The sequence below is a fragment of the Eublepharis macularius genome, chromosome 19, assembly GCF_028583425.1.
Source record: "Eublepharis macularius isolate TG4126 chromosome 19, MPM_Emac_v1.0, whole genome shotgun sequence".
Lineage (NCBI taxonomy): Eukaryota > Metazoa > Chordata > Lepidosauria > Squamata > Eublepharidae > Eublepharis > Eublepharis macularius.
The window spans coordinates 8,425,803-8,713,380 of record NC_072808.1 but is presented as its reverse complement, the minus strand read 5'-3'; the positions used below and the strand labels follow the sequence as shown (position 1 = coordinate 8,713,380).

Genomic DNA, 287,578 nt, shown 5'->3' with positions numbered 1-287,578 from the left:
GTTGAGGCGAAGTACCGTTTAGGACAATCTTGTTCTGAGATGCAGAAAAGTTCTTAGTAAGAGACAGATCCGATTTATCAGATTTCATTGGGGTTACCTGCTGCTGTATGTGCTAGAATCAGGGCTCATTTCAAGGGGGAACGCACGGGAACGCAGTTCTGGCAGGGCCCCAAAGAGGTCACATGTCAGGTGGCTCCGCCCACCGGATCGGAGGCCGGATTGGGCCTCTAACGGGTGGTGGATCACTCTCCTGCTCAGCAGCGGCCTGATCCTGACCATTTTGGGCCCCTTTTCGGCCATTTCCAGCCCCTTTTTGCCATTTTGGGCCCAATTTCGGCCCTGAATGGCCAGGATTGGGTCCAAAACAGCCAGGAGAGGTGATACCAGGGGGTGTGGCACATGCAAATCGGTTATGCCAATGACACACTTCCGGCAATGGCAAGGGGTGCGGCATATGCTAATGAGTTATGCTAATGAGTTATGCTAATAAGTTCCTCCAGCTCTTTTTGTACTAAATGACCCCTGGCTAGAAGGATAACTTTTATCTGTAAACAGCTGGAGCAATTGAACATATTCCTGGTTATGATGGATTTTTTTTTCCTGAGCAACCTGTAAATTGATATCTGTCTTGCATGCATTAACCAGAGTCAAGTGATGCAACTTGGCAACTTATTTTTGGGATTAATTATCAAAGGGAAGTGGTGTCTATTTTTATATTATTGGTACGATGGTACAGGGTGGGGGCTGTATATCTGGATTTTCTGCCACCAAAGCGTCACCTTTGGTCTCTTCCGATTCTGTTCATGCATACTCATATTAATTATATGGAATAATTCTTTAAGTACTGTTGTGACTTTGAGGGTACTGGTAGAATAACATGTTAGAATTCTCTTTTATGAATGAAAGTTTAGATTGTAGGTCCTGGATGAGATTTACTTTTACACTGTGATCTTTGGAGAGGAGACATATAAATATAGAAACTTGGATTTTAAAAGAATAACTTATAGAACGTCTTTGTTTGGCTTGGCAACCTGTAAGGCTCTTTATAAATGTGCATTCTTCATTACTGCTCCCAACCATGAAGACCATTTAATTTAATAATTAGTTTGGATTTCTCCTAAATTAACCTGAACATGGCCTTATAATATCCACTTTTGATAACTTGTTGCGGGGCTACCTTTATGTTATCATCTCTTCATTACATTTTTATTGGGGATGATCATATCAACATGCGATGAAATCTTAAAAAATACCATATAGCAACGACAATATATTTCATAGTATTAAACGTGATATTTTTGTGGTGGTTTTTGGTTTAGAGCAAATAAATACAACCATCTCACTAAGTGTTGTGTTGCATGAAAAACTCCCTGTTTTGTATTTTTTTCTGTTTTAATGTTAGCATTTTAATGATATTCTGTTGTCGCTAAGTGTGGTGTTGCATGAAAAACTCCCTATTTTGTATTTTATTCCTGTTTTAATGTTAGCATTTTAATGATATTCTGTTGTGAACCCCCTTGAGAGTTGAAATTGTGGGTATGTCGATCTTTAAAAAATAAACAGCAATTAGAGAACCAAACTTTTCTTAATCTCAAAAAATGGAATAATATGCAGAATGTACACAGGTTACTTCATGAACGATTACATGAAAGCAAAATCAGATGTTCTGACTTGGTTGGTCAGTCAACATTCCAGGACTGGGCTAAAATGACTGGCAGAAGCAGGGAACAGATCCACCCAGGTCTACAGTACGCTTTGAAAATCTGCGAAGGATCAACAAAGTCGCTCACAAAAATAAGATACCTGCTTCCCTCTAGCAGTGACAATCAATATAACAATAGGATCTCTTCCCACATGGCAGTGATACATGTAGTTTGTAGATTCAGAAACAGAGAATCACAGGGTCCTGCTTTAAAAGTCTGCCCCATAAACAGGTGGCAGGGCAGTTGTGTCAGACCTCAAACCATGTAGCTATTACTACCCTGCCACAGCTGTTTGTAGAAGTCTTGGTGGAAATAGCGCACTACTCTGAACAGCCATGTTGTATCAGTCAGCTTTTGCATGGTGGTTGCATCACATCAAACTCATGCAACCTTGAACCTTATAATCCCAGTCAAAATGCAATCCATTTTGGAAACTGAAAATTCTCTGATTTTTATGTTTGTTATGGTTTTTATTGTGATCTTAATTGCATTTATATTTGGATGAAACCCGCCCTGAGCCCGTTCGTGGGGAGGGCAGTCTAGAAATTGAATTAATAACATTAACAACAACAATAACAATAATCCCTGCATTCACTAAAGAGAAGGAGAGATCTCACTACCTGTATGAGTATTTGTGGTCTGGACCAGAATATGAAAAAATCAAACATTCAGGGCATAAGGTTAGTCACCTGGGCTTGATTTTCTACTTTAGACATCGTTCAAGGTGAGGCAAAGAGCCATTTTAAAATACCTACTTTAACCCAATATATACAAAGGAGAAATGATGGAGGGACACTGCTGGAGGGCTTACAGAACATTAAACAGAATAGGGAAGGCAATCTTGAATGTTATCTTCCGGTCAGAGAATGGGTTAGAACTTGAAGCATTAAGGTAAGGGTTTGGTGGGGAGTGGGCAACGGGATTTATGGAGCAAGAACAGGGAAGCTGTTTAGATTCTGTATCTAGATGAAAGAAGGAAGAATAGCTTTAAACAGTCAATTATATGTGAATTCAGCAAAGTACAGTCTTCTTGACCCTGCTGTGGTCTTGCATCAGTCCCACTCCTTGCTCACATGTCCCTTTAAGATTTTGATATCTGAGGTGCTGAAAAGGGAAAGCAGTAGAAAAAATCTTCACAACAAATGTTCTCTGAGAAAGCCTGCAGCACAGTCCTCCAAAGTGGCCCCATATATTTTCCTTTACGAGGCATAGCCCCTCTGTTTCTTTTTCTCTCCACGGTCCTTTTAAAGCACCCCATCTTTTAAATTTCAGGTCAAATTGTGGGATCCACAGCAAAAGCTCATGTATTTCCCCCTGTATGGGTCCTTCCTGAGGCCCTCTTTCCCTCAGTTTTTGCCTGGTGTGTCTTTCAGCATGTACCCAGGATCTGTTTGTTTGTTTGTGTGTTTGGCTCTGCTGCTCCTTGCCAGTTGGCTTGGGACAGACCTTGGAAGGTGTGTGCGTGTGCGCACGCGTGCGTGTGCGTGTGTGTGTGCGTGTGTGTGTGTGAGAGAGAGAGAGAGAGAAAGAGAGAGAGAGAGGCTACAGCTGGGAAGCTGAAAAACTGAGAGAAGCCAGTGCAAGTCGGCTAAGGGTACCTTTCACGACTTGTGTGGAATGGAAATCAAGCCGTAAATGTCCACATTCGCTCTTTTAGACTTGTGGGTGCGTATTCTCCAGAAGTATTTAGAAGACCACGTAACAACAACAACAACTGTGTTTGTATATCACTCTTCTGGACAGATCAGTACCACACTCAGAGCGCTTAACAAAATCAACGTTGTTATTATAAGTAATTCAGTCAAGCGACTGTGTTTCCCCAACAGCTAACTATGACTAAAATAACTACTCCAGCCATTTGTGTACATTATTTGGAAATGTCCACACTTGCACGTCTTTTCAATTAAACTAAATATCTGAATGGTGCTTAAAAACATGCTAAAAAGGTTAAGTGCTCCCTGTCAGAATGGGGGTAAAGCAATGACTGTCTTTTCTCTTAAGTAACACTTAAAAGAGTGGAATGGTTATCCTTGCTTGTGGTTTTATGAGAATCCTAAATAAAAGCAAGGAATACTCTTATACAGCTGAAAAATATGGAATCTCTATCTCTGCCTGCCTGCCTATATTTCTAGAGCATTTTTACACAGAAGGTTTAAAGCGGCTTAAAGCAGCTCTGGTGATATGAAAATGAAACTTAACGTTGGCAAGAATGTTCATTTGCATTACGAATGCCCACCCTCCAGCTTCTTTCCTGTATTAACAGCAACCAGATTCATAGATCAGGGGGTTTCCATTGAAAAGAGCTACAGTGACATGCAAATGTCCCGAAAACTCTCTTATGTCTAGAATCCTTTGCAGTGCATAGGGGTTCCTTCGTAGACATGTTTCCATAGAAAGGCTTCCCTGAAGGGAGAATTTTTGAAAACTAAGCACTAGTTGATTTAATGTATTCATCGTTTGAAAACGTATTCCAAACCTGTCAGCGGCAATAATTCTGGGTTAGTTATTCACCTAATTAATCATCTGTAATCCCGTCGTGATCTTGCGAGCAGTCATTTAGACATGTGCTTGAATGCTCACTCGCTTACAAGCATACTCGCGCATGCATTCCATACAAATGTTTAGGAGGGCCTTCCCGGACTGATGGTTGAATTGTCGCTGCACAGAATCTGGTAGCAGATTGGATGATTGTGAGCTATTCTAATGGTTTTAAGATGGTGTTTTTAACCATTCTTGTAACCTTGAGTCCATGAGTGGCGAAAGACAAGCTAAATAAATGTTCTAAATAAATATCTCCTTGAGGCTTTTATCATGATAACTTTTTTACCATGATAACATGCAGCTTGCTAAGAAACGTGATTAGTGTCGAATTCTGATCGTTTTGCTATGCATCTCCACGCAATGATATCACAAATATTCTGAAAGAGAGTTAAACATGGTGCTGGTGAACCGCAAGAGAGAGAGGCTGTAGAGGAAGCGATCTGCTGCTTGGGTGAGGACTCACAGCTACCCAGTAATTTATACATTTCCATGCTAAAAGTAACCTTTGAAAGTGACCTACTCCATGTCAGTTTCCATGTAAAATCTTGCAGCTGTGGGATGAAGCCTAGAGCCATTCCTACATCAGCATACATCTGAAATCATGTTGCACGAACATGCCAGCCCCAGAACTTGCGTGTGGATGGTCTCTTGAGCTGCTCCTACATTCTGGGTAGCTATAGTGCATGTTGACCTGAACATTCGTTCGTTCGTTCGTTCGTTCGTTCGTTCGTTCGTTCGTTCGTTCGTTCGTTCGTTCTTTCTTTCTTTCTTTCTTTCTTTCTCATTTAAGGCATTCTTTAGCCACCTTCTCTGTGCACAGTTAAAATATAGATTTTTAGATAAAACCCACAGCCATACAGACTACACATTTTATATAAAACACAATACAACAATAGAAACAGCAGATTAAAACAATTTAAAACTTTAAAAGTATAATAAATCACAGACAGTACTCAGAAGACACCTTCTTAAAAAGCCATATTTTTAGTTACTGCTCGAAGGCCAATAACGAAGACATCAGGACAAGTTGTTTCACTATGTGGGTGACACTATCAAAAAGTCCTGGACCTGCATGCTTACAACTTCACCTGCGTGAAGGACAGAGTTATAGAGCAATGCTTCCTTGCAGATCTGAGAGATGAGGGCCATGCATGGGCCTGCAATTATTTGATATCCATGACACACAGTTCTCCCAGTTCGTTTTCATTTGTGCAACTATGAGATGCTTGAACTTGGAAGTTGGTGGCTAGAAGCTGGAAATGGGTTGGATCCAGCCAGCTTTTTCACTCAGTGTCGCCCTCTCGTTACTAGAGATGGGCATGAACCAGAAAAAAACTGAACTGTGGGGTTCGTGGTTCGTCTCACGAACCGCAAACTTTCATGAACCTGCCCAGTTCATGAACCGGTTTGTTTGGTTCATGAAAACGTCACATCCAGGTCAGCAAATCATCACTTCCTGGTCAGCAGAAGGTCACTTCTGGGCCAGCAGAAGGCCACTTGAGGGTCAGCAGAAGGTCTGCAGGAAGTCCATCCCTATTGCCTAGTTAACTGATTGATTGGTGTCAGGCTGTCTGCACTGATGAACCAAAAAACGAACTAAATGAACCAGCCTAAAATTCGTGGTGGTTTGTCAGAAATGGGCTCTGACAAACCACCAGTTCGTGAACAATGAACCGGCCTGGTTTGTCACTAACTTTGGGTCATATTTCAGTTCGTGCCCATCTCTACTCCTTATTATGGTAACCAGCTGATACGCCGTTTGTCCATTCGGGCCACATGATCGCCGAATGGCCTTTTGGGGTGTTCAAAGGGAACCCTTCTTTCCTTTTTCAACGACATTAAAGCTAGTTGGATCCAATCCAATCCCTGTACAGTGCTGGTAACAAAACAGTTCATCTAACTTCTAATAAAATTAATAATGACGTCTTGGCATTTCAAATATTTCTTTTTTTGCTTCTCTCCAGGAGGTATTCCTGGGCCTATTCAGCAATGGGATGGTTTCAGTTTTTGTTCTTGTACAGCTGGCATTGAAGTTGAAGCAGTGGCAGATCTAATAGGAACTCAGATAGGCATAAGAAATTGGGGGAGGGGGAACGATCAGGACTGCTTTCTGTGTAATTGTACTTCAGCAAACCTCCTGGGGGTGGGAATGGCAGGATTTGATCCTAGCAAGTCTCGAGGGAGTATGCTCATTTTCATAGTTTTTCGTTAAGGAGATGCATTGTTAAGAGTTAGTAGTTAAGCAAATCCTGGGCCGATTCCAGACGGCCCTCCCCATCCCGAAACGTCGCACGTCGTCGCACGTAACATGCAAAATATCGCGTTTTCTCGCGCGAGTTTTGCGCGAGGTCGCGCAAAACTCATGCGAGAAAACGCGATATTTCGCGTTTTCCGCGCAACGACGCACGACGACGCGCGATGTTTCGGGACGGGGAGGGCCGTCTGGAATCGGCCCTGGTGCTAATTTTAAAAAGAAAACATTTATTTACTTTTTTCTGTAATACATTTCGACTTAATTGTTTATTAGTCAATGTTTGGTGAATTGTGACGGCCTGTGGCTATAGACAATAAACTCTTTTGACTTGACTTGACTGTAATACATTTGAATATATGTCGGGGTTTTTTTAATGTGCTGAGATTTTTTTTAATAGCTTCCCATCCAGTTGGCTTATGTGGCTATTTTCCATTGGCTGCCCCCACTCTCCCCTTGCCATAATTTCATTCACTCGGTTGTTCTAAACTGTCCAGTGTTGCATCTCAGTGTTTTCTATGTTATCCTCCCACCTTAGAATTAGTCTTAGAATTGGTCTGTGGGAATTTTTCTGAGTTTTAATGCAGTTGCAATCCCGGACTGTTTGGCAAAGTCCTCTTAAAGTGCCTGACTAGAGAAGGCTGTTGCTGATTTAGATGTTATAAAACCCCAACTTTCTGAATTGTTTGCCCTGCCCATTTCCTTATAATCTTTACATCTTCTGTAATGTGATAACCAAATTTTGTAAAATCTTTTCAATAAAATTTTTAAAAGGACTGCTAGTCCAGCAGCGTGGTGTGCCTTAGTGCTGCCCGTGGCAGGAGGTGGTGCCTTCACCCCCTGTGCATGCACACTCCGGGCCCTGCATGATGATGTCATTTCTGTGGCATCATTGTGCAAGGGTGTGCCCCCGCCCGCCCAGGAGTACTCTGTGGTTCGGGTGGCTCACCTCACCACCCCTTACCTCTTTGCTGCAGCTGCTGGGGGCTGAGCTGGTAGCAGTGGCATGGGTGGCTATGGCAAAGGAGCGGGGAGGCGGGCCACAGGGGCATTCCCTCACCCACCCCAGAGTGCTCACACAGTTCAGGCTGCTCACCTCACTGCCCTTTACCTCTTCGCCACCACTGCCCATGCTGCTGCTGGGCGCTGAGCTGATGGAAGTGGCGCGGGCAGCTGCGGCGAAGAGGTAAGGGGCACGGCATGCAAGCCACCTGAACCACAGGAGTGGGGAGGGTCAGGAGACAAGTGGGGAGGCAGGCTGCCTGCTGCGCTGCTTGGGCAACCAGCTTGCTGGGTGCTGTGTTGGCAGCGGCAGCGAAGGGGTGGAGAGGCAAGCGGGGGTGCTCCTGGGGGGGCCGTGGACATGGTGCCCCCTCAAAATTTTGTGCCCGGGGCAGCTGCCCCCTTGGCCCTCCCCACGCTATACTTCTGTGCTAGTCTGCTCCATAGCTAAGTCTGAATTCGGGAAAGGGTGAAATAGCAGGTTAACGTGTGGAGCTCAGAGCCGAGATAGATGGGAACGGTGATGCATTATGCATCAGTATAATTGAATGGCCATTTTTAGCTTTGAAAGTCCCTGGCTAAGAAGACAAGAAGTTGCAGATCATGACCAAATAACATAAAGAGAGTCTCTAAACTCTTCTTGCAGGAATGCAAAGGCCTGGTTCGCACATACTCCATGAAACAGCATACAGATTTGGAGGGCGAGGTAAGAGGGAGGAGAGAAAGGAAACCATATAGGTAATTCCCAAGTTTTGGGGCTGACCTGCATATTTCTCTAGCTGCCTATGATAGAGACCCTATGGACACTTCTTCAGTTTGGATCCAGAGGAGCTGGCTGTGTTAGTCTGTAGTTGCAAAATAGTAAAAAGTCCAGTAGCACCTTTAAGACCAACCCACTTTATTGAGGCATAAGCTTTCGAGAACCGCAGCTGTCTTCATCAGATGCAGGGATGCATCTGATGAAGAGAGCTGTGGTCCTCGAAAGCTTATGCCTCAATAAAGTGGGTTAGTCTTAAAGGTGTTATTATTCATCATTTCAGGTAGGTTTTCTAGGTCTCGTGAGGTTCAGGCAGTAACATAGGGGTGAAGCCTCACCTGGGGCTCAGGGGCTGTATAAAGGGCTACCTCCTCCCAGACAAACCTATCTTTTTGTTACAATAGTTGGAAAAAAACCAACTGTGTGCCCCCCGTACATCAGAGATATGATCAGTGGCAACCAGCCATTTTATGGTGGAACCTCAATTGTGGAATGCATGCCGATTTGCCTGGCATGTAGTGTAATAATCTTCGGGAACTGGATGAAATTTAGATGACCTAGGCATTGGCCAGAGGTCTGTTTTGCTACTATTTTTATTAAAACTCTTTTACTGTAACTTTAAATGTTTTTGGCCCCCTTTTGATTTTCTGTGGTGGTATCTGGTTTCAAACATATGTCATGGTTTTAATCCTAATACATTTGACTTTTCTTGGACAGCAACGTGCGTTCATTTTAGGGATGTGTTTGGGTTTTTCTGGTCTGAATATACCTTATTGGTATTTATGGGGAATATTCAGGTATCCAGGTTGTGTCCAGGATTTTTGGATGATACTGGTAAATGGGTCCTGAAAAATTCTGGAAATCTTCAGGAATATATGGGGCCAGAATTTTATGGCTCCCAGGACTGTTTCTGTTCCATTTTACAGTGTGTCTGTGTTTCTTCTTCTTCTTCTTCTTCTTCTTCTTCTTCTTCTTCTTCTTCTTCTTCTTCTTCTTCTTCTTCTTCTTCTTCTTGTCAGGTCTTGATATTAGCTTGCCATATTGGTTTGGCTCGGATTCTCTGGTTTGAAATTGGTTTCGTTGGTCATTAAGGAACGTTCCTTGCTTAAGTTGGTTTGCCTTGAATTCTCTGGTTTGAAATCGGTTGTGGTGGACTTGTCACATTGACCTGTGGTTCTCATAAGATCCCCTGGTTCTACAGTGGTTCTATTGGGCTCACAACAGTGTCTCTTGCTTCAGTTGGTTTGTCTTAGATTCTCTGGTTTGACGTTGGTTGTGGTGCGCTTGCCATGTGGGCCTGTGAGTCTGCAAGGATGCTTTGGTTTGACATAGTTTTTGTTGGGATTGTTGGTTTTGTTTGCATTGGGAAGCTTTTGGCAGGTGGCCGCTTGCTCTTATGTGTTTGGCCATTGGCTTCTTTGCCCTGGAGAAAGATTGAAATTCTCCCTCCAGGAAACAATGGAGACTGGCTTGGGCACCTTATTCAGGTACCTGTAGAACTGGACCCTGTGACCCAATCGACTTGAAAGTCGGTGAGAGCCTTTAGTGGACAGGCAGCAGTAGCTTCACTGAAAATTTGTTGCTCTTTGCTCAAAAACAGACACTGCAGCCTTCCCAGAAAGCTCCCCACACAGGGAATAATGGATCCAAATAAGTTTGGAATTCTGGGGGGGGGAAACCTAGATCCAAATACCAAATCAGAAAATTGGGTGCAAATAACCCAGGATACTGATATTTGTGCCCCTTCCAAAATATGAATCCAAAAAAATACCAGTTTCCCCGCAGGTGCATATGCCTAGTTGGTTCAGTTGAGAGCCACTTCTGATATTCTTTTAAGGGAAAAGTGGGTTATACATAACATAAAGTAATAATTGTGCCCTATAAGGTTGATGGAGGACAAGCAGGTAGAACCATGTGTCGGCACTGTATAGTGGTTAGAGTGTCAGACCCATGTTCTGGGGAACCCACATTCAGTTCTCCAATCTGCCTTGGAAGTTCCCTGGATGAACTGGGGCCGGTAGAACCGTGTGTCAGTATGGTGTAGTGGTTAAAGTGTCAGACCCATGTTCTGGGTGACCCATCTTCAATTTTCCAACCTGCCTTGGAAGTTCCCTGGATGAACTTGGGCCACTCCCTCACACTCCTCCTAACTTACCTCACAGGGTTGTTGTGAGGAGAGAAGAATTACGTACACCAATCTGAATTCCTTGGAGGAAGGGTGGGATAAAAATGTACTACGTTAAAATAAATAAATAAATGTAATGAACAGAGAGAGCCCTCTGCAGACTAGATACTTTACTAAGTAAAATCAATAAATAATAACAAATAATTAATAGAGAGAGTGCCAGACAGGACACCTTACACCTTTTGGTTAAAATGGTAATGAGGTAGAGGGGTGGATCTGAGAAAAATAGCCTACTCATTTGCCTCTGGAGTCTTATCCTGAGATTCCTTTGCCTGGAGATTCTGCAGCCTGCACTACGGGACTCACATGATTGAAAGTAGCTGCATACCAACAACAAAATCTTCATCATAAAAGAGGTTTCGGTCATGTGAACCCAACTGCTGACTTTGGGCTAAACTATACGAGACGCCCGACACGTGTTGGGTTCTCACAAATTTACCTGGGTAGTGTAGTCGGGCCAGCAGCAGCAGCAGGACGAGAGGGAAAGAGTCAGCGAGGGGACTCTAAGGATAGTTGAGAGTAGGAGAGGTGGTGGCGACGAGACCCTCAGCAGCTCCTTCTGCCACTGCTAGCCGCCTCACACAAAAACTGAAGGGCACCACAGAATACTGCAGCAGTAGAAAGATCTGCCTTGGAGAAAGTTACTGATCTTTAACCGTTTTATACTTAAAGTGCACCATGCTACAAAACTTTTACTCTATAGACATAAGAACATCACAAGATACTGTTGAAAGTGCCCTGTGCTTTAAGGTCAATAAAGACAGCAATAAATACTAAATTCAGAGATGTATCTGCCTAATTCTCTAACCATTGAGCAAACAAGTCATATGCAATCAATGTTAAACAATGTTCCCATCCAAATAAATTTCTCACATCCAATTTTACAACGTCGTTCTAGTATCTGCAAGGGATCAGAAGACCATGTCTTGCTGAGAATCTCAGTGGTTAGAGTATGCGGCAGATACTTTTGTTCTATCTTTTAATTTTTCCACAATGAAAATGAAAAAGAAAAGAAAAGAAAAAAGAAACATTCCAGACCAATCTTTACTTCTCAAACAGATGTCTGAAACCATTTGAGGGGCATATAGGGTGATTTTCTGCAATCAAATATTTGCTACACTATTATTTGTATCTGGAGTTAGAACAGAGGATCCACACATTGATGGATATTTTCCGTTGAACTCTTCATCTCCTATATATTCCTGTCCACACAAGGGTGGTTCTTCTGTTGCAATTATTGTTGTTGTTGTTGTTGTTGTTGTTGTTGTTGTTGTTGTTGTTGTTGTTGTTGTTGTTGATGATGATGATGATGATGATAGATTTCTATACCACCCTTCAGGGCAATTTAATGCCCACTCAGAGCGGTTTACAAAGTATGTCATTATTATCCCCACAACAATCACCCTGTGAGGTGGGTGGGGCTGAGAGAGCTCCAGAGAGCCCTGACTAGCCCACGGTCACCCAGCTGGCTTCAAGTGGAGGAGTGGGGAATCAAACCCAGCTCTCCAGATTAGAGTCCTGTGCTCTTAACCCCTGCACCAAACTGGCTCCAAATCTAATTCCAAATTACTTCCTTTTTTGTTCACCAGCATTGACAGAGTCAAACCTCCCCTCCACGCATACATAGTCGGAGCCAAGTGATGCTATTATACCATGACAGCATGTCCCCTATTCCTACCTGCTTTTCCTTCTCAGAAAGTGAACAATTTAGTCACAGATTCCACAGCACTTATACAATGTTTTGAGTTTATATTTGCAGCTCTTGCTGGCTGTTTTGGATTCAACCAGCAATCTTATCAGGTACTAGAAGGCTAACGTGTAGTAAGGATGAAAAAAAAAACAGTGCCGTTCACTTTAATGAATGCTGAATTTTCTCCTCTCCCCAAATATCAAGGGCATCTGGAACCTCATTGGGCCACCAGGACAGAACTCACCAGGTACCCCCTGTAAAGCAACCTCTTGATAATAGAAATGATGGCAGAATGATGTAATGGCACAATAGTGGCAATACTATTTTTTTAAAAAAAAAATCCACAGCAACAGGTCGCAGGTTGACAACCAGACTTATTTTCCAATGTGCCAAAACTCACAACCTCCTGAAGCATCCTACTGTGTTGAAATAGTAGTGCAAAAACGATTCACACAATATGAGATGGGAGTCTCTGGGCCAAGCTACAAGTGACGAATGACACTTGAACAGCAAGTGTATTTCTCCCTGTTCACTTGCCCTCCACTCAATCCACTTGCCAGGCAAGTGTCTTTCGTCATGTGTAGCTTGGCCCTCTGACTTCAGTTTTCTTGCATGTATTGGGCCAAGACCCAGAATATGGCCTGTCCTCTAATTGTCAGTTTGGTCTGCGAAAGGTAACTCGATCAACGTTTTATGGTCAGCTGAAACGCTCCAACTGCTTAGCAGCTTCAACACTGAGACAAAAGGGATCCGTTAGGAAGGCTTGGGTGTCACAAGGTTTGAGAAATCTGAACTAGTGTGTTTCCCAGCTCTTGCATCTGGAGCCAAGGTAACTTGGAGCTGGTGTAGCTTAGTGGTTAAGATCATGAGTTATTAACTCGGAAGTCTCCGGTTCACATTTCAACTCAGCTGTGAACTCGCTGGGTGGCCTTAGGCAAGTTGCTGCTGCCTCAGCCTGCTGTCTACAATTAGGATTGCAAGATCTCAGGGATACAGCTGAGGTTTCAGGGCTTTGCCCTCCTTCGGGACAAAAAAGGCAGGGCGAGGCGTTCAGAGGCGATGGGGCAGGCGGTTTTCTGCAGGGATGACTCCCCAGCTCCCTTCCCCATGCGAGCGTTTAAACCCCCAGCACCCTTTCCCCATGTCTCTCTCTCTCTCTGTGTAGCTGTCAGTATGCAAGATGCATTTGCTATATTATTATAAAATCATGTGTGGATGTGTGTGAGTGTTATGTGCCGTCAAGTCACCTCTGACCTATGGCGACCCTATGAATGGAAGACCTCCAAAAAGTCCTATCATTAACAGACCTGCTCAGAACCTGCAAACTGGAGGACGTGGCTTCTTCGATTGAGTCCAGCCACCTCGTTTTAGGTCTTCCTCTTTTCCGACTGCCTTCCACTTTTCCTAGCATTATTGACTTTTCCAGAGAATCTCGTCTTCTCATGATGTGACCAAAGTACAATAGTGTCAGTTTTGTCATTTTAGCTTCTAGGGAGAATTCAGGCTTGGTTTGATCTGGTACCCACTTATTGGTCTTTTGGGCTGTCCATGGTATCCGCAAAACTCTCCTCCAGCACCACATTTCAAATGAATCAATGTTCTTCCTGTCAGTTTTCTTCACTGTCTTAGCTTGGCCCTCAGTTGCGCTCCACTTGATCAATTGGAGAGCAAGTGAATGGCAAGTGAACAGGGAGGAATACACGTGAGTCTGTTCACCTGCCAGGCAAGTGTCACTTGAACGGCAAGTGTATTTCTCCCTGTTCACTTGCCCTCCACTCAATCCACTTGCCGTTCAAGTGTCATTTGTCACTTGTATCTTGGCCCTGAGATTACACCGCTTGCCTAGTTAAGCATCTCTGCCCCTATCCACCCCAACCAGACATGCACTATCTCTGAGCTCAGAGGCTCTAGCCCCCCCTAGTTTCCCAGGCTCTCTCCAGATTGCCAGGACCTCATTCTGAAAGGAGGTGGCCTCTTTTCAGTTGTAAGGATGGCTGAAGTAATGTTCGAAGCACTTGCGAAGGAGAGCCATTTCAATGGTAGCATTATTTCCCATTCAAATGGAGTTTTCAGCAGCACCTTCCTGTTTCCCCTGGGCCACGTGTCACAGGATAAAAAAGGCCGGGCTGGGGACTGTCCTGTATCTGGCACAATCTTTTCCAGCCACTTTAAATAGCAGAGGCAGCAAAATTGAAAAGGGGATGGAGCCTGGATTAACAGTGCAATCCTAAGAAATGTTAATCCACTCTAAGACCATTGAAGTCAATAGGCTTAGACTGGAATAACTCTCCTTAGGATTGCACTGTAAGAGAGCCAGTTTGGTGAAGTGGCGAAGAGCGGCAGGACTGTAATCTGGAGAGCCGGGTTTGATTCCCCGCTCCTCCACTTGAAGCCAGCTGGGTGACCTGGGGTCAGTCACAGCTTTCTCAGAGCTCTCTCAGTCCCTCCCACCTCACAGGGTGGTTGTCATGAGGATAATGATAACACACTTTGTAAGCTGCTCGGAGTGGGTGTTAAGTTATCCTGAAGGGTGGTATATAAATTGAAGATTGTTGTTGTTGTTGTTGTTGTTAATATTAATAATAATAATATTAATAATCAGATTTCACACAACACAATCAATAATAAAGATCCCATGTTATCATTGATTGGCCTTGCTGAGCTGATACAAGTTTCCACCAGAGACCTAGGTATCAACCAGATACCGGCGTAATATGTACACTGTCCCAAGTAGCGCCATCTTTTGCAGTTCTGTAGGTGTTATATCAGAAAGCTGCAGTTTTTCCATATAAGTTGCGAAGTTTTTCGAAATAGTTCCCAGCGCCCCGATGACAATGGGACTACTGTTGTATTCCTTACTATTGCTATTGCTATTGCTATTGCTATTGCTATTGCTATTGCTATTATTAGCATTAGCTCTTTCCTTGCCCATCTGCAGTGCAATTGACGAGCATCAGAAGTGGGATGGTAGTTACGGTGCTATCGGCTAAGATTAGGGAGACCCAAATAACTTACTAGGTGACCTTGAACCAGTCTCTCACTGTCAGACTAACCTTCTTCACCTAGTTGTTGTGAAATGGGATGGAGGGGAGAATGAGGGATACCACCCTAAGACCCTTGGGCTCAAAATGTAGCAATAAATAATATTGATAATGATTCTTCTCTTTCAGTGTAACTCTGACCTGCCTGCCTCCTTCCATGTAGCCGCCTCCATGTGACCATGCACGGAAGGACAATTCTTTCATGCTCTCAGTGTGCCATGAATGATTGATGCAGAGGTGTGGACTTGGGCTAGCAAAATGCATAAACTGTTGTTGTTGTTGTTGTTGTTGTTGTTGTTGTTGTTGTTGTTGTTGTTGTTGTTGAATTTCTAGTCCGCCCTTCCCGAAAGCGGGCTCAGGGCAGATTACAACAAAGATAAAATACAGCAATAAATAAAATCCATAAAATCAGTTTCATAAAATCTAGTATCAGCGGCACCAACAAACGATCTTGCACCCCGAAAAAGAAAAGAGGAGGTGGAGTCGTGTGAGTAGATATTCAATAATCATTAATCTTGTGCGGGGGCAGATAGTCATATAGCCCCCAATGAATAAGAGACCAGCCGGGAGGCTAATTTGATAGATCCAATTTCTGGCCTCAACCATAATCCTGGCAGAACATCTCTGTCTTACAAGCTGGAGCCAGGACTGAAAAGGCCCTGGCCCTGGACGAGGCCAGTTGAACCTCCCTGGGGCCCGAGACCTCCAGTAATGTCTCGTTTGCAAGGCTCGTAACCTTCATCTACTTTCATTTTATGCACCCAGAGAAAGATGTTGCCTGTGTTTCCTTTAATATATAAGCAAAATAGATATCCATGTGCTTATGACAACCATGCTTTTCAGAGTTTACAACCAAAGGGAACGTGCAGTGCCCACAATGCTCTTGACACATGTGGTCGCCGTTTTGTGGGAAGAGGGCAGCACTCCAACTGGTGGGCTCTTGGTACATATGGTTGCAACATCTTAAAAGGACTTAGGTATAAAAGGCGTACATGCTTTTTCCTAAATGCAACTCGTATGTGCATAGAAAAATCATCATGAGCAATGGAGCCCACAGTATAAGATATTTCTTTGTTGTTACAGATTAATATATCGCCATTCTGGAATTTGCCCATGAAAGGGTATTTTTCTGGGGGCATCCCCGAGAGTAAGTCATCCCTCTCCCCTCCAGATTCTACCATGGAGGTTTTGTCCTGTATGCCCAAGTTCTGCTGCCTACTGTAGAAAGAGAGCTAGTTAAGAATGAGTGATAAGTTCTATGCCAGGCCAGTAGATTTTATTCTTCATTCTACTCTTTGGTGGGTGCTGTGAGAGTCCATCCCTTCTCTTTCTCCACTTATTGCATTTGGTGGGTGTTTCCCCATCAGGTGGACATATTCTGCAACTGATGGGAGCTGTTAGAAGGAATATTGGTAACCTACAATAAACCTATTAGGAGAACCCCTAATTCCCAAGAAAAGAAGTAGTAAGGGACAGAATATCTCTCCTTTTCTCAGGCTGAGATGGGCGCGATTGTTTCCACTCTTTCTGGCCAGATCTTTTCCTGTAGGTTTACGTGATGAACATAAGCCTATGCTTTCTGTGCTATGCTTTTAAATCTACATCTAACTTTTGCTTTTAAATCTACATCTAACTTATCCACTTATCCTGCTATGCTTTTAAATCTACATCTAACTTATCCACCTACCTCCTAAACTCCTTAGTTTGGACTTGCGTTAGGATGCCAATGGTTTTATCGATGACTCCTCTGGTTTCTTTACATTCATTCATTCATTCATTCATTCATTCATTCATTCATTCATTCATTCATTCTCCATCTTTCTCCCCACATGGGGACCCAAGGCAATTTACATCATTCTCCTCTCCTCCATTTTATCCTCACAACAACTCTGTGAGGTAGGTTAGGCTGAGTGTGTGTGACTGGCCCAATATCGCCCAGCAAGTTTCCATGAAGAATGGGGATTCGAACTTGGGACTCCCAGATCCTAGTCTGACACTCTAACCAATACACAACTCTGGCCATCCAATGCCAAAAGATACCTTTAATACTTAAAAGATATTATGAGAATATCTGTCACTCCGTTGCAGTTTTATCACACTTTTTGTCCAAGGAGCTCAAGGTAATATTCCTGGTTCTTCCCTCTGTTTTATGCTCCCAACAATCCTGTGAATGTAGGTTAAACTGAGAGCACGTGACTGGCCCACGGTTACCCAGTGGCTGAGTAGGGTTTTGAGCCTGAGATTCTCTGGTCTTAGTTTAACCATACCCCATCACAGTAACTACTACCCCTAGTCCTGCACTGAAACTACTATGCTTGTATGTGAACGAACCACTGATGGTACAAAACATGGACTAGGAATGGGCAATAAAAACATAGTTCAGTTCCAGCAGCATGAAAGAAAGTAGACAGGCATTACCAGCTTGATTATAGCAGCAGCACAAATTGGTGCAGCCGTTGAAAGGTCGCCATCCCATGCTGCTGCTTGCTAGTTGGCCTCTAGGTTAGTACCAGGTTTGGTACTAACCTGTAAAGCCCTATGTGGACTGGGACCGGCGTATCTACGGGACCGTCTCTCCCCGTATGAGCCCCGGAGGATGCTTTGATCTAATGATAAACAGCTGCTACTGGTCCCTGGCCCCAGGGAGGCCCATTTAGCGTCGACCAGAGCCAGGGCCTTTTTGGTCCTGGCTCCAACCTAGTGGAATGCTCTGTCTAAAGAGATCAGGGTCCGGCCGGATTTGCTATCCTTCCTCTGGGCCTGTAAGATGGAGCTGTTCCTCCAGGCGTATGGTTGATGCTCTGGGCCTCCCTGCCGGCCACCTAGAGATAGTTGCCCCTAAAAAGGGCATCTACCACCTGCCTTTGCTGTATATTTCTGTAGGTGGTTTGGTGGTGGTTGCTGGTGAAATCTGCTGCCCTATGTTTTTAAAAAACCTGCTGCTATATTGTCTGTTGTGTGTGTCTTTTTTAAATATTTAAGATGCTTTATCAGTTTTAAAGGTATTGTATTTTATATTATTGCATTAATTGGAATCCCCGCTGAGCCTGCTGATGCAGAGAGGGCAGAATACAAATTGAATAAAATAAAAAAATAAAAAAATAGTAAGCCTCCCCTTACAGCTGTGCATGTTTGACTTACGCAACATAATACTTGCCATCCAGAAATAGGATGCTGTGCCCTTTTGCACACCATGCAGCATAGGGCATACTGTTTTGTCGCTGCGTTCCAGAGAGCCACCAACACCTTTAGAGAGACAACTGATGTGTGTAGCATTAGTGTTTGTGTCCAGCATGGCTGCTGTACCATCAATACCTGGCCCGAATACAAAGATATGGGTAGCTGGAGTTTGGATGTATAGAGAAGATGTATCTATCTATCTATCTATCTATCTATCTATCTATCTATCTATCTATCTATCTATCTATCTATCTATCTATCTATCTATCTATCTATCTATCTATCTATCTATCTATCTATCTATCTATCTATCTATTTGATTTATACCCCACCCTCCCCACAAATGGGCTCAGGGCGGCTCACACAACATTCATAAAATACAATGAATTAATCCTAAAACTATACAATCAATAATCATTTTAAAACAATCATTAAAATAGTCCTGGCGCAGGCTACTTAAATAAACAGTTGGGAGTCCATACATGAGCGTATGGCGTAACACATGGCCGAGGGCAGCCCCAGAAAACGTGGTGGTCTTAGATGGAAGAAGGGGGACACCCGTTGGCACTCAGCCCAAGGCCTGGTGGAACATCTCCGCTTTACAGGTCCTGCGGAAGTGTAACAGGTCCCGCAGGGCCCGGATCTCCAGCGGGAGAGCGTTCCACCAGGCCAGGGCTAAAGCAGAAAAAGCCCTGGTCCTGGTCAAGGCCAGACGGATGTCTTTCGGGCTGGGGACCACCAGAAGTTGCTCGTCTGCAGAGTGCAATGCCCTTCAGGGGACACAATAGAAGAGGCGGTCCCGCAGAGACAAGATGGCAGAGACAAGGCAGGAAGCCCTCCAAGAAACCTCCTTCCTTCTGAACATCAATCTATTTGGGGTAAGCGACATACGAAGGAACATGTGGGTTACAAATGTCCTGGAAACAATGACAACGGGAAAGAACTGCAGCCCACCCAGCAAGAAATCTCTTTCTCCCTCCCCGATGCTTGCAGGACTGGTGATGCTGTAGGCGAGAGCATCTTGGTTTAACAGAGGACCAAGGATGTTGCAAGACAAACAGAGAACTTCCGTGCAGGTTTACCCAAAAATAAGTCCCACTGAGGGCCAAGCTACACATGACGAATGACACTTGAACGGCAAGTGTATTTCTCCCTGTTCACTTGCCCTCCACTCAATCCACTTGCCGTTCAAGTGTCATTCGTCATGTGTAGCTTGGCCCGTAGGTTAAGCAAAAATAAACCCAGGTTTTTTGGCACCTTAAAGGTGAACTAGTCCAGCATAACCTTTTGTGGACTAAAGCCCACTTCTTCTGAAGCACTTTGTTAGTCTTTAAAGTGCCAAAGCCTCCTGTTTATTTTCACTGCTGCAAACTAACACAACGATTACTACCCTGAGTAAATGCACACAGGGACCAGGTTAGCCTGACCTTGACAGATCTTGGAAGCTAAGGACCAAGCTACACATGACGAATGACACTTGAACGGCAAGTGGATTGAGTGGAGGGCAAGTGAACAGGGAGAAATACACTTGCCATTCAAGTGTCATTTGTCATGTGTAGCTTGGCCCTAAGACAGGCTTACCCTGGTTTGAACTTGGACGGGAGGCCACCGAAGGAGTCCAGGGTTGCTATGTGGAGTCAGGCAACGGCACACCCCCTCTTGCCTTGAAAACTCCTATGGAGGTTGTCATAAGTCGGCTGCAACTTGACGGCACTTTACACACATACGAATGCTCACAGGGCTGCCGCCAAAATATGCATATGTGAGCAGATTCTCTGTGCCCCTTTGCCCACTGTCATGCAGGGATAGGTACTCATGGATTCCCTAGAAATTTAAGAAGGCTGTGGAGGTGATGGGGCTGCTGGTAGGACTTCTGTCTGGGGGATAAGGGAGAACAGAGATTGGGGAGAGGGTAGATGTGGGTGAACAGTACTGTAGTTTGGGTACCATAATATCAACTCATTAAATTGCGATCACCTTAACAAGTTTCCAGTGTACTTTTAAAACAGCATAGCCATGGACTCATTAAACTCAGGGCCATGCTACAAGTGACAAATTACACTTGAACAGCAAGTGGATCGAGTGGAGGGCAAGTGAACAGGGAGAAATACACTTGCCGTTCAAGTGTCATTCGTCACTTGTAGCTTGGCCCTACTTCTCATTTCTTGAGGCCTATCGGGTAACCAAACATAGAATCCTGGATATTGAACAACAGAAGTTATTTAGCTAAGCAAATAAAAGTTGTTCCCCTCTTAAGTTTTGAGATTCCCCTCAAGACAGGTGGCCTGGCTACATATTTATTTGCCCTACAGGCACCACATCTCCGTAGAGCTTTTTCTCTTACAAAATTAAGTGCTATGCCATCTGCAACCTTATACAGTAGATATAATAAGATTGCATATCCAGATTGAGTTTGCTTGCAAACGGCAGGTCCCTTTAAACTATCAGCTAGCAGGCAGCAGGGGGGATCCCCCCCCTGCAACTGGTCTGTCTACCTGCCAGCATTACCCAAGCCCCCTGTGCTGCAGGTGGCGTGATGCTGAGCTTTTAAAATTCCTCACACTTCAACACAGTGTTTTTTCCAGTATCACATGCTCAGGAATGGCAGTGTTGTTCCCACACTTTGAGAGTGAGGCAACTGAACTGCAACAGTGCTTGTGAAAAGTTGGGAATTAGATCATGGCACAGCGAGCTCGTCAATGGGGAATGTGAAAGTAGGTTAGATAAAGATCTGCCAGGAGTGGGTTGGGTTGAATTCGCCTGACCCATGGCAGAGAAGAGAAGAGACCTGCTTGTCCTTTAGAGATCTCTTCTGGGCTGAAAGAAACATCTGAATTAGATCAGGGTGTATGTTTTCTTTCCCCTCCTCAGATTCACATTATGCAAAATTCCTGCCCTCTTTCCAAACTTCAGAAATAAACTTTGCAAGCCGACGGACTCAAAAAGCACCCCCCAGTTTTAAGCAGTCGTAATTCAGTTGTATTTCAATTTGTCTTAATTTTACGATTTGTGAATTGTTTTGCTGGTTTTATAACTCGCAGTTTGTTTTTTTCTTGGGTCAGGAAATGATACATGCACAAGGGAATATATTTCTAACTCTGAGAGAGTTTTAAGGAAACTGAAATTGTCACTGAACGTCATCTCAGCAGTTTAATATGATGGCCGAGCATTTGTGCGTAATCCGTCCTTAGTCAATGTTGTTATGCTTGCTTGCGTTCATCTGCCAACACCTAATAATTATGTGCAGTGTCAATAACTGGATGCGCACCACTGCAAAAGGTAATCTTTACTATGCATTCCGCGTTATTCTGTAAGCGAAATTATTTGGAGCTGCCCTGGACCTCCTCTGGTCCTTGCAGAATGGCTTTGGAGGCCCGGAGGAAGTTTTGGAATGCTCTTGCTGTGCTTCTACCGCTGAAGACACCTTGGACCAGACAGGGCCGGTTCTCCACACAGGCGACCCAAGCAGCTTCTTGGGACACCATGAAGAGAAGATGTCACTGGTGAGGCACTGCTGGGGTTCTAGCCGCTCCCAGCCGGCGGCAGCTGCATGGGAAAAGGCGACAGGTGTGGCTTGCACCTGCCACCGCCTCCCAGACCTGTGCCGCCACCAGCCCCACCAGTGGGACTCAGCAGGTTCCCAGTTGCCGGCTTGTGGGAAGAGGCGACGGGCATGGCCTACGCCCTCAGTCGCCTCCTGAACCCGCGTTGTCAGCAGCTGTTTCTGAGGCAAGCTTTGGAGGTGCCAGCCTGGCCCTGGGACTTCGCTTGCAAAAAGAGGTGATGAACTTGGCTTACGCTTAGGGTTGCCAGCTCCAAGTTGGGAAATTCCTGGAGATCTGAGGTGTGAAACCTGGAGAAACCTGGAGAAAGTGGGGTTTGGGGAGGGAAAGGACCTTGGCATGGCATAATTCCATAGAGTCCACCGCAAAAGTAGCCATTTTCTCCAGGTGAACTGATCTCTGTGGCCCGGAGACCAGTTGTAATTCCAGGAGATCTCCAGCCACTACCTGGAGGCTGGCAACCCTCCTTATGCTCATTCTCACCTCTGGGACCCACACCACTGTGGCTTGGCTTCCTCCTGGCTGCCAGTAGCATGGGAGGAAGCAAAAGGCATAGCCTAGGAGTATCCAGACTGCAACCCACTGGCCACGGCTGCTCCTCCAACCTTTTCCATCCAGCGCTCGGGCTGCCTGGTGCCGAGGCGTCCTTCCAACAGCATGCCCGGAAGTAAACACAGGCATGCCTGAAGTGACTTGGAGCCATCAACACAAATGCTCCAGATGCCCATTTATAAAGGAGAGAGGCCCTCTTTACACGCTGTTGGTTGACTGGGGCATAAAAAGGGACATACCCCACGCTGCATGGCACAGAAGGGGACATACCTCATTCTGCCCCAGCCCACCAAATGCCGTATCTTTCTGTGCCTCTGTTGCTAAATCGCTCTTTTCTTCTCCAGCGATTGTCGCCACCCTGCCTCCTTGTGCCCCCTTCTTCCTTGGAGCGGCACGTTCCCCAGTTCTTCCCCTTCAGCTCTCAGCCAGACATCTGCCGCTTCTCTGTCTCTTCCAGTCCAGCCAGTGATCCTCAGGGACCAGCACCGGTACCCTAGAAGTCTCGTCCTTTAATTTTATTTCTGCTCATTCTGCAGAACTGCCCGGAAGCATCCTGAGTGACCTACAGAAAATCTAAACAGACTTATGCATCATATGCAAGATCAGCTCACGGTATACGTGACGCAACCCACTTCCTTGGAAATGAACACTCGACTTTTCAAATTTACCTGCGAAATGTCCTGTGGCGTGGCCCCAGCAGTTCTTCTCCCCCTTTTTTTGGCCACCAAAGTATAGGCGTCATTCTGCAATATTCAGAGTTTCAATGAGTGATTCTGCACACATTGGATAATGCACTTTCAATCCTCTTTACAGATCATTTGGAACAGATTTTTCTTGTGTGCAGAACAAAAAATCCACCTCAAACGATTGATAAAGTGCATTGAAAGTGCATTATTCAACGTGTGCGGAATCAGCCAATATAAGCAGAGATATTTGCTCTGGTAGCAGTGAAAGAAAGCCAGCAGTGTATCTTCCAAATACCAGGGTTTTCTCAAGGTGTTTTTGCAACCTTGATGGCTAAACCGAGTTTGCACCCTGGAAAACCTTGTTAGTCTTTTAGGTGCTACTGGGTTCGAATCTTGCTATTCTACTGCAGTGCAGACCAACATAGCTACCCATCTGAAGCCATACTGGAAAAATTGTGAGAACCCAGATTTCCCAGTGCCCATAATGCCTGTCTAGTCTGCCTACATGGTTGCGCCATCTTGGCCATATCACAGTACTAGGAGGAGGAGGCTGCGATCGAATAGTTAGATTCAAATTCAGCACATGCCAGCAACTTGGGTACCTAAAAGAACCTGATAAGCATCATCGCTATTATACAGGTAATATCAGAGGATATAATGTTTATGGCTCTGTCAACCAATTAAAGGTCTTTCAGTTGGTTAATTATTTGCCACCAGGCCAATTAATTAGATTTAAATATGGGTGTGTAGAGATGTTTGCTGAAAGCAGTAAGTCAGCTGTGGAACCACATTCATTGTGGTTATGATGCCTGGATCCCAGGAGCAAGGGAGACTCTCCCCCTAATTTGAGGACAACCGTGGCTTGCACAGGACTGATTGGCCAGTTCTCGTATCATTCACACATAACCACCGTGCTCCTCTTCTCATTAGAGTTGTTACGCTGCCTTTTTACAAGAAATGTCACCAAACCTTATATAAATAATAAAGTGCCGAGCGCACATTTGTCCAGATAAACAACAAGTGCTGGAGAATAAACAGAAAGCAGCCCATTGAAGCATATTGGGGAGGGGGATATTACATGCAACCAGCATTTAGATCAAGGCTGTATGTGTGTCTTTACAGGAATAAAGGCGAGGGTGGGGGGAGCAACTCAGGGCCAAGCTACAAGTGAGGAATGACACTTGAACAGCAAGTGGATTGAGTGGAGGGCAAGTGACCAGGGAGAAATACACTTGCCATTCAAGTGTCTTTCGTCACTTGTAGCTTCGCCCTGAGCGGAGTGCAAGTGACCAGGGAGAAATACACTTGCTGTTCAAGTGTCTTTCGTCACTTGTAGCTTGGCCCTCAGCAACCAGGGCTACGTACACTGCTTCTTTCCACAGGAATATCTATATGCACCACAAATTTACATATAATAAAATTTCAGTTTCGGTGTGAAGTGTGAGAATATGCAGTTTCACAAAGACTGGTTGTCGCTCCTATTTAGATGGAAGCACCTTCTATTATATTTTATTTTTCATCGTTATAATAGTGAACACCAAAACCGAGATAGGTGCAAAAATCATTATTTTTTAATTTATTTTTTATTTCATTTATTTCACATTTCTATTCCACTCTACCCATGAGTAGACTCAGGGCAGATCACAACCCATTAAAATACAGTAAAATTACATCTCCATAAAACATTTAAAACATCATTAAAACAAAAACATATTTTTAATTAATTTAAAAAATTAATTTTAATAAACTGTCTTTCAGAATAAATGTGCCTTTTTTCCTCCACCCCACCCCACCCCACCCCTCACTCTGTCTTCCCAGCCCGGCTCCACTACAACCGGTCCTTCGTCCTCTTCTGTTCCAGCAACTCCCAGTCCCCATCTCAGGGCCAAGCTACAAGTGACGAATGACACTTGAATGGCAAGTGTATTTCTCCCTGTTCACTTGCCCTCCACTCAATCCACTTGCCGTTCAAGTGTCATTCGTCATGTGTCGCTTGGCCCTCAGTCATGCCCTCTGGCAGCACTTCCTTTCCCACCCTTCCCGATCAACATATTTGCAAACTGGGAGGGTAGGTGGAGGAGAGCCTACTGAAGTCTCCCTGCAGGTTTGGCATCTCCAGGTATGAAGGGGGGCATTGAAATGCCCCAGGTTCTGACGAATCACAAAACGAACGAATCATTTCGGCAAACGTGTCAGTTTTGTGATTCGTGATTCGTGGATTGTGACAAACACGAAACTCTCGTTTCGGGCTTCTTCCGTTTTGTGCCCAAGTCTACCTAATGGCTCATTTAGTTCAATGGACTTTGCAGCTGTTGCCAGGCACATATCTTTTGGGAAGCCCACAAGCAGTAGACAAAAGCCAACACACCCTCCACTTTTTAGTTGATCATTCCACCAATCCAAAGTGGTTTAAAGTTTGGTGGTGGAAGAGAGTGCCTTCAAGTCATAGCTGACTTATGGCAACCCCTGTTGGGGTTTTCATGGCAAGAGACTAACAGAGGTGGTAAGTCATTACCTGCCTCTGCAACCCTGGTCTTCACTGGAGGTCTCCCATCCAATCACTAACCAAGGCTGACCCTGCTTAGCTTCTGCGATCTGGCAAGATCAGGCTCATCTGGGCTATCCCAGCTGCAATAATGTGATATCTTATGGGAAACCTTGTACATATTGTGGGAGTATGTGAATATATTTCCGTTATTCTAGAGAGACGCAGTACCAGAGAATATGCTCCTGTTTGAGAGAAACCAGGGAAGGAGACCCGGCAGGTGAATGTGAAATAGACCGATTTATTAGTCCCATATTTTTTTATACACATGCATATATACACTCACTCACATTTTTCCATACAGCACACAAATTCCTGTGGCCACTTTACAGGGGAAATGTGTAAGGTTTTGTGGCAAGTGCCAAAGCAAACATACTGACAGTCCAGGGCAATCTCCACCCGAAATGTGGCCCCAGGACCACCTATCGAGGCAATGGCTGCCTTGCCCAGTTCCAGGAAATGCCTGGCTTGTTGGTTAGAAAGAAGGCTTCGAGTTCCCATAATAGAAACGGGGCCAGAAAAGAGCCCAGAATAGAGCAGACAGGTGGCACATTTTCCACATTTGTCTTCTTCAAGCTTGACCACCTAAAACACCTGTTATTCCAGATGTGTTATTGTTCTCTGAAAAATTCCCTAGGATTGATGCTTGTTGTGGATTTTCCGGGCTGTATAGCCGTGGTCTTGGCATTGTAGTTCCTGACGTTTCGCCAGCAGCTGTGACTGGCATCTTCAGAGGTGTAGCACCAAAAGACAGAGATCTCTCAGTGTCGAGATCTATGTCTTTTGTAGCACCAAAAGACAGAGATCTCGACACTGAGAGATCTCTGTCTTTTGGTGCTACAAAAGACATAGAACAATAGACACAGAACAAAACTTCCACTATTTGCATGTATTTCAGAACTTACTGACAACAGGACAGTGGGAGACAGTCCCAAAAGTGGGAAATGTAGGGAGGGAGACACGGAGAGGAAATGGTACGATGCTGTATCAGGCCAACTTTAGACCATATCCACTCTGAGGCCTGCAAATCCTGTCAGCCTGCCTGGCTGAAGTCTGAGCATGGCTATATTCAGAGGCCAATTCTGCTGATATGAGGTACCTCATGGATAGGTAAATTGTACAGCCTTCGTACAACCAATTTCCGAGCTCGATAGCTGCTAAAACATGGTGAGATCTGGTCCCAAATAAAACGGACTAGCTTTGTGCCAACCCAAAATATTGACTGGTATGCTTCTGCGTTAGGTACCAGTCGAGTTCACTCCAGTAATGTGTATGCCTTGTGAGAAAATAGATAGTCAGCCAACTAAGACATAACCATGGCTCTGTTTTGTGTAAAGTAGGGGGTGAAAGACTGAATTGCAGAGGCAAAGGGGACATGTTGTAAATTCTGAGCCTTTTCTTTATCAAAAATTCACCTCAGCACAATGTCTCCATGGACTTTTTCTCTCAACCAGACTTAGATTCTGGAAGCGAGGTTTACGGGGAAAGTGCCTACGGTGAGGATATGGGAAATGTGTGCAGAGCATGGGAAGGATCCAGCACATCTTATCTGCATGCCCTTTTTGCTCTAAAAATTGGTGCCCCACCTTCTGCTTGACAGGAGAGTAGGGTAGAGCCACCGCCTTTAAAGAGACTAATCTTGTTGCTGCCATGTCTGGTTTGGAGCTGTGTATCTATTAAAGGAGTACAGTCGGTGGGTATGGCCTATGGAAGGTTTCCCACAGGAATGTTTTGCTCTTAAAATTGGTGCCTCACCTCCTGCTTTACGGGAGAGTAGGGCACAGCCACCACCTGCCGCCGTGTCTGGTTCGGAGCTGTACATCTATTAAAGAAGTACAGTTTGTGGGTATGGCCTATGATGGTTTCCCAAGGGTTTATACCTGCACCTAGTTCAGTGGCGAAAAAATGCGCCTGAGTTCCCAAGAGAAAGAGATATAGTCAGCAAGTGCGTGGAGAGAATCAAGAGCGGCTTGAAAGTGCTTTGTTAGGTTGTGCATAACAATCGTACTTGATAAAAGAGTGATTCAGTCATTTACATTCGTCTGCCTGTGGGGTGATACTTTTATGTCAACACCTATTTCGATTATTGCCCTGATAAAGAGCAATATATAACTTGAACTGTGTCGGGTTTCCGGAAATCAGTTCTTGTAATTTATCAGCCTCTATTGCTGACAATCACTCACCTATCACTTGAGTACCCTCTTGGTGGTCTTTACTAAGTTTCCAAGAGGGCATGCTTAGAACGAGAACATTCCACGCAAGCAGTGAGGCACCATAATCCTAAGACATGTCTATGTTATAGTCTTAAAATACTGCATTCCTGCCATAGTTTCACTCATAAGGAGGCTTGGGAATTGTGAGGTAATTAAGGTGTTTTAATAGGGAATCCTTGACATCCTCATAAAACTACACTAGGGCTCTCTGGGGGAAGGCCTTTAAAACCAGTTTAACTTAGGATATGCCTGACCTATATGGAATTTTTATCACCAGTGCCATAGCAAACTTTAGCTTGGGACTAGTAGAAGCCTCAGACCCATTTTACAGTAACTCTGACTGATGAAGACTAAACGAAAGGTAACTAGGGAATATTTGGCATTTGCTACCAATTACATTATTCTGGGTATGTAAAATAGCAGAAGTTTCACCATTGTCCGCCTTCCATACAGCTACAGAGATGAGGCACATTCTCTAGCCAAGGTTTGGGGAAGCGCCACACATACACCAGTCTTCCAGATAGTCTTTTTTGTGCAATGAGGGGAAACAACTGGCTGATCTTTATTGTGAGCTGTGTGTGTGGAGAGCTTTCTGCTGATAGTTAACAAATGTAAGGTACTCCATCCCGCTGGCTTCAGGATGATTGGTGCCTTATAGAATATGCAGGTAGAGTCTAGACTGGGGGCCAAACTACAAGTGATGAATGACACTTGAACGGCAAGTGCATTCCTCCCTGTTCACTTGCTCTCCACTCAATCCACTTGCCGTTCAAGTGTCATTCGTCACTTGTAGCTTGGCCCTGAGTCACCACCCCAAGTCCTGTGTAACAGTCACATGTGAATTTCAGGTTCTCCTCCAATCCCACACATGTGGTGCGAGATTAGGATAGCAATTGTGGTGTACATGGAAAAGAGCTTCACCTCCCCCCAGCGCATTAACCTAGGGCCAAGCTACAAGTGACGAATGACACTTGAACAGCAAGTGTATTTCTCCCTGTTCACTTGCCCTCCGCTCAATCCACTTGCCGTTCAAGTGTCATTCATCACTTGTAGCTTGGCCCCTAGGCTGTTTCCACATGACTTACCGGCCTCCGGAATATTGCACAAAACACGTGGAAGATAGCGTCTTCTCGCGCGAAATCGCACCAGGAAGACACTATCATCCGGGAGTTTTGCGCGACATCGCATCTTCCTGGTGTAATTTCACACAAGAAGATGCTATCTTCCGCATGTTTTGCGTAATGCTCCGGAGGCGAAAACGGCCATGCAGTGGTTGTGGGAGTGTGCTATTTGGCCCATTTTGACATTTGGGTGTGAGATGCTAGAATTTTTCAGTGCTCAGTTTCCTCCTAGAAGTTTCTTAGTGAGGTCGTAGTATTTGCTTCAAGTCTCTGGTGCCAACTGATACATATAAATGCATGTACATGAAGCCACCATGGACAGCAAAATTTTTATTTTAATACGGCACAGATCCTGTGGGATACAGTACCCAAAGCATGATACAACTCCACGACTGACGCTAGAAGGTATGATTCTAGTTGGGATCTCATATAATCCATTTTGAGTTCTGTAGAAGGCAATGGCAAAGCACCCCGTAACAAAAAGTCTGCCAAGAAAACGTTGTTGTTGTTGTTTTTAATTTTTATTGGTGAGTACATAGTTATTACATACACTCCCCATCATACCTAATTTATTTCAACCCCCACCCTTTCCCTCCCCCCTCCTTATAGACTTCCAACAGCTTTCCAACCCTTAACCTATCTTATTACTTATTTTCCATTAAATTCTTCTAAATCATATATGTATTATATCTCTTACTCTAAGCATATTCAAATTCTCTTATATATACTCTATCAAATCCACTAGTATATCCATTCTCTACATCACTGTTTAAACTGTATATTTTTGATAAAGTCTCTTAATAGTAATACTAGCTTAGGTTAATTAATAGCTAAATTTTCCTATTAATGGTAAAGTTACTTCTCTCTTCTATTTAAGAAATCACAAATTAATAGTTCTCAAACTGCCACAGTCCTCCTTTCACATCCCTTTTTTTTTTTCTAGATATTGTTTCAATTTCCCCCAGTCTGCAATATATTCTCCTGGATCAAGGTCTTTAAGTTTTCTTGTCATTTTGTCCATCTCAGCCATGTACAGCAATTTGTAAATCCAATCTTCTATATTTGGTATTTCTTGTACTTTCGCCACATTGTGATGCGATGTCCCACCATGGGTCAGTAATGACTCAGTGCTTGCACAGGGGAGGGGACTACCTTTACCTTTAGAAGATGAGAATATTCTGAACATTCTGTTCCTCTGGTATATCTTTAACCAAAAGAACAAAGCACCATCTTGGTTTTTAAAACAATGGAGGACAATGGGATACAGCAGGCAAAGCATTCAGTGATATGTAATAATGGTGAGGTGGGGGCAGGACTCCGCTAATAATTAGGGTTGCCAGGTTACTTACTTCTGGGAAGTGATGTCATTGTGCAAGCCTGGTGCAAAGTGTGGGAGCGCTCCTGGTGCGGTGTGACGATGTCACTCCCGAGAACGATGTTGTTGTGTCACCGTGGGAGCACGCCCTGGAGGCCTGTTCCTCTGATTCCACCCCCCCCCCCACACACAGGCCAGATGAATGGTGCTGGGGGGTGGAGGGTGGGAGCAGGGGATCCTCTCGCCTCCACCAGGGGAATGGCAACCCTCCGTAACGTTACGAACATAGAAGTTATTTTCATCTTTGAAATTTTAGAAAGTATTTTATACTTCCTGGTGTCTCTGCATCCCACTGATCGGATTTTGTGCGGGTACAGAGTCCATCTTCAGAACTTCAGAACTAAAAGAGTCTTGAGTGTGAGCCGCCACCCCCTCACCAGTGTGCCTAGAGTGGGAGGCACGCACTTCACAGAATCACAGAGTTGGAAGGGGCCACACAGACCTTCTAGTCCAACCCCCTGCCCAATGCAGGATGAGCCTAAAGCATCCCTGACCAGCCTCTTCTTGAAAACTGCCAGTGAAGGGGAGCTCAACACCTCCCTAGGAAGCTGATTCCACCTTTGAACTACTCTGACCGTGAAAAAGTTTTTCCTAATATCCAGCCAGTACCTTTCTGCATGTAATTTAAGCCTCTTGCTTCGAGTCCTATCGTCTGCTGCAAACTGGGACCGCTCCCTGCCCTCCTCCAAACGACAGCCTTTCAAATATTTAAAGAGAGCAATCATGTCCCCCCCTCAATCTTCTCTTCTGCAAATGAAACATTCCCAAGGCCCTCAGCCTTTCCTCGTAGGGCTCAGTCTCCAGACCCCTGATCATCCTCGTCGCTCTCCTCTGCACCCTCTCGATTTTGTCCACATCCTTTTTGAAGTGAGGCCTCCAGAACTGCACACAGTACTCCAGGTGTGGCCTGCCCAGGGCAGTATAGAGAGGGGCTGTGACCCCCTGCGATTTTGAAGGAAGGAACTTCTAATTCAGTTCCTCTTTGACTGTCATAGCAATGGCCTTCTAAGAAATGCCCTCTCTAAAAATCACCCCGAACCCCATGTACAATCAATGTACATGATTTAGGCAAACCGGGGTTTACACGAATATGTGTTCTACCCTCGCGTCTAAGGGCCAAGCTACACATGACGAATGACACTTGAATAGCAAGTGTATTTCTCCCTGTTCACTTGCCCTCCACTCAATCCACTTGCCGTTCAAGTGTCATTTGTCATGTGTAGCTTGGCCCTAATTCACCACCAGACAAAAAAGAGGAAAGTATATAGGAAGAACAATGCAGTAATTTCATATCAGGCTTCGATGAGTTTGTCTGTGTCAAGTGACACCAGCAAGAGATTGAACTTCACAGGGCTCGATGAAAAAATGTGTCAGAAAGGCGTGCCGTCATTATCTCAGCATAAAATAACAATTAAAATAAAGTATTAAATCTCTCTGCATTCCTACGTATAGGTGGATATTGCAATACGCATAGCCGTTTAGCATATTAGCAGGTAGAAAGGCTGCCAACTCTTAACATTTTTTTTTAAAAGTCATGGTACCCATGGAAAGCCTGTGGCAAAGCCCAGTACAAATGCTAAAGTGTACGGCTACTACATGTTCCTACATGTAGTAGCCGTACTACTAAGCTTACCGTCCACATGTGCTATCATGCATCCATATACCGCAACCCTATTTAGTTTATGAAATGGTTTTAAATTTCTTGCGTTTACCTCTTGAGAAGACATGCGCAAATTCAATCAATAAATAATCCCCGGCTATAATAAAAAAGGAGGAGATAATAAACTGGTAGAGTAGATGGCTCAAGGGAACGAGCTGTTGTGAAAAAGACTTCCATGGACTAAGCAGGGTGTAACTCTGCCTGGGATTACCCTGTTCATCGTGTAGAATATATTCTACAAAACATTTTCCCCTTTCATTCCGGGTTCAGGCCGGGTTTTGGAACAGTGAAACGGCTTTGGCTGCCCAAATGTACAATCAGGACGTGAATAAGGATAGGGTATGTGATTCTATTGTAATGGAGAGCCAAGCTGTAAGACCAGGACGCCTACATTTCCCATCAAAACTTGAGGGAAGCTCACAAGTGTCCAACCTGTGTAAGGCGTCACTTGTAGCTTGGCTCTCAGTGGCCTTCAGGCAGGAAGCTGCCTTATTTTGAACCCAACTATTAGGCCTCTCAAGGTCAGTATTGTCTACTCCGACTGGCAACAGCTCTCCACGGTCTCAGGTAGAGGTCTTGCTCCTCCCCTCCTACCTGATCATTTTAGCTGGAGATGCTAAGGATTGAACCTGAGGGCCAAGCTACAAGTGACGAATGACACTTGAACGGCAAGTGTATTTCTCCCTGGGCCAAGCTACACATGACGAATGACACTTGAACGGCAAGTGTATTTCTCCCTGTTCACTTGCCCTCCACTCAATCCACTTGCTGTTCAAGTGTCATTCGTCACTTGTAGCTTGGCCCTGAGACCTTCTGCATGCTAATCGGATGCTCTACCACTGAGCCGTTGCCCCTCCTCCTGGACTGACTAGCTGAGATTGGGTATTGGAGGAACTGTGTGTTCTCTGCCCTGAGCTTGCTGGCATGGGGAGGGCAGAATACAAATCTAATAAATTAAATTTAATTTAATAGCGCTGTGCTGCTCGGTTGATCCATACTGGAAAGTGATGCTGAGACAGAACCAGGGCTTTTTTTTAGCTGGAATGCAGTGGAACGGAGTTCCGGAACCTCTTGAAAATGGTCACATGGCTGGTGGCCCCGCCCCCTGATCTCCAGACAGAGGGGAGTTTAGATCGCCCTCTGCACCACCCAGTGGAGAGAATGGGGTTTGGGGAGAGAAGGGGTCTGGGGAGGGGAGGGGCCTAAGCCTGGTATAATGCCATAGAGTCCCCCCTCCAAAGCAGCCATTTTCTCCAGGGGAACTGATCTCTGTCATCTGGAGATCAATTGTAATTCTGGGAGCTCTCCAGCCACCTCCTGGAGGCTTGCAACCCTAATTGTATCCCTGTGCTCTTTCAATGTTTACATTAAACCACTGGGTAAGATTTATCTGCGGATTTGAAGTGAGGTGTCTCCAATACGTGGGTGAAAGCTCACTTTCTCCTTTTCAGCTATACCAGTTGAGCCAGTGGAGGTTCTGAACCAGTGCCTGGAAGGGGAACAGCCTGGATGGGGGCCAAAAAACTGAAACTGAATCCAGATAAGGCAGAGGTTCTGTTGGCCAATAATGTAGAGGGAGAGCCAGTTTGGTGTAGTGGTTAAGAGCACGGGACTCTAATCTGGAGAACAGAGTTTGATTCCCCACTCCTCCACTTGTAGCCAGCTGGGTGACCTTGGTTCAGTCACAGCTTCTAGGAGCTCTCTCAGCCCCACTCTCCTCACAGGGTGTTTGTTGTTGTGGGGATAATAATAACATACTTTGTAAACCACTCTGAGTGGGCATTGTTGTCCTGAAGGGTGGTATATAAATTGAATGTTGTTGTTTGTTTGTTTCTTTGTGTGTGTGTTTGTTTGTTTGTGTGTTTGTTTGTGTGTTTGTTTGTTTGTTTGTTGTTGTTGTTGTTGTTGTTTCCCTTCTGTCTCTTTCCTCCAAGTCTCCCATCAGCACCCTGATTGCTGGTTGGAACTAATGACAAAAATCGCATTTCACTATTTGCAACAATTGGATTGGCTGCCTGTATGTTTCTGTGGTCAAGGAAAAAACACTGGCTATTACCTTTTATTCCCTAAAAAGGCACGGAACCAGAATTTCTTAAGGACTGCCTCTCAAAAGGACCTGCCAGGCAGATTGATCTAATGCAGAGGCCCTGCCTGTTCCCCTCCTCTTTCACAGCAAGCCGTGATAAGAAGCAGGGCTTTTGTGATTGTGGCACCCTGACTTTGGAATGTGTGTGTGTGTTATGTGCCGTCAAGTTGCCTCCGACCTATGGCGACCCTATGAAGGAAAGACCTCCAGAACGTCCTATCATTAACAGACTTGCTCAGATCCTGCAAACTGGAGGACGTGGCTTCTTTGATTGAGTCTGGCCATCTCATTTTAGGTCTTCCTCTTTCCCTATCATCTTCCACTTTTCCTAGCATTATTGTCTTTTCCAGTGAGTCTTGCCTTCTCATGATGTAACCAAATAGCCTCAGTTTTGTCATTTTAGCTTCTAGGGAGAATTCAGGCTTGATTTGATCTATCTGTTTGGAGCCCGGTCTTTGGGTGCCAGATGAAGATACATTTATTTTCCAAAGCATTTTGTTAAATTTATTTTTGTGTTGCATCCGTACAGATTAAAAAAAAAAAAAGATGAGTCCTTTTGTATGTAATCTCTTTATCTATTGCCTTTTCTATATTTGCTGCTGTTTTAAATTATTCGTCTCAGGTTTTTGTAGTTTTGTCATTGTGAGTTTTATTGTGGCCCTTTGTTTATTTGTAAGCTGCCTTGATTGTGAGGTGCCTAGCTGAGATACTACAAAGTGTGTGTGGTGCCCTCAAGTTGGACAAATGCCATAAACCGGATCCTTATGTAGGGTAGCCAACAACCTGGAGAAAAGCAATCTCTTGCCCCTCTAATAGGGGCATAATGTGCGGAAATGGACAGCTGAAGGTTTTCATGGCACAGAGATAAATAACATTTCTTGATAAAATCATCCCATTGAGCCTCTATTAATGGAGCAGGACTTTCCCCCCAGGTTGTAGGCAGCCCTAGCCTTATGCCCCAAAGAGTTTTAATTCTTGAGTATGGCTTTATGGACTAGGACCCATTTTTTCAGATGCAAGTAGTGGCAGACATGTATATATGACGTTATGAAATCAGCAGTTTTTAACCACTAGGGTCAATGTAGGAAGCATAAGGCGAGATGTAATTAGGTAAAATTCAGATGTAATAAAGAAGAGCACAGACACCATTCACAATAACAGTAATTGACACAGTTTCCCTGGTTCTGCTAAGCTAGTTAACACCTATAATAGCTCAGGAATCCCAGGTTTTGCTAAGCTAGTTGACACCTGTAATGACTGTGGAGTCTCTCAAGCCCTTCTTAAATCCTCAGGAGATGGTATCAAACTTCTTGATGAATTCCAATTCAAGCAGCAATTCCAATTCAGCAGTAATTAATTCAGCAATAATTAGGACCGGGAGACAATTGAGCTAAGAAAGCCAGTGGCAAAGAATTTAAGCACAAGCAGCCAAAGGGGGAAAAAACAGAGAGAGACAAAGAGAAAGAGAGAGCAATGTGCAAGTATAGAATTAAATTTTCCAAGACAATTTAGATGGGAACAAGATCCAGAGGAGTTAGCTGTGTTAGTCTGTATTTATTTATTTATTTATTTATTTATTTATTTATTTATTTATTTATTTATTTCGACTTTTATTCTTCCCTCCCCGCAAAGCAGGCCCAGGGCGGATTACAGCAGTTGCAAAATAGCAAAGATGCATCTGACGAAGAGAGCTGTGGTTCTCGAAAGCTTATGCTGCAATAAAGTTGGTTAGTCTTAAACACGGCTTTTTTTCTGGGAAAAGAGGTGGTGGAACTCAGTGGGTTGCCAGCACAGGACCACACAATGACGTCACTTTGGGTCATCTGGAACAAGGGGGGAGTTTTTTAAAGATTAAATCGCCCTCGGTGAAAATGGTCACATGGCTGGTGGCCCCGCCCCCTGATCTCCAGACAGAGGGGAGTTTAGATTGCCCTCCGCGCTGCTCCAGGGGGCGGGGCCACCTGCCATGTGACCATTTTCAAGAGATGCCGGAACTCTGTTCCACCGCGTTCCAGCTGAAAAAAAGCCCTGGTCTTAAAGGTGTTACTGGACTCTTTATAGATAGGAACTATTATCATTAAAAGGGCTTTAAAAATGTTTTACATTAGTAGTATAGATAGTTTATTAAAGCACACACAATAGGGCATGGAAATGTATTAAAAACGGTTTTTTTTCTTTTTTCAAAAAGGGGATTTTGGATCTTTTTGCTATCTGCACACCATGACATGGTTGATATGTGGGCTAGATGTGCAGATTTGCTATTTGAGCGGCTTCTGTACAGCTGTAGAATGCATTGTTCCCTGAATGTACCTGTTTGCAGAAGAACAAACTTGCTGGACAGCACATCTTTGGCGTTGTTCTTGGAGTTCCACTAGTGCAAAAATAGCATCAGGAAGAAAAATGGGAAACTATGGTTTTTACACGATTTCGAAACCCATTTGATTGAAGGCAAAGGTTGAACTCCCTATGGGATTAGATGCCCCTCTGAAATGACTTTCAACTCTCTTGAAAATTATGGACAGTCGCCACCTTTTAGATAGTAAAGAGTCCAGTAGCACCTTTAAGACTAATCAACTGTATTGTAGCATAAGCTTTCGAGAACCACAGCTCTCCTTGTCAGATGCATCTCATCTGACGAAGAGAGCTATGGTTCTCAAAAGCTTATGTTAGAATAAAGTTGGTTGGTCTTAAAGGTGTTACTGGACTCTTTACTATTTTGCAACTACAGACTAACACAGCTAACTCCTCTGCAACTTTTAGATAGAAATCCATAGGGGTTTTTTTTCTGGTTTAGCACTGCAGCGAAAGAGTTGGCAATAAGTGCATTTGATGGCTGCACGTTATTAGCATTGCTAAGTGTTCTCTGCATTAAAAATGGGTATTGGCCCTATTAAGCAGCTGGTATTTGGAAGGTGTGGGTGGCACAGATGGGGCATCACAGAGTCTGTGGAACTAAGACACTACTAGGTGCATGCCAGCCCTATTCCCATCTTCCACAGTCCCTAGTAGCGGGGCTGGACCACCTTGAATCTAGTGCTGCTGTCTACCCCAGCTCAGGGAATCCTAGCCTTTTCAAAGCCCATGAACCTGAAACAATAGGCTCTGAGGCAGCTGTCTGGGACATGGAGGATTAGCAGCATCAGGGGAGCAGAGAGTGAATAAGGGCGGTGGGCCAGACAGAAGGGGTCGGGCTCACAGTGGAGGTGAGGGAAGAAAGGATTCTTTCCTGTCATGGTGGGGGCACACAAAACCCTCATTCAGGTCAGAGGGAGACCCAGCCCGGCTCACACATGGAGTGGGGAATTTGGCCTTGGTTTCGGGGAAGAGATGAGAACTTGGTGTGCGTGCATACACACACACACAAACACACATGCTGCTTCCACTCCCCCCACCCCCACCTGGCACCTCTAATCTCTTCATTCTCCAAAGAAAATTTAGTTTTCCCTATGGATAACTGTGAAGGAATGGTTAAGGTATCTGGAAATGCCGTTTGAGACATTTTCACTGTGATAGGTCATCATGGGGCAGGGGATAAGGGTAACTCATGTCTCCTCCCTCACAGTTCTTGTTATCGCTGAAAAGATTCCACTCACTTCATAGGAAGCTTGGCAACAGAGATGGGAATCGTCAAAGACGTCAAAGGGTGTTCATTCACATCACCATTTTCCCCCACTATGGTAACATTTTACAGCCATGCACTTTAGTTATCCTTTAGAAGCGGATTTTGCATTTCACACATGAAAACCGAGTTCCAAATGATCACTAAAGAGCATTGAAAGTGCGTTATCCAACATGTGTGGAAACAGCCATTGTGAATTGCTACAGGCAATACACAATGTATTAGGAATACAGAGTGGTGCACGCACAAAAGAGCTCCCGTGAGACTTGTTGTGGAACATGACAATTCTTTCAAGCTGGCCCTAGTTGTAAGGATTTGTGATTAATTGAGATTTGGAAATAATACGTCAGACACCTAGGTCCAAGCGTGAGCAAGGACTCTCTCCTCCCCCTTAAGAGATATCGGTTATCTAGCAGAGGAGATAGGTAGGCACTGGCTGATAAGCAAGAGAGTCTGAAAGCACAACAGGCAATTCCTCAGTGAAAATTTTCCCAGAATGAGAAAGTACAGCAGAGCTTTATAGCAGGCAGTGCCGGAGGATTGGTTGTCTTGGAACTAGGGTTGCCAGCTCCAAGTTGGGAAATTTCTGGAGATCTGGGGAGGAGAAACCTGGAGAAACCTGGAGAAACCTGGAGAAAGTGGGGTTTGGGGAGGGAAAGGACCTTGGCATGGCATAACTACATAGAGTCCACGCCCCCCAAAAGTAGCCATTTTCTCCAGGTGAACTGATCTCTGTGACCTGGAGATGTGTTGTAATTCCAGAAGATCTCCAGCCACCACCTGGAGGCTGGCAACCCTACTTGGAACACCTGCTCCCCAAGTTTCCCAGAAGCCCCCCTTGATGCCTTTTAGGTTCCAAACCCAGAGTGGGCTTAAGCCCTGGCAATGTGATGTGTGCATTTGTTGCCTCAGTGGGGTATAATACCGTTCGTGCCACTACCAAAGTTGATTTAATTGTGGAGTCCAGCTCGTTTGCATGCAATACACACACACACACTTGCACACGCTTTCTTACTCTCCCTTTCACACACTTACACAGCTAATCATGAGACAGATCACACAAACCCGAAACTCAGTTGACTACAGCTGCAGTGGGAACAAAGCTGGGGCTTGGGAAGGGGAGGAGCCTCCTTACCCCTCCCGAAGGATGTTACAGGATTTTGTGTAATGGGACAAGACCAGCTGGCCTACCAGTAGGGGTTGGGCATTATGCCTGCGCTAAGGCCATGCCCTGGGAGTGCCATACTGATAGGGTTGGGAAGCGGGCTTGCCCTATGGCCTAGGGCCACTGTTCTACAGGGAGGAGTTGGCTAGGACACCCAGGCCCCAAAGGGGTAGGGCAGAGCTATGTGCTGCACTCAGGGAATTCAGCTGCGCTCTCATGCTGGTCTCGGAGGAAGGAGCTTTGGGGCAGCTAGGGCTGTAGACACCACAATGTTTTAGCTTTGGATCAAGGAAGATTTTTCCTGGCCAGGGCTACTGTCACCCTGCTTTTGGCTACCAGGTAGAGTTGCCAGCCTCCAGGTGGTGGAAGAAAAGGAAAGGAGACAATGGGCAACCCCAGAACCAAACTGAGAAAAACTAACAAACCGTTTAGATGGACTTTGTATTTTGTAATTGTATTTATGATGCATGTTAAATTTACTATAGCACTTTTGCACCTTGCACTTTGGAAAAATATATATAATTAATTTCTAGATTTGTGTACCCCCGGTTTGTTGGTTTTTCTTAGCCTCCAGGTGGTGGCTGGAGATCTCCTGGAATTACAACTGATCTCCAGGTGACAGAGATCAGTTCCCCTGGAGAAAATGGCTGCTTTGGAGGGTGGACTCTATGGCATTAAACCATTCTGAGACTCCTTCCCAAACCCTTTTCTCTCCAGGTTCCACCCCCCAAATCTCCAGGAATTTCCCAGCCTGGACCTGGCAACTACTACTAGGAGGGGTTGTATCTGGAGCAAACACATCCCAGGAATTCCTCATTGTAGGAGCCAAGGATGTTTAATGTAAATCATCATTTGACGCGGTCATTTTCTATTGAGATGGTTCATCATGAGTATAAAATGGGGGAATTCGCCCCACTTTTGTGTCTGCATGAAGTGTGACGATTGTATTTTGCACTGGTGAAAGAGAAAACAGAAATCAGAGTTGACGGCTGTTCCTGGTTAATTCATGCAGCATACCATTCTATAGGCCACATACGGCCAATAACACTTTTGTGATCTTACAGCGGACAAATTTGTATTAATGTTATATTTATGCTGTCCAGTGTTACGTGTGCATTATCTACGCTCCGAACAGAAGTAATAGAAGCGGCTGAGAAAACGCCACAACCGACCCCTTCTCCTAGAGTTGCCAGCTCCAGGTTATGAAATTCATTGAGATTTGGGGTGGGGGTGGAGCCTGAAGGGTTTGTGGAGGAGTCTCAGGGCCAAGCTACACATGACGAATGACACTTGAACGGCAAGTGTATTTCTCCCTGTTCACTTGCCCTCCACTCAATCCACTTGCCGTTCAAGTGTCATTCGTCATGTGTAGCTTGGCCCTCAGTGGGTATAATACCATAGAGTCCACTCTCCAACCATTTTCTCCAGGAGAATTGATCTCTGTGGCCTGGAAATTGTGATTCTGGGGGATCTCCAACCAACACCTGGAGGTTGGCAATCATACCATTTCCCCTTTCTTACAGTGTCCACCACAGCAGCCATTTTCCTTGGCCCACCCCTTTCCCCTGTTGCTGTCCCAGTTTTTTTGTTCCAAAGAGGGTTTGTTTGGTAGGTTTTTTTAAAAAATCTTGGAATGCTAGGTATTCTTTTAAAAACTAAACTGTAGATTCATGACAATTAAAGCACATTGATGTACCAAGGCGGGTACTATGGAGTGCATTTTAAAAATATATATGAAAAACTCAAGGATCTGATCTTGACTGATAATCACGGCTGCAATTCATGGGAAAGGAATGCAGCTCTCATCAATCTCTGTGCCCCCCACACCCAATGCTTGCCTTAACAGTTAAAGTGGGATCAACAGGATCCCCCCCCCCCAAGTAGGTTGCCAGAAACCCTTAAGCTGTTGAGATGAAGCAGAGATAGGGTTTTTCCAAGCACTCCGTAGCAGAGGTGAGCAGGAGAGAGGAGGTGGATGAAAATAACATTGCGGGGCAGGCAGGTCAGTATCATAGGAAGGCAGAAGTGTCTGCCATCACCAACTAGATCAAAAACCACACCTGCAAACCGAGTGAGACAACAACACTAAGTCGGGTCACACCTGAAACGACTACGCTGCAATTTGCAGCGGAGGCTACAAAGCAGCGACAACCCACCCCTTTTAGAAATAAATGGGACAACAACAGGAAAAGTATGAGAATGCAGTTGGTCTGGAGGAAGGTCCTCTGGATTCTCAGGGATAAAGGAGTGAATGGTTGGGGTCAGTACTGGAGGGAACTTATCATTTTCAGTCAGTCTTCAGTCTCACAACTTGTACTGAAATTCAGGGCCAAATCACCAGGATATTTGGACTCAATGAACTCACCACTGGTTGGCTTTTCTGTACTGTATTGACATGTGTAGACTAGGCTGTCAGCCTCCAGGTGGTGGCTGGAGTTCTCCTGAAATTACAAGTGGCCTCCATGCAACAGAGAGAACATGGCTGCTTTGGAGGGTAGACTCTATGGCATTATACCATTCTGAGCCCCTCCTCAAACCCTACCCTCTCCAGGCTGCACCCCCCAAATCTCCAGGAATTTCTCAACTTGGACCTCGTAACCCTAGACTTGAAATAGAGTCTTGGTACATCAGTTGGGAGCCCGACTTGCTGTCATTTTTCGTCCCAGTTTTCCAGGTTTTGGCAATCCGAACAATGGACTTCTCAGCGTATGCTGGAGCACCGTTCAGATAATTTTGCCATACCATAATAAGGGCATGGGGGGACAAACTCAAGAAAAAAGGAGATGTTAATTGGCTTATATTTCCCTGAGCAGCTCAGCTGCTGATGAAACAATTCACGCTAATACTGGCTCTGTGATTTTTACCTTAGCCTCCTAGATTTTGGGTGTAAAAACCATACACATGGCAACTGTCTGGCCCACAGCCACTTTGGGCCAAGCTGCAAGTGATGAATGACACAGGTTGTACACTTGTCAGCTTCCCTCAAGTTTGATGGGAAATGTAGGCATCCTGGTCTTGCAGCTTGGCTCTCCGACTGCTGTCCAACAGACTTTTCAACTGTCACTTGTCCAACATTCCGCCAAGCTGCCTACATTTCCCATCAAAACTTGAGGGAAGCTGACAAGTGTCCAACCTGTGTCAGGCATCACTTGTAGTTTGGCCCTTAGCGGCCACAAAATCACACTACATTGAAAAGAATGAAGTAGCATCCCAAGCAATTCCCTGTACAATATATTTGATTAGCGGCATTAGTGAGGTTCATTTTATTATGCAGGACAACACAGGTTTAGAGCATTTTCACACAAGAGACTTAAATCAACACTTGAAATCTGAGCGGAAAATCGATATTGGCCAGAATTCTCATTTCTATTACAAACACCTCCTCCACTTTCTCTTTAACAATTATGAGGAAGGAAGGAAGGACGGACGGACGGACTTCGAGGCAGCTTAAGCAGCACATGAAAAACCTCTTAAGCCATACCCATATGATAAGCTGATTTAACACACAGGGCCAAGCTACAAGTGACGAATGACACTTGAACGGCAAGTGGATTGATTGGAGCGCAAGTGAACAGGGAGAAATACACTTGCTGTTCAAGTGTCATTTGTCACTTGTAGCCTGGCCCTCATTCCCCTTTGCCATGAAATCTTGGGAACTGTAGTTTTGTGAAAGTGATCAGAGTTGCCTAACAAGGAACACCTCCCCAGATAGCAATCTCTTGGGTTCTCTGAGGAGAAGTCTCGAAAACCAATATAAATTTTGCTTTAGCCCGGCCTGTGCAGGTCTCCATTTTCGCCTTTTCCTGTGATGATAGTTTTAGGTGGGTAGTCTTGTTGGTTTGCAGTAGGTCAGCAGGGTTTAAGTCCAGTGGCACCTTAGAGACCAACAAGATTTTCAGGGTATGAGCTTTCAAGAGCCAGAGCTCAAAAACGTATACCTTGAAAATCTTTTGGGTCTCTAAGGGGCACTGGATTCAAATCCTGCTACTCTTTGCCCAGCATCTCATTCTTCTGTACCAAACTCATTATGTAGCTCTGAAACCTGAAGTTTCTTAAAAACCACATCATAGTCATCCCACATTCATATCTCTGAATGCTTTTCTCGTGGCACATCCACAGCATAGCTTTTCACAGCCGTTGCTGGGTGCTGTAGCAGCAGCCAACCAGGATTAAAAGAACTATCCCAGGTAAAAGCAAATCTGTTTCACCCACCCACCCCCTGCCCCACCTAACATTCACTTCTCATTGCGGGCTTGCCAATTCTGGATTGAGAAATTCCTGAAGATTTGGGGTGGCGCTCGGAAAGGGCAGGATTTGATTAGGGAAGGGACTTCAACTGGATATTATGCCATAAAGTCCACCTTCCAAGGCAGTCATTTTCTCCAGCGAAAATTATCTCTGTCATCTGGAGATCTGTCGGAATGCCAGGATATATCGAGGCCCCACATAAAGGCTGTTAACCATGTCTCTTTGTGAAAAGCTAATGCTGATTCATCAATAGCCTCTGTGGCCTGGGGGAACGGTAGGGACCAGCCTCCAGGATGACCTGAAGTTTCCAGCTCTTGCTGTTAGAGCCACCTTGTTTCCCATGCTCCTCCCGTCCCAGACATCCTGCTTCATGTCCCAGTAGGGACAATATCTATTAAGCAGAGTAAGAACAATGTCTTCTGTATCTGTTTTGTCCTCAATAAGCCTCCCGGTCGTGACTTGAAAGAATTAAATGCAGGCATCAAACCTGTTAGAATGTCTAGACTTCCTGTTATTGAATTCACCTACCCATAGGATCGACTTTTTTTTTTAACATAAATTGTATTGAAGATTTTTAAAAAACACATACAAATTAAAAAGATAAAATGATAACAAAAGAGAAGAAGAAGAAGAAGAAGAGGAAGAAGAAGAAGAAGAAGAAGAGGAAGAGGAAGAAGAAGAGGAAGAAGAAGAAGAAGAAGAAGAAGAAATGTATAGGAAACACTTTCGATTTTCTCTACGACAGATATTGGCATGTTTACAAAATTCACACTTGTACTCTTGTCATCAGAATAAAGCTGCTCATTTTTTTCTATAGTCCTTCTCCCCACCACACTTCATAAGATCAACTTTTCTAGCCCTTTTCGGTCATCATAGTCACCCATCCAGAAAGTCTGACAATCGTGTACATGGGGAGAGCACAGGGTCCATTTTGTCTGCAAGGGACAACATGCCTTTTTTTAGCCTTGGTACATGCAAAAGTTCTGGTATGCATGTACCAAGATGGAAAATACGACAAGGTTCTTCTACATGCATACCAAAGTTGGAAACAGGCATGTCTCCCTTTGCAGACAAAATGATAATCACACAAATTGATAAGGTCAGATGATGTGTGCTTTCCCCATCCATGTGTGATGGTGACTGAAAAGGGCTATAACACACGTATCTGTTGTGCATAGATATGGATCCACACATTTACAGGGGTCAGGCTCAGCTCTGCTTCCAGTAGCAGGATTGAGGCTCGTCTGCTTGCACACAGATGCACGCTGGGGGGACCTGTGTTGTCGGTGGGATGATAGATTTTGCCACACACAGCTCTGAGCTGCCTTTTTATTGAGCCTGGGATCTCCGCAGCACTTGCTAATCCAGCCATGACATCACATTCCTCCACAGTGTGTGTGTGTGTGTGTGTAGGGGGAGTGTTGTTAACCCTTCTGTAGCTTCCATGTCCTACTCTAAGTGGTGGTCCAGAAACAGATTAACACAGGAGCCTTTCCTCTAGTTCTAGCAATGCTTCCTATCTAGTTCCTACAAGTTTGCCCTTCTGCTTTATTTTGCACTGCATGACCAGTTGTATTTTAACTTCAGAGGCAATTTAATAATTGCATAGATTTGAATGGATTCTCCAGGCGAATGAGCAACTGCTTTCTCGCTCTGTTCCTGCCCCCATATGGCTATCCTCGGTGCTTTGGATGACGGGGAGATGTTGCTTGCTCATCTGTCCTCCCAACAAGAATGTAAAGAATTAAGGAGCAGGGAATTAAGTTAAAGTTCGAGAGTGGGGCATACATTACATTTCCTAACCAAATGCACGGAGCCCTAGAATTAGAAGAGTTTTTAGAGGCCTTCTAGCCCGACCCCTGCTGTGTGCTGAAAATCTATAGCAAGAGCATTCTCGACAAGTTGCTGTCTGCTTGGAAAGTGCTAGTGAGGAACAGCCCCTCGCCCCCGGGAATCTGGGTTAGATTCAGGGATCCCTGAGAGCCAAGCTACAAGTGACGCCTGACACAGGTTGGACACTTGTCAGCTTCCCTCAAGTTTTGTTGTAAAATGTAGGCATCCTGGTTTTAGAGCTCGGCTCTCCCTTACAGCTGCAAGACCAGGATGCCTACATTTCCCATCAAAACTTGAGGGAAGCTGACAAGTGTCCAACCTGTGTCAGGCATCACTTGTAGCTTGGCTCTGAGCCACAAAGATCATGGATCTTTTCTTTGTTCCCCTCCCTGCAGCAGTTTTGAGAAAAGGTAAAGGGTAAAATCACCCCTCCAGCATCTTCGATGAACAGAGCTTTCTTAATTTCTGTGCTTTCCGGACTTCGAGGATCATCTTTCCTAGGTCTGGAAAAAAGGTTAAGGTAGTCCCCCTGTGCAAGCACCGAGTCATTACTGACCCATGGGGGGACATCGCATTATGATGTTTTCTTGGCAGACTTTTTAAGGGGTGGTTTGCCACCGCCTTCCCCAGTCATCTACACTTTACCCCCAGGAAACTGGGGACTCATTTTACCGACCTCGGAAGGATGGAAGGCTGAGTCGACCTTGAGCCGGCTACCTGAACCCGGCTTCCGCCAGGATTGAACTCAGGTCGTGAGCAGAGCTTGGGCTGCAGTACTGCAGCTTACACTCTGCACCACGGGGCTCTCGAAAGGAGTGGAATAAAGGCAAGACTTCCTTCTGCTGACAGATGACTGGATCCAACCCCTTAAGGTCCGGAGAGCTAACTTTGCACATATGACTGGGTTTTACATGCACATAAATAAAAGGAATACATTGTGTAGGCATCTAGGACATGGCTTGGATTTAGTAATGCTGCTTGTATCAGGATTTAGCATAGGAAGCCACTGCAACCAATTCAGAGAGTCCAGCTTGCTTAAATCCCAAGCACTTTTAAGCACTTGAATACACTTTATTTTAAAGGGACAGTGATGGTTTTGGATTAGAGCCAGAGATGTCCGGCACTCTGTCGTCCAAAACCGAAGCAAAGTCTGGCTGGGATGGCGATTTGGCCACCAAGGTTACAAATGGAACTTTCTCTTTTCATTTGACTAATTATGGACAGTCTGGTCCTTTAATGCACCGATGGGAAAGATGAAAGAGGTTTGTAATTTGAGAGTCCAGGTTATATAGTCTGATGTGCTCTATTTGAGTAACATTCCATGATAGATCAAGATGTGTAGCCACGTTAGTCTGTCTGTAGTAGGGTATGAGCTTTTGTGAGCCACAGCTCACTTCTTCAGATACCAAGAAGTGAGCTGTGGTTCATCAAAGCTCATAGCCTACCACAAATTTTGTTAGTCTTACAGGTGCTACTGGACTCTTGCTCTATAGGGTTGCCAGGGGGCCCAGCACTTCTCTCTCGGATGTTCTTTTGTGCATGCAAAGCATGCATGGGCTCACGGCACAGTGTGATGACATCACTTCCGGGAGTGACATCATTGCACAGGCCCCGGAAGTGCTCCCAGTTTTCTCACTGTGCTGATTTGGGCCCCCAAACAGGCTGAATCGGTCTGGCACAAAGAGCACTTCTGGGGCCTGAATGACAACATGACTCCTGGAAGTGATGTCATCATGCTGTGCCAGAAGTACTCCCAGGGAGGCCTTTTCCCTCAAAGTGGGGCTGGCAACCCTATTCCATGAGTCCTGACCGCTGAGCATACAAAGGCTCCAAAAATCATTTTATTCAATTCCAGGGTTCCTAACTGCCTGGAGAAAAAAAAAGTCCTTTCCCTTTAAAAGAGGCTTTTTTACCAGGTGATGTTATTGACCTCCATTTCATGAAGAGGTCCAGTTGCCAATTTCTACACATGATGACTCCTCCGTTAAAGGGATAGATTATTTTTCTCCAGGCCTGTAGAGCAGCCCGTTCGGTGTCCCTGCTCTGAAGGCTTCACTCTCCTGAAGTCGTTGAGGGCTAACGCCGTGGTATTCATCAGTCAGCTCACCACCAACTTGCTTTCGTCAATTTGATACCCCTCGCCGGACAGGGCCCAGGAAATGTTTACTCAGCAGGAGGACTCTGTTTCATATGTAATCTGAAGTGTGTCAGCTGTGAAATGAGTCTTGTAGAAATATCACCTAGTGGAGGGGTGAAAATGAAATCCGGCCCTCAAGTCAGAGTTGAGTTATGGCGACCCCTTGTGGGGTTTTCATGGCAAGAGACTAACAGAGGTGGCTTGCCATTGCCTGGCTCTGCCGCCCTGGTCTTTGTTGGGGGTCTCCCATCCAATTGCTAACCAAGGGCCAAGCTACAAGTGACGAATGACACTTGAACGGCAAGTGGATTGAGTGGAGGGCAAGTGAACAGGGAGAAATACATTTGCCGTTCAAGTGTCATTCGTCACTTGTAGCTTGGCCTGACCCTGCTTAGCTTCTGAGAACTGACGAGATCAGGCTCACTTGGGCTATCCATCAGACAGCAATTGGGGTAACTGGAGGGGTTCTAGGCCCAACCTCTGTGTCTTAGCCACATTCAGCCACGGGGAAGTAAGCCCCTCTGGTACATCTCTGAATCTATGGGTGCCAATTTGGGGGTTTGGTCCTTCTTGTTTTCTGTGGCCTAACCCTTTCCCACACATTCCTGTTGCAAGCCAAACGATCCTGAAGTTTCCCTCCTGTTCCTTAGGGAAGGGAGGTTTCTCTGCCATAGTTCAAAATGTCAGTTTTAGGGGTGTCTCTGAGCGCTGGGGCCTAATTAAAACTGCCTCCTATTCCTCTTTGCTGATATTTATTTATACATACAGCGTAGATGCTTTTTCTTAACAAAGGCCTGCAGGAGCCAAAACCTTGAGGGGAGGGGGATGAGTCTAGATCTCTCAGGGGAGCCAGATGTGCGTATGTGGTGGGCGTAAGCAATCCAGAACGAAGCATTGATGCTCCTCCTTAGGTTGGTAACGGAGGGGGGGGGACGGTAGCCCTACCCCCCCCCAGTAGTGTTTACGTGGAGCAGACTCTGCGCTGCTGGCCCTGCGCCGTGGTTTCTTGGCAGGCGAGCCAGGAGGGAATGTGTTTCGGTTTGAGTTTCTTGGCAGGCATGGAGGCTGCGAGGGGAAGGTTCCCTTCAATCCAGCCCTAGTACTCGGTTCTCAAATTTATGCCCATCGGCTGCTACTTGGGTGGGCCAGAGGCGGCTGTGCAGAGGGAGGGGAGGAGGGTGACTCCTAGCAGGAACAGGCGTTCCCTCCCCATTGGCTGCACTCTGCCTGCACGCGTAGACACATGCATCTATCCTGGTTGCTTTCCCCTTTCTCCCTGCTGAAGGGGATTTTGATAACACCCATGGGGGGAGTGCGTCCCCAGAACCCCTAGCCTACAATGAACTATCCCTCCTCCCCATTTGTTGTTTGAACTGATTCCCAGGGAACTCTTCTTGAGTTGCTTCAGGCGATGAGAAAAGATGGGGATACGGCAGTGTGTTCAAAAATCCACACGCAGCAGAGGTGGTTGTTCTGTGAGAAATGCTCAAAGTTTTGGTAGTAGCTGGAAGGCTACTGAAGGAAGGGTGGTGGAGGACCTATTTCCTCTGAAAATTAGACCAAGATATTGCAAACAAAAAGAAGAGAAGGAATTTTCTGACCCTCCCCTTTTTTCCCTTTAGACTTTACTGCTGCCAGTTAGAGGAAAACTTAAAGTCATGCCAAAAAAGCTACCTTTTCCAAAATTCCCTCCGTTTTCTCCTCGCATCTAAAAACCTTCTGTGTTGTGAAGGGCTTTTACAAAGCAGCTCATAGAAAGCCTTGCAGCACATTAAGAATTCGGGTTTGAGCCACACAACTGGTCAGAAGTGCAGCCAAAGAAACGCAAGAATTTTTTATGCATCGAACCACCCTCGTGAAAGAATAAGTGCGGGAATAGATCCATGGGATAGTCTAACCGAGTTCCCTCTGAGATAAGGTAGCCTAAACCTGAAGCATTTCACAGCAGATACTTGTCCGTTCTGTGCGAATGCTCGAACATGTGTCCAAACCATGACTCACCTACTGTGGTTTGTCAACCAACATCTGAAAGATTCTCCAGGTGAAGTGTGTTGCAACCTGGACAGGTGTGGGAGCATTTGTGAGAGACTAGATCAATATGCCAGACTACGCAAAAGTTTACGGATGTTTAAAATGATGGTGGGAACAGACTCCCACCAAGAGCTTGATCAATAAGAAGACGGTACCTTTTGGGTGTGTGTGTGGGGGGGGGGTCCCAGTGCAGATTTAGCAACCTGCAATCTATGTAGAGTGGCAATTGAGGGAATAGATCCAGAGGAGTTAGCCATGTTAGTCTGTAGTTGCAAAATAGTAGAGAGTCCAGTAGCATCTTTAAGACTAACCAACTTTATTGTAGCATAAGCTTTCGAGAACCACAGCTCTCTTCGTCAGTTGAGGGAATGTAATGAGGCCTAGCATCAGCAAGGAGAGAACTTTATCAAAACCAGAAGCCCCCGCTCCCCAACAGACACTTCGAGTCTCTCTACATGAGACATCTGACATGTGAAGAACACGTGTCGGGAGATGCAATGGTAGCTGGGAAGGGTAGTTTAAAAAGACAGAGCTGGCGGCAGGGCAAAGGCTTTGCTATACACTGGAGCTGTGTGAAAGGGCTGTGAATCACAGGAAGGGAAACTTCAGCCCATTATAACCTCTCCAGGTCCAAGCCCAGCTCTGGCAGGCAGCTCCAGTTCATTTCTATTCCTCGCTGCCCTCTGCTTGTGATCCCACACAGTTTTAGACTGCAGAGGTGAAATTGACAGAGCCTTCAGGAAGGTGAAGATGAAATTAACAAAGCCTCGGAGGAGTGATCTCCGCCAGCTGTCTCTTTGTAAACTACACTTCCCGGCTAACGTTGTGTCTCCCAACACTTGACGAAAACTCGCCGAGGTGTCTCATGTAGAGAGACTCTTCGAAGAGCTGTATGAATTAGGATCGCTGAGTTCTGTGAGTCAAAAACCTTCAGTAATCCAATGTTGAACTATTTTGTAAGAGACCAAGTTCCAGTCTTAAGTGAGACGTAGGGGTTCCCTGGGGGAGGCCCAAGATTTTTCTTAGAAATATGTTCTGGATAATTTCTAATTGGAGAATTTCTAAATGGAGAAAGGCTTCCAGGTCAAAGGGCATGAACTTTAGGAAGGCTTGTGCCCCAGAACTTCTCATTATAGACAAATTCTCTTCCCATCTGTCTGTGGTGCTTCAAGTATACCTTGATAGGGTGTACTGTAATTGCTCAAGAAGAAGTTCTTGGGATTCATATGAACCACGTTACTTTGAAAATGTCGACTCCCACTTTTAAAAAGAAGCAAATTCAGGTGTTAGAAATAATTCAGGAGTTTGAAAACGAAATTGCAAATACGATGCCTTCCTATAAATCTGTGGTTCAGCTTCATTTAAAATACGATCGTTCAGTTGTGACATTTCTGTCTCAAAACCAAAAATTGTCAGAGATTTGGTCTACAGACACAGAATCCTGAAGTGGGAGAATGGACTCTAAAGGTGGGGCACACAAGCGGCGGGTGCCGTTTTAAATGCTCCCTTATGTTAAAACAAACAAACAAAAACTCTCTTTGCAATTTTCTCCCAGCGCAGCAGGGAGAACAGTTTTACTCTAGCATATTGCCTGCCGCGCGAACTTTTTCAATTGCAGGGTTTCTTTTTAAATGTAGGGGAGGATTTAAAACGTGATTCCTTATCTGCACTCGAAACTTGTACAGAAATCTACCATTTCATTCCTTCCTCTTAATAGCTGTGTTTACATGTTACAATGAACACGCAATTAGGGTTGCCGGTTCTGGGCTGGAAAATTTCTGGGCATTTTCGGGGTGTAGTCTGGGGAGGGAATGGACCTCTGTAGGGTATAATCCCATAGAAGCCGCCCTGCAAAGCAGCCATTTCCTCCAAGGGAACTGATCTCTATAGTCTGGAGATCAGCTGTAATTCCAGGAGATCTTCAGACTTCACCTGGAGGTTGGCCTAGAGTTGCCAACCTCCAGGTGGTGGCTGGTGATCTCCTGGAATTATACTTGATGCCCAGAGAGCGGTTCTCCTGGAGAATATGGCTGCTTTGGAGGGTGGACCTATGGCATTATATCCTGCCTAGGTTCCCTCCCCTTCCCAAACCCCACCTTCTCCATACGCCACCCCCAAACAGCATCAGTACCTGGATAAATGTGAGGTTACAATCACACCTTGAGCTGTACATGCATTGAATGTAACACGATAGTTACTTAATGTACGTATAAAGAAAAACCAACTTTACACTGTACACAAATTGTACATGCATTCAATTTAACTGTGAACTGGGCTTCTGTAGCATATAGACCAGGTTTTAGAGGGGTAGGGGGTGCAGAAGAGCAATTAAAAATAACAGGGGATGGAGAAAGGCTTAAGAAAGTGAGGACTTTTAGCGGAGAAAGCATTTCTCTCCACCATTCATAAATTCATGAATATCTTTTTTTCTGACACTTTCTCTTAAACTAGGAATCTTGTGGCGCCGTAAAGGTGAACAGCTTAGACTTTCATGAGTTAGAGCTCACTTCATCAGATGCATGAAGTATACATCCAAAACTGTATTTATACTGCTACTAAGCTTCTGCTTAATGTTGCAGCAACCAAGTTTCATGGCTTCCCCACTGGAATTTTCTCTCTCTCTCTCTCTCGCTCTCACTCTGGCTCTCTCTCTCAAAATGTATTCCTTCAAAAGAAATTAACTGGCAGTGCTCGCAAAGTTACAAAAGAAAGTTCTATACTACATGATCAACTTTTGCTATTAATTGCCATTGGGTGTAACGATGCGCCACTATCTTAGATGGCTTTAATTCAGAATAATTTTGCTAACGTGTTTTATTGTACTTTTAGGTTTATAAACATGATTGTTTTACTTTTTATTGTTCATGTTTTACTGACGTGTTTTTATCTGCTTAATTGTGGTGGCCTTTGGCCACATGCAATAAGCATTATTCTGAAATAAATTTATTCAGGATAAATTTGAGAAGAGCCCCGTGGCGCAGAGTGGTAAACTGCAGTACCACAGCCCAAGCTCTGCTCACGACCTGAGGTTGATCCTGGCAGAAGCCGGGTTTAGGTAGCCAGCTCAAGGTTGACTCAGCCTTCCATCCTTCTGAGGTCGGTAAAATGAGTACCAGTTTCCTGGGGGTAAAGTGTAGATGACTGGGGAAGACAATGGCAAATCACCCCGTAAAAAGTCTGCCAAGAAAACGTCGTGATGCGACGTCCCCCCCCCATGGGTCAGTAATGACTCAGTGCTTGCACAGGGGACTACCTTTACCTACCTAAATTTGAGAAAAACCGATTTATCGATAAATAACTAGCAATAAGAGCTAAGTACAGAGCCTCCATGTGAAAACTGGATTACAGGATTCGCTGCCCCATCTGTCCATAGCCAGGCTCAGGTAGCATCTTTGGGAGCACTGACCTGGCTAGCCCAGATAAGACTAATCTTGTCAGATCTCAGAAGCTAAGCAGGGTCAGCCTTGGTTAATAATTGGATGGGAGACCTCTCCAACAAAGACCAGGATTGCAGAGGCAAACAACGGCAAATCACCTCTGATAGTCTCTTGGCATGAAAACCCCGCTAGTGTTGCCATAAGGGAACTCTGACTTGTGAGCGCCACACTCACACACAACATCTTTGGGGAAACACTGTAGTTCTGGTGGCTGAACGTACAAGGTAAATGAAAGTTTATAAAGAAGCTCTCGATTTTGAGGAGCCGAGGGAAAGGTGACAAACATCTCCAAATCTCTGGGGTTTAGCAAGCTTTTCTTGTGCAAGTTTTTTCTTCTTCTTCTCGACCGCCTGTTTCCCATCCGTGCAGCAGAAATTATAAATGTATTACCCTACCCTGCCTGGCAGGATAGGCTGGGATAATGAATGTGATAAGGATTGCAAGAAAAACCTACAGAAATGCCGATGTGAAGGTGTGCAGATAACTCGAGGTGAAAAGTGGAGTCTGTAAGATGAGGACAAAATGAATGCATCAGGGTGCAGGTAATTCCGCTTACGGCAAAGCCTTGAATAATTAAGCCAAACATTAGACACATAATGGTAGTCCTGAAGTCGCGGGCCTGCATGGACAATGCAGAATCTAGGCCAACAAACCTGCACAAATGCTTCTTGCGATAATCTTATGTTACAGGAAAGCTTGCCATGAGACATGTCATCAAGTGAATGAAACTCTTCAGCCTGGTCCAACTTGAAAGTGAATCCCGCTGACTTTAATGGGACTTGCTCCCAAGGAAACGTGCATGGGATTGCAGTCTAACAACGTAAGCGTCGGCGTGTTTTCGTGGAAGTCAATTCCACTGAATTCTGCGGGCTGCACAACACAAACCACAATTCGTAAGGAAGTTCTGTTAGGGCTCAAGACATGGGAACGGCAAGGGAATCTCCTGTCCATTTTTATTATTTAATAGCAGCTATTGCGGGGTGAAGGGTAGAGGAGGAATCTGATTTGGATCAGGTCCACTTTACAGAGAGAGTGAGTTTTTAATTCCCCCTTCCCACACACACACACACTGAAGCAGACATGTCTCTACCCTGTTATAGCTGTGGAAGAGAAAGAGTCTCTCTACATGTCAGGAGATCAATGTTAGCCAGGAAGGATAGTTTAAAAAGACAGAGCCAGCCCCAGGGCAAAAGCTTTGCTATACACTGGAGCTGTGTGAAAGGGGGGTGAAATGCCAGAAGGAAAGCAGCAGCCCATTATAACCTATCCAGGTCCAAGCCTGGCTCCAGAAGGCAACTCCAGCCCATTTCCATTCCTCACTGCCCTTTGGTTGTGATCCCAGGTAGTTTTAGACTGGAGAGGTGAAATTGACAGAACCTTTGGGGAGGTGAAGATGAAATTAATAAACCCTCTGAGAAGCGATATCCACCAGCACTGTCTTTTTAAACTACGCTTCCCAGCTAACATTGCATCTTCCTGTACTTGACAAATGGGAACTGAAGCGTCTCATTTAGAGAGACTCAAAGAGACAGGTCAGGATTAACATTTCCCTAACGTTAATCCTTGGGGAGGAATTTGTTTCAGTCAGTGAAACAATCCAGGGGGAAATGGTAGTATGAGGGGCGGGTTTAACATCCAACACAATGGCCCAATCCAAATTGGGGCATCACATAGCTGCTATTTCCCTTTTTAAAAAATCCAGGACAATCCATTCGTGGATCTCGTCTAGTTTGACCCTGAGAGTGACCAATCAGCGAGCAGGTGGGATGTTCTCTACCTTCCTGGGTCCTAGAGTCACGGCAGAGGTTACTTACAAAAGGAGAGATGTCACAGTTCTTGGAAAAACTATACGCTTTTCACTAGGAAGGGCCTACCCCTATCTAAAATGCATGGTACCTGGCTGTGATATAAAGGGAGAAGAGCATGTGTCCAGGACTGGATTGCTTTAGAAAGCAGGACGAATGCTCCTTTCACGATTAAAAAAAAATTACCCTTAAATAGAAATATTGCATGACAGGGGAAGATTAAGCTAAATCCATTTTGGAGCAACCCCTTCTCCAAATATCCCATGCCCCACGTCTGTATTTCTTTCATTTCTTAAAAAAAAGTATATAGCCCTTTTCCTTACAGAGATAGAAAGGAAAACATGCAAGCCTTGTAGTCCTGATTAACTAGGAAGGATGGGGATGGGGAAGTTGGCAGGAGCTAAGTTGGTTAACCCCTTCCAAACAAAATTTATTTGCTTCTGGTTTGTCCCATCAGGTTCTCTTTCCTTTTGCTTCTTTCTGGTTTGTTTCTCTCCTCTTTTAATGACTGTAGTAACAAGTGGGCAGAACATGGGGTGGGAATCTGAAGGGAAATTTGTACTATTTGGAGGCCGCCGTCTCTGGGTGCTATAGGGAATTTGCCTTAGTCAGGAATAGGGTTGCCAACTCCAGGTTTGGAAATCCCTGGAGATTTGGAGGTGAAGCCTGGGAAGGGATCTCAAGAGAGTAAAATGCCATAGAGTCCACTCAGGAATAGGTGGAGCCATGGGAGAGCATTCAAGAACAGATAAATAAATACCCAGTTTCACTCTGGTTTTAATCATTAATTGCCTTTGTAAAGGGTTGCATGCCTGCCTCTGAGCATGTGCAGAATATTTCATACTCACCAATGAATAACGACTGCTAAGCAACTGTCCTCATCCCTTAAATCTGGGACTAGGACTAAAGAACTGAAGAGATAAAGCTTGGGCAGGTTTAAACTCCAGATCTATTGAATACAAAAAAAGAAGTACTTTACGACAAGATGCCAAAAGGCTGCGGCGACATAAAATCCAAACAGTCTCAAGCCCTATGACTTCTCGTTATAGAAAAGTCAGGTGGTCTAATTCTGTGCCAAGAATAATCAGTTCTCTGAGTGCCAAGACCACAAACCCTTTGCACATGTGCAGAGGTCTGTTCCTTCACAGTAACCACACACCTCTATCTATCTGATAGCAGGGGTCATTTCTAGGTTGGAGGAAGTGGTTTGCAAGGCAGGTGTAATTTAGGAATTCCCAATTTTAATAATTAAGGTGCTGATTAACAGCTATCTCACCCACCCCCAGCTTTCCCAACAGCTTTGAATCCTGTCCCACAGTCTTCTGCCCTGCAACGTCTCTTGAGAGAAGAATGTAGGTACTGTAATTAAATTAACAAAGGACTCCTAGTACGATCATCAGAAAATCCCATCTCTCCGGATAGCTGATGGTGTGCCATGTTGCTGATAGAATATGACTTGTTTTAAGACTTCTGTGCATGCCTGCTTTTGATAATTCCTGCACGTGTAAATCAGAGATGGAAGGCAATAACTGGCACTAAAAACTCAACTGCAGTTGACCTTTAGCACTAGATCATTAATTTCCCATGGTATTTTTTTTTAAGCTTGGTAAATAGCCCATCTCTTCAAAGCCACTTATTGTGACAACACAGTGATACAATCGTGTCTGAAGAAGGGAGCTCTGACTCTTGAAAGCTTACACGCTGAAAATCTTGTTGGTCTCTGAGGCGCCACTGGACTCAAATCCTCCTGTTCTGCATAGATACCAGGTGGCTCATACCTGGTGGTGCGTGGAAGTACAACAGCTATTCAGTGTGACCTCACCAGGCCACACCCATGATATCACTGGGCCTCCAGCAATGACATCATCAGGCCGTGTCCAGTGAGCCTTAATATTTAAATTGATGGGGACCTGGCAACCACCTTAGCACCCTCCCTCAGTGTACTAATGGCCCCTCATTCTAAAATTTCTAGCAATGGATCGGGGAGCAGATATGGCTAAGTATGTGTCGCAGCTAATGAATAACCCTATCACTCCCATTCTACACTGGCTACCCATCACATATAAAGCCCTCCATGGCCGTGGCCCCTCATATCTGCAGAACCGCCCCCCCCCGCATAATCCACCATGGCAGTTTTGCTCATCTAAACAGGGCCTTCTGCAGATATCACCCAACAGTTGGGCAAAATCTGCAGCTGTGCGTATATGTACTTTTACCTTATGTAATGGCCTGCCACTGGAAGTCAGGAAAGCCTTCATTCTGGCTTTCTGCAAACAGTGCAAAACTGAATTATTCAGGAAGGTTTTTTTAACTCAGGTAATAGGTCTGTGCTATAAGAAATGGCTCAGAGAGAGCCTTGGTAAAGGCTCAGGGACTGTATATTATTCTACTGGGTACTGTCTGTTGATGTAGATACACTCCTACTGGGTAGTTTCCATGTCATGTTTAATTACGTATGTTTTATTTCAGCAATGTTTCATCTCTGTGTTTGCATTCAAGCTGTTTTCAAATTTCTACATCCCATCCTCTATTGTATTTGTTCATTGAATATCCTAGCTTTTGATCTTCCTGACATGCATTGTGTAATCCGCCTTGGGTCTCAGTGAGAAAGGCAGACTATAAACAAGCGAACGAACGAACAAACAAACGAACGAACGAACAAACGAATGAACGAACGAATGAATGAATGAATGGTTGATTGGGCCTGGGTCTTCTGAATCCAGATCTGACACTCTACTATGCTGGTTTCTCCAAAACTAGTCACCCCAGGGTGATTTGCAGCAAGAATGAATGCAATCAGAAGCGATAAATAGTAAAGAGTCCAGTAGCACCTTTAAGATTAACCAACTTTATTGTAGCATAAACTACAATGCATCTGATGAAGAGAGCTGTGATTCTCAAAAGCTGATGATGCATCTCATGAACAGAGCTGTGGTTCTTGAAAGCTTATGCTACAATAACGTTGGTTAGTCTTAAAGGTGGACTCTTTAGTATTTTGCGACTATAAACTAACACAGCTAACAGAAGCGATAAAGAATATCATACAATTAAATGTTTGAAAAGTTTGTTAAAAAACTGAGAAGGGCTTTAAAAAGCAGTTCCACTTCATCCAGCATAAAACAGCCAGCAGACTGAAGTCTCAGCAGCACAATTACTTGTTTATTTAATTTTAATTTTATGTTCTTTGGATTTCTATTCCACCCTCCCCACAAAGGGCTCAGGGCGGATTACAAATTCTTTAAAACACATTAAAATTAATTTATACAATTAAAACCATAAATACATTTTTAAAAGAACATCACCCCAGGGTGATAAGCCGCAACATCACAGTGGTATAGAAATCCACTCATTAAAAGCTTGTCTGAATAAAAAAGAAGTCTTTGCCTGGTGCCTAAACGCTCTGGCAAACTCCATGCCAGATAAAAAGACAGAGGAATGGAGTTCCACAGGCAACGCGCCCAGACCAAGATGGCCTTACGCATCCTGGTCACCTACCTTACTTCTAAAGAAGAGGGACATGAAGCAGAAATGGCAACGATGAACATAACGCTTAGGCAGGCCCTGCTCGGAAGAGACAGTCCTCCATGTACCCTGGTCCCAAGCCATTTAGGCCTTTAGAGGTCAAAACCAGCACCTTGAGTTGGGTCCAAGAACTCAGAGGCAGCCAATGAAGCTCTTTAGACCCTGGTGTCCTGTGTTGTCTCCAGTCAGCACCTCAGACCCAAACTTGCTGTTGCCTGCTGGAAGGACAGAATTTTCTAAACCATTTTCAAACTCAGCCTCCCTACACAGTGCATTAGTCATCGAACCTGGAGGTGACAAGAGCATAAGAAGAACTTCCATGCGGGAACGGCGTGTCTCTTGGAGACCCGATCCTATTTTAATGGACTTATTTAACATTTATCCCACCCGTCCTTCAAAGAGCTCAGGGCAGCATAGATGTCTCCCCTGTCTCCCAGGTTATTCTCACAACAAGCTCATGAAGTAGGTTAGGCTAAGGGTGAAGGTCCAAGATAGGGTTGCTAGCTGGGGAATTCCTAGAGTTTGGGGGGGGGGGGTAGACCCTGGAGAGGGTGGGGTTTGGGGAGGGGAGGGACCTCAGCAGGGTATAATTCCATAAATTCCACCGTCCAAAGGAATGGTAGAATTCTCCAGGGAAACTGTTCTCTGTGGCCTGGAGAGCAGTTGTAATTTTAGGAGATCTCTAGGCATCACCCAGAGGCTGGCAACCGTAGTCCAAATTCATCCCAGGAGCTTCAAGACGGTTTGAAGCCAAGGGCCTAGCTGTATGTTGCACTGTCCCTGTGTCTCTTGTTTGTCCGTTTCAGCCCTGGCAACCAGGCGTATTCTGGGAATTCCGGGCTCAAAATGTAATTCCCAGGCCCAATTCAAACTGGGACCATGACATCTGGGGAGAGCTTTCCTCTTGTGGCATTTCATAGAATCATAGAATCATAGAGTTGGAAGGGGCCATACAGACCTTCTAGTCCAACCCCCTGCCCAGTGCAGGATCAGCCTAAAGCATGCCTGACCAATATTCATCCAGCCTCTTCTTGAAAACTGCCAGTGAAGGGGAGCTCACCACCTCCCTAGGCAGCTGGTTCCACCTTTGAACTATTCTGACCGTGAAAAAGTTCTTCCTAATATCCAGCCAGTACCTTTGACCTGAAAGTAGCCATCTTTGACCTGAAATGACCCTGAGAAGTTGTTATTTGACCCTTTAGGGAAACTTACATGTAGCCCACCAGTATACATAAGAGTCCCCAATAGGACAAAGAGTGCATCTCCAGGGCTTTTTCAGGTTAAGAAAATGGGGTGGAGGAACAAGCAAAGTAGTGCCCTGTGATTTGATGGCACGGTAGCACTCAGTGCAGCATTCAGCTTTCAGTGCAAAAAGCAAGTCTTCAGTCATCATGATATGTTTGAAAATGCATGTGCTATGCTTGCTGTTATTTCAGCTAAAGGGGTGGCCGAGTGAAATATTTCTTGGCTGAAGGCGGAGCTTCAGTGTGCTTTGTTGCTCCTTGCCCGTAACTAAGGTAAAGGTAAAGGTAGTCCCCCCACTGTGCAAGCACCGAGTCATTACTGACCCATGGGGGGATGTCGCATCATGACGTTTTCTTGGCAGACTTTTTAAGGGGTGGTTTGCCATTGCCTTCCCCTGTCATCTACCCTTTACCCCCAGGAAACTGGGTACTCATTTCTACCGACCTTGGAAGGATGGAAGGCTGAGTCAACCTTGAGCTGGCTACCTGAACCCGGCTTCCACTGGGATCGAACTCAGGTCGTGAGCAGAGCTTGGGCTGCAGTACTGCAGCTCACCACTCTGCGCCACAGGGCTAGTTCCCCGTAACTAACCAAACTGAAATCTATTATGCTCAATAGCAAAAATAAAAATATGCAGAATAATGGTGTTCCCCAAAAACAGGAGAAAGCCACGGAGAAAAGCAACCAAAATAAGAACAAGACTGTGGCTTGCTTACTATTGCAGTTTTTAAAGACACAGTAAAACAAGTGAAACCATCAAAAAGTCTTCTTTATGTAACAACTAGGGTTGCCAGCTCCACGTTGGGACATTCCTGGCGATCTTGGGGGTGAAACCTGGAGAAACCTGGAGAAAGTGGGGTCTGGGGAGGGAAAGGACCTTGGCATGGCATAATTCCATAGAGTCCACCTCCCAAAGTAGCCATTTTCTCCAGCTGAACTGATTTCTGTGGCCTGGAGACCAGTTGTAATTCCGGGAGATCTCCAGCCACTACCTGGAGGCTGGCAACCCTAATAACGACACAGAGGAGTCAATCAGTTACAAAAGGCAAAAAAAGCATCCCGAGCAGCCAGCTAATAACATCATATATTCCATAAGGTTCAAAGTGCAAGAGTGCTTGTAAACTTCTTTTGTAAAGTGCACATGCTCGCTTCAAAGGGACAGTACCTTCTTACCAAATAAATACAACTTTTCAATGTAGTATAATCCAGAATGACAATTCATTAGTATACAATCAATCAATACAGTCAATAAACCATGAATGAAAATACATATATAGATCACATATCATAAGTAACCGCAACGGGTTTGCTAGCAAGAATTATTCCATTTCCGTCACCCCTTCTTCATGGCAGTTACCAAGAACAATGAATCAGAAATTGTCACATATCAATCTCAGTGCACCATGGCCGCTCACTCAAGGGCGTGTTCAACTTGTGTAGTCGATACAGATCGCAGAATTCAGCCTTTCTTGACGGGGAATTTAGAACGCTTGCATGCAGAATTTTTCAGCTTAATTCTTTTCAAACACTGTCCTGGATATGAGCAGCCCGTTTCCGTTGAATTCGGCTGTAGTCACACCCCATTAAGGAACTGTGGATTTAGTAAAATGTCTGCTAGGAAATGGATTTTTAACATTTCAAAAGCACAAATCATGATCTCCCCCCCAGTATATCTAACAAATGGAGTCCTCACCAATTAGAATGTTTAAGAATGGGAAAACATAATGTACTAGCAAAACGTCAGCAAGAATTAGCTTTCAGTCTGCAAAGTAAACTGATCTGGATGATACACATTCTGAGGTGCTGAACAGAGAAGAAAATAGGCATTATTCTTCCGAGAAAGGTAGCGCAAAGAGGCACAGAATTACTGTGGGCCAAGCTACACATGACGAATGACACTTGAACGGCAAGTGGATTGAGTGGAGTGCAAGTGAACAGGGAGAAATACACTTGCTGTTCAAGTGTCATTCGTCATGTGTAGCTTGGCCCTGTGTTCATGTGTGTGCCTTCAGATATGGGTGTGGGGAATGGAAATGCTTTACTGTGGCCAGGGGTCATTTCATAGAAAAAGAGCTGGAAGAACTCATTAGCACAACTCATTAGCATATGCCACACCCCTTGACATCACCAGAAGTGTGTCATTAGCATAACTGATTTGTATATGCCACACCCCCTGACATCACCTATCCTGGCTGTTTTGGACCCAATCTTGGCCATTCAGGGTCGAAATTGGACCCAAAATGGCAAAAGGGGGCTGAAAATGGCAGAAAAGGCCCCCAAAATAGTCAGGATCAGGTCACTGCTGAGTGGGAGAGTGATCCACCACCCATCAGAGGCCCGATCCGGGCTGTTTTGGCCCCAATCCAGGCTGAAACAGGCCCAAAATGGCCAAGAGTCAGGTGGGTGGGGCCACCTGACATGTGACCTCTTTGGGGAACTACTGGAACTGCTTTCCTGCGCGTTCCCCCTCAAAATGAGCCCTGACTGTGGCCCAGTATGAGCCAACCCGTGCTACGAGTAGCTTACATTGTTCACCTCTTCTCCATTCTTTCTTCACAACAATCTTGTGAGGTAGGTCAGGCTAAGAGTGTGTTACTGATCTGAGATCAACTGGCAAGCTTTCATGGCAGAGTTGGGATTCAACTGCTATAACTCCCTCAGGGGGTTTACAAAACCACTCTATGAACAGTATATTTTTGTATATTTCAAGCCTAAAGTGCCAAGTGCTCTATGTGTAACAATAATCAAAAATATACATCACATTAATCAGTACAATAAATACAGACAATAAATAATTATTTGATGGTCAATAAATACAGACGCCGAAGATAGAAAAACTCTGGCTCAACGATCAAAGTTCTAGTCCATTCAATAACCATCATTGTTCAATAAATTTAGGCAAGTGCCATAGAAGTCAAGTCCAAATCCATGAATCTTTTCCACTGGTCATTAAACGTAGCCCTTTCCTCTTAAAGACCAGTAGAAAAGATTCATGGATTTGGTAGTAGTTGCATTTCTTGATTACTCCCACATTCGACCCTTTGTATTGCTTCTAGGATTCAAGCCTGGGTTTCACAGCTCCTAGTTCAACACTCTAACCATTATACACAACTCTGAATGTCTGTACGGTCTGCCGATGTCATTTCAGAAGAAATAGAGACATTTTATTTCAAGAGGTTGCTATGGACGGGGTAAGATTTGTGAAAGGGGTTACAATTTTGTCCCAGTTCCAAAGAAATGGTGCTCGATCCCCTTGTGCATATGTGGGATTCACATACTTGGGTGTGTTTGTGCACAATACGCAGCTCTGCATACAGCCCTACCTCCTCCGCTCTCTCAGGGAGTGAAAAACCAGCTATAGTAGACAACTAATGAAATGCTGATGTACTCCAGATCGACTCTCTCTTGACCCTGCCGCACCTAGAGCCTCTGGCCAGTTCTGTGGGTGGAAAGGATAAAGGATGGAGGGAGTGAATCCGCCGAACTCAGGAGCCCTGGGAAAAAAATTGCCTCATTACCTTGCTCGATGCTAGAATGCCTTACTATCCTGTTTAGGGTTGCCACCTCATGGCCAGGTGGGGAATTTGATCCTCTTAAGACTAAAACCAGCTCGCACTGGGGTTTCTTCCTCTTGTTCTAGGAATGAAATCACCGTTGCTCTGTAAAACACGGGAAGGTTAAAATGTGCTTGTAATCGGCTTTCCCGACAGTTAGAGCAGTCCCTCGGTGGAACAGCTTCCTCGGGAGGTGGTGGGCTCTCCTTCTTTGGAGGTTTTCAAGCAGAGGCTAGATGGCCATCTGACAGCCATGCTGATTCGGTGAACCTGGGCAGATCATGAGAGGGAGGGCAGGAAGGGTTACCGCTTTGGGGTCAGGAAGCAATTTTCCACAGGCCGGTTTGGCTACGGATCCTGATGGTGTTTTGTCATCTTCTGGGCATGGAGCAGGGGTCACTGGGTGTGTGTGGGGTGGTGGTGGGTGGTTGTGAATTTCCTGCATTGTGCAAGGGGTTGGACTAGATGACCGGGAATGTCCCTTGCAACCCTGTGATTCTATGATTCCTTTAGGGCCAACTGTCTATTTAGAAACCTGAAACAAGCACAGTTAGAAACAATATTTTTTTTGATGTATTGTCGAAGGCTTTCACGGCCGGAGAACGATGGTTGTTGGGGGTTTTCCGGGCTGTATTGCCGTGGTCTTGGCATTGTAGTTCCTGACATTTCGCCAGCAGCTGTGGCTGGCATCTTCAGCTGCTGGCGAAACGTCAGGAACTACAATGCCAAGACCACGGCAATACAGCCCAGAAAACCCACAACAACCATCAATATTTAGGGACCAATCAGAGTCATTTTTTAATGATGTGGCAAGCCACTCTTGAGAAAGCGGCCGTACGCATTCTCATCCTCCCATGTCCATCCCAATTCAATCTATTGTGGGATGATGCGCCGATTCACCCATTAGGAGTACAAAGATTGGGCCTGGGACATATAGAGAAAGAGGGGGGTTCAGCCTTCCTTTCTGCACCATTTCCCCAACCTGAAACAGTCTTGGGGGGCCATGTTTGCCCCCAGAGGCTGCTTCAGGTTGAGAAAACAGCACTAGGGGGAAGGTTGAAGCCCCTTCTCCATGTTTTCCATGCTCCTGATCCAAATCAGGCACCGTTCATGTGGGAATTAAGTATCCCACATCTCACACCTGACTGTTATACAGGCTGAATCTAACCCAGGTACTCTATAATGTATTAATCTAAGAGCGGAACTACAAGTGACAAAGGGCACAGGTTGGACACTTGTCAGCTTCCCTCAAGTTTTGATGGGAAATGTAGGCATCCTGGTCTTGCAGCTCGGCTCTCTGACTGCTGTCCAACGGACTTTTCGACTGTCACTTGTCCAACATTCCGCCAAGCTGCCTACATTTCCCATCAAAACTTGAGGGAAGCTGACAAGCGTCCAACCTGTGCCTTTTGTCACTTGTGGTTCCGCTCTAAGCCTCCTTGCTATCAATTCTTGAGATGGATGTTGTTGTATAAAGCAATTCTTTAAAAGATGCAAAGATATACACAGAGGATAGAATCCAGGAATATTAGCCATGGTAGCCGAAAGCACAATTTCCTCGTCCGGAGACAGGATACTCTTCCAATAGCCAGACGCTGGGCATGTAGGACCGATGGTGGCAGATATTGCCTTCCTGACCTGCGCGTAAACCTCCCTGAAGAATCTATTGGGCCACTCTTCACTAGACAGAATGATACACTTGATGAGATCTTGACATCACAGGAGGATGTGAAAACTGGCCATGCTCAGAAAAAAAAAACCACTCGAGCGCACCAGAATCAATTAGAAAAGCTTGTTTTAAAAACAGCAATTATTGTGCAAACTGGCTCTTGGTGCCGGAGTGAAGCTACCAAAACAGCTGCCAAGCTCAGAGCGCTGCAAGCTGTCCACTCTTCCCCCTCCCTTTGCACATGCCGCAGCTTGCAAGGGTTCGGCTGCTACATATGCACAGGGGAGAAGTAAAGCAGCATTGCTGAGTAGGCATACAACGCAAGCAGGGACAGAATGCAGAGGTGGTACAGGAGCTGTACCACTTCAGACCGCAGGGATGGGAGAAATCACATTTGTGAATGCTCCCCTATGTTTTTTGTAAGATCCCTGCAAATAGAAAACCAGCAGAGCAGGGAGTATACTGGACTAGAACTTTTCTCCTTGATGAACTATTTTTTTACTAGCAAGGAGTTTTTTTAAAAAAACAGTGAGTCATAACATAAGCCTCCTACTACTAGTCTGAATTAGTACAGTCCACTCTACTACCTTCTATTACTGTATTCCACTGCACGCACTGAGAATTTTGCCCAGCTATGTCGCTTTAAGGGAGGTAAATTGTCTATTCCTGCCCCATGGCATAGAGTGGTAAGCTGCAGTATTGCAGTCCAAGCTCTGCTCACAACCTGAATTCAATCCTGGCAGAAGTCAGGTTCAGGTGGCCGGCTCAAGGTTGACTCAGCCTTCCATCCTTCCGAGGTCGGTAAAATGAGTACCCAGTTTCCTGGGGGTAAAGTGTAGATGACTGGGGAAGGCAATGGCAAACCACCCCATAACAGAAGTCTGCCAAGAAAACATCGTCGTGATACGACATCCCCCTATGGGTCAGTAATGACTCAGTGCTTGCACAGGGGACTACCTTTACTTTTTTACATTCTCTCTAATGTTATTGAACTAAAGGGCACCTTGGCTCATTTGAACCTGTGTACTTTCCCTGGACTTCAGTTCTCCCAATGCACTCAAAATCAACAGACACAAATATTCTGTGAGCATTTGGGTGCTTTTTTACCCTGCTTGTGACTCCGTAATGGATCATCAAAATTGTTCCTTACAAACTATGCTGTGTCTGCAAATCGTGAAAAGTGAGCATGCTGCAAACTTCAACACTAATATGATTGTCAGGTGACCTTACCTTGCTTGATCGCCTCGGGCCAAGCTACACATGACGAATGACACTTGAACGGCAAGTGTATTTCTCCCTGTTCACTTGCCCTCCACTCAATCCACTTGCCGTTCAAGTGTCATTCGTCATGTGTAGCTTGATCGCCTTGATTTCACATAAGGTGAGCTCCTAATTGGATCGCCTCAATGGTTGACCCAAGCAGCTTTGTACCTGTGCAATAGCCACTTGTTCTACCCAGCCAGGTCATTGCAACTAAATATTCCTGATTGACAACTGAGACCCGTAACCTGTTGAGTCATGGTTGGGTCATTGAAGTGACCTGCTTGTATCACAGAGCAGGGAATCACCTGCAGTTCATGCCTTCTTTACACCTGTGCAGTTGGATGCGTCATTTAAATTACCAGTATCAGCTATATTGCATTGTCTGAACTTTGCACATGTGCTGCCTGCAGCATCTGTATTCAAGAAATGATTGCAAGATTAGCTGGGGTAGCATGGGCAGTCACAGAAGGCACACAGAGATTCTAGTAGTAAGTCTCTCTTCAAAAATCTCAGTAGGAATTGTATTTCTTTTAACTGTGGGCTGTGAAAAAAGCACAAGGAAGTGCAGTAATCACACATCCAAATTCATTCAGACACATCCAAACAGCTGGTGGAATCATCCTCTCCCTGCTCACAACTGGTGAGCAGGGCATGAGCCAAATGGGCAGGTGCTCAAGAAAGCCCATTGAAGAGCTTGCTGGAGCCTAACACACAGCATTTCCGTTTGTACCCATTCCAAAGGACACCTGTTTGTCAGAAGCATGGTGCAATCTCAGCCGGAACAACTAATCTCCCGGCCACATCAATTGGCCGTCACCAACCCACAGTATTTTTGCACTTCAGTCTTCCTGCGTGTCCCACTTGTTGCGTTTCTACCAGAGGTCCCAGCTGTCTCTGTTCGGCACTATCTCTCGCTCCCACGCACTGGAAATAAAGCATTGCGTAAATGAAGCAAAGTTGCTCACGTTGGCTTCTTTTGCATAATGTTTCATGGCGATGACAAGGAGCCGGGAACTGAGTTTGGCGCCTGGCTACCGGAGCCCCCACTGCAGCTTTGGAGAGTGGGACAGCATTGCCCTTACAGTTTTGAAACCAATCTTTGCAGTCCCAAGACTACCAGTGCAATCCTAAACAGAGTTACTTCAGTCTAAGCCCGTTGATTTCAGTTGGCTTAGACTGGGGTAACTCTGTTTAGGATTACACTTTTTGTTGTTTTTATAAACAACCACCTTGGCTGCCAGTTTGTTTCTTAGAGGTTCAACAAAAGCTCTCTTCTTGACACAATTCAACACTATTTCAATTGTTTACTACAATATAAAGTGCTAAAAGTGCATTCCATAATACAAAAATTACAAAGATTAATACATCATAATACAGAATTTGTAATCAATGAACTATAGTCAGTTCGTAACCAAAGTCAGTCCATACATGCAACTATGCAGTCCATATAGGTTTCCAAATATTATACCGTTGTTTGTTCAATAACTGGAGGTATAGACGTCTCTTATTGATAAAGACAGTGGTTCAGTTCGGTTACACTCTATTTGTGAGCCTCTGTGAATAGCTAGAACTCTTATTTTGCTCGACAAACTGCTACCCCGGGTTTGTTTCGCATATATAAGCTTCCTCAAGAGCAAAGAGCTGGAAACATATATCAATACATGTAATAATGTATGTGTACAATATTCCATTTCATAAACATCTCAGTAAATAATATATTACTTCCAATCATTGAACCATTATTTCAAATTGCAGATGAACTGCTTCAATAGTAGGATGGATGCTGTTTCCGCAATGGGGCAGGGTCATGGAATACAGCATGAAGCCAAATTTTAAAGTCCTACTTACAGATCCTCTACATAATTTAAATAATAATAATAATAATAATAATAATAATAATAACATTCAATTTATATACCACCCTTCAGGACAACTTAATGCCTGCTCAGAGTGGTTTACAAAGTATGTTATTGTTATACCCACAGCAATCACCCTGTGAGGTGGGTGGGGCTGAGAGAGCTCTGAGAGAGCTGTGACTAGCCCAAGGTCACCCAGCTGGCTTCAAGTGGAGGAATGGGGAATCGAACCCGGTTCTCCAGATTAGAGTCCTGCTGTTCTTAACCACTACACCAAACTGGCTCTCCAGTAACATTTCCATTCGTATAGAGTTACAACACTGGAAGATACTATTATACGGATGGCAATAGTAACAATTCATTGTTTAGGACTCACTTATCTAAAGGGCTGCCTCTCCTCATATGTCCCTGTGAATCAACTGTGGCCCTCAGGTGGCCAGCTACTGGCTGTTCCCCCCCCCATTGTTCTCCCACCTAATTATGGCATCTTCTAGATCTTGTTCCTTTATTAGGGTGGTTCCCACTTTGGTGAACGGGCTTTCTGAAGAGTTGAGAGGTGCAACGACTTTAGAAGTTTTTAGGAGATGCTGTATGGCTGTTTTATTTTGGAGGGCTTTTAATAAGGTTTAAAGTGCAGGCATTTTCAAGGGAAGGGAGGTAAATGGGGCTTTACAGTATTTTGTATGGTTCTGTGTGTTTTTTTTTCTTTAATTGCAAGTGGCTTTGAGTCATAAGAGAAAAGTGGGGTATAAATATTTTATTAATACATTAATAAGGTCTAATAACAACAACATTTGATTTATATACCGCCCTCCAGGACAACTTAACGCCCACTCAGAGCAGTTTATAAAGTATGTTATCATTATCTCCATAACAAAACATCCTGTGAGGTGGGTGGGGCTGAGAGAGCTCTGAGAGAGCTGTGACTGACCCAAGATCACCCAGCTGGCTTCAAGCAGAGGAATGGGGAATCAAACCTGGTTCTCCAGATTACAGTCCTGCCGCTCTTAGCCACTTCACCAAATTGGCTCTCTAGAAACTTGGGGTTTTATTAACAAAAATGGATGCTACAATTGCTGAATTTTGCACTCAGTTCCAGATTCAGTGCTTGTATGATGATAAGATTGCCAGAAGTGGAGATACATTAAGGGCTGGGCTCTGGGCGATTCTTTTTAATTAGCTTGCCGGAGAGGGGAATAAAAAGGAGATTTGATATGGGCCCGGTCACCTGCCAGAGATCCTCTTCCATAGTGCCTGCTATTGTCTAGCTGGTGGCCTCAGCTTCTCTCTGAAAATCCAGGGGGGGGGGGATGTGCTGTCTTTCCCATGGAAAGTCTGCATTCCCAGCAAACCTGCCTTACAGATTGCTTGTGGTGGGGAGGGGCATGGGAGCAGGTGCGGCCATCTATCAACAATCTGAGTGACCCCGGCAGGACAGGGACGGCACTTTTGCAGAGGTTTAGAAGAGGTCACCAGCTCACCTCATTCCGATGCAGCTGTACCAACAACACTGTGTGGTCTTTTTTACAGGTAACGTGGCTGTTCAGTACAAAGTAAAGACCCCGTCAGGCTGAGTGCAAAGGGAATGGAATCAGCCTTGGGCAATGCCGTACTGGAACAGATTCCTAGCAACACAGAACACAGACTAAGAATTCCTGACAATGTAGTTCATTATATGGGTACTAGATCAAATCAAGCCGGAATTCTCCTTAGAAGCTAAAATGACAAGACTAAAGCTATCGTACTTTGGCCACATCATGAGAAGACAAGATTCTCTGGAAAAGTCAGTAATGCTAGGAAAAGTGGAAGGCAGCAGGAAAAGAGGAAGACCTAAAACAAGATGGCTGGACTCAATAAAAGAAGCCACGTCCTCCAGTTTGCAGGATCTGAGTAGGTCTGTTAGAGATAGAACGTTTTGGAGGTCTTTCATTCATAGGGTCGCCATAGGTCGGAAACGACTTGACGGCACATAACACACACACACACACACAGAGCTGGAATGAATCCCCCCCTGCCAACACCTTTAAATTCTACCTTGTCAATTCTGGTGGTGAATATTGTCCAAATATTCTCCTAAAATTCTCCATCAGAATTGGCAAGGTAAGAATTCATTCTCCATAGAGCTGAATATTCTACAAATATGACTATATAATATTCAGCATCAGTTTTTCACATCTAAAGATTCTGAAGTATCAGTCAGTTGTTGGCAGTCATCATGAAGTAGCGATCGGTATTTCGGTGCAAGACTGCTGACATGCGATAGTGGCCGATGTCTCATATGGGCTGATTCCGCACACGTTGGATAACGCACTTCCAATCCTCTTTATAGATCATTTGGAATGGATTTTTTTGTGTGCAGAACAAAAAATCCAACTCAAACGATTGATAAAGTGCATTGAAAGTGCATTATCCAACGTGTTCGGAATCGGCCAGTGAGTGATTCCGCACACGTTGGATAATGCACTTCCAATCCTCTTTATAGATCATTTGAATGGATTTTTGTGTGTGTGGAACAAAAAATCCACCTCAAACGATTGATAAAGTGCATTGAAAGTGCATTATCCAACGTGTGCAGAATCAGCCAGTATCTAGCAGACAGTTTGATACGGAGCTTAGCAAATTTCATATTACCTTCGTTCATTTAACCAATCAAGACAGTTGGGTTTTGAAATTTGGAGATGTAAATTGATTCTCGGGGTTTGAGCTCTAATTTCAAACACTTGAATTTCAATATTTAGCAAAAAGATTCTCTCAGCTATCATTCAATACAATGTAGTACGGTAACTCCGGATCATACAAAGCAACCTCATATTGCATTTGATCATGGATCCGTCTAGGCCAGTCTACTCGGACCGGCAATGGCTTTCTACGGTCTTAGCTAAAGGTCTTTCCAGACCATGTTTATCAAGATGCTTTTTACTGGTGATACTGGGGGTTGAATAAGGCTGCCAATCTACAGGTGGCGGCTGAAGATGTCCCGGAATTACAACTGATCTCCAGGCCATAGCGGTCAGTTTCTCCTGGAGAAAATGGCAGCTTCATGGGGTGGAATTTATGGCATTATATTCTGCTGAGCACACGCCCTTCCCCAAACTTTTCCCTCACCAGGCTTCACCCCCAAATATCCAGGATTTTACCAACTGGGAGCTGTCAACCCTAGAGTTCAAGGCGGTAGCACCCAGATTTTGGATCTCTGTGGACCCAAGAAATCCATTTTGACCCCTGGATATTTGAGCTAATTCCATGACAGGGTCCTGATTTACTATCTGGCTGCTGATTACTGCTTTTACTGTTTTTGTTTTGATGCCGTTTTTATGATTCATTATATTTGTGCTGCTGCTAGTTGTCATTTTTTTTATCTTTTTAGTTTTGTGTGCGCAACAATGATTAAGTGTTGGACTAGAATCTGGGACGCCCAGGTTCAAATCCCGGTTCTACCATGAAGTTCACAGGGTGACCTTGGGCCAGTCTCTTTCTGTCTCAATCTAACCTACCTCACAGTTGTTATGAAGGAAACATGCTAGAGGGAAGAATGATATACACCTCCCTGAGTTCCTTGGAGGAAAGCAGGATAAAAAATGCACTAAAATATATTTTTTTTAAATGTGGGTCTTTTTGTAAACTGACTTGAGTAAACAGAGCAGACCTCCTCCAGAAACAAGTGTCAAAGGAGGAAAAGACACAAGATTGGAGGCTGCCGGCTGGAGAGTGAGAGAATTCTAACTTAGGCTGATTCCGCACACGTTGAATAATGCACTTCCAATCCTCTGTATAGATCATTTGGAACTGATTTTTTTTGTGTGCGGAACAAAAAATCCACCTCACACAATTGATAAAGTGCATTGAAAGTGCATTATCCAACGTGTGCGGAATCAGCCTTAGTTCATTTTTTGCCTTTCATACCGAAATAAACAAATTTGGGGCATCCAACAGAGCACCCCGATGGGTTCAAAATGTGCATCCCCACTTGTTATTTATACCAGGTGCTTCAGTGCTTTGCTCCCAAGCTGACTTACAAAAAAGATTCATATCATGTTTAAAATGAATCCAGTGCTCCTCTCATCTTGGCTGCAGCGGTTACAAATTTTTCTCCTATTGTCCTGATGGCTGCTTGCTAAGGCATCTACTGCCAGGGGCACAGGGCTTCCTTTTCTCTCCCTCTCGTTTAGCCTAGTAGCGTCTCCTGATGTTGTCAATTACACGTGGCATGCAACCCACCTGCAACGTGCAACCCTCAACGTGCACTTTGCGTGCAAAGCCCTATCCATATCCAAATGCGTGTGTGGCTTTTGGCCTCCGTGGGAATCACTCAAGCTTCATGCAAGTTCTGTATATATGCATTTTAACCATTTGCATAGCTGTCATGTTTCCCAGGCGCTTGGTGCACGACTTCTAGAAAGGTAGGATATACATTTTTGAAAGAAAGAAATACAGATTCTAACCCCTTCTGCATGGGGGACATAACTCCTCGGCCGATTCCGCACGGCTAACCTGAAGCCAGGACTTTGCATAACATGCCAGAAAAAACACGAAAGATCACGTTTTCTCGCACAAATTTTGCATGATGTCGCGCAAAACGCGCACGAGAAAATGCGATCTTCCATGTATATTCCGGTATGTTCCGCAACTTTCCGGCTTCAGGTAAGCCGTGCGGAATCGGCCCTCATTTTCCCTGAAGTCAAGCTGAAAGGCATAGAATCGGCTTGTATGTGGCCATTCGCACCTCTCATCAGAGCAGCAGATAAATAGCTGCAAAGCTCCATTCCTGCCTCCTTCTCTGTTGCCCCCAGGCATCTGTTTCTCCACCATGGGATAAAAAGAGCATCTAAAATTATTTCTGATACCCAGATATTTAGCCCCCTATACAATACTCCCACCCGTGCCAAAGCAAAAGGAATGAAAGAGGCACTTCCGCTGCCTGCTTTCAAACCAGCGATTCATCAATCCTGTACTTAAAATGTTTTTTAAAAAAGAAGAAATAGGAGAGGGGGGAAGATTGGAAAGGAGGGGAGAGGGAGTGGCTGGCTAGATGAGAGTAAACAATCACAACGCAGTGGGCCCACAACTTCTAGAAAATCCATGATACGACCATGTGCGCAACCATCCGACTAGCAGGCAAAGCCTCGAACGTGTACCCCATAAGGAACGTAAACTAACATTTCACACCTGTTGAACAGCGCTCTTTCATGTGCATCCAAGTTAATTTGGAGGACATCGTTCTTCAGGCATCCCAGGGATCCACTTCACCCTATAACTCGGTATGTGAATTTGGCTGGATGAGTCAGTCCTGAGTCAACCTTTGAAACTGCTGAACTGGACCAGGATGTTAAATCCGACAGCGTTATAACAACCAATTAATTTCCGTTCAGTTCGAAACTGCTGCCAGTAAATGGAGAGCTGTAATTAGCATCGCCACACCTTGCAGGTGGCTCCCGGTTCTATGGCCTGAATCCCTTTTGCACGCTGTTTACCATGGTTTATTTACAATTCAGTTGCAGGTCCTTAATAACCTTAAGCATGCTGTACGTTTCGCTGCCTCCTCTTCCAAGAGCCACATACAGCTTCTCTTTTCATGCATTGTGAACACAGACAGAAGCCGAATCTGCACGGGTCTGTTTTGCCGGTTCAGTTCCTATTCTATAGCATTTTTTTTTCGTGACCGTCTGCACCAGATTTGCCACCATGAGTAGTCACTCTGGCCCTTATGCAACTTCTTCCCGAAGCGCTTTTCCTGAGAGCGCTTGTACCACAACTTTTTTAAAAAAATCTGTGTTGCAGTGGGCTGTTCCCCGTGCATACTCTTTATTCTGTGTTTGGTGTTCCATCCTCTTCTCCCCCCTCTCCTGCCCCCTACCATCCCACTGCATTGTGATAGGCTACTCTCATCTATTGCCTTACCTAATATCATTTCTCTGGTGTTTAATTATTGCCCCTATATATTTTGCCACAGAAAGAGTAACGGCATCATTTCTATCCAATAATAACCATGTCACCTGTGCTCTCATATTAGCTTAACAACAACATAAAATACACACCGAGCAGCCTAACATGATGTAAACAAAATGATCCCTGGGCCAAAAGCAGACCATAAGATACATAAAACATAAAACCTCTTAGTTAAAAGCCTGGGTAATAAGGAACGAGGCTTTAAAAGCATACTGCTAGTAGCTAGGATGGCATTCGGACCCTTCACTATTAAGAGACAAGTGCTGAATAATTCATTATAAAACAGTGCTTTCTTTAAGCACAGCTTACTTTCCTTGATAGGTTGAATGTATATAGCTTGCATCATTTGGAGCTTTTTCTTGACATTTGCTTGCGGTCCATTGAGCCAGCAGAGAAGATAGCAACGTGTTTATACCCTGCTTGCCATAGTGGGGTTACGTTAGCATACCAGTCACTGCAGTTGTAGAAGCCTCGTTTAAGGCATACATGACCAGAATTAACACGAATGCCACTTGCCTCGAGGCACCGTTTCTGTTTTGGTTTTATTTATTTTTATTTATTTGCTTCCTCTGTAGTCCACCTTTCTCGCTGAGACGCAAGGCAGATTACAGACTATAGAAAACAATTGGCTCAGCAGCATTGACACCTTTTCACGTTTCTTCATATTGCACACGTGGGAGCTGAGATTCAGATTTCCAACGGGGTCTAGATATATTGCAGCATTCTGCTTTGCTTGCTTGGCTTTTGGAGGTAAATGGAAGTAATTTGGGATTGCAGCAAGAGCAGGAGGCAGTGGCAAAATTCCACATCCACGTTCTTTATAATTGGCGCTTGGAGGAATTAGCCTTCTCTAAGCATTCAAATCTCACTATTTTGTGTCCATTCCACCCCCACCCCCCTACACACACACACACACTCCGGGATTGGGCAGGCGGCAAGTCTTGTCAACACAGCACTTCAAACCACTTGTGGGTCATGCTGCCTGTACAGGGGGGGTGGATTGTGGTGGACGGGTGTGTGAAAGTAAATAGTGGAGTTTGTTCAGGAATTAGCTGGCATTTGTTGAATAGGGAAGGGAGCAGGCGAGTGGAGTGGCGGGACGAGAAGAGTGTTTGTGCGTCAAACAAGACGACTGCGAAGGACATCCTCGGGGTGACACAGATCTCAGGCCAAGCATCCACTGGAGTTTGCGGTGCTTGTAGTCACAATTGCAGTTGGTTGTCAATGGAGCACGGCCTATCGGCTCAGTCGCTCACCATCTCCCTCTCACAGTGGTGCCACATGAGTTTGTACACACTTGGAAGTAGTGGCTTGTGCTATCTGCATATACTCAGGCCTGATTCACGCTCCATTTCTGTTCCTGGTTTGTTTTTCAGTGGCTGAGTTAGTAATTCATAATTCTGTTGCTAGCCTCCAACGTTCTCTTTCAATTTACAGGGCAATCCTCAACAGAGTTGCACCATTCTAAATCCAATGAAGTCTGTGGGCTTAGAAGGGTGTAAGCTTGTTTGGATTGCACTGTAAAACATCTAGGCAATACTAACCCTTCACTGCGGCATTATATGTCTTTTCTAGTTCTTTAAGTCTGTAGATTGCTGTTTGACCCAAAAGTTTCCCAAATCATCCCACCTATTGCCCCATCTGCTTTTAGCTTTACATTTTGAATGGGATTCTGCAGACGCACAGCTTCTGCTACCCCCTGAAATTGCAAAGGGCACAGTTTGGTTTCCAATCCTCTGGCAGTATGAAGATGCTGCACCAAAAACTGGCATAAAAAATTGGTGCCAAGGAAGCTGTACAAATTATTCCAAAGGGGCAGCAGTTTGTTTGGTACAAGTCAAATGAAAAAGGCCCCTTAAAGACTAATAGAATTACTATACCATAAGTTTCGGTGGGCTAAAGCCTACTTCATCATATGCGTATGTGAATTATGAACGAGTGTAGGATTATACGCACAGGTATAGAGAAGAAAGTTGCCAGGTGCCATGAAACGCAAGGGGTGGGGTCTGGGAAACAGAAGCTATAAACAAGGTGAGCATAGTCAACATTCACAGCTGGCAATGAATAGTGCTAACAGCAATCTCCATAGCTTTGCGATGCTAATTTAATGCCTGTTGTAGGAGAAAATGCTTGATCTCGTCAGATCTCAACAGCTAAGCAGGGCCAACCTTGGTTAGTAATTGGAGGGGAGGCCACCAAAGAAGACCAGGGTTGCAGAGACAGGCAATGCATTGGCCAAACCACCTCTGTTGGTCTGTTGCCATGAAAACCCCACCAGGGGTCGCCGTAAGTTAGCTATGACTTGATTGCACTTTCCTCCACCAGTGGGAAAGAATCTTAAATCCTAAATGAAAACCATCAGACCTGACGATGAATTCTTTTCACACCAGAGTTTTGTTTTGAAGTTGTTAAATCATGGTGATTTTCAGATCAATATCAGCCCTCCTGGGAGATTGTCATGTTCTCCCATGGGTGTCTGTTACGTTGCCATTTTTAAAACCTCCAGTTTGGGGGCAAGTTCGTAATTCATGAATCTGTTGCTAAATGCAAAAATCTAATTTAAATGATTAACAATGCTGTCCTCAGCAAAGTTAGAAGTAACTGGATTTAGAAAACTGTGAATCTGTTAAACATCTAGCAAGTACATAGCCAGAAGAGAGAATGTTAGTTTTAAGGTTTTATTGGCGACCAAGAGCTGATTGCCCTTGATCAGATGCAGAATAGGTGATTCTCACATTCATAGTCTCTCTCTCTCTCTCTCTCTCTCTCTCTCTCTCTCTCTCTCTCTCTCTCTCTCTCTCTCTCTCTCTCTCTCTCTCTCTCTGCCCCCTCTTGCTGTTGAGTAGACTACTCTGTTCGGCTTAAACTCTTATTTTTTATCAGCTGTTCCTTAAGTTCACTATTAGATTGGCAGATACCTTTGCAAGCAGTACAACTTCAGGTATTAGTGTACATTTGCATGCAAATAAAGACAAGCGGCATGTATTTGCTTGCTTTGCATAATCTGTTTGGTTTCTGCTGCTCCTGGAATTCCTGCCCAGACTTCCCTCCAGCTTCTGTAGAATCATAGAATCATAGGGTTGGAAGGTACCTCTAGGGTCATCTAGTCTAACCCCCTGCATAATGCAGGAAATTCACAACTACTTCTCCTTCCCCCACACTCACACCCGGTGACCCTGGCTCCATGCCCAGAAGATGACAAAACACCTCCAGGATCCCTAGCCAAACTGGCCTCTGGGAAATTGCTACCTGGCTCCAAGATGGCAATTGGCATTACCCTGGGCATGTAAGAAGGGCCACAAGAACAAAGCATTGATATAACCCATTCTGCCCTCCTTCTCATGATCTGCCCAGGGTCACAGAATCAACATTGCTGTCATATGGCCATCTAACCTCTGCTTAAAAACCTCCAAAGGAGAGCCCACCACCTCCTGAGGTGTAATGTCATTGGGCATTCCGCACAGATTTCTGGCTGCAACTTTGCATCCTTAAGGACTAGAACCTTGCCTTTTTAAAAAGGCCAAGAGTTATCAGGATGGGATGCTGAATTCTGCACCCATTCTCAGTTTCAGCAGTTGGGCAGAAATGACAAAATTCACACTGCCGTTCTAGTAAGTGGTCTCACAAGTTTTGCACCAGGGTTACCAGCCTCCAGGTAGTGGCTGGAGATCTCCTGGAATTACAACTGGTCTCCAGGCCACAGAGATCAGTTCACCTGGAGAAAATGGCTACTTTGGAGGGGGGGTGTGTGTGGACTCTATGGAATTATGCCATGCCAAGGTCCCTTTCCCTCCCTAAATCCCACTTTCTCCAGGTTTCATGCCCCAGATCTCCAGGAATTTCCCAACTTGGAGCTGGCAACCCTAATTTGCACAGTTACATGTCATGCCAGTACTTATATGTTTTTAAACACCTCTAGCACTTTCTTCAGGGTAGAAAATGGCTTATGTTTCTTCTACCCTATATTTTGCCCTATATTTTCTCTTCCAGGCAGCCTGACCTCCACAAGGGCAAAATTAGTTGAAATGCTGGACACCCGTGATTCTTCTGGGTTTTTCTAGTGCTATTTTTTAAAAAAATAAACTCATATGGCTCCTGAATTGGATTGGAACCAGGGCTGCCAACAGGCCTACAGAAAAACATCCTGTCCCTTTAAGAGAGCGTTCATGTTTAGAAATAGGTCGCTAAAGCTTTTTTTGGCATGGAGATAAATAACGCTACTTGGTAAATAAGCCTCTATTAAAGGGCCTGGACATATTTTTTTTTTCTCTCGGCAGTTGTAGAGTAGCTCCTGGATGGGAAATTCCTGGAGATTTTGTGGGTGGAGCCTGGAGGGGGTGGGGCTTGTGGAGGGGAGGGACCTCTGCAGGGTATAATGTGGTAGAGGCGCCCACCTTCGAAAGCAGCCATTTTTCTAGGGAAAACTGATTCTGTTGTCTGGAGAGCGGCTGCAATTCTGGGAGAGCTCTAGGCCCCACCTAGGCCATTGGCAACCCTAACTGGAACAGCCTTGAGTCTCAGTGAGAAAGGCAGAATATAAATGACATAAATAAAATAAATAAACAAGCTACCTTTGGCTACTCTAAATGTGAGCGTAGCAGGAAAAGTGTGTGTGGGAGGGAGTACATTAAACAGGGATAGACAGTCTTCTCCAATTTAGGAGATGGATTTTCTTTGGTCATAATATCATCCCACCCATACATATTTGCTAGTGAAAGTCTGGCCCATCTCCAGCAAGGAAAGCTTGCTAGAGAGCCCTAGGAGAAGGCAGTGTGGGTTATGTGCTGTCAAGTTGCCTCCGACCTACAGTGACCCCCTAAGGAAGGGGAGGCTAGGAAGGGAATGTTGAGATGGTCGAGAAGGAGGTGAAGGGAAGAAAGCCAGAGGTAGGAGTCTACACAAGACCTCTTACTCGAGGATGCTCAAGTGTAGGGAGCCGGGAAGCGTAGTTTTAAAAGACAGAGCCAAAGACTTTATCAATTTCACCTCTTCACAGGAGGGTAGTTTAAAAAGACAGAGCTGGCAGAGATCACTCCTCAGAGGGTTTGTTAATTTCATCTTCACCTACCCCCAAGGGAAGATGAAATTGACAGAGCCTTCAGGGATTCGAAGATACCTGAGGCGCAATCTCTGCTGGCTCTAAAGAGGCGAAATTGACAAAGCCTCGGCTAAAACTCAGCTTCCCGACTAACATTGTGTCTCCCTACCCTTGAACGTCCTTGTGTAAGAGGTCTCGTGTAAAGAGACTCTTATGCAAGTAGGGTCAAGTGAAAGTTCTTACGCTTGTTTTCCCATTGTGGATACACATGCACTGCTAGGGAGACAGAGTACACTTAAATGTAAGACCGTGCAGAAAGCAAACCCAGAAACAACAGGCAGAAAGGAGAAGCTTGTGTAGTCAAGAGTTGTGGACATACAGAAGGCAGAAATTAAGGAATCGATTTGGCTGCAGGCCTAATTGTTCATTCCTCTAGCACCATGATGTACAAAGTGCTTCAAGACTGTCCTCACAGCCAGAGGAGTTAGCCGTGTTAGTCTGTAGTAGCAAAATCAAAAAGAGTCACAGCCAGGACTCATTTTGAGGGGGAACGTGCAGGAACGCAGTTCCGGCAGTTCCCCAAAGAGGTCACATGTCAGGTGGCCCCGCCCACCTGACTCTCAGCCATTTTGGGCCCGTTTCAGCCTGAATTGGGGCCAAAATGGCCTGGATCGGGCCTCTGACGGGTGGTGGATCAGTGTCCCACTCAGCAGCGGCCTGATCCTGGCCATTTTGGGCCCCTTTTTGCCATTTTGGGCCCAATTTCGGCCCTGAATGGCCAGGAAGGGGTCCAAAACAGCCAGGATAGTTGATGTCAAGGGTGTGTGGCATGCACAAATCAGTTATGCCAATGACACACTTCTGGTGATGGCAAGGAGTGTGGCATATGCTAATAAGTTATGCTAATGAGTTATGCTAATGAGTTCCTCCAGCTCTTTTTCTGCAAAATGACCCCTGCTCACAGCAATCCTTTTCAATGTTGTTGTTATTGTTATTGCCATAGATCAGATGGACTCCTGAGGCTAGCCAGCATTCTTTAGGCAGACTGTAGTTTTGCACCCAGGACTTCCTTAAGTCCAATGCTCTCTCTAAAGAATTTTTCCGGCTCTTGGCAGGAAACAAATAGGGAAATCCTCCAGTCTAAGCATGGAATTAGACTGGAGTTACTCTGCTTAGGATTTCATTGTAAATCTAGAATGTCATTATTTGCAATTAGGGATGCCAACTTAGGGTTGAGAAATTCCTGGAGATTTGGGGGTGGAGCCTGGGGAGGGACCTCATCTTTTTATATAAAAGGGAAACTGGGTTCCCAGTGACACGCTTTTATCTTGGTGTCCCTGGGATATAATGCCATAGAGTTCACCTTCCAAAGCAGATATTTTCTCCAGAGGAGCTATCGGCGATCTGTTTTAATTCCAGGAGATCTTCAGGCCCTACCTGGAGGTTGGTGACCCTATTTGTAATGCAGGCGTGTGATTCCCCCCCCCCCCCCGCTTCAAGTGCTTCTTTTTTGTTTGTTATGTATACTTTGGGACAGAAATTCCCTTGCCCACAGCAGCTGGAAGAGCCTAAACCCTTCCAGGTTCTCTGCTCCAAAGCTGTAGCCCAGCCCTGCCCAACAGCAATAGCAACAGAAGAGAAACCTCAACTATTGCAATATCATCATGGAATTAATCACTAGGGAAACACAATTGTTTGTAGGAGTGTGTTGGTTGGGAGCCATCGAGTTTTCTTACCGGTTCTTGAAAAGTAGGAGCGCTGTCTTGCTGAGGCTTTGAACTGTGTCATAACGATGGGAACGTTCCCAAGTTAAATAAATGGGTGCAGTGAGAAAGGGTGACCGTTTCTGCAAGAACTGAAATCGTTGCAAGTTTTCAATGGATCTGCCCACACTGAACTAGAGTTGTCATATGCAGATCAAGTAAGAATAATAATAATATAAATAACTGCACTTATATACCGCTCTTCTAGACAGATGAGTGCCTCGTCCAGAGGGTTGAACAAGTTAGCGTTATTATTATCCCCACAATACAGCTGGGGAGCTGGGGCTGAGAGGAGTGGCTTACCCAAGGCAAACCTACTGAGCTCATGACAGGAGTGGGATTCGAACCAGTAGAGTGCTGATTTGCAGCCGAACCACTTAACCACTGTGCTAGGTGCCAACACACATGTTCCTATCCATACACAGATCCTTTTATTGAAAGCTAAAAGTTTGCCAACCAAGCAGCCTCCTTGCTTATTTATTTACTTTATTTATACTTTGCCTTTCCCCGCAGTGGGGACCCTTACATCATTCTCCTCTCCTCTAGTTTATCCTCACAACAACCTTGGAAGGTAGGTTAAGCTGAGAGTGTGTGTGGCCAGATTGCATGGCACGTTTATTGAAGTAGGGGAAACTGGACACAGCTCTCCCTCCCCGTGTAGCTCCCAAAGAGTCAGTTGCTGGGATTTTAGCTTTTAAAAAAATATTGGCTTACTTATAGCTCAACATGATATGCAGTGATAAAAAGACAGTGTTGTGTAGTGGTTAGAGTATTTGTATAGTGGTTAGAGCCTTGGAATGGAATCTGGAAGACCCAGATTTGAATCACCAAGTCTGTCATGGAAGCTTGGGCCCCTCACTCGCTCCTAGCCTAACCTGTCTCATACGGTTGTTGCAAAGATAAAATAGAGGGCAGAATTATGGCACTAGCAGGGTTGCCTGCTCTAGGTTGGGAAATTCCTGGAGATTTGGGGGGTGGAGCCTGGAGAGGGCAGGGTTTGGGGGGTGGAGGGACCTCAGTGGGGTATAATTCCATAGAGTCCTCCCTTCAAATCAGCCATTTTCTCCAGGGGAACTGATTTCTGTGGCCTGGAGGTTGGTTGTAATTGTGGGAGATCTCCAGCCACTGCCTGGAGGTTGGCAACCCTAGGCATAAGCCAAATTGAGTCTCCTTTGGGGAGAAAAGTGGGGTATCGATATCTAAGTAAATAAATAAATAATGACCACCATAGTTTCTTGTTGATGATCATCTTAAGCTTTTGGATACGCTCATTATACACAATATAGAATGATGAAGAAGGGCTAAAATGATTCAGGAAAGGGATATTGAAGTCATAGTGGACAGCCAGTGTGGTATAGCAATTAGAGGGTTGGACTGAGAGCCAAGCTACAAGTGACACCTGACACAGGTTGGACACTTGTCAGCTTCCCTCAAGTTCTGATGGGAAATGTAGGCATCCTGGTCTTGCAGCTGTTATGGAGAGCCAAGCTGTAAAACCAGGACGCCTACATTTCCCATCAAAACTTGAGGGAAGCTGACAAGTGTCCAACCTGGGTCAGGCGTCACTTGTAGCTTGGCTCTAACTCTGGGAAGGCCCAGGTTTAAATCCCCACTCAGTCACGGCGCTCACTGGATGAGCTTTGGCCAGCCACAAACTCTCTCAACACTACCCCACAGAGTTGTCGTGAGATAAAAGGGAAGAGGAAAGAATGATGTACCCCGCCCCAAGCCCCTCTGGGGACCAAGATCAAGATAATCCAAACTATGGTATTCCCCATTGCCATGTATGGATGTGAAAGTTGGACAGTGAAGAAAGCTGACAGGAAGAACATTGATTCATTTGAAATGTGGTGCTGGAGGAGAGTTTTGCAGATACCATGGACAGCCAAAAAGACAAATAACTGAGTCCTAGATCAAATCAAGCCTGAATTTCCTCTAGAAGCTAAATTGACAAGACTAAGGCTATCATACTTTGGTCACATCATGAGAAGACAAGATTCTTTGGAAAAGTCAATCATGCTAGGAAAAGTGGAAGGCAGTCGGAAAAGAGGAAGACCTAAAACGAGGTGGCTTGACTCAATAAAAGAAGCCACGTCCTCCAGTTTGCAGGATCTGAGCAAGTCTGTTAAAGATAGGACGTTTTGGAGGTCTTTTGTTCATAGAGTTGCCATAGGTCGGAGATGATGGCACACAACGCCCACACACCCCAAGCCCCTTAGAGGAAGGATGGGCATAAAGAAAGAGCAGTAAGTAAATAAATAGACTCAATGAAGAGCCTCTCCTTGGGCAGCAGCACTGTAAAATGTTAGGGATTATTAGGGAAGGTAACTGCAAGAGCTAGTATCGTAATGCCTTTCTGTAAGTCTCTGGCAGTACCAGAATAATGTGCTTGGTTCTGATCCATCCGTCTCAAAAAGGGTATTCTGGAGTTGGAATTGAGGCAGAAAAGAGCTTCTTAAAATTAGGGATTGGAGCACCTGCCCATAAGGAATGGCTAATACTGAACAGGACAGAAATATAAGGATTTGAATGGGGGAAGAAATAGAGGCAGAAGAGAGAAATTTCTCCCTCTCACCCAATGAAATTGATGGGCAGTAGGTCCAGGAAAGATAAACAACGGGCTTAAATGTACAAAGCTCTGTTAACTTATGGAACTCGCTGCCACGAGATGTGGAGGTTACTGCTCTTTTAGATGTGGACAGATCCATGGAGTGCATTAATTAATTAATTCTGGGCTATGGCTGAATGGAACCTCCACTCTAAGGCGCAGCATACCTCCGAGCCCAAAATGCTGAGGACAGACAATGCAAGAGATCTATTGCCTTCAAGTCCAGCTTATAGTCTTCCCGAAGGCGTCCAGATGGCTGGAAACAGGACGCTGGGCAGATCTGGGCAAGAATTTTCTGATAATGTTATTCTATTAAGTGCCACTTTCTTGGTTTGGGAGTCACCACTCTCACCCTAGCGCACCAGTTTTACATGTACTGCCCAGTGCCGGTAGGGTGTAGTGGTTAAAGTGCCAGACTAGTATCTGGGAGACCCGGGTTCGAATCCTCACTCTGCCACGGAAGCTCATCAGGTGACCTTGGGCCGAGTCACATGTTGTCAGGCCATCCTACTTTGCAAGGTGGTTGTTGTGAGAATAAAAGGGAGGTGGGGTGAATGAGGTAAGCCACTTTGGGTCACAGTTGGGGGGGGAAAGCAGGATATAATTATATAAAATAATACTATATTTAAAAGTCTAGCCCCTGAGGTCAGAGCAATCCGTTCATGCACACAGGAAACATTTCTGGGCAATATGCTCTATGCAGGGCATAGTTGTACATAGAGAAACACTGGCCCACCCTTCTTTGGCCTGCAACAGGGTCTCGGGCAGAACTGCTGACAATTATCCTTGCACTGCCCTATCTCCAAATTTGTTTCACAGCACCGTACTCCTGACCCTTCCCCCCTTTACATCCACCTCTTGCCGCCCCCGGCCCTCCACCTCACCTCTCCCTTTCTCCCCCTCCCCAGCCACATCAGCGTATTCTTCCTTGGTGACATCCCAACAAAGGGCAGCGATGAGCCCTGAAAGGGGGAACTCATGCGGAAGGCAGCTACCCTCCGCACCAGCAATGAAACCCTTTTCTCCCAGCGGGGTGAGGGGCTCTGTCTCGTTCGCCCTCTCCCTTTTAGGGGGTTATTCTCTGTCTCGTTCTCTTTACAAGCAGTGACTGGAAGGAAGGAGGGAGGGAGACACTCCCAAATGCCACACACAGGCAGCAACATCCCCCCCACACACACCCCATTTCATCTTTCTTAGTTAGCTTGTTCTCATTTCCCCACCTCACCTTTCTCTCCCCTCAAGTTTTCCTTTTAATGCTACTCTGATGGCAGTCAAGGCCCTTGGAACTTTGCCTTGTCAGCTAGACACAGGCTTGGTTCAAAACGGAGGATGTAGGATAGCAACGGTGACCCCATGCGCACAATGTGCCCCCACCCCGCACATGAGCAGCGCTAGGCTGCCCCAAAACTTTGGAAGTTGCATCTTCTTTACAAGGTGCCCTACTGCGGGATGGACATTAAGGTCTTGGATCTTACGGCCAGACAACATGCATACTTTCATAGATGTGCACAAGTTGGTGTTGGGTGTATCAGATGTAACACCATCACACATGAGTTGTGGGTTCTCCTGCTTGATTAGGATCAGGACTATACAAGAGTATTGTATGCACAAAAATGGAAAACTCCAACATTGCCAACAATGGAGGAATAGTGGATAAAAGTTTTGGAGTTTGCATCAATGGCAGAACTTATTTCACTGGTTAGAGAAAAGGCTTTAGCTGCATTTTTGGCTGAATGGAAACCATTTATAGACTTTTTACATGAAATAGATAATGATTTGATGATATCTGGATTTATGGATTAAGAATCATGAATAATAGAAAAAAGAGGGCTCTTATGTTTAACATAGAATAAGCGAGACTTTGAAAACGACATATATTTGTTGCGGAGAAAATTGGAGCTCAATTTGTAGTTTAGTTTTTATCTTTTTCTTACCTTTCTAAACTGTGTTTTTCTTTTATTATTATTAGCTGCTTGCCTTGTTTATTTCATGCTTATATGTATTGTTAGCGTGAGGTTGTTTTAGATTGTTGTGTTTTTTTACCTTTTATGTTTACTGTTTATTGCTTAAATAAATAAAATTTATAAACAAGATTAGGATCGGGACTACATCACAAAAAAAGAACAAATTTCAACCTTCCTCTCTGTGCCTTTTTCTCAACCTGAAACAGTTCCCCGGGGAGAGGGTGCCATTTGGGGAAACCGACATGTTCCTTAGGATGCCCATGTGCTTGACCAACAGTGTCCTCTTCCAGTCTGTTTCTGGTTGGGAAAATAGCACAGGGAGGAAGTGTGAAGCCCCTTCTCCACATGTGCTGTGGTCCTGATCCTAAACAGATACCACATGCTCAGGAACTGAGGAGAACCCACGAGTCACCGATGACTGTGTTACACTTGACATGGTAGAAGGACCCTGGGCCCAACATCTACTCTCCATAATGTGTGAAGATTAAATCTGTGTGGCATTTGTTCTCATTGCTGCTTAGCTTCAGTGACCCACCTCCCCAATGCATTACCTGTAGTTGCTGCTTGAAGGATATCTGTGGGCCAAGCTACACATGACGAATGACACTTGAACAGCAAGTGGATTGAGTGGAGGGCAAGTGAACAGGGAGAAATACACTTGCTGTTCAAGTGTCATTCGTCATGTGTAGCTTGGCCCTTAGTGCCAACTAGAGATGGGCACGAACTGAAACACAAACCAAAATTTGTGACGAACTGGGTCGGTTCGTGGTTTGTGAACCGGCGGTTCGTCAGAGCCCATTTCTGACAAACCGCCACGAACTTTAGGCTGGTTTATTTGGTTTGTTTTTTGGTTTGTCCCTGCAGACAGCCTGGCACCGATCAATCAGTTTCCTAGGCAACAGGGGATGGACTTCCTGCAGACCTTCTGCTGACCCGGAAGTGGCCTTCTACTGGCCTGGAAGTGACCTTCTGCTGACCCTGGAGTGACGATTTGTTGACCCAGATGTGACATTTTTACAAACCAAATGAACCAGTTCATGAACCAGGGCAGATTTGTGAAAGTTCGTGGTTTGTGAAATGTGATAGTTCGGGGGGGTTTCTGGTTCGTGCCCATCTCTAGTGCCAACTACTTTTCCTCTTGATATGGGACCCGAGAAGCAAAATGTAGTATGTGTATACATCCTTGACATTATGGTCTTGTGAATCCATGTTTGGAAAAAGCAGTAGATTTGCCTTCATCTGTTCGTGCACGCTGTCTTTTGCATACGGGGTGAGAATACCAAATTGCAGTCCAACTCGCTACAGTCTGGTTTATGTAAATGTGAGTTCTTCCAGGAAAAGGCAATTCTACATGGTAATAGTCTCAGTTTAGGAATGTGCATGCATTGCAATCTGTACAAAGTATCTGAAGAAGGGCTAAGCTACAAGTGACGAATGACACTTGAACAGCAAGTGGATTGAGTGGAGGGCAAGTGAACAGGGAGAAATACACTTGCCGTTCAAGTGTCATTCGTCATGTGTAGCTTGGCCCACAGTCTCAAAATATTAACACTGGGTCTATGCATGATTATGTATTTACACTCATCATATATTTGTGTGTGTCTGTGTTCTTGCCCATTTAAGTCAGCAAGGGAACAAATCTGTTTTAAATAACATCCACGATAAAGCACAGAATTAGGTGTACCTAAAGATAAAGGTAGTCCCCTAAGCAAGCACCGAGTTATTACTGACCCATGGGGGGACATCGCATCACGATGTCTTCTTGGCAGACTTTTTATGGAGTGGTTTGCCACTGCCTTCCCCAGTCATCTACACTTTACGCCCAGGAAACTGGGGACTCATTTTACCGACCTCAGAAGGATGGAAGGCTGAGTCAACCTTGAGCCGGCTACCTGAACTTGGCTTCCGCCAGGATTGAACTCAGGTCATTTGGCTGTCAGGTTTTGTGCACATAAGATCTGTGTTCTCCATATGAGTAAATCAGGGGTCATTTTTGGAGTGCCTTCTGCATCGTAAACTGACAGTACATCTGAGCATCGGAGTCCTTTTAATGCCCCAGATAGCATCTCATGCCCTGGAATTCAGCGGGGGAACCACCGCTGAGCCACCCAACCATCTGCACATCTCTGCCCCAGATTGGAGAGGTGATGTGAGAGGTTAATAAAACCTTTGGCTTGCACACAAAGGAAGAGAAAGTTATGAACTGGCTATTTTTAGAGATATATATGTATAGGCATGCGCATACGGTTATTTATATAACAAACGCGAAGCTTTTCACAGTCATTATCTTCCCAATACACCTGTGTGAGACAAGTTGCATATGCTTTTATATTTTATTAGATGGGACTGAACAAGAATAACTTGTGAGGTTGCTAAAGCCTTTTTTCTCCTGTCAAGTGATCAGAACAGAGGCAAACTGGCCTTTGGGGCCACCAGGGAAAGTCTCGCATGATGTCGGCCAGAGCTTCCACAAGCCTGCTATGGAGAACCTCTTTAGAAATCTTCTTTTCTCATTTCCTTTAATTTCATTCAGTTTAATTCCAAGAAGTATTAAAGAATCAGACGCCGAACGTGGTGGCAGATTATCCTCCAAGTTTTGTAAAGAGATGAATATATTAAAGACCGACCTTTTTACTAGACTTAAGAACTTCGCCTGGGGCCCACAAGTAATCCATCTGTTCTTCCTACCTTATGAGTTGAGTCCACCAAAATTAATTTAAGAATCAGCACAGCAGGGAATAGGATGCTTATCTTTGAGAAGGGAGATCTTTAAAGGGCCAAGCTAGAGTTACACTCGAATGGCAAGTGAACAGACTCACATGTATTCCTCCCTGTTCACTTGCGCTCCACTTGCACTCCACTCGATCTCTTGCACTTGCAAGTGGAGCGCAAGTGAACAGGGAGGAATACATGTGAGGGCCAAGCTACAAGTGATGCCTGACACAGGTCGGACACTTGTCAGCTTCCCTCAAGTTTTGATGGGAAATGTAGGCATCCTGGTCTTGCAGCTTGGCTCTCCGACCGCTGTCCAACGGACTTTTCAACTGTCACTTGTCCATCATTCCGCCAAACTGCCTAGTGGCTTCTAATTTAGTGGCTCAGAGATACATAGCGTTCCATTGCAGGTGAGAGCACACACAGTTCCATAAACTGTTTGGTGGCTGCAAACATTTCTGAAGAGTTACAGAGCGCCCAGTTGTGGGTGGGAGCACAAACAATGCCATTACGTATATGGTGGCTTCAAACATTTCTGAAGAGTTACAGAGCGCCCCAGTTGTGAGTGGGAACACAATTACCACAAATTGTTCCAGCATGTTAAGTTCTGCGTTGTGTTCCCAAGTCTGTATAGTGGGCTTGTGCCAGAACAAGCAATTAGCCCAAATTTTCTGGCCCATAGCGTGTGAATATAACTATCTGAGATACATTGGTTGCACAATGCCTGTAAGCTTCCTCTCTGATGTTGGTTCTTACGATGGCAGAATTCACCTTCCAGTAGTCTCTTCCAGAAACCTTTTGAGTTTTTCCAGGAATAAGGTATTGACATAAGACATGGTGTTAAATAGAGGTCCACTGGATCTCTGGCTAGATCGTCATTGCAGTAATCTGTTCAAAGAAAGCTTAAATATAATCAAGGCTTAGCACCGGGTCTTACATTCACAAGACCTGTCCCAAGCACCCACAACTGGAGATCTCAAGAATCCAAACATCTGGTTGAACATTTGCGTTTGAGCTTGTTGCTAAACAGCAGCCATCTCTTCTTTCCACAATTGCTATTGAACACCTGTGGGGAGGTGATTCTACCCTTGAGACTGTATGCCCTACTGATCAGTTCATGACCTGTGACATCTTGAGATGTCCCCATTCTTCAGCACTCGGACTGGGGACTCTCCTTCGATTGGGGCTGGCCCACCCACCTCTATGATAGGCTCCGGCATCAGGAAAGTACTTTACCAGGCTTGTGAGTCAGCATTCAGCCATAAATTATGCTCTTGCCTCACCAATACAGACTGCATCTGTCTGCTCTCCCATACTTCACAGGAGCCCCCTCATCTCCTGCCTCTTCCAAAGCTTTGCTGCATTCCCAAAGGAAATCCACCTCTCGCCAACTAGCTGTCTTCTGTTCACTTCTGACGCTTTTGTGCTCATCCCACCGACTTAGGAGTTTTGGCTTTCTTCTAATGCCCCTACCACCACCCCACCCATGCAAAGGACTTTTTGAGTCCCTTGCTTTGTATCTTGATTATCGCCTCAATGGTGCACACTTATAATGTGGTTTCCAGGTGCCGTAGGCTGCAACCAAGCAGATGGAACCTATTCGCAGTACACAGCTGTCTTTTACTATCCGTTCTTCTGGCTGCCCCAGCAAGACTGGAAGAACGGACACTAGACTGGAGAAGGAATTTGCTGTGATTGTTGTGTGTGTATGGTTCTTCAGTAATCCCCAAATGAGTGCAAGGTTGTTTTCCCCCTCCCAATTAACCCACCCAAGGTGGATTCAGTTCACCTTGGATTCAGTTCCTTGAAATAAGAAGTGTCAGGGTGAGTAATAATAATAATAATAACATTCGATTTATATACCGCCCTTCAGGACAACTTAATGCCCACTCAGAGCGGTTTACAAAGTGTTATTATTACCCCACAACAATCACCCTGTGAGGTGGGTGGGGCTGAGAGAGCTCTGAGAGAGCCGTGACTAGCCCAAGGTCACCCAGCTGGCTTCGTGGAGGAGTGGGGAATCAAATCTGGCTCTCCAGATTAGAGTCCCATGCTCTTAACCACTACACCAAACTGGCTCTTGTAAGTGTGGCTGGGGGGGGGGGGGGGACGAGTTCTTTGTCTGTGTCTCTTGGCCTTTAAGTCCAAACTAGGCCTGCCCTGGGAGTCCCACATTCAGAGCCCTCAGTAATTTTTTGAACTAGTCAGTTCTCATGGACACGGAGCCCAGCGGAAAACTACACAGAAGGAAACGCTCGTGGTCTGATTCAACGTGAGGTACTTTCCGTTGGCCCCTTGATCCAGAACTGAATCAGCCCCCCCACTCCACTCTGGGCTACAAGTGACGCCTGACACAGGTCGGACACTTGTCAGCTTCCCTCAAGTTTTGATGGGAAATGTAGGCATCCTGGTCTTGCAGCTTGGCTCTCCGACTGCTGTCCAACGGACTTTTCAACTGTCACTTGTCCAACATTCCGCCAAGCTGCCTACATTTCCCGCCAAAACTGGAGGGAAGCTGGCAAGTGTCCAACCTGTGTCAGGCGTCACTTGTAGTTTGGTTCTTAAATTTATCCCTGGGCGCTCTGAACAGAGCTCTCAGTGCAAGTCTGGTTTGACTCTTAGTCTTATAGACCAACACCTCCTTTTTTAGCCACTCCCCACCCTCCTTTTTGGCCATGCCTTCTTTGCTTCTTTGGCAATATTGTTCAATAAAGTGTCTATGAGCATGTACAGAGTGCCTTTCCTTTACTATTACACAGCTGCATTCTGACTACGTTTGTACTTTTGGGGGCAGCTGGGAGCCCTGGAACCAGTTTGGTGTAGTGGTTAAGAGCGCGGGACTCTAATCTGGAGAACCAGGTTTGATTCCTCACTCCTCCCATTGAAGCCAGCCGGGTGATCTTGGGTCAACAGCTCTCTGGAGCTTTCTCAGCCCTACCCACCTCACAGGGTGATTGTCATGAGGATAACAACATACTTGGTAAACCGCTCTGAGTGGGTGTTAAGTTGTCTTGAAGGGCGGTATATAAATCAAATGTTATTATTTGTTATTATTATTTTACTGAGAAGACAGCCAAGAAGCATGCGGGTGTGGGTCACGTTTGAAGTGTGTAGCTTAGGGCGGTACTCCCAAACTGCTATTTAAGATCTTGAATAAATAATGAACTTTGTGTCCCTATTCTGTCCCAGTTCACCTTCACCATTGACTGGAGCGCACAAACATCTCAAACCAGAAATTTGTTTTATGTGGCGGCATGTGATGTGAAAGGTATCGCGTACTATACGACCCATAACTTGCACACCTCTGAGGGCCAAGCTACACATGACGAATGACACTTGAATGGCAAGTGTATTTCTCCCTGTTCACTTGCCCTCCACTCAATCCACTTGCCGTTCAAGTGTCATTCGTCATGTGTAGCTTGGCCCTCAGATAGTTCAAGAGATCTTGTGGCACACCTCTCACATTGACAGTCAGTGTGATGTAGCGGTTAGAGTGTGGAACCAAGAGACCCAGGTTCGAATCCCTGCTCTGCCAGGGAAGTTTGCTGGGTGACCTTGGGCCAGTCACACCCTCTCAGCCTAACCTTCCTCACAGGATTTGAGTCCAGTGGTATCTTAGAGACCAACAAGATGTTCATGGTATAAACTCTTGAGAGTCAAAGTTCCTTTCTTTAGATATTAAAGCTTACACCCCCAAAACCTTGTTCATTTCTGAGGTGCCACTGAGCTCAGATCCTTCTGTTGTACGGCAGACCAACTCGGCTACCTCCTGATGTAAGTATTGGCAAATGGTGCAATCCTAAGCCGTTTAGGACAGCACTATATGAGATACTGAGGACGATTCAGGAAGCCTGTAACTGAAATCTCACCTGGTTGTAAACAAGCTACTCTTTTTCTGCACTCACTCGATCTGCAACATGGAAATAATGCAGACCTGGGCCGTTTCCACACGTCCCCCCCCCCCCCCCCCCGCACCTTGAAGACCAAGGACCTTGGAAATCAAATTCAGGTAGATTCAGGTAGCCCTGTTCGTCTGTCGGTAGCAGTAAGAAAAGCAAAGGTGCAGTAGCACCTACCAGACTAACATTTGTGGTACGGTATGAGCTTTCATGAGTCCCAGCTCACTTCTGCGGGTATATGAAGCTCATACCCTACCACAAATTTTGATAGTCTTATAGGTGCTACTGGCCCCTTGCTTTGCCTAGTCTTTCAGGTGCCACTGGACCCAGATCTTGCCCATGGATTAGGATTGCCCCACTGGAAGCCCGTTTTGCAAATCTGGAAGGGTTGGAGGAAGCAAAGGGGCATTCGGTGGAAGTAGAAGGTTGGGTGGGAGTTAGTGGTGAAGGGGGAGGGGGGGTGCCGGCCCGGTCTTGCAAACCCCGCTCTCCTCCTGGCGCGCAACAGGCAGCAATTTCACCCGGACGCTTGACTTCGCAGAGTGCATCCCAGCGTCCCCCCAGCCTCTCTGGGGCTGCCGCCTTCTCTTCCTCCCCGCCACTGTCCCCTACGCCCCGCTGGCCTTCAGGATCCGACGCAGGGGGAGGGAGGCCAACGCGGCCCCGTCTGCCGTTGGTGCGCAGCGAGTGCGCTTTTCTGCCGCGAAGGCGCACGGCGGGAGGAGCGGAGCCGTCTAGGAGCGCTGCCATTATCGGCTTCCAAGTCATAACAAACGCGCTGAGAACACCCACCTCGCTGGGAAGGGCCGCGGCTGGTGGGGAAAAGCGGAGCCCGGGACGGGAAGGCGCGGAAGGGAAGGCGAGGCTGGCGAGCTGCCGCCCTCCGTCGCAGGGAAAAGGAAGGCAGGCTCCTGCCTCGCGGCTCCTTTCGCTTACAGACCCCTTTCTTTCTCCTGGAGTTAATCTCCGCGTAGCAGGAATCTCTTGGGGAGGGCAGAGAGAGACTTTTGAGTTGCTATAGGCGCGCTCATTAGCACCTCCACCGATTAGGGTTGCCAGCTCCAGGTTGGGAAATTCCTGGAGATTTAGGGGTGGATCCTGGAGAAGGCGGGGTTTGGAGTGGGAAGGAACCTCAGGAGGGTATAATGCTATAGAGTCCAGTCTCAGCAAAGCAACCGTTTTCTTCAGAGGGACTGGTCTTTGTTTCCTGGAGATCAGTTGTAATTCCGGGAGATGTCCAGCCCCCACCTGGAGCATATCTCTATCTCCGCTCCCAGTTCGATTTTGGCAAATAATGCAGAAAGGAAAGTGGTTAAGCCTTCCCTTCTGCACCCCCCCCCCCGTGCATCATGTGCTGTTTGGCTCTGCACCCCACCCCCCACCCCCATTTATCATTTTTTCCCCTATTTGCTTCCAAAGCATTTTAAGTCTACTTCCTTTGATGCCTTTGCTTCAAACTTCTCAATCAGATTTGACAGTGCCTGTCCTATAGGCCTGCAGGATTTGAGTCCAGTGGCACCTTAAGAGACCAACAAGATTTACAGGGTGTAAGCTTTTGAGAGTCACCGCTTCCTTCTTCAGACACTAACAAGGTCTGAATAACCAGGGATTTCAATTAATCCAGAATTCATCAGCCAATGAACCTGTTTGCCGAGAAAAATAAAACAGAAGTAAAGCGACACCTAAAAGACTAATAACCACCAAATTTGTGTGTGTTTTGTGCCATCAAGTCACCTCTGACCTTTGGCTACCCTATAAAGGAAAGACCTCCAGAACTTCCTATCATTAACAGACTTGCTCAGATCCTGCAAACTGGAGGACGTGGCTTCTTTGGTTGAGTCCAACCATCTCGTTTTAGGTCTGCCTCTTTTCCTACTGCAACTTTTCCTAGCATCATTGACTTTTCCAGAGAATCTTGTCTTCTCATGTCTCAAAGTACAATACCCTCAGTTTTGTCATTTTAGCTTCTAGGGAGAATTCAGGCTTGATTCGATCTAGTACCCACTTATTTTTTGGCTGTCCATGGTATCCGCAGAACTCTCCTCCAGCACCACATTTCAAATGAATCAATGTTCTTCCGGTCCGCTTTCTTCACCATCCGACTTTCACATCCATACATAGTCATGGGGGATATCATAGTTTGGATTATCTTGATCATGGTCCCCAGCAACACAGTCTTATCATAAAGGATCTCTTTTAGTTCCTTTGTGGCTGAAACTGGTACACCATCCCAAGAAAGCGCTTTTTGCTTTGGATGCTACAGAAGTGCAGGATTCTAACTGCACCTCCAAACTGTGGACCTGATCTTTAAGGCTGAGTGCATCCCCATCCAGAAGAGGTGGGCTATATTCCTCAATACAATCTCACTTTTATGTGTGAATATATGTGCATCGGGGCACGGAGCATTTCTATATGTATGTTCATGAGTATACATCTGGCCGTAGGCCTGTGGGTTGGCAACTCCTGATTTTTTATCCCAAGTCTTGGTGGCATGGGGATTCTTCAGGCGCAGCTTTGAATAAAACTGCACCGTTCCTCCTCGTGTAGCCAGCAAGGATCCTTTGAAACGGCAATCAGTAGTGATAAAGGCTTCACAGCACATATGAAATCAGGCCACGTGCTTCCATGCTTGGGATTTTTTTCAAAACAACTCCATTTTTTGAGTAGCTTCACTAGCCAGTAAAGGAGTGGGAGAATCCGAGGGATTAGAAATTATTTCAATTATGCATTAAATACAGCTGTATTCAAACACAAGACCCAGAGCCATGTTGAAAGCACTTTTAGGTTGGTAGCCGTATTGGTCTGCAGTGGAACAGCAGGATTGGAGTCCAGTGGCACCTTAGAGACCAACAAAATTATCAGGGTATAAGCTTTTGAGAGTCGGGGCTCCCTTCTTCAAATACAGGGAGGAGAGAAGAAGGGAGCACTGACTCTCGAAAGTTCATGCCCTGGAAATCTGGTTGGTCTCTAAAGTTTCACTGGACTCTACTCTTGCTTTTGAAAGCAGCAACAAAATGGCTAGTGCCAGATTTGACCTGGGAAACCAGGTTCAAATGTTCAGCTGCCAAGATCCTTTGAGCATCCCTGTCTCGCGAGAGTGGCTATATTTATTTGCTTAGATATTTCTACCCCTCTTTTCGGCCAGTGTGTCTTACAACATTCTTCTTCCGTCCTCTATTTTATCCTCACAACCACCCTGTGAGGTAGGTTAGGGTGAGGGAGAGTGGGTCCATTTCTTTCAGCAATTTTATATGGCAGAATGGGGATTTGAAACAGGGTCTCTCAGGGTCTCTGGTAAACCTGGACTTCTTACTGCATGATGTGTGAAATGACTGGCTGCCTAATGTGTTTCTCAGGTATGGTACAAATAGAATACGAGGCAGGAAATACGCTTTGTGCATAGCCATTTGTTTTGCATTGATCTACACATTTGTGCCCAGGAAGCTGATAACCAATTGATGCCCAACCCAAGGATATTCCAGCTTCCTTTCCCTGAAGGTTAGCTTTAATTTATTTTAAAATATTAAGTTTCTGGTCCTTTTGTTGTAGGGGGCTGGGGACATCCAAGGCAGCATTTCTGCACAGTTGCTCTGTTAGAAGAAAAATTTTGGCTTGTTCTTGCATACATCCCAACCACATATTTTCCCGGTGTGGAATCCTCCTGTGAATTTCTCATAACATTGCGTCCTGATCCCACGGAAATGATGTAGAGGAGGTGGGAGGAATCCCTTGGTGTCCAACTTTGTCAATTTCATTTTGGGCTATCAAAAAACATCCAAATGAAATTGGCACCATTTTAAATGTACGCTCAGGGGAGATATTTCTGGAAAGGAAATAGCCATCGCCTTCAAAAATCAATTAAAGGGAACAGCCATGGAATGGCAACTTTTGTGGTGTTTGCCATTTTCTTGCTGTGCAATACTCCACAATACTAGAGCTAAATGTTGGTTTAGTATTTTACCTAAAATAATTCTAGTACATAATAATAGACTATATTATATTTTTTAAAAAATTCTCTCCCCTTCTTCTTTTGTTATAGCTCTAGATAAAACACTGGGAGCATTTCATAATTGGTTTCTATATGTGTGGGTATGTTTGATTATAAATTGTTTACAATTGACCACCGAGGAAGGCCTTAGCCTGCCATTCAGGCCTTATGTTTTAAACTTGTTTTTAATCTACACTTGTGCACATCTATAATAAATAATTTCTATATATATATTTTAGGTTGCTACTGGCCAGTAGATGCATGTGATTTCCCCCACACACATACACATTCACAAAGCATTGAAATTGCTCAAACTGAGGAAATGCAGCAGATCAAGAAGGTTTTATAATAGAAAGTAATGTATGAGTGGTGCCCTGAGTTCCTGATCAGGGCTTGAAGTTCTCTCCTAAGATGTGCTACACAATTAAAAAGGATCTGGAACTTGGCTCGTAGTCTAAGAGCCAAGCTACAAGAGACGAATTACACAAGGAAGAGCCCATGAAGGGAGGCGCAATGTTAGCCGGGAAGCTGAGTTTTAAAAGAGATCTGAAGGCTTTGTCAATTTCCCCTCTCTACAGAGCCAGGGAGATTTGCTGCTCAGAAGGTTTATTTCCTCTTTGCCTCCCAGAAGGGGAGATGAAACTGACAGAGCCTTTGGAGGCAAAGAGGAAATTAACAAACCTTCTGATCAGCAAATCTCCCTGGCTCTGTAGAGAGGGGAAATTGACAAAGCCTTCAGATCTCTTTTAAAACTCAACTTCCCGGCTGACATTGCAACTCCCTTCACGTGCTCCTCCTCATGTAATTCATCTCTTGTAGCTTGGCTCTAAGCCCTGTGATGCCTAACACCAGAATTAAAGTTTTTGATAGCTGTATCCCTTTGCTGGAAAAAAACCCCTGTTGCTCCCCAGCCCGCGTATCATCCAGCAATTAAAGACATAGAAATGTGTCTGCAAAAGAAAGTGGCAGTCCTTAACTAAGACATGCTCTGCATCCTGGGTAAATCTTTAGCATAGTGGCATTTGGGTCTGAAGCTGGGTAGGTACCCTTCCTCCCCCACCTTCTCTCCGCCACATTATCTCTACCATTTGGGGGAGGAAAAGATAAGTGCAGAATCAGAATCAGGCTCCCCTCTTTTCCCTGTGCAAAGAAAAGCCAAATTTCTTTGCAAAAGTGACACAACTTACAAGTCAAACACAGCTGGAGAACCGTTGCCGTGGCCAGAATCAGAAACCGAACTGTATAGGAGGCATTCGCACAGGATAAATGAGTTAGAGGATCGTTGCTTGAAGAGAAAGGCACATCTGGTCATCCTTCATCATAATGGGAAACAAATGTTATTGGGGATCCCACGCAAAGTATCTGATGCACTCTCTGGGTGGAGAGAGAGTTCTACTTCCTAGGATCAGAGCAAAATTGTTCCAGGAAATCCATGTCTGGAGCTTCCAGCAACTTTTAAAGACTCATTTCTTGAGTGTCCCGGACTCTCTTCCACCTGAGAATTGGGTTTTAAAAGCTCTCTAGGATTGCCGGGCACAGCTCTCCCCATATACATCGAGTTCAGTCCATAGACTTCATATGCAGAGTTAATATCTAGAGGAAACTATCCTCACCCCAACACATGGGTGTGGCAATGTCAGCTCCTCTAAGCTCTGCCTATCCTCCAAACTAACCAGCAGGTCTTTATTTTAATTGTCATAAGGCCTGACATCTGGTTGAAGGAAGTTCTGACTGGTTCTGCCCACCTGCTAGAGGTTTCAACAGCCACACTTAACCTGTCTACTCTCCCAGCCAACCCAACAAATGCCATCAAAGATCCTCTCCAAGTCCCACCAAAGCATGCTGGCCCTTTTGGGTCACTGTCCAGAAACATTTTGGGATAGCTGTGCATTTTTTGTGGCTTTTAATGATTCCCGATGAACCACCATAAGATGATTCAGGTTAGAAAGGTGGAAGCTGTTATAGGAAATCTCTGGTGGGATCCGAAACAGCGGCAAAGAAAGTGGATAGCAAAACCACAAGAGAGCCTGGAGTTTTACGAATGGAATTCCTGATGTATGATTCTGTCCCCAAAAGCAACTAGGGAGGGGATGAATAGTGTTGTGGCTCTGGGGAATGGAGGTTTAATTCTTTCCTGAGAGCCAGTTTGGTGTAGTGGTTAAGAGAGCGGGACTCTAATCTAGAGAGCCAAGTTTGATTCCCCACTCCTCCGCTTGAAGCCAGCTGGGTGACTTTGGGTTGGTCACAGCTCTCTCAGAGCTCTCTCAGCCCCACCTAACTTACAGAGTGTTTGTTGTTGTGGGGATAAAAATAGCATACTTTGTAAACTGCTCTGAGGGGGCATTAAGTTGTCCTGAAGGGTGGTATATAAATCGAATGTTGTTATTATTATTATATTATTATAAATCATTTCCACAGTTGGAAATGCCTCTTGCCACCAGCTGCTTTTGGTACTTATATAAGGGAGGGGAGGAAAACAGGCATCATATCTGTCTTTTTTCTCACCAATTCTCTTTTTTAAATATATTTTTTATTTTAAAAAACAAACTTAGAGAATAGAGGGAATACAGAAAGGAAGAAAAGAGGATTATATAACATGAATGTATAGATCTAAAATAATTATATATAATAGAATATATAAAAGAGGAAATGTTTCTCCCCAACATCTCCATTAAAATACTTTAAGACACTATCTATAAAATACAGTGATACGTACCTGTTACATTGAATACACATCTTCAACATTTTAAGTTTCAAATTTCATAACTAATCTGTTTTACAACTGCTTTGTTTGTTTATCATTATTCATTACATATTCAGTATTTCATACTTTTGCCACTTCTGCATACCCACTATAACTTTTGAAAAATAGATAATATATCAGAATACAACTGTAATCTATTATATATTTCATGATAAGAAAGTAAAGGGTATTGCTGCTCAAGATCTATTTATACATTTGTATTCAAGATGTTACATTAAAATCTTATTCTCATTCTGCTTCTACATTACAATACTTCTATATACCATTTTTTAAAAACTATCATTCTAAGATTGTCTCCTGCTTGCATAATACACATTCCATCTCTCCTCAAATTTTGTGATTGATCTGTTTCTCAAATAAGTTGTTTGATTCGCCATTACTGCACATTCAGCACGTTTATTTCCCCATTTTTCTAAGCTTGGACAGATGTCTGATTTCCATTTCGCTACGTAAATGCTTCTATCCACTGTCACTATATATTCAAATATCTCTTCCGGGGCTTTTGGTAATTTATTGGGTTCGCAATACACTCACCTGGGACTCAATCCTGTTGAAATAAATATTATTTATTTGCATTATTTGTATTCCACTTTTCTCACCAACGGAGACCCCAAAGTGGCATACAACACCTTCCCCTTCTCCGTGAGTATATTTTGATCTCTCCGCCCTTTGTACGTTCTTCTCCTCTCCTTCATTTTACCCTGCCTGTGAGGTAAGTTGTGACTTGCCCAAACTCACCCAGTAAATTTCCATGGCAAAGCAGGAATTCAAACTTGGCCCTCCTGGATCCTAGTCCAATACTTTAGCCACTACACCGAGATGGTTGGACTCCTGAGTACATTTGCGTAGGATCTGACTATAAGGGCCAAGCTACACATGACGAATGACACTTGAATGGCAAGTGTATTTCTCCCTGTTCACTTGCCCTCCACTCAATCCACTTGCCGTTCAAGTGTCATTTGTCATGTGTAGCTTGGCCCTAAGATACTACATTAATACAGAGGGTTTCAAAATGTCTAGAGGAATTTGTGAGGCAGCTGTCTGTTACAAGCTGAGAAAAATAGTTAGGGGTCTAATGCTCTTGGATGTCTGGTACTCTTTGGTGATGTAATCCTGTCTTGGTAATCAAGAAAGCTGGAGGAAAGAACATGAGGGAAAGGGTGTGTGTGTGGAAATATGCAAACTCAAATACTTCCCTTTCAAAAGTTGATCCTTAGGAGAGAGCCAGGATAGCAAGGAGCCAAAGTATACATTATGAGATATCCACAACCAATTTTGCTGTTGGTTTATTAAAACACACATAGGCAGCTGCCAGGGTTTTTTTTTTTTCCTGTGCAGTAATTCCCCCCTTGTCGTCATCCTCCGTCCATCAAAATCCCCCTTTATCAGCCTGTGGATAAAATATAGGTACCCCTTAATGAGATGAATCTGTTTTTGCTGTAGCCCTTGTTCCCTCTGCTGGAACTAAGGAGGTATTGCTGGATGTTGAGAAGCATCAACACAAATGCTCAATGCCCAGGCGTGTGAATCACCCTTTCAGCATTCACACAGTGAAAAAACTAAAGAATGACACTTCCAGTTTATTCTCCAGGCAACATCTCATGGCGATGCCGAAAGATGTTGCCTGGGCAGCTTGTTAAAATGCATTGTTAGGGGAAGAAAGGCGGGAAAGCAACCCCTGGGGTGGTGAATGTGGCTGGGTGGGGAAGAGTATATGGAGGAAGCAAAGTTGCACCCGTGATGTCAATGGATTTAGAAGGGTGCAACTCAGGGCCAAGCTACACATGACGAATGACACTTGAACGGCAAGTGGATTGAGCGGAGGGCAAGCGAACAGGGAGAAATACACTTGCCGTTCAAGTGTCATTCGTCACTTGTAGCTTGGCCCTCAGTTTAGGATTGCACTATAAGTGACACTCACGGGACACTGTTCTAGTTACTTGTTAGTTATTGCTAGGAGCTCAGGTTCCTAATATGGTCCCTGATGCCAAACGGTTTTAAGAACCCGTTTTAGACTATGCAACTATTTGCCATTATCGTTTTCAGGGCTGGAGAGGGCAGCCCTGCAATACACAATTTCCAATAATCCAGAGGGAGCTTCCCCCCCATAAAGTGATGTTAAAAGAAGTCAGTTGGACCCACATCTTAAGATTGCATACCAAACCCACAAATCCTTTTGTGTGAAAAGATGGAACTGGAGACCCTGTTTGCCCAGTATTGAGAGTAAATAAACAAAACAAAAAATCCCCAAACTTTAAATTTTTCTTTGCATGTAGATTAGTTGGGGGGGGGGTTGCTTTGTTTCGTTTTTGCATTCTCATTTTGAATATATCCAACAACCGCTCTTTGGATTGGACACCCTCTCATGGAAAGCTGTTTTGCCTGGTTAAAATGTGAGATATCCCTGTCTCTGTATTTATTTAAGACTGAGTGGTACCGTTACTCGAGCTTGACTGCACAGCAAAATAAAATGGGAATTCTACTTGAGCTGCCGTGACAGTGGGTTTCCAGACATTTGTCTCTCCAGCTTACTAACGTAACCAGCCTCCATCTCTTGCAGATCTGGATCTCCCAGCAAGAACAGGGCCTCTTTCTTGCCCGCTTTATTCCATACCAAAGCAGATGTGCCCATGACAGCTTCCAGTTTCAGATGAACCATGTTCAACCCAATGAACCCGCCAGTCAACAACTATGTGGAACACTGTTACCTTCGGCCGCTCCATGGGCAGAGCCAACCCAGCAGTATGGTGGAAGGTCAGTCTCTCTGTGGCAGCCAGGCTGCAGTCTCGGCATCATACACTGTGAGCCAAGCTACAAGTGACGCCTGACACAGGTTGGACACTTGTCAGCTTCCCTCAAGTTTTGATGGGAAATGTAGGCGTCCTGGTTTTACAGCTTGGCCCTCCATTACAGCTGCAAGACCAGGATGCCTACATTTCCCATCAAAACTTGAGGGAAGCTGACAAGTGTCCAACCTGTGTCAGGCGTCACTTGTAGCTTGGCTCTAAGCCTGCATCCCGTGATGCACAAGAGGAAACATAAACAGCTCAATGCCGCTTAGGCTTACTCTGTTCTCTTCCAGGAATCAATGACTTGCCATATTACCACCAAGCCAATTCTATGGGGAACCACCACACTTATGGAGTGGCACCTGGGGGTGAACACCCTGCTCATACCGATGGTGAGTCTATAACAGTGAGTCTAGAGCACATGGAAGGAAAAACAGAAACATTCGTGGAAGAAACAAAGGATACAAACGCCATCAAAAACTAGCCTGGAAGCCGCGTGGCCAAGAAAAGCCAAACTGCAAGATCCTTTTTTGGGGAGACGTGGATGCCAAGGGAGGGGTGAGGGTGTTGTAGGCCTGCTGCTCCCGTCTTAAGCCCACCTCAGCTATTCTGCAGAGGCATTTCTTACTCTCCTTCAGGGCCCTCGAAACAGTTTGGTGTAAGGTCTGAGCTTGATATTACATTGGACACATCACAGAGGACTTGGCAGTTCTGTGGAGACTCAATTCCAAAATGTGGAGAGCCCTGATTCAGGTCAGGACCGGGACAGGGAGGACAAGGGGCTTCAGCCTCTCCTTGTGCCTTTCCCAATCAGAAATACTCCAGGAACACCTCAGGGCAAAGACTGTCTGCCAAGGGCATTTAGCTCTTTCTCCTTCTGCCCCAGTCTGAATCAGGGCTGTGCACACTTCATAACTGAGTTCCCACAAGGAACTCACAGCTGTCATCTGACGGCAAGTTCCCCAGGGTGCTCATGTGTTAAATGCAGGGCTCATTTCGAGGGGGAACATGCAGGAACGCAGTTCCGGCAGTTCCCAAAAGAGGTCACATGTCAGGTGGCCCTGCCCACCTGGCTCACGGCCATTTTGGGCCAGTTTCAGCCTGGATTGGGGCTGAAACAGCCCAGATTGGGCCTCTGACAGGTGGTGGATCACTCTCCCACTCAGCAGCAGCCCAATCCTGACCATTTGGGGCCCCTTTTCGGCCATTTTCAGCCCCTTTTTGCCATTTTGGGCCCATTTTTGACCCTGAATGGCCAGGATTGGGTTCAAAACTCCAGGCTAGGTGATGTCAGGGGGTGTGGCATATGCAAATCATTTATGCTAATGACACACTTCTGGTGATGGCAAGAGGTGTGGTATATGTTAATAAGTTATGCTAATGAGCACCTCCAGCTCTTTTTCTACAAAATGACCCCCGGTTAAATGTCACATCTAGTTCAGGCTTAAGGGACAGAAACATGGCAAAAACCATAAGGACATTCATACATTATATGTCAGTCAAAGGTAACTGCTGTTTTGATATATTTTAAGGTGAAGTCTCTCTTTCCACTTCCTAACATTTTCAAAAGTTTGATAAGTGAAAATGCGTACTGAGTTGATCAGCCAAAGACGGCCTGCCTCCGCCTTTGATTTGTTTGTTTACTATTAATGTTGGGATTTTTTTTTACTGCAAATGTTTACAAAAAGAACATTTCTAGAGATTAAGATTTTTAGCCACCCACATTAAAAAATGGGAGGGGAGTGTTCCCCATATGTCCAAATTGTACATAATTGAAACAGAATAGTCAGAAACACAAAACAAACACTTGACATTGGTTGTTGTGGATTTTCCGGGCTGTATCGCCGTGGTCTTGGCATTGTAGTTCCTGACGTTTTGCCAGCAGCTGTGACTGGCATCTTCAGAGGTGTAGCACTGAAAGACAGAGATCTCTCAGTGTCACGGTGTGGAGAAGATGTTAGCAGGTAATTTATATCTACCCACCTTCCTGAGTAGATATAAATTACCTGCCAACATCTACTCCACACTGTGACACTGAGAGATCTCTGTCTTTTGGTGCTACACCTCTGAAGATGCCAGTCACAGCTGCTGGCAAAACGTCAGGAACTACAATGCCAAGACCACGGCGATACAGCCCGGAAAATCCACAACAACCATCGTTCTCCAGCCGTGAAAGCCTTCGACAATATATCAAAACTCTTGACATTTTGTTAGAAATCACTGAAATCCAAAGATGGACCAAACATTACTAGATTTCTTTTCTATTTATGCAGCTCAGTTTTAGGCCACGTTTACATGCTTTTTCATAAGTCAGGGATAACTCATAAAATCACATATAACATAAAATGTAATTTAAAAAGCTATGGAATTGTAAATGTTGGTACAACATATCAATATTTTGATATCCAGTTAAAATGACTAATGTCAAGTTACAAAAGTACTTCTAAATGAAAAACAAAAGTCTTGCACTGTCTTCTGAAGATCGATATTGACAGAAGTCCTTGGGGCCATAACCAAGAAAGCCCTGCTACCGTGCAGTGGTGTCCTTTTTGAAGTCTGGAGTTCGCACAAAATTCCTCCTCCCTGATGAAATTAACCTCTCCTTATTTCCCGCCAGGTACACGCTTTTCTACACCCCGAAGCACAGCCAAGCTGACAAAGAAGCGAGCGTTGTCCATCTCCCCCCTTTCTGATGCCAGTATTGACCTGCAGACCGTCATTCGCACTTCACCCAATTCCTTGGTGGCCTACATAAACTCCCGCTGTGCCTCAGCCAGTGGTTCCTACGGGCACCTCTCGATTGGTACTGTCAGGTAGGTGTTCCTTTCTGGGAGGACTTAGTGGAAGACAAGGCCTCCTTGGTCCATATAGACCAAGTGCATAGGTTGACAAAAGAATATATAGTTTTGATTTCAATATTGTTGGCAGCTGCAAGTTTATTAATAGCTAAATATTGGAAATCGGATACCCCACCTTCGAAGATGCAATTGTATAATAAAATATGGGAGACGTATGTAACGTGTAGAATAACAAATAATTCTTTTTTTAAGGAAAATGTCATAAATATGGTGGAATATGGTGATAGACTATCTCAAGTGTAATAATATTATCCCAAATAGGAAGGACTATGGCGTGTTTTTGAATTAATTGAATTTAAAATTCTGTTATTTCCCCTTTGCTTCTCTACAATGATAAATAATTAAGTTCTTAATTTTAACTTTTCAATTTTAAGTTTTTATGATATTATGTGTATTAGAGTTTTGTATATTTTGTTCTGGTTAATTAATAATTTTTTTAAAAAAAATAGAGTACTAATAGCCAGTGTGGCACCTTCAGGCACCATGACACCTGCTGATGTACTTCCTGGTGCATGCTTTCTTCTTCCCCGATGTGCCTCTTCCATGAACCAATATTGGCTTTCTTCCACCTTACCAGTGTAAAAGACTCCAGGAGGAATCACCTTTGGGTTCATTTCTAAGAGGCACACTGGTAAGAAGCAAGCATTTTGAAGTTACTGAGAGCTAAATTAAAAGCGACGAATTACACGAGGACGTGCAGGAGAAGGGACTCACAACGTTAGCCGGGAAGCCGAGTTTTAAAAGACCGATCGGAAGGTTCTGTCAATTTCCCTTCTCTACAGAGTCAGCAAAGATCTCTTCTCAGAGGGTTTGTTAATTTCCTCTTTGACTCTGGAAGGCTCTGTCAGTTTCATCTCCCCTTCTGGGAGGTGAAGAGGAAATAAACAAACCCTCTGAGGAGCAATCTTTGCTGGCTCTGTAGAGAGGAAAAATTGACAAAGCCTTCCAATCTGTCTTTTAAAACTCGGCTTCCCGGCTAACTTTGCGACTCCCTTCACGTGAGTGTCCTCGTGTAATTCGTCTCATGTAGTTTAGCTCTAATTAACGTCATGGCATACTAAGAATGGAAGCTCATTTTTTCTGCTGATCCCCATTGGGGAATAGCTGCTCAGCACTGAAACCCTCACATCTTTTTAAAGCATAAGCGCATGAAGTTTCCCTATGCTGGATCCAACCATGGGTCTGTTACAGTCAATATTGACTGCTCAAACTGGCAGCAGCATTCTGGGGCCTCAGGTGGAGATTTTTCACATCACCAACCACCTGTTCCTTTTAACTGGAAATGCCAAGGATTAAGCCAGGGACCTTCCGCCTGCCAAGCAGTTACTAAGCATGAAGGCTAGACTCTTGTCTCTTAAAAATGAAAGCAGGTTGGTCCTGCACACCCCAGAAAATGGCTCTAATAACGTCAGCGCAACCTCTGTTATGCGGGAGGGGTGTGTGGAGAATTAGGCTCCTATCCCACTGCTGGTGGAAATGTAGTCTCATCAAAAAAAATTCTGGAAAGAAGTTCTCAAACATATTAACACAAATAACAAGCGACATCATTCTAATGAAACCTGAAATAATCTTCTTAGATCATTGGGGTAAAATTAAAATTCCACAAATCAGACAGGGAGCTTATAAGAACCCTGTTAGTCTCTGCCAAAACAACAATAGTAGCAACATGGAAATCTTTAAAAACACCTACATTATCAAATTGGTATAATAAAGTATGGGCACATTTCATAATTGAAAAATGGCAAAGAGTCCAGTAGTACCTTTAAGACTAACCAACTTTATTGTAGCATAAGCTTTCGAGAACCACACCTCTCTTCATCAGATGCAACATCTGACGAATCTGACAATTGCATCTGATGAAGAGAGCTGTGGTTCTCAAAAGCTTATGCTACAATAAAGTTGGTTAGTCTTAAAGGTGCTACTGGACTCTTTACTATTTTGCAACTACAGACTAACACGGCTAACGCCTCTGGATAATTGAAAAAGTAACAGATGTCCTCACTAAAGCTGAGATCTACCCCAAACCAACAAAAAATGGTACCCCATTCTTTGCATTCATCACCACCAATGAGGTACAACCAGAAACACAAATATATCATTCACTTATTTATTAGAGTATACAGTCTATCAAATAACACTACTCAAGATGCCAAAAGGTTTCACCTACTAAAGTCTCCCTAACCAAACAAAGTTCAACAGAGTGCAGCACAGAATTCTGGCTCTCAAACAGCTCTCGAAGGAATTAAAATCACAAATCACAAAAAATTCTTACTGTAAATGTTACACTCGATGTTGAGAAAAAGTTATATGTGTAATGTTTGTTATATATGTTGTTAAAAATAAAAAAAATTAAAAATGAAAGCAGCAGTATTCAGGAATCTAAATTCCAGTTTGGTATGTAGTGGTTAAGAGTGTGGGACTCTAATCTGGAGAACTGGGTTTCATTCCCCACTCCTCCCCTTGGAGCCAGCTGGGTGAACTTGGGTCAGTCACAGCTTCTAGGAGCTCTCTCAGCCCCACTCTCCTCACAGGGTGTTTGTTGTTGTGGGGATGATAATAACATACTTTGTAAACTGCTCTGAGTGGGTGTTAAGTCATCCTGAAGGGCAGTATATAAATCGGTTGTTGTTGTTAATTCTGTTCCCGTATGCAAACAGATCAGATCAGATTCTTTATTTCATGCTCACAGACCAACAGATAAGCAAAACAGATTCAATAATTTAAAGTACAGAATAATACAATTCAATAAAATGGTTGATCAAATAGCCAAGTATTAATTACAAAATATAAAATATGTTACTAAAAGAGAAAAATCATTCAAAACCATAGATAAACATTTTTCCACAGCAAGAGTTACGCTCGGGTCTGTATCTGTGACAAGCTTTGCAACTACCTCTTGTTTCTAATCACACTCCCATTTCTGGATGTGTACTGAGATCCATTTATCTCTGGCGAGTACATGCTTCTTGTAGTCAGTAAAGAGGTGCCAAATAGTATCTAAATTCCCTGATTTACAATCACAGAAATGGTCAGAAAAGAGTATCCCTAAAAACTTGACTGTTAACTCTCCCTGTGGCAGAACATTTAATCTGGCTTTAGTAAAAAGTATCCTGTATTTAGGAACAGTTAAGAATTTACAGTATGCAGGTAAGGTCTTTGGAATAGGGAGAACCCTTCTTGCTGTACAGCTGGTGCTCCAGCTATCAAAGTGTAACATTTTGGATTTTATTATAAATTCTGTTCCCGTATGCAAACATACAGTGATCTGCCCATAATGCATTGCTGCCCAACGCTTTCTTCTGTCATTTTTTCCAGCCCCTCCCTTGGATTCCAGAACCCCATGGGCCACCAGAAAGTCCAAGGGGTATCATTCGGTCATAACCCACCGATGGTTCCCTGTGGGTCTCATGACCACCTACCTGGTAGGACAGGAATGACGCATCATATGCCGCCACCTTGTGGGATGCTGAAGCACTGCCAGGTAAACGGGCACCACGTCTGCCACCCTGCCCTTCTTAGCACACCATAATGAAGCATATGGACAGCAAAATCCCCAAACGTGATGACATCTTTCCCGTTGTGCAGAGCATTAAGTCCTGGAACAAAGCCCTGAAATGTTTTTTTTTTAAACCCAGGGGGTGCTTTGCCATGCTTGGTAGACCCTTAGAACGAATGATCTATTCCGGGGAGAAAGATGGGTGGCTGCAGAGGCAAGAGGGAGACGGGCCTCGATCGGGTACGGGGCTGTGGTTGGAGAGGGCCCCATCACCTGGAGCTCTCGCCGTCTTTTTCCTACAGCTGAAGTCAGAGCCAAGCCTGGGCAGCCCTCTGGATGCCTTGAGCACCAAGTGCCTGGAGGAGTGTTCGGAGGGTGACATTTCCAGCCCAGCCTCTACGGGGACACAGGTAACGCCAGGCCTCAGCGTGACCTGCTCACGTTTGCAAAAATGGGACACCCTCTCCAAATCCAGTCTAGTGCTAGGGGTTGGAGCCGGTTTTTTTTCAGAAAGAGAATGAAACATTCACAGCCAGCGTTGAGAAACCATGGTGTTCTACCATTGACCTGTGGGCGGCTCCTCTAACAGGCCCTGGACAAAACGACTTGGCCATGCAGCCATTTCTGTCCCGTAAAGGCGACCGCATGAAGCTCCCATTGAATGTGGAGGCATGTGAACTGTGAACCGTGCTGGGAGAAAGTGGGGGGTAAAGAAGAGGCTAAATGACCAGCAAACTGTCTTCAAGAATTTCTCACTGTGCTTAATGTCTTACCTCCGTCCCAGGACCCGTTACTAAACATGCTCGATCCCCGGGAGGAACTGGAGAAAGAAGATGGGAAGGTGGAGGCAGAGGCTGTATATGAGACCAACTGCCACTGGGAAGGGTGTTGCAAAGAATTTGACACTCAAGAGCAACTGGTGCACGTGAGTGGATGGGGGGGCACCGATGTGTGGAACTCTCCGGTTGGCCGGATGGGTCACTTTGCACATGGCCTGAGATGGGACGTGCTTCACCAAGGGTATGGATGCCCTTTCTCAAAAAACACCCCCCAAACCCGCTGTCGTTTGAATGCCAGACTAGAGCAAGCCTGCCCTGTGTCATTTGGACTTTTTAAACTCTGTAGTGTAGATTTGTAGTGCAGATGTTCTGGCTCCTGTATTCAAAAACAGTGAACAGTACAAAATCAGAAGGGCAGGGCTCATTTTGAGGGGAAACGCGCAGGAACGCAGTTCCAGCAGTTCCCCAAAGAGGTCACATGTCAGGTGGCCCCGCACACCTGACTCTCGGCCATTTTGGGCCTGTTTCAGCCCGGTTTGGGGCCGAAACGGTCTGGATTGGGCCTCTGACGGGTGGTGGATCACTCTCCTGCTCAGCAGCGGCCTGATCCTGACCATTTTAGGCCCCTTTTGGGCCATTTTCAGCCCCTTGTTGCCATTTTGGGCCCAATTTCAGCCCTGAATGGCCAAGATTGGGTCCAAAACAGCCAGGATAGATGATGTCAGGGGGTGTAGCATACACAAATCAGCTATGACTTCTGGTGATGTCAAGTGGCATGGCATATGCTAATGAGCTATGCTAATAAGTTCCTCCCGCTCTTTTTCTACGAAACGACCCCTGCAGAAGGGATATCTTCTTAGAAATGTACCTTCCTTGAGCCATTGTAATATACAGATATTCTTATTTATTAATTATGTTCAGTTTGTCTAATCACCATATATGACCTTTAAGTTAGCTTATGGGCTTCCACTGACTCCCAACCTCTGCATTGCTTCCCTTTAGCACATTAACAACGAGCATATCCATGGGGAGAAAAAGGAGTTTGTGTGCCACTGGCGTGACTGCTCGCGAGAGCAACGGCCCTTTAAAGCTCAGTACATGCTCGTTGTCCACATGAGGCGCCACACAGGAGAGAAGCCCCACAAGTGCACAGTAAGTGGGATGGAGGGACCCAAAACAGCAGCCCGGTTTTCGGTTGGAATATCTGGGAGATAGGCAGGGTTGGCACGAGGGAAGCTGAAGTGCAATAGACCGCGAGCCCTAGGAGTTGTACTCTGTGCATGCTCATAGCAGGTTTCGGTATTAACCTATAAAGCCCTAAACGGACTGGGACCAGCATACCTGAGGGACCATCTCTCCCCATATACTCCCCGGAGGGTGCTGAGATCAGCCGGTACGCACCTACTGGTGGTCCCTGGCCCCAGGGAGGCTCGATTGGCCTCAACCAGGGCCAGAGCCTTTTCGGTCCTGGCCCCGACCTGGTGGAACTCTCTGTCTGAGGACCCTCCAGGCCCGCCAAGATCTTGTCTCCTTCAGGTGGGCCTGTAAGATGGAGATGTTCCGCCAGGCGCATGGTTGAGGTCATCAGGGTTTCCACCAAATGAGCCTCTCTTCCAGTCTCTTCTATGTCTATAGGGGGTATTGGCCATCTACCCCCCATATATGAGTGACCATGCATAGTTAAGCCGCACCTCCACCTCCATCAGATATGTTTTTTATATGGTGAGCAGGTATTTTATTAGAAAGCTGTGTTAATTTATTGTGATTTTATCTTGTATATTTTATCTTCTGTTGTATATAATAATAATAATAATAATAATAATAATAATAATAATAATAATAACAACAATAATAATAGCAGCCACAGGAAAAGCCACTGGAGTCAGCAGCCAGGTTGTGTGCATCCACCATTGGGTGCATGTTTTCCTGGACAGGGGCAGAGATCCTTCACACCCAGGATTTTCAAATGATTTCTAAATGGCCCTTGCACACGTTGGTGCTTACTAGATAATGTCATTATCACGAGCCTGTGACCAAAGTGTACTGTGCAAGGACAAAAATAGAAGAGTGCAGCACCCTTAGAATCACAAGTTTCATGGTTTTGTAAATAAAAGACAATTTTCTAGCCTTCAGGTTGCCAACAACCTGATGAAACAATGTCTTGCCCTTTTAACAGAAATGGGATGTGCTGAAATGGGCAGTGGAAACTTTTCATGGCATAGAGATAAATAACATATCAGCCGTTTCCACACGTCTTTAAAGGGATGGCCCACTCACCGAACACTGCTGGCTTTTCTCCTTTACTCCACATGTCTTCATTGTGAATGGGGAGGGTTGGATGCCCTGTGGGAAGTCGGGTGTGAAGCGGCATGTGTGGAGAAAGAAGCTGTGCATTTGGGTCCAAGAGAGACAAAGGCCCTACAAGAAGTTTCCCCTTCTGTCCCACCAACAAACACTCCCTGTCATCCCACAGTTTGAAGGATGCAACAAGGCCTACTCGCGGTTGGAGAACCTCAAGACACACTTACGTTCCCACACGGGTGAGAAACCCTATGTTTGTGAGCACGAGGGCTGCAATAAGGCCTTCTCCAATGCCTCGGACCGTGCCAAACACCAGAACCGGACACATTCCAATGAGGTATGACATATGTCCCAACTGCCCCAATTTACCACAAGCCGTTTCCAGATATCAGATGCTGGTAAATCTCTGTTCTATTTAAATCATTGCCTTGATTTCGTCCCAATTTTTCATTTTTTGTGAGTTTTCAAAAAATGTTGTGTGCCTCCATGTGTGCTAGAGATCATTGTTTTTCAATCACCTCCCCTGAGTCACTAGAAATTGAATATCTGACTGAGAAGTCAGCTGTGCATCTTGACTGTACTGCGTATGCGTATGAATGTACACACACAGACACCAAATCGCAGTGCCCTGCTTCCATCCTGCCCCTACCCTATAATACCTAACCAGCTAAATTTAACTAGACCCATCGGAAGATTAAGCATTAGAGATGGGCACGAACCGAAATACAAACCAAAGTTCGTCACAAACTGGGCTGGCTCATGGTTCGCAAACTGGTGGTTCTTCAGAGCCCATTTCTGACCAACCACCACAAACTTTAGGCCGGTTCATTTGGTTCGTTTTTCAGTTTGTCACTGCGGACAGCCTGGTGCCAATCAATCAGTTTCCTAGGCAATGAAGGGTGGGCTTTCTGCAGACCTTCTACTGCCCCAGAAGTGATGTTTTCACAAACCAAATGAACCAGTTTGCAAACCGGGGCAAGTTCATGAAAGTTTGTGGTTCATGGTTCGTGAAATATGATGAACCATGAACCACATGGTTCAGTATTTTCCCAGTTCATGCCCATCTCTATTAAGCATTCTTTTCTTTTACAAAGGAACCTTTTGGTAGTGTTTCAGAAATCTGAAGATTACTTGAATAAAACATACACTGGTGGACAGGTACCTCTAGAAAAGTGTTTGTGCAAAGGGATGCTCCTTTGAATGATCCTTAGTGTGTAAGAAGTGGAGTGTTGTAAATACACAAATATCCTTATTTTATCTGTATAAAGTTGGAGGGAATGACACGGAGTCAAGTCCTGACTAGAGATGAGCACGAACCGGGGGAAAAAAATCCATGAGATTCATGGTTCATTGTGGTTCGTCGCCACGAGCATTCAGGGACCTGCCCAGGTTCGCAAACCAGTTCATTTGGTTCATGAAAACGTCACTTCCAGGTCAGTAAATCGTCACTTCCAGGTCAGCAGAAGGTCACTTCAGGGTCAGCAGAAGGTCTGCAGAAAGCCCAGTCCCCGTTGCCTAGGAAACTGATTGATCAGCTCCAGGCTGTCTGCAGTGTCGAACCGAAAAACAAACCAAATGAACCAGCCTAAAGTTCGTGGCAGTTTGTCAGAAATGGGCTCTGACAAACTGCCAGTTTGTGAACCACAAACTGGTCCGGTTCGTGCCGAACTTTGGTTCGTATTTCAGTTCGTGCCCATCTCTAGTCCTGACCTTGTGGCGGGATATTCCCATGTCCAACTCCCTTCAAAACGGTGACATTCCGCGCAATTTGGAGCATGCATTCCTGGGAATACAGCCCATTGAAGAGACCTGAATAGGATTCAGAGGTGATCTACTAACAGTGAAATCCTAAGCAGAGTGACTCCAGTCTAAGATTTCGACCCCTTTACACACTGCCTCCCAGCATAAGCCTCCCTTCACACGTTCAGAGATTCTGATAGGTAAGTCTGTCACAAGTTGTCACCTGCCTTGTCTCTGTTTAATAGGCAGAGAGCCCTTACCCTTTTACCTTGTCCCCTCTCTCATTTTTCCCAAAGTTGTCTCCAGAGAGGGAGTCCAGTTCCCTTTATTTACCACCACTCGCTCCACAATTGCACAGGGATACTGGAGTCTGGGATCTCAATACTTCTTTCCCTTTTCTGCTGTCACCATTTTATTAACTAGACATAAAGGCTGCGGCCAGAAAGGCTGGAGCGTGTGTTACTTTCCAAGATACTAAACATCCAGTCAGCAGAGTTTTAAACAGAGAGGGGGAAAGGAGTTGATTTTTTATTTGCAACTTCAACAATATTGGAGTGATGCTGACATATGCATCCATTGCCCTTAACATTTGAACCTGGGGTCCCCATCATTCATACTGCTTCCCTTGCAAATTCAAAAATCCTTCTTCTAGAAGTTTTGTCTCTTTTCTTCTTACTGGCTGTAACTGCCAACATTCTACCAACATTCTGTTGGCTGGAGTGGTTTGACATACAGAGTTACATGCTTCTAAGTCTGTAGTAAAGAAGGGCGTAACCCTAGTTAGGATTGCACTATTAACATACCCCATCCTGGGGTATAGAGTACTGTCCAATACATTATTCAGTGGCAGTTTGGCTATGAAGCAACATTCCCCAGAGCTCATCAAAGAGTTCTAATGATGTTGGTGCTCCGGCAGAAACCCTACGTCTGTAAGATCCCTGGCTGCACGAAGCGCTACACGGACCCCAGCTCTTTACGCAAGCACGTCAAGACAGTGCACGGGCCGGATGCTCACGTCACCAAGAAGCACCGCGGGGATACCGTGCCCACCAGCCGGATGCTTGCCCTCCACGGAGACATGAAGCAAGAGAGGGATAGTGAAAGCAGGAAGGAAGAGGGCAAGCTAATGGTGCCCGACTCGAACTTGGTAAGCAGGGTGGATCGCTTTAAATGAAGGCGACAGAATTCAGCGAGAGAGGGGGGAAGGCCACACTTGGAGTGACCTGACAATTCCTGTCCCCCTCTATCAAGTTGTAATATACATTCGTGAACTATTGTGTTGTCTGTTGACTGACCAAGATGATTCCACATTGTTCTTTTGTAACAGAGAACAGGGATTTTGGTGAGTGCATAATAATTCATTTTTAAGCACTCATGTCTTGTATCTTCTACCTTGGCTCCACGCTTCTCCCAGGGCACTGTGAAGGCAACTTCTTTGCTGTGCGGCACATTCCTCTCATGCTAGGCAAGTTGCCACTTTTAAAATACTCTGGTCTAGTACAAGAAGTAGTATCCAGTGCCAGAGGAAACGGGCTTCATGAGAGAGCCAGTCTGGTGTAGTGGTTGAGAGCGGCAGGACTGTAATCTGGAGAGCCAGGTTTGATTCCCCACTCCTCCACTTGAAGCCAGCTGGGTGGCCTTGGGTCAGTCACAGCTCTCTCAGACCTCTCTCAGCCCCACCCACCTCAAAGGGTGATTGTCATGAGGATAATAATAACACACTTTGTAGACCACTCTGAGCAGACATTAAGTTGTCCTGAAGGGTGGTATATAAATCGAATATTTTTATTATTATTAGAGGACAATTGCCACAGCACCCGGAGAAAACCACGTGCGGAGCAAATGTATAGGATCCAAGCCTTTATGTTTGCATTAAGTTCACACTTGGCTTTAAACCAGGTTCCTTTGAAAACTGAAACCTGTTACCACTGAAACTTTTGTTTAAAATCTGGATTAAATTTTTAAAAGATCTGATTTAAATTGAAACAATTTGATTTTTTTAAAATCATTGGTTTTTATCCAACCTGTTGGTAAGCAATACAAGCATGGTAATTGGGGGAGCGCAGGGAAGAATTTAACACTGCTTTCTTAAAGCAAAAGTCAAATTCTGGGGGAATGCATGAGGGATTGTTAATGCAACATGCCATTTTACCCTAAATTTATACGGGTCGATAGTGAAGTGTACCCAGCAAGAACTGATGGCTTACCTACGTTCCAAACATATTAGTTTTTATACCACTTTGATTGTCATGCTGCTCCCAAGGAATCTTGGGGAATTGGGGGGGGATGCTTATCCCCAGCTTTCCCAGGATGCTGTAGGAGAGAGTCTTGAGTCTTGATCCTTTTAAGCATAGTATAAATATCTCCTGACTGTACATCTCAGGGCCAAGCTACAAGTGACGAATGACACTCGAACGGCAAGTGGATTGAGTGGAGAGCAAGTGGAGGGCAAGTGAACAGGGAGGAATACACTTGCCGTTCAAGTGTCATTCGTCACTTGTAGTTTGGCCCTCAGAAATCCTCTGCAACTAAGGTAATCAACCTCCAGGTGGTGGGAACTGGTATTATTCTGGAATCAAAACTCATGTCCAGATGACAGTTCCCCTGGGAAGAAGGGGAGCTCTGAAGGGGAGATGATTGGCACCATATCCCTGCTGAGCTCCAGGAATCTCCCTAGCTGGAGTTGGAAACCCTATCTGCAACCAACTGAGTTCCTAGGCAGGTGACTGGATGTGGAGAGAGTTCCCTGATGTGATATTGCTGGAGAAAGTACAGCTTTATTACTGTTTAATTAATTAATAACTATAACTATAACTATAGATAGTTATAGTTATAGTTATAGTTATAGTTATAGTTATTAATTAATTATTATTAATTATATTAATTATATTAATTATATTATTATATTATTATAAAAGTACAAGAAAGTACAGCTTTATTACTGTTTAATTAATTAATAACTATAACTATAACTATATATAGTTATAGTTATAGTTATAGTTATAGTTATAGTTATAGTTATAGTTATTAATTAATTATTATTAATTATATTAATTATATTATTATATTATTATAAAATATATTATTATACATAATTATTATGCATCTATTATTATACATAATTCATTATGTATAATAATAATAATTAATAATAATAATTAATAACCCCACCACCTAAAATTTGTCCCCGCCAGTTACAATTGACCCTTTCAGTCGACCGGCTAAAAGTTTAATTGGTTAATCAACCAACTAGAGCCAACAGCACCGTTAAAATATATCTTTCTGCGCCTCTTTGGGTACTTTTCCCAGTGTGTATCTTAAGCAATGAGAGAAAATTAACAGGGGAGCGACCCTGAAACAACCTATTCTTGTGTCTGTGCTTCCCCCACCACCCAGAAATCGCAGCCCAGCCCGGGGGCTCAGTCGTCGTGCAGCAGCGAGCGCTCTCCCTTGGGCAGTGCAAACAACAACGACAGCGGCGTGGAGATGAACGCAAATGCGGGTGGCAGCTTGGAGGACTTGTCAGCGCTGGAGGAACCATCAGAGCCCATGGGTACTTCGGGGCTGTCCACCTTGCCCAAGCTGGAGAACCTACGCATTGACAAACTCAAGCAGATGCGCAAGCCCATGTCAGGAAAGGGAGTCAAATTGCCATCTCTCCCTGGAGGAGGTGCGTGGGCAAGGGCTGGTGAAATCTCAGAAGCTAGTCAGTAAGATTGCTGTATGGGCCAGTTGCCTGGGTTTTTCTCTCGATTCTGCCACCAGAAGTAGTGTAGTAGTTACAGTGATAGGCTAGGGAGAATTCGGTATGAATTCTTCCCTTTGCCATGGAAGCTTGCTGGGTGACCTCGGGCCAGTCACACACTCTCAGTCTAATCTACCTCACAGGGTTGTGTGAGGAAAAAGTGGAAGAGGGAGAAAACTGCTCTGGGTCCCCTTTAGGAAGAAAGGTGAGGTACAAACGAACGAACGAACGAACGAATGAACGAACGAACGAACGAACGAACGAACGAATGAATGAATGAATGAAAATTGTGCTATTTGTTGGCCTGGATTCCCAAAATTTCATTTAAACGAAATGAGATCTTCACTCCCTGAATACCTGGATGTTAAACAAATCCCACAGGTAGCATTCTGCCAAAGGGCTGAGAAAGAAACAAGCCTGCTGACACTTTTCATGTGTTCTAAGCAAAGAGGGAAGACACTGTTATGGTTGCTTCCTCACAGCAAGGAGTCTCTGATCTGCATTCATTGCCCCTCCAAATGCAAAAGCATTCACATGGGCAAAGGAGTTTTCAGTGCACTTTTTAAAACCTTGTGGTTATATACTGCTCTTCTGGACAGATTAGTGCCGCAGTCGGAGCGGTTTACAAAAAGTATTATTGTTATCCTCGCTACAATCACCCTATGAGGTGGATGGGACTGAGAGAGCTCTGAGAGAGCTGTGACTGACCCAAGGTCACCCAGCTGGCTTCAAGCAGAGGAATGGGGAATCAAACCCAGTTCTCCAGATTAGAGTCCTGCTGCTCTTAACCACTACACCAAACTGGCTCTCTCAAAATGAGGCACCTCTGGCAAAATTCTGTGGAAAGTTTATAGATATAGAATATAAGGATCCTGCTTGTAGAATAAAGTGGAAGCGAGACCTATTACAGGAAATTAACACACACACATTTAACTTAGGGCCAAGCTACACATGATGAATGACACTTGAACGGCAAGTGGATTGAGTGGAGGGCAAGTGAACAGGGAGAAATACACTTGCCATTCAAGTGTCATTCGTCATGTGTAGCTTGGCCCTTAGTGTTAGTGTTAGGATATAAACTTTTTTTAAAAAAAAAATTTGATCCAAGGATTGTTATTTAATGTGTTTCCGTTTTCTTCTGTTGAAAAATATTAGAGAGGTAGGCCTTCAGGTCTGAACAGAGGAAGAGAGGAAACAAACAAACATGTGTCGTTGTCCCCTTTCGCTCTTCTTTGTCAGTTATGGAGAGTGGGTATTTGATTTGTAACTGTTCCATGAGCAGGGTTTTTAGTCATTTATTTTCAGCTTGTCTCACTGTATGGTGAACCAGAATGTTTTCTCTCTTCTTTATTTATGGCCCCATGCATCTCACTGAAAGTCTGAGGGCCAAGCTACACATGACGAATGACACTTGAATGGCAAGTGTATTTCTCCCTGTTCACTTGCCCTCCACTCAATCCACTTGCCATTCAAGTGTCATTCGTCATGTGTAGCTTGGCCCTGAGAAGCATAACATCTAGATGTATTACTCAATGAGAGAGTTGTATTGTATTAGGTATATAATTTTAAAAAAAGTTTAAGAATACCAACGAAGCACTCCAGGAGGGAGAGAGTTTGGGCAGGCACGGAGGTGACAGAGAAGTCAGCCTGCCGTTTGCCTGCTTGAAGTCAGTCAAGTGCTTGCAAAGTATACACAAATGGTAAGGTGTAGGCAACACCTGTCAGTGCAGAGAGACGAGCTGGTGCCCCCCCCCCCCGCAACTAGCATCCTCCTCCCCAGTCAGCAACTGAGCCCAGAGTAAGGGGCAGCAGCAATCTTATGGGCTTTAAATGAGAGGCAGGTGCAAACTGCTTAGAAAAGCCTTACCTTCACCTATTGCAGCCGGATGCTTTCGTTGGTACTTGTTTTCTCTGCCCTTGCAGCCTGTTTGTTCTGCTTCTTCACAGGCCCCCCAAGGGAGATGCCGGGCTTGTGCGGGCCGCCCTCCGCCGTCTCGCACCGACGCATCATAGAGCTGACCTCCAGCGATGTAAACTCCCTGCACCCCCTACCAGGGGAACGCCGTGGTAGTACCACCAGCACCGTCAGTTCGGCCTATACCGTCAGCCGACGTTCCTCCATGGTGTCACCGTATCTGCCGTATTTGCCAGGTGGGGGGGACCCTAATGGGCTAGGCCCCCCTGATGGGTGTGACCTCATCTCTCCGGATGCCTCAAGGCGCTCCAGTGATGCCAGCCACTGTGGAGGTCTTCCAGCTCTGGGTAGCCTGACGCCAGCCCAGCAGTACCGTCTCAAGGCGAAGTATGCTGCAGCAACAGGTGGGCCTCCTCCGACCCCTCTGCCCAATATCGAAAGGGCTGGTCAGCCTGGCTTTGTCGGGGATTACTCGGGCTCGGTCCTACCTCCTTTCATGCGGAGGCACAGCGCCAACGAGTATCACAGTTACAGCACCGGTACGCTCCTCCCGCCTCTTGTACCCAACCACAACACCCGCCGAGCCAGCGATCCCTCCCAGACAGTGGGTGAGGTTCACCCAGCCCCCAGGGTGCAAAGGTTCAAAAGTCTCAGCAACATGAGTCCTGCTGGCATGGGCAGAGGCAGTGGGCAGGCTATGGGAGGGTCTGAAGCCAACCTGCAGCGCCACCTCTTCTCACCTCGGCCACCGAGCATCAGTGAAAATGTCTTTTTGGAGACGGCGGCCATGGAGAGCAGCGGCCCAGCTGTAGAGCCAGAACTGCTCGAGATAGACCCTTACCTTGGCTACCAGGAACCAAACTATCTCTGCCAAACAGCGGGCATGGAACTCCAGAGTGACATGGCCCACAGGGGCACCCCCAGGGCAATGGCCGACTTGCAGATGAGTCCGGCAAACCACGGGCAGCTCGAGGGCAGCTTTGAGCAGCCAGATTACATCCCGCCTCTATGCCAGTTGAACCCGGCATTCCACGCAGCACGGCAGTGGGATGGCACCAGCTCAGGGATGAATCCCCCACCCCCTGCAGGCATGGGGCAGTGCCACTCTGCCCAGTACTCCGTCCCTGATGCCAAGCACATGGGAACAGAGCCTGGCAGCAAAGGCCAGCCGGGGACGTTCCAGTTTGGCCAGCCACACATCAAAGCTGAGCAGCCGTTCCAAGCGGCCACTCCAGCCCTCGCCTCCTGCCAAGGCATGAAGCAGCTGCCCTACAGCCCAGCGCAACCTATGTGTGGAGGCAGCGAGTACCCACCTGAGAGCCAGCAGGGCCCTTGCTTTGGCGTGGGGCAACCCCCCGGCAGGAGATCCCAGACCCCAATGCTGCAAGTAAAGGAGATGATGGTGCGGAGTTACGTGCAGTCCCAGCAAGCTCTGATGTGGGGGGAGCAGCCATCGGGCGGCGATGTCTTGATGGGGGTGGATGGAATGGAGAGCGGGCAGTGCCAGCCGCACCAGCCTTACCCTGGTCCCAAGTACCCCAACTGCCCTGCCAGGGCCCCGCAGGCAATGGAGAACAAAGCACTTTCAAGTCCCAACAGCCAGTGTTACAACCCGGGGATGGCCCCTCACCCGCCCAGCGGACCGAAGCCACTGATTCGGCAAAGCAGCCTGACTTATCAAGGCAGCCCCTCGTACGAACCCTCCAGCGATGCCAGCCCTCGCCGGATGATGCGCTTATCCCCTCTCCACGGACCCGAGGAAGCCTGTTACTCCAGCCAAATCCACATACACCTAGGCAAAGCGACTGGGCACAAGCTGATGGGCGTCCACCAAAGGCATCACCCACCGCCCAGCTGTGTGGCTGAGGACCCAGGTGGGCCCTACCCCCCCGGGCTGGATGCCCTGAGGTCCGACTCTTTCTCTTACCTGCCAGAGGAACAGGTGTCCAACAGCTTGGACACTCTGGACTTAGAGAACACCCACTTGGACTTCACGGCTATCTTGGATGACGCAGAGGTCATCGGGCCCAGTTCCCCACCTGGCGGCCCGGCTAACATGGCGGTGGGAGATATGAGCTCCATGTTGAACTCGCTGGCTGGGGAAAACCAGTTCCTTAACACCCTGTCCTAGCAGGGAAAGCCCAGCAGCTGCGATAATGAGGGGGTTTGCTTCTAGCCCGAGCCGGACTGGCACCAGAAGAAACAAAAGGACAGGACTCTGTGGTTGGGATGGGGGTCTCTGCTGAGAAGAAGCCCAGACAGTAACTTCCAGGGTAGCTCTTGGGACCCAACTGCATCTGCTGGGCATGCTCAGACCTCCTGAGCAAGCTTTGGCATCTAGCAGGGGGCTGGGCAGATGGCGATGGAGGAAAGCAGAGGAATCTATGGAGAGGAAGTGGGTTCCTTCTGCCCACTCCCAGCTGGTAGAGCAAACTCAGAGCCAAACTACAAGTGACGTCTTACACAGGTTGGACACTAGTCAGCTTCACTCAAGTTTTGATGGGAAATGTAGGCATCCTGGTCTTGCAGCTGTAATGGAGAGCCAAGCTGTAAAACCAGGACGCCTACATTTCCCATCAAAACTTGAGGGAAGCTGACAAGTGTCCAACCTGTGTAAGGCGTCACTTGTAGTTTGGCTCTCAGGAGCTCCTAATTTGTTTTGTTCTCTCCACATCACACACAAACACACAAACCTCCACACTGAACCAGCATCATTCCGAAGTGCCTTGTCTCCACGTTCCGCTGTACGTTCAGGGTAGCTATGAGCCTGCAGCGCACTGTTCCAGAGAATGACATGGCGGCCTTTCTAGGGCCCACTCGCTCACAGACATGTTTTCTCCCCCCCTGTTTAGAAAAGTTATTTTAGGACGATGTCCGTCTTGCCTGGATTTTGTAGGCTAAGATGTGTGGTTTTAAACAGGTGAGGACCTCGGCTTCTGTTTGTAGATTCTTCCCGCAAGATCGGTAGGTGGGCTTTTCAGAGCCTGTTAAAATTGGCTCTGCCTCTCTTGCGGCAGAAGAGCTCGGCAGGTCGGTAGGACTACACGTCTCTTCTGCCCGTAAGTCCTTCGTTGTATACAGCAGAAACACAGCACTAGGCTTATTCACATCTTTAGCTCCCCCACCCCAGCCCTAGAAAAGGTCTTGTGTGCCTGAAACTCAGTTGGCAAAATTCACACACACGTTTGTGAACTCTAATTCAAACCTGGGCTTTCTTCATTACTTCCCATCCTACTGTTACAGCCATTAAGCATGAAGGACAATGGAGAAAAAGGCACCCACAGGCCACCATGGAACAGAAGCTTTCTATTTACTCTGTAAGAACTCCTGCCCTGGTGGCTTCTCTCTGCTTAATGGTTCCAAACATACCTCTCCAAGGGCCCCATGCTGCACAAGCAAGGCGCACACGCATGGGGTCAAATTGTACTTAAGAGCCGTTCCGTACTTCTTCAGGGTCCCAGGGAGGCGCTGTTTAACTTGCTGTGGAAACCCATGGATGTCCCCAAATAGCAGCCTATTTCAGGTTGGAAAAATGGTGTAGAGGAGGCAGTTGAACCCCCTTGTCCATGTGTACCATGGTCACAGTCGGAATTGGGCGCCTGACATATGGGAGTTGAATAGAACCTGTGAGTCTTGTCCGACTGTTACACAAGTTTATTTGTTACACCAGATCCAACCTTATGCCAGACCCAACCTTTGTACTCCGTAATGTGTGGGAAACGTTGGTGGAAAGGAAACTGCAAACGGAGAGGGGCCAGGCTGCAAGCCCAAAATGTTCGTTTACCTTGAATCCTCCCAATGTTGCAAGAAGCCACTTCGGTTAAATCCGAGAAACCAAAGAATATATCCCTTTGCCCCCTTCTGTTTCTTGGTTTATATCTCGTACTCTTTTATATATTTTAGCCTGAAAACCAAAACCAGATGACTTTTCATTTATGGGAAGAGGGAAAAAAGCGCTAAAGCAAAGTGCGGCGGGGAAAGAGACAACCCATTTTTCTAGGCCTGTTGTGACAACATGTATTTTGATGGTCTGTATATAGTATATATGTGCACGAGTATTTTTTACCTGTAAAATCTTTTCCTTTCTTTCTCCCACTCTTATCTTTTTTGGGGGGGAGGGGAACAAAAACACCAATATAAAATGATAATTAAAAATATTTCTTCAAGAAAAAAATGCTTAAACTGCTGCTTTCGTGTCTATCACAAGAGAACTGTATCACTGAGGTTTGGGGCCAGGGTGTCCTCTGGTCCTTTCCTGTAGCATTTTGTGCCGAAAATGTTTTTCGTTATGCCCATTCTTACTTAGCAATTGAGTGCCTGGACTGGGCAACCCATTCCTATGGCTTAATTAGGAGATGATTAGATGTTCTTCCCAAAGACGCTATTCCCAGGATTAATACACACTTGAGGACCTGTGTTCGAATCCTGGAAGTGTAACTGAGCTGCAAAATTGTAAAGAGTCCAGTAGCACCTTTAAGACTAACCAAGTTGGTTATTCTTAAAGGTGCTACTGGACTCTTTACTATTTTGCAACTACAGACTAACACGGCTAACTCCTCTGGGTCTATTTGAAACAGGTGGTGCTTCCTCATTGTGTAGGTGGGGAAGGCTCCAGCAAAGCCATTCTCAGCGAACCGGTCTGCAGCTGGTTGGAGCCCTCCTGCTCACAGAAAAACTCGCCCTGCAAGCTCTCTTGTGGGGTAGGCTGGTGGGTGGATCTGCTGGCAAGAAACCCTAAAGAGCCAGCAAATTGGGTCCTGATAATAGACTGCTTTCTGCATTGCCCAGAAAATTCTGGGGGAACTGAGAGCAGAACAAGATGTTGAAAAGGAAACTTCCTAACTGGGTGTCTCTCATGTAATATTAAGGATTTTCCACTAATCCCCCTTCCTGCTGCAGACCCCCCTCATGCTGTTCCTCAAGGTCTCCTACTCCCCCCAGAGCAGCATTTAACGGACCTGAAAGGGCTGCAGGGGGAGAGGGGAGGTGGGGGAGTTCTGACCCACTGATTTAGTCTGGATCCAACCCTAGGGGTGGAGAGAGCTTTTGCACGGCAGAATTAGCAAGCAGGAGCTTAACTCTTCCCTTATCTGCCAGTTCTACCCTATACATTTCACAGAGATGTGTCAATCATTTATAAACGGTTACTTTCCGCTGGCTATATTCTAAAACCAGAAGTGAGCCTGCTGGGGCAATAGCTTTCCAGGAGGAAATGGGAGAGGTTTCAGAAGAAGCAATTTCCCGTTGCTGAACCTCTTCCCCCCTTTATCTCAGCAGACATACGGCCGGAGTATCCAGTTCACTCTCAGAGCCAAACTACAAGTGACGCGTGACACAGGTTGTCAGCTTCCCTCAAGTTTTGATGGGAAATGTAGGCAGCCTGGCGGAATGTTGGACAAGTGACAATTGAAAAGTCCGTTGGGCAGCAGTCGGAGAGCCAAGCTGCAAGACCAGGACGCCTGCATTTCCCATCAAAACTTGAGGGAAGCTGACAAGTGTCCAACCTGTGTCAGGCGTCACTTGTAGCTTGGCTCTGAGAGAGGATGTTCTGAAAAGGCTGTTTTTTAGCTGGTGTACAAATAAAGAGTGACCTTTTCACAGTGGAGCTTGCTCTGTGCCCCTGGATGAGTTGCTGATCTGGGCAAGCCTTTTGATTAGAAGGAGGTAATCCCAGAACAGCGGGTCTGATGCAGAAGATGATGGCTGTGCTTTTGGGGGAAGTTGGTCAGAGACTCCTGATCTGTCACTTGTAGTCACACCTAATGGGGCAGAATTTCCGTCCCCAGTGGAGAACACCCGCCTCCAGAAGGTTACCATCCTAGAAACAGGTCATGCACTAGGGAAAGCACCAGAAATGAAGCTATCAGCTAAGCAGCACAGAGAAAAATCCTTTAACATAAAATCTTCTCTTTTTTAAAAAAAAAAAGTGCAGAGCATATCTTTTTGCAGTCTTTTCCTGGATTTTCTAGGAGGTACAGGAGCTACCAATAACTCATGAGCTGGCCGTTGGAGACCCCTGAACTAGGAGCTATGGAGGGCACCAAAGCTCTGCCCCTCAGATGGCTGGAAAACGTTTAACTAGCGGATCCGCAATCTGCTGAACCCTCTTCCAAATGGCAGGGCTCTCAACTGAGAAAATCTAGGAAATGTGATGCCGTGAAGAGACAAGGGGCTGCTAAGACAGAAATATGGATCTAAGCCACAATTAATAAACCGTTTCCAAGCCGCTGGGGTTGCTGCATGGAGGAAGGCAATGGCAAACCACCTCTGTTTGTCTCTGGCCTGGAATGCCCTTCCCCGAGGATGGGGGTCGCGAATCGCGATGAGTCCATTGCAACATGACTGCAGATTGTTAGCAGGTCAGTGAGTGGCCCCTGATAAGACATCTGCTTTACTGAATGATTTCAGTGCCACAATCATGAACCCACACAAATGGGCATAGGAAGGTATAAAAGCCAGAGCTAGGCAGCCTGACATGTCAGGCTTCGATGGAGAAATGAGGAAGTGTAAAGCTGAACCCCTCGAGGCTCCCCAGAGGACTGCACAAACAACTCCCCGAGGCTCACAGCACTCCGACTCTCAGTCTGGGACAGGAGATGAAAGAGGAGTTTGCCTGGCACCCTGGGCATTCAAGGTGGCCTTGCGAGCCACCCTGAGGAAAGTGCAAGGTTTGCAAATGGCAACTTGCCGGGTCACTCCCGGCAAGTTAAAAACGGCGTCCAGGCAATCCAAAGGGAAGCATCTGTCAACTGGAAATGAATTGAGTCTTTTTGTTCCCAGGATGTCTGTGAGCCACGTGAGCCTCAAGTATATGTGCACACAACTTCTTGTGAGCTAGGCACTTTGGGGGGACTTACTTGCAAGAATGAGGGGAACAGAGTTCCCGGGGCAAGCCTCTCCATCTTTCCACAGTGCCGCTCACCAACAGTATCCACACCAAAGGGATTGTACAGGATTCAGCATTTCCCATCATACTTCCTTCTGTGTTTTGCCTTAGCTGCACTTGAGGAAGTTGAATAAGGCTTTGCTTGAATCGTGGAGTGTGGGAACATTTGAGAGCCCCTTTCATCTTGGCTTCTAAGTTTAACTCAGCCTAAAGATCCTGAAGGTTGACCCTGAAGTGGCCTGAATCCACCTCCTGTCCCATAGCCCCGGGCACTGATGCTGAGCTGGGCTAGTGGCAACGGCATAGAGGTAGGTAGAGTCAATACTTGCTCCAAAACTACAGTATCCATGATGCAGAGTACTTTTAGGGTACAACCATCAGCAGGTAGAGTCAATGCTTGCTCCAGGACTACAGTGTCCATGATGCAGAGCACTTTTAGGGTACAACCATCAGCAGACAGAGTCAATGCTTGCTCCAGGACTACAGTAACCATGATGCAGAGTACCTGTAGGGCACAACCATCAGCAACCGAGGCAGGTATTGGAAAGGTCATTCAGTGCCTGAGACCGCAAAGATGCAAGGAAATTCAGTCAGGAGCAGCTCCACCACTTGATTCTGGTATACCATACCCTCCACTAGGCTGGCCACGTCCCGCTCGTGTCGCAGCAGTGTTGGTCCGAAGACGATGCCAATGTTCTGCGTGGTCATCCGGTTGGCATTCGAGTGCTCCATCACTCTGGAGGAAGCGAGAGAAGGAAGTGAACACTAAACATCTCCCATCTCCAATTAACACAGTCATAGCTATGCATATATTCTTGCCAGGTTAAGGTGCCGGACTAGGATTTTGGAATCACAGGTGTGGATCCCCCATCTGCCATAGACACTTGCTAGGTAATCATGGGCCAGTCACATTCTCCCAACCCAATCAGACTCGCAGAGTGGGTGTTGTGAAAATGAATGGAGAAGGAAAGAACAATGTTTTAAGCCGCTCTGGGTCTCCATTAGGGAGGAAAGCGTGTTATCAATACCTAAGTAAACATATTCTGGATTTGTTGTTTAAGTGCTTGGGATCCCCGAGGATGAAAAAGTGGCACTCTGTGTATGCTTAAAAGAATCCTCTGGTCTATCTCTGCACACTAATAACAACAACAACATTCAATTTATATACTGCCTTCAGGACAACTTAACACCCACACAGAGCAGTATGCCATTATTATCCCCACAACAACAATCACCCTGTGAGGTGGGTGGGGCTGAGAGAGCTCTGAAAGAGCTGTGACTGACCCAAGGTCACCCAGCTGGCTTCAAGCAGAGGAATCAAACCTGGTTCTCCAGATTAGAGTCCTGCTGCTCTTAACCACTACACCAAACTGGATCCTTCCTTCTATCTATAGCCTAGAACTATAATCAAGATGCATTGCTGTGTTCATCTGTCTGTAGTAGCAGAAAAGAGCAAGGGTCCAGTAGCACCTATATGACTAAAAAAAATGTGGTAGGGTATGAGCTTTCATGAGTCACAACTGTATCTGAAGAAGTGAGCTGTGAAAGCTCATACCCTACCACAAATTTTGTTAGTCTTATAGGTGCTACTGGACTCTTGCTCTTTTCTACTGCCTAGAACTATTTTTTGACATTTAGAGACCAAGAATTTGAATGTGTGGCCCCCACCATGTGCCTTTCAGTCCTAGCTGCCAAATGCTACTATTTTCAAATTTTTCAAAACTCTGTATATGTTTGCAATACAAATCCAGTTGCAAAAACTAGACAGCGGGAAACCTGCTGGCTAGAAAAGTGCAGCTGATAGGTGAGCTATATTATTAGCAACAAATTCAGCATATGCCAGCAACAGGTAATAATAATAATAACAACAACATCCGATTTATATACTGCCCTTCAGGACAACTTAATGCCCACTCAGAGTGGTTTACAAAGTATGTCATTATTATCCACACAACAAAACACCCTGTGAGGTGGGTGGGGCTAAGAGCCAAAACACACGTTAAGAAATACCTAGGTTCAGCACGTGTTCTCTTACCTCAAGGTTTGCCGGGATCTGTAGGCGTCCTGGAAGCTTAAAGTTTAGCATTTACAGAGCAGCAGGAAGGGAAATACAGGCTAAACTTGTTCTCTTACCTCAAGATTTGTTGGGAAGTGTAGGCGTCCTGGAAGCTTAAAGTTTAGCATTTACAGAGCAGCAGGAAGGGGAAGGGAAATGCAGGCGCCTGTATTTCCCTCTCTGCTGCTCTGTAAATGCTAAACTTTAAGCTTCCAGGACGCCTACAGATCCCGGCAAACCTTGAGGTAAGAGAACACGTGCTGAACCTAGGTATTTCTTAACGTGTGTTTTGGCTCTAAGAGAGCTCTGAGAGAGCTGTGACTGACCCAAGGTCCCCCAGTTGGCTTCAAGTGGAGGAGTGGGGGATCAAACCCGGCTCTCCAGATTAGAGTCCCGTGCTCTTAACCACTACACCAAACTGGCAAAAATAGGTAGCGTTTGGATGGTACAAGAAATAGTTTACTTGCGGAGATGCTCCAGTAAATAATGCAGCGTGTCTCGGTTGGGTTGGGGGAGACTCTGGACCAACTCTGTCAGCTTGGATACTTTTTCCTTGGGGTCAGGCAACTCTGCATAGGGAAAAATGTAACAAGCCATTTTTAAGTTGAGGAGGGGGGAGAGAAGGGGGGAAGTTTATGGGCAACAGATTCAGGCTGGACCAAAGAGAGTACTTGTTAACAAGATGCAAAGTGAACAGACGGAATTCACAAGGTGTAGCGATGCCTACCATCCTAACCGGGATAGCCCAGGCAAGCCTGCTGTCGTCAGACCTTGGAAACTAAGCAGGGTCAGCCTTAATAATAATAATAATAATAATAACATTCGATTTATATACCGCCCTTCAGAACAACTTAATGCCCACTCAGAGAGGTTTACAAAGCATGTTATCATTATCCCCACAACAAAATACCCTGTGAGGTGGGTGGGGCTGAGGGCCAAGCTACAAGTGACGAATGACACTTGAACAGCAAGTGGATTGAGGGCCAAGCTACACATGATGAATGACACTTGAACGGCAAGTGGATTGAGTGGAGGGCAAGTGAACAGGGAGAAATACACTTGCTGTTCAAGTGTCATTCGTCATGTGTAGCTTGGCCCTGAGTGGAGCGCAAGTGAACAGGGGGAAATACACTTGCTGTTCAAGTGTCATTCGTCACTTGTAGCTTGGCCCTCAGAGAGCTCCAGAGAGCCATTACTAGCCCAAGGTCACCCGGCTGGCTTCAAGTGGAGGAGTGGGGAATCTAATCCGGCTCTCCGCGTTCTTAACCACTACACCAAACTGGCTCTTGGTTAGTAATTGGATGGGAAACCTGCCACGAAGATCGGAGTTGCAGAGGCAGGCAACAGCAAACCACCTCTGTTCGTCTCTCACCTTGAAAACCCCAGCAGGGGTCGCCAAAAGTCAGCTGTGACTTGACGGTACTTCCCACCATCATCAGGGATGTTCACTAGCTTGGAAGGCTTTCAAAGAAGATAGCTGAATTCATGGAGGACGGCGTATAAATGGAGCCTCCATGTTCAGAGACAGTGCATCTCTAAATCCCAGTTGCTGTAAGGCCACAGCCAGGTTTTGGACTCCATGTTGTTTTTCCAGGCCTTCCAGGGGCATCGGGGCTGGTTAATGTGGGAAATAGGATGCTATAGTAGATGCCCTGAGCCAGCATGCCTGCTTTTATGTTATGTTCGCTTATGGGGACATTGCCGGTTCCCAAAGGACTCATAAGAGACCAGAAACTGGCCTGGCCTTCTGCCTCCCCACCTGCAGCTCAGAGCTTGTCTTGTGGAATAAATAAGAATCCGGCTGCAGAGAAAACCGTTTGCGGCATATGCCGGGGGACAGTTATGTTCTAGGGCAATTAACAGTGCTTACAGTGAGCTGTTAACTAGCAGTGCAAGCCTGGCTTTGCAACTTGATTAAGGACCAATGTCCAGGGGAGGCAGTAGAAGAGGCAGAGCCAGACACGCAAGCAACACATTGGAGATAAATGGATGACTGCCACGAACACATTATCTGCCTAGAAATGTGTAGCTGAAATAAGAAATCCCCTACCCAATTTGCCACTACTGCTTGTAGGAGGTTAAGAAATGCTAACGGGATGTCATTGTATCACATCACACTCCCCCCCCCGCACCCCCGCAGCTATGTTTGCCTTTCCTCATGCTTCAAATGGGGCATCTATATTTTTTTTAAAAAATTCCTTTTCAGATATAGAGAGAGAGAGAGAGAGAGAGAGAGAGAGAGAGAGAGAGAGAGAGAGAGATTGATAAGTAGGAAGAGAGATTGACAGATAGAAAGAGAGAGAGCTAATATAGATATACATATGAATACATATAAAAACATATAAACATTCATTCTTATTTTTATTTTTAAAAACTGCAACCATTTCAAAATAATTGCAAAATGCCTGCAGGGACTGAGGAACGCGAGTTAGTGATAACATAGTAACTGTCCTGTAGGGACCTTCCATAGATGGCTTTCCCAAGGTTTAAAGCGAACCATGTTGCGAAATTTCAAAATGAAATTTTCAGAGTAAACAACGCCCTGAGTCAGAAAATGGTACATCTGTACAGGTTTAAGTGAGAGCGCTTCACAGCTCTTCACCTGTCTTTACCCTATTCAAGATCTGACAGTGCCTCAACCAAAATTTTTGGGCTCAAAAATCTTATGTTTTCCAACAGAAGCAAATAATCTATGCAAGACAGATCATCTTTCCTATATTCATAAGAACACACGAAGCTGCCTTATAGTAAGTTAGATCATTGGCCCACCCCAATCAGTATTTTCCGGAGTATTTTCCGGAGCTGAATTCCGATGCCGAAAACAAGGGTCTTCAATCCTGGCTCAGCCTTAAGCTCCATACAGCCCACACTGGTCGTGATGAAGGAAAAGGAACACAAAAGGCACTTACTGGCAGAAGCTATGAATTCATCGAAAAGGCCGTACGGTATCAGAGGTTCAGGCAGCTCCCGGAAGAAAAGCTTGAGGGCCCCGGTTATCACATGCACGTCGTCCCACTGAGGGTCAGTCAGACGCAACTTGTCCTCTGGAAGGGGGGGGGATGAACAAATAGTAGTGAACAAAAGGGTGACTGAAGATCTTGAACTCAGTACCTAAAAGCAGAAGCAGTACAGGGCCAGAACCAAGGAATAAAGCAGGTCCAACCCTCATGGGTTGAATACACAGAAAGCTCATTGTTAAAGTCACCATGTGGAAGAGGCCAGCTTGCCTGCCCGCCTCTCTCTCTCTCTCTCTCTCTCACACACACACACACACACACACACACTTGTATGACAGCCTAATTCCCCCACCAGAATGAACCAGTCTAAGACTTGCCAGTTCACAGCCCAGGGTCTCGGTTGGCACCCTTAAGGCTACAGAATGAAATCAAGGACAATACTTTTTCTGCTAGTTCCTCTCCTAGACCTTTTTAAATCTTTTCTCCCTTCCCTGCTGTGTGGCAGACCTGGAATCTGTGGGCCAAGCTACACATGACGAATGACACTTGAATGGCAAGTGTATTTCTCCCTGTTCACTTGCCCTCCACTCAATCCACTTGCCAGGCAAGTGTCTTTCGTCATGTGTGGCTTGGCCCTCAGGGCCAAGCTACACATGACGAATGACACTTGAATGGCAAGTGTATTTCTCCCTGTTCACTTGCCCTCCACTCAATCCACTTGCCATTCAAGGGCCAAGCTACACATGACGAATGGCACTTGAACGGCAAGTGTATTTCTCCCTGTTCACTTGCCCTCCACTCAATCCACTTGCCGTTCAAGTGTCATTCATCACTTGTAGCTTGGCCCTGAGTTTGCATCATCTAGCAGGGAAGGAGGACTGCAAAGGGACCAAAGAAGGGAAGCTGGCAAGTGAAGCTGGGGGCTCCTCTCCTGCTTCTCGGGGAGTTTACAATGCTCTGTGTTGCATCCTGGTAACCCTCACTGATCCTGTGAGAGGGGTTACTGCTACGGGTGGGTATAAATACCAAGGATACCATCCAGCCACAGTCAAATGTTTTTTAAAACATTTTAAGTGCTTAACTGTGGCAAACTTGGGCCCCAGGGGTGTCCCTATTAACAAAACCAGGGCCGTTTCCACACGGCTTACCTGTGCTCGCAACGTCCCGGTGGATCTTCCATGTTTTTTGCGCGATCTACCGGGACATTGCGAGCACAGGTAAGCCGTGTGGAAACAGCCCAGAAGTTACAACCCTTTTGCTGCTTAGAGGCTTGGATCCTCTAGAGATTTCCACGGACAGAAACGCATTCTGTCTGCAGAGTAAAACACACACACACACACACACATTGCTGTCCAAAATGCCTCCCCCTCCCCATGCTGTTCCTAGGGAAAAGAGAATCCCCCAGGAATAGCCTGGGGGAGTCAGAGATCTGCAGCTGGACAGGGAAGTAGGAAAAAAATTGGCCCCTCTTTCATCCACAGAAATCCTTCATAGATTCCAACCCACCTATTCCTTGTCCTGCACAACGGGTCTGTGAGGTCCAAATAATACTTTTAAAAGCCTGCATGCCTGAATATACTTTTTAATATATATTTCCAAAGGCCCCACAAATGTTTCATGTATTGCTAAATTCCCAGGATCTTTGTAGACACCGGACCGACACGATCTGTTTGTAACATTGCGTGCTCCAAATTTCTTGGGTTCAAAAGAAGCATAAGATAATTATGTTATGGCCTGACATGGAAACAGCCAAGTATTTTGCTTTTTGAGCCTCCAGCCAGAACGAAAGTCCCGCATGACTCAAAAGTTTGCATCCTGCATTCAAAATACTAGTTCGTCTAATCATGTCATTTAGAAGTTCTCGACTGTCTCGCTTGCTCTAGGGGACTAGTTTAGCTACAAAGACCTTGCACCAAGATGCACCCCATGTTACCTTGGCAACGCTGCTCTGGGAAAACGTAGCGACCATCTGATGTCACTGCCCGCTCTGCAAGGCAACATAATGGTTACAGAGGGTCTTGTGGGAAAAGGGAAGTCAGATGAAATATTTTAACCTTAGTTACAGCAAGTCCTTCACATGCAGTGCGATCCTGGCTTGCCTTGTAGGTATAAATATCAGCAAACTGAACGTTGGTTCACATTTTAAAAATCACAAAAGCAAGCGGTGATTGGATGGAGGGCTGATATTGCTGATGTCATAGTCAGTAGCCAATAAGTGCCTTCCACCACTTGTTGTTCCCCCAGTTCCATCAACCATGCACAGAACTTGCAGACGAGTATTTTCAACACTCAGCCAGAATTGAAAAAAACATATGTTTGAACGGGGCTTTTTTTCTGGGAAAAGAGGTGGTGGAACTCAGGACGGCACAATGATGTCACTTTGGTTCAGCTGGAACAAGGGAGGAATTTTTAGAAGTCTAAATCACTCTCGGTGAAAATGGTCACATGGCTGGTGGCCCCGCCCCCTGATCTCCAGACAGAGGCGAGTTTAGATAGCCCTCTGCGCACGGCACGGAAGGCAATCTAAACTCTCCTCTGTCTGGAGATCAGGGGGCAGGGCCACCGGCCATGTGACCATTTTCAAGAGGTGCCGGAACTCTGTTGCACCACGTTCCAGCTGAAAAAAAGCCCTGTGTTTGAAATGAACGTAGAGGGGTATGCTGTCAAACTGGCCCGATTGCTCTTCAAAACCATCTTTAGCCAAAGAAAAGCACTGCAGAGGAAGAGAAGGCGTTGGGACTCAGTATCTCCTTCCTCTTCGACTTCCTGCCGTGCTCACCCGCCACCCACCCCCACCAAGATATCACTATACACACTCACCACGATCAACTATGAATCTCAGCTTCTGAATAACGGCCAAGTTCCCGCTGACTCTGTAGATACCGTCCACATCCAGACCTGAAAGGGAGGGAGAGAATTATGAATTCTATGCATCCTTTGGGGCTGGGAGGATGTACTATCAGGGCAGGAGATCCCAGGCGGTGTTTTCGGTAGAGGGTTCTTTGTGCTATGCTCAAAGAACAACTAAGCTCACTTACCTCTCTGTTCCACAGCCTCCACACACAGTTGAACAAAACGTGGCACCGTGCCCCCTTCCCGGTGGCACAGGGCTTCCAGGCGGCAGCCAAAGACCTGGTCTATGGATTAAAAGGACGGTCTTAGCAGAGTGAGATAGAATGACATAATAAGGAAAGCAGAGCTGTGCATGAGGCAGCCTGCAGAGGGCGCACCACAGCAGAAAACTTTGATTAGAATCATAGGGTTGGAAGGGACATCCAGGGTCATCTAGACCAACCCCCTGCAAAATGCAGGAAATTCACAGTTCAGGATTACAGTCCTGTACTTCCTCACCAGACCCACCATTCACTCACACACAATCATGGGGGCAGAGTGGGTTAAACCAGTTCTGTGCATTGAACTACGCTGAGCTAACTTGTGTGAGCTGCTTCATGCCAGAGCATGCCAAAGGGTCATCGTTCAGTGTTGGGGGGGAGGTGGAGGGTATTGCAAATAAGCTTCTGGGAACAGGGGTGCTTCTGGGACCATAAGGATGGGACCCCCAGAATCACTGCAACTCCTACTGCCCCTCTGCTGCCTGTCCCCCAGGCCCAAGCCTTAAATCGAACAGCTAAGCCAGGAAGATCAACTGTAAAGGGGGAATCAAGCCACAGATTCTTGTAGTGTTTGCACTTCTGTGCCAATGCCACAGAGGGGAAGTGGGCAGGGCAGCATCACACAGTGCAGGGATGGGGGCAGGTGGATGCAGTCCCCACATACCTCCACACTCAGTATTGTCTGCTTTAACTGATAGTGGCTCTCCAACTTTCTCTCTGGCTTTCCTATGACCTTCTGCCTGATTCTTTTAACTGGAGATGTCAGGGATTGAACATGGGACCTTCCGCATGCAAAGCAGAGGCTTTGCCACTGAGCCGTAGGACCTGCCATTATCGAAATGTACAGGCATCTGTTGCAGCAGTGACAGTCACACTTTTGGAGTGGGAGGGGGTCTTATTTTGACTTTTCCAGGATTTCACTCAATGCGTTGTGTAACATGGATTTGTCTGGCCAGCTCGCAATGGAATCAGGACATGTGCCGCCAATAGCAATGCAACAATGTACAAGTGCCATCAAGTGGCGACTGACTTTCTAGGCAAGTGAGAAGCAGAGGTAGTTTGCCAGTGCCTTCCTCTGCAGGGTCTTCCTTGGTGGTCCCCTATCCAAGTACCACCAACCCTGCTTAGCTTCTGAAATCTGACGAGTGCAAGCTATGCATAACCATTCAACATCCCGGTGCATCAATACTGTCTCTGAAAACGCATCCTCTGCGCATATCCCACACTGGTGTCCCAAGAGGTTGAGTCTATGGCAAGTCACCTCGAATCAGTCCTTTTTCCTGTAAGCTCCTTAGCGGGGGCCGCTTAGCAATGAACCGTCTCAACTTGCTCTTGACCCGTTTTTTGTAGACTCCATCGGGACTTGAGGATGCTAGGAATGGAAAAGGGGAGAAGATGAGAGAAGGAATTGAGGTTGCTACCTCACACCAATCCTTTGAAGCTGCTTTATGCCAAAAGTCAGAGCACCGGTCTATCAAAGGTGCCTTCTGCACCAAGCTTTTGGTCTCCTTTCCCTCCCCAACTGTAGTAAGGTGTGTTATTCCCCCAATTCCCCAGCAGCCTGTACACGGGCTTTCTCTGTGGTGGCCCCTATCCTGTGGAATGACCTGCCTGAGGAAGTCAGAAGAGCCCCCACTCTCCTGGCTTTCCGTAAACGATGCAAAACCGAACTATTCAAAAAGGCTTTTTACTCAAATGGGAGGGCTGCATTGTAGGGATGGGGTCTCAGATGCTTCGCTAATGAGTTAGGGACCATAGACTTCATCACTATATTGCCTTATGTATTATCCGCTGCTTTAAACATGTACTCCTATGTACCACCAGCGCTCCAAGTTGTCTAATGGTAGTCCTAGATTTGATTATGTTCTGCTTCAGTATTTTTTTCTACTCAGTATTGGATTCTTGCTAATACTATGTCTTTTAAACTCTTATCTATTTACCCTATGGCATTGTTAATGGAAATGTCCTTGATACCTTATTGAATGTTCTTAATACTGTATTAAAATGTCCTTGTTACTGATTGTACTGATCTCATACTGTGTAATCCACCTTGTGTCTCAGTGAGAAAGGCAGACTAAAAATGCAATGAATGAATGAATGAATGAATGAATGAATGAATGAATTCCTCCTCCTCTACCTATGGAACACAAGCCACAATTCTAGCAACTTCCTAGTATTCTCCAGCATGGCCCATACCTGCCAAGGTCTCACTCTTCTGGCCTCCTGATTCCTCGTCCTCATCGCCACTGAGATCCACAAGGTCCGCACTGCCTGCCCGGCAGAGTGGATACAGAAGAGGTTCATCTAGAGGATTCTCTTCGTCCTGGAAAAAGAAGCAGGTTAAGACTGGAGAGAAGATGCAGCAAAAGAGGTTCGTGTCAAGATGCTCCCTTTCCATCTCAGATTCTGACTGCACAATAGGCCGTTTCTTTGGCACAGAGACCTTAGGATGGCACCAATTGGCCAACTACTTGCATTCCGGTTTCATCCTTGACTCATAAACCTTAATATGTCCTTCAAAAACAGAGCTGCAGTCTGACCCATATGCTCCTTCATGCTTCTGTAAGCTGCAGGAGCAACCCCCCCCCTCACCCCCAGCAATACTGGATTGTGTGGCTCCAACCTTTTAAATGACTGCTCACTGTTGAAAGAGGTTTGAACAAAGCCAGCCTGAAGAATGACATCAGAGTGGCTCTGGCACTTGTCAAAGCAACATCTGCTTTGCCTTGGAGCTCTCCTAGGTCCTGAAGGGGCTTCCTCCTGAAGCATGGCAGCTGCTACTGGATGAGCTTCAACCTGTGCCATTTTCTTGAGGCTGTTTGATCCACTCTAGGGCTCCACGTGTCACAGTAAGTACATGTGTATCATGACTCAGGTCACGCATAATGTTTCGTCAAGCCCTTCTGATCTCCCAGCCTGTTCAGAATAAGACCGTTTCTCGGCAGCGCCTTCCCACCAGCAGCCTCAACTCACCAGTCTACGGATGACTCCTTTGATAGCTTGATACCAGTCTTGGCTGATAGCCTCGCTATCTGATTGCAAGAGATACTCATTGCCAGTCACTGTGCGGAACTGTGAATACAAGAATAAAGGAATAGCCTTGTTAGGGAAGGAGGTGTTCCCATATTCCCATATTCTATTCTATTCTATTCTATTCGATTCGATTCGATTCGATTCGATTCGATTCGATTCGATTCGATTCGATTCGATTCGATTCGATTCGATTCATTATTCTGTCTTTCTAGTAAGCACGGTAAGATGATTCAAGGGGGAAAGTGTGTAAGAAACCACAAGTCCGATGAAGAAGACGTCATTCACTTTTAGAAATGTGTCACTTCAACCGTGTGGTTGCCCTTAACCAAAGCCTATGAAGAAGGGATTCCTAAGACTCAGTTCCCACAAAAGCCAAGCCATATGATTGGAAGCTTTTCTTTCCATTCTCCCTTGCCAGCACTTGACGTGGCTCCTATCTGAGGACTCTTCCCTCCAGAAGTCCAATAACAGGCCACTAAAAGATAACTCTCATGGCCTTGTGTGGGCATAACAAACCAGTTCACTATAGGAAAAAGGTGACTTCTGGCCCCCATGTTCCCTAGACTGAAGCGGGCTGGAATACATTCCCTGAGCATTCATGTGCTTACATGAATGACATTCCGTTTGCTGGATAGATCCTTGGCCCACTCGATGCGGGCACCGCGCAAATCCACGCTGCTTTCAGGTCGGCTAGCCGCTGGAGTCTGCAGGGGAAAGGGAGAAACAGGGAGTTTCTCTTAACCTCACCAGATGCTACGCCAAGCTTGCTATGCCCCAGAGACCTCTGGGGAAGGAAGGCCAAGGGTTCCTTCTTGGGGTCATGTGCAATCCATGCTTCTCTCCTTGTCTTTTCATCTGCTCCACTCACCCATTCAGTTGCAACTTTTGGGTCCTTGTAGAACATAAGGCTATTCCCAGCCAGCACCAACCATGAGGATGTCCAGCACTTTCTGGAGGGTGGTAAGAGAAGCCAAGGGAGGATTCAGGAAGAAGATACCTCCAGTACATATATTCATTGCACCTCCAACCCCCTTCCACCAAAAGTGCTAAATTAAATGTTCCTATATATATATATATATATATATATATATATATATATATATGCGCTACATGGGCAACATTATATTCCTCTGCTAGAAGAAACAGCAACAATCATGACCTCCTCAACTTTCCAATAACAAAATGCTGGTGGGACCAATGCTGAGTAGACCCTGCAGGAATGCCAGCTGTGGAAGAAGCAAGCTTTCTGCATTCACTATCAGCTTGCGCATGGAAGATACGAGTTTTTTCTCAGGCCACTGGTGTCTCCCTTAGAAACTACTTCAGGTCATGCTTCCCTTCTGAGTTTTGATAGACTGGCGGTAGAGAAATATCCCAGGTTTAGAAGACAATCGGGATTCAGTAGTTTTTCCTCCTGTACTCTAAATAAACCATGACACCAGGATCTTTAGTCTAACAGTCCAATTCTAAATGGAGGTACCGCTGTCTAAGCCTATTGACTTCAACGGGCATAGAAAGCGAAGAGAGGGTGCAGGCATGCAGTGAACCAATCACATTCAAGGTGTCTGCTAAATTCATACATATAGCCTCTGCATCTAGGGTTACCAACTTTGGGTTAGGAAATTCCTGGAGAATTTGGGGGTGGAGTCCAGAGAGGGCAGAATTTGGTGAGGGGAGGGACCTCAGCTTGGTATAATGCCATAGAATCCACCTTCCAAGGCAGCCGTTTTCTCCAGGGGAACTGATTTTTGTCACCTGGAGGCCAGTTGCAATTCCAAGAGATCTCCAGCCACCACACGGAGGTTGGGAACCCTATGTGCATCACACAACAGGCTTCTTAAGTGAGATCATTGGACCCACCTGCTCTCAGTTCCCTGATATTGCTTCCTCTCCCCACCCACAAAGCCTCTCTCTCATGGGAACAGCCTCAGTTCTGCTTTTTTTTCTCCTTTGAAGCTTGCCTGACCTCCCCCACCCCGCTCTTGTCCAGCGAGGATCCTTGAGAAAGGCCCCATTATCCACCAACACCCTCTCCTAAACCTTTTGTCTGTTCATAGCTGGAACATTGCTTGTCAAAATCCCTTCAGCTGTGAAATGCCACACAGCCAGAACGGAGGCGGCGGCCAGGTTAGCCCGAAGGCCAGAGAACCAAAAGCTTCCTGGAGAGACACACATCAGTCCTCCAGCTCCCAACCTGAGTTTCCGGCCTCCTTCGGCAATTTTGGTTTTGTTCAGCTGTCCGGCTTTCTCCACCACCTGCAGCAAAGAAAAAATAATCCTCGGGCACTCTGAGTCAGTCCTTTGGACTCTCCTGGCCTGTATTGCACTCGTGCTCTCCTTTCCTGCCCACAAACATTCGCTCACCACGACTCCGTGCAGAATTCATTCCTAGGTGTGACCAGGGCTTTTTTTCAGGGGGAACGTGGGGGAACGGAGTTCCGGAACCTCTTGAAAACGGTCACATGGGCTGGTGGCCCCGCCCCCTGATCTCCCGACAGAGGGGAGTTTAGATTGCCCTCTGCACTGCCAAGTGATGCAGAGGGCAATCTAAACTCCCCTCTGTCTGGAGATCAGGGGGCGGGGCCACCAGCCCATGTGACCGTTTTCACCAAGGGCAACCCACTGAGTTTCACCACCTCTTTCCACCCCCAAAAAAGCCCTGGGTGTGACTCACCTGGTGGAAAAGTTTGCTTTGGATGTACAGGAAAAGAAGAGGCCAGTAGGATGAGGAGGGGGTATTTATTTATTTGTTTGTTTATTTTATGACATATATAGTCCACCTTTCTCACTGAGACTCAAGGCGGATTACATAGTGTGAGATTAGTACAGTCAATATCAGGAACATTTCCATAAACAATGCCACAGGGTAAATAGACACAAGTTCACAAAGACATAGCATTAGCAAGGATCTAATACAGAATTGAAGAATTGCTGAAACAGAACATTATCAACTCTAGGACTGACATTAGACAACATGAAGCACAGGGAGTCTGTAGGTGTACATATTTAAAGCAACAGATAATATGTAAGGCGGGCCTATCTACACATTATGTTTTTCCCCGCGTCTTTGCCATCAGAGAAGCCTCGCACATTCATGCTGAGAATTCAGTTCACAAGTGCACGAAGGCCTGGTTTGGATGGGGATCTTGGTGTGAAATGAGAAGGGGCTTCAGCCTTCCCCAGTCATGCTGTTTTCTAAACTTGAAGCACCCCCAGGTGCACCCCAGTTCAAGATCTGATGGGGTACACCTAAGTTTCCATAGTGGTAAAAAGTAGCAGCCACATGGGGCCATTTCAGTGAAGGGAGAATGGCTGAAGCCCCTTATCCACCTGTGCAGTGGACCCTGTCAGTTAGGTCCCCAACTTCTCCACAGTTAACACACAAGTGTTCCATTCAAAGTAACTTCATTAGAGATCCATTCAGTACAAGGTGCATAGACAGCGGAATTGGCAGAAGTGGGGCTAGCAATGTTAGTTATAGGGAATCTTCCCACCTTTGGGAAAGAAGACCGTTAACAGGGCGGGGAGGGTTGGGTGAGACATTGTTTTAGAGTAGACAGAGAGAAAGATGAACTTAGGTTCTCAAGAAGGATACACTTCGAGCCAGTTTCAGCTGCCAGTCAAGGACACTGGCTCAGCCGAGCGAGAAAGAGAAAGTAAACATTTGCAAGATAACCTACTGGCATTGCAGCAAGAAAAAAACTCTCTGTGCTCTCAGAGACCAGGGATCAGAGGCTAATATACATTCATGACAGATATGCAGGAGACATATATGACAATCCCGAAGCAAATTTGTGTGTGCCAGCAACTGAATTCCCAGGATAGAACTCCAGGGCATGCATCTGTCTGTGTGGACCTAGGAGGGCCTAGGGAAAGCGTGACACACAAACTAGACTGTATGCATGATGTGATTTGCAGTCCTACGTGATGTTGTAGGACATCAGGACAAACAGCTCCCCCCCCCCCCAATTTTGCAGCTGTATTTAGGCCCTCCGAGGGATAAAATAAAGATATCCCTCTGGGAACCAAGATCAAGATAATCCAAACTATGGCATTCCCCATTACTACGTAAGGATGTGAAAGCTGGACAGTGAAGAAACCTGACAGGAAGAACATTGATTCATTTGAAATGTGGTGCTGGGGGAGAGTTTTGCAGATACCATGGACAGCCAAAAAGACAAATAAAAAAGTGGGTACTAGATCAAATCAAGCCTGAATCCTCCCTAAAAGCTAAAATGACAAAACTGAGGCTATCTTATTTTGGCGACATCATGAGAAGAAGAGATTCTCTGGAAAAGTCAATAATGCTAGGAAAAGTGGAAGGCAGCAGGAAGAGAGGAAGACCTAAAAGGAGATGTCTGGACTTAATAAAAGAAGCCACGTCCTCCAGTTTGCAGGATCTGAGCAAGTCTGATAATGATAGGATGTTTTGGAGGTCTTTCCTTCATAGGGTCGCCATAGATCAGAGGCGACTTGACGGCACATAACACACACTCTAGGGATAAGGGAAATGGAAAAAGTGATGTTTGTGTGTGGGGGGTGGAATATATTCAAGGAGAAAATACATAAATGCCAATCCCTCAGCAGTGCATTCCAGTGGCCAAGGCTCTCTCCACCCCGCCACAGCACTTTTCTTCTCAAAACAAACGCTCTGCTCCCTATAGCCCCTTTTGCTTCGTTAACCCTCCAGGCCTACACACTACAACACACTGCCCTGCCCCCCTGTCTGCCCCCCGCACATTTCTTCTTCGTCCTCTGTCTGGGGAGCAGATAAAGGAAGGAGGGAGTGGGGAGATCCCAGCCTCCCCCCCTCCCAGAGGAAGGGGCTGCTTTAATCTGGGGTGGTTTGGCATCATCAGACCAGCTTTTAGGAGCTTTGTGGGGCACAGTGGCTCTCAAGATGGACCCTGAAAGGGAAACACTGCAGGAAGCCACTTTGGGGTAAGGGAGAGGAGGGGCTGTTACTCACGTGCAACAGGTTAGGGAGGTGAGACGAGGAACCATTGGCAGTGGCCGCTGTGGGATAATCCACCATCCAGGCCACGTAGCTGTGCTGGGAAAAGTTCCGGCGATGACTTCCCTAGTAGGGGGCCCACAAAGAAAGGGATATTCCCTCTTACTTGGTGTCTCTGGTCATTTCTTATACCAGCTGCCGTCTCCCCCTTTCTTTGGTTCTAGACACACAGTAGCCACACTCTGTCGTCTGTTGCAGCCATCTCTCTAGTCCCCTTCTGGAAGCCCTGTGAGTCCTCTGCCCTCGTGACTTACCTTGGGCCCCCGTGTCTCCGGCAGCACCATGGACTTGGTGTAGCTCAGCTTCCGGAGACCCTGACTCCCAGCTGGCTCACCCTTCCCTCCGTCTTCCTCTCTGCTCGGTGTTTCACCCAGAGCATCAGGGTCTGCCGATGGTGACGGGCCGTGTCCCTCGGACTGCCCCGAGCTCTGGGAGGGGAAAGAAAAACTCCAGAATTGCAAAAATAAGCAAGCCAGATCCTCGGCAGCAGAATGAGCAGCTTCCCTGCCTCCTCTTCCCAATTCTAACAATCCCCACAGTCTTAATCTGGAGAAGCCCCCCCCCCCACTGTTTTCAGTTCTTGGCTGCCATTGCCAGTCGCCCTCAGTCTTCCCTGACTGACCCACAGATTTCCTCCTTTTCTGTATAGTCCCTTCCCTGTTCTGGCCTGGACCCTCACCGCCTTTGGCATGATACATCAGATCTTCAGGGACTTACTCCCCTGGCAGGGGGCACGTGGCAGCGGAGGGAGGGCTTGGGGATTAGCTGGCAGGCCCACTACTTCTCCTCTGCCAGGACACATCGTTCATTAAAGTAATTATCGCAGGTTTTCTCAGGCCCCTGGCAGGCAGCCCGAACATTCAATTTGGAGTCAGGTGCCAGGAGGCGATGGGTTTGGGAGGCAGCCTCTCGGCAAGGGGGAGATGCGGTGCCAGGTATTTCTCAACAAGCATCCTCAATAGCTGAGCAGCCTCCTGGGTACAAGTTTGAGAGGGTGGACACCCCAGGAACCCGCACCCTCCCCAAGAAGTGTAGCCTTTCATACACAAAAACAAAAGGATAGAAGACATGCCCTTCTACAAGTATATTTAAGCAGGTAATAAACATGCTTGCATTCACACACAGGCATACACACTGTGCACGCGTTCATGCAATGCAAGCTTTCGTAACCCTAACTCAATTCATTTTCATACTTGCATTATGCATCTTCAAATATAATTACATTTGCATCCCATTCGTTTTGCAAGGAATTCAAGGTCGTGGCTTTCCCCTTTTCCCGTCACAACAACCCTGTGAAGTAGGTAAGGCTTATATTGATTGGTCCAAAGTTATTCACTGAACTTCATGACTGAGGGCCAAACTACAAGTGATGAATGACACTTGAACAGCCTTAGGGCCAAGCTACAAGTGATGAATGGCACTTGAACGGCCTTAGGGCCAAGCTACAAGCGATGAATGACGCTTGAACGGCCTTAGGGCCAAGCTACAAGTGACGAATGACACTTGAACAGCAAGTGTATTCCTCCCTGTTCACTTGCCCTCCACTTGCTCTCCACTCAATCCACTTGCCGTTCAAGTGTCATTCATTACTTGTAGCTTGGCCCTGAGTTGGGATTCAAACCTGGGTCTCTTGAGGTCAAGTCCAGAATTCTAGCCATTATACCACACTGGGTTTTATCACCCTTGCACTCTGAGAAATAACAACCTCAAAGCATTTTGATGCCTCTGAGAACGGAGGCTGGTCACTAAAAGTATTCTATATGTTCATGTACATTGCAACATCATCTGTCTGCCATCAGGCGGCAGTCAAGGGTATATAAAAATATGCACAAAGGAAAAAATAACTTTTTTTTAAAAAAAGCATAAGTTTTCGTGGGAAGCCTGCAAAAGATGACCCTACAATAAATCATTTCGTTTTAAAGGTGACACAGGATTCTTCTTTTGGGTGTATGTTTTTGTTACAACAGCTTAACAGGGCTACCCAACAGAAATAAGAATATATCAAGCATCATGAAGAACCAGGCCAAAGGATACATCTAGCCAAGCATTTTGTTTCCATCAGTGGTCAGCCAAACGCCTAAGTATCAGCTGTCACCGCTGACCATTGCCCACAACAGGGGATGGCTCAGCTCCCATATGTGTCCAGAGGCCCAAAGCGGGCAACAGTCCAGCACCGTACTCATTGCTTCTGCCAGCTGCTCGGTGGCAAAAATGGAGACAGGCCTCAGCTGGTAACTTGCATCTATTCCCAGGTACAAGAGGGAAAATGCTACTGCCAAACTGTTTTCACTGAGCCACTGCATTTTCAGGAACTGGTTTAAAAGCGGCTGTTGACGAGCATCACCAGCAATCATGACGCCAGCCCCAAAACGCAGCGTTAGGAGGCGACGATGCATCTCGTCACTTGTGAACGTGCCTTGCCCCTCTGGGAAAGGGACAGGCCTGATTTACCTGTTACCACTTTGGAATTGCTATTGGCTACTGCCTCCCTTCCAGTGTGCAACCCTACAGAGATACTCCTCTCTAAACCCACCGAAACTGTCAGGCTTAGACCAGAAGCCCTGTTCACAACTTACATTGAGCACAATGTACAATCCATGCACACGACAGTCTTACCACCTGCTGTTTTGACACCCATGGTGGGGTAATCGCTTACAGTGATGAGAGGCAAGGCCTGGCATCAGTGCTTAGTTTTCACAACCCCTTTTTGCATGACCAGGGCATTGCCAATCACCACTTTGGGGTCAGGAAGCAATTTTCCCCAGGCCAGTTCGGCTAGGGATCCTGATGGTGTTTTGCCATATTCTGGGCATGAAGCAGGGGTCACTAGGTGTGTGTGTGTGGGGGGGGGTAACTACGCATTTCCTGCATTGTGCAGGGGGTTGGACTAGATGGCCCTAGAGGTACCTTCCAACCCTGTGATTCTATGATTCTATGACTCTATGATTCTATGATTCTACAACTCTATGACTCTATGACTCTATGATTAAGGCTCACACACAACAGCACCAGCCTCACCATCTCCTGACTGTTCCTCTGCGGCGGCTTCCACAATTTCTCACCCGTCTCCGGCTTATCAAAGCAACCGTGCCACGAGAAGGGATCATGATGCTGTTCCCAAGCTTCAAGAGCTTGTAACGGGGGGCTGTGAGGGCCGGGGGGTATTGAGGCTAGCTGTTTCGTCTCCTCCAGCTTGCAAGGCATTGGGAGGGTTTCCACAGCGGGAGGCAGATAAGTCTCATCCAACATCTGGCAAAAGAAAACCAACTTTGCCTTTTACATGTCACAAGAGAGAGCAGCTCTGGAGCAAGAACCTCCAAGGCGGCCCCAGGAAATGTCAGATAGTTTCACTTCAAATGTTTCCCTGTTGCTTAGAAGATATCACAGATGATCATGGGCAGTCCATTCCTATGGCCTCAGCGAGAAGGGTACCGCTCCACTGCCACTAAATTACCACAATGAGGCATCTGGTTCACAGCGCTGGCACAATTTGGCGTTACGATGGAGCAAGAGGACTGAGCGGGAGTTGTACTGCCCCATCCAGGTGGTGAATTGATTTTGTTTTTAAAAATCAGTATAATGTCACAATCGATTTAGATCTCAACTATTGGATCCTGGAGGTTTTTCGCCTTCCTCTGGGCACAGAGCAGGGGTCACTGGGGAAGCTAGCTGTGGATTTAGCATTGTGCACGGGGTTTGACTAGATGACCCTGGGGGGTCCCTTCCAGCTCGATCAGTGTAATCCTAAACAGAGTTACTCCAGTCTAAGCCCTTTGATTTTGATGGAGCAACTCTGCTTAGGATTGCACCATGCTTCTATTATAGTTTCCCTAATGCCTTAAATCAGTATCAACTCATTTTAAAAGCAGAGGGTGAAGTGGTCTGGGCTCGTTTTAATTGTGTGTTTTAATTGCACATTGGTTTTTAATTTGCTGGACGCTTATGATGTTTGCATCCTTGCAGTTTTTGCTGTTTTGTTAAGTTTGCAGAGATAAGGCAGAGTATGACTATTTTAAATAAATATGCACAGCATTTGCAAAACTTTACCAACGAAGTTGTTGATTTGAGAGTACTGTCCTGCCCTGTCTTGGAAGGATTGGGGCAAGCAGCAAGTACAACCTTCCACACAGCAGAAGAGAATAAAACACAATAATTTTAAACAACTAGCCCTGTCTTGTCAGCTCTCAGAAGCTAAGCAGGGTTGGCCCTGGTTAGCACTTGGATGGGAGATCACCAAGAAAGAGCAGAGTCACTGACAGAGACAGGCAATGGCAAACCACCTCTGAATGTCTCTTGCCTTGGAAACCTTATGGGGTTGCCATAAGTCAGCTGCAACTTGACAGCGTTTTCCACCACCACCATAAAAACCAGCATCTTGGATTGGGCCTTCAAGGGAAGAGACCAGGGGGTGGATCCCACCTTGATCCTACTACCCCACTGTTGATCCTACTACTCTTTTTTTAAACATTAAAATGTTTATATTCCACCTTTGCTTTTTGCTCAAGTTTGAATTCTTCCTCCAGTCTAACTACACTGGTTCTTCCACTGGAGGAACAGCCATTTAAGTTGGAGGAAGGCTATGAAGAGGGTGGTTGGATCCAACCCGGTGTGGATGTTGGGGTATTGTTATAGTGCATTCCTAGCAGTTTGTCCCCTTTAGGTGCCAATGCCAAGAGAGAGTCATAGTGTCAATGAGAGACGTTCACAGTGAAGTGTGTCAAGAGACACGGTTTATATACCAGCAACCTGCTATGCATGGAGAGCAAATTGGTTCTCAGCCCACATACAGGCTACAGTTAGAGGGGATGGGTGCGCAGGAGAAAAAACACAGGAATTGGTTAGACTTCCTCCTGCTTAATGTGCTTCTTTGTAGAAACTACAAAAGAACATCAAAAGAACTACCCCCAATTAGAGATGGGCACGAACCTAAATACGAACCCAAAAAACCCCACGAACCAGCCTGGTTCGGGGTTCGCGAACCAGGGTTCGTGGAAGCTGGTTTCCACGAACGTCCACGAACTGGACTACTGGTTTGTTTGGTTCATATTAAAGGGCCAGTTTAAACGGCCATTTCCCCGGGGGGGCGTTTAAAGGGCCCTGCCACTTGCAAGCAGCAGGAAAGGGCCCTTTAAACAATTAACCCCACAAACCCCACGAACCACGAATTGGTTCATAACTGGGCCAGTTCCATGCCAATTCGTGGTTCGTGGAAACCCCACAAACCACGAACCCCATGGTTTGTTTTTTTTCTGTTTCATGCCCATGTCTACCCCCAATACTGAAGAAACAGCTGTGAAAGACTGTGGGATGACAATGGAGAGAAACACCAGCTCGACAAGAACTAGGAAGTGCTGGTCGGACAGGGAAGACTGGGGATCAGAACCTGCTGTGAAGCCGGGCCTTGAGCAAGATATGCTTTCAGCCTAACCTTCCTTGCAGGGTTCGTCTGAAAAGGGGGTGGCAGAACCCCGTGCATTGCCTTGTTCTTTCTGGAAGAAGCACGGGAGGGATTTCTGAGTTCTGCTCCTGTCCAAAAATAATCAGTTGGGGGGTTGGTTTGCCCAAGAAATTTTTTGTAAATATTTGAGTGACACATTGTCACTCAAGGAACTCAGCTCCACCGGCTGCCCAAAAGAGAGCTGGCACTATGGTAAACTGTACAGCTATTTCAATTATAGCAATTCTGCGTGCATTTGCTGTTTTACTGTAAATCAGCATATGCAAATGATGTCCTCTTTCATCCTTGTTTTGGAAGGCTGGTGTCCTCTTTTTTGGTCGCCCATAGACAGCCACCTTAGAGGCGCTGGGAATCAAAGATCAGAGCAGCCAAGACTGATTAAAAATGTTCAAAGTGGTTCAAATGTCAGACCGGTGAGAGTTTGGTTGAGCTGTTAAGAGGAGTGGATAGCCTTGGGCCAGCCTAGGCAGCGCACAGGACAATGCTTCAGAATAAAATGTGAGGCAATCCCATGTATGCCTCCCTGAGCTCTTTGGAGGAATGATGAGTTATTATAATTCTAAGAAAAATAGTAAAGCGTCCAGTAGCACCTTTAAGACTAACCAACATTATTGTAGCATAAGCTTTTGAGAACCACAGCTCTCTTCATCAGATGTGGTTCTCGAAAGCTTATGCTACTATAAGATTGGTTAGTCTTAAAGGTGCTACTGGACTGTTTACTATTTTGCAACTGCAGACTAACATGGCTAACTCCTCTAAATTCTAAGAAACACATCCAGACGGAAGACCCTGCTAACCGGAGCTCTGTGTTGTCGCTGCACAAGCTCCACTAGTGCTAATCCTACTGCGGTCCTACTCAATGTAGTCCACCAAAAGCCTCATCCAGAGGCCAGCTGCAGTTCCACCACTCTCCAACAAATCCTCCACTACATTCCTCTATTCTATTCCACCAAACCCTCAATCCAACACGCAGCCCTTATTCCATCTCTAGGCGTGTCACTCGTTGCTCAAGCTCCGGAGGAAGCTGAAAAAAAAGTTCTTGCTTCACCGCTGGAGTCTGTCATGATTTCCAGCAGTCCAGGGAGCCTTTCGCACCGCATTTCCCCTATGCCCATCTCCACATACCCCACTCTCTACCCCCTTCCTATCTCAAGCCTCTGGGCCTGGCACATGCCCTCCCTCGGGGAGACTCCAAAGACCCTCCCCAGCCAATACTTACAGCCTGCTGTCAGTGCCTGGGTCAGCTGTGGAGCAAAGAGGCACACCCAGAGAAACTACTGGCCCTCCTCCAGGCTTGCCCACATCCTGTTGGGTGAGCACGGCCTCCCTTTGCCTTCCAATCAGGGAAAGGGCGAAAGGGGAAGTGGTGCGGCGGCATGCTTCCTATGATACGACCAACCAGAAGACCCACATGAACCTCAGGAGAACCCCCCCCCCTCTTGATTTTCAGCCCATACTATGAACCTAGAATATGGAGCAGAAGAACAATGTCAATTGAAGCAATGTGACTCCAGTCGAAAAGCACTGAGATCAATCGCAAGCCAGTGTGGAGCAAGGGCTAGATTGACAGGCTAGGATCTGGGCAGCCCAGGTTCGATTCCCGACTCAGCTTGCTGGGTGAACTTGGGCCAGTCACATGTTCTCAGCCTAACCTACCTCACAGGGTGGTTCTGAGAGGGGAAAGGGAGGAGAAGGGTGTAAGCTGCTTTGTGCTCCCATCAGGGAGAAAGGTGGGATATAAATGAAGTAGAATAAATAAAAATAGTCTTAAGCTTGGAGTCCCTTTGCAGAGGATTGCCCTGTGTGTGTGTGTGCTATGTGCCATCAAGTTGCCTCCAACCCCATAAATGAAAGACCTCAAAAACATCCTATCGTTAAAAGGCTTGCTCAGATCTTGCAAACTGGAGGACGTGGCCTCCTTTATTGAGTGAAGCCATCTCGTTTTAGGTCTTCCTCTTTTCTTACTGCCTTCCACTTTTCCTAGCATTATTGACTTTTCCAGAGAATCTTGTCTTCTCATGATGTGACCAAAGTACGATCGCTTTAGTTTTGTCATTTTAGCTTCTAGGGAGAACTCAGGCTTGATTGGATCTAGAACCCACTTATTTGTCTCTTTGGCTGTCCGTGGTATCTGCAAAACTCTCCTTCAGCACCACATTTCAAATGAATCCATTTTCTTCCTGTCAGCTTTCTTCGCTGTCCAACTTTCACAGCCATGCATGACAATGGGGAATACCATAGTTTGGATTATCTTGATCTTGGTTCCCAGAGAGACAGCTTTATCTTTAAGGATCTTCTCTAGCTCCCTCACAGCTGCTCTTCCAAGTCTCAATTGCAGACTAAATTCTCAGTTGTAAAGCCCACAAACCAAGTTTCTCCTTCCCCACTCGGCCTTTTCGTCTTACAGGTTCCTCTTGGTGAAAACAGCATCTTCCACTGCTAAGCCTCTTTCAGTCAAAAGCAGAACAAAACAAAACAGGGAAAGTCTAGGCAACTTTCTCCTTCCCCTATTTATATATATATATATTGCAATTTCCCCGTCTTCTATTTTATCCTCATGACAACCATGTAAAGCAGGCCGCTATAGCAGCGTAGGAACTAGAATGTAAAACTTTCTGCTCTCCGTTTGGTACCTTAACCTAAGTTTGCCAGTCTCCTGGTGGAGTAGAAACAACTGTAGCATTTAGATTTGTGTTTTAAAATGGTTCCCTATGTAAAAAAAATTCCTGAGAATGGAAACTTAGTACAACAAGGCAATAACTACACTGTGCTGTCCCAAAGGTGTGTTATTATTTTTTTTAACATAGGCACATTCAAAATGGCACCTCCCCAGCACTCTTCATTGGTACAGTCGATTTAATGTCCCTCTTCGGGATTCTGCCATTCATTCTGCTGCCAAATATCCCAATCTTCTAGCGTTATTAACTGACCTTCACAGAGTATATTTATAATGACCCCCAAATGCCCAAGATAAGAAGAGTTCATAGCTCTCAGGGCCAAGCTACAAGTGACAAATGACACTTGAATGACAAGTGTATGGCTGATTCCGCACACATTGGATAATGCACTTTCAATGCACTTTATCAATCGTTTGAGGTGGATTTTTTGTTCCGCACACAAAAAAATCCGTTCCAAATGATTTATAAAGAGGATGGGAAGTGCATTATCCGACGTGTGTGGAATCACTCTATTTCTCCCTGTTCACTTGCCCTCCACTCAATCCACTTGCCATTCAAGTGTCATTCGTCACTTGCAGCTTGGCCCTGAGTTGCTCACCTTCTTTGCCAACTTCTTTTCTGAAGAATTTTGCCGCTGGCTCTCGTCCTCTTGTTTGGCATCTGTACTGACTGCTGGGGACAAGTCACATATGCTGAGACTCCTGCCAAGCGAGAGAGGACAGGATCCCATGGTGGGTAGACTGAGGCTGTGGCTGGACACCAGCCCCATATGAGGGTGGGGTGGCATATATAGGTCCTCCAGAGAACAGGAGAGCATTTCCAGATGGGCTGGTGGGGGAGGAAAGGGGGAAAGTTAGAGTCAAAATAGATCAGCTGAGGGTGGCTATGATGTCTGTATAACTAAGTGAATGGTACCAACTACTAAACATCTCACCACCCCTGAAAGCTTTTGCATGGCTATCAGGAGCTGTCAGGGACCTCCCAAATAAATCCTCCCTTTAAATTCCTCATCGCACTACTGAGAGCCAAGCTACAAGTGACGCCTGACACAGGTTGGACACTTGTCAGCTTCCCTCAAGTTTTGATGGGAAATGTAGGCATCCTGGTCTTGCAGCTGTAATGGAGAGCCAAGCTGAAAGACCAGGACGCCTACATTTCCCATTAAAACTTGAGGTAAACTGACAAGTGTCCAACCTGTGTAAGGCATCACTTGTAGCTTGGCCCTAAGAGTGGAAATAGACATTTGCGAATTTCCTGGGGACGCTCAAGTGTAGGATTTTATGTGTGGTCCTCAGTTCATGTGCAGGCTGTTCTCGCTCGGTGCACGTGAATGCTGTTTTCATGAGAGCTCCCTTTGTGTGATCGCATCTGCGAGTGAGTCTGGAGGGCAAAGCACCAATTCAGCTCTGTTTCCACTGCAAGAACAAGTACTGTAGGCTCCTTTGATTTGCCAGTTTGCATTTAAGGTGTGAGAAAGTGTCAAGATCTGCATTTCAATGAATGAATGTGGAAGTTGGGGGGGAACTGGGATACTTTTAGCAATTGAGAAGGAACTGATACCAAACGTGGGAATGGATTCATATGGAGCAAACTGGAGTGTGACTGTATGAATGTGTTCATATAAAGCTGGAGGGGGAACACATGAAATGAGGTTCACTTGAGCATCTCTAGGCACTTAGTAATGTGTATTTTCACCCTGAGACCCAACTGAAACTTGGGTTTGAATCTCTACTCTGCCATGGAAGCTGGCTGGGTGACTTTGGGCTAGACACACTCTCTCAGCCTAACGTTGTTAGTGGTGGTGGAGAGTATCATCAAGTCATAGCTGACTTATAGTGACCCCCTGCTGGGGCTTTCAAGGCAAGAGACTGACAGAGGTGGTTTGCAACTTCCAGCCTCTGCATAGTGACCATGGTCTTCCTTGGAGGTTTCCCATTCAATTACTAACCAAGGCAGGTTAGTAATTCTTAGATTCCAAGATCTGAAGAGATTGGGCTTGCCTGGGCTATCCAGGGCAAGGCATCATCATCATCATCATCGATCATCAAATTATCAAGAATGCAATATCTCCCATAGAGGAGTGTCATTGTGGGAACTAAGGTTGCCAGCTCCAGTTTAGGAAATTCCTGGAGATTTGGAAGTGGAGCCTGGAAAGGGTATGGTTTGGGGAGGGATCTCAGCAGGGTATAACTGGGGGATATGGATTTAATGAAAGAGATTTTATATACCTTTTCTGTGCCTTTTAGTATTATGCACTTTTACTATTCTCAGGAGCTATTGTAGTATTTGTAACACGACTTGCAAGAAAACGAAACTTGAAACAAAAGACCAAAGAAGAATGTATGTTAAACATGTTAGTCACTGTGAGAATTGAGATTGATCAGTATAAGGCTTGCTATGTGGTAGAGATGCACCTGTCGCACACCTGCTGTATGAGTTAATACAGAAACCTCTGTGTAACCATCGTTCCTCCATTGTTTAATAAACAATTATAGATTGCTTCATCTACAGGACTCCGCATGTGTCTCCTATCATGATTGGCTAGAGGGACATTCAAGGTACAAGTTTGTGTACAACATAACGTCATAGAATCCACCATCCAAAGCAGCCATTTTCTCCAGGGAAACAACTGATCTCTGCAGTCCAGGGAGATCTCTTGGCCCCACCTGGAAGCTGACAACCCTAGAGTGCCCTTGTCTGTTTCCTATGAAACTCACCAGTGTCATTGATCTGTTCTGTACCAATGGGGCGATGCAACGTAGCCTTTTGCTGTGTGGCCCCGCTCGTGCCAGGAGGCACTTCGGCGACGTAGGTGGCAGGCACAAAGATGGGTCTCCTCTGGCTGGGCTGGCTGAGTCGCCGCACCTGCCACCAATCCTCGTTGGCCTTGCGCAGCAGCCGGAAAAACTCGCCCTCTGCGATGGTCACCCGTCTCCCATCCTCAGCCTCGTACTGGTAGTTGTAGAGGGCCTGGAGCATCACGGTGCCCGTGGAATTCAGGGAAGTCCTGCTCTGGCGACGACTGAGCCCTTCCAACCACCGCTGCCCTGAAAGCATTTCATCAAGGGGAGGGGAGGCTTAGAGCGTCCGGTGCCTGATGGGGCTCTGAGATTCCAGCTGCAAAGGAAGAATGATGAGGCCCAGTATTAAGATGCTGGACACAAATCTCAACAGAGCAGAGAAACCTGTTGTCTTTGACGCTTCTGCTATGCTAACAAGCTGGAGAAACCCAAGGGACTGGGGATATTGGGTGGTGATATTAGTGACTGCAACCCATTTTTCCGAGCAAGCAGGGTCACGTTCCATGGGCCAGAGCTTACCTAGGTTAGTTCTTTTTGGAGGAGACTCACAGCATTTCAGTAGTATTTACAAATAGACAGACAGAACCCAGGTGGAGGGAAAGAGACACTCCTACTAGGCAGCGGATCCACTAAACCAAGTCACATTTGATAACTGACTCCTTATTTTAGAGACCAGCTTTCAACATTTTTCAAGTTTCAATCACAGGCATAAATCATAGGTTGGAAGGGACCTCCAGGGTCATCTAGTCCAACCCCCTGTACAATGCAGGAAATTTGCAACTACCTCCCTCCACACACACACACACCTCTAGTGACCCCTGCTCCATGCCCAGGTGGCAAAACAGCATCAGGAATAGGATCTCCAGCCAAACTGGCTTGGGGAAAATTGCTTCCTGACCCCAAGGAGGCAATTGGCCTTACCCTGGGCATGTAAGAAGGGCCACGAGAACTAAGCACTGATGTGACCCTTCCTGCCCTCCCTCTCACGATCTGCCCAGGTTCACAGAATCAGCATCGCTGTCAGATGGCCATCTAGGCTCTGCTTAAAAACCTCCAAAGGAGACCCCACCACCTCCCGTGGAAGCCCGTTCCACTGAGGGACCGCTCTAACTGTCAGGAAGTGCTTCCTAATGTTTAGCCAAAAACTCTTTTTATTTAATTTTAACCCATTGGTTCCGGTCCAACCTTCTGGGGACCTCTTTTTGTTACTCAAAAAGAGAGCCAAGAAAGAGGGAGGCCAAAGCAACGAAATTCAGAAAACACCTCATCTTTGTCCACAGATGCAAAGAAACTCTAGCTATCGGACTTCCTAAAAACAAGCCACCCAATGTATCTTATGCAAGTTCTCTCTCTGGCTCCATTTCATACCCTCCAGGAATGTTAGCATTTATAGCTAGCATAATGTCTACCAGTTGGGGACCGAATCAGATCCCCCCACCCCACCCCGCCTCCACAATGTAACCTTTGCCCTATCAAGCCCGGCAGTGGAAAAACAGAAGTCCTAAAAAGCACTTGAGTAGCTGTTGCAACAGGAAATAACACAGAGAGCTCTTCTAAACCATTGCCGAGAGAGTCATCAGGCGGCCATAAATCGGAGGGTGTTCCCTGTAGCACTTTCTTCTCTTATAGGTTCAAGAGGACAGCTTCTAAAAACTGTAAAACTAGCATATCTGATGCTTTCTCCCAACCCACGGATTTCCCAGCTTTCCTCCTGTTAGCATTTCTTGGAAAGGATATAACCACATCCAATCCAGACGGTTCCTCGGCCAACCCTACATCATCCAACCCACAGATGGTCCACTTCTGTATTCGTGAGAGTCATTCCATTCTCTGAGCATCCTTATTCTCTGTTCCAGGCCAGAACTTTACTATTCAGCTCATCCAATCTGTATTGGATTCTGGCCTGCCTGAAACAGTCGCTCTTGATTGCCCAGCTCCCTGGGCAGCGTCAGGTCGCCCTCAATCCAAACCGGAAGTTCCAGGTTGAACTCCCATTCTGACACGAAGCTTAGGAGTAATCTTGGGCTGATCACTATCAGTCTAGCCTACTTCGCAGGGGTGTTGTGACAGACACTGTAAGGAAGAGAGAACCCCCTATACTGCCCTGAGCTCCTTAAAGGCTGTGGGCTCAGGTCCTGGCTTCTTAAAAATGAAAACTGAGCATTCTGTTCTCCATTTGTACATTTGCAAATAAACAGGCAGCAGAAAAAAACTGCAGTATACTCGTAGCCCTTCACAGACTTGGTCCAGCATACCTCCTTCCCTATGATCCTCCACAGCAACTTTGCTCATCTGTACAGGGTCTCCTGCAGTTGCCAATCTGCACATGGGCAAAATCAACAGCAACCCGTACATGGGCTTTCTCTGTGGTGGCCCCTACCCTGTGGAACGGCCTGCCTGAGGAGGTCAGGAGAGCCCCCCCTCTCCTAGCTTTCCACAAATGATGCAAAACCAAATTATTCAAAAAGGCTTTTGTATTGTAGGGAGGGGGTCTCAGATGCTCCACTAGTGAGTTAGGGACCATAGACTTCAGCCATAGACTTCACCACTATGTTGCCTTTAAATATGTGCTTGCTTTAAATATGTGCTTGCTTGCTTTAAATATGCTTGCTTTAAATATGTGCTCCTATGTCAGCCCTAAAATTGCTTATGTTCTGGTTCAGCATTTCTTCAACTCTGTATTGGATTCTTACTAATGTTATGTCTTGTGTTTATTTACCTACGGCATTGTTTATGGAAATGTCTTCGATACTGACTGTACTAATCTCATACTGTGTAATCTGCCTTGAGCCTCAGTGAGAAAGGTGGACCATAAATGATATACATTAAATAAATAAATAATATTCAGCCACCACATGCTTGCGGTCAGAGCATACCCCACAAAAATTAGGAAAGAGTTGCTGAGGATCAAGACCTTCAGTACACAAAGCCAAGAGCCACACAATGATTATTATCTATGCTCTGGGGGAAAAAAGACCCAAGAGGGTGTTCTGACCAAAGAAACAGCAAATATTTAGCCCTGTTTGCAGATGTATCTTTCTCTCAGGGCCAAGCTACACATAACGAATGACACTTGAACGGCAAGTGGATTGAGTGGAGGGCAAGTGAACAGGGAGAAATACACTTGCCGTTCAAGTGTCATTCGTCATGTGTAGCTTGGCCCTCAGTCCTCCTGATTCTTAGCAGGCAAGTCTGAGAGTCACAGAAAAGTTTGAAAAGGCCTTACATTTCAGAAGTATAGATAAGCGCCCATTTCAGCTTCTCAAAAGCTTCTCTCCCTGGAAGGGGGAATGCTCCAATTTTAACTGCAGCCAGCTGAGGAAGATGGACCAAGACTGTAACTTTAAGAGCCAAAATGGAGTCTGAAGTTCAAAGTGAAAGCTGAACGATTTGGGCTGGTCTGCCTAGTAAGCTGCAGATGAACAAATCCCACCCTTCCACATACGCACACACAACTCTCCTCTCAAGAATAAAAAGGAGTTCTGTGGCACCTTAAAGACGACAATGATTTTATTCCAGTATAAGTTTTTTGTGGTCTAGAGAAGTCACTTGGTTAGGTGAATGGTTTCCTCACAGGGAAATGAGCCAATAAAAGGCTGCGCCCCACATAAAACTTCCAACTACTCAGAAAAATGGAGAGCATGAAAGAATATTCAAATGGCTTTATGAAAAATAGAGTATGAGGTGCCAGCAACAGAGTGCTGCTGTCTCAGTTTCTGCCTAGATTTAAGTGCCAGATATAGCATGACTTTTAGTCAGTCCCCGACACAGCCCCCGTCATAAAGCACCATTTCTGACCCAGAGAGGGGAACAGAAGAAAAACCCTGGAGTCTCTCCTACCAGTCCACAAGAACAAAACCCCAAGATCATGGATCCAGGCCACACTAACTCATGATCACCTCAGGAACATCACCAGATATCTAACATCTAACTAAGAGTTATGTTTTACCTGGGCCCGCATCACAGGGGAAAACGACCCTTTTCGAGCGGCTTGCTCTTGCGCTCCAAGATCCGGCCTATTCTTTTTTCCATTTCCCACATAGGTGAGGAAAAACGAGATAAAGCATTTCAGTTGTTTCAACGCATTTGACTCATGAGACACAAAGCGCAGGTAGCGCACATCCGCTTTCAGAGAGGTTAATGGTTTCCTGTAGGCTGCCGTGAACTTTATTGTACTCGTGTTCATACCACAGGGCAGGAAGGAGGCAACATCTCTGTTCCACAAGCCAATATGTGCAAACTGAAAACACACATACGCCTTGTAGGTTTTTGTATGTGGAAAGCAACATGTAGGATTTAAGTCAAAAGAGACCTCCTGAGATCACTGCCAAGCAGTATTGTTATGGGGAGCGAGATTCCCCCCCCCCCCCGACAATCACAGTTTAAAATACAACCACTGATTCCTCTTATTTTGGTTTTTCTTTTTCTCTGTTAAAAGCAGGATTTGTCTTTCATTTCTCTTTTATAACTTCAAACCTTGCAGTTATTTTATATTACACTCCACCGAGGGGTGCTTTTAGCCTATCTGCTAGCAGATCTCCAGGGCCATTCCAGCTCAGCAAAATACACAAAGGTTGTGATCCAAATTGGGTCCCACACACATGGAATTGAGTTCCCAGCATAGAGCTGCAAATGCATAGCTGAACTAAAGTACCAAGGACAGCCCCTGTCTGATGCAGGGACTTTTATAGCATTTGAACCAGCTGTAAGAGGCTGTGTGCCACAAGGCCCGTAATCCAGTCTTGCCCGCTGTGGGTCAGGAAATTTCTGGAGATCTTGGGGTGCAACCTGGGGAGATGTGTCCAAGAAGCCTTTCTGTCCAGCAAAATCTTTGCCTCCCCTTCCTTTCACATGCTGGTCAATTTGTTTCTGGCTTGAGAAGAGGGAGACAACTGAATTCTCTTGTGGAAGTTCTAGACAGTTTAGAACTTGGGTGTTGCCCTGGTGACTCGACATCAAAGTCAAACATCGGGTCACTTTGGCTGATCGGCCGAAGCGGGCAGTCAGGGTTCCTGTCGAGGAGACTGCTTCTGCCAGGTAAATTCACCCTCTTCACCCACTCTGCCCAATCTCTCTGCACTTGTTGGCAAGACTCTCATTCCAGCCCCTGCGTTGACAACATTTTTTAAAAAAGTTAAAGCTGGCATCAAATGGCAGCACACCAGCCCGCTAGCCTGCCATCCAATGCCCACATGCCCAAGCCAGCCTTCTGCCTGCCTGCCCACCTCCTCCAGAGCAGCGTGACACCCTTTTAGCAAGTATGTGGCAGAAATCCTTTACATCAATATTGGCAACTCTCCTCTGGATGGATCCTGTCCTGCCCTCCTTTTCTTATTGGTCCACTTTATAAATCTGGTGGGGGGAGGTCGCTGCACAGTTGCAGAACAGCACAAGATAATACCAGGTGTGGTTAAAAGCAGGGCTTTTTTTCAGCTGGAACGCGGTGGAACGGAGTTCCGGCACTTCTTGAAAATGGTCACATGGCCGGTGGCCCCGCCCCCTGATCTCCAGACAAAGGGGAGTTGAGATTGCCCTCCATGCCACAATCTAAACCCCCCTCTGTCTGGAAATCAGGGGGCGGGGCCACCAGCCATGTGACCATTTTCGCCGAGGGCGATTTAAACTTTAAAAAACTCCCCCCTTGTTCCAGCTGACCCAAAGTAACGTCATTGTGTGGTCCTGAGTTCCACCACTGAGTTCCACCACCTCTTTTCCCAGAAAAAAAAGCCCTGGATAAAAGACAAACCATCCTAGATTTCCAAGGTGTAGCTGAGCCCCAAGTCAGACCGCTGGTTCATCTGGCTCAGAACCATCTCCTCTGATGGTTTCTCCAGGGTCTCAGGGATAGAAAAAAAATACATCAGTATTGGCAATTCTCCTCCGGATGTATCGTGTCTTGCCCTCCTTTTCTTATTGGTACACTTGATGGATTCCGCCGGCATTCCCACAGCAGATGCATTCATGCGACTTGGCCAGTGGAGTGTAAGGTTGCCAGGCCCAGGTTGGGAAATTCCTGGAGATTTTGAGGGTGGAGCCTGGAGAGGGTGGGTTTGGGGGAAGGGAGGGCCTCAGTGGGGTATAATTCCATAGAGTTCACCCTTCAAAGCAGCCATTTTCTCCAGGTGAACTGATCTCTGTTGCCTGGAGATCAGTTATAATTCCAGGAGATCTCCAGCTATCACCTGGAGGCTGGCAACCCTAGTGGAGTGCCTCTCGGAAGCCCTGCATTTCCTATGTGGTTTAAAGTCATTCTGAACTTACAACATCCATTAAAGATTTGACTTGAGATGTAAAGAGGCATTTTCCTTCAGCACTGGAATGGCTACATACTCAAATAAAAATAGATACTGGCATGGGCCGAGTGATGGGAGAAGACAGAGAAAAGGAACACGATTGAAGTCCACAGGCACACACACACTATGTCTGGTTTTGCTACTGAATTGTTGATTCCGCACACATTGGATAATGCACTTCCAATCCTCTTTAGAGATCATTTGGAACTGAATTTTTCGTGCGTGAAACAAAAAATCCACTTCAAAACGATTGCTAAAGTGCATTGAAAGTGCATGAGCCCATGTGTGCGGAATCAGCCAATGCCATGTCTGCCATGATCAGATGTCTGGTGTGACTACAGGGTGTCTGTCTGTGTGCGCAGATTAGCGCAAGTAAGCACATGAGGGACGGAGGGAGGGAGGTACAGAGAAGCCTTCTGGACTCTACCCAGGCAGCTCTTTTTTCTCTTTTAGAAGGAAAATGGAAGAAAGGCCGCAGATGGCACAGTGCCCCAAGTCCAGATGGGTAAGTGTTCCCCCCACATCAAATGCACATAGAAAGTCTCTGAGGGCCAAGCTACACATGACGAATGACACTTGAATGGCAAGTGGATTGAGTGGAGGGCAAGTGAATAGGGAGAAATACACTTGCCGTTCAAGTGTCATTCGTCATGTGTAGCTTGGCCCTGACTTCCCAGCTGTTCCCTACTGTAGCTCCCAAAGCTGAGGAATGGTGGTAGATGGAAATAGACAGTGGCCAACATCAGTGTTTGCAAAGGAAAGGTCTCAGAGTGTTCCCTCTTCCAAGCTGCAGGGGTACACAACTCTTTTTGACTTTCCAATAACCAAATACCAGTGGGGCCACTGCTGAGCAGGCCCTACAGGAACGGCAGCTATAGGACAAGCTCGCTTTCTGCATTTTCTTCCCTATCACCTTGCACATGGAGAACCTGAGTTTTTCTCACACCAGTGGTGTCATGCCTAGAGGCTATCTCCGGCCATGCCTCCCTTCTGGGTTTTAAAACGGTAGGCTGATGGTAGTGAAATACCCCAGGTTTAGAAGTCAATTGAGATCCAGTAATTCTATTTCTATTTAGCTAAAAATCAGTTTAATGTTTAAGCCCAGGCCAAAATAGTGATCTCCCACTGAAAGATATGTATATATTCCCCTTGGATTTCCTCTTGGCACAAAAGCTACAGGGAGGGAAAGTGATATGTTAGTTTCTGATGACCCAGCCTAACCGACCCATAGCAGACCTATGGGAGACCTCCAAGGAAGACCAGGGTTGTAGAGGCAGGCAATGGCAAACGTGGAGGGGAGACTTTTGTCTACTCATAAGAAAAACTGGAGAGAGGCAGTGGGATGTTTTTGATAAAGCTCGCTTCCTTTGCTACAGAGTTAACTGAATCCTTGATCTGTCTGTTTCTCTTCTTTCCCTAGCCCCAACTGCCTGCCCTTCTGCACCCTACACACAAATTGGTAGGGTTGCCAGCTCCAAGTCAGGAAATTTCTGGAGATCTGGGGGGTGAAACCTGGAGAAAGTGGGGTTTGGGGAGGGAAAGGATCTTGGCATGGCATAATTCCATAGAGCCCCCCCACCACCAAAGTAGCCATTTTCTCCAGGTGAACTGATCTCTGTGGCCTGGAGACCAGTTGTAATTCCTGGAGATCTCCAGCCACTGCCTGGAGGCTGGCAACCCTACAAATTGGGGAGAAGGCATTTGCACAGTTCAAAAGGAAAACATGCTACCGCATGAGAAAAGGAAATTGACACCCCTCTTCCCTGCTGCTAAAATGGGGGCACCTGTGGAGAAAACAGGGCAGATCTAGCCCCCATCCTTGTTCAACTCACTACATCACTTCTTAAGAGTGTCTCTCAGAACAAAACATTTGGATGCCCCTGAGTTGCAGGAAAACTGGGGAAGTTCTCCAAATCTGTCCCCTAAAAGCTCAGGGCAATCTAAAATACAAGAAAGAGGGAAGTACATCTTCATGGGGGAGTGAAGGGTGGCTAGAAACCCAAAAATCCTTTTCCTGTGCCACTGAGGGATGGCCTCTCCTGTGCCAAAGAAAATATGGTGTAGGTATGGTGGGCATTTGCTTGTTGTGAGGGCCCTGGCAAACAGTCTTTCCAATAAAACCAATCATACCATTCCCCCCCTCCGCCCCCAGTGTCTGATGGCTGTGCCAGGCAATGGTGAAAGCGATGCTGAGTGAAATTCTGCAGGGGAATAAGGAGAAGCTGTCTTTTTTGCAGAGAATACGGGGCGTGTTCACCAGGAAGAAGACCTGTGGAGTGGAAGAAGGTGAACTGCAGGAGAAGAAGACGTCCTTCTTGCGGAGAATACGGACAGTGTTATCTAGAAAGAAGGTTGGCAGAATGGAAGAAGGTGTGTTGGCTGGAACACTCTTACGTCTTTCCTGAATTTAGAGCCCTGCAGATTGCACTTTTGTGGGGTTATTTCAGTCTGTATCCTATGGAATCCAGATCCCAAATCTGTTCATGGCATTTGCCTGCCATTTGATCTTATGAACCCCTGTCTCCACCCCCACCCCCCACCCCATTAACCGGTGAATTGAAACTTCTCTTTTAAAAAGCACACCAAAAAAGGCAGCAAAAGGCTAAGAAATGAGCCATGATCCCAGATGACCAGGGCCATCCTAAGCAGGCTTAAACTGGAGTAATTCCATTGTTTTCAATGGGTTTAGACTGGTGCAACTTTACAGAGGATTATGGTATAAATTCTTTCTATTTCTGTCATAATTTGCAGCTCCAAATGGGCTTCTGGGCTTCCTTGACTGAATTAACAACTAAGTAGCTCTTCATTTTTGAGAACAACATTAAACTAGAATGCCCCACATATCAAAACCTGGACCGGCTGATTTCCATGTTGCAACACCCCCAAGTTTACCCTAGACACACAGGCATAAAAGAGACATCACTGTTCTGTGGGTGGGAAGTCATTCATTGTTTCTACCTGTGATTACAAACCCTCTATTGGTAAAGAGTCCAGTAGCTCTTTTAAGGCTAACCAACTTTATTGTTGCATAAGCTTTCGAGAACCACAGCTCTCTTTGTCAGATGCAAAATAGTAGAGTCCATTAGTACCTTTAAGACTTTATTGTAGCATAAGCTTTCGAGAACCACAGCTCTCTTCGTCAGATGCATGAGGAAGAGAGCTGTGGTTCTCGAAAGCTTATGCTACAGTAAAGTTGGTTAGTCTTAAAGGTGCTACTGGACTCTACTATTTTGCTACTACAGACTAACATGGCTAATTTCTCTGGATCTATACTACCTGTGCTTCATGTTTAATGTACGTTCCAGCAATATAATGTTCTGTTTCAACAATTCTTTAACCCCATGTCTTTGTAAACTTATATTAATTCACCCCAGGACATTATGGAAATGTTCTTGACACTGTATGGAAATGCCTCCTGTTGTCCTTGCCACTGATTGTACTAATCTCACACTATGTAATCCACCTTGAGTCTCAGTAAGAAAGGCGGGACACAAATGACGCAAATAAATAAATAAAATCTGTGCGAGTGAATTTGATCCACTGATTCCAGATCTCCAGGCCTGAGCTGGAGGCTGGCAACTAGAACAACCACCCTGAAAGCCGCCATTGACCGAAATGTTTTGGGCGGCGTGACTCTCCTTTCTAGCCACTGCCCTCTCTATGATGAAATATTTAACTAGGGAGGGGGAAAGGGTTAGAGACCGGAAGTTCTCGGCCGGAGAAGATGGCGTCCAGGCGACTTCCACAGCAACATCCGGTTTTGCGCACGAGGCATGTCGGGTTTTGTAGTCTGAGGAAGGACGGGGCGTTCCGGGCCCCGGCGTGGGCGTGCGAGTGCGATTGGCCGGCCGGCCGGGCGAAGGGAGAGGCGTGGAGCCGGGAAGCGGCGGCGTTGCATCAGCTGAAGCGCGGCCGGGGCTGCCAGGGCAGGAGGAAGCGGCGGCGGCATGAGGCTGTTCATCAGCGAAGGGAGCCCCGGAGGGCTGAAGGTGCTGGCGGCCGCCAAGGCCACCGGCGCCCCGGTGGAGCTGCAGTGGGTTCCGCAGGACGGTGAGGACAGGCCCCCCGCTTGCTTGCCCCGTCGCCTTTCCCCCTGCCTCGCTAACCGTTTTCCTGTTTTTTATCCCTGGCAGGGCTTTTGTTGCCTTTAAATAGGGGCATGGCAGAAGTTCAACAGGTAAAGCTGTCTCTGAGGATGGAGGAAGCTTCCTTGATTTTCCTGAGTGGAAATCAGGGTTGCCAGCTCCAGGTTGGGAAATTCCTGGAGATTTGGGAGGGTGGAGCCTTGCAGAGGGCAGGGTTGGGGGAGAAGATACCTTGCTAACCTCCAGGTGGTAGCTGGAGATCTCCCGGAATTTCAGCTGATCTCTGGGCCCTAGAGATCAGTTCCCCTGAAGAGAATGGCTGCTTTGGAGGGTGCGCTCTACGACATTATACAACATTATATCCTGTTGATCTACCCCCTGTTCAGGATCTACCCCTGAAATTTTCCAGCTTGGAGCTGGCAAACCTGACCACACAAGAAGTCAGCCAGGGAAGCTTCCTCCATCCTCAGAGACAGCTTTACCCGTTGAATTCTGCCATGCCCTAGTTGCTCAGCAGGGTATAACGTCTCAGAATCAGGCCACTTCTAGGTTTACAGGAATTCTATCAGAAAAGTTGACAGCTGGGAAAGGTGGTGGTGGTAGGGATTAACTTGGATTTGTGTAATGACCTAGGCAGGATAAAAAAGCACTTCATCTCCAGAACTGGACTCGATAATAAGAACATAAGAGAATCCATGTTAGATCAGGCCAATGGCCCATCCTGTCCAACACTCTGTGTCACACAGTGGCCAAAAAACCAGGTGTTACCAGGAAGTCTGCCAGTGGGGAAGGGACACTAGAAGCCCTCCCACTGATTGCCTCCCCCCCCCCAACACCGATAAAAACCATGTATAATTGAACATTTATAACAATTAACAAAAGGATCAAGTCATTGTCCCTGTTGAAAGCTCTCCTAAATCACTCTGCTGCCTTACACAATGTCAGCTTAGGCTATACCATAGAAATAGGAGCACCTGTTGAAAAAATCCTAGATCTAGCCATGGCTAACCTAATTACCCCACCAGCAAGAATAATAATAGGTGTTGGCTAGAGGAGTTTATCCTTTAAAAAAACAGCTGGTACTCTCTGTCTATACTCAACCAAGTAGGGTGAATTTTTTCGGTTAACTTTAATTTTCCATGCTTGTTTGCAGTGATGGAGGTTGAAAACTTCTAACCCGGACGGGAGATGATGAATGTAGAACTTGGGTGTAGTGGTTATTTGGGATAGACTGACCTTGGGGACAGAAAGATATGATCTTGTGTATGACACAGCTCTTGTGGGACAGGTTATATAGCAAGCACTCTCTTGTAGCCAGAAGCGTTCTTGTCATCCTGCTAGGTTGGCAACTTTTTTTCCGTCAGGGCTTCTGTGCCTTGAATCAATGCATAGGAAGCAGAAATTCAACAAAACTTTCCCCCAGCGTTTAGTAACAGGGGAAGCATCTCCTGTTGAATTCTTGTCCTAAGCAACTGTGTAATAAATGTGTATGCCCTGCCAGAAAGAGTTGATGGCCATAATACAGTGAAGAACAAGACAACAATGGGTAGAGATCATAGAGCATCTTTTGTATTTCTGTAACCTTTAAAAAAAAGACTTAGAAAGTTATTTAGAGCATCTGGTGCTCTGTAACAAGGTTTCTGGTTTTAAAAGGCTATAGATTACAAAAGATGCTCTGTTCGGGTTCAGGTAGCCGCTCAAGGTTCACTCAGCCTTCCATCCTTCCGAGGTCGGTAAAATGAGTACCCAGTTTCCTGGGGGTGAAGTGTAGATGACTGGGGAAGGCAATGGCAAACCACCCTGTAACAAAAGTCTGCCAAGAAAACGTCAGGATGCGACATCCTGCCATGGGTCTGTAATGACTTGGTGCTTGCACAGCGGACTACCTTTACGTTTAAACTTCCCCACTCCCATGCATAAAAGCATTGACTCCATGCCTATCACAATAGCTACCCGCTCCATGATTGGAGGGGTGTTCAAAGATTGTGCTTTTTGTGAATGGAAGAAATGCCGTAACAGTTCGGGCTGGCTTTCCCCCTAATTTGTGTTTATGTTTTTCTCCCCTGGACAGCTTCCGTAGTTCCATTCCTCACCCACCCACGGGTGCCAGCCCTGCAGTTGAAAGAAGGGTCCTTCCTCTTCTCCCCAAATGCAATTTGCCAGTGAGTATGTGGTGCTGAACTCTCTCTTTGCTTTCCCAAGATAAGCGGATGCTCAGGATACTTCCGTTGCATCTGTCACTTAGCATCATAATGCCATGATGCTAAACTTTGCCAGCAATCTGCTGCCTAGAAGCTTGGGATACAAATAGATGTGCAGGGGATCCAGGGAATTTTCATTTTCTTAAAATAAAAAGTGGGGAGGGAAAAGGGAAAACATATTGCTGTTAAGAAGCATGGCTGAAGCCCTAACTCTACAGTATAAGGCAATCGGTGATGGATCGCGGCGTCCTTTATTTTGAACTTAGTTTGTGCTAAACACAAAAAAATACTTAGCTTACAAAATCGAAAAGAGTCCTGTAGCACCTTGAAGACTAACCAACTTTACTGTAGCATAAGCTTTCGAGAATCACAGTTCTCTTCATCAGATGTGTGATGCATCTGACGAAGAGAACTGTGATTCTCGAAAGCTTATGCTACAGTAAAGTTGGTTAGTCTTAAAGGTGCTACTGGACTCTTTTCTATTAAAGGTGCTATTGGACTCTTTTCGATTTTGCTACTACAGACTAACACGGCTAACTCCTCTGGATCTATTAGCTTACAAAGTAGCTGTGGTCACATTTTCTTTACTTTTAAAAAACATTATTTTCCAAACATTTATACATACAACAATAACATAAAATGATATTGTTACAATATCATTTTAAACTTTAAACAACAAATTAGATAACTTGTTGGCATTGTGAATTAGGGTTTGTACAAAATTTTTTTTTAACTGATGCTTGTATATTTTGGTTGTTTTATACTTAGACTTCTAGATTGATAATTGATAGGGTGATTTGGTTATTAATGAATCATTTCTGGAGAGGTATTCTAAAAATGGATACCATTTCTCTAGGAAATTTTTATTTTCGGAAAGTTTTCTGATTGTTGTAGTTTGTTATTTTTTCCATTATTAGTTGTTCCCATGTCTTTGAAAACCACGCATCTAAGTTAGGTGGTATCTGTGACTTCCATCTTGAAGCTATAGCAGTTTTTGCTGCTATTAAAAGGGTTGATATCAATTTGTGGCAGTGTTTGATTTTGCCAATAATCTAAGAAAATTAACTCTGGTTTCAAAGGTATGGTTGTTATAAGATTAATCTGATGTAGTACTTTCCCCCAGAATTCTACTATGTATTTACATTTCCACCAACAATGTGCAAATGAGATCACATTTTCTTTGAGAATACAAAAACCAGCAACTAATCTGGATTAATCTATTCTCAGTTCCCTTGCCTTGTGACATCTGCTTCTGTCTTCCAGGTACTTCTTTTCATCCAGAAAAGAGATGAGCAATTTTACCCAGGTGCAGAGCAATTTTGCCAATCAGTTGTTTGAGTGGGAAGCGACTGAACTACAGGTAGGTAAACTGGCAAAAGGGGGCGGTAACATGTGTCTGCCTATTCTTGAGCGGGGCGAGTTAGGAGAGATGGCATTTTAAAAAATTTATTTCAGACAGTAAAACTCAAACATATACACAAAAAGCGTAACTACATCATATGACCAGCCAAATAATATCTGCAGTCAGCCACTACTTCAATAATAATAATAACGATGATGATGACAACAACAATAATAATATGCCGATATCTGGTTGATACTTAGGTCTCCGGTGGAAACTTGTATCAGCTTAGCAAGGCCGATCAATAATAACGTGACCTCTGCTTATTGTTGATTGTGTTTCAGATAATTCAAATAATAATAATAATAGTAATGAGATACGGCATTTTTCAGGAGATGACAGGAAGGGATGTCCATTACATACAGTTGCATGGCACATTAACAGGTTTGCTTGGATGAGGCTGTGTTAATTCCACTTACCATACTGCCAAAATGTCTGTTTCTGCAAGGGATGGGGTACATGAAAGGGGCCTGGGTATTTCAGGGACCCAGGGTGGGGTGGAGCACACATGTGCAATGCATCTGTGTGTCTTGCATACAGTAACGATGCGTGCATCTGACACTGAGGGCCAAGTTACACATGACGAATGACACTTGAATGGCAAGTGGATTGAGTGGAGGGCAAGTGAACAGGGAGAAATACACTTGCCGTTCAAGTGTCATTCGTCATGTGTAGCTTGGCCCTGAGAGAGAGAACCTTTGGGGTTAGAGGCCAAAGAGCAGGGGGATTTCTCTCTCTCTCCTGCTGATGTATCTTCAGTGCAGCACTTCCCCTGTGGAAAGTGATTTGAACCGGGCAACCAGGGAAGCAAAAGAAGAGACAAAATAACAGGTCCTCCGTTCTTTGGTTTTCCTCTTAGCCTGCTGTGTCTGCTGCCTTGCATCATCGTGTGGCGCAAGGAAAGAAAGGAGAGGAAGTTTTGGGGATCATCCGGCAACCCCTGAACTACATTGACCAGACCCTTACCAAAAAGAACACTCCTTACCTTAATGGGGTAAGTCGGGTCCTCTTTGTGGCAGGCTGGGCGATACAGGTACGTCCCACCCAGAGCTTGGTGGCTGTGCGAGGTGCACCGAATAGCTTTGACTCTGGGGTCTTAGTAATCTTTGGCAAAGCTGGCTTATCAAACCAAGGCCGAGCTGTCTACAGCATCTTGTAGACCGGAATATAGAGTTGGATCCTGTCTAAATTTCGAGTACGGAAGCATGACATCTCCCCTCCTGCTGTGGCCTAAAATTCTGCCTCCTCCAATTCTGCTTCTGGGGGACCGGGACACCCACGACTAGCATGAAGGAGGGGGGGTTGAAGGGCTTCCGGGGGGGGGGGCTGGTAAAAATCATCTCCCCCTTACCCCCTTTCCGTGGGATCAAACCCATATTGTTACATTAAATTTACAGCATGATGGCATTGGACAGAAGTAGTTACTGCTACCCAGTTTTCTCTTGGGCCTTTTAATACTGGTTTTAATTTTGCGCTATTACCATTGATTGCCCCGTGGCGCAGAGTGGTAAAGCTGTAGCCCGAGCTCTGCTCACGACCTGAGTTCGATCCTGGCGGAAGCCGGGTTCAGGTAGCTGGCTCAAGGTTGACTCAGCCTTCCATCCTTCCGAGTACCCAGTTTCCTGGGGGTAAAGTGTAGATGACTGGGGAAGTCAATGGCAAACCACCCCGTAAAAAGCCTGCTCAGAAAATGTGATGCGATGTCCCTCCATGGGTCAGCAGTGACTCGGTGCTTGCACAGGGGACTACCTTTACCTTTATCTACCTACCATTGAGAATAAACCCTTCTTTTCAGAAGTGCATTATGATACCTATTCAGGCTGTCCCGTCCGTGCAGAGAAGTGGAGTCAATTGCTTTCTGCTCTTTTAATCCAGGATGCTGAGTCAGCCGTTGATGTTGTCTTCTGGGGCGCCCTCTTTCCTCTGCTACAGGACAGGACTTTATTGCCAGGTGAGAGCTGCTGTCTGAGTCATTCCAGAGGGAAAGACCTCTGCCTGATATCCTGGATAGCTGCTGCCAGTCAGAGCAGGCAATACTGATCTCTTTCAACCAAGGATCTAACTGAGGCAGCTTCATGTATGTAATCTGCAGTGGGGTGTGTGTGTTGTTATGGGTGGGCTCTCAGGCATCTCTGCTAAGGTGAAATTTTGCTTGGGGGGGGGCGGGAATGAACTGTGATCTCTTTGAATTTCGAAGATGACCTGAAAGTTCTGAGGAGCTGGTTCCAGAACATGAGCCTGAAGGAGCACTGCAAAAAGACTGTCGAGACTGTGTGGACAGACACAGGCGTACGGGACCTGAAGGCCTACCTACAGAAGCAGCCGGCTCCTGCCCTGGCCTTTGAGAAGCCTGCTACCAATGAGCCCAAGGTATCGTTCCCCTTTTCTCTGCGAGGTGATGGCCTGGTTCACACAAGCAACGATAGAGCCTGTAAAGTGGGTGCTGGATTGTACCACATTGGTTGGGTGCTGCGCAATTGCCTTTAAAAATATATATATTTAAAATTAGCAAGTTAGGGAAAAAGTTAGGCTCTAACACTTCTTCCTTGTATCCAGTTTTCTGCATGAAGGAGGAGGGCTTTTGTCTGTCCATGTGGAGGGAGAGAAGCATTTCCCCCCCGTTTGCATTTCAGCATGGTATAATCCAAGCAGGGTGTTCCCACCTTGTCTGGTGGCTGTGTGAACGAGGCCTGTGTCCACGTGAACTATGGGCCAAGCTACAAGTGACAAATGACACTTGAACAGCAAGTGGATTGAGTGGAGGGCAAGTGAACAGGGAGAAATACACTTGCTGTTCAAGTGTCATTCGTCACTTGTAGCTTGGCCCTAAGACAGTATTGTGTTTTATATTGATCTTTGTTTCACCTTTACTATGAAAGGGTTTAATTTTGCACTACTTACTTTGGTAGAGGAAACTTACTTCTTCTTGATAAGTTTCTTCTTGATTTCCACCCCTGGTTGCCTTGAGTCTGAAGAGATAAGGTGGAATTATAATAAATGTTTTAAATAAAATGCTTCTTTAAATGCCAAGCCAGGGTTTCTGTTCTAGTGACTCCCTAGTTGCAGAAAAATTGAGATATGAAGCTCACTGACGGAAAAGTTATACCCAGCATAGACTTCAATAAGGCCTAGCCTTTATACAGCACTTTTCAGTGTTCAAAATGCTTCATGTACATTATCACAATAACAACAGCCTTGCAAAGTAGGCGAGTATTACCTTCAACAGAAAATTGAGGACTGAAGTGGAGAGAGAGTGACTTGCCCAAAGAGCCCTGCATTCTTAATATAAATGCTATTGTGCTTTTTACAGGTGTCAGGAGGAAATACCTGGGAGCACAAAAGCCATGGCGGCTACTATAACATTTTCAGGTGTAATCTGTATTGAGACTCCTGAGAAAGACGTATTAAAGTTCTTTGCCTGGCTCCTTGTAGAGTCGCTGGGGCTTTTGTGCTCCCAGGTATTTCCTCCTGACACCTGTAAAAAACACAATAGTATTTATATTAAGAATACATATTTGTGTCTTTATATTCAGCACTTACCTTTGCATTATTATATTGCTTGGTTTTCTTGGTTGCCGCTGCTCTTTTTGATGTCATTGTTCTGTAGCATGTTGCACTTTAATTCATTATAAATTTGACTATGGTTGTTGTGGATTTTCCGGGCTATCAAACACTGAGAGACCTCTGTCTTTTGGTGCTACACCTCTGAAGATGCCAGTCACAGCTGTTGGCGAAACGTCAGGAACTACAATGCCAAGACCACGGCGATACAGCCTGGAAAATCCACAACAACCATCGTTCTCCGACCGCGAAAGCCTTCGACAATATAAATTTGACTGTTACTTATATTCTTCCTATTACACTTTTTACCAGTTTTCATTGTGTGCCCTCGTATATAGTGTTCGTTTGGGGTTTTCCACTTAAAGCTGCAGGTGTGTGTGTGTGTGTGTGTGTGTGAGAGAGAGAGAGAGAGAGAGAGAGAGAGAGAGCGCTCACATGACTGAATGCTCCTAAGTACTTAACTCCAATCAGACATTTTTATTCAGGAGGAAGAATGTCTTGTCTCCACTGGCTGCTTGGGTTCAGATGGCTTCTCTAATATTGAGCTTTTTAAGCTTCGTAACACTAAACCACAGGGTAGAGAGATGTGCTGAAGAGAGCTGTACTAACTGTCCTCATGCACTGAGCCAATTTCTGCATCCGCACGAGGAACTTCACAGTTTGCCTGTGGCTTGTGGGTGCCAGGTGCCTAACATCTGGAAAAGCCTCTCTCTGGAATAGGTTTGAGTCATCTGTTTTTGGCCAACTTTGTAGGAAGAGGAATCTGTTCAGCGCCTGTCTGAGGAGGAGATTGCAGCAGTTGCCGAAGTCTGGAGTAGAGGAGCAGCCGCCCTTCCCAAGCCTTGGAAGCCACAGCAGCCCGTGTATGTATTTTGCTGGGCAGAAATGCTTTAGCGGAAACAATATGGGGGCACTGAAGATAAACAAGAGCTGAGCTGTGTTAGACCTGTGGCTTCCCCCCTCCCCTCTCCTATGATTCGTAGTTCCAAAAAGTGCAACGAAATACGAGTGAGCAACATCCACTTTGCTTTACTACAGATGTACGTTGAAGAAGAATCCAGATCCTGTGTTAAGCAAAATTCTGCTCTCAGAATAACTCCTGAACATCTGTATTTTTTTTAAAAAGTACAGATGTGCTTTGAGGACGCAGCGACCTCAGACCCGTCCTTCACGTCTCCCCATGTAGTTTTGCTTGCTTTTGCATACAGTTGTACAGAACAAAAATATTTCAGGATTTGTGGGATGGGCCAAAAGGAAAATATCAGGCACCGCACATCAATTCCCATCTTTTATACGAATATTTCTGTGGGGATGCTTGGAAGCTTTGCACAAAACCTGAGATGGAAACCAGATCTAGCCGTATGTTGTTGTGGGCAGCTTTGCTAACTAGAGGGTAGAGGTTTGCAACCTTTTACAGCTAAAGAACAAAACTATTTCAGAATTCAAGACAAGAAATCAACAAACAGCCCATGTAAGAAAGCCTGTTTGTATTACCAAAGCTTTACGATTTAAATACAACTGATAGTGGACGTGTTGGTTAATAATCCTTAAAGACTCCAGCAGTAGGTCTCACAATAAGTAGTAAATATACTCAGGAGCACCCAGTGTGATTGTTTTGGAGCACTAGTATAAATCTGTGCATATTTTGTGCCTGGAGTGGCAACAGTTCACCTGTATCTGTAAACCATCTTTAAGAAGCTCTTTTGCCCCGTTACATACTAGTTTTTCCAGCATCCCACCTACTCCTCCAGTACTCTTTAATTTAAGTATTTTCTTTTTTTGAAAGAGACATATTTGGTACTGTATTGAGCAACAATTGGCTTGAGAGCCATAAGTTGTAGACCCCTGCTCTAGGTAGCCTTTATCCCCTTGTAGTACAGCCCTGTTCCTCCCTATGCCAAAGTATAACTTGCCCTATGGCAACTTCACTCATCTGAACAGGGTCTCCTGCAGGTGCCACCCTGCACTTGGGCAAAATCAACAGCAGCCCATAAACAGGCTTTCTCTGTGGTGGCCCCCTACCCTGTGGAACGGCCTGCCTGAGGAGGTCAGGAGAGCCCCCACTCTCCTGACGTTCTGCAAACGATGCAAAACCGAATTATTCAAAAAGGCTTTTTACTCAGATAGGAGGGAAGTATTGTAGGGAGGGAGTCTCAGATGCTCCGCTAATGAGTTAGGAGCCATAGACTTCACCTCTGTGTTGCCTTACATACTATCTGTTGCTTTAAATATGTGTTCCTATGAGCGACCTGTGCTTCATGCGGTCTAATTGCTTATGCTCTGTTTCAATACTTAATTCAACTCTGTATTGGATTCTTACTAGTGCTATGTCTTTGTAAAATTGTAGTTTATTTTCCCTATGGCATTGTTTATGGAACTAATCTTGATACTGACTGTACTAAATGCACACTGTGTAATCCGCCTTGAGTCGCAGTGAGAAAGGCAGACTATAAATGACATAAACAAATAAGACTAACCAACTTCATTGTAGCATAAGCTTTCAAGAACCGCAGGTCTCTTCGTCAGATTTATTGCATCTGATGATTTGCATCGAAAGCTTATGCTCCAATAAAGTGGGTTAGTCTTAAAGGTGCTACTGGACTCTTGACTATTTTGTGACTACAGACTAACACGGCTAACTCCTCTGGATCTATATTTGTTTGCTTATGCTGCCTGTGCCCCCAGATAGGCGAGCATAAAATCGTTAAAACAGTAAAGCAACATTAAAATAATGTATAAAATAATTAAATTAAAACATACAAGCCCATAAACGCACACCACCAAAACTGAGGAGGAGGACCGACGACAGTTACTGGGATGTATGCCAAACAAAAGCCAGATTCATTCATGTCTTTCCTCTCCCAGGTTGCCCACGGAAGGCATGAGGAATGTGCTGATCACGAGCGCTCTGCCCTACGTCAACAACGTGCCTCACCTCGGGAACATCATCGGTTGCGTCCTCAGTGCCGATACCTTCGCTAGGTGAGACGCTCGGGTCTCCCTTTCCTGTTAACAGCGTGGCGGATCAGGACCACGGAACGCAGCGTGGTTTGGATTCTGCGAAGCGTTCTTAGTTTTACCCATGTCCCACCTTGGTAGGCTGTATCTAGCAGCTAGGGAGGGAAAAGGGCAGGGTTGGTCACGCTAAGGATTAATTCTGTGTGATTGAGCATTTAAACATTTAGGATGGTCTCGCGTCCCTAGAGCTGCCCTTTTAATGTATGAATGCCAGAGCGGATGGGGCTGCGAGCGGATCCTTCAGATAGCTTTGTTAGCAACAGGGCTTTTTTTCTGGGAAAAGAGGTGGTGGAACTCAGGGCCAAGCTACACATGACGAATGACACTTGAACGGCAAGTGGATTGAGTGGAGGGCAAGTGAACAGGGAGAAATACACTTGCTTTTCAAGTGTCATTCATCATGTGTAGCTTGGCCCTCTGTGGTGGAACTCAAGACCACACAATGATGTCACTTCGGGTCAGCTGGAACAAAGGGGGAGGTTTTTAAAGTTTAAATTGCCCTTGGTGAAAATGGTCACATGGCTGGTGGCCCCGCCCCTGATCTCCAGACAGAGGGGAGTTTAGACTGCCCTCTGCTCCACTCCAGTGGCATGGAGGGCAATCTAAACTCCCCTCTGTCTGGAGATCAGGGGGCGGGGCCACCAGCCATGTGACCATTTTCAAGAGGTGCCGGAACTGCGTTCCACTGCGTTCCTGCTGAAAAAAAATCCTGGTTAGCAAGCAGATCGGAAGGGGAAACCAAATAATTTAAAAACTTGCGCTTGCAAAATTCCAGTGTGTGAAAAGGTGGATAAATGTTGTATGTTAAAAACAATCTCAATTAGGTTTCACGCTAGTCTGAGTCCCATTCGGTGACTGTAAGAAGTGGCCTTGAATCGTGTCAGGCCATTGGTTCATGTGTCTCAGTATTGTTTACTCTGGCCGGCAGTAGACAGAGAAGGGTCTTTATCAGCACTTGTGGCCTGAGATCCTTTAACTGGAGATGCCAAGGGCAGATTGCGGGACCCTTCTGCATACAAAAGGTGTGCTCCGCCACAAAGCCATGCTTCTGTACCATCAGTTAGCAAAAAGCCATTGAATAGAAGTGCTGTAGCACAGTGCTAAAGCTGCTGTAGCCCAGCGGTTAAGTGGTTCGGCTGCGAATCAGCACTCTACTGGTTCAAATCCCATGACTGCCATGAGCTCAGTAGCTGGCCTTGGGTAAGCCACACTCCTTTCAGCCCCAGTTCCCCAGCTGTAGCGTGGAGATAATAACAACACTAACTTGTTTTTTTTTTTTTGAAAAATTTTTTATTGGGTTAGGATCATATATTTACACATTACAGTCAATTTTCCCATTTCCCAATTTCTAACCCCCTCCCTTTCCCCCACTTGTTCACTGCTCTAGGTGGGGCACTTGTTCACTGCTCTAGGTGGGGCACTTGTTCACTGCTCTAGGTGGGGCACTAATCTGTCTAGAAGAGCGGTATATAAGCGCAGTTGTTGTTGTTATTTATGTGTCTGTCTAAAGCCCACTAGAGCAGGGGTTCTGCGGACCTCTGCTAAATCATTCCAGAGGGTCAGAGCAATAGGTGAGAAGCTCTATGCCCAGGCTATAGAGACTTTTAGTATTGTTCAAGAGCTGCTGAGAGTAGCGCAAGTGATGCGTCTGTTCCTCTTGGTGGCACAAATGGAACTTCAGTCCTTTCTGGTAGCATCAAGTGTCTGGCCTCATTAGTTTGAACTTCGAAGCAGTCGGCTGTTTCCCATTTAGGTACAGCCGCCTGCGCAACTGGAACACACTGTACTTGTGTGGAACCGATGAATACGGCACGGCCACAGAGACGAAGGCCATGGAGGAGGGGCTGACGCCCCAGCAGATCTGTGACAAGTATCATGTCGTCCACGCCCAGATCTACCAGTGGTTCAACATCTCCTTTGACTATTTCGGCCGCACTACAACACCCCATCAGACCACGTGAGTAAACTGCTCGCCGGGAGCAACTTTCCAACATTATCGATTGTCCCATGATTGATATGGCAAACTTGGGTATGGTGGAATGTTGATTGAATTTTGTATGGATTTTTGAGTATATACAAGCACATATATACAAAGTGACTATGTATGTTAGTATTTATAAATTCATACTTGAATTTTTCGTTGTTATTTATTGGGGCCCTTAATACCCCTGTCATGGTGCAATGTAGGCATAGGATGAGTTGTGCAGAATGCACAACAACTTGCTGTTCTGGAGATACAGCGTGCTTTACCGGTGTTCCCCTCACCACACTGGATCTGTACCAACAGAACATATTAAAGAGCCTTGGCGGCAAAGAGAAACGCAAGTACCCATCTCCTTCTAGCGTGGCATTCATTAACTGTCTGCCAAGTTTTCTTTCCACGCGCATTCACCTTCCGCTTTTCTCATGTATTCATGGCAGTCGGGTTGATCCTGCTATCATGAATTGGACATTCACATTCATGCTCTTAGAGCGTCTTCATGGCGCTATCAGTTCTCCACATGCCCGTGAGGAAAGCGTGATATTGGGCGGAGCCTTTGACTTTCGCCGATCCTCTTCCCTCCAGCCGGGCATGAGTGGCGTGAGCGAGCGCATGCCAGCCACTCCTCCAGGGAAAGTTCCCTCCAGCCGGGCATGAGCAGGGCTCTGAGCCCACAAGGGGAAGAGGCAACAGCGGCATGAGTGAGCGCCCGCCAGCCGCTCCTCCCGGAAAAGTTCCCTCTGGCCAGGCAGGAACAGGGCTCCGTGCCCACGAGGGGCTGCAGGCCGGAGAAAAGGAGGTGACGGCGCTGGCTGCAACAGGTGGAAAAGGAAGACCTGCGACCATGGCTGCCACAGACTAAGGGCTTCTCAAGTGGGACAGCATGGAAGCGCAATTATGGTGCATTGCTGGTGGAAGTTTTGTGAAATGTGTGAGCAGCAGTGAGTTTAGCGCCACAGTGGCAAAAAAAAACCCCGCAAAACAATGGACGTGTGGATTCGGCCTTTGTTATGATGGGGGGAGTGTATGGAAGAAGGGTTGTGTGCCAAAGACCTCTCCTGCTCTTCTCTCTCGTGCCTCAGGATAGCCCAGGGTATCTTCCAGCAGCTGCTCGAACACAATTACCTGCTAACAGAAACGGTGGACCAGCTCAAGTGTGAGCGCTGTGATCGTTTCCTGGCTGACCGCTTTGTGGAGGGCGTCTGCCCGTTCTGCAACTACGAAGAGGCCCGCGGGGATCAGTGCGACAAATGTGGCAAATTGATCAATGCCACTGAGCTCAAGGTACTGCCGTCTGTATAGCTATGGAGACCTGTGCCTCTAATGCATTCTTCTCTTCCCCATCCCAAGAGTGTACTAAACATGTTAGGCTTTGAAATGCCTCCGTGCTCCTGTTTCATCTCGGAGTCTTTATGTCTCCTGGAATACTAATAAAACCCGGGATGCCTGTCTCACCAGTATCCAAAGGAGATTAGATTTTCTGCCTGTGTACGTACCCATCAAGTCATAACTGCCTTAGGGCGACCCCAGCAAGGGGCTTTCAAGTCAAGGGAGAAGCAGAAGTGGTTTGCCAGTGCCTGCCTTTGCAGAATCTTCCCTCGTGGTTGCCCATCCACGGTCTGACCCTTGCTTAGCTTCCGAGATCGGGCTATACCAGTTCTGCCTCCCCTCCTCTTTCACTCTCCTGCTTACAGCTAGTACTTACACAGTATTAACCCACCATCTTTCAAGGTAGCTTACTACATAGAAGGGGAGACGTGTTTCAGACAACTCACCCTGTTATCCTGGCGCAGGCGCAGTCTGAGCAAGCTTCTGCGGCCTCCGAAGGGCCTGCAGGTTGGCTCCTCCCTCCTCAGCCCTGACTGGGCTGGGGCGGCATGGAGCATGCCCAGCTGGCCTGCACTCTGCCTCCAAACCTCAATCTGGGGTGGGGGGTGCACAGGGGGACAGCGCAGCACTGCTTGCCTATGCTTCCCCTCCAAAGCGCCGAGAAGCACTATAGGCCCCAGAATGCTCCTGCAGTCTGCACCGGCCCAATTTCTGCCCATTTGAGGCCAAAATTGGCCCACTGCAAAGGGTAGGAATGCTGTTCGGGTGGTGCATAAGGTCCCTGCTAGAGCCCGTTGTATTTTCAAACACAACAGGCTTTGTTGCTAGTTGCCCATAATATCCATTTATTTGTCCACAGCTCTTCTCCCCAACGGGGAGTCGAAGTGGCTTATGACATTGCTCTCCCCTCCTATATTTTATAGCATTTTTTTGAATATTTAGGCAATGCTTTCAGTGTTCTAAAAGCGTTTCCTGGGGTGGAGTTCGTCACTTTGTGGTCTTTTCTTCCTTGTTCCCTTCCATCAGAGGCCGCTCTGCAAAGTCTGTCAGCAGACTCCTGTGGTGAAGCCCTCCCAGCACCTCTTCCTGGACTTGCCCAGGGTAAGTCTTGTGTGTGAGTAACTGTGATAGACACCTACTGGTCACCTGGCATTGTTAATCAGGAACGGCGAGTTCCCAAACTGGGCACTTGGTGCTTGGGATTCCCGTTCACTCTTTGCTCTCCCCGCCGCCAGCTTGAAGAACGCCTGGAGAAGTGGCTGGCCTTGTCCCAGTCCACTGGGGACTGGACCCCCAACGCCAGGTTCATCAGCCGTGCCTGGATCCGTGACGGGCTCAAGCCACGTTGCATCACTCGTGACCTGAAGTGGGGCACGCCAGTCCCATTGGATGGGTTCCATGACAAGGTGAGCAAAGGAAGTGGAGGCCCCTGGACGCTGGAATGAGTGCTGGAGCCTGCCAATTTGTGTTCTGTTTCCACCCTGTGGGCTGGGCTCTGCCAGTCAGATTTGGGGTGTGTGTGTGTGTATTTATTTTTTAATCTGTTTAGAAAACGTATCTCTTCCGTAAAACAAATTCTGAGGGAAGTAGATCTGTTGTTTTGCAAAATGCTTGTTCCTGTTTGCTAAGAGAAGAGGAAAACACAGCTGGAGTTGGTGGCACTTTAGGGGTGGCAAAAAAGGCAAACTCAGCTGATCGCAGACATGCAAAGGAGTCATAATCTTGCATGTTCATGTACAGACTGCTTTTATTTATTTATTTTATTTTTAACCCGCCCTCCCCGCAAGCGGGCTCAGGGCAAGGTACAACATTGATTAAAATACAACTTAAAATCAATTTAAAAACAGATAAAATACTGTGCCCCTTTTGGGGCAACCAGCGGGAGTGGACTCTCCATACCCCTTGTAGAGGGAGACCGGTGGAAGGCTCGGCAACGATGGGCTAAAAATTAGCCTCCACCATATGCCTGGCAGAACATCTCTGTCTTACAGGCCCGCCTAAATGACACAAGATCCCGGCAGGCCCAAGTGTCCTCAGACAGAGAGTTCCACTACGTTGGGGCCAGGACCGAAAAGGCCCTGGTAGAGGCCAGTCGAGCCTCCCTAGGGCCAGGGACCACCAGTAGATGTTTTCCGGGCGAACCAAGTGCTCTATGGGGCACATACAGGGAGAGACGGTCCCTTAGGTCCCTTTTTTCACCACTGAAGAATTGAAACCAGACTCTTGGAATTTGGGGCACGGTAGACTTTCCACTGGGCTGGCCATGGTCCTTGTGTTTTTAAAATAGGAATTGGAACATTGTATGGGAGAGGTGCAGCCCAGTTTTTTTTTACTCCAGATATTGGGCAGGCAATATTTAGCGGATGTGTCTGTGAAACAGACCCTCTGATATGGGCAAGCGGCTTTCTGCCTGTTCCTATGCAACTTGCTTTTTTCTTTTCACAGGTGTTCTATGTCTGGTTTGATGCTCCCATTGGCTATCTGTCCATCACAGCCAACTACACCGACCAATGGGAGAAATGGTGGAAGAATCCAGAGCAGGTGAGAAACTTGTTAATCTCGGGGCACTTACCGCTGAGGACTTGTTTCTAAGTTAGAGCGGCTAAGAGAGCTTGTAGAGTGTTTGCTTCACGCGGGCGATGCCTAGTAGCTCTCTTGCTTGGGAAATCCTGGCAAGCCGTCCTTTTAGCTAGCGCATCGGCTCTTGATCAACGCTGGTTGCATTCTTTAGGAATCAAGATCCTCCTGGCTCCCCTCTCCTCCTCTTCCTGATCGTTCTCAGAGGCATTTACTTCGAAGAAGAGCTTTTTAAAATAGTAATGATAACAGATGCTTTTAAAATACATAGCCCTTTTCGGGCAACCCAGGCTGCCTGAAGTTGTGGAAGAAAGATCCTGAAACAGGAAGGGGGGGGGACCGAGCCTGCCAGCCACGTGGGGCTCCGGCAGGCCGGGGGCTGCCTCTGCTGTGTGAAGCTCGGGCGGGAGGGCAAGTCACCATTGCGCCAAGAGAAATGACGCAAGTCATAACGGCCAGTCAGCCTCTGGTTACGGGGAGGAAGAACTGTGCGTTTGCTGAGTGCAGGCCGTTCCATATTTCTTTCCAGGTTCAGCTTTACAACTTCATGGCAAAGGACAACGTTCCCTTCCATAGTGTTGTGTTCCCTTGCTCGTTGCTGGGTACGGAGGACAACTATACCCTGGTCAGCCACCTCATCGCAACAGGTACCGCTGTGAGGACCCGTCTCGATCCCGCTGGTCTCTCTTATTTATTTATTCATTTAGGTCATTTATAGTCCGCCTTTCTCACTGAGACTCAAGGCGGATTACGTAGAGTGAGATTAGTACAATCAGTAGCAAGGACATCTCCATACAGTGTCAAGGACATTTCCATAAACAATGCCACAGGGTAAATAAAGACAAGTTTACAAAGGCATAGCATTAGCAGGGATCCAATACGGAGTTGAAGAAATGCTAAAACAGAGCATAAGCAATTCTAGGACTGACATTAAACAACATAGAAGTACCTAGTAGGGTCATACTTATAGCAACAAGTAGTACATAAGAGAACATACTTAAAGCAACAGATAGCGCAAAAGGCAACATAGTGGTGAAGTCCTTGGTCCCTAACTTGTTAGTGAAACATCTCTTTGAGACTACCTCCCTATAATACAGCCCTCCTGAGTAAAAATCCTTTTTGAATAATTCACTTTTGCACCGTTTGTGGAAAGCCAGGAGAGTGGGGGCTTAGCAAGGATCCAATACGGACTTGAAGAATTGTTGAAATAGATCATAATCAGTTCTAGGACTGACATTAGACAACATGAAGCACAGGTAGTGTGTGCATATTTAAAGCAACAGAAATATGTAAGGCAACATAGTGGTGAAGTCTATGGTCCCCTATTTCATTAGCGAAGCATCTGAGACCCCCTCCCTACAATACCACCCTCCTATCTGAGTAAAAAGCCTTTTTCATTTCATGCCCAAAATTTACTAGCCTGAAACCAAGCCCCAGGTCAGTTGGGTGCCTTCTGTAAGGCTGTACAAGGCACGAACTGGTTTGGGTCATCTGTTTGCAACACGGGAGCCCTGGAGAAGGGGTTGAGGTGGGATTTAAAGACCGTCTGGAATCCTTCCGAACTCTCATTCTTTCCACAGAGTACTTGAATTATGAGGATGGCAAATTCTCCAAGAGTCGTGGTGTCGGAGTCTTTGGGGATATGGCTAAGGACACGGGCATCCCTGCAGACATCTGGCGTTTCTACCTGCTCTATGTACGGCCAGAGAGCCAGGACAGCGCCTTCTCTTGGAGCGACCTGATGCTTAAAAACAATTCCGAGCTGCTCAACAACCTGGGCAACTTTATCAACAGGTAATGTCTGTGGGAGAGACAGAGAGTGTGTGCACACTTTAAGTTCACAATGAAAGTAGAGTACAGCAACTTGATGGTGTGGGTTTTTAGAAGAAACGGGAAGCAAGGGAACAATATCTGCTGGGCAAATTTATGTAAAGCTGGGCAACCGATTCGCCCAACCTACAAGGTGACTTTTCTTGTGGATTTGTTTTTATTTAACAGATAATATCCTTATAAAATGCTCTACAAACAACACTAAAAAGCACCTTCAGATTTCTAAAGGCCTATACCAAAGCTTTTCCTTTTTCCTTATGCGTTCTGTATTTAATGTTTCGTAAAGTAATAAAGGGAGCTTGTCGTTTCCTAGTGAAAATTGTCAGTACAATTCACTGATTTATTTATTTATTTTGAGACAGTAACAGCTCCTTAACAGAGGTATCTTCTCCTGTTTCCAGTATCTATCTGGTTGGTTTGTAGAACTGCTTTTGGGAATGAGTTGACTCAAGCTGTACTAACATCTCTTGCAAAACCTTCGAAACAGCGAGTTACGTCCTGCCGGTTGAAGTGTTTTCCTGCCTTCGCTTTCTTCCAGTAGCCTTGTATGAGCGTTGAAAAGGCAATGATGGGCGGTGGGGGGGGGACCCGCATGGGGGAAAAAAGCGATGCAACATGGTTGGCTGCAGTAAAGAGGGGGAAGCAAGCAAAATCACTACTGATGTAAGTGGCTCTTCCGCCTCTTTTGCTCGCTTCGCCCTTCTCACAACAGCTGCGTGCATTGTACAGCTTCTTGACAAAGCACAAGCCATAACATTGCCTTCCTGGTGTTAATGAGGATAGGTGGAAAGGATCTGCCTCCTGCGCTGCTGCTGGCAGGCCATAAGATGTAACTCTGTTTTCATTGTATACGGACTGATGGAACAAGTCAGGAACACATGCACGCTCACTCTTTAGCTAAGAGATTCTGATAGGTTTTAGGGAAAACCCCTTCCTGACCACAGTGTAGACCACAACCGAGCCCCAAACAATGTCACCTTCTCAAAATTGCTTCTGCGTGGCGACATTTCTGTGTTGCACCAGTAAGGTATGTTAGCGGCAATCGTTCAGTTCAGCTGTGTCAATTTTAACTTTGAGTTGGATCAGAAGGTGCTGTTTCGCAGCTATGATGGCATGTATGCTAGCAGGATGGGGCTACTGCTGATTTGCCTGCACACACATTGCAGACTTCCATTCATGTCTTATTCCATTCATTCGGGTCCCCTGAGCAGGATCAGAATTTTAGGAGGGGAGGGTCAGCTGGTACAGCGGGAACAGGGAGATACGAAAGTCCCATTCCACAAGCTTCTCTCCACTGCCAGTCCACCTCTGTATGATCAGTCGTTGCATACATTACAACTAAAAAGTAGAGATCCTGCCACACAACCAACTTTCCCCCAGCAGTTATTGTATTAAGATAATGGTAGGGGATCACACCGGTGGCCTGGTTTCGGTGCTACACTACCTGTCGCTTTAGTAATCAAAAACACAATGGTCATAAATCCAGGAGTTAGCCATGTTAGTCTGTAGTTGCAAAATAATAAAGAGTCCAGTAGCACCTTTAAGACTACCCAACTTTATTGCTGACAAAGAGAGCTGTGGTTCTCGAAAGCTTCTGCTACAATAAAGTTGATTAGTCTGAAAGGTGCTACTGGACTCTTTACCGTTTTTCAAAAATACAATGCAACTTACAACAGGCTTTGAGTAAATGAAATCGCTCTGCCAAAATGTTAACCGTTCAGCGGGATTGTGAAACGGCTCGTTCTTCATGCATGTCGCTTGCCCCCTCTCTTCCCTCTCCTAGAGCTGGATCGTTCGTGTGCAAATTCTTCGGAGGACGCGTTCCTGACATGGAGCTGAACCAAGATGACAAGCGCCTGCTGGCTCACATCACTCTCGAACTGCGGCAGTACAATCAGTTGTTGGAGAAGGTCCGGTATGTCCTCGGAAAATATCCGCACGTGGCCGTTTCCAGTGCTTGGTGCCCTCTCTGGTTTAAGGCAGAAGTGGAGAAGAAGGGAGGAATATTGTCAACTGCTTTAGGTCCCCGTGGTGGAGAAAGTGGGTTATAAATAGAAGAAATTAATAAATTACTTAGAAGGGCTCTCCAGGCACAAGCAGTAGCAATCGGATGGACTAAAGAGAAGAGAACGCTCACCTTGTGTGGTACTTCCAGCGTTGGGGGATGCTTTGCCTGAGCTGTAAATAAGGAGCAAAAAAACCCAACAGTGCAGTGGGGAAAAGAGTGATACTATTCAGTATATTGCCCTGTGCTTTTCACCTATGCGTCTACACGGGGTTCTGTATAAATGTATCAAAGCAGGCGTGATACAGATCCCCCTGAAGACGTGTAGGCAAAGTATGTAGGGTCAATATACCAAAGTGATTCTTCTTCCCACTGTCCTTTTTAATTTTAGCTCCATCTTCGGTGCAGTGCAGACCTCCTCCATATTTCAAGCTGGAAATAAGATCAGTTGCATATGCAAACATTCTCTCCGTTTCCATTACGTTCATACAAAATGTGCGGTGTTCTCTTTCTTCCAGGAAGTCTTTAGCCCTGATACATTCAATGTTAGAAACAGAAAGCTCTATTAAGAACAGCAAATCATGTTAATATCCAGAATTTAAAGGGGTGAAAGAAAGTCAGTTGTATCAAAGCTAACAAGAGCATGTATTAAAGTTTACAACACAGTAAGCGATGAAAAGCCATGCCCCATTCTGCCATGGAAGCATGCTGGGTGACTTTGGGTCAGCCACACGCACTCAGTTTAATGTGTCAGACTGTGGCTAAATAATGCCCTTCCTCCAGGTTCCCCTTTACAAGCAAACAAGAGTCCATTGTTTGAATAAGGAAACTTTACTGCAGAAATGACCCATTATAGTCCACTGTCCTGAATAGGAGACTCAGGATGGTACAAGATCATTGTTACCAATGAAGGGCAAAGCATGAGGTACAAAGTAACAGTTCCCAGCTGAACCAGCCTCCCCCCACAGTTCTCAAAACAACATCTTTCAGTCTTGGGAAGCTGGACTCTCTCAAGGCCAATCCTGGGTGGAACGGTGTTAGACAAAACAATCTCGTTCGGTGAGAAGTCTGCTTGGGAACTGGTGCACCTGTGGGGAAAGCACTTAAACACTAGAAGCATTAGAAAATGGAGTCAGTACAGCTCATATACACACTGAACCTGACATAATGTACCTCACAGGGTTGTTGTAAGGATAAAATGGAAGAGACGGAGAATGATGTAAGATGCTTTGGATTTGTATTGGGGAGAAAGATGGGGTATAAATAAACACAAAGATTTGGATATGTCAACCTGCCGAAAAGTCTACAGAACTTTTCCAGTCTACCTGCCCCATAGCCTGAGAGTTTGAAAGAAGGAAAAACCGAGCTTGTCCAGTTTCCCTACCTCTGTCTGTATGATGGTTGTTCGTTATAGGTGGCTGCACGAGTGGTTATTGGGAAGCCTGCAGTACCTGATCCTTCCACTCACAGAGAATAAAGACGCTAGTACCCCAGCTTCATTTTTCCTGGACTGGCTTCTCCTTACCACATCCTTTCCCCCATCTTGTAGGATCCGTGATGCCCTGCGCGGCATCCTGAGCATCTCTCGCCATGGCAACCAGTACCTTCAGGTCAACGAACCATGGAAACGCATCAAGGGCAATGATGCAGACAGGTGAGGCGGCACCTAAGGAAAATACATTATTTTGCCTTTGCTCCCATTGGGCTGAACCAGTCCCTCTTATCTCTTCCGATGTTCCCAGTTAAATGCTTTTTGTTGGAAAATTCATCCGTGAAGTCCAGTGTCTCTGTCTTCTTACATGAATTTTGCATTTGCACATTTTGGGCTGAACCAGTCCCCTCTTATCTCTAGATGCTTTTGTTGGGGAAAACATCCTTGGTCCAGCATCTCTGCCCTTCTGACCTGAGCTGCACATCTGTGCTGCACATCTGGGACGCTTGTGCTGACCAGTAGCAAAGATTTTCCTCCCTACGTATCCCATCCTTCTGTAGCTAATTGGGATTCATCTCATCTCATACATTTGTTTATTACAGTCCTGTGACCAGCATACAAATGAATCAAGCAAGGATACAATTAAAAGGGGAAAAGGTTCTTAAAGATACAATTCCCATAATTTAATAATTAATGCCCAAAATTTAGCGACTTGACGTGTAATCCTAAAATTTTTATCAGATAAAAACTAGGGATCAGGGATATGACCAGGGATCATATCAGGTAATGTAGTAATGAATCCGAGACGAACCTCCCTATAAAATGGACAACTAAAGAACATGAGCTTGATTGGGATTCTTTTACCTCCTAGGACTCGGGCAGGCACAGTGATTGGCGTGGCCGTCAACATCGCCGCCCTGCTGTCGGTCATGGTCCAGCCGTACATGCCCAGTGTGAGCGCTACTATCCAAGAACAGTTGTGTATTCCTGCCGATTACAATGTGGTGTCTGATGATTTCGTCTGCACCTTGCCAGCTGGGCATCAGATTGGAACGGTAGGTGCTATGCAGCAGAGGCGGTCCGGCTAAAACAAAGGCCTAGTGTTTGCAAGCAACATGAGTTCATAAAGAGCAGACCTGTCGGATCAAGACATTGGTCCCTCTCTTAGTGCCCTCTTTCACACAGTGGCCGGAAAGATGCTTCTGGAAGGCCCACAAGCAGAGAATGGAAGACAAGACACACACACACCCCAGTAGTTGGCCACCAGCAACTGGTATTCAGAAGCACCTTTAGGATTAACCAACTTTATTGTACATAAGGTTTCAAGAACCACAGCTCTCTTCGTCAGATGCATCTGACGAAGAGAGCTGTGGTTCTCGAAAGCTTATGCAACAATAAAGTGGGTTAATCCTAAAGGTGCTACTGGATTCTTTATTATTTTGCAGCTACAGACTTAACACGGCTGCCTCTTCTGATATTCTGAAGGTTACTGCCTCTGATCAATGGAGATTTCAATACCTTTGGCCTTATCCAGTGTGGTGTAGTGGTTTAGAGTGTCGGGCTTGGATCTGAGACACCCAGATTCTCTGCCATTGAAGCTTGCTGGGTGACCTCGAGCCTGTTGTGCTCTCAGCCTAACCTACCTCACAGGGTTGTTGTAAGGATAAAATGGAGAAGGACAGAATTTTGTGGGCCATTCTGGGTCCCCATTGGGGAGAAGAGTTGGGTATAAATTTAAAAAAAATAAGCTTCCATGAATCTGTCTAAAAAGACTTCTAGACGAGCAGGCACCACTACATCTTGTAGCAGCGAATTCCACAAGCTTAATTCCTCATTGTGAAGATGTACTTTCTTAGGCTTGTCCTGTATCGACGGCCCATCAACTTCACTGTTTCTCCCAAATTCTAGAGAGAAAATGCCCCCCCCTTTCCCCATTTTTTCCACTCCATGCGTAATTTTTCAAACGTCTGTCATGTTCTCCCATTTACACCCACCATTTAATCTCACACACATACTCCGAAATGGAAAAAATCCAGTCTTTAGGAGATGAGAAGGTCACTGTTAATTGACTGTTCATTAAACTTTTAATACTATACAGATTATATATTAAAACTCTAATCCTAGTGTGGCACTGCTCAGAGCCAAATAGGCTGTATGAGCAGTATCATTAAAGTAAAGTAATTGATTGTTCCACGACTGGCTACACATTGGAGACTTGTATGATGGGGAACAAAGAAGTATCCCTGCATGTAGAAAACTCTCATCGTGGAGATATACAGTGGGAGACAAAGCCCCAAGTCCTTTACTTAAATTTCATGCTGCAAGTCAGGAACGTCTATTTGCTAGCCCTGACTTTTGATTTGCAAGTTCTGGTTTGGACCCAGTGGAGCATTTTTGCAGATGGAAGGATTTTTGCCCACGGGGCATGACTTTCTTGCCTTCTCTCCCTCCCACTGCAGCCTGAAATGCCCTCACCCCATGCAGCTCCCGAGGGACAGAGGACCCCCTGGAAGTAGCATTTCAGAAAGTATTTGGGCTGCAGTGGGAGAGATTGAAGGCAAAAAAGCCCAACTGGGAACAAGGAGAGAGAGAGAGAATGGCTCAAGCCTCTGGCTATAAAAATGACCAGATAAACTTCCTTTTAAATGTCCTACCCTCTGAACACAGCCATCAGTCAGACTGTAGGTGGAAGCAAGATCCCCCACAGGGCCTTGTGCTCTGTGGATAAGCAGCTTCCGGGAAGGGCGGGGTGTAAGTTGAATAAAATAAATAAATAATAAATAAATATACGTAGAGTCCTTCCAAAAAGAAACTTAGAGGTGCCTAACAGAGTGCCTTCTTGCAGAGTGCCCACTGGCGGGAAGGGTGGGGTGTAAGTTGAATAAAATAAATAAATATACGTAGAGTCCTTCCAAAAAGAAACTTAGAGGTGCCTAACAGAGTGCCTTCTTAACCAAGTCAGTTCATGAAGTCTTTTACTGAATCAGATTTGTGTAAATGATTTCCCCCTTTGTTGGCAAGAGATCCAGAGGAGTTAGCCGTGTTAGTCTGTAGTCGCAAAATCGAAAAGAGCCCAGTAGCACCTTTAAGACTAACCAACTTTACTGTAGCATAAGCTTTCGAGAACCACAGCTCTCTGCATCTGACGAAGAGAACTGTGATTCTCGAAAGCTTATGCTACAGTAAAGTTGGTTAGTCTTAAAGGTGCTACTGGACTCTTTTCGATTTTGTTGGCAAGGACTTCAGTAGTCCAGGAGACAGAGGGAGATGATCGACATCTCTGCCCTGGCAGTCACCCCGCTTACCCATCCTTGCTTGGTTCCTCACCACTAACGGATGCTGCCCAGGCAGTTCCAAAAACCCCGAGGACTAGAAACTCTGAAAATAGAAATGGGCTGAGTACGCTGAATCTGCACCGAATCCTGCACTTGCGTGGTAGGCTCATTGAATGCATATTGCCTTGTACACTCAGAAAACACTTTGAGAAGGCCCCCTATGTACTGCTCCTGTGACTCTCTCTTAATTTCCCATCAGGTGTCACCCCTCTTCCAGAAGCTGGAAAGCGAACACATCGAAAACCTGCGGAAGCGCTTCGGGGGTGGCCAGGTAAGGGGGTGCAGCTGAGCCGATGAACTGTTAATCTTCCTGTAGCGTACTCCTTGCCCTGTTACCAAAAGCCCTTCTTTCCCCCTGCTCCCAATTACTGACAACAATTGGTGTTTCTGTATTCCTGTATGAAACAGGAACGATGATTGTTCGGAGACTGTTAGACCCAAAATCCACACCTGGGAGGTCCTCTGCTCTGTGTAGAGAGGGAACAATTAGGCAAAGTGCTCAAAAGCCCATTAGATGCGGAATTAAATGCACTTGTTTCTATTCCCTGCTGTGTCTCCATGTGGACACATGAAGGTGCCTTAATCCAAATCAGACCTTTGGTCCATTAAAGTCAGTAGTGTCTACTCAGACTGGCCGTGGTCCTCCAGGGTCTCGGGTACGGGGCTTTCACATCAACTGCAGCCAGATCCTTAACCTGGAGATGCCGAGGAGTGAAGCTGGGTCCTCCCACATGCAAAGCAGAGGCTCTTCCGTTGAGTAACAGCCCCTCCCCAAAGCCTCCTGACTGCCGCACTGTACATTCCCTGGCATGGATATAATTGCTGGACTGGAGTTTTTATGGGGTGGGGAGTTTCTTTTCTCTGAAATTCACTTTTTTTAGAAATAACCATTGATTCTTTTTTTCTCCTTAAAGAGCGGGTTTCGTTGCTCTTGGAAGAGAAATCAAGGTGCCCTTTGCAGCCCCTGCAGTTGTGTTATACACCCCAGGGTGGTGCTGTAGTAGGAAGATAGGAAGGTTTGGGAAGACACTGCCTGCTTCTTAACATGTACAGAGTGAACAACTGAAATGTGGCAGAACTTCCCTTTCCTTGCTCCTCTTCTTCAGATTTCACTTTGATCAAAAAGGAGTTGCTTAGAAATTCCTCGAAAGAGGAGCTCCGTGGCGCAGAGTGGTAAGCGGCCGTACTGCAGCCCAAGCTCTGCTCACGACCTGAGTTCGATCCTGGTGGAAGTCAGGTTCTGGTATCCAGCTCGAGGTTGACTCAGCCTTCCATCCTTCCGAGGTCGGTAAAATGAGTACCTAGTTTCCTGGGGGTAAAGTGTAGATGACTGGGGAAGGCGATGGCAAACCACCTTGTAACAAAAAGTCTGCCAAGAAAACGTCATGATGCAACGTCCCCCCAATGGGTCAGTAATGACTCGGTGCTTGCATCTTTACCTTCCTAAAAAGAGGAAAAGTTGGATTTCAGGGAATAACTGGGTAAAGAAGAATTAAGAGAATTTCTATTAACAACCCTATAAGCTGAACACCTTCTCTGATACTTCCTATATGCCTTGCTTGGTTTGTTTATTTATTTATAGCTTGCTTTCCTGGATACTCAAGACAGGTTAATATATTATTTATAACATATATAAATATATCTACCTGTCACTGGCCTGATATGGATGGATTCCTACAGGTCAAGCCTTAGTAAGCAACTCAGCCTTCTCCTTGGTGCCCCTTTTGTGCCTCTTGGTTTATAGTAGTCTAGGCTTCTTGCAAAATTCTCTCCTCTGCTGTAGCACCTAACTGCTTTTTCTGTTCCTTGTGGGTCTTCTCTCGTTCCCTTTTATCCCTTGTCCAGCTTGAAGACTTCCTGGTGAAGCCGAAGGTAAAACTTGCTATCCCCTGTAAACCTTCTTGCTAGTTGGGGGGATTCTCAGGGCCTTCCGTCTGGTTCTAAATACTGGTGTGTAGGGCTACATCTGCACAGTTCTTTCCTCCACAAAATGGATGGATGCTTGAGACACTGCATCCACCTGGACTGAATCAAGACAAAGGCTTCCTGGATCATTACCAATGCACTAAAGCCTTTCCCATGCGCATATAGATCTCTGCCTGCATAGTACAATTTGTGCAGCTTCTCTTCACCAGAAGACCCCTTATAGCCTGCTTGGTCAGGGAGGTGGGACCCCTAGAACTAGCATTTGGGAGACGGGGAAAATAAGTTATACTGTGCGGGCAGGAGTCCTTCCACTTTCCAAAAGGCTGTGCTGGATCCAACACTCTTTGCTTTTCTGTACTTGTATATTTCTACTGTTTGGGGTCTTTACATGTCCTATATAGAGCACATTTGTGTCCCGGTAGAGACGGAAAGGCAGTAGTCCCTTAGTGATCATACTCCAGAAATACAAATTTTTATTCTAAACTACCACAGAGTGACCACCTAGAACTCTGCCGACACAAATCCTTTGTTCAAGAACAAGCAAAGTTGGAACCAGATGAGGAGTAGTGGATTAAGATCTGCTTGGGTAGCGTTCTCCTAAAGTGTGTGTCTTGCAGGTGGTTCAGTTCTCTGTTCTTCTGATAAATCTTAATGAGAACAAAAGTTGCAGGACATTTAGGACTTGTTATACTGGCAGCTCTTCATCTCGAGCTGTATTTGTTTCCTTTTTTACTAGCAGCAGGTCTTTATCCAAAAGTTCTATTAGCACTGCATGCTAGTTACCCTCCTAGCCTAGTTGGGAAAGATTAAACTTTTAGGACTGTTGCTCACTGGGGTTTTTTTTTCTTCCTTCTTAAAGCAAAAAAATGTAGCAGTAGCAGAAAAGGGAGCGAAGGTGCTTCAAGAAGAAGTAGCCAAGCAGGTGAGTTTGTGCAGCATTTTGGATAAATGGATCTGTGTAGGATAACTATCCACTTAGCTGCGCCCCGTAGCATCAGAGCTGGCCTGAGACTCTGGGCAGGTCCCCAGCTGGGGTCGGATGAGTCACAGCAAGTGCCAGCCTCACTACGTGCTCTCATGACCTGCCTGCCATCGCCCACCCCCCAGCAGGGGGTTGCTGGCTCCGTGCCGCCTGGCTCACCATGATGGTTAAGGCTCCTTGCCTGGGTTGTAGAGGCTCTAATTATTTAAAAGCTTATTTATCTAAAGGAAACACAAAGTACAAAAAGCCCTTGAAGTATACAGTCACTATTAATAACAATAATTCATATATTTAAAGTGCTTAAAGTGCTCAATGAGATCAATTCAAACATACAAATATACTTCATATACACCAAATTTCAATGGTGGTAGGACAATTAGAAGGAATACCAAAGTTCGTTCATACAAAGTATATAGAAAAGTGCTTGGGAAAAGTCTGCAACATAGCAAAATTTTGCAATAATCGTAGAGTTTGAATTGGTAGAGGCCTCCTCATGAGTAATTCATGCCGCCTACGGGTTTCGCCGGCATGTTCATTGTGTGAACGAACTTTGGTATTCCTTCTAATTGTCCTACCACCATTGAACTTTGATATATATGAAGTGTTACATATTTGTACGTTTGATTTCATTGAACACTTTAAATACATGAATTATTGTTATTAATAGTGACTGTATACTTCAAGGGCTTTTTGTCCTTTTGTGTTAGTTCTGTGCCCCTGGAGCAGCTCTTTTTTGCTTCTATTTAAAGGTACAATGCAGGTGGCTTCAGCCAAACTGGCGCCTGTAGCGTCACACCACCACATCTAGCTCATCCATCAAACTTCTAGAAAACTTGACATGGGCGGATTCCGCACAGGTTGGATAATGCACTTTCAATGCGCTTTAAAACAAAGGAATGGGGAGAAGTGAGGAAAGCTCCAGGCCAAGACTTTGTGCTGCTCTCTGGAAGGAAGTTTAGTGCAAACTTGTGTAGAAACTGGGGTGGAGGGGAGATGCAGGGAAAGGAAGTTGAAGGGCAAGGTGAATATTGTCTGAGGGCCTGTCTCCAACCCATATGAATTGCACAGCATATCCTAGAAGTGTCTACTACCCCCTTGCAGCTTTTTCACTTTGAAGGTTTGTGAATTTGTCCCTAACGGCTGAAATACTAACCCCTCTCGTTTCCTTTTGGTCTAGGGTAACCACGTGAAGGAGCTGAAAGCCCAAAAAGCAGAGAAGAAACAGACTGAGGCTGCAGCCTCCAAGTTAACGGAACTGCAGAAGCAGCTCTGCTTAGCTGAAGGAAAGAATCCTGCCCCAAAGGGAAAAGTGAAAAAATGAGTTGGTGCGTAGCATCTTGCTCCAAGATATTTAGGCCCTTTTTGCCCTGTATTTAAGAAGTGCTCCATCGGGAGTTCATCAACACCACCACGCTGTTTTTGATGTGTCTCCTTCTCCTATTTTGTAATATGTGGGATAGGCCGCTTCACCACCCTTTAAAGTTTATTTGGTGAGAAATAAATATTTTATTGTTTAAGAATACAGGTGTTAGTACGAAAGTTATTATTGTATGCAGATTTATATGCAAGTTGTTCCCCCCACCCCTTGGCAAGTGGCAGCTAGTTAATAAAGTGATCCAGTTGAACTAGTTGCCCACCCGGAGCCAACAGGCCTGAAACACCAAAACTGGGAGTGTCGGCACCAGCATTGTTCATTCAACTCAAGTGGTCTTCACAGTCACCCTGTGGTTCAGTTCTGTGAAGCAGGCCCACTAGCCAAAGGAAAAAAACAATCCATTAAAGTCCAAAGGAAGGTGATACTGTGTAGATAAGGTCCAGCCTCAGCCTGCTGAGTCAAGTTCACATATGCCCGGCTTTGCCAATGGCAAAATCTTAACCTTGTTTTGTCCATTCTCAGTGGGCAAAGAGGCGCCAGTTTTAGTACTGGCATAGAGTGCCGCACACCTCCATTAAGTCTTTAGGTTCACCATCCTCTGGATGAGTGCGGCTCTGGTCGCCTCCACCTCTGTGCTCAGCCGCTCTATTTCCTGCTGGAGACGCTGGTTATGGGCAGTCAGCTCTGCCACGCGGCGCTCGTTCTCCTGCTCCCTTTCTCTGCCTCGTTGCCTCTTGCTGCCCTGAGGCTGTCCACTCCACTTCCTCTTGCGGCTGGAAGACACTCCCTCTTCATCGTCCGTGCCGGTCTGGGCCGGGGAGCTGTGGCTGCAGTCGGACTCGGCAGCGCCAGCTGGCTCCTCGCCTAGCAGTTCCAGAAGTTCGGCTGTAAGATCGAGATCCAGCTCGCAGTTTCCAGCTGCCTCGCCGCTGCTGGCCTCCAAGGGATTTGAGGCCTCTAAGCTCCACAGCAGGGCCGAACTGTCAGGCCCATCAAACTCCTTCTGTAAGGAAAATGGAGCAAGGTAAATAGATATGCTGCATATTGGCTCTCTCTTCCCCCCTTTCTAAGAAACAATAGGGTGAAATGGATAAAGCATTAAGATCCAAATCCACGCTCAGCTATGAAGCGCATGGGGTGACCTTGGACTAACTCCTGCCAGGGGGAATGATCAGATCAAATTTCACCATCAAAACGGGGTCCCCAGGACCAATCACTGGACAAAATCCCCTTCCAAAGTACTTTGAGAAAGCCTGATTATTATTATTTTACATGTATCTTGACTCATTTCTAGGCTTGGAGAACCATTCCTCCTCCATGCTCAGGGTTTTGCTCCAAGGGCTGAACTCTGACAGGACATCTTCGGAGCAAATCCCGAGCAGTGGAGGCGGGCTGAATCCCGAACACGACACAGCTGCAAGAATCTGCTCGTCCTCAACTGGTTATGATAAAATGGGAATAGCCTCACATTTTCCACCTTCAATTCCTTCGAAGGAAAGGTGGGGTGCAGATGTGGTGGCCTAGAACATTAAGGCTCCAAAAATCAGCTTCTTACCCTTAGCTGAAAACACCAATGTACTATTCTTGAAAGCATGAGGAAAAGCTGCTAAGTGTTAATGTTTTAAGCCACACTGGGCGGTGTGGGAAGGCAACCTCTCATGTGCACAGTCCGTATGGTCCCAAGTAAGAGTTTCACAAACGCTAACAGCTGTTGGCACCTAAGGCTGGATTGGAGATGGATGCGCAGAGAGTGGTCTTGCTATCATTTTTGTGCTCTTCCTAGAACGTAGCTTTTCTAACGTCACAGCACTTGGAAGTGAGAGAAAGGCCAAGGGGCGTGGGATGAGGAACAGAACATGGGCGCAGAGATTTGGAAGCCACCATGCACTGTGGGACACAGCCACATTATGCATTAAATGCCCCCCCCCTCTTCAATAAGCATTTAAGCCCAATAATACTTATTCCTACATTTCTTTGCCATCATTGGAGCCAAAGGCTTAAAAAAAAAATCTGCAGCATTCTAAGGTACCAGAATTCTAGGTAATACCAGAATCCACACCGGGATATGTGGATTCTGCCCTCTCACTGATTTAAATGGGTCAGGTTTACCTTGGCCAGGCCGTAGAATAGCAGCAGTTAAGTTTCCTTTATCATTCTCGCGGCTGGAATTTCCAGAATTCGTGAGGGCCACTGGTTGCTCTTAGCGTGGTGTTTCGCTTTTTCATGCATTTAATTATTATTATTATTTTAATATTTAGGCAAGCACCAATAGCAAGAAAATGTGGTTTTAAATAGCGGTTTCCTTTTAGTTAGTGATCACATAGGTTTGTACTGTTCCCCATTCACTTCGAAGCACAGATTTGTGCCTGGGATGAGGGAGAATAAAGTACATGTTCGACAACCACTGGGGTTTAATCCACCTATCTCCAATTTAAAGACAGACAGTCTCTTTAGCGTTCATCTGATTCCACCACTTGAAACCCTCTTAGACTCTGACTGGGCTCCATTATACTGCTTCAGAAGATCTGCGCATGGTGTCAAATTGAGTATTACACAAAAGCACATCCCACTCTCTGAAATCGCTTGGAAACATGCCTCGTTCACTATCACTCCCACCCCTTCCCCATGGAAGAAAGAATGGGTGGCCAGTCTCTTCAGAAGTCGATATGCCTATCAAGCAGATATGCAAGCAGAAAATGTTCCTCCTATTTGCAACTCAGGCTTTTCAGTGGTAACCGGACAGCCCTTTCCTGCTCAGATTCAAAGGGTAGTTAACTTTTTCCTATTTAACATCCTTCCAACAGTGAACAGCTAGGCTTAAGGACTTAATTCTAGTGATGGTTGTTGTGGGTTTTCCGGGCTGTATTGCCGTGGTCTTGGCATTGTAGTTCCTGACGTTTCGCCAGCAGCTGTGGCTGGCATCTTCAGAGGTGTAGCACCAAAAGACAGATCTCTCAGTGTCACCGTGTGGAGTAGATGTTGGCAGGTAATTTATATCTACTCAGGAAACTCTTACAGGATGACTCAGCCCAAACCCACCTTCCTGAGTAGATATAAATTACCTGCCAACATCTTCTCCACACTGTGACACTGAGAGATCTCTGTCTTTTGGTGCTACACCTCTGAAGATGCCAGCCACAGCTGCTGGCGAAACGTCAGGAACTACAATGCCAAGACCACAGCAATACAGCCCGGAAAACCCACAACAACCATCGTTCTCCAGCCGTGAAAGCCTTCGACAATACAACGACTTAATTCTAGCTCGGTCCTGTGTGTAGTAGGTTATGAAAGGTGCCACTGAATGTCTTATTAAAGAAGGGCACAATGAAGGGGTTGGACTGATTCCATAGCATTCCTTTTCCAGAACAAAACACTACGACGGCTGCATTATTTTTTAAAAAAAACAGAGTATGGAGTTTTCTTTCTCTAGGAGGTACAAGACTTGCTTTGGTGTCCTTTCCCCGGTTTCACTGGGAAACCCAGTCATTCTACCTATGCTTGCTTGTGTGTTGGCGCCATACTGAGTCAGTTATATGCTTCGTACTATTATGATGTGTTTCATTAATTCAAATGGTCATTTTCAGAGGGGAAAATTAGAACTCCCTCAAGGCTGAAGGATTTGGATTTTTGGCTGGCGGAGTAAACCCCCCCCCTCTTTAAAAAAGAAGACAGCTGAAACTGAGTGGAAGAATATGCACAATAAAAAAATTAAATCTCTCTGTATGCACTAGGATTTGAACTAACTAAAGGAAGGTTTGTGTGATTAGTTACAACAGTGCATGCTAAGGGGAAAATACCAGAAGTTTGTTGGGAGTTGAAATGTTAGTTGGAGGTCAAACAAAACAGGGTCACACCTTCCTGTAACTGTTATTCATAAGAGTGTTCTTTTGTTCAGGCACACATGGGAACTGCACATGCGCAGTTCACATGTGCGACCGCACAGAAGACACGACGACGAAAACAGGGTTGCGCCTACCTGTAACGGTTGTTCTTCACTGCAGTTCCACATGGGAACTGAGCATGTGCAAGCCGCGGCTGGCCTGCGCATGCGCAGTTCCCATGTGGGACAGCACAGAAGACAACAATGAACAAACTATGGCAAGCCAGAGCAGCCTTCATATATGAAACGTATGACATTGTAAGAGCTCTTCATGGAAATTCAAAGAATACAGGGGGAGAAACAACTCGGGGGCAAGTTACTCAACGTTACGAGTGCAACCTCTCTACAAAATCATGGCGCCTGTGCTCACTCCCACCTCCATGTTTTACTCACCTGCTGTTCTCCCCCTACAGGGGGGCCTGCCCTGATGGTGACATCGGACGAAAGCACTTCCTGCAAGTCTTCGTACCAGGCCTCCAGCTCCCAGCTGGGCACTGGGGTCTCCGTAGAGAAGGGCAGCGATTCTGCCATCATGGTTAACGTACAGCCAGGCTGTATCGCGGAGAGAAAAGCATGCGCGTCAGGAAACATTTTAAACAGCATTTATTTTTTGAACTGACAATCAAATAATCTTACTAATAAAAAGAAATGCATGTGACAGAGTTACCGCTACCAACATGGTAAAAATATAAATCTCTTTATTCTAGGAGCAAGACAGACAAAAGTTGTATGGTGGGGCGGGGGGCTACGTATCAAAGTGAACATCTCAGCAAAATGATGGACTGGATCCATTCCTGATAGCGGAAGGCACAAATGGAACAGACCTTCCTGTCACCCCACAGCTCACCCATCTCCACAAAACGCTGCTGCTGTGGGACCCCCCCTGGGAACAGCCTGAGGGGTGAACTGGAGATCAGAATCAACAGAAATCGCCCCCATCCTCCATTAGCGGAAAATCTCATCCAGCTCCAACTCAACATTTTCAGCTGGCCCCTCTCTCTCAAATGAAACTCGCAGAGAGGGTACGCCAAGGTGGATGTGCGGACACAGTTCGGGGGCTCTAATTGGGGCTGAGCAGGGGAAAGCAGGCAGATACAGAGATCAACACTGCTATCAAGCATCACACTTTGAAATAATTTTGTGCAGTTCCTTAGGAAATGTCATACGATAATGAAATTTCACCTGCTGTCCAGGCAAACAACTCCTGGGATCCTCGAGCACTTGTTTATTTCAAAGCAAAGCCTGTACCTAATGATGCAAGGGTGGGGGAGGGGGGGGAGAGACTGGCACACATGTACCCATTAAAGCTCAAGCACGCAAGGTTACCAATCCTATACGTATCTACACTAGGGAATTCCCTGTGAACACAGTAGGAACTCAAAGGGCACATGCAATATGCTGCCTAAATACGCCATCTTCGATTTTGACCTTTCCCAGAAAGGAGAAGGGTTTTTAAAAATTTAAAATAAAACAGCAGGACGACGGGATTCTTCTGCACAGCTGGCAAATCTATGCCCTCTTAGAGGACAAGATATCACTGCAGAGCAGAGCCAATGAAGGCAATCCAGGCTTCGGTCAAGGCCTGCTAGCGATTAGCTTGAGGACTCTCCCCTTTGGAAGGGCCTCCGGTTAGAAATAAGAGGTGAGTCATAGTCATAAGACAGGCAGGGAGTGCCAGGCAGGCATTCCTGTGATCGCGGGCCTCTCCCTTTTCTGTGGCCTTGAGGCAAGCTGGGACATGCCTGGAGCAGAGAGCTTATCATTTACTCGCTGAAGGCCCTGCCTCGGTGTCGCAAAAGGCTCTCTACAACCAAGGGCAGATAACTCCAGAGGAAGCAAAAGCCACCCAGGAACCCACATTGCGACACATGCCTGCTGACCAGTCAGGCTACGATCGTCACATATTTTCCCAGTCCCGGGGCGGGTTCCAGAGCATACCACGGCAAACAGTCTGTACCTCATCAGGGCCTGGGACCCCCCAAAAGGTTTTGATTCAAGAGTTTTGTCTCTCAGGGAAGTCAGTGATATTTCAAAGGACAACCTTGCCCCCAGAGAGTGTGTTGCAAGGAACATCCCTCCACTTGCAAGCTTCCAAAGTCAAACCAGCACATTTGAGTCAGTTTACCCATAGTAAAAAGTCCAGTAGGTCTTTCAAGACTAACCAACTTTATTGTAGCATAAGCTTTCGAGCACCACAGCTCTCTTTGTCACATGCATCTGACAAAGAGAGCTGTGGTTCTCGAAAGCTTATGCTACAATAAACTCAGTTGGTCTTACAGGTGCTACTGGACTCTTTACTATTTTGCAACTACAGGCTAACACGGCTAACTCCTCCAGTTTACCCATCGGTAAGCTCCCCGCTCTGCCACTTGAACTGGCACGTTTCTCCACCCCTTGTTCTGTACATGGTGATTGTAAACATACAATGGACACAGAAAATGAAGGACAAAACACAAATGGCAACAGTCTAGACCAGGGGCTTTCAAAAGGTAGCTTAAGAGCTGCTGGTAGCTTGCTGGCCACTACGGAGTAACTTGAGCACATCCTAGAAGATCAAGGAAAAGATCTACTCCAGGTTGTTGGGGAGGGGGCGATTTAAAGCTTTTATTTCACAGGATTTTTCTCTGCACTGCTTAGCTGACAGTTTCATTTCTGATGTTCTTCCTAATCTGTTTCTAGGATAGCACAAAACTTGGCAAAATGCTTGGGGGGGAGGGGGGAGGAATAGTTCTGGATATATTTCAGTACTCAGAAGTAGCTCTCATTACAGAATAGTTTGCCAGCCCAACCTCTGCCGAACAGTTGCTGGTCTTGCAGTACCTATCCCACAACAGCCTTCTAAACATGACGCTGGGATGAGTGCTATGAATCCCACTGAACGTTACTATGGAGGAGCTGCTGTTACAGCTTCAGTGGACCTGTGCATCTAGCTGGAAAGGCTCTCACTGCATGAATCCTGTTGCCATTTTGCCTGCTTCAGTTAGTTGGTCGCTGGATCCGGTACCATCGTAACACTAGCCCTGAAAAGCTTGTTCAGATGTCCCCTGCCAACGCAGGTCCAAATACCTTGATTAAAATAGCTTGACAATTAAAGCTGTCACTGTTCTCACAATCTGCACGTAGATTCTTCCATGATCGTAGGGCACAAGAAGCAACCTGATAATGGATCAGACCTTTGGTCCATCAAGATCAGCACTGTCTATGCAGATTGACAGCAGCCCTCCAAGGTTTTAGATGGAAGTCTTTCATGTCACCTACCACTTGATCTCTTTAACTGGAAATGCTGGGGATTGAACCTGGGACCTTCTGCATGCGAAGCAGATGCTATACCACTGAGCCACAGGCCCTCCCATTGACAGGGGCAGAGTTGGGAGAAAGCTGACTTTCTCATGCATTTCCCTGCCGTATACCAAACCCACCTCCCCCCACCCCCCCCTTTTTTTTAAACCTGTCTGATTCTAGTATTGAATTCACGGCCCTAGTTCAGGCAGCTTAGAAACAAGTTGGCAAAACACTTGCCTGAACTCTTGAGTTCCGAGCCCTCTCTCGAGGCAGAGCTGAACAAATTGTAATTGATTAAACCTTGTGGGAGCGATCGATGACAATACCTGGACGTACAAAAGCAGACACTACGCTTGCTTGTGTCACAGTAGTAGCTTTCAAACAGTGTTCCAAGGAACTCATGAACCTCGGAAAATTATCAGGGGTTCTTGCAATGAGATCAAAAATGGCAAAGAACCCTCTAAGGAAAGAGCTTGCCTGTCCTAACTTCTCCGTCAACAAGGAGCTATCGAATGTCAGCTGTGTATTAGGTCATGAACTCATCTCAAGCCGCGGAGCAACGAGGCTAAGCAGGCCTGGCCACTGCCATGCAAGGACTGAATGCGTGCCCAAGATCATACTCTGCAACCCTTTGCAATGTGCTGAGGCTCCACCGCAGACATGCAGCTACGGAAAAGATTCCCTTGAAAGCACCAATATCAAAGACCTTGCATTTTCCCAATAAAAACAGCAGCTTGCTATGGTTTGAAAGCTTCCACATTTTAAACCACAATTTCCAATTAAATGTTTTTAGTTATGGAAGGAGGGCAGGAAGTCAAACTCACACTGACACCTCTGCAGGCCAGCCAACACTAAACAATCCTAAAGTTATACTGGAATGGGTCTCTGCCCAACCCCAACAGCATGTTCAATAAAGTCATACCAAGATATCCCAAAATACACCCTTCTGCTTAGCTCAACAACAGCAGCTGTTTGTCACCACAGCTGATGTCAAACCACACTTCCTGGGCATGTTTACTGAATAGTCAGAACAACAGCTTAAGGGGCCTTTCCTCTGGATGGGCACCAAAGCGCAACCCAGATCTGATAAATCTGTGCAATTATAACCCAAGCTTCTACAGCCCCCCACTCCAATTCTTACCTTGCTTTCAAGTGTGATGGTGTATTAGGCCACGTGTTTTCATTCGAAACTGCAGGGAAGAGAGAAAAGACAGCAACGATTTTAATCTGTACTGAACAAGGATCTCACCTGCCTCGCTACCCGCCCCACAGGAAGAGAAGCTAAAACAGGGCTGTGGAATATCCATCCCCCTTCCCCTACAAATTGGTCTGCCCAGTTCCCTTCAGTTTTCAGCCGCTGACACTCAGAAGGGAATTCTGCTACATTCACCTAGTCAGAAAAGGTATCCCTTCTCCTTTTTTCAGGCTTTGGCAAAGTCAGTTCCGAAATGAAAAGCTTCGTAACAGCTCCTCTCTAAGAAGCCTTGGTTATAGATCCTTTCTAAAAGGCAGCATGTTTAAAGATCTGTAATCAAGGCTCCTAGAACAAGGTATTTGCTTGCATAGGGCCTCGTCTTCGGGACATGCTCACTTTGGGCTGCAGTGAATGCTATGAGGCACTGTTCCCAAGCCTCCCATAAGGGGCCTATGATTTTCATTCATCTGAGGTTTATAGAAGGAACGAGCATTGGATAGGTCACCTGTCCTTCAGGGACCTCAGTGCATGCACCACACGTACAGCTACACTCCTTGAATTCTGACACCGTTCTTGCAGGGTAGGTAGGTCAGGCTGAGAGACTGCAAATGGATCAGGATCATCCAGTGACCTTTCTGTCACAAGCTCAAGACCTTGCCTGAGCTGCAGCTGAAGCCCATCCTTCTGAAGCCCAAACCCTGAATTGATAAGAGCCTTTTGAAGGATCTGAGGCCAAACCGTTTGAAGGATTTCCTAACAAAAAGGGCTAGTTGCCCTGGCTTCTCAGCGTGAGTTCAATTCCCGCCCCCAAAACACTTGTGCACAGTCCCTCGGAAAAATCACTCAACCCCAGCACTGCCCTAAGTTGACAAGCAAAGCAGCAGCATCAGGGTGAACCCCACAGGAATGCAGCAGACGCAGGGGACACACCATAGGTTTTCATCAGCCCCGAGTGATGCAACAAACCAGCAGAGTTAGGGATCCAGGAACTGTTATGCAGCTATGTGGGGGGGGGGGGGGAGGGAAGAAAGGCTCCCCAAGGAGCCACAGAACAGCCACCCCAAGCCAACAAAATGCCCCAGCAGGAGACCTGGTAGATGAGGCCCCGCGTGTGTAACTGCCCCAAGGTCACCCAGCCAGCTTCCATAACAGAGTGGAGATTCTAACCTGGATCGCCTAGATCTTACTCTGATCACTACAGCACACCGACTCTCTGAGTGGCCCTTGCTAGGAACCAGCAAGATAGCAACAGGGAAGTACACAGCTTGATAGCAGGCAAATTACCCACATTTTCAATCTTTCCACTGCACAAAACAAGACCAAACAAGTTTTGTGTGCAGGAAGCGAAGCTAGCACTGGCCATCACAGACAGCGGCCGTTATGCATTAAGAGAGAACCTCTCATCAACTCAGAAACACAATATTCCTAACTACTTGCCAACAAAACCAGGAACGCTCTTCTATTGGGGCTACCGTTACACTTTAAGAAACACCCTCACTGCATTATTTCTATTGCTGCTATTGATCTATCTCAGCAGATTAATTAATAATACTTTTAAACAGATATCCCCTTCCTGTATCGTGAATATCGTAAGTACTAGAAGTCCTCTGACACCCAACAATTTACTCCATTTTTTTTTAACAGTTGGGTAGCCAAATTATTTATCTCACTGTATTTGTACAGACTGCAGACTTCATGGTGAGGAAAGAAAAAGCAGCACAGACAGGAACACAAACCATATAGCTCCATTTGGGCATTTCTTGGGGAGACTCTGGTAAAAGGGATCCTAAGAGCCTTCAAACCTGCAGGATGTTATGGATGCAAAGTTTGCAAACCCCTGTGTTGCTTATTAAAGCAAACTTCCTATTAACCTCGGTGAGATTTAATTCTGTCTAAAAGTAGCAACAGCAAACCCATAGAATCCCTCCCTGCTTGCTACAGAAATAAAGTGGTATTTCCGTATTCCACAAAAGGATGGAACTGCAGAGGGGAAAGGACGTCAAACAGACGTCCAGGCACCCTAGCTAAACCCCACTAGCTTACCCCTCCCCCCCAAAAAAAACCTAGCCAACCCTTCTCCCTCCATTCTTATTAACTACAGGAACATTTCTACATTTCAATTAAAAATAACTGTAAAGGAACCCAGGCATCCGAGTCCCTCATTTTCATTCACTGCAAAGGAACACAGGCGTCCGAGCCCCCTATTTTCATAAACTGCAAAGGAACCCAGGAGTCCAAGGGCCCCCCCCAATTCTGATTAACTAAAAGGAATCTTCCACATTTCAATTAACTGCAGAGGAGCCCAGGCGTCCGAGTCCCCCGTTTTCATTAAGTGTAAAAGAACCCAGGAGTCCGAGCCCCCACCCTCATTTTTATTAACAGCAAAGGAACTCAGGCGTCCGAGTCCCCCGTTTTCATTAAGTGCAAAAGAACCCAGGCGTCCGAGCCCCCCGTTTTAATTCACTGAAGAGGGACCCAGGCGTCCGAGACTCCCATTTTCATCTACTATAAAGGAAGCCAGGCGTCCGAGCTCTCTTCCCATTCATATTAACTAGGAGGGGGAAAACTTCCCCTTTTCCCTAACTGAGCAGGAACCCAGGCGTCCGAGCGCCCGCCTCTCCCCTCGCACCTTCCTGCGAGGCCCCTTCTCGCCCGCGGTCTTCTCCCCCAGTTGCTGGCTGCGGCTCATCCTCCTCTCGCGGCTCATCCTCCTTCTCCACAGGGCTGCTGCCGGCTCCCAACTGCCACCCGCCGCCTCCTCAGCCGGGGATAGTCTCTACGACGGGGCCGCGCATGACGCAACCCTTGCGCCATCCCCGCCCAATCAGCGCCGCCGGGCCCTGCCATTGGAGGACAGCCGTCCAATCGGCGCCGCCCTCCGCCCTTCTGGCCCCGCCCCCTGACGCAGCGGCTCGGCGGTGATGGTGGAGCAGGCCGCCGCGTCGCCCCCGGAAGTGGCTCCTCCCGAAACGGCCCCTCCCTCCGGGGTCACGAGGCTGTCGGCGGGTGAGTCATGCGGGGAGGGTGATGCAATGCCTTGGCAACACCCTTGACGACGGAGGCCCGGCGGCTGTTGAGGCCTGCGCGCAGGCCTCGGCCCTGCGCAGCCGCCCCCGCCAGTGTCCTCGGCGGACTTTGAAAGGCCTTCCAAGAGCCGGGAGGGCGCCACGCCCACGCCGCCCATTAAAGAGCCAGGCCTCCCTCGGGGGACGCCAAGGGGAGCCCCGGGAAAGGACCGGGCTTCCCCCTTCTCCTTCAAAAGGAAGCGCCTGCCTCTAGGAAAATAATTATTTCGTGTATAGTCCCTCTTTCTCACTCACAGGAGTTATAAATTGTGTTAGTTCTAGGCCGCCTTTCTCACTGAGATTCATGGCAGATTACAGTGTGAGATTGGTACAGTCAATTTGCTTATGTCATTTATATTCCGCCTTTCTCACTGCTACCCAAGGCGGGTTACACAGTGTGAGATTAGTACAATCAGTGGCAAGGACAAGGGCAGGCATTTCCATACAGGGTCAAGGACATTTCCATAAACAATGTCCTAGGGTAAATGAATGCAAATTTACAAAGACGTAGCATTAGCAAGGCTCCAATATGGGGTTGAAGAACTGCTGAAACAGAACATAATCCATTCTAGGGCTGACATTATACAACATGAAGCACAGGTAGTATATAGGAGTACATAGTTAAAGCAACAGATAATATGTAAGGCAACATAATGATGAAGTCTATGGTTCCTAACTCATCAGCAAAACATCTGGGGCCCCTTTCCTACAATACCATCCTCCTAGCTGAGAAAAAAAGCCTTTTTGAATAATTCGGCTTTGTATCGTTTGCAGAAAGCCATAAACAATGCCATAGGGTAAATAAACACAAGTTTACAAAGACATAGCATTAGTAAGAATCCAATACAGAGTGGAAGAAATGCTGAAACAACATAAGCAATTCTAGGGCTGACATTGGACCACATGAAGCACAGGTGGCTCATAGGAGCACGTATTTAAGATAACAGATTACAAAAACAATAAAACCGTGTGGTACGCATGCAGAGCGAATACTACAATAAAACACAAGTTTTCACACAAACATAGCACCTGAGAGACCTGTACGCACTATTCGTGCAACCGACCAACATGGCTACCCACTTGAAACTCTAGAAGAATACTTATTTCATGTATAGCCCCCCCTCCCCCACTTTCTCACTCAAAGCAGGCGACAAAATTAAAAACAATCCATTAAAAGTGTATGATACAGATGGTGAAGTATGCAATAAAAAGGTTTCACATAGAAATTAACTACAACTCTCTTCCTTCCCTTGATAAAATGCCCTTTTTACACATTCTGCAGAATGATAAAAGGATGAAGGCCATAACTGGTCTAAAGACATTTTTGTCACTTTGTTCACTAATCTGCATAAAATTTCATATAAATAAAAGCGGAGGCTTTTAAAAGACAAAACAACTCACACCAAGCACCATCATGGAAGAGGCTTCCTTCCCTGTACAGGAATGCATTTTTTTAAAGGCATTTGTCTGCATGGATTTAACTTTGTTTTTAAATGCAACAGGTTCTTTTTTAATGTGGCTTGATTAATTGGAAACCTCTCTTTATACAATCTAAAAAAAATTAGCCCATTAGTCAAATCAATAACAGTACAATCCTAAACAGAGTTGCCCCCTTCTAAGCCCACTCAGTGGTCTTAAGGCGGCTGTAACCCTGCTTGAGATTGCCCTGTAAATGCCGCATGTCTAATAAATAGAAAACAAAATGTCTCTGGGGCAGGAGAAGGGACAAGGAAGGAGATCCTCACTCCAGGCAAGGTAAATAAAACAACATGTAGAACTTAAAAGCCTCCTAACCGCATTAAATCAGTAAGTCCCGCGAATTTTAATAAGATTTGCGTTCAAGTGGTGTGTTTAGAATTGCACCCTACTAAAACACATTAATTTTAAAAAGCTATTGTGTGTGATGATCTGATAAAAGATAAACTAGGAACATTTAGCAAACATTCCAACCCCATATGAGCGAATGTGGTGTGAAGAATTCTCTAAACTGATCCTGGCACAACATTTAAAGCGAGGAGAAATGTATACATCCACAGTGGTAATGCTGTGTTCACACCATAGTAAGCCATAGTTACCTAAATTGCCTTGCCGAGCTGCCCCATGGTTTTTAGTAAATACCATAGAGACGGTTCTAATATCATCTGGATAATACAATCCTCAATCCATAAGGAGTTATCAATAATTACATCTCAATAAATCACATGCCATAAATATCATTCAATAAATATCACAAGCAGTTCTAAAAGGTCCCATATAGTATCTCCAGCTGGTGGGAAGTCGTCCAGTCCATTGCACTGTGGAATCTTTTTATAAAAGATTCTTGGAGGAGCATTCAAGGGGGAACAATTCGTTTGTGGACGTCTCAGTTCATGTGCTAATAGGTGGACCTACGTGACCTCGTAGTGGCCCTGTGTAAAAGTGAGAGTACACTCTCCAACTCTGGATAGCAGAGGTCAATAAGAAAAAGGCAAGCAAGGGATTTAAGAGAACCTTGTTCAAGATTACAGATCATTTCATTGAGGAACTCTGGATATGTTCCCCCCCTCCCCCCCAAATGCCAGTAGTCCCCAGAACTCACACAGGGCAAGGAAAGTTAAACATAAGATTAAAATACGTATTAATGTGATATTCAGACAGGAATTAACGTGTTGCTGAGTCCCAGTCATTCATAAAATGAGAATCGCAGTGCCCTGTGAGAGATTAGGAAATCATTTTGCATATGAAATGTTCTCCACCTGGTTCCTCAGCCCCAATGCTCTCTCCATTGGGGGGTATGATTAACAGTGAAATCTTAAGCAGAGTCACTCCAGTCTAAGCCCATTGAAATCAATGGGCTTAGACTGGAGCAACTCTGCTTAGTATTTCACTGTAAGTCTTATGGCAGAAAGTGACATTCACCAGCCTCTGTCTTTCTTTTCTTTTTTCTCTTTATTGTGTAAAAGTTAAAAGATAGGGCAAAAGAGAGAAAGTAAAACATAACATGGTTGTTGTGGATTTTCTGGGCTGTATAGCTGTGATCTTGGCATTGTAGTTCCTGACGTTTCGCCAGCAGCTGTGACTGGCATCTTCAGAGGTGTAGCACCAAAAGACAGAGATCTCTCAGAGATCGTTCTCTGGCCATGAAAGCCTTCGACAATATATAAAACATAACAGACAACTACAACGAGCCAAGAATGGCCTACATATCAGTCTACACAAGGTAAAAACACTAAAGAAACGTAATAGGCATATTATTGATCCATTACAGGTTTTCACCTACAACGCTTCCTCCTTTATTATCAATCAGCTTGCGGTCTTATTAGTATCTTTTTTCTGTGTCTCATCTTCTTAATATCTCAGTACCTTATTCTTAAAAATAAAACTACAAATCATTAATTCATTTTTCTTCCTCTCTTGCAGATAATCCATAAAGGGTTCCAATTTGCCATGAATACAGAAAGTGTTTTGTCTCTGATTAATGCTGTAAGTTTGGCCATCTCAGCTAAGTCCATCAGCTTTCCAGTCCAATCTTCCAATGAAGGTAGATCCTTGCACTTCCGTTTTTGAGCATATATGACCCATGCCGCTGTTACCGTATATAAAATTAAAATACCATACTCTTTTTCCAATTTGTTGCCCATAATTCCCAGCAGATAGGACTCTGGTTTAAACTGTTAACCTTTAAGATTCTCTGCATTAACATATGCACTGGCAACCAATTTTTTTTCGCTTTATTGCAAGTCTACCAAAGATGATAAAAGGATACTTCCTATTGTTCATATTTCCAACATTGATTTGAGACACCTTTGGCCTGTTGGGACACAGTACAAACCTGCTCAGGCAGAGTCCTGTTTATTGTCGTGTTCCACGGCAGACCTGCCCCCTCAAACGAGCATTGTAAAACTGAAATGAGGAGATGCTTTTCATCTCAGCATGGGGACCTCTTGAGTTAGCCGAATAAATTCTCATGGATCTGGTGAGAGACGCAGTCATAGTGGGAGTTTGTGGGTGAACAGGGAATTGGACTCGTGGAATGTGAGTCACTTGAGCTTTGTGTTTATTCAGTTAAGTGATTTCTTGCTGAACCAGGAAATAGGAAAGCAGATGTCACTTATGTCTCCTGCATTCATCTGCACCTGTTTACCACTTGCTGTAATGCTTGTGTTCGCACAACTCGATGTCCCTGTTCTCTGACCACCTGCCTCTAACCCTAGCATCTCTGTGTTGTACTGTTCGTATCCTGTCAGCGCCTGAGATTTCTTCCATCCACACAGATCTCTTTAAAAACTTAATAACCTTTATGTTTAATACCCAAGACTGGTAGTACGCAGCAACGTAATCAAGCGAGCATCACCCTATCATGATAAGCTTTTACTTAGGCCAAACAGACTTATGAGGGACTTGTCAGTCTTTCCCAAAAGCTCGATTAGTTTAAAAAAGTAAATTCTACTACTCCTTCACATAATATGACATGTTTATGGACTACACTGCCACAGAATACACCAAATGCCTTTAGTGCGATCTAGTAATTTATATTACTCAATAAGAACCACCTTGCTAAAAGTTGCATTTAATACAGCATTCCAGCAAGGGATAGCCTGATGGAAAAGTTATAAGCAGAAACGAAAGGCCCATTGACGTTAACAGTGCTCTGCTTTGGCTCTTAATTCTAAAAAACAATGTTATTTCAGAATAAACTTTCAAGGACAATACAAACCAGTCCGTGAAAGTTTTAACATATTGTTAAGTCTTTAAGGTGGAGAAAAGGACAAAAAATGGTGGTGGTAAAAAATATAATTTACTATAGGTACTGCTTAACACTATTATACAGATCTTGAAGAAATGTAGGCGAAACATATCGAGGCGGTATAAGGGAATAAGACTGTGCTTTTTTTCACAGTACCTTTGGGGTGTCTCTTGCTCTGTTTTGGGTGCAGCCCTCTTCTCCAGCATTCCATATTGGTGTTTAAGGTGGGACAAGCCTCCTGTTTATTTTCATTCAAAGCTCTCGGCACCCCTTTTCACTGGGGTGGAGAAAGCTTTGGGATTTCCTGGCTCTCCAGGAATACTTTGAGCAGGTTACCTGTTGACCTCTCCCACAGTGTCACATGAATTGCACAAGCCCTAGCAAACTGCTGTAGTATGATGGTTAAGTGGTTGGGCTGTGAACCAGCATTCTGCTGGTTTGAATCCCACTACTGCCATGAGCCCAAAGCCACTCCTCAGCCCTGGCGGTTTTGTGAGGATAACGCCACCGACTTTGTTCACTGCTCTGAATGGGCCACCGATCTGTTTAGAAGAGCAGTATATAAGTGCAGTTATTACTATGTTTCTATCCCTACCTAATCCATGTTGTAAGTACCAAACGGGTAGCCCTGTCATGCCATAGCAGCAAAATACAATAAAAAGGTATTCCAGTATAAGATTTCCTAAGTCAGAGCTCAGTTCATCAGAGGCACTGATTTCATCTTCAGCAGATCTTGATGATGAAGCAAGCTCTGACTCACAAAAGCTCATGCGGGAATACATTTTATGGTGCCACTGTTTTACTTTGTGATCAGTAAAAAGTCCAAGTAGTACCTTTAAGACTAACCAACTTTATTGTAGCATAAGCTTTCGAGAACCGCAGCTCTCTTCATCAGATGCATCTGACAAAGAGATCTGTGGTTCTCGCAAGTGTATACCACAAAAAAGTTGGTTCATCTTAAAGGTGCTACTGGACTCTTTACTATTTTGCAACCACAGACTAACATGGCTAACTCCTCTGGATATATTATCAGTGAATCTGAGAAACAACCTCTCCCCTCCCTTCCACCCGTAGCTGGAGAAGAGAGTCTGTCATTTGGGTGTGTGTTATGTGCCGTCAAGTCATATCCAACCTATGGTGACCCTATGAATGAAAGACCTCCAGAACTTCCTATCATTAACAGACTTGCTCAGATCCTGCAAACTGGGGGACATGGCTTTTTTGATTGAGTCAAGCCATCTCGTTGTAGGTCTTCCTCTTTTCCTGCTGCCTTCCACTTTTCCTAGCATGATTGACTTTGCCAGAGAATCTTGTCTTCTCATGATGTGACCGAAGTATGATAGTCTTAGTTTAGTGGAGGGATACATGTCCCCCATGCATCTGACGAAGAGAACTGTGATTCTCAAAAGCTTATGCTACAGTAAGTCTTAAAGGTGCTACTGGACTCTCTTCGATTTTGAGTCTTAGTTTTGTCATTTTAGTTTCTAGAGAGAATTCAGGCTTGATTTGATCTAGTACCCACTTACTGGTCTTTTTGGCTGCGTGACTAGAGGAGAGGGGAAGAACTAGGGAGGCCAGTTTGTTTAGGAGCGAAAGGAGCGCGGGGTAAGGCAAAGCAGGCCGTCTAGCTCTGCAAAAAAAAAAAAAAAAGATTCCCGCACGCCTCCTCCAAGCTGTCCGCGCCGGGACTTTGCAGTCACCCGGAGGGCCCGGCCCGGGTTTTCCTGCGAGCCCCGTGCGCAAAAGCGCAGTTCCTGCGCCCTGGGCGCGCAGCGGAGGAGGCCGGGAACGGAATTCCCAGGGCTGCTCTCGCTCCGTCTCCCTCCCCGCTCCCAACCTCCACCCTCACCCCGGCCCCCAGTGCGCATGCCAGGGAGGAAGCTCCCTCGCTCTACCCCCTCCTCTTCCTGGCACTGAGTCCAGGGGGGGAGGGAGTGGAGTGAGACAGGCACTGGGGGGGTGGGGGTGGAGAGCACCAAGGATCTCCTGCACCCTGGCCCCCCCCTCCCGCCCCAGGCGCGCGCGGCAGGGGGCACCACCCCGGGCCCCCCCAGGGAGGGGCGGCAGGACAGAGCGGAGCCTGCAGCTGCTGCCGGGGAGGGGGCACCATGAACCAAGGTAAGTGCCAGGAGGGGGCCCCGGGGCACTCTCCCAAGCCGGACCGGGCGGTGCATTTGGCAACGGAGCGCGGGGATCGCCGGTGCCAAGAGGCCAGCCGAGCTGCCCCGACAGCTTTTCTGACAGTTCAAACTTCTGCCGGAGTTATGGAGCGGGGGAGGGGGGGGGAAGCGTTCGGTTTCAAAAAGAGGGGCGGGGGGAGAAGTCTGTTTGGCGGCCACCTCTCAGGTACTTCTTGCACTAAGAGGGGGGGGGGGGAGAGGAAGCTCGGAATAAAACATTGCTTGGGTTTGCCCAGGACCTCCCCCCCAACGCCCTTCAGAAGCATGAACTGCTAAGGGGGGGCTGGAGCGTGATTGCCTCCTCTTTGCTTGGGAGGGGGGAAGAGCAGATCGCACACCCCAAAATACAGGCGGGGGAGAAGTTGGGCAAACGCTGCAGGGCTCCAGAGCCCAAATAGAGGGCAGTAGGTGTTGCCCTAAACAGTGATTGTCTCCTATCCCAGAGACCTTTCTGACAACCAGAGAGCAGGTGGTGAATTCTATTGGAAAGTGACAAGTCGGGTTTATAATCCCCCCCCCCCGCACAGCCCCTTTTGATGGGGTTAATGTGTCAGCACATCCTTGTGGATTTCTCATGCTTGTGTTGAAAAGTTTCAGACTTTTGGGGGGGGCACATTCAATCCCAGTCCCTAGCCCTGCCGTCAGTGTTCTGAGCAGAAATGGGATTCGGAGGTATTAAGGCCACACAGGGACCTTTACTGCAGCTCCCTGATTAATCCAGGCTGAAGTAAGGCAAGAGACTTTATGGCAATCACTAGGTGAGTCCTGGCGAGAGTGAAACGCATGGACCGGTGCCCACATTTGGGAAGCATTTTTGCCCCATTTGCTTCCTGGAAAATTGCTTACTAAACAAGGAAAACCCAGGGCTTCCAGGATCTGTAGCATACCCAGATGGGATTCCTGGATGTCAGTGGGTTGAATCTGAAGGAGAACCGTGGTTTGCACAGGTCCAGCTGGTAACATACCACTGCATAATACAGGTTTGTAGTCGCTTGTTTATCCTGCAGAATTTCTCCCATTTACCTGGGGTTACCTGGATAAATGGCCTGCTGCCTACAGTAGCATGAACAAGGGGTGGGGTCTGATTCTCCTTAGTTGTAGAGATCTAAGAGTAATGATTTCGGGTGAATCTTGACCCTTCGCCGTTGATAGATTTCTGGGAAAAAAATAAAAGCAGAATTTCCAGCACAGAACATCACCGGCAAAGCTGACCTTGTATTTAAAGTCCCACGTGTGGTCACAGAACACAGAAGGAGTCTCACCCTCTCCCCCCGCCATAATTGAAAATACCATATTAGGAACATACATACCTGAGTGTTATTGACCTGCCCAGGGTGTCTCAACTCCATAACTGGTTTCCCACCATCTCCCTCTTTTTCTACTTGTGAGTCTATGCAACGGTCCTTACACAACTTCTACTTGTCAAAGAGTTGTAGATTCTGTTTCACTCTACTTCGCGCTTGAGAGGTTTTATTCCAGTGAAATCTTTGGGGTGTGCTCGGCTACTCTCAGAGATCTCAAGGATAAATTCTTTGGGGACAGGGCCGTGGCTCACTCCACACAGCACTTACCGTCTCAAATCCGTCTCGGTGGACACTATCATAATTACAAAAGGAGCATATTTTCTTTTCCTTCTGCATTTTTGAGATACAAATACAAAATACATTTGTTAGGTTCTTAGGAGTCGAAGGTTACGCACCTACTGTGTGGCAAGAAAGGGCTTTATTACAATAGGCATCCTTCCTAAACCTAGGTTGAGCATAGCATTTCTTGCAGCCAACAACCTACTGTGTTGGGTGTGTCTTTATAGTGCCTTAGCCCCACCTACGTCTGGCTCCACCAATGAGAGTGGGTGGAGGGAGGAGCCAACCCTTGCTTTGGCAGCTTAGCAGCTCTGTTAACCCCTTCCAGGCCAGCTGTAACTGTGTGCAGGTTCAGGTTGCCATGTTCCAAAACCAGCTTCTGCTCCCATGCCTTTAACAGCAGCGTAATGTACAGGCATTACAGGTGGTCATGCTTTATCTCTCTCTCTGTATTGTGAAAGGCTTCAGCTGCCGATTTCTGCATATCAGGTCACACAGCACTGCGGAAAGCCAGGCCTTCTCTCCACGCCCTTTCTTATCTGGTCAGATGGCAACTTTAATGAAATTGCCAGGCGCCGTCAAGTTTTTGCTATTGTAGCAAGGTGGCATCTGACCCGTGCACAGCTTGGACAATGTGCTGGGAGACTTATGCTCACCAGTGTGCAATGATCTCCCAGCTCACTGTTCAAGCATGTATATAGCTGCTTCCCTGCCCATTTATGGCAAATAAGAATCATTTCCAGGCCAGTGAAGGTTGTAATTGTTATAAAAATAAGGTCCCGTAAATGGCTACATATAGGTTTATGCAGGCTGAGGGGCTAGCAAAACTTTTTTTTGCTGGCTAGCAACTGGTGCGCACTTCTTTATAAAGCTTGCACACCCTTTTAGTGCTGGCTAGCAACTGGTGCGCACTTCTTTATAAAGCTTGCACTCCCTTCTAGTTGCTCATAGTTCCTGATCTCTCCATTCTGAGCGCTCCTTTTGAAGGCCAATCTTCCTGTGTAACCCTGATCATTAGGACTGCCAACTTTTTTCACTGTCTCCGCTCCTGTGCCTTTAACAGCAACGGCAGCTTTCATCAGCAGATATTATCAGGTGAGAGAGCCAGTCTGAGGTTGCCAGCAGGGCTGAAGAAAAGAGTCTTGGCCCTTTAATAGAGGCTTACTGGGATGTTATGTACTAGATGATGTTTTGTTTTGTTTTTACTTCCATGCCATGAAAAGCTTCAGCCACCCATTTCCACACATTAATCCTCTCTTAAAGGGGCAGGACATTTCTTCTCCAGACATGCTTTGGCAACTCTAATCCTCTCCTGCCTGCCAACTACAATCCTCTTAGCATTCCCTGCTTGCCATTTCCTCACCTATGGAAGTAGAGAAGCCAGGCAAACGATACTCTTAGTGGTGGCTAGCGTTGCCAACAGGCCTGGAGCAAAATGACCTGTCTCTTTTAGAGGGGCTTAATGTGGGGAAATGGGCTGCTCAAGCTTTTCCTGGCATGAAGGTCAATAACATTCCATTAAGTTTCTATTAAAGGGACAGGACTGTCTCCAGACAGTTGGCAACCTAGTCTGGACTGTAGAATCCTTTCATCCCTCTTGAAAAACCTCTAAGACCTACTTTATTGGCTTTTAGGTGCCAGGCCCCCAAAAATTGCACCTAAGCTTTTTTAGATAAATATTTTCATCCTCTTAGTATTTTGGCAATGCCACCCTGCTCTGATGTTTGGCTGCCTACTCACCCCTGTGAATTATTATATGCAACTGATTTTATTATTGTATTGCTTTCACGCCCGGAGAACGATGGTTGTTGTGGGTTTTCCGGGCTGTATTGCCGTGGTCTTGGACCAAGACCACGGCAATACAGCCCGGAAAACCCACAACAACCATCGAATTTATTACTGTTTTTTTTATCATTGAGGTGGTTTAGTTGCTGAGAAGTTTCACTGTGGAACTTCTCATGAATTGTTTTTTAACGACTGATTTTTATTGTGAAACTTGCATTTTACTGTTTTTTAATCTTTTGTTGTGTTAATGGTCCCAAGCATGATTTGAAAGAGGTGGAGAAAGATATTGTAAATAAACGGTAATGAGTAAACTTGTTTCTGTGAAAAACTTGATCTGCCTTTTTTCTGCAGATCGAACGGCTGTTAGAGGCGCAGGATGAGATCAAGCCAGGGTTTTGATTTAGGGTGCTTATTGGGGTTTTTTTTGCAAGTTGGCAATCGTAATTTTAGGTAGTGTCTCCTCCGAAGCTTATTCCATTGTGGACTTTTATACCAGACCAGAAATATGGGCTAAATCACCCCCCAGAAATAAAGATACTGTGTGGCTAGGGTTACCCACAGGCCTGGAGGAAAAACATAAATAATACCAACAACAACTCTGCTTATCTACCACTCTTCTAGACAGATTAGTGCTTCACCCAGAGTGGTAAACAGGTTAGTGTTATTATCCCCACAATCCAGCTGGGGCTGAGAGGAGTGGCTGATCCAAGGCCACTTACTGAACTCATGGCAGGAATCGGATTCGAACCAGCAGAATGCTGATTCACAGCCCAACCACTTAACCACTCTGCTAATAGCAGCTCTTGATGCTGCCTATGCCACACCCATATTCCCTTCAAAGTCAATATTATTATCTCCACAATACAGCTGGCGAGCTGGGGCTGAGAGGAGTGGTTTACCCAAGGCCACCTCCTGAGCTCATGGCAGGAGTCAGATTCGAACCAGCAGAGTGCTGATTCACAACCCAACCACTTAACCACTCTGCTACAGCACTCAAGCTTTATGGGTGGAAATGGGCAGGTGAAGTTTTTCATGGCATGGACATAAATAAATTCACGTGGTAGATAACATCCCATGATGCCTCTGTTAAAGGGACAAATAATTTTTTTTCCTCTGGGTTGTTGGGAACCTTGTGTGTGGCGTGGAGAGAACTTTATACCAACTGTAGAGGAACTCACCAAGAGAAAGCATAAGAGCTGCACAGGAGCCAGCAAACCGACGCATGAAGCTCCTTGGCAAGGAGATGCAGTGGGAAAAGCTTCACATGTCCCTTTTCTGTCGCTTGTTGCAGAAATTTATGCATCTGGAGGGGGGAACCTGGACCTGTAAGGCTGAGGTTTAGTTCCGTCCTTGTGGATTTTAACTAATGGGATGCGGGTGCTTTCTAAGCAACATACATTAATTGCAAGTAAGGCAAAGAAAGGTTAGACTCTCACCCCACACACCCCATCCTTTACAATGCAGCTCTTCATGGCCTTGGCCTGGTATGCCTACGGGACCACCTCCCTCCCTATGTTCCTCCACGGTGGCTTCGCTTATCTGAACAGGGTCTCCTGCAGGTGCCACCCTGCACATGGGTGAAATCAACAGCCCATACACAGGCTTTCTCTGTGGTGGCCCCTACTCTGTGGAACAGCCTGCCTGAGGTCAGGAGAGCCCCCACTCTCCTAGCTTTCTGCAAATGATTCAAAACTGAATTATTCAAAAAGGCTTTTGTATCGTAGGGAGGGGCTCTCAGATGTTTTGCTAATGACTTAAGGACCATAGACTTCACCACTATGTTGCCTTACGTGCTACCTGTGGTCTTAAATATGTGCTCCTATGAGCTACTCGTGCTTCATGTGGTCTGCTGTCAGCCCTAGAATTGCTTATGTTCTTTTTCAGCATTTCTCCAACTCTGTATTGGATTCTTACTAATGTTATGTCTTGTGTTTATTTACCTATGGCATTGTTTAAGGAAATGTCCTTGATACTGACTGTACTAATCTCACGCTGTGTAATCCACCTTGAGTCTCAGTGAGAAAGGTGGACTATAAACAAACAAACAAATAAATAAAATGGGTGAAGGGGGATGGTTACTGTCCAATCCTAACTAGTTATATCCTTCTAAGTTCACTAAAGTCAGTTAGCTTAGAAGGGTGTTATTTAGCATTTCACTGTAAGTGGCCATGACTACAAAACCAGGAACTGGTTGATCTTCCCAGATCAATTTTTTTTAAATTTAGACATTTATGGCTTTCCTCCCCAGTAGCAGTCCAAATAGCACAGCTTAGTCCAAACTTATCAATGCTTGGAGCTAAGCAGGGCCAGACACGGTTAGTACATGGATAGGAGACCACTGTTATACCAGTATGGTGTAGTGGCTAGAGTGATGGACTAGGATCTGGGCGACCCAGGTTCGATTCTCCGTTCTGTCATGGGAAGGGTTGCCAGGTTCCTATACAGTCCAGGCGGGGGAGGGGGGTGGACCCGGCACTTACCTTTGGTCTAAATCTTGTGCTTATATGCTCCTGGTGCCAACGCAGTGAGATCACTTCCGGGAAGTGATGTCAGCGTACCGGCAGTGGGCTTCCTCACTTTGCGCAGGGCCAGTTCAGCCCATTGGAGGCCAGAATTGGCCATGGCAAAGCACAGGAGTATGCCTACTGACGGGCTCAATGACATCACTCGAGGAAGTGATGTCGTCGCACCCACCGGGGAGTGCACCTGCTGCGCGCTTGCTCGGGAGCTTCTTTTCCTTCTGGGCCAATTCACCATGCCTTTTCCCCTCACCAGCCAGCTAAGTGGCGGTGAGGGGCAGAGGCTGGAAGCGGGGGATCCCCCACCCCACTAGGAGACTGGCAGCTCTAGCCGTGGAAGCTTGCTCGGTGACCTTGGGCCAGTCAAATGGTTTCAGACTAACCTACCTTGTTATTGTGAGGAAAAAATGGCGGTGAGGAGGAGAATGTACGTTGTTTTGGGTCCCCATTGGAGAGACCAGCGGGGTATAAATGAAGTAAAATAAAATTTTAAAAAACCCAAAGGAAGACTGAGGTTGCTGTGTAGAGGAAGGGAATGACGAACCACCTCTGCTCATCTCTTGCCTGGGCTGCCCTATGGATGGGGTCTCTATGAGTTGGCTGTGACTCAACGGCACATTCTTTTTCTTCTCTCTCCCTGATGGGGCCCCAAAGCTGCTTAACAATGTCATTCTCCCTCCCTTTTATCTTCTCAACAACAGCCCTGTGAGATAGGTTAGGCTGAGAGAAGATCACTGGCCCATTGTGACCCAGCATGATTCCATGGCCGAGCAAGAATTTGAACCTGGGTCTCACCATACCGGCTTGATCAGCTGGAGTAGCAGGAAGTGTACAAATGTGACGTTGTGTAATTATCTTATTTCCCAAGTCCCCGAGACTTTGCACCACGTCTTTTTGCAATACAAAATAGCAAAGTGTGGCTAATTTCAGAGTAACAAGGAGCTGTGCTGGCCCAGGGGAGGAATCCTGGCACCCCAAGTCCACAGGATAAACTTCGAGTCTTTTCCTGGAATCAGCAGATTTTCCCTGGCTGGGGGCGGTGGGTCGCTGTGCGGGTTCTTGTTCTCTCTGTGTGCGCTTCAGCTGCGGCAACATGTCGCCCATCTTTTACAGGTGTCGGCTAGTGTGGCTGGAGAGTGGGCGTGAGCTCACCAAACTGGGCACTGCCTGGACTCCAGGAAAAGGCTGCGTGGACTATGAGCGCCAGGCGGGAGCGTGCCCACCCTTAACGCCGCCTGCCGCGAGGTTTGCAGCCATGAGCAGGTAGGAACCGTCAGCCGAGTGCAGCTGGGATTAAAGGATCATCCAACTGTTTGCCGTTTCATAGCTTCTCCTTGATGGAGTTTAGTAGGTCAGGACCGCCCAGAGAGTGTGTGGAGGGAAGTGAGGGAGACCGACAGAAGGGGGTTGGGGGACATGGAAGCAGTCACAGTAATTCACCTCAGTCCCCCTGATAAAAGTCGCCCACGTCTGGCTGGTGCCTCATTTCTAGCCTGAAGCGTTTCTAGCCTGTTCTCCCCCCCCCCCCCCGCCTCTCATCATCCGTAGAATGTTTGTTCCATCTTTCTTGTTGTCATTTAGTGGCAGTCATCTCCTCATCAGCAGGTTAAGGGAAGCATCGCATGGTAGAGTCCTTCCTGGGCTGTACCACTTCAGGCTGCTGGCCTGTGTATGTGGCAGGAGAAATAACGTGATTTTAATCATACTTTCTGTCATGGAGTGCCCTCCCTCTTGAGGCTAGCCTGGCAGCCTACCTACACAACACCCCTGCGCTGAAAGACATATACTGGCTGCCCCTCCCACTAAGTATTTGACTACTGCCCGCTTTACTCTCCTTTAGGGGCCAAGGCTTTTCTCTTTACCAAGGCTTTTAAACGAAGGGATTCCGCCTTTATTTTTTTAGCCTTTTGATGATCTGCTCCTCATCTGTTTTATCAATAGCATTTTAGACTGCTCCTTTTTATGTGCTTTTATGCCCTGGCTTGCTTTGAATGCCTGCTTTTATTGACATGTCTTCTTTCAGTTGTCTTGGATTGTTTTATTGATATGTATTTATTGGCTGTTTGCTTGATTTTGTTTTATTTTGAGTCTCTTGAGCAAGTGTGAAGAGACGGCATATACTTTTTCTGAGGGGGTAGATCAAGATGGGTAGCCGTGTTAGTCTGTCTGTAGCAGAGGAAAAGAGCAAGAGTCCAGTAGCACCTATAAGACTAAGAAAATTTGTGGTAGGGTATGAGTTTTTGTGAGCCACGGCTCACTTCTTCATCATGATCAGATAACTTTAGATATTTGAAGAAGTGAGCTGTGGCACACGAAAGCTCATACTCTTCCACTAATTTTCTTAGTCTTATAGGTGCTACTGGACTCTTGCTCTTTTCCCCTGTGAGGGGGGTTAGGCTGAGAGAGTGTGATGGCCCCAAGGAGCTTCTGTGGCAGAGCAGGGATTCGAACCAGGTTGTCCCTGGTCCTAGTCCTAGTCCTTGTGTCCTATGCACCTCATAGACACAAGCCATCTGTTCCCCATTGTGCCAATACGAGCCGAGCCCCTGGGCCTCAGGAGCTCTTCAAACCATTGTACCATCCACCCCACCCCCACAGTGTCTTATTTTACCTCAGTGACAAACGGTTCTTTCAGGTGCCCAAGCGCTGAGGGAGCACAATGAATGGCGGCGATGATTGCTGTGGTGTGGATCGAGGTGGGCGCCCAGCAGTCGCACCTGTGCCCGTGGGCTGGCAGCGCAGGGTGGAAGAGGGAGGGGTGCGCTACATCAGGTGAGCTTCCCCTCTGCCTCCCCAACTGGGGCAGGGCCACTCCCACCTCTGGTGCTACCCTTCACACTGCCTCCTTTCTCTCTCTCTCTCTCTCTCTCTCTCACAGTCCTAGCGGCACAAGCCTGGCTTCCTTGGAGCAGACTCGTGCGTACCTGCTGGCAGACGGCACCTGCAAGTGCGGCCTGGAGTGTCCCCTCAATGTACACAAGGTACAAGACCCAGGAAAGAACCTGATCTGTTACAGTTGGGTTAATATTAACATTAACAATAACATTCAATTTATAGACAGCCCTTCAGGACAACCTAACACCCACGCAGAACGATTTACAAAGTGTTTTATTATTATCCCCACAACAACAATCACCCTGTGAGGTGGGTGGGGCTGAGAGAACTCTGAGAGAGCTGTGACTGACCCAAGATCACCCAGCAGGCTTCAAGCGGAGGAGTGGGGAATCAAACCCGGCTCTCCAGAGTAGAGTCCCACAGTCTTAACCACTACACCAAACTGGCTCTAGTATAAAGATTGTCAAACTGAGCCCAAGGAACAACAACAACACGCCCACTCAGAGCAGTTTACAAAGTGTATTATTATTATCCTCACAAGATTATTATCCTTTTGATAAAGTTCCTCATCCAAGGCTGCTAAGTAAGCTCAATAGTCATGGGGTAAAAGGACAAGTCCTCTCGTGGATCAAAAACTGGCTAATGAATAGGAAACAGAGAGTGAGTATAAATGGGCAATATTCACAGTGGAGGGTGGTAAGCAGTTGGGTACCGCAGGGCTCAGTATTGGGTCCGGTGCTTTTTAACTTGTTCATTAATGATTTGGAGTTGGGAGTAAGCTGTGAAGTGGCTAAGTTTGCTGATGACACTAAATTGTTCAGGGTGGTGAGAACCAGGGAGGATTGTGAGGCACTCCAAAGGGATCTGTTGAGGCTGGGCGAGTGGGCGTCATCGTGGCAAATGAGGTTCAACGTGGCCAACTGCAAAGTAATGCACATGGGGGCCCAAAATCCCAAATATAAATACACAATGATGGGGTCCAAACTGGCGGAGACTGACCAAGAAAGAGATCTTGGAGTCGTGGTGGATAAAAAAAAAAGCCAACGCTATGCAGGGGATTATTAGGAAGGGAATTGAAAACAAATCAGCTAGTATCATAAAATGCCCCTGTATAAATCAATGGCACAGCTACATTTGGAATACTGTGTACAATTCTGGTCACCACACCTCAAAAAAGATATTATAGCACTGGAAAAAGTGCAGAAAAGGGCAACTAGAATGATTAAAGGGATGGAACACTTCCCCTATGAAGAAAGGTTAAAGCGCTTGGGGCTCTTCAGCGTGGAGAAACGATGACTGAGGGGTGACATGATAGAGGTTTACAAGATTATGCATGGGATAGAGAAGGTAGAGAAAGAAGTCTTTTTCTCCCTTTCTTACAATACAAGAACTCGTGGGCACTCAATGGAATTGCTGAGCAGTCGGGTCAGAACAGATAAAAGGAAGTACTTCTTCCCCCAAAGGGTGATTAACACTTGGAATTCACTGCCTCAGGAGGTGGTGGCAGCTTCAAGCATAGGCAGCTTCAAGAGGGGATTGGATAAACATATGGAGCAGAGGTCCATCAGTGGCTATTAGCCACAAGGTACAGATGGAACTCTTTGTCTAGGGCAGCGATACTCTGTATTCTTGGTATTAGGGGGGGGGCAATCTGTGGGAGGGCTTCTAGTGTCCCTTCCCCACTGGCAGACCTCCTGAGGACTCCTGGTTTTTGATCACTGTGTGACACAGAGTGTTGGACTGGATGGGCCATTGGCCTTATCCAACATGGCTTCTCTTATGTTCTTATGTACAAACGAGATTTCAGTTTGCTACTTTCCCATCCAAACTGCGGTCAAAGCAGTGTATAAATATAAAGCCTCTCCCATTTTACAGATCATAAAATCTCAATCCATAAAAGCAACTCTGCAGTTAAAAATCCAGCAGAGACCGTAAAGCCATGAAGAAGCATTACAAAACCTTTAACAGATAGCAAACATGTCTTAATTCAGGGCCTTCTGGAACAAAAAGGGTTCTGACCCATTCCAGATGGTCTAGATGTAGTTTCACCATCAGCTCGAATGGGAGGGCATTCCAAAGCCTGGGGACAGCAGCTGAACAGGCTTTCCCCTGGGTCCTGGCCAAACTAATCTCAGCTAAGACTAGTTCTTCTAGGAGAGCCCTCTACATGGAGCTCAGAACCAGAGCATGTTGGTACGGGTGGAACTAGATCTTTAGATATTTCAGACCCAAGCCATTTAGAACGCCCTGTAATGAGACAAGAACAAAGGCAGAAGAGAACCATTATCAGGACCAGTGGGTGGTGAAATCAAACATTTATTGGGGTGCCATAGCTCCTGTAGAGCAACTGTGTTCACCGTGCATGGAAAACCAAGAAGGTGAGGGAATTCAGTTTGCCAATTCCACTTCTTTCCATTTAAGGGAGATCCACAAAAGATACTTTCCCCCAAGGGCTCCCCAAAATCCTGGAGCCAACCCTGCTAATGATATATATAAAATCAAACCTATTTCCTTAGACTCAAGGTGGCTAACAACACAGGACACATTTGCAAAAACATGTTTGCCCCTCTGCTGGTTGTCCAAAGGTGGGCATAACATTGGAGAATCAAGGAAAAATTATCGTTTCGGAGTGTGTGGACAGCCCCCAGTGTGCTTTTAAAGCAGAAGTGGGGGGAAAGATCTCAGACAGGCTTGGAACTTGCTCATACAAATATTTCAAATCTGAAATGAATATTTTCACTGGAGTTCTCCTCCAAACGGCGTACTGTGAACTCTTATGTAAAATTTTCTTCAGATAATCTCTGGTTGCTTAGATGATTGCCAAAGTTTCATTGAATCGTCAGTATCTCCATTTAACATTCCGCTTCCGTATTTGAATCATGGCATTTGACAATAATTGACAACCGTCCTGCTGTGGCACTGAATCTTTTGACAGCTAGTTGCTTACAAAATTTCATGTCTGACGCCTGCGAAAACTATCAGAAGTCTAAAGCACATGTATTCTTTTAATTTTGTGAAATGAACTTGAAAATTTCAGGGAATTTCGTGTATTTGTGAATATCTAAAAGTACCTGAGAAGCAACAGAATTTGTTTAAAAGATAGAGCATGTATATATATTTACAGATTTTTGAATAGCCTCTGATGTTGTTTTATTCAATAGACCACCTTTTGTCGTCTAACAGGGATAATTTGATGAGAACGGTGGCATTGCCCAAGGCTTCTCTTCACAATCATAAGGGCTGGAGACTTGCTTTAAATAAAAGTAGAGGTCCTCAATATTCTGACTTCGCTGAATGCTAATTGCAGAATTATAAAATATATACAAGTGTAAGGCTCAAAAGTGATAAATCTGCAATCATTGCTGTTTTTATAAGATCTCATTAGAGTCCTATGTTCAGTAGAGATGGGCATGAACCGAAATACGAACCAAAATTCATGACGAATCAGGCTGGTTCGTGGTTCATGAACCAGCGATTGTCAGATCCCATTTCTGACAAACCGCCACGAACTTTAGGCTGGTTCGTTTGGTTTGTTTTTCAGTTCATCTCTGCAGACAGCCTGGTGCCAATCAATCAGTTTCCTAGGCAACAGGGGATGGACTTCCTGCAGACCTTCTGCTGACCCGGAAGTGGTGATTTGCTGGCCTGGAAGTGACATTTTCATGAACCAAAACAAACCAATTTGTGAACTGGGGCAAGTTCGTGAAAGTTCATGGCTTTTTCTGGCTCATGCCCATCTCTAATGTTCGGTTTGGAGTTCTGCACTTCAAGAAGGATCCTGCCTCCTGTGACAGGCAGTGGCTCTCCAAAGTCTCAGGAACCCAAATTTCTTTCTTGCTGCTTGAGTTCTTTTTAACTGGAGATATTGCTGAGGCCTGAACCAGGGACCTTCTGTATGCAAACCAGATGCTCTGCCACTAAGCTACAGCCTCTTATCCCTGTAAGATGTGTACTGATGCTGAACTTCCTTGGGGAATTTTCCTCCCAAGGAAGCTATGTACACTTAACCCAGGAAAGAAAAAAAGAATGCCCGGGGTAGGGGTGGGGGAGACGTCAGCACTTTTCAAATATTTAGAATGGTGGCAAAATAAAAGAGAAGCCAGCATGATTGGAAGCAACGGGTTTAAGTTGTGAGTAGGATATCAGCAACTGAGAACCCCTGGGCCACATCTGGCCTCCTGAAGTAGGAAGCCGTTTTGCTCCTTCATTATCTTTCAGGTGTGAAAGGAGTAATATCCGAAATAAAAGGAATTACCTTCGCAGGGAGGTAGATGAGGGATGAGTCCCCTTACCTCATGCTCTGTTCTCAAAGTGACCTTTTTGCAAAGCCAGTTGCTGACCGCATTGCTCAAGGTTGAGAAGTTAGGATGAATGTCTTACAAGTCTCTTTAGCAAGATGCTGCTCAGCCCAACTGTGGAATCTCATTGCTTAGAAGCTTTCCTTTTATTTTTTTTTTAAAAGGCTAGGCAGATAACCAGCTTGAGATATTTTAGATATGAGTCAGGGCATTAAATGCACTGCAGTCTTGCAGAAGCGTCGGAAAGAACACTACAGAAGGTAGCATTGGCCACAGAATTCAGCTTCCTAAGAATCTCAGCTTCCATTCTTCGTAAAAGCAGGTTTCTAAGCCTCCATGGAGGAGCAAGGATATTCTTGAAACAGAAGAAATGATGCAAAACAATAAACCCTGCCATTATGCAAAATAAAGAGTAATGATGCAAGCTTGCTTAATTTTGCACCATGATCTTAAGGTGGCAGAATGGAATCTTGCAGTGAATACACACAATAGAACAGGCAGAAAAGAGCAAGAGACCAGTAGCACCTATCAGACTCACAAAATTTATTGTAGAGGGTGTTATGCTTCAGGACCTACGGATGGACTGCAGTGATCTAGCAAGGTCATCCCTCTGGGATTAGGCCTAAGGCGAAGTCCTGTCCTTGTATGGTTTGACCAACTTCTGCCCTTTAATTTGAAAAATAGTACCTTTGATCCATGAACATGGGCTTGCTCCTCACACCGACCACCAGAAGCTATTTTAGAAAGGACATTTGCGTGTGTGCCGTTAGAGCTGCCATTCACCAGGGGTTGGCATTGTGTTCAAGGGCCCTTTTTGCCAACAGCACATTTCTAGCTCCAGCACAGAGCTCTGGCATAGATTCCGTATCGGCTGCCTGCCCAAGGCTTCCTGCACATCTGGCATTCCGCTTGCTGCGGACGATTCCGGGAAAGACGTTCCAAGCTATACAGACGGCCCTGGCTGGCTCTATTGGGCTTCACCATCTCCACACAAGAACTGCAGTTGTAACCCAGAAGATGCCCAACTGCAAGGAATGCTGGGTATTGCAGGTGGAAGTGGGCGACTGCTGCTACTGGCCTTTTCATTGATTAATTAAATTTTATGAATTAATATCTGAGGATCCTCAGCATACAGCTGGGAAAATGCCTGGCCTAAAAATAGCCCAGGCAAGCCCAATCTCGTCAGATCTCAGCTGCTCACCGGGGTCGGGCTTAGTTAGTAATTGGGTGGGGGACCCCCAAAGAAGTCCAGGGTCGCTATGCAGAGGCAGGCAGTGCGAAGCCTCTTCGTAGTCACTTTGCCTTGAAAACCACAGTGGGGGTTCATCGTAAGTTACCTGCGATTTAACCACACTCTCCACCAGAAAGCTCTAGCCTCATTCAAAGGGGGGAAAGAGCTTTTGACCGGCTCCTCCTAGCTCCTAGGATGTAGCTCATGATCAGCATGGCCCTTCATCTCCTCTGGAGGAACCCAGCAGTACCTACAAATTTTCACAGCAATGTTTGCCATCTCGGGTCATCCCTGCTGCAAAGGAGGGTAGTAATAGCCAGAGCTGTATGTATTTTGCATCTTAGCAATTCTGAATTCAGCATTCTTGACATTACTCCTTTTTTTAAAAAAAAAAAAAAGCAACAACAATGAAAGCGAGTTTCTAGCCTCCGTTGCTGCAAAGTAGTGCCTGAAAACTGGGGCGTTGGGGAGGGCAGTGTTTGGAGAAAGAAGGCAGAAGGCTGTTCGGGATTTCCTAGGATCAGGAGGGGAGCCGATGCAGTGTTCCATACCCCTCTTCTTTACCCCTCTGTTGAGAGTTAACAGAAGCAGCATAAATAATGCAAACGATCCGCAAATTTCTTTGATTTGAGCTAGCTTTGGAATTTTGTGCCTGTTCTCTTTTGCTTCCACCAAGATTCCTTGATTCCAATTCACCTTGCCGTTAGCTGAGAACATACGCAGGGAAGGAACTCCGCAATCTGATGGGATCTCCATGTGAACGAGAATTAGAGGAAGGAGTCAGCACAGACAATTACGTGGTCGTTAAGGCAATAGTTAAAAAAGAATAGGCTTTTAAAAATAAATTTATTAACAGACTGTAAACATATCCCCCAAAAAACATGCACACGGCAAAAACATTGTTTATATTTTTTAAAAATAAAAATAATTAAATCTTTCCCCCTCGTTGGTAGGTTTTCAACTTTGACCCGGCAGCAATGGTGACGGGCAGTGAAGGCGCCAAGGGAGATGAGGACATGACCAAACTGTGCAACCATCGCCGGAAAATCGTGGCAATGGCCACCCTGTATCGCAGCATGGAAAGCCATGGACCGCTGAGCCTGCCACACCTGGGGCCAGGTAACCACGATCTGCACAAAACCACATTTTTCCATCACCCTCTTCTATAGCATTGTGACCTGGGCTTGGGTTCCAGGGCTTAACTTTACCAGCTAAGTTTACCTTTCTTCCCTTAGATTCTTGCTGAAGGATACGCTTTGCCCGTGCTGTTCCCCACCATTGTAGCATGGCTTGCTTCAATCTGGCATGGGCCACTCTTTTTGTTTACTAGAGTCTCCCCTGTCATTTGTTTATGCTGTGGTGGCCCCAAGCAGCCTACACCACCATTCTCCCCTCCTCCTTTGTGCCCTCAGAACAACAACCTTGTGAGGCTGTTTAGGCGGAGAGTGAGTGACGCCCAAGTTCACCCAGCCAGCTCTGACCTTGCCTTTTTGCAAGGTCATTCTGAGCAAAGCTGTTCATGATAGGATGATTTATATACCGCCCTTCAGGACAACTTAATGCCACAGAGCGGTTTACAAAGTGTGTTATCTCCGAGAAGCTGTGACTGAAGCAAGGTCACCCAGCTGGCTTCACGCAGAGGAGTGGGGAAACAAACCTGGCTCTCCAGATTAGAGTCCTGCCGCTCTTAACCACTACACCAAACTGGCTAAAGTAATTTTTCTCTCTCATTGAGTGTCGTATTCTTTCTTTCTCCAACCCCCATCAACCATCGGTTACACCACTGCTTCTGCATAAACATAGCCAGGGAAGGTTGGGTAGGTGTTGCCCTCCTATCTGACTTTGTCTCTGTCTGTTTCAGGGGTCCTGAACCAGCCCTCCCACCCACCAACACCAGGACCCAGCAGTCGCCCGCAGCAGCAGCCGCTTCCCAACAAAGCACCGGCTGCCTTGGCCAAGGTCCCGGAACCCTACCTGCAGTGCCCTTCTGATCGCTACGGCAACACCTGGTCCAGCCAGAGCTCCCCCTTCCCGCACCATCCCAACCATCTCTTTGGAGACATCTTCCCAGGCCGCCTTCCTGCCACCACGAATGGCAACACCCGCCCAACCTTCCCTGCTGAACTGAACGCCGCTGGGGTTTCCTTTCTGCCGAGCAAAGCTGTTCTCGATGCGCCACCCCGGACCTATCCCTCAAGCGGGCTTCTCTTCCCCTCACCAGACGAGGTGGTTCCAGGTCAAGAGGGCAGCCCCTGGAGTGGCCGGCCAGGACCTCTGGGGTCGCAGACGAGCACCACTGGCTCGCCTGCCCCCACAACCCTCTCCTCTGTTTCATCCCCAGCAGGCAGCGCTGAGCCCTCCCCACAGCGCTCTCGGCATTCCTCTGCGTCCTCAGAGCAGGGCCTCGGTGGACATCGGCTGGCCCCCAAACCCTCCAGCTTGGATGTGGCGCCGCCAGCCAATGCCTTAATCAACCAAAGCAGCAATAACCTGCCCTCAGTGCCCTTAGGAGTCGCCCCCGAAGGCAAAGGACCGCCCGGCCTGCTGCTCCTTCATCCGCAGGGCCCAGGCTCTTTCCCAGCCAGCAGTTTGTTGAGCGCAGCCGCCAAGGCCCAGCTCGCCAGCAGGGGGCGTCCTGACGAGCTGGCTGCCAGCACTTTACCCAGCCGCTTGCTGCTGTCCGTGGTGGGCGGGCGGCCGCCTCGGCGCCAGCGCCGCTCCCCCACCGTCTTGCGCCTGCTCAAGGACTCCCACTCGGGGCAGGCCACAGCTGCCCATTCTGAGGAGATGCCGACACGACACCCCCGGCCGCGGGACCAGCCGACAGCGGGAGAGGCCAAGAATGGACCCCCAAGCTCGGTGGCGCCGGTTCAGCCACTGTCATCCTTGCTGAGCCTGCTGGGCCCTCCTGTCAGCTCGCCAGCCCCTGGGCTCCCCCCGCTGCCCCCGACTCCTACCGGTGATGGCCCCAGCCCGTTGCCCTCTTTTCAGGACTTCAACAGCCAGCTCCTCAGTCTCTTTGGGCAGCTGGCCTCAGCGTCTTCCGAACAGATCTCAGGGAGTCCCCCGCAGCCAAAACCTCCGGCCTCTCCTGTCAGTCCCCACGGCCCCCCAGGTATCTTGTGTGGGGGAGCTTTCCTAGGGCTGAAAGCAGTCGCTGACAAGGGGGGGATTTCATCATTAGAACGGAGACAGCAAATCGTCAGCCGTGTGTCTTCTGCACTCAGTGGGGGGAAGCCTGCAGCCCCCCACAACTTCTTGTTCTCTTGCCTTTCTTTGCTCATGGGACCAGGCTGCAGCCTTCCCTTCCGGTGCAGCCCAGTGCGGGTTTACTTCAAAGTAAATGCAAATGTGTGGCATGGGGTTTGTTCCCAGGGGGAAGTGTTTAGGACTCGCAACCTAAACGTATGAAGCTCATAATGTCATGGCTGAAGTCTTATCGCAGTCAAGAGCTGTCCTTCAGCCTCGGTGCCCCCTCCCGCAGCTGAGATAAGAGCAGGGTGCAAAAATGTGGAGGTGCTTAGGAGCTTCTGGGCCTGATCTATTGGAAAGATTGCGAAGGCCTGTTGATTATTCATTCATTCATTCATTCATTCATTCAATTTTTAGCCCACCCTCCTCACAAATGGGCTCAGGGCGGGGTGCAATAAAATGCTCAATGAGCATTTAAAATAAATAAATAAATAAATAAATAAATAAAGATAGATAGATAGATAGATAGATAGATAGATAGATAGATAGATAGATAGATAGATAGATAGATAGATAGATAGATAGATAGATAGATAGATAGATAGATAGATAGATAGATAGATAGATTTTAAAATGCAGAAAAATATCTATAACAGCGTATCAGATGGCGGCCCCCTCCAGTTTCCCCAATCCGAACATAAACAAACTAAGAGGAGTGTGGGGGGGGGCATAGTTTGATAATATGCTGGTGATAAGATGGCCAAGACCTGTTGGTAAGGTTGCCAAAGCCGATGGGTAAGGTTGCCAATAGGCCTGGAGAAAAAAACACCCAAGACCTGGAAAAGGACCAAAGAGAGAGCAGTGCCTTCTGGGAAAGGTTAGTGTCTCGGAATGGGGCGTGTTGCCCCAGCCTCAGTGGTTCTTTCCCCCCCTCTCTTCCAGGTGCTGCCTCTGTGTCGCCTTTGACTCCCAAAGCCCCTCCGGCGCCCAGCCCCGTCGCAGCCCCCACCAGCACCATGGAGGGAGGAAGCCTGGGCTGCCCGCTGCCCTCGGGCACGGATACTTTCCCCTTCCTGGCGCAGGAACAGGCGCTGCCGTTTGGGAACGCTCTACCTCCGGGGCTACTCCCACTGGGCTCCTTCCCCTTCTCCTTGACCCTGGGCCCCGAGACGGCCCTTCCTCCTATCAGCCTGCAGGGGGAGCCAGACGGACAGTCCTTGCTGCCGCTGGTGCTGCCTGGCTTGGATTTGCTGCAGCAACCGAGTGGACTCTTGGCATCACTGCTGGCGTTGCCAGGGGCGCCGTGCGAGGGCGAGAGGGAAGCAGCAGCAGCAGCAGCAGCAACCACAGAGCCCCTGCTGGAGCCATTTGCCAGTCTCCCCGAAACACTGCAGCCTCTGCTTTTCCCAGCACTTTCAACTCCTCCAGCTGTCCTAGCTTTAAATTCAGCACTGTTGGCAACCAGCCTGGGCCCTTCGGACACTGGGCCAGGCCCTACACAGGTAAGAAAGCATTACTTAGGTGTACTCAGGCAACATGTTGCCTTTTGTTGGGAGAAGTGGCTTTTAATTTGTCTAACAGTAACAGCAATGATATCCTATACATTTCTATGGCGCAATCAACATACTCTGCGCATTGCAGAGTAGCTTGGGTTAAAACTCTGCCCCACGGAACTTACAAAGTTAGTTTGCCTTATTCACAGAGGTGCATTTGGTGAAAAGCAGGCTATTGTAACACATCATATCTCTGATTCCCATGGGTGGCCTTACCAGGAAGATCAAAACATCTGCGCAATGAGTCATCCAGGGTTAGGGGAGCCATTTCTGCAGACTTAGAAAGAGTAACCTCTGCAAGATACATGTGCATGCGCAGGCACCAGAAGAAAGAACATGAAAAGTTAAAAATAGGTAGAAATTGGTCAAAGGGAAGGAGGGGAAAGCATACAGAGTCAAGAAGCTACAACTTAGTTTCTTAAATATGACTCTCATCTATTTATATTTGCAGAATGCGTTTAAATATCATTGATGCAGGGCTTTAGCGTTGGAGGGGAGAGGAAACGTGTGAACTCTTAGTGAGATGATACGCGCACGGAGCACTTCGAAGACTTGAAACGTGCTGTGCAAATGCTACCTGTTGTTATTGTCATTGTTTTGTAACATAACCTGGGGAGAGGTCAGCTGGATTCGGTTTGGCTAAATTCAAACCGAATCGGACTGTTATTTTACAGTCCTCCAAAGTGCCTCACGCAAAGGGGAGGGTGTGAATGGAGGTGCTGCTGTGGGGACTTTGGGGACAGGGGAAGCAATGAATCTGTGCCCAAGGAGACACACAGAGTTCACAAAAGCTCAGGAAGGAGACGTTATCCATGTTTAGCACCTCCAGAAGCAGGAGTTGGGGAAGAACTTTATGGGCCCCCAGGACCCCCGAGTGATGTTGTGGTGAGGTGAGGAATGGCGGGATAAAAAATCGACTGGCTGTATAGCTTGTGCATAGCCTTAGTCCTAGAGTTTAGACAAGTTAGATGACCTGGGGTCTGGAGACCAAGCCCTACGAGGAAGCCTTGGGAATGTTTAGTTTGGAGGAGATTGAGGGGGGGCATGATTGCTCTCTTTAAGTATTCAAAAGGCTGTCATTTGGAGGAGGGCAAGGAGCTGTTCCAGTTGGCAGCAGAGGGTAGGACGCGAACCAATGGGTTAAAACTACATGCACAAAGGTACCGGCTGGATATTAGGAAAAACTTTTTCATGGTCAGAGTAGTTCAAAAGTGGAATCAGCTGCCTAGGGAGGTGGTGAGCTCCCCTTCACTGGCAGTTTTCAAGAGGAGGCTGAATATTTGTCAGGGATGCTTTAGGCTAATTCTGCATTGGGCAGGGGGTTGGAGTAGAAGGTCTGTATGGCCCGTGACCAGAGCCTACCCTATAGGAATAGCTGCGCCTCCTTTCCAGTGGGGGGGCACGACAGTGCTGAGCCCCAGCCACAGGTTTTCATTGCTCTGCTTAAATCATCTGCCAGGCTTATCCCAAGTCTTTTTTACCCATCTTAACTGTCTTCTGCGCATCTTACGCAGACCGGCCTGGCTGGCTCTCCTGTGGCACCTACCTCCGCTAGCATGACATCGACGACTACTGAGGGCACCACGCCAGGCACCCCCAGCTCCTCAGGGAGGCTCAACCCCCTGATGCCCCAGCTTGTAAACCCGCTGCTGAGTACCACACTTCTGGGTGAGTTGCGTCCCTTCTCTTACGGATCCCATTTCGGGGAGGATGCAGAGATTATGGTGCAGCCAGGCCACTTGGAACGAGTCCTCTTTCTGTCTGTGACTGACTGGGTTTGATGCTGGGTAAATAACGCTGAAAGGGGCCCAAGAGTGGCTACTAGAAAGCCCACTTTTCAAGTGTTTATACGGCTGGTCTCAGCATGTGGACTCGTCCGGTGGGACTAGGTCACACCAGCGCCTACCAAATCAGAAAATGCCGTCTAATGATCAGAAGAGAACCCAGCAAGCCCCCACTCCAAACCAAACCAATGACCAAACAGGAAAACGATGCCTGTGTTGTGCTAAAAGGTAGCAGGATCACATACATGACAGTAGATTCAGAGGAGTTAGCTGTAGTTAGTCTGTAGTTTGATTCTTTGGAAAAAATACTATTTTTACTAACGCATTTGAAGTCTCTCAGTTCTAGCTTGGGAGGTGGGATGCTTCCCTAAAGGGCTCACACACATTCTTGATCTCTTTTACTGGGGCTGAGCTGCTTTGGAAACGTCGTCTGTTAACCTGTCCAGCTCATTTCCTCCTCTTCTCCCTCACCCAGGTGATCTGTCAGCGCTGAACTCGGCCCCAGGTCCCTCCTTGATTGGCAGCCACCTGCTCCAGGCGCAGCAGCCCCTCCTGCCCCCCAGCCTGCAAGGGCCCCTGGGACTCCAGCTTTTCCAAGGACAGCTGCCCCTCTTAACAGGCTCCAACCCCCTAGCCTGCCTCCTCCAGAGCTTGCAAGTAAGGGTGAAGTAGTAGTAGTAATAGTAGTAGTAGTAGTAGTAGTAGTAGTAATAGTGCCTATATACTGCTCTTCTAGACAGATTAGCACCCCACTCAGAGCGGTGAATAAGGTCTTGTGTTAATATAATCCTCATAATACAGCATGGGAGCTGTGGCTGAGAGGAGTGGCTTACCCAAAGCACCTGCTGAGCTCATGGCAGGAGAGGAATTTGAACCAGCAGAGAATTGATTTGCAACCCAACCACATAACCACGATGCGAGATGTGTTATCTTTGTGGTTAAAGAGAATGTTTACCAAATTGTGTACTTGGAATGCATTTGCATGTTTTATTCAGAAGTATACACTAACACAATTTACTTTGCAATGTTTGAGCTTTTTGCAGAGGATGTTTTGGCAAGGTTGGGATATCCCTCTAAGGAGCTTGAGGGGGCATGCATACTTCCACAGGCTTTTCCTAACAAACAGCCCTGTAAGGTAGATCACAGATTCTCAAGATCACTCAGCTTTGTAGCAGGGCCCAAACTACATAGTGGTGCCTGCTGTCCTCATAATTTCTGAAGTGTCCACAGGTTCAATGAGACTGGGGATTCCTAGGTTAGTGTTGGGACTAGGAGACCTGGGTTGAGTTTCTCACTCTGCCATGAAACCCATTCTCTCAGTCTAACCTTCCTCTCAGGGTTATTGTGAGTGGGTAAAATGGGAGCTTCTTGTGGAAAGGGTGGAACAAAGACATGCCTGGTAGATCAGGATATTTTGAAGGAGGCTTTGAATCCCAGAGACTGGGTAATATGGCCCTATTAGTGGATTTTTCTCCTCTTTGTCTTTACCAGCTGAGCCCTGGCTTTGGTGCTCCAGAGAAGCCAGGGCTACCGAGTGAAGCTCCAGCGCCCCCCTTGCCCAGTGTGCCCCCCGCACCAGAGACGGAGCCAAGCCACAGCACTGCGTTGCCCTCCTGCACGGACACTGCCCCCACAAGTGCCTTAGAGACGCCCGGCACCCTCGAGCCAGCCAGGCAAGGACAGCAGGACGCCCTACAGGGGCAAGAAGCCGACGGCTCCCGCTCCCCCTTGAAGCGACCCCGCCGCGGCATAGAGGAGCTGAACGGGGACTCTGGAAGCAGCCTCCCACGCGGGCAGGGGCGGGGCGGCAAGTCTGGACGGCGTGGCGGTGGGCGGGGCAGGGGCAGGCGGCACTTCAATGGTCAGCTCCCAGAGTCGGGTGCAGGGCACCCCTCCCACCCTGCCTGGCGTTGCAATGGAGAAATGGCGGCTGGCAGCGCCGATAGCCAAGCAGGAGCATTTGCAGTGCAGGAGATCAAGGTAGGTCTGGCGCGGGGAAATGGGGAAAAATGGGTGGGCCTCCATGTTCTGAGACAGCATACCTCCGATTTCTAAATGCATGGGGGGAAATGGGATGTACCATCATACATGTTTGAGTGCATCCTTGGGTTAGCCTTATCTGGAAACAGATCACTGCAGTAGACGAATCTTTGATCTAACCCAGCAAGGCCCGGCTTACGTTCATATCATGTGAGACGCCTGATTTGAGGTCTCTGCCCCTCCTTGGAAAGACCTCCAGTTCTCACTAGGAGTTCTTTTTCGTGCCTGGAGACCAAAGTGGCGCCTTCCAGACTAACTGGCCCTCATGTGCTACTTCCCCTTCTCTTTATTTTAGATAAGAGAAGGGCCAGTGTGATTGGAGGAGCTAAATCTCGTCAGCCCCTCCCTGATCCAAAACACGAGAGGTGGGGGGGGGGGCTCGTGAACAATGACTAGTTAGTCCAGAAGGATCCACTGCGGTCTGTAAGCAGCACTAGTTTAGATAAGCAGAGATTTTTATAGAGATCAGGGAAGAACTGATGCAAAGGTATTGCATGATCTACTCTGTTTGGCAGCAATATACAGTCAATTCAACCATATAGAGAGAACGCCATTAGTAACAACATTGATCCCCTTATATCCCCCGCCCCAAATATTTTTTTGTCTTGTTTAGATGGCTTCTTTATATTGCTACCTGAGCATTCCTAACCTTTAAAAGCTTTTGTAGTCTACTTAAAACAAAACAATCCCTGCGATCCGGTACTGGATGTTCCATTTGCAAAACAAGAGGTTCTCTCAACGGTTAAGACATAACGAATTTGTGCTAAACAATCCTGAAGGTACACTCTTCTTTATGAAGCACCTTGCCGGATCAGCCTTCTTTGCAAGATTCTCAAGAACCAGAAGGGTAGTATAGATGGATTACCTGCTGATGTGCTGCACAAGAACTTTGTGTATTCGGTTTTTCAAAGGATGCCCCCCTCCCACCCATAAAGATAGACAGCATCCCAAAAAACCTTGTTTCGTTACACTGAATCTTCTTCTGGAGGTCATCAGTCCCCAAACACCCTACCAGTTACAGAGAATGACATGGTAGCGTTCCGGACCGTGCCGCTGCAACTGAGAGGAGTTGCACTTTGGAAGGCTGCCTCCATAGACTAGAATTCCCTGCATGCAGAAAACTCTCATTTTTGGGAAGATGGTTGAACATTAGCCATCCCCTTGCTGTGTTAGCTTACAGGAGACCTTTTAATGAGAGGGTCTTTGCTCTAGACAGCCATGCCCACCTTCAATCTGGATTGAGGATAGTCCAGGAAAGGTGCTGTCAATTCTGCTGGGTATATAAATTGGCCCTTGTAGAAAAGGCTTTTCAGGATCGTAGGGGAGAGGAACAGTTGGACCAAGTGGCTGGAGGAGGAAGACAGATGGGAACCCACCCGGGCCCCTTTGTGAGGGGGACTGGGGTGGGGGGTATGGATCATTTAATCAGTCCCATGAGATTTATGGTAAACTGCTTTTGTGAGGAGGAGGAGGAGGAGGAAGAAAAAGAGATGGCCTATCTTTACCTTCTTCCTATCCTCCTCCTTGCAGGGCCCTCCTGGAAGGCGACCGTCGCGACGTGGCCGGAGAAGGAAAAGCAGGTGAGTGTCCTTTGCCCACCAGGGGATGAGGCCCAGAAAGCAGAGAGAGCAGAAGCTAAAGCCAGAATGGGCAATTAAGAGGACTGTGGCTTAAGTGGAAGAGTGTCTGCTTTGCATGCAGAAGGTCCCAGGTTCAATTCCTGACATCTCCGGTTAAAAAACGATCAGTTAAATGACCTGAAGGACTTCCGCCTTAGACCATAAAGAGATGATTTAATGATCGTACTACACCAAAGGTCTGAATCAGTATAAGGCGGTTGCATGTGGTAAGCGGTGATCGCTTGCCATTGCAAGCCGTTCACTGGATTCTCTTCTCACTCATTCTCCCTTGGTTTCTGCAGTGGCCCCCGGCCTAGTGCCCGACCTGAGCCTACACCGATCCGGGGTCCTTGTACAGATCCAGGGCCCAGCCCATTGGTAAGTGTCGTAGAGGAGGGATGCCCGAAAGAGAGCATGTGTGTGCGTTTTTCAACCCCATTTCAAAAGGTTTGGTAACTGAAATGTGGTGGGGCTCACTTCTCGTATCATGGTTTTTGCAAGCCCTTCCGTGATGGTGGGGGGACTGCCGTGCAGGAAGTAGTGCATTCCCTAACTGGCTTGTGAGCATGGCAACCGGGGGGGGGACACAGAGTTGGCCCCCATTTGCTGACCCCTGCAGTACGTGCTCAAAAAATGCTCCCTTTAGTCTTCTCAACTTGCCTCAGCCCTGCTGTCCTAAGCCTAAACTTTGGCTTAAATAAAGCCCCTGTCTTCTTCAGCATTTCTTGGGACAACACACAGAAGCTGAAAACTATATATGTGGGAACGCAGAGAAAATGGGCGCAGGTTGCCTGGCTGCTCGGGAATCTATTCGACTCTATTTGTATTTATTTAAAATATTTATCCTTCCGGACAACTTAATACCCACTCAGAGCAGTTTACAAAGTGTGTTGTAATTATCCTCACGACAATCACTCTGTGAGGTGGTTGGGGCTGAGAGAGCTCAGAGAAGCTGTGGCTGACCCAAGGTCACCCAGCTGGCTTCAAGCGGAGTGGGGAATCAAACCTGGCTCTCCAGATTAGAGTCCTGCCGTTCTTAACCACTAGACCACAATTCCCAATGACAGCACAGTCAAGCTGCCATTTCTGACCCTAAGCATATCGCCCCTTCAACAGCTCTGGGGAGGGAGATCACATCTGTAAGCTTAGCCCACAAACGGGTGTGTGTGTGTGTGTGCCTTTATCTTTCCTACAGACCAGACTTGTTCTAACTCCCACATAAGAAGAATCTGGAGCAGGGCCTCAGCTGAGTGTAGGATCTCAAAGAGCAGAGTTGGGGAAGAATGTGTTTCGCCCAAGAGCTGCTGCCAGTCAAGTGTAATAACACTGGGTTAGATCAACCAGTTAGTCCAAGGCCAGTTTATGGGTGGGATATTTTGTAGCCAGAACCAAGGAGGGCAGATTTTTTATTTGCTTCCGTGAGGAGGTGACAGCCCTTTCCCTCTGCCGCTACAAATACAGAGGCATTCCTAGCAGCAATGGACCAGTGCATGGCACTGGCCGGCTTTTTGCCTTCTTAAAAAATTATCAGCAACCGGGACATCGCTGTGTGGTTTTTAATACAATAGCAATATCCCTACTACTTATGGTCAAACCCTACTGGTGGACAGGAAGGGAAATGGCACCAGATGTGGGCAGGGAAGCATGGAAAGTGGGACCTTCCCATCAACTTTTCCCCAAACTAAGACCTTTCGGGAAAGGTTGCTTACAAGTTGGTTTAGGGAAGCCCCTAACAGAGCCAAGAAAACCCCAGGTCGGTGGAAGCATGATAACATTGCGCAAAAGCCCGAGTAAAATCTGCTGAGAGCCAGTTTGGTGTAGTGGTTAAGAGCGGCAGGACTCTAATCTGGAGAGCCAGGTTTGATTCCCCACTTCTCCACTTGAAGCCAGCTGGGTGACCTTGGGTCAGTCACAGCTCTCTCAGAGCTCTCTCAGCCCCACCCACCTCACAGGGTGTTTTGTTGTGGGGATAATAATGACATACTTTGTAAACTGCTCTGAGTGGGTGTTAAGTCATCCTGAAGGGTGGTATATAAATCGAATGTTGTTGCTACGGTTGGAGGAGTGGAACACAGAGCAAAGAGTTCTGTTTGGAAGCCACCTTACGCTGAATCCTACCCCCATTATACTGTTAGACCTATGGCAGGAATGAGCTATTTCCCCATGTCCAAGTGCAGTTGTAACGGTGCCTGACGCAGACCTGAACGTCACTTTTGTGTAATACTGCTCATTCTTCTCAGGAGAATAGTCAAGAGCCCAGTAGCACCTTTAAGACTAACCCACTTTATTGTAGCGTAAGCTTTCGAGAACCACATGCAGCTGACGAAGAGAGCTGTGGCTCTCGAAAGCTTATGCTACAGTAAAGTGGGTTAGTCTTAAAGGTGCTACTGGACTCTCTACTATTTTGCAGCTACGGACTAACACAGCCAACTCCTCTGAATTTATTCCCAGGAGAAGAAACTGACCCCATGATACAGGCAGACACAAAAGGTCTTTCTGAAATGGCTCTCCCATTCCTGCCCTGCTTCCCTTTGAGCAGTGCTGACCTTTTAACTCCGTCTCCTCTCCACTGGCTTAGGTTGACTACACTGTTGCGCGGCGGCCACGGCCTGGCCGGCCGGCCAAGAACAGGAGGAGGAAACTGCCGACTTAGCAGCGCCGCTGGGACCGAGGGGGCTTCCACCACTGTCGACATCTACGCAGACAAGAGCCTTAGGACATCTCACCAGCTTCCACCTCTCCTCCCCGCCTGCCCCTGTGATTCATTCATCTCCGCTGCCCAGCCCCTGTGCAGACGTGCCTGGGGGGGATTTGTGGGGGGGGGGAGGGAAATTCCAGCCAGAGGAGCTGCCGTTGCTGCTGCTGGACTCTTGGCGCCTTAGCCATGAATGTGTTGTCGCTTCACCAGTTGCCTGGGTCCTGAATCTTTCCAAGGGGCACCCCTGAAAGCACAAGGAGTGGCTCTGCTCTCAGCATTATCCGAGGGGAGGGGCAAAGGGGGCACCAGAGCTGGACACACTCATAGCACTTCTGGAAGCCATTTTTGCAGCACTCTGGGGGGGGGAGCCCCTTGTGGCAGCGGAGTGGCCTCCTCCTCCCCCAACCCCCCGGGGTTGCAATCTCCCCACCCTGGCAAAGCCTCCCCCTCCCCCTCTGGTCTCAGAACCTCCCCAGGAGTAGCACGGGCTGCATGCTCTGGGAAGGGGCGGCCTCTGCCCTTTCACTTCCCACCTTACCTCAAAACCTGAGTGCGCCCCAGCACCCAGGTAAGAACCGGCTCAGGGTTTAATACAAGAATTGGTCTCTTTCTTTGCCTCCCCCGGACCGCCCGCCGCTGTCTTTCTGCCTTGCCAAAAACCCACACGCAAAATAATTCCTGGCCCCGGCACGAAAGGTACAAAGCAATAAGGAGAATAAGCCACGCTCACTCAGGGAGGAGTCACTCCCATCCGCAGCTCAACCCCCTCCCCCCAACACAGCCCCTCTGCATTGCCATGTGTAAGTCACTAGAATGGAGTGGCGTTGAGGACAAATCTGCCTGGTGGAAGGGTCTGTTTTCTAACGGCTCCGGTTAGAGCCCTGGGACGGGCAGGACCTCAAGTGGAGACCTGTATGTGCTCGTCCACCCTGCTCCCCCCCGTGCAATCCTCAAAAGTAAGCTCAGGTGAGAATCCCTGGGGGGGGGAGTTTTAGGAAGAGATTTAAATCGGTCCAACCTGGGCAGAGCAAATCCCCCTTCACCTGCTTCTTCCCCCGCCCCCTAAATCCACACAAACACACTACAATCCTCTCATCTCTGAAAGACCAAAATGCTCCACACCCCCTGCCCCTCCCCGTTGCAACTCTCAAAAACATTATGCAAAAGCACTGTGTAGATACTGTACAGGTTGCGCTGTCCCCCTCCTGCCCCCCCCCGTGCACTTCAACCAACCAACCAACTTCGGCCTTTGTTTTTGTATAAAGAAGAAAAAAAAGGAATGGGGGAAAAATATTTTCCTTTTTTGAGCTTAAATTCTGTTTTGTAAAAAAAAAAAAATTTACACAATTGTGAATTGTAGCTTTTCTATGGGAGCGACTTTTAATTTAACAGATGAAAATATTTTGATGCTTAGATTGAAGTTACTGTTTCTTTATTTGTTTATTTTTGGGGTGTGTGTTTTGTATCAAGTATTAAAATATGTATTTAAAAGAAAAGCCTGATGGGATTTGGTCTTGCGGCCGTCTCCAATCAACAGACCACTGGGACCCCCTGACTTCCTTTGTAGGAAGTCAGATATTGGGAATTGTGGGGGCAGCAGTTATGGGGCTCTTGCTGGACCTGTTGATCTGTCTTCTCAGAGCTAAGTTACAAGAGACAAATTACACGAGGACGTGTACATGAAGGGAATCGCAATCTTAGCCAGGAAGCTGAGTTTTAAGAGATCGGAAGGCTTTGTCATTTTCCCCTCTCTGCAGAACCAGGGAAATTGCTGCTCAGAGGGTTTGTTCATTTCCTCTTTGCCTCCTGAAGGTTCTGTCAGTTTCACCTCCCCTTCTAGGAGGCAAAGAGGAAATGAACACTCTGAGGAGTGATCTCCCCTGGCTCTGTAGATAAAGTTGGTTAGTCTTAAAGGTGCTACTGGACTCTTTACTATAAGTAGCAGTTTCCCTGGCACTCATCACAGCTTGGTATACAACAGACACACTCCATTACTTTTCTGGGTCTGGTGCATAGTAAACGCATAAAAGTGTGAATGACAAATGCTTGTGGATTGGAAGCTGTTTTAGGATTCTGGCTTAGGAGGAGGAATTTTATTGCACTCTTATTACTGCACTGTGTGCTACTACATGATGACAGCTTTCCTGAGAACCCTTCGAAGGCAAATGGCAGGAAAGAAATCCAAAAATAAAGACTGCTGTATGTGCCTCCGGCAACCACAGCTTAAGCTGGGTTTCCCCCCCCCATGTGTCTGCATATGAATATTAAGGGCCACATCTCTCAAATTTTACAGATGTGCAGAAATCAACTTTACCATCAGTGAATCTGTACTGGAGCTTCTCTACATGATTTGAGCCGGCCAATAACAAATCCTTCTTCGTGTGATGCGATACCAGTCACCAGTGATCTTAGGAGAGGTTTAAAGCAGGTTTTATGCTTTTTCTTGTAAGACAGAACAGAGTTTGCGCACTGGGTGGCAAAATGGGTCAAGGTAGACAAGAACTGGAGTTCACAGTAGAATTGCAGTAGGGTAGAGGAAGGCTAGCCGAGCACAGAGACAAAACCCACCTATGCCCATCTCCGAAGGACCCAGTACAAAATGTTAAGCACAACTGTTTAATGCCAGTAAATAATTATACACCAATACAATTGGCCTCCATGCCAGGCTGAGGGATAACATCTTTCTAGGTCAGAGGTGCCTGGGTCAAGTAGTGAATGCACCTCCCCAGGAAGTTAGGCAAAGATGGGGTCCCTTCCTAGCCACGACTGTTGGGAACACAGCGCAGTCTTCTGCAATCAGCATCGCCATGGGGACAGCAAACATCGGAAGAAGGGAGGAGAGCGGGCAGCTGTCCTCCCTCTGAAACCCACGGAGCACTCGGTCCACTGGCCTGCATGAAGGCTGAACTCCCACTAACAGCGTGCAAGAAAAAGGGTACAGAGGTAGGGAAGGGACAGAGCAGTTAGTGCAGATTTGACCAGCGGGCAAACCTTTTCTGCCCGGTCTCAGTAGACGGAGTTAAGGGGGATTCACTTAGCAAGCTTCTGCACCCGTGCGTCCATGCTGGCAAAGTTGTCCTCGATGGACGCCAGGTTCTCCTTCATGGTCTTCTGAACCTGGGGAGGCAATTTGCAGAACAGTCAGCTGTCTGCTCACCAGGGATCGGCCGCCTACTTGCCGCCGATGCAAAGCGTTGCTGCAGGATGGTTTGCGAGCAAGATAGGAGGGACAGGCTGCTGCTGTAAGCTAGTACTCAAGGACAGCCAGCTGGCAGCGCTCACTTGCAGCATCCATCCTGGCCAGTCTGCCTGGATCCCAATGATTACGATGATGTCACATCAAACAGGGTTAACATACCTGTAACTTATGTTCATCGCGTTCTTCTGTGCTGACACACATGGGACTGCGCAGGCGCAGGCCAGCCGCCGGAGAATTTTCTAGAGCTTCTATGGCTCCGAAGGGGCCGTTTGTCGCGCGCCTCAGCGACCGTTTTCCCGCCCAAACGGTCACGTAATCCTCCAGCGACCAACGGCCCCTTCCCTCAGTTCTCTTCTTGCCGCCGCTTGGAGAGAACGTGAGCTTGTGCTCTGTGCTTTGTGCTTCGTGCCTTTCTTCTGACTGATTGATCTTGGCTTTTTGACTTCGGACTTCTGACCTCGACTATTCTTCGGATCTCGCCTTGGACTTTGACGTGGACTCAGTAATTTGACTCGGACTGTTTTTGACCTTCCTTTCGCGTGCCCCTGAAGATGGCCTCAAAGGCTCTCTTCAAGCATTGCCTCCAATGCCATACGAAAATGGCCAAGACCGATGGCCATGAACTGTGCCTGTTTTGTTTGGGGGAGACCCATAACGTGTCGGCCTGTAAGATTTGCCAGGGCTTCACCAGCAAGGCCCGGCAGGAGCGCAAGGCCCGACTGAACTCCTCCCTGTGGCAGAAGGTCATGTCTGGAGGCGCTCCGTTGCCCTCCCCCAAGGCCGGCCCTAGCCCCTCTGCCGAACGTCATTCAAGAGCTGGCTGAGTGGCCTCCGTGAGGTCGGGGTCGAAACCGCGTCCCCCGAGTACCTCGCCGTCAAGAGCGGCCTCTCCAGCGCAGGGACCGGTGCGGCAGCCCCGTAGCGCGTCATCTACCAGGTCGGATCCGAGACCTACGTCGGAACCGAGGATCCTGGTACCGAGTCCCCGGTCGGAACCGACGTCCGGATCGGTTCCGATGAAGCCTAAGAGGTCGAAGCCGAGGTCCCCTTCGAAGGCGAGGAGCGCGTCGGTTCCGAGGTCTTCTTCGGAACCGGCGAAGAAGAAGAAGAAGACCAAGCATCATCGGTCGCCGCGTCCCGCTCCTCAGGAGGAGGTCATCGTGCTTCCTCACACGCCTTCCCCTCATCTGGGCTCCCCTGAGCCAGAAGGCATCTCCGTGCCGGTGCCGGATCCGATGGCCTTCGAGACGGTGCCCGCAGAGTTCTCGTCGGGGCCGGAGCCGAGCCCGCACCGTCGGAGCCGACCATCGCCTGCCCTTCGGTCGCCGAGGCTGGGACCGAGCCCGTCTCCTCGTCGGAGCCGTCCGTCGCCTGTCCGTCCGTCTCCACCTCCACCTCCACCGAGTAATACGACTCGGACTGTTTTGACCCTTCTCTCGCGTGCCCCTGAAGATGGCCTCTACGGCTCTCTTTAAGCATTGCCTGCAATGCCACACTAAGATGGCCAAATCCCATGTGTGGACGCAGTCCCATGTGTGGAGGCACAGAAGAACGAAGATGAACAGCCACTTACGCTTTTGATGGGATCTTTTTTAAAAACTGGCCTCTGTGACATTTCCCCCCTTGCCTCTGGTTTGCAACTTTCTAACAGATGCACCCTGCCGATGCATCCTATCAAGTGAGCTCTGACTCGCTAGGCCAGAACAAATTTTGCTTGCCTTTAAGGTGGCCGCTGGGCTCCCATTTTTGTTTTCGGCCACGCAGTTAATTCCCAAACCTCCGAGCCCTACCTGGGTCAGCAGAGTGACGTTGTCCTTCAAGGAATTAGCAATCATCTGTTGAGTAGTGTCCAAATGAGTCAGGAGCTGCCCAAACTGCATAGCTGCAATACAGGAGAATCGAGAGTCAGCCTGGGGCAGAGGGAAGGCTGTTCAGCATCAATATAATGCAGGACTGAAAGGGGGAGGCATGCGCCTGCAGCCCTGCGTTGGACCCTGGTCTTCTCCAGTTCACAAGTGTGCCTTGTTCCCAGGAAGCCTGCCAAGGGCTCACCTTGGTCATGCAACTGCCTCACAGTAACCATGCGCTGCACCACCTCTGGGAGGGAGCTCGCCAGGGGGCTCCAGCGCTGCACCATCTCATAGAGCTGATGCACCTGCAGAGAAGAGGAAGGAAAGGTCTGAGGAAGGAGAGGGCAAAACAGGACACTGGCTCTGCTGTCATCTCCGCACCCCCCGATAAACACATCCAAGAGGGGGGAGAAAATGGTTTGCCCTGGAAACTGGCAAGATGACAGCTAGTTACTTTTAAAGAAAATGTTCACTGCTTGAGGATTGCAACATCACGCAGGTGTGAACCAACCATCCCAGGCACAACATCTCAGACGGAAAGTTCACATGACCTGGTGTCACCTCAGCGGTTCACACAAACAACAGCTGATCGTTTGAGTCTTTAAGTGGAAGATGCGTATGTGTGAATCAGACATTAAGGCTGAAACGAGCCGCTCTCAAAAGTCACACCGTTGTCCCAGGGAAGGAAGAACCACAGCTTAAGGGGGAACCTCGTGGATTGCTTTTACACACCTGACCCCCATGGCAGGGCCTAAGTAAACCAATCAACACAACAGAGGATGAGAGCTAGTGTGGTGTAGTGGTTAGAGTGGTGGACTAAGATCTGGGAGAACCAGGTTCAAATCTCCGTTCGGCTAAGGAAGCTTGCAGAGTGACCTTGGGCTAGTCACACACCCTCAGCCTAACCTTCCTCAAAGGGAAGTTGTGCAGGGGGGAAGCAGAGGAGAGTTATGTAAGCCACCTTGGATCCCATTCTGGAGAAAGGTGGGGCATAAATAAAGTAAATAAACAAATGTCCAGTTAATCTGTTCTTGATTTCTCTCTCAGATCTAGAGGGGTCAGCCGTGTCAGTCTGTAGTTGCAAAACAGTAAAGAGTCCAGTAGCTCCTTTAAGACTAACCCACTTTATTGTTGCATAAGCTTTCGAGAACCACAGCTCTCTTCGTCAGATGCACCTGACAAAAAGAGCTGTGGTTCTCGAAAGCTTATGCGACAATAACGTGGGTTAGTCTTAAAGGTGCTACTGTACTCTTATCTCCCAAACCTAAAAAAACTAGTACTCTTTGAATTGCTACCAGGATCAGGGGTCACGCTGACTCGGACAAGATTAGATTTCATATCTCTCTTTCGCCAAACCCTTCATAGTGTAGGCTTCCGTTCTGAGATGCCGCAGTCCAAACCTGGCTCTCGTTTGCTGCAGCAGTGAAATCCCTGAAGCAGCAGGGGGAGCACATGCAGCTTTGCAACAACAGGCCAGTCGCTCCTGGACGTCCCCAGTATATAGCCACAAAGTCTTGGGGCTTATTGTCAGCCCCACCGTGGAAGAGTCCAGAGTCTCTGACCTTGCCTTGGGTGTCTGCATCCTCCACCGCTGCCTTGTGCTTGGCGATCTCGTTCACCTTTCCCAAGACGCTCTAGGGACGAAGGGCATGCAGTTAGAGACCGGGATTCTGCCCTCTTCTTCCCCCAGCCCAAGTGCGGGGGGGGGGGGTGACAAGAACTCTCGTGGCACAGACCCACCTGTAGCCTTGCCTCCACCTGGTCCAGGGTTGCCGTGTCCAAGGTGCTGACTTTCACCTGCAAGATCTCCACTGTTTCCTGAGGACAGGGGACGACATTGGAGGCACACATCAGAATGGAAGCGTATATGCAAAAATATTTAAAAAACCCGCCCGTCTGGTCCCAAATTGCTGGGGGCAACAATGTGGGCCGTCATCCCTCTACTTAGTGGCTGGGCCACCCCTGACAGGACCCTCTGTGCCCAAACCCTTAGGAGCAGCCACCCGCTCTGCACCCCCCCCCCCCCTTATCTCATGAGGCATGGCCGTCTGGAACATCCACTCCGGGCCTCACCATAAGACTGGCTCCCTGCAGTCCAACAGCCAGAGGATTCTAAGGAGAGAAAAAGCAAAAGGCTAATTAAACATGGGACAGTGTTAATTATTACGCGTGACCGTACAAGTGCAGGGTCTCTCCTTATTATACATCGGGGTGCAGACAGCGGTGGAGCACCAGAGAGACATGGAGGCACATGACTCAACTCTATGGCAACCGGCCCCATAGCCCTTCCTGCTCCTGCCGGGGAGTGCTGCAATCTCAGCTGCTTGCACTACAGGTAAGTCACTCGTGATTTGGTGCGAGCATTTTGCCCTTGCGGCCACAGGCAGGCATGGCCTAGTCTGAGCAATTTCAGAGCACCCTCTTCTTCAAAGAGGCAGCTGTTAAGACGAACATCAAGAACTCTGCTGGATCAGACTGGAAGTTCACGTAGCCTTCCTCCCTATGTTCCTCCACGGCAGCTTCGCTCATCTGAACAGGGTCTCCTGCAGGTGCCAGGCTGCGCACGGGTGAAGTCAGCAGCAGCCCGTACATGGGCTTTCTCTGTGGTGGCCCCTATCCTGTGGAATGACCTGCCTGAGGAGGTCAGGAGAGCCCCCACTCTCCTGGCTTTTCATAAACGATGCACAACTGAACTATTCAAAAAGGGTTTTTACTCAAATGGAAGGGCTGTATTGTAGGGATGGGGTCTCAGATGCTTCGCTAATGAGTTAGGGACCGTAGACTTCATCACTATATTGCCTTACATATTATCTGCTGCTTTAAATATGTACTCCTATGTACCACCTTTGCTCCATGTTGTCTGATGTTAGTCCTAGAATTTATGAAGTTCTGCTTCAGTATTTTTTCTACTCTGTATTGGATTCTTGCTAATACTGTGGCTGATTCCGCACACGTTGGATAATGCACTTTCAATGCACTTTATCAATCGTTTGAGGTGGATTTTTTGTTCCGCACATGAAAAAATCCGTTCCAAATGATCTATAAAGAGGATTGGAAGTGCATTATCCAACGTGTGCGGAATCACTCGATGTCTTTTCAACTTTTATCTATTTACCCTATGGCATGGTTTATGGAAATGTCCTTGACACTGTATTGAAATGTACTTGATACTGATTGTACTAATCTCATACTGTGTAATCCGCCTTGAGTCTCCGTGAGAAAGGCGGACTATAAATGACATAAATGAAAATAAAAAGGAAATAAATAGCCCCTGCATCCTGTTTCTGACAGTGGCTATCCAGCTACAGCTGGAAGCAGATCAACAGGGCGTGAAAGCAACAGCCCATGATTTAGCTACAGAATTTGATATTCAAGGGGTATCAAATGGAGGTCCCATTAAGCTACAGTGGCCAGCAGCCGCTGATAAGCCTGTTCTCCGTGAATGTATCTACCCCGCTTTTAAAGCCGCCGAAGTCGACGGACCGTCACGAGCGCTTGTAGCTCTGAATCCCATCAACTGTGCAAAGAAGTTTGTCTGTCTGTCCTGATTGGACTCAACATCAACTTCACCGCATGACGCCAACCGTTAGAGTAAGGAGAGATGGTGAAGCGATGCACTTGAGGGCCACCCCAGAGATACTGGGTCGCTGCCCAGGGAAACAGGGCAGACAGAAGGCAGGGCTTCTTCACACAGTTCGCTTGTAGTTGTTTTACAGCTGCTGCTATTTGTGGCGTGGGGAGCAGGACAGACATCGTGAGCCTCACGCCTCGGGAGCAGATACAATCCATCCGCACCTCGATCTGCTGTTAAGAGTGTTCCCGCTACCACTCCCCACCATCATCCTCACACATCACCTAGCCCATCCCTGTAATGCCCACCTGGGGATCCTGTTCGCAGTGAATGGTGGCTTCCAGCTCAGCCAAGCGCTTCTCCAATTCTGCAATCTAAACAAACCAGAAGGAGCAAATGAGGGACAAGGGCATTTTGCTTTCCTCCTTCCCTTGCTATCCACCTGGAAAGTTCCTTTACTTTCAGAGTTTTTTAAAAAAAACCTCTGTAAAGACTCTTATAAAATTTGCTCTGATCATTTTCCTATTACCAGGAGTTCACAAAGATCAGACTGTTTCAAGTCAACTGCTCAGGCTCTTTCTCACAAGTTCCTCTTCAGAACCGCCGTCCCGTTGCTGTTCCTTCCACCTCTCGTTTCTTTAACTTAAAACCGCCGTGCACCCTCCCTCCTAAACATACTAGATCTCCTCCCCTCATCCACCCAAACCAGAGGTTTCCCAGATTCCAACAAGCCTTTACCCTCTTTTCTTCACCCATCTAACCCAGCGGAAGGCAGAGCCCAGCACGCGTCCCAGAGAATGGACTTCCAAACCATTTTACTTGGCACGCTGGGGCAGCTCTCCACCCAAGCAACTGAGATACTGGCAGTGAAACGGGGGGTGGGGGGGAGAAGGTGTCAGGAACGGCACGGCTCCTTCCTGGATATTTTAATGGCTATACCGCATTATTGGTTTTAACGGTTATATTCTGTACAGAATACATTCCACCATTATAATTAAAATGCTCTGAAAGGCTGCCATTTGTGGGGTGGGGGGGGATGTCCAGAGCTCATTCCAGGAGAAGAAAGGTATACTAGGACTGAATGTGGAGAGGCCACCTCTAAACCACTGTGCTGCTCTACAAAGGTCGTACCGGTCACCACCCTAAACGATTTCCTTTGCATTTCCTAGAGAGGCATCGGCGAGCAAGCCCTTCCCCGCTCTTACCTTAGCAGCCTGAGAGAATTTGTCCTGCTCGGGCCGGGAATGCAGCTCGTACGTCACCGTGTTCCCAGCGCCAGCTGGGGCTTTGGCAGGGCTCTTCCCGCTGGCCGGGGTGGCTTTAGCGCTCTTGGCTGCTTCCAGCTGAATGAGCAAACGCCTAAGAAGTTGAAGGGGTCACAAGTCTTTATAAGGCACGTGGCTTTGGTCCCTATAGCTACTGGCTGATGCTTTGGATTTCAGCTCAAGGACTGGGACAACAAGAGGGACAGGTGAGGATGTAACGAAAAGGGACGGGGGAAACCTCGCCTGTTCGGGTGCAAAGCAGGGGTAATGTAATTAACTTGATTCATTTCTGCTTACTGAATTTGTGCTCTTGCGTTATACCACTTTATCAGGGGGGATAATTGTATGCCTTAAGGTGAAAGGTTGGGGGAGGTTTTGTATCCCTTCTAACCCTATGATTTAATCAGATCTAGTCACGATTCTCCCCCCACAAAAGACTCCACACCCTCATAACCGAGTTATACACTCAGGGGGGCAGACATTGCTTATGGCTCCAAGTTACAGTCTCGGGGTGGAAGACATTATATAAAGCCTAATTTCAAGGGAATACAGGCTAGCTGGAATGAGGTATGCTAGACCAGATTACCTTTCCCATGAATATTCTGCACAAAAGAGAGAATGTGTGTGTGTGTGTACATGTGAAAAACTTGTCACGTTTCCAAGATGCCACCAGACCCGTCTGTTTTCACGCAAGAGAAACCCGCGGCGTTTTCACCACTGTAAATGGGCCCCCGGACGAAGCCCTGCCTCAGCCCAAGGGCCAACTCTGCCCCGACCTACTTGGCCAGAGCGCCGTCAGGATCCGTTAAGTTGATGGCCGCATCTGGCCCCAGGAGCTTCTCCAGGTGGGTGGAGACCAGCTGCCGTTTCAAGCCCGCCACCTGCTTCGCCAGGGCGACGGGGGTCAGCTTCTCCTCCGCTGTGGACTCCTTCACCGAGCTCTGTGGGGGGAGGAGGAGCTCAGCACTCCGCAGCCCGTTTTTCTTTTTTTTTAATTTTATTATTAACTTGTAACATACAAACTATAATAATAACAATATTAAATACTTAAATCTCAACCAAATCGTAACACAGAGATAATCTTATCAATATATATAATTTTAAACTTTCATCCAATCATGAAATGAGAAACAGACCTTTATAACGGTAACCTTCTTGGTATAGTTTCCCAATCGTTATTTTGACCAGAAACCCCACTTTTCCATTTCCATAATTTCTTGAAATCTCAATTTTGTTAGTAGAAGTTCTTTTTTAGCTAGAAAATCTAAAAAAAGGTTCCCATTTTGTATAAAAATTTGTATTTCTTGTTGGGTTGGCTTGAAGATACAGCTTCTCAGTTATTTTTTCAATCAGTAGGAAGTCCCAAACTTTGTTATACCAGGTGTTAATTGTAGGGATTGACTTTGACTTCCAGTGTGATGCCAGTGATGTTTTACCACTCCGCAGCCCATTTCAATCAATTTATTCAAGTGCCTTTCTATTTTGACTTTCTTCCACAGAACTCCCATGCAGTCTTCTACCCTGTGGGATGGCTGGACCCATTCTGCTTAGCTTCAGCAAGGCTGCTGTATCGTGCCCACTTTTTCAGACCATGGCAATGCCTCCAGGTAGTCACGCTGATCAAAGAAAGTCAACCCCATCCCTCCATTTCCCACAATCATTGTTTCTACGGAAAGGTCTTTAGATAGGCAACAGCCAAAGGAGGGGCAACTGGAGAGCCAGGGTGGTGTAGTAGTAATTAGAGTGTTGGACTAGGATCTGGGGGACCCAGGTTCGAATCCCTATTCTGCCATGGAAGCTTGCTGGGTAACCGTGAGCCAGTCGTATACTCTCTAAAGCAGAGTGGAAAAGAACACCACCCGGGATTAAAGAAACAGTAATGCAATCTATTTAAAGTGCTAGTGCTCCCAAATTCATATACATTTACAACATGCACCTCATACAACAAGATCATGTACTAATTCCAAATACAAAGTTCTAAGAACAAGGATCACATATTCCCCTCCCATATGTTCCAAGGAAGCAGGATGCCCACTCCAAGTCCAACAACAGGTACGTGATGTGCTTATCAGAGAGTACACGTCTCATTTAGTTCTTCTTTCTTGCTGATAGCTTTTCTTCAATATTCCACATGAGAGATCCTGCAGGGTAGTAGCCCAAACTGGGGGCCGGCTGCAGTGCCCGATTTCGTCTTCTGACTTCCTCAGGGGCAGGCAGAGGATCACCGTATGAAGATTAATTATTTCAAATGTCCATTCCCTCGTAGCACAGCACTTACCTGTTGTTGGACTTGGAGTTGGCATCCTGCTTCCTTGGAATGTATGGGAGGGGGATATGTGATCCTTGTTCTTAGAACTTTGTATTTAATATATGATCTTGTTGTTTGAGTTGCACGTTGTAAATGTATATGAATTTGGAAGCACTAGCACTGCAAATAGATTACATCAGGGCTTTTCTTCAGGGGGAACGCGGGGGAACGGGGTTCCGGAACCTCTTGAAAATGGTCACATGGCTGGTGGCCCCGCCCCGATCCCCAGACAGAGGGGAGTTGAGATTGCCCTCTGCACCGCTCCAGCAGAGGGCAATCTCAACTCCCCTCTGTCTGGAGATCAGGGGGCGGGGCCACCAGCCATGTGACCGTTTTCTCCAAGGGCAACCTACTGAGTTCCACCACCTCTTTTCCCAGAAAAAAAGCCCTGGATTACATTACTGTTTCTTTAATCCCAGGCGGTGTTCTTTTCCACTCTGCTTTTGAGCTGTTGCTCCGGGATTTGCCCTGTTTGTTTGCTATACTGTCGTATACTCTCGGCCTAACTGACTGCACGAGGTTGTTGCGAGGATAAAATGGAAAGAATGAGGAACAATGTAAGATCCTTTGCCCCCCCCCCTTGCGAGAAAAGTAGGGTATAAATGAGGTAATTATACAAACACATCTAAGGTGGAAGATGAAGAATTGTCTTCCACTTGATAAATAATGATTTGATGCTGAATTGTAACGGCTCTGGGTGATTTTGTCATTATTTAATGGAAAGACAGTTTACTGATCTATGCACATAAAATACACTTTCAACCAGATTTTGATCCATCGTCCCTTTTGATAGAGATTGGACATAAAGAGCTGGGTAGACTCAAATTGCTAGCAGTTGCAAAGGAGCTGGAAACTGGACCAGAGGGGAACCCCCCCACACACACACAAACACACACCTTTGTCTTTAAAACAACACAGGAAAGCTCCTACCTTGATCTTCTCCACTTCTGTAGACAGCTCTTGAACTTCGTGCAGCAGGCGCTGGTACTTCTGCTGAGGAGTCTCTTTCACGCCAAGTCCTTCCCCTAACTTAAGGAAACGAAACAGATTCTCCTGTCAACAGCGACCTCAAGATAATGAATGAGATCTAGAATCTGTTAGCTAGATTTCATTTCTCCCCCAGTTCCTACAGCAAGGCTGTCTTAAAGCAGATGCTTCAAAGGGACCACCAAGAGCATACGATGTGCTCTTAATTGTAAATTTTACAGCATCTCACGTGATGTTAAAACTCCTTATGGGGGAAAAGCCTATGTGCAGAAAACTAACATGTCAGAGAAGAGACAAAGCTCGAGCTCTTCTCCTTGATATCTAGCATTCCACATGCGTGGAATATTTTTATACAGAGGAACGTTTGATCATTTGAATGCAATCCAAAGGGTATCAATCCAGAATGGTACAATTCAAGAAACAAGTTGTATGCTTGCGGGCCAGTTTGCCTAAGCCAGTGTGTGTCACTTCTGAAGAATAAGATCAGCACAAACTTCAGTACATCACATGGTGTTCTATCTTTAATGTCTTTAGCCTACCGAGTCAGGGTGACACACTGTGAAAAAACCAGACGGGAGTGTTGGACGCCTGAGAACCCTATGCCAGCTGATCCCTCCACTTGTTCATCATCAGTCTTGCTTATGACAGTAACACACTCGTGCTCCCTGTGCCATGACATAGGGTGGTCCTAGCCCAGGATGACATGTGGGCGGCTGCCAGATAGTGGCCTAGCCTCGTGGCTGTTCCTCTGTTTGGATTTACTGATGCAAAGCAAATCAGCTACTCACAATTTCGTAATCTCCAGACTCGTAACCGGTCCTTTTGGTTTTGCCAATCCGGTCAGAGAAGTCTAGGAAACAAAAAGGAACTTCAGCATCTTCTCTTTTAGAAGGGAGCTCTGTCTCATGAGACTGTGCCTGAGGGTTGACTCTTTCTACCAACTCCTCTTTTGCACCCTGCACTGCCACTGGTTGGATAACTCTCCAGGTAACCCAAAGCTGCTACCATTGCTTTGCATGGATCAGTGTTCAAATTCCAAATGCAGCCACGTTGCTTTCTCCAGTTCAGAAAGAACCCAACAATCAACGTTGAAGTGTACTCTAATGCACAACGGAATAGGCACGTCTCCACTGAAATCATCCTATGTTATATTATGTATCACATCTGCACGCAAAAATAACTGACAGAGATAAACAAAAAACAAGCTGTACAAAATGTCCAGCATGTAGAAAACAACTTAACAAAAGTTACTGGAGTGCTTTAGCAGAAAAGTAAACCATAATGCAAGAGAACTACAGTAACGTGTTTTAACACACCAGAGAATCCTTTAACAACGAACTTTGTTTTCTCTTTGGATACTGTTTTGATCGATCTCTCTCTTTTGTACACACATCCCTCCTTTTCCTTTCACGCATTTTCTAGTTTGAGGTAGAATCTGGATCTGTTGCTTATCTCTGAGGCACGTTTTAGGCGAGGACCTCTAGAAACACTTACCTAACCCTTTGGTGCCCACTCGCTTGTCCTTAAATTTATCGTAGGCGGCATTGGGGTTGACTATGATGTGTTCCACGCTGATGCTGGTTAGCTCCTCCTGTGTGGAGAGAGAAAAACATCAGAGAGCCCGGCCTTGCTTTCCGCCCGCCCCACATCACTGCCACTGCACCTGACAGTCTTCCAATCAGACCCAGAAAGACACAGCAGACTGGAGGAGACGCTCCTCCCGTGTTCCTGCATTCTCGGCTGCCCTGACACGAGACTGTCATGCCTTCGTTCACAAAAATCACCAATGGCCCCGATCAACAAAGAGAAGAACTCACTGGGTCAGCTCCCACCTGGTTCCAAAAGGAACAAATGGGACCAGAAAGGAACTTTTGCTCTCCAGTCAGCTGGGGAGACTGACTTCTTCTGCAGCACATGGGCTGACTTCTCCTGCAGCACATGGGCTGACTTCTTCTGCAGCACATGGCTTGGTTCCAGGGTTGTTATGGGGCGAGGGATTTCTTTTTCTGAAATTCACTTTTTTTTTTAGATATAGCCACTGATTCCTCTTATTCTCTTTTCCTCCACTTTTAAGAGCAAAATTTATCTTTCAAATCAAGGCACCCTTTTGTAACTTCAGCACTTGCAGCTGCTTGATGCTATGTACCCCCAGGGTGATGCTCTAGCAGGAAGGCAAGAAGGCACGCGGAGACATCTCCAAAGTGTAATTCTGAAATTCTGCCAAACCTCCCTTCCTGCCCCTCTTCTCTTCAAATTCATCTTGGATCAAAAAGGAACCGATTAGAAACTTGACTCCAAATTCCTCAAAAGAGGAAAAGGGGGGGGGGGAATTTGGGTTTCAGGGGAAACTGGGTAAAGAGGAACTAAGAGAATTTCTCTTGACAGCCCTACTTGGTTCATTTGATCCTTCTTGCTTCCGTCCCATCTTCGTGTCATCGCGGGGCCTCCGTTACGAAGGCTAATGTGTATAGGATCTGGGCCGGGGTGTGTGTGTGTGGAATGTTGTGGCCTGTTCCAGACCTAATGGGTCTAAACTGAGTCAGTCACAAGGGTGTGCCCATGTCCTACAGCTCAAGAAAGGGAAAAAGCACTTATTCGGTTATCCCTCTTCAGAAGCTAAAAAAATTCAGATATTGACTCTGCCACCGTTCAGAGTGTCTACACCTTAGCAGCACCTATCTTTTGCCTTCAAGTACTGGCCAGAACACTACTAGCAACCAAGAGAAATAAGCACTTCTGTTTAACTTCGGCCCTGGGTCTACCCACTGTTATTTCCAATTCATGAATTCTGTCTTTACTCTTGCACTCTTCTGAAAGAGGTGCGGAGAGAGGAAGAATACTCTAGAGTACAAAGGCTGTGATTTCCTGGCCGAACTATTTGTTTACCAGCATAAGGCCTACTCTATTTCACCCTAGGACAAAGTGAAGAATTATATACATACTCGTAGGGGCCACTATTATTATTATTTTTAATATAATGAGATAGCTTGCTTGATGTGCAATGAGTGGGGCAAGACTGAAAGCTGGTGCGGCAACCTGACAGCTAAAACTGCTAAATCTAATATTGGGAACACCACCACAAGCATTACAACAAGCCCTCCAATGAGAAGGGATCACTTCTCTGCGTGGACTGATCCATGGAGCAACCTTACCCAACTCAGAGCACACCTTTCTTGGGGATATTCGAAATATTGGACGTAAGCGTGCAAGTTACACGGAGATAGAGATTTTTGCTTTTTTTAAGAAAGGGAAATATGTAGGAAGAGATATACAAGAAAGAAAGAAATGTTAATCTGAGACAGCCGGGCATTCTTTAAAACAAGACAAGGAAGAGTTGAGGCAGGAATTGTGTTAAATATGACTAAGCTATCCTCTGGCCTTGCGGGTGGTTATGTTACAACCGTTGCTTCCTTTCAAATCAGACATTAAATTCAGTAAGGGGAAAAGAGGAGGAATGGAATTCACATAGGAAAGAGGAAGAAACTAGATTTTAAAGTATCTTGCTGTTCCTAGTTGCCTACTAAACCGGGTCTAACTCGCTTATTGAAGAAGCATCTCCATTTTCCTTTTAGTACTGATAAGACAGTATGGGAGTGCCATTTCCAGTTCATGTCAGAGGTACAAATGGAAAGTAATTGCAACAATAATAATTTCAGTACGAAGGGGGAAGGACAACAGGTAAATAATCACCACAGGATGAGAAACACTGTCTCTGGAATATTCTAACCCCTGACCTTGGAGTCTATAAAGATAACCCATTCAGGTTGTGAACAGTTCAGCTGGCAAGAACTTAAGAATATTCTTGTGCTCTGCCATAGCTCATTTCTGAAAGGGCCTCCACAGCAGAGACACAAGAAGGGCGGGGCGGGGGGGCTAGACTTACATGGCGGTCCTTCCACAGTTTTGCCGATCAATACAGATAATGGTTTTTGCAGCGCAAACAATTTAGGCTAAAAGTTGTGATGGAATCGGAGACGGTTGCTCAGCAAGAGGCACAGAGGCATTAACGTACCATCTGGCAGGCTGAAAAACGGGGGGAGAATTCCAGGAACCTGGGTGAACCTGGGTCACCCAGGCGGTCCGCAGAATGAGGCAAATGTGTGCTTTGTTTTCAAGTTTGGGTTGGCTCTGGGTGGTTCACAGGGCAGCTTTGCCTGTAGGCCTGTGATGGCTTTCGGCAGCCCTGCTTGGCAGAACTCAAAAGTAGAACTCCCTTGAGAATAAGACCCGGTGGCTTCAAGAAAGCAGAACCGGGGGTGGGGGCTGTTAGGTCTGGAACTCCTCCAAGTATTTCCCGAAGGGGAACAACGAAATGGCTAAACATTAGGAAGCACTTCCTAACAGTTAGAGCTGTCCCTCAGTGGAACGGGCTTCCGCAGGAGGTGGTGGGCTCTCCTTTTTGGAGGATTTTAAGCAGAGGCTAGATGGCCACCTGACAGCAATGCTGATTCTGTGAATCTGGGCAGATCGTGAGAGGGAGGGCAGGAAGGGTTACATCAGTGCCTAGTTCTCGTGGCCCCTTTTACATGCCCAGGGTAATGCCAATCGCCACTTCGGGGTCTGGGAGCAATTTTCCCCAAGCCAGTTTGGCTAGTGACCCTGATGGTATTTTGCCATCTTCTGGGCACGCAGTAAGTGTCACTGGGTTGGGGTGTGAGGGGGAGGTAACTGTGCATTTCCTGCATTGTACAGGGGGTTGGACTAAATGACCCTAGAGGTACCTTCCAACCCTATGATTCTATAAGACAAATCCCAGCAGCAATGTCTGCCCGCTACACTGCTGACGGGTGGCCCGCTGCCATAAATCAATGAGGTGTCTCTCGTGCGTTCATTAACCCAGAAAAACCAAGCGTCTGGTAATGAAACGCAGCTTTGTGTCCTAGCAAGCACGAGGCCTCACTGGCCACTCCCTACACCAACCAAGGAGGCAAACAGAGAGATGCTCTCTAACACGCCTGCTTGCTTTCTGGACAGTCAGAAGGCTAAACACGGATCTCTGCCCTGTGGGTCTTCCCCAGATCTCTCAAGAGAAGTGCTCCTTCTTCAAGAACTTCCTCTCCTAGAGCGGCACCACTCAGAATCCATGAAAGTGAGGAAGTGCCGCCCTCTTTACCACCAGCCTCCAACTTCGGCTAAGCGCTAGAGAGACGCAGGAGCACCACCAACATTCCGGCAACGGCACGGTGGCGGTAATGGGCTCCGATTGGAAATCAATGGCCGCAGACTCTCTTTGAAGAGCTACTTACAAAAGCTTCAAATTTCTGCTCCCGTTTCCCTTTAGTTCTTCACATTAGAAGGAACTGGAATTGGCTATTCTCAAAACAGCTGCGTCAGATTAAAGTAGCTATGATATCATGGTGGGGCAGCAAATTATTACGGTCTAAAACGGCAAGCTCCACGGGGCTCCCCAAAGGACTGTAGGTTTCTGAAGGTCAAGAAAGGACATCGGGTATCAGAGCATACAATTACTACATTTGCTTAATGTTTAAAATCTTCTGTATGTAAAGACGAGCCGTCAAATATGAAGCCTGACAAGGCTGCTCAGTCTTTTTGGATTCCCGGCGGGGCCAGCTGCGTCCTGCCGTACAATCGGCTGAACTGTTGTCCATATTAACAGAACGCTGGACTGCTCTGCTGAAAGCATTTTCACTATCTGTTCTGCCCTTTATACGGGGATCCCTCCAAGTTTGACGATTCCAATGTATTCGTTTGGCTAAACAGTCCCTAAATACAGATGAGCAAGTGTGTTTGTAAGACTAAATGCACCAAGGCCGCATTTCTCAAACAGATACATTTAACGTATACATTTCTCAAACAGATATTGTGGCTGAGGGTCTGGGTATTATCAAACTGTAACCCATGTTTTATTTGAATGTCCCTGGTACAACAAGGCAAGACAGAAATGGATCAAACCCCTGACATTACACTGGACAGATTTTACACCAGATATTTTAGTCCCTAAATTGCTAACAGACACAAGAGGGGAACATTTACTCATTTTAGCCAATTTTTCAGTTCAGGCCATGGGAATTCTGACAACTTATAAGAAATCACCCTTTTTTGTAGCTTGTGGACTTTCTCTGGCCGGAATTCTTCCTTTCTTGCTCATATTCTCAGTGACTACTTAAGGCTTATAGGTCAAAAGAGCAGAGCAAGAAAGAAAGAAAGAAAGAATCTATCTTTAAATCTAAGGGATAATTGTTCTTAAAATTGCAACTCAGTGGCGTCTGACCCTGTGGGGAAAAATCGTAAAATATGAGAGCCACTGCAGCACAGTGGTTAAGTAGCTGGGCTGCGAAACGTAACTCTGCCGGTTCAAATCCCACTACGATCACCAGATGGCCTAGGGTAAGCCACTCCTCTTAGCCACAGCTCTCCAGATGTACTATGGGGTTGATATTAACACTGGCTTTGTTCACCACTCTGAGGTCCAAGCTACACATGACGAATGACACTTGAACGGCAAGTGTATTTCTCCCTGTTCACTTGCCCTCCACTCAATCCACTTGCCGTTCAAGTGTCATTCGTCATGTGTAGCTTGGCCCTGAGTGGGGCATTACTCTGTCTAGAAGAGTGGTATATACGCACAGTTCTTATTACAAAATGTAGTTGCAGGCGACTTATGGCAACCCAGATGGTTTTCAAAGCAAGAGACAAGCAGAGGTGGTTTGCCATTGCCTGCCTGGACTTCCATAGGGGGTCACAGGGCCTCAAGCCTGCATGTTCTCGAACCCGGCATGTTCTCTTCTCTTGTCCCTTCGCACGATTAAGGGATCCCAGTTTAAAACCAGCTCCAGTGACCAGCCTGTGATATATCAATTCAGGCAGTAGGTGGCTCAACCAGAGTCAGCACTCCCTCAACAAACTGGGATTCAAAGTAGGTTCGCCATTTGCCCAGCCGTTGTTGATAAATCCTCATCCTTGTCAGGAAAACACCCATGCTTGAGAAACTGAGGAGCAGGGGGGGGAATGGCTAGAAAATAGCCTCCATAGTGGTGCTCTAGGAATTTCCTATATATATATATATATATATAAAAAAAAAATTAAAAAACCAGAAGGGCCAACACATCCTCCCTAAACGACGCCACCACCCTCAAAACCTCCCAGCATTTACCAGGGCAGCACCAGCCACTCTAATTCTAAACCTGGATTAATCTTTGATTTCGAATCCTAGCTCGGGGTGGGGTGGGGATAACTACAGTTAAGACTGCATTTGTATGACACAGGGAACCAAAGTTAGTTTTAAATGAGGGTTGCTCCATCGTGGTCTCCACAAGAAGGTGGCACATGCGAGTCCAGCATTCACGGCAGGCCAACATGACATCTTATGGAGCCACAGTTACTCCCCTTTCCCTGTTCGTGACACACTCTGGTTCTGGTTATATGGATTAATCTGTTTTGGGGTTGGTGTGTGCAAGATCTTGATTTAGGGACTGAAGAATGGATCTTATGGCCTTGTGGTCCTCCCCTAGATTTATGATTTTTTTCCCTCTCAGGAAGCCACATTTGGAATGCTGCTTAGTTAGGGTTGCCCAACCTCTGAAAGGACAACACTAGACAAAGCTGCCGCAAGACATGGGCCGTTTCCACATATCTTTCCCCCTCGCACAAAATCGCGCAAAACTCACAAAACGACAGCATCTTCACGGCGCGATTTCCTGTCATGACTCCGTTTCGTCAGAAATCGTGCCATGAAACAGAATCATGATGGGAAATCGCTCCATGAAGACGCCATCGTTCCGTGAGTTTTGTGCAGTTTTGTGCGAGGGAAAGATGTGTGGAAACGGCCATGTTGATGGCTACAGGTGAGAGATAGGTATGACACCCATAAGAGGTGACACAAATGGAGACTGTATACTTCTGAGTGTCAGATGCCAAAGACAAACAAGAAGGCAGGCCTCTTGCCTTTGTGTGTTGCTTCTGGACTTCCCAGAAGCACATGGCCAAGCACTGCTGGAAAGAGGACACTGGATTATATGTCCAGAGGAGTTAGCCGTGTTAGTTTGTAGTAGCAAAATCAAAAAGAGTCCAGTAGCACCTTTAAGACTAACCAATTTTATTTTATTGTAGCATAAGCTTTCGAGAATCACTAACTGTATACACAGATTCTAACACTAACTGTATACACAGTTAGTGTTAGAATCTAGCAAGTCATTATCCCGAGAATTATTTTCTTATCTGTCCTGCTGATGCTGTCACCGTTTAATTTCCTGTACATCACAAATTCAATACCATGTTAACAACATTGCTTTGTATTAATATTTTTCTTCTGATTTTCTCTTTCTATGGACCATTTTTTTCTCTCATTCAAGATCTTTGGAAGCCATTAGAACAATGTGAAACTTGCAAAAATGTTTAAACATATGTTAACCCTTCTTGCAAGTCTTAAAACTACTTTTTGTAAATATTTTTTTCTCAGCAGAAGAACTTGATTCTCGAAAGCTTATGCTACGATAAAATAAAATTGGTTAGTCTTAAAGGTGCTACTGGACTGGATTATATGGACTCTGAACTGATCCTGGCGGGATCTTCTCAACTGGTTTGACTTTGCTCTGAACCAGTGATAAAACTAAAATGGCACTACATGATAAATTTTTATCGTTAAAGCGGAATAGCATCCTGCAAGCAGCGCTTACAGCTAGGAGGGACCTGTGTTCCATGATCAAGTGGCCAGAGCCGATTGAACTGCTAGGCAGAGCGAGGCAGCAGGTTTTGGGTGTGAAAAGATGGCAAATTTTGAAGACTTAGCATATTTTATTTGCAGGAGGGGGCAGGCGGATGAGGGAAAGACAGCCATTTGGATTTTCTGGTTTTTGTACAGACTGAAGACAGCTAGCAGCTCAAGGAATTTTATGACGGGCTTGTTAGTTACAGAATCTAATGAACTGCGCATACGGAGAGATGTATGTTCAGCAATCTGGGTATTTAAGCCCTGCTGAGTCTCTGATCTACTCGGCCCAATTCTAGCATTAAGATCTCCACCAAGGATCCATTTTGAGTTTGGATAGTGGAGCGCTAAATCCTCCGGTGTTGTAAATAACTGGTCCCATAGTCTTCCACAATCTTGGGCCCTTGAGCATTTTGGAGGCAGATAGACATTGATACACAGAAGGACTCCTATACGCTGGCCCTTAACCAACAGCATCTGTATGTAGTTAGGGCAAGGGCTTTTGCTACCCAATTGTCTCTGGCTGACCCTCGAAAGGACCCCAAGAATCCTACAACGTTTCTTTCTTCCTCCCACCTCCACAGCAGCAAGACCTGGTAAAGACAAAAAGGTTAGCAGCTATTTGCAGTACCAACACCAAAGCAGACGGAAAGCGAGGCTTCTTACCAGCTCCTTGCGTTTCCCCAGAGATGGAAAAGGGCAGGGCAGGGGGTTAAAAAGAAGAGGGAGCGGAATAGGGGAGAGGGAGGGAAAGAAAAGACAAAAACTGGATTAGAAGGTTGTCACATGCACTACACACCAAAAGTTCAAACATATTCAATGCACAAGAAAACCCACCTCTGCCGAGCCTCAAACAACCTTTTTACTTTTTTTTTAAAGCAGGATTTCCAGCACTTTTGGTGGAGCCTCTGGGGGGGCCACAGCAAAGCGGGTTTCTTGAGAAGAAAGACAATGAAGGTATGCTTTCCCATGTACCATGCAAGGTTGCCAAGCGATTACTGGGTTAGATGGCGGCAGGGAGGTGTTAGGTGAAGCTGCGGTGCTCACGTGTGCGGAATTTTATGGGGCCGATCAAATCACAGGGAAGGTGGGCCAACATGTTAGTTGCACCAAAGAGCCCAAATGGACACTGCACATTCTTCCTTCTCCTCTAAGCCTGGTGGCTTCTCCTCCTTCAAGCCAGGTGGCCCTCCTTCCTCAAGCCATCCGTGCTCTCAGGGCTTCTCAAACACACAGCCATGCAGGGAATGGCCTTAAATAATTAAGCAGCAAACGAGCTTTCGCTGCCATTTTGGATGATCCCCTGCTAGATCAAACGCCCAAAGGCTCAAGACTTCTAAAGAGGCTTCTGAAGGTAATTATGAAAAGCAAGCGTGGGAGGAAAAGATCCAGTGCCAGAATGCTCCTCCTTTCTCTCAACTGGGAAATGAGCTATCTATCTGTTTTCAACAATAAAAAAAAATGTTCAAAACTCAAGAAGAAAAAAGCAACATGGAAAAGAGGTAAAGGAATTGCAGAGGCATCCTTTAATGGCTTGCCGTCACCGCCTCCGCTCACAGGGGCACAAGGCCAAGAAGAACCGGGGAAGAGGTGAAGGTCCTACGTTGCCGCTCAAGCTGAACAGGTCTAAAGCTGCAGATATCCTTGGGTGGCTTAAATTAAGTCTGCTTTTAGACCGTATTTCCACCAAGGGGTAAAATACCTCCATGTTCCCTTATATGAATGTTGGATATCCAAAAATGCAGTTCTCTAAAGATGAATGCAATGGCAGAAGGCCTTCACGCTCACCGAATATTACCGAGAAGTGATAAACCTCTGCACATCAGCGTTAACTACTTCTCAGGGCAAAATAACCCATGGGTCGCCTAGCTGAGGTTTCACATTCTGCCTTGCTATTTTCTCACACACGATGTCAATTTCTTAAAGCAATCAGTCAATTATAACTGGCTCAAATCCCAGGGCAGGGAACGTATAGGGCAGAGTACATCTAGAGGCATCAAGGATACTCCGTTAAAGCATCACCAGGTGGCTCAAGGGGGCAAGCTGCTGACCTCTTCGCTGTCCCGGAGCTGGATGGAAGGTGGGGGGAAGAGATAAGCTAGATTCTGAATCAAAATGATTTAGCCTTGAGCAGACTGGGCTGATGGGACAGCCATAAACGCTGACATTTCTCTGACTCTCAGCAAGGGAGTTCTTTGGAAAGTTAGGCCACGAAAGAGTTTGCATGGAAGGCCAGGGAGAGAAAGAGGCACAGGAAGCCAGTCAGTTGTCTGGAGAACTGGGAGCCACGTGCTTTCCTTACAAGCCAGCGCATTTCACGGTGTTTTTTTAAAAAATAGAAATTTTATGTAAAAAGAAAAGATAGATTATGACAATAGAAAGTGCATAATAAAGCTTATATAGGCAATAGTTGAAATTATTTTGAGACTTATACAAATAGGGCATTGGAAATTAATTTGAAATTAATTTGAAATTAATCACGTTCCGCAGTTTTGAAAGAGTCCCTAAATTATTTTTAGTAGATTTGCCCCTCCTTTGATATCTGGCCCAGCACATCATAACGGGAACAAGGTCACAGCATCCTTGAGCCAGGCTCTGATATTTTAGCAAGGTATCCAAGATGCCCGGTACCCTGACCTATATGTTTCCTGGCCTCCTAACAGAGACCAGCCGTCAGCAAGTATAGTTATGAGCCATCTGTTTGCCTTTTAAGAGCCTACATGATGCCTCCTCATCTACAACTAGCGGATGAGGAGCTAAAAAGGAGCATGTAAGGAGTTCATGTTTTTGATGGAGACTTGCAACGAAACAAAGGAAATGCCAGAGTCTGTCTCATGAGCTGGGAAGAGGGTGCATGAGATTTTGATAATGGGACACTGAGTAGACATCCCGATACTCACAATCCAGTCACAGTTAACCACTTTTGTTGATTTCCATGGGGCAGTTAAATATATGCTTAAAATCTCCCCCACTGAAATCAAAGGGGACTTAAAAAGTGCTCAACTTTCTCTGGGCCATGCCTGCTTTTTTAAAAAAGTAATAATGCGGCAATGAAGAGATTAACAGTCCCTTCTTTTGCTTCTACCAAATAAAACAACTCCCAGAACTGGAGTACAAACAGCAATTAAATGAACGAATAAGGATGGGCTGTGCTTTCCACCTTTATGGCGTATGTCTTCCCAGGGCTTTTTCCCTGGGAAAAGAGGTGGTGGAACTCAGGACCACAAAATGAAATCACTTTCGGTCAGCTGGAACGGGGGGGGGGAGTTTTTTTAAAGTTTAAATCACCCTCGGCGAAAATGGTCACATGGCCGGTGGCCCCGCCCCCTGATCTCCAGACAGAGGGGAGTTTAGATTGCCCTCTGCGCCGCTCAGCGGCGTAGAGGGCAATCTCAACTCCCCTCTGTCTGGAGATCAGGGGGCGGGGCCACCGGCCATGTGACCATTTTCAAGAGGTGCCGGAACTCCGTTCCACCATGTTCCAGCAGAAAAAAAGCCGTGTCTTCCATTTTCCTCTCCTGCCAAAAAGTGCAACCTCATCTCCCACAATGCATTTGCATGCAGAGATATCACAGGAAAAGCACAGCGGGGGGGGGGGGGGATATGTATTTCAGATGCTTCAGTGCCGGCATCGGATCCTTCAGAGCCAATCTTGCACAAAGCTCAGAGCTATACTTTTCAAATCCCTCAACACCAGCGCTGAATTTCTAAGCACCCATGCAACTGGGAGACTGGTATTTTTCAAGTCCCGACTTGCAGAGAGACACGCTCCAATGCAACAGAAGCAGTTCGCGGAATAAGCGTTGAGGAAACACAGCCAGCGAGAGCAAATTTTTTATCAGATATCATTCTTCATAGTCAGGGTCATGGGAGACTATTGTATTTTTAACAGGCTTGGCAACTGGGACCCCTGAGTTCTCATACCAGGAAACTCAGCCAATTTGCTATCCTGATTCTCTTGCTCGTCATCTATTCTAATTTTAATTCTGGTTTCTGCGATGAACTCTTACCCAAACAAGACATGTGGACATTTTTTTAAAAAAAAGCACTAAAAGGACTGAGCAGGCCAGCAAGAAACCATGCTTATGTTTTTGTCTTACTGGGCTGTTAGCTAACATTGAAGCAGTAGGTTGAAGAACTCTACGAGTTTGGTCCTGATCCCTACAGACCACGAGCCAGCCTTGGGAAATCTCCTTTCTCAGTGCACATCCCTCCTTTTCTTGCTTGGTTAGCTTTAATGACTGCTTAGTGTCACCTCTGCACCCACGTGAACCATAACTAAAGCTAGTAAGATGTCCTCTTACCGAAATTTATCAATCAACTTCAAACTCTGATTAACATGGGAACCACAGTTAGCATTATCCATGGTTGGAATGGATGCAGAAGTAACAAGGGAGGGGAAGGGGAATTTGCACCAGACAGGAGAAGGAGGAGGGAAGGATAGGTGCAGACCGACTCAAAACTGAATCTGATGGTTGTACCAGACTTAGAGCGCAACAGAGTTACACCCTTCTAAGCCCACTGACTTCAACTGACTGTATCTTCTCTTGTGGATACGATGGCAAAGTAATATATAAAGCACAAAGCCAGGGTCTTCCAAACTAAGCCTATGGCACAAGCAATCCTGCTAGAGGTGATTGGAAGATGGGAGCATCTGCTTGCACTTCTCACATCAACAATGCGGCTGAAAAACATCTCAGCACAGCAGGCTATTGGAACATATGACCGGGAAGACAAGGTGCCTCAACAGGTCCTCAGTCTATCAGGCAGGACTGGAAGACCCCACAATCCTGACCCCTCCCCTTTACAAGCCAAGGAAGATCCTGAGATGTTTAAGGCCTATCCAGTTTTCAAAAGCAGCTGGGACTTGTTCTTACCACGGGGTTGATTTGCGTGCGAATTTACTTGGGGGGGGGGTTTAATACCGGTTTGCAAAACACCAGCAGCAGCATTTACAAGCCCCAAATACTGCTGATAATATAAAATGGATGTAAAGACAATCACAGGTTTTAAAGCAGAGTAAAAGCGTAACGCGGTTTAATGCTATGCTCTGAACAAGAGACTGGGGAGCATGGGACGCTAAATTATACATTAAAGCTATGAGACTCAACTTCAAGGCTGCTTCCTGTGCTACATTTTGCAGATCCAGGACCTGAACTTACTAAACCTACTTGTCAAACTGAGTTTTATAAGAGGAAGAAGACCGAGAGGTTGATAATATTTCAAAGGAGGGATATCAAGGTTCGAGCCTCCCTCAATTCCATGTCTTTCAATCAAAATTCTGCCCCCAGTGTCAGATTTAGGAGTGGAAGGGAGCTGGGTTTTATTACAACAATGAAGAGAAATATTCTGCATACGCTGATTTTCATTTATTTATTAAAATATTTATACCCCGCCATTCCTCTTGGCTCGAAGGTATTCTAGCACTCTTCACATACTCCAGTGCTGAGTTTTGGCTCTCAGATAAAAGTTGGCAGAAAAGGCCTGGCTAAGGTCTCAATTTAAAAAAAAATTAATTCTGAGACCTTCAATTGTATTGGGGGGGAGGCAATTTGCCCCTCATAACGAAAGCGTCCCAATTTCCAGAGGATCTTTTTCCAGTAATCAATTTACTCCTGGAAATGCAAAGATCAGGTCTATCGATGCAGTTAAAATGTTCTTTGCTCCCCAAATTGCACCTTGCTTACTAAAAACGAAACAAAAACAGCAATCTTGAATTCTTTCCTTCCCACTGTACCATGCAAAAAGCCCAAAGAAATGATAACGTCACCATGAATCAGCCACGGGATATATTAAAACCAGCTTTTGATCAATCATTAATTTCAATTGGCCTGCAATTCCTCCCCCTCTCCCTTCCCAAATTGCCTTAAGAATCAGAACAGGGATTTAAAATGAATTAAAGCCCCCTCCCCCAAGTGCAGATCAACCCACATGCAAGCACGAAAAATTCTAGAGACATGCAAAAAACAAAACACAACACAGAAGCATTTTTAATCGTCTTACTTGTGCAAACTAGTGTCCAGGCAAAGTGGTGTGAAGGGGTGGGAGGGGAAGAGCATTAGGAAAACTCGGGTAAGTACAAAGCGTGAAACAGTTCAATACACACACAGTTAAAACAGTTAGGTGGCGAGTTGCTAAAATGTCGATACTTCCTCTGAAGCGACTGCGCAGAGGTAACGAAATGCTGCCTTGCTAACCGGGCTGGATTAAAAGTCAGGGGAGTCGTTAGTGATGACGCAACCTTGAAAAAGAAGTCATCGTCCCGCCTGGCACCTTCGTTTCTGGTAACATCCTGAGAGTGCTAGCGGTACAGGCACCTTTACAGCTTGCTGTAACGCTATAGCAACCTATTGCTTCCAGCTATAATGTACTGTGACACCATCACATAAGGCAATATGGGCAGAGCTCAATGTGAAAATCTGAGCATGCTGCAGCGTGGCTTTGATGAGCTCATCTCTCTCGCCTTTTAAACACTTCACTTTATTAACTGTGAGCAGTGAGGGCTTCCCACACCCTCCCCAACGTATTTTATTTATTTATTTTATTTTATTCAGCTTATACCCCGCCCTTCCCGCAAGCGGGCTCAGGGTGGCTTCCAACAAAGATATACAATCAAAACATACAATAAGAGCATCATAACAATATGAACCAAACAGATCCATAGACCCCGTGTTTGGTTTTACTTATCTGGTTTATTACTGAGATTAAACTTGTTGTATTTTATATTGTATTTATTGTGTTTTAATTGATGAGGCTGTAACCCGCCCTGAGCCTTCTTGCAGGGAGGGCTAAATATCCAATAAACAAACAAATAAACAAATAATACCTGGGGAGCAAAAGGGATTGGATGTGGATTCTGACCTGCATAATTTGTATAGATTATTCAGATTGCTTTGGTGTGAAAACGGAATGCACCAAAGTCGTGCCATAACCAGCTTCCTTTACATACAACTCAAAATACCAAATACTGTCATACCCTACCACACCTCACCTACAGCAGAATGCTGCCTGGTTTTGGTGCCTGTAGGGATTCTCTGCTTCCTATTATGAGGAGGGAAATTGTCACCATTTTTCCCATTAAAAATGATCAACACAGCATACAGTTTTTTTCAACTCTACCATGTGATTCGACTTTATGATAGCGCACACACTCTTGTGGGCTATTTCCCCCCCAAACTTTATTCAAAAAGAAGAACACATTATACAACAATTCCACAAAAAGATGTTTATAATAATTCATAAAAAGCTGACGGATAAATCTTCTCTCTTACTTTTCATTCCCAAATATAATAAATAATACCCAGTGATTAATTTATCACCATTCTGAAGGTCGCTCCTTTGAATTCTCTGATAGTACATTAATTTAATCGATAAAGTAATACTCCAGATTTTATTGACCCATTCGGGAGGGGCGGGCGGGCTGATTTCTTCTAATCTGTTGTGTTCCCACGTTATGTTGCTATAACCATTTCTGAAATACTCAAAACTAGCTCCCCGTCTGAAAAGTTGACAATAACCGTGGGGTATTTTAATTTTTTTAAAGGTCTTGGGAGCACAACAACAGCCCTAATTTTATAAACCATATAGCATTGATTCATAGCCTGTGCGTTATCCTGCCTATCAAATGTAGGACCACACAAAAGCCCCACACATCACGTTATTTTTCCAAATAAGCACTTTCCCTCTCTTCCTGTTGTATACGAAAAGCTGAGCATTCGTGAACGTGCATCAGTCAGTGTCTCAACATTTGAAGGGCGCTCGGTCAGATGTGCAGAGGTGATGCTGGGTGACAGAAAACCTGCAACATTCGATCTGTGACAGCGGATTCACACATGCAAAGCACTGCACGATGAACTGACAACCATACAGGCAAAATATCACCATCCTGTTATCAACTTAGACGGATGGCTGATCCTACGAGTGTTGCTAATCCTGTGGTTTGGCGCTCCCGACTGCAGTGCCCAAAGTGGAAGAGGGATTGCCAAACGCCTTGGCATCATTCATTCACGCTGCCATCCAAAGGTGCCTGCTGTAGCTAAAGCAGCAGCTCAATCCACGCCCGGGCAGGCAGAACGGCCGGGACGCCTTCCAGCGCAGTGAGCTGATGCAAGCTACCATTTTAGGCAGAGAGGACGAACGGCCTTGCCTTCGAGCACGAGCAGTTTCTTAGTCCCACTGTGTCATCAGGAATTTTTTTTATTAAAAAAAAACTCATCACAGCTGGCTTCAGAGAACAATGTCTGGAAATCCCAGAGCGTTCTTAACGCTCAAGATTTCTAAGGGCCAGCAACTATATAATTAGTTGAGACTTTGGAGAGCTGCCAATCAGCACACGCAAGTTAGATGGGCAACTGGAGTGGAGGGGATTCCTAGGTTGTCCTCCTAATGCATGCATCTGAAAAGAGGTTGGAAAAGAACTTGGACAGCTTCGGCCAGGTCGGAAGAGGCAGAACCAGGCTAGATGAAGCGGTGATCCGATTCAGTCTAAGGCATCCTCACATGCTCCAAGGGCAAAGATTACTTGCATGGCAACTTCTGCTCTTTCTTCGGGAACCAGCAGGGATAAGTCAGTCCTGCCCTGCAAGGCCCTTCTCCGCCTATTCTGATCACTGGAGGAACAGTGTGGACTTTGGGATGCCAGAACTGGCAGAGATATACACATTCCCTTGTGATACGTGAAGGCAGCTCAGGTTTGTTCTGAAGACACTGACATGCAAACTGCATCACAAACATGAACATGTGAAGTTGCCTTAAACTGACTCAGCTCCTTGGTCCAGTACTGTCTACTCAGACGGGCAGTGGCTCCCCAGAGTCTCCAGGGGTCTTTCACATCACCTACTGCCTCTTCCTTTTGACTGGAGAAGCCAGGGATCGAACCTGGAACTTTCTGTATGCCAAGCAGATGCTCTTCCACTGAGCCACCCCCCTCAGTATTGTCTGGGTCTCAGGCAGAGGTCTTTCCCCTCGCCTACTCCCTGATGCTTTTTTAACTGGAGATTCCAAGGATAGACACAAGGACCGTCTGCATACCAAACAGATGCAATGAGCACGGCCCCTCTCACAGAATGGGAAATAATTATATTTTCTTCAGCTGCAACTCCGAGACTTGTGGTGTCCTTCTGACATGCCCCTTTGGTGTTGAACAAGTTGCCCAGCCCTGCCTTAAACACCAAAAAAATTTCCACTCGCATAGTCCTCCAAGGACGCTTGGCAAGTTCATTGACAGTACATAACTGAACTGCATTCAGATCCGAGCAAGGACCTTTAGAGACCGGCTTATTATTATTATTCTGCAGACAGATCCGTACCAAGTTCAAAGCTTTTCAGGCAATGTTTACAAGCAAGAAGGAAGAACAAAAATCTCTGCTGCTGCTGCTGCTGCTCCCATTTCTTTTAACCACATCTGGAGATCAAAATAACGATGAGCATCACTGGCTTCGCTACCAACACAGTTCAAAGGTTTCACCAAAAGAGGATCGTTCACAAGAACGGTCACTTGGAAGTTTGGGCAGCTATTGAAATCACCACACGTAGGAAACTGGAGTAAGGTAGCTGGCAGATTTCCACAGAAATCTCACGGTACTTTCATTTGGCTGTGATTCATCCATCAAGTATCACCATAGCCGTCTGGCTTCCTGCATGCAGATAACCAGATTGCTGGAGCAAAGGGTTTGATCGAATTCTCTCCCCAACATCCTCATTTTCTAAATATAGTGAAGACTGTTCAGTTAGAGGGCAGCTGCAGCATTAAAACATGTAAACCTCCTTACAGATCGAATGAAGCACATGGCGCTAGTCTTATAGGATATGTCTGAGAAACAGTGTTAATATTTCTCTTCCTATGGTCACCGAGAACCTCGTGATTGTTCCTGCTATTTGTCCCCCAGGAGGTAATATGACAAACCACTCAATATAGGATGGGGAAGATTTGCATTTTTAGCAATTGCTAAAGGCATTGCTATCACACAGGTATGGAAGTAAAGTAATATATGAGACCGACTCTTTCAAAAGTAGAGGGTGGTATCCTAAAAACTAGGAATTTCAGGGAGAACATGATTAACAATCAAATATAGGTATGAGTTCTACTCACATCAAAGAGACACAAAAAAACCTCAAACAGGTGGGGTGGTTTAAACAGAAAAAAAATGCGAGACACTTCTTGTCTTGGAGTTTCATTCCAAATCTCAGCAAGTGCCTCCACACCAATTATTTTCTTCCCAACAAGAAACAGGGGTTTTCAGCTAAAAACCTTAAAAGGACCCTCTTGCCACAAGTAAGGCTTCTCAACTAAGTTAATTATCCCCCTTTGACATTTTATGGAGGCAGACAGTCAATCAGATTACACAGCCAGGAAAATTAACTTTATAAGCTAATTAAAAGAGGTGGCAGAAATTGGCAATTTCGATACTAACAGTGTCATCTTAAGGACTAATGAAACCAGCTGACGGCGGGCTTGAATTGTGTGTGTTTTTTAAATCAAATGCTTTTCTATCTCATATTCATTCTGGAGTATAAGCAATTATGAGCTCTAGTCATTCTTTTCAGGGCAGTTAAAAATCAGCTATTTAAATCAGACCTTTTTCCTGGCAATTAAAAACATGATTTAAATCAGTTATTTCAATAGGTCCAATTTAAATCAATCTGTCCCACTTCCCAGAGCCAGTTTGGTGCAGTAGTTAAGAGTGGCAGGACTCTAATCTGGAGAGCTGGGTTTGATTCCCCACTCCTCCGTTTGAAGCCAGATGGGTGACCTTGGGCTAGTCACAGCTCTCTCAGAGCTCTCTCAGCCCCACCCACCTCACAGGGTGTTTTGTTGGGGGGATAATTATGACATACTTTGTAAACCGCTCTGAGTGGGCATTAAGTTGTCCTGAAGGGCGGTATATAAATTGAATGTTATTATTATGTTATTATTATGACAAGCAGATTGGCTCACAGGTAGGCATCCCAGTGTGCTGCTGCAAATAGCAAGGTGGCTGCAGCCCACCCGGCCAACAATCCAGTCTGAGAGGGAGGGCTACAGCCTGGCTTTTCATAGTGGCAACTGCTCACCGCAAGCACATTCGGGTCTAACTGGTTTCACTCCAGAGGAATTAGCTTCACTTCCCATCTCCTGCGTTCTGCAATCTGGCCCAGTCATTTTTTTCCTTCTGAAGTGGGGCCCTCAGACCTGGACTGGCAAGTCGTGAGGGGTAGACTGAAGCTTGGGGCTGGAAGCTAGAAGCCTGAACAGAAGCTTGGAGCTGGGGCTTGCACTTGGTGGACCAGCTGATCCAGCAAGGTGGACCTTCCAGGCCTCAGCCTAAATGGGCTAAGAGGACATCGACCCCAGCTGCGCTGCAGGCAAGTGCCGGAACTCCCGAGGCTACGTTGCGCTCTGGCTACAAACCCTGCAAGGAAGTACCACCATCGGTGCATTGTTCTAGTTCACCAGCTGGATTGCATGCAGCCAATGTGGCGCATCACCTCCTCTGCGCCACCTTCTGCCACAACTGTTCCTGTGGTGTGGGAGACGATCCAGGGAGGCTATGGGCCCAGGTCTGACTCCTTCACGAGAGAGGCTTGGCAGCTATCTCAGGGGCTGGTGGCGAGGTTTCCTTTGTACGCTCTGGCAGGGGGATCTCTGGCACTGATGGTACCTTGTCAGTGGGCGCCTCTGCAGTGCTGGGCTCTCCCTGGTCCCTCTGGTCCTCCTCAGCCACCTTCCCCTGAGGACTCGGAGTCAGAATCACTGAGCTGCTCAGAGGGGATCATGACAACAAGCGAACCTTGTTCACTTGTTGTGAACTTTGTTCACATATTATAGGGAGGGGCTCTCAGCATAGACTTCACCACTATGTTGCCTTACGTACTATCTGTTGTCTTAAGTATGTGCTCCTGTGAGCTACCTGTGCTTCATGTGGTCTAATGTCAGCCCTAGAATTGCTTATGTTCCGTTCCAGCATTTCTTCAACTCTGTATTGGAATCTTCCTAATGCTCTGTCTTTGTAAACTTGTGTTTATTCACCCTGTGGCACTGTTTATGGAAATATCCTTGGAACTGACTGTACTGGTCTCACACTGTGTAATCTGCCCTGAGTCTCAGTGACAAAGGTGGACTATAAATGACATAAATAAACAAAAATAAAACCTGGCTTCATCAGGCACTGATTGGCAGGTAGGGTTCTGGCCAGCCACTTGGTGACAGACTGGAGTGCTCCACACAAATAACCACCCAAACTACCACTTGACATGGCAAAGGGGGTGGGGTATGTTTACTGCCACCTTGAGACGGGTCTTGGCTCCTCAAATTTATTCTGCTTTTATAGGCGAGTCCCGCTGAGGAGGGCCAAGCTTGACTTGCTACATACTGGGAGGACAGCAGGATCAATAAAATAGCTTCCTCTTTGATTTCCCTTGTGGAAAGGAGGTATAGAAGGCCCAGATACTGTTTCTTCCTCTAACCAACTAGAGAATCTAACCATGCTACTGCTGAGACTGGAGGGAAACCTGAAGAAAGCTTTATACCTCTCCTCTGGCCCCTTCTCATGATCAGTGGAAAGCTGAGGCTGTCCCACGTAGGCTGGTGTTTACTCTCAACTTGTCAGGTTAACAATACAAAGTTGACCTACTGCCAACTATGAGTTAGGCCAGGCAAACAGATGTTATACAACCTATGACTCAAAAGATAATTGGTACACTGGATGATTTATGAAGTAAATGGATGTATAAAGTGAAAAACCAATTGGTACGAATCTGTCCTATGAAGAAATGGCGAATCTGTATTTCTTTGCTGTTCTCTTAAGGAAGCTGACATAGTTTTATTTACAAAGTCTTCTGTCTCCCGTGTCCAGCTGCTCTCGCATCACAAGAAGAGGATATTTGGTGCTAAAGCAAACAGATGCACACGCTAAACTGCAAGACAGCAAGTCTGAGCGGGTCTACTCAGTCTCTTGGTCTATTCAGTGGTGCTTGCTTGCTCCTAGGAAAGCGTTCTTATGATTGCCCTGTTTAGGAGGTCATAGTATTTGGACAGGAGCACAGGCCTTGTCAAACTAACAAGACATTCCTGGATCACTCTTTGCACACCCCAAAACCAAAACCTGAATATTCAAAGATAAGTACTGTAACCGAGGGGAAGGGATGGAATATACTCCCCAAATCAACAACGTAAAAGCATTTGGAATGTTTTGAGAAGGACTGGAATATCAAGAGGGCAAATTCTTTGCAAATCAGTTCAGAATACAGCAGTTAATTTCATGTATTTTGATCTCCAGAGTGCTTCGAGACCGTATGCATGCATGCACCCATCCCAAATGAGTCTGGCACTGGGCTGTAAAACAAACAAACCCACTATCATGACGCCAAACCTCGTAAGCATCACCAGGGAACAGCCATGCAAGTGGGTGTGCCAAGCCCCATCACAGCCCAATGCTGCCTGAAACAGTGTGCGACCATCTCCACCAGAGTGCAGCATTTTGTATTCTTGCCAACATTGTTCCTCGTAAGGATTCCTCCGTGGCTTTTCTTTCTTGAAGGAAAAATATTACATCCAAGGAATGAGGCCCAAATAATTATCTCGGATGCAGAAGCCCAGGTTTTAAAGGCATCCACCTAGATTAATATCGTAGTAATATTGAGACAACGCCAAAAGAGAACTTGGTGGCCTTGCTTGGGTAGGAAGTCACCATACAAATCTTGCTAATAAATAATATTAAATAATAAAACTTCCCATCCTTGACAATAGGCAAAAAGCAACAGTAAAATTTGCAGAAGCGTTAAAGCTATGTGGGCAACCTTTTGGGGGGGCAAGGGCGAGAAATACTTACAATGTTTACCATGCAATCCTACACGGAGTGACTCCAGTCTTAACCCGTTATGGGCTAATTCTGCATGCGGCTGTGACTGTTATTTTCTTTTCAGGTCTAGACTTACTTTATTTATTTTTTTAATTTATGTCATTTATAGTCCACCTTTGTCACTGAGGGCCAAGCTACACATGACGAATGACACTTGAACAGCAAGTGTATTTCTCCCTGTTCACTTGCCCTCCACTCAGTCCACTTGCCGTTCAAGTGTCATTCGTCATGTGTAGCTTGGCCCTGAGACTCAAGGCGGATTACACAGTGTGAGATGAATACAGTTAATTTCAAGGATTTTTCCATAAACAATGCCATAAGGGTAAATAAACACAATTTTACAAAGATATCACATTAGTAAGAATCCAACACAGAGTTGCAGAAATGCTGAAACGGAACTTAAGCAATTCTAGGGCTGACTTTAGACTACATGAAGCACAGGTAGCTCATAGGAGCACGTATTTAAGACAACAGATTTAAGGACATAACATACATTGCGCAATCCCGCACGATTGTGCAGCTTGATACATTTATAAAATTTAAAAGAACTGATGCATTCATTTGATGTAAACAATTGTTAAAAATTACACCCCCTCTTACAGTGCAATCCTAAGCAGAGTTAACGCCCTTCTATGCCCACCGGCTTCACAAGTCTGTTGTTCCAAAGAAAGCAAGCCCAAACTTAAGGAGGCTCACTGACGTCCGTGCTGGGTCTCCGCATCCACCCTGAGCCTGCTGGAAATGTGGGGAGGGCAGAATAAAAATCGAAAATAAATAAATAATCTCTTACAGGGTCCAGAAGATTGCCGCTTGCATAACTGTCACTACAAGATGGCAAACAAAATCTCTCAAAGGAGCAGGGCTCGGCCATTCTTAACAAGAAGGACTAGCAGATATTTTTTTTGCTATTGATTAATCTTTTTTTTTTTAAATGCCTCCTAGTTTAGGTTTGAAGCCAGTCTGGACAGCGATGGATTGTAGGTCTGAAATGAGTACAAACCTACAGGCTACAATGCAACTTGGCTAATAAGCAATCATACTCTATTCCATTATAATTCATGTTTCTAGCTCTTTAAGGTGACAGAACCAGCAAAGCAACAGTGTAGTGGCTGGAAGTGCAAGACTAGGATCTGGAAGACCCAGGTTCGAATCCCTACTCTGCAAAAGAAGCTTGGTGGATGACCTTGGGCCAGCTGCTCTCTCAGCTTAACCTACCTCACAGGGTTGTTGTTGTGAGAATAAAATGGAGGAGAGGGCAATGGCGTCAGCCACTCCGGATGTCCAAAAGGTGGGGCGTAAGGGAAGTAAATAAATAAATTTGTTCAGAGCCAAGAGAGGCAAGCTTGACTCATCATCTAACACAGTAAACTAACTGTAAAGCCCAGTGATGAACAATAAAAAGCAAGCGTTATTTCGTAACAACCAATACCTATGTTGTTTATTCCGTTAACCCATCTCCCCCCACCATTGTCTCATCTTCCCATTGTCAACATAGACTCCTTGGAACAGAAATTGCTCTTATTCGCCTGGGGTTAATTTTGACTACAGTTTTAGGGCTGTTTCTTGACGTTTTAATTGCTGTACTTTAAATCTTAACGATGCTTTGAGCAAACATTTGAGCAGAAATGCAGGATGGACATTTTCTAAAATTATGTTATAAAATGCCATGTGCATGGATAGTTCCACAGGCGTAGCCATGTTAGCCTAGTGTAGCAAAAAATAAACAGCAGTCATACTTGCTGTGCCTTAAAAGCACCCCTGGACTTCTGCTTCACGGGCATGGATAGCATCATAAAGAAAATAATAATGAATCAGATGGTAGGGAGAACAGCAGAGAAGAAAACCCACAGGCTTGGAAGTGAGGAATAAAGATAAATGCAGAGAAAAGATAGGAAGGGGAAAACAAAAAATATATATAAATGGGAGGATAAACAGAACAATGAGTCTTCCATATCAATTGACAAAACTGGTTTAATAATAAAAAACCATCACTTGCTAGATGTTGTGAAGTTGATGGATTTTTTTGTTAGCTTTTGCTTTAGAAAGTTAACTAGGGGGCTCAGCAAGGTCTTGAAAGTAGGTTGTCAAAAAGCCTGCTTCTCAATCACTGCCACCATTCTGCCAAAAAAGTTACCGCTTTACCAGCCTGTCTTTCCCTATGTGATTATTCAGAAGCGATCCCTCCAAAAATAAGACTTTTGACACACCTCCCCCAAGCGCTGACCTACTTTCACCGAGCGAGCGAATCATTTATGCGATGAAACTTTTATGCCATCTCTAACTAAAAGGGGGGGGGTCTCATTTGCTCCCCCTTTTTTATCTGGACAGTGTAAATGGCAAACGAGCTTTAAATGCACAGCAAATGAAATGGCTGATTATTTCTTTCTGCCTCTAACAGCAGTCTTCCAACTCAGATGGCCTTCGGCTGGAAAGCTTCGAAGCAAGGAATTCAGTAACTTTCGTATAACTTTCATGGTAGGTTAAAACTGTAATGCTCCCCAATTAATATCCAACAGGTTGCACCACCCAATGACACTGCTTCTTTGGCTGTGGTGCTATCACAAGGGGAATTCTGTGCCACAGCTATGCCCTTCTATGCTCACACAAGAAAGAAAAAAGGGGCAGCACACGAACCACCCAAAAACAGAGCGGTGCCGAATCTCAAATAGGCATCTGGAGAAAAAGTGTATTCAGTTGCAGGACACAAGACAGGTTTTCCTTGAAAACCGCTCCTACAGCAAAAAAAGTGTGTTCAAAGTATTTAGGTGAACACACAACATGCATTTTCTTTTATATTGAACAGCAATCCTTCACACCAGACCCCATCTGCAACTTAGAGCTAAGCTACAAGAGACGAATTACACAAGGAGTAGCATGTGAAGGGAGTTGCAACGTTAACCAGGAGGCAGAGTTTTATTTCCTCTTGGACTCCTAGAAGGGGAGGTGAAACTGACAGAGCCTTCTAGAGGAAAAGAGGAAATTAACAAAGCCTCTGAGCAGCATTCTCCCTGGCTCTGTAGAGAGGGGAAACCAAAGCCTTCCAATCTCTTTTAAAACTCAGCTTCCCGGCTTGACATTGCGACTCCGTCCACATGCGCGTCCTCGTGTAATTCGTATCTTGTAGCTTAGCTCTTAGTGGCACAGTTCACAGGTTTACGGTCTCATCAGATGTTTGCAAAGGCCAAGCTAACTCAACAGCGAAGGCCCATTTGTTTCTACTGTATATAAAGCAGGAGTCTGAGGTTGAAAGATCGGAAGAAAAGTGATACTGGGTAGAGAGTTCTAATCTCTCCCTCTAGTGTTTCCTTCCTAGGTGCTTTTCACCTCAGTCTAGCTCTAATAATGGAAGTGAGCCCTACGGAGAAAAAAACCCTTGTGGAGGAGGTGACAGGACAATCGGGAGTGAGTTTACCGAGGGCTGTGCTCACCTCAACGGCTTGCCCCTTTGGCTCTAAAAATTGGACACAGGTACATCTCCTGCTTCCGACATGACCAGGGGACTAAACTAGCAGGTCTAGCTCAGACCTGAGACCTCGGCCATCCAGAGAAAGCAGCACTTGTGTCTTTGCCTGCATTTATGTACAGTGCCTGATATACAGAGAGAGTAACAGGGCACAGTGCTGTAAGGCAATATTTATTTTCCTGCCTCATTTATACCACACTTTTCTCCCCAAGAGGCACCTAAAGCAGTTTACATCATTCCCCTCTCCTCCATTTCATCCTTACAACAACAACCCTGTGAGGTAGGTGAGGCCAAGAGTGTCTGACTGGCCCAAGATCACCGTGGCAGAGCAGGGATTTGAACCAGAGTCTTTAGACCAACACTAACCACTATACCACGCTGGCTCCGTTGTGCCAGCACTGGCAATCGAGGTTGTTTCAGTGACTCATATTTTGCGTACCCGTAACCCTCTTCACCCCCTACGTACCCCTTGCCCAGCACAGGGACTTCTAAAGGGTGGACAACACTGGGACACTATCTTTTCGCTTCAGAATTGGATGTCTATAATACCGGGAGATGTGAACCACGTCCTTTGCCCACATCTACCCTGCCACCCCTCCGTATGCCCAAATCTTTCAGCTCAACACCCCAGTGCTCCTCGTCAAACAACTTTCAAATTCGGGATGGGGAGAGACCTCCTATACTGAATTTAGGCTAAAATACGGCTTTAATTAGTGCAGATGCTGTCATGCCCAAATAAGCACATTTCCTTAAATAGCTGGCAAAGTCTGCACCAAGCACAGAATTTTAGTTCCTTCCATGCAAAGTCTGGAGAGCTGTGTAATGCAGGATATCACGCACTCCATTCATAAGGGCAGGGCTAAACTGTTAGATATTTTCAAACTGCACTAGCATCAAATGATTAGGCACCCAGGCGCTGGGATTCTTCCAAGCTCTACATCAGAGACAAAAATTGGTGCCTTGTCTCTTCCGTTCAGCATGCCCTCGGCTAGCAATGCCAAGGTAACGTTATATTCAAGTCCTCTTTCCTCCCCTCCCCCATTCCCTACAGCCAGCTACCATGAGACTAAATGTGCCGCACACAATTCCCCTCAGGAACCGCCGCATGCATAGAAGGCGCACACAGCCTTGGCGCCACCCACGGCAAAGCATTTAAGGGTGTACACAAACATGTCTGGGTTGCAGGGTTTGTTTTCAAAGGAAGAAGGGAGAAAATTTCAAATTAAACTGCAATAACTGGGAGTTGCGTGTCTGTTTTGTGTCTTGCTAAGTGTGTTTGTGGGAGAGAGAGACAGCACATGAGAATCCCAGGGACCTAACACGAGCTGCAAAATGCAGGCGTTAATTACACCGAGGAGCCAAATCTAAGCCGCTGCTACGCCCAGAGCACCTTGCGCTTTGTCTACGTCAGTGTTCGGAGAGAAAAGCATTTCCAGTGATTGCAACAAAGGCAACACCCAAGGGCAAACAAAACGGTCACACTCACAACAGCAGAGAAGGAGAGAGTTTTTCTCCCACTGTCACGCTACTAAATGTCCCTCTGAGAAGCCGGCCCACAGTAGATTCAGGGCAGACCAAAGGAAATATGTCACACTACTTATATTTATTCCCTTATTTATAAGCTTCATTCTCTATAGGATTGTACTAGGCATAGTTAATGGATAGAATTTGCTGCTGTAAGACGGGGAGGATATCTTTAAAAAAGGGATTAGATAAACTCCTGGAGGAGAGGTTAACTCGACACCAGGATAGCAAAAACAAATTTCTGTATTCATGGACAGTATTTTCTGAACCCGACACTGGAGTAAACTTCGTGCTCAACTTGTGAACTTCCCAGAAGCAACCAGTTGCCGTTGCTAGCATGTTGGGCTGGCTGGATGTGAACATTTGAGGCTACCTTAACCTGAGTCTCCATTTGATCCTCATAACAACAGCCCTGTGAGGTGGGTTAAGCTGAGAGCGAGTGACTGTTTCAAGGTCACCAAGCAAGCTTCCATGGCAAACTGGGGATTCGAACCTGGTTTCCCCAGATCCTAATCCAATACACTAACCACTACACCACACTGGCTCTGAGTATCCTAGCTCAGTATTCTTTTCTGTGACTATCAGCAACCCTCCAAGGCCAGAGACCTTTTCCAGCCCCAGTAGTTAAAATCTTTTGCTAGAAACACAGCTCGGGGGCTTCTAGATATAAAACACGGACCATATTGCTGAATTACGATCTCCTCCCCTGAAAGCCACATAAAGTGGAAGGATTCTGAGGGTCTCACATTCCCCGTGCTTTGCATTTTTAACCTTCACCGGCACCGTTTTTCCAACCAGATATCCAGTTTCATTCCGTTTTTTTAGAATCCCATCCTCCCTCCGAGGAGGTTCGGGTGTTGTAATTAGGGCTTATTTCATTCTGCAAGGTTCCAGAAGACGACTCTCGCAGCATTGGATGGCTTTACTGCAGATGTAGCCAACAGCATTTTAAAATGGTGACAAGCTGCCACGGTCTTCACACACAACCGCTGGGCAGAGGAAGCGCTCAGAATGCCCACCGGGTTCTGACCTCAGACTGCAGCCAGTCAGTTGCATGCATCTGCTGCTCCGTGCTGCACTCAGCTTTACAACAACAAGGACTGGCTTTTAGCCCCAGGCTAGCACTAGAAAAAACGATGCTGGGGAAGGCTCTTTAAAATGGATGTTTAGAATTAAAGTACCTGGTTTTGTCTTATCCTTGTTTTTGTGCGAGTATCCGTGCAACTAATCGGCATGTGTGGCAGCTGAAGGTTCAATAAATCCCAAGTGCCAGACCACCGTGGCGCCGAAAAATGTTACCGCATTTTCCCGCAGTGATTTTAATGTACTGTCTCCCTGAAACCTTCAGAAGAAGTACAACATTTGCTTCCCATTTCACATCAGGATATGTTTTACTCAAGGAGATCTCTTCCGTTATATGGTGACGGCAGCGGGAGTACTATTTGCAGGAAAATGGGAAACTGATGCCCGTCCAGGACTTCCAGAGTGGAGAGATAAGATTCATGAATACGCTTCAATGGCTAAATTGACTACCTATTTACATAATAGACCGTTAAATGAGTTTTTGAAAAAATGGAAGGATCTTTTTGAATATTTAAGTATAATTAATTGATATAGAAGTTCAGAGGGGGAGAGGGAAGGAGAAATGTTATGCATTCTGGCTAAGGGAAGTCAAATATGCAACGTTCTTCTTTATTAGATCAAAGAAGTTTAAGTGTATTGTATGTTTAACTCCCAAAACTATTATAGATGTATTGCTTACATACTTATGGTTTGTATAAGATTGTACAAGTTACAATTTTAATGTCTAATCTAGAATCTATATAATCTTTTTGCTATGCACTTCCTTTACTTTCTTTTCTTTTAAGTAAAATTCTTTTTAAAAATGGATACGTTTTACTACATGACATAAAAATGCACATGCGGAAACTTCTTTCCATTGCTTGCTTGTCAACTTTATATAATTCAGCAGAGAGAGGTGAAGCCGTTTCTTAACCAGGTGCTTTCTATGCTGACTCCAAGAGTCAATCAAATGGAGCTTTTAAAAGCAAGAATAAAATCAAAGTAGATTCCTTTGCCCACTATTGGTGGGAATGCAAGCATGTTACAGAGTTCTGGGAAAAAATATTACACCAAATAGCCCTTATTACAGCATACACTAAAACCAGAATTAATTTTTTTAGACATCTGGAAAGACCAGTCAATACCACAAATCAGGAAAAATTTAATAACTACTTTTTTAGTAGCAGCAAAATCTACAACTGCCTCGTATTGGAAATCCCAAAGTTTACCAAACCTTGACACCTGGTATAACAAAATTTGGGACCAATTTATGATGGAAAAAATAACGGAAAAAATATGCTCTCAAACAAATCCAATGAGAACAACAGAATTTTACACTAAATGGGAACCCTTTTTGGAATTTCTCTCTAGAAATGAATTTTTAGTCACAAAACTTCCTCAACAAGCAGTTTGCAATTTGGAAATGCTAGGCTTATGGTAACTCATTAAGAAGCCAAACAACATAATGCAAGTTGTAGTTTATCAAAATGCCAATGTATGGAGTTTTAGCAAAGCTTTAAAAGTTACAAGTGGTAACTGTAGATTCTTTATTGTTACTTGCTATTTGTTATATGTTTTTATTGTTATATTTAAAAAATGGAAAATTAATAAAAATATTTTTTTTAAAAAAGCAAGAATTGCTTTTATGAGAAATTGAGAATTTAGGATTAGAGGTTAGTTTTTTCTTGTGGTTATGACTCTCCTTCCAGCAGACACCCCAGTGCTGGAATGAGAGTGCCGAGGCTGCAGAGAACAGGGAGGGGCACGTGCTAGAGAGGATGGTCCCTTTAACTCCTGCCGTGCAGGGGGCCTCCCAGCTTACCTGTCCTCTAATCCCTGCAGCAGCAGCAGCTTTTTCAAGGTGGGAACCACCTGCCAACCACAGTGACTTTACTTAGAATCATAGAGCTGGAAGGTACCCCAAGAGTCATCTAGTCCAACCTCATGCACAATGCAAGAAGTTCACAACTCTCCCCCACCTGGCACTACCCCGGTGACCCCTTGCTCAATTCCCAGAGGAAGGCAACAAACCTCCAGGATCCCTGGCCAATCTGTCAAAACTTCCCGATGTTCGCGGAGGCAGTGCAGGCAACCCTATCCTCAGGGAAAACATCAGATTTCTAAACATATATGCAAAAGCTGCGATTTTGCCATCTCTGCAATGGTTTCACAGTACTTACTGTAACCTTAACAGTAGCTTTTCATGGTTAACAGAGAAGTGAATCCACCAGCACTGGACTGTGGACAGGACTAGAAAAATCCAAGGTGTCTGTCTGGTCATCAACATCCATGGAAATTTGATCCCAGTGCCCAGTCATTTAAATATTTTCTGAGCTCTGTGCAGAGCTTTGGCTGCCAGGATTGGAAATATTTCCCCAGCATTCAACATGGGAGTAGTTTTTAAAAAACGTATATGCAAACACAGCCTAATTGATCCTCTTGGAAAAAGCAGATTTTGGTCACATAAAGCTGTCTTCTACTAAATTAGACTATTGAGTTCTCCAGATCAGTGTTGTCAACAATTCTACTTCAGAGTGTCAGGTGGAGATCTTTCCGATCACCTACCACCTGAATTGTTCACTGGAGATGCCAAGGGTAGAACCTGGGACCTTCTGCGCGCAAAGCAGATGCTCTACCAGTGAGCCGTTGCCCCTCTCAGGCTACTTTGATGAGTGCAAATGCCTACAATCAGATCATCCTGAATTATGGTTAACTTCCCATTCCTAATATCAGGAATCAAGCTGACACCAATGTATAGATTAAGGTGGAACAAATCTCCCAGCTGCTTAACACCATCTCTGAAACCCTTTTTCCATTCACTGACATGCTGAAAGAACAGGGGGGAAAGCCATCTTGACTGGGACTGTCAGGCTTTTACTAGCTGTTATTTTCAGACAGGGTTTCATCATAAGCGTTATGGTTTATATCAAGGCACATTAGCAGCATGGTTTCTGAACAAAGCCTTCCAGGGCACTTCGAGAAGGCCTTATAAACAGACAACAAAATGACCCTGTTTCACCTAGAATTCATTACAAAACAAAGCAAAAGTTTACAAAATTGTGAATTCCAGGACACACTTTTTGTTCTCTCCAGGCAAGTGAGAATAAGAAATTCAAAGACTTTGAAATCTAATCAGTTCTTCAGCACCTGAGCTCAATGGTGGTGCCCTCAAGTCACAGCTGACTTGTGTCCTCAAGTCACAGCTGACTTATAGTGACCCCTGCTGGGGTGTTCAAGGCAAGAGATAAACAGAGATAATTATTATCACCTGCTTCTGCATTGCAATCGTGGTCTTCTTTGGTAAGTTTCCCATCCAATTACTAATCAAGGCCATCCCTGCTTAACTTCCAATATCTGAAGAGATCGGGCTTGCCTGGGCTATCCAGGTTAGGGATCTAATCACAATAGGGAAATGATTATTAATGAATAGTGTGGTCCCTCCTGGTAGTATCTATAGTTATTCTAAACTAGGAAATGATCCAAACAGGGTCAAGGAATCATTTATGTAGTTCAGTATTTTTCAGGAATCGATTCATCTGTTCCAGTTGCACCTTAAAAAGGATTCAGAAATTCAGACTTTTAAACACACATTTACATAACAGATTCTATCATGGTCAAAGCTAAAGAAGCATCTGGAAGGAAAGGAAACTTTTAGAAATTGATTGAGGGCTTGGCACACCCATTTGAAATCATAATCTCATCAAAATGCTAATAAAGGAGCAACTGAATTTCACGTGATCTTACCGCATCAAATTCTGCTTGATCATCTTCGGGGAGATCACTTGTTTCGTAAACATCAGGTTCATTCCTGGCCTAGAAACATAAAGACATTCTCGTAAGAATGAAAACACAGAAGTCAGGACCAGATACGAAGATGACTCAGAGCAGCAACCGACCTTCGGCAAGGAACCATCATAAATCAATCCCCTTCTCCACAGATAGCAACACATTGTGCTTCACCGAGAATGGAAACAAGGTGCATCAGGTACAAGGAACCACCAGGTAAGAAGTGATGTAGTAAAAATAATCAGGATGACGTGAACGAACATGTCACATACTATAGAACATTCTATGTATGTCAAATCACATACTATAGAGCAGCCTTACAATAAAGCCCACAAAAGTTGTGTGTGTGTTATGTACCGTCAGGTCGCCTCTGACTCAGGATGACCCTATGAATGAAAGACCTCCGAAACGTCACATCATTAACAGACTTGCTCAGATCCTGCAAACTGGAGGACGTGGCTTCTTTGACTGATTCCAGCCATCTCGTTTTAGGTCTTCCTCTTTTCCTACTGCCTTCCACTTTTCCTAGCATTACTGACTTTTCCAGAGAGTCTTGTCTTCTCATAATGTGACCAAAGAACGATGACCTTAGTCTTGTCATTTTAGCTTCTAGGGAGAATTCAGGCTTGATTTGATCTAGTACCCACTCATTTGTCTTTTTTGGCTGTCCATGGTATCTGCAAAACTCTCCTCCACAAAAGTTACTGGCCCACAAATATCTATAAAGAGTTCACCTGCTTTTTCTCCCTCTTCCCTTGTACAAGAACTGGGATACCCAATGAAGAGAAAAGGAAATAATTCTTTACTCGATGAGTAATCAAACTGAGGAATTCATTGCCAGAAGATGCTGTGATGGCCACACGCAGATACCTTTAAAAAGGGGTTAGATAGATTCACAGAGAAGAGATCCATCAATGGCTACTAGCCACAGTGAGTAAAGAAAACTTTCATATTTAGAGGCAGTAAACCTCCAAAGCACAGTGCCAGGGGCAACATTAGGGGAAGGCCTCCACTTCTACGCCATGTGTGAAACAGGATGTTGGGACTAGACGAACCAAAGATACGATCTCTTCTTATGCCAACATGTACAATCATTTATGACCAGAACACTTGTTTTCAAATTTTCAGTCATCAGGAAATCTTTTCCACATCAGCTTATCTGCTGATGATTTCTGACATGCAGTTCATGCATTTCAATAGTCAGGCCTCACTCACTCACAAACAGGAGAGCCAGTTTGGTGTAGTGGTTAAGAGCGGCAGGACTCTAATCTGGAGAACCGGGTTTGATTCCCCACTCCTCCACTTGAAGCCAGGTGGGTGACCTTGGGTCAGTCACAGCTCTCTCAGAGCTCTCTTAGTCCCAACCACCTCACAGAGTGATTGTCGTGAGGATAACAATAACACACTTTGTATACCGCTCTGAGTGGGTACTAAGTTGTCCTGAAGGGAAGTATATAAATCAAATGTTATTAAATTGAATGTTGTTATCACTGTAACTCTACTAGAACTTAGTCCATGTCACTGCACCGCAGTTGCCCATTGCTGTTAAAGATCGGTAGCGGTGGGCAACCTGTCATTCTAAAAAGCTTCTGCCATTACTGATTTTGGTACCAAGAAACCTGCAGGGCTCCCTAGTGTAAAAAATACTGGCCTAAAGATTTTTTTAAAAAAAACCTTTGTAAATTTTCTCTGCTAATTTTCCTGTTGTCGGTTCTAGCTTGCCACAGGAAATCAGGCAACTGGATATTTACAAGTCAGCTGAAGGGAATGATAAAAGAGCAAACCTTTGCAAAATAGGAATGTCATCACAAAAAAGAATGTCATTACAGAAACAGAAGCAAACGCAAACGGGATTCTGCTTAAGCTTCTAGGACAGTTGCACGGGAAGGCAAAATGATGCCCAAACGGTACTAGAGGACAAGTGACAAGCTTCCAGAAAATATAGCAAAACAAGCAATCTTTCAGAGGAAGGAATGGGAAGAAGGAGAGAATGGTCCACTCTAGTACTGTGCTATTTGTATCCCGGCTAAGAGAGTGTGCCTGAATGGGTTTCTTTTGACAAGGAAAGAATTGCACTGCCTTGCGTTAAACAGAAACGCCCCATTAAGGATTAGATCCAACATTGGCCCAATATTGGACTGTAAACTTCTGAGTGATGTGTTATGGCTTTGTTTTTATTGTGCTTTTGTAACCCCACTGGAATCCTGTAGAGGAAAAAAGGGCATCATAGTCTTAAAACAAAAACCCAGCTAATTTTATTACATTCGAACCTCTGAAGGGGCAGGGTGCAAGGCCGTTCTCGGAGGACACAAAGCTCTAGAAGAGCACCCTGCACACCCGTTCCACCCATTTTAATTCTTCCATTCAATGTCAAGAGGCTATAATGATAGGACAAGTTATACGAGTACTGCCAGAGTGCATAGCAAAATTAAGTTCCCTAAGGTACCTGCCCGACACGAGTATATTACCCAGAGAGAGGAACTCTGCCCCCTAGCTTGGATCTGCATCCATCATTCCTGAACTACCGGCTCCAAAGTCTTACATGTGCTCTCCCCCTCATCCTCAACTATGATAAAATTATAATTTAGTAATTACTGTTTTGCTTGGAAAACAGGTTGGCACTTATTTTAAACAATAACTTGCTCATACTTCCTTCTGCTTAAAATACTGGAGAAGAAATTCTCCAGTATTCTCCATCTTCTATGTTTCAAAGACTGTACATCTGCCCCTCTTTAGGAGGTAGAAATCTCTCTCACTCTTTCAGCCTTCAGCTTGTGATCCCCAACCTGTCTTTGCAGAATAAAGCTTGCCTTAGGAGTTGCAGATTTTGGTCTTGGGGTAGATAATCTGACAGCAAAACAGTTATGGGCTAGGGGCTGCAGCTCCATGGTAGAACTTTTGCTTTGCATGCCGATTCAGCCCCTAGAAGGGCCTTGACCTGGGTCCCTGAAAAGCCACTGCAAGAGACAATACTGGCCTTGATAGACCAATCCCTTAAACACATGAATCTGTCTAATACCAAGACTACTAGTATATAAAGGTAAATATAATCTACTTTGGTACATGAGGTTTGGGCAGGGCTCTGTAGCAGTGTCCACCTAGCAAGCTGCATCCTATTTCCTCCAAGACATCTCCCAAGAACCACACCCTTCTCCTGCCCTTTGAACTCACCACCTCTCCTCCTTTTGTACTACACTGAGGAGGGGGAAGCAAGAGATGATCCCTCCAGGAAGGAAGCAGCCAGAATCCCACTGTAATTCCTCAGCATTGCTGGGGGGAAAGCACTCTGCCCATGCCTGTGGATGCTCTTTCCTTAAGGATTATATCACCCCTCCAGGACATAACCATTATCCCACTGCTGCATTCTGCATACTTTTCCTCACAGATCTGCAGCTCCTCAGGCACTGGGTGAGGGGACAGCACTCTGCACATGCTTGTGGATGCTCTTTCCTTTATGATTTTATCATCTCTCCAGGAAATAACCATTATCCCACTGCTGGGGGGCAGCACTCTGCACATGCTTGTGGATGCTCTTTCCGTTATGATTTTATCATTCCTCCAGGAAGCCACCATTATCCCATTGCTGCATTCTGCACCCTTTTCCTCAGAGATCTGCAGCTCCTCAGGCACTAGGCCAGGGGAAGCACTCTGCACATGCCTGTGGATGCTCTTTCCTTTATGATTTTATCATCCCTCCAGGAAGTAACCATTATCCCACTGCTGGGATCTGCACACTGCTCCTCAGAGATCTGCAGCTCCTCAGGCACTGGGCCTGGGGAAGCACGTTGCACATGCTGGTGGATGCTCTTTCCTTAAGGATTACATCATCCCTCCAAGAAGTAACCATTATCCCACTGCTAGCAGGGAGAGCACTCTGCACATGCTTGTGGATGCTCTTTCCTTTATGATTTTATCATTCCTCCAGGAAGCCACCATTATCCCACTGCTGCATTCTGCACACTTCTCCTCAGAGATCTGCAGCTCCTCAGGCACTGGGCCAGGGGAAGCACTCTGCACATGCTCTTAAATGCTCTTTCTTTATGATCCCCCCCCCACAAGCCCCTGAGGGGTTTCAGCCCTGAGCCTCTGCCTTCCCCAGCACCTTCCTCCCAGCCAGCCCCCCCCCTCTCCCCAGCTCCTCCCCAGGCCTCCAATGACAGCCCGTCGCGTCCCTCCCACCCCTCCCCTCCAGCAGCCATAGAACAAAACCGCCTCCCCGCCCTCCCCTGCCCCGTGACCGGGCCGCCCTCCTCCCCGGCCCCTTCTGCCGCCGCCTCCCTCCTCCTCCCGCCACCGAGAGGCCCCTTCCTCCCGCACTCACAATGCCGGGCAGGTCCGCATACTTGGGATCGGCCATCGCCCGGTTTGGTGACGGGATGGCACCGCCTAGGCCGGCTAAGGGGATGGGAATCCAAATATCGCGAGAGTAGACGGGAGGGCGGCCGAAAGGGGGGGAGGAGAGGCGTTGTTTGAACGCGCGATGCCTTCTGGGAGTTGTAGTCTCCAGGGAAAGATGGATTAGGGCTGGGCGAAGGAATGTATATCGCTTGCCATGGTTATAGATCTAGAGGAGTGAGGCGTGTTAGTTTGTAGCTTAGGGTTGCCAGCTCCAAGTTGGGAAAATCCTGGAGATCTGGGGGGTGAATCCTGGAGAAACCTGGAGAAAGTGGGTTTGGGAGAGGGAAAGGACCTCGGCATGGCATAATTCCATACAGTCCACCCTCCAAAGTAGCCATTTTCTCCAGGTGAACTGATCTCTGTGGCCTGGAGACCAGTTGTAATTCCGGGAGATCTCCAGCCACTACCTGGAGGCTAAAACCAACAAACAAGGCTAACCTGGTACAGTAACACTGCGAGTACGTGGGAATCCCCACCCGGGAAATAACAAGATCTTACTCTCCAATTCCTACTGTAAACTTATATTAAAGTGACCAGTGCTCAATTACAAGGAAACACGTTTCATCAAATTCATACAATTCATACAAGTGAAATCTCATCAAATGCATACAGCTTATACAAAGAATATATACAGTAATGATAATTAGAACACTCCCCCTAAGGTTTCCCGAAGGAACCCGGGTAGTGACTCTGGGACCACACACAAGGTAAGTATAGATCAGTTCCCGTAAGTACTTGATATTGACATAACTTTTCTTTTCTTTGTTAATTTCTCTCAGTAATTCTCAGTTGACTGGGCAGGCAGATGGAGATCCAGAAATGCAATGCCTGCGCCGGCTATCAGGAACATAGCTTTTGTCCCGCGGACTTCCTCAGGGGCCACCGTGTCCTATGTCATTTGTTAATGAGACCCGGAGGATGACACCGATGCAGTCTATCTGGCATGTCAGGAAGCTGGCAACCCTACTGCAGCTGCAAAATAGTAGAGTCCAGTCCCACCTTTAAGACTAACCAACTTTACTG

At 46.2% G+C, this 287,578-nt stretch overlaps 6 protein-coding genes across 9 annotated transcripts; 3 read left to right on the top strand and 3 right to left on the bottom strand.

Moving 5' to 3' along the window:
* Window positions 1-100,877: 100,877 nt before the first annotated feature.
* GLI1 (GLI family zinc finger 1) lies at window positions 100,878-119,974 on the top strand. Its single transcript, XM_055003594.1, has 11 exons — window positions 100,878-100,974; window positions 101,303-101,401; window positions 103,627-103,822; window positions 107,183-107,348; window positions 107,666-107,773; window positions 108,148-108,288; window positions 109,145-109,294; window positions 110,616-110,780; window positions 113,100-113,330; window positions 115,580-115,853; window positions 117,876-119,974. The coding sequence occupies exons 1-11, from the start codon at window positions 100,878-100,880 to the stop codon at window positions 119,972-119,974; spliced, it is 3,726 nt and encodes a 1,241-aa protein (XP_054859569.1).
* A 2,388-nt stretch (window positions 119,975-122,362) lies between these two features.
* ARHGAP9 (Rho GTPase activating protein 9) lies at window positions 122,363-152,120 on the bottom strand. Its single transcript, XM_055003166.1, has 16 exons — window positions 151,756-152,120; window positions 149,637-149,866; window positions 141,157-141,330; window positions 140,858-140,968; window positions 138,083-138,144; window positions 136,757-136,838; window positions 136,497-136,592; window positions 135,829-135,927; window positions 135,052-135,178; window positions 134,117-134,227; window positions 132,781-132,879; window positions 132,563-132,640; window positions 131,676-131,729; window positions 129,695-129,829; window positions 127,249-127,354; window positions 122,363-125,465 (listed from the first exon to the last, which is right to left on the bottom strand). The coding sequence occupies exons 1-16, from the start codon at window positions 152,093-152,095 to the stop codon at window positions 125,279-125,281; spliced, it is 2,091 nt and encodes a 696-aa protein (XP_054859141.1). The 5' UTR covers window positions 152,096-152,120; the 3' UTR covers window positions 122,363-125,278.
* Window positions 152,121-161,989: 9,869 nt separating this feature from the next.
* MARS1 (methionyl-tRNA synthetase 1) lies at window positions 161,990-191,318 on the top strand. 2 transcript variants are annotated; one of them, XM_055003206.1, is made up of 22 exons: window positions 161,990-162,182; window positions 164,289-164,379; window positions 165,682-165,778; window positions 166,680-166,814; window positions 167,696-167,771; window positions 168,018-168,190; window positions 170,135-170,244; window positions 172,247-172,363; window positions 174,153-174,356; window positions 175,463-175,664; window positions 176,736-176,810; window positions 176,945-177,115; window positions 178,155-178,250; window positions 178,816-178,933; window positions 179,867-180,080; window positions 181,900-182,031; window positions 183,671-183,775; window positions 184,425-184,608; window positions 187,088-187,159; window positions 188,734-188,760; window positions 189,674-189,736; window positions 190,974-191,318. In XM_055003206.1, exons 1-22 carry the CDS (start codon window positions 162,080-162,082, stop codon window positions 191,115-191,117), a joined length of 2,709 nt encoding a protein of 902 aa, XP_054859181.1. In that variant the 5' UTR covers window positions 161,990-162,079; the 3' UTR covers window positions 191,118-191,318. The 2 variants fall into 2 exon arrangements, with proteins under 2 accessions (XP_054859181.1, XP_054859180.1); XM_055003205.1 differs by lacking the exon at window positions 188,734-188,760.
* DDIT3 (DNA damage inducible transcript 3) lies at window positions 191,289-202,271 on the bottom strand. 3 transcript variants are annotated; one of them, XM_055003204.1, is made up of 4 exons: window positions 202,158-202,271; window positions 199,475-199,523; window positions 195,445-195,603; window positions 191,289-192,174 (listed from the first exon to the last, which is right to left on the bottom strand). In XM_055003204.1, exons 3-4 carry the CDS (start codon window positions 195,583-195,585, stop codon window positions 191,746-191,748), a joined length of 570 nt encoding a protein of 189 aa, XP_054859179.1. In that variant the 5' UTR covers window positions 195,586-195,603; window positions 199,475-199,523; window positions 202,158-202,271; the 3' UTR covers window positions 191,289-191,745. The 3 variants fall into 3 exon arrangements, with proteins under 3 accessions (XP_054859179.1, XP_054859178.1, XP_054859177.1); XM_055003203.1 differs by lacking the exons at window positions 199,475-199,523; window positions 202,158-202,271 and having other exon boundaries at window positions 191,289-192,171; window positions 195,445-197,191; XM_055003202.1 differs by lacking the exons at window positions 199,475-199,523; window positions 202,158-202,271 and having other exon boundaries at window positions 195,445-197,189.
* A 6,926-nt stretch (window positions 202,272-209,197) lies between these two features.
* On the top strand, window positions 209,198-238,084 carry MBD6 (methyl-CpG binding domain protein 6). The gene is made up of 13 exons (XM_055003890.1): window positions 209,198-209,437; window positions 216,500-216,649; window positions 218,022-218,158; window positions 218,265-218,367; window positions 224,704-224,869; window positions 225,612-226,865; window positions 227,885-228,444; window positions 230,010-230,163; window positions 230,755-230,936; window positions 231,771-232,259; window positions 233,850-233,899; window positions 234,241-234,316; window positions 236,517-238,084. The coding sequence occupies exons 3-13, from the start codon at window positions 218,046-218,048 to the stop codon at window positions 236,589-236,591; spliced, it is 3,222 nt and encodes a 1,073-aa protein (XP_054859865.1). The 5' UTR covers window positions 209,198-209,437; window positions 216,500-216,649; window positions 218,022-218,045; the 3' UTR covers window positions 236,592-238,084.
* A 1,149-nt stretch (window positions 238,085-239,233) lies between these two features.
* DCTN2 (dynactin subunit 2) lies at window positions 239,234-286,559 on the bottom strand. The gene is made up of 14 exons (XM_055003913.1): window positions 286,479-286,559; window positions 282,116-282,184; window positions 251,311-251,407; window positions 250,605-250,666; window positions 249,760-249,858; window positions 247,302-247,462; window positions 246,462-246,615; window positions 245,565-245,630; window positions 243,759-243,797; window positions 243,426-243,503; window positions 243,248-243,319; window positions 241,888-241,990; window positions 241,626-241,717; window positions 239,234-239,753 (listed from the first exon to the last, which is right to left on the bottom strand). The coding sequence occupies exons 1-14, from the start codon at window positions 286,512-286,514 to the stop codon at window positions 239,667-239,669; spliced, it is 1,215 nt and encodes a 404-aa protein (XP_054859888.1). The 5' UTR covers window positions 286,515-286,559; the 3' UTR covers window positions 239,234-239,666.
* Between the last annotated feature and the right edge of the window lie 1,019 nt (window positions 286,560-287,578).

Coding starts and splice junctions, on each gene's coding strand:
- GLI1 (XM_055003594.1), top strand. CDS start 100,878: ATGTTCAACCCAATGAACCCGCCAGTCAACAACTATGTGGAACACTGT. Junction 101,402..103,626: donor ACACCCTGCTCATACCGATG/GTGAGTCTATAA, acceptor ATTTCCCGCCAG/GTACACGCTTTTCTACACCC. Junction 113,331..115,579: donor TGGTGCCCGACTCGAACTTG/GTAAGCAGGGTG, acceptor CCCACCACCCAG/AAATCGCAGCCCAGCCCGGG.
- ARHGAP9 (XM_055003166.1), bottom strand. CDS start 152,095: ATGCTTTCAGGGCAGCGGTGGTTGGAAGGGCTCAGTCGTCGCCAGAGC. Junction 140,969..141,156: donor CGGAGACACGGGGGCCCAAG/GTAAGTCACGAG, acceptor GCCCCCTACTAG/GGAAGTCATCGCCGGAACTT. Junction 132,880..134,116: donor GGAAAAAGGACTGATTCGAG/GTGACTTGCCAT, acceptor TTTAATCCATAG/ACCAGGTCTTTGGCTGCCGC.
- MARS1 (XM_055003206.1), top strand. CDS start 162,080: ATGAGGCTGTTCATCAGCGAAGGGAGCCCCGGAGGGCTGAAGGTGCTG. Junction 165,779..166,679: donor GGGAAGCGACTGAACTACAG/GTAGGTAAACTG, acceptor TTTTCCTCTTAG/CCTGCTGTGTCTGCTGCCTT. Junction 176,811..176,944: donor TCTTCCTGGACTTGCCCAGG/GTAAGTCTTGTG, acceptor CCCCGCCGCCAG/CTTGAAGAACGCCTGGAGAA.
- DDIT3 (XM_055003202.1), bottom strand. CDS start 195,654: ATGCTGTTTAAAATGTTTCCTGACGCGCATGCTTTTCTCTCCGCGATA. Junction 192,175..195,444: donor CTGTAGGGGGAGAACAGCAG/GTGAGTAAAACA, acceptor TTTTCCTTACAG/AAGGAGTTTGATGGGCCTGA.
- MBD6 (XM_055003890.1), top strand. CDS start 218,046: ATGAATGGCGGCGATGATTGCTGTGGTGTGGATCGAGGTGGGCGCCCA. Junction 218,159..218,264: donor GGAGGGGTGCGCTACATCAG/GTGAGCTTCCCC, acceptor TCTCTCTCACAG/TCCTAGCGGCACAAGCCTGG. Junction 228,445..230,009: donor CTGGGCCAGGCCCTACACAG/GTAAGAAAGCAT, acceptor CATCTTACGCAG/ACCGGCCTGGCTGGCTCTCC.
- DCTN2 (XM_055003913.1), bottom strand. CDS start 286,514: ATGGCCGATCCCAAGTATGCGGACCTGCCCGGCATT. Junction 282,185..286,478: donor ATGCGGACCTGCCCGGCATT/GTGAGTGCGGGA, acceptor TTATGTTTCTAG/GCCAGGAATGAACCTGATGT. Junction 239,754..241,625: donor ACGTCACTCTGCTGACCCAG/GTAGGGCTCGGA, acceptor TTGCCTCCCCAG/GTTCAGAAGACCATGAAGGA.